Consider the following 225607-nt stretch of genomic DNA (forward strand, 5'->3'; position numbering starts at 1 on the left):
AATGCATCCTTCTGTCTGAAGCAGAGCTGGCGAGTGTGCAGTGCTATGTTCACGTCAACATATCACTGGTCATCACCTCTGCCTGTCCACACTAGCATCAGTGAGGGAGGGGAGAGGGAGCACCCGCCCACAACACGTCATGGTGGGGGAGGTCAGCACCGTCCGGACATCACATGACCTGCAGATGGCTGTGCCTGTATGCAGGCTACTGACTGGCATGCTATGGTGCAGGGCAAAGGCGTGCGGGCTGGGGTTGAGAGATGCAGTTTTGTTTCTGCACCGGGACTGCATAGTACTGTGTGTTTAAAGAGGCCGGCAGTGGTGTCTCAGAGCAGGACGCCCATGCAGCAGGAGGTGGAGGATCTGCTGAAGCAGATAAAGCAGTGTGGGGGCCAGCCGAGGTCACTGCACCAACCACAAGGGTGCACGCTGCTGATCTCTGTTATCCGCCAATACATGCACAATTTTCTGATGTCACCTGCGCTGACCACCGTATCCTGCTGCTCTTGGTTACCTGCCAATACACGCACGTGCACATACAATTCCCTGACATCACCTGTGCTGACCACCACACGCTGCTGCTCTGTTATCTGCCAATACACACACACACACACACACACACACACACACACACATATTATATATACATACATACACATATATATATATATATATATATATATATATGTTTATTTTTTTTTTTCTTTCATTGACTAGATCCACTATATAATGCTGACCTAAGACACAATCGAACTATTTGGCCAGCGTATGCGCATTGCTATATTCACGTAGAAGTTGAATTCTTCACTAAATTGAGGCCGGAGTCAGTGTGTGTGTATACCACCTACTCCGGTGCCATTTTATTGAACACACTGTCTCTGAGAATATCACCAGTCACCAGTTTGTTTTAGATAATATTCGCAGAGACAGTGTCTTCAATAAAATGGCACCATAGTTTGCGGTATGCGCATGCGCTGACTCCGGCCCCATTTTAGTGAAGAAATCAACTATAACGTGAACATAGCACTGTGCACATGTCAGCCATAGGGATGATGGCGGTGTCCGCTGTGCTAAATTTATATAAAGGGGAGGAAAGCCGCCAGGGGAGAAATAGATAAAAAAAGAAGCCACCCACAAAGTCCTGCCGCGATGCTAAATTATCGACACCCGGGAGTAAAACAGGTTCACTAGCGAGTTTTTATAACTGGGCTGCCATTTTTCTATTTTTTGTGTGTGCCAATACAAGTTGTACTGTGTACATTGAGTCTTCTTAGTGCCACCTACCAATGTACTCTCAGATTTCTCCAAATAAAACTCATTTTTCTCCTGGGGTATTCTTCTATTACTAATTGTGCTCCTGAAAAAATTACAATTTATAAAGTGTTTTCGCTAAAAGAATGCAACGATAATCTTACCACATATAACTTTGCTTTGTAACAAACTACTATAAGCAAAATGGAGAATATTCAAAAGCAGGATATGGTCCTTTATCCTTTTTTTATGGTTCATGCATCATATAGGATGGCCAAGAACACATTTCTCCATTTGGGATCCAACTCAAGTCATCAGAGCATTCATCAATTTCTAACTTCTCAGTCAAATAAGTACGATAGTTGTACGAGTGTAATGTGCATATCTCGCAGAGGTTGTACAACTAGCATTGCCTATCATGCTAAATAAAAACAAAGTAAAAACTCAGGAGTAATGTCATCAGCATTAGCGTGCAGATGGGATGGAGCATGCAGTGTGCGGAGATGATCCAAGTCCACCAACGGCGAAACCTAACGGGACATCAGAACAATGGCTGCTTCCTCCTCCTTCATCCCAGAGAATGCTGCCTTCGTAAATTGTCGCAACACTTGGCTTCTTTTTTGGGATTTCTTTTGCAGATGCTCCTGGAAATAACCAGAAAAAAAGGAGAAGGTTACTTGTGCTATCATACTAGTAATGATATATCTAATATTACTCTTGGTTTTGTTACTTTGCAGATGCTCGTACTCATTTTGGGGACTATAACATGAACTGTGGGCTGTAAATAAGTAGATTTTGGGTACTCACCGTAAAATCTCTTTCTTGGAGCCTTCATTGGGGGACACAGAGACCATGGACACAGAGACCATGGGTTGTATGCTGCTGCCACTAGGAGGCGACACTAAGCAAAAAATAAGGAAACTCCTCCTATGCAGTATACACCCACCAACCGGCAATTGTACCTCAGTTAGTGAGAAAGCAATAGGAGACAACAGTAGAACAAAACGTTCAATTATACAGAAGTGGACATTAAACTCAACAGCCAACAGAAACATTGAACAGTAACATATGTCCAACACAAGGGCGGGTGCTGTGTCCCCCAATGAAGGCTCCAAGAAAGAGATTTTACGGTGAGTACCCAAAATCTAGTTTTCTTTATCGCTTCATTGGGGGACACAGAGACCATGGGACGTCCTAAAGCAGTCCCGCGGGTGGGTCTAATGTTACTCTCAGGGCTGACCTCGGTCCACTGCAGCCTGCAGGACTCTTCTACCGAGGCTCGCATCGGAGGATGCGAAAGTGTGGACCCTGTAGAACTTAGTGAAAGTGTGGAGCGAAGACCAGGTGGCCGCTTTGCAGAGCTGCGACGCTGGAGCGTGGTTTCGGACCGCCCACGAGGCTCCCACCGCCCTGGTGGAGTGGGCCGTAATCCTGAGTGGGCGCGTTCTCCCTCTTACCCGGTAGGCTTCCAGTACGGCAGAGCGAATCCATCGCGAAATGGAGGACTTGGAGGCAGGTAGGCCTCTGCGCGGGCCAGACGGAAGTACAAAAAGGGAATCCGACCGTCTGAATTGAGAGGTCCTGGAAATGTACAAACGGAGAGCTCTGACCAAGTCCAGCTTGTGGAGAAGAATCTCACGAGGGTGTGAAGGATTCGGACAAAAGGAGGGAAGAACAATGTCCTCGTTAAGATGGAAGGAGGAAACCACCTTGGGCAGAAAGGAAGGAACCGGACGGAGGACTACCTTATCCTGGTGGAAGACAAGATATGGAGAGCGGCAGGAAAGCGCCGCTAGCTCAGATACCCGCCTGATTGACGTGATGGCAACTAAGAAGGCGACCTTCCAAGAGAGGAACATGAGGGACGTCTCCTGCATAGATTCGAAGGGAGAATGCTGGAGAACAGACAGAACCAGGTTAAGGTCCCAGGGCTCCACCGGAGGTTGAACGGGGGGCGCCGCATGCGCGGCTCCCTGAATGAATGTGCGAACCTGTGACCGAGAGGCAATCCTCCTTTGAAAGAGAATGGAAAAGAGCAGACACCTGATCCTTGAGGGAGCTGAGTGCTAATCCAGCCTCCAGACCAGATTGTAGGAATGACAACAGAACTGGTAAGGAGAAGGTCATGGCTGTGACCTGGTTAGCTTCACACCAGCGGAAATAGGCCTTCCACGTCCGGTGGTAAATGCGGGAAGAAGAAGGCTTCCGAGCTTTGATCATTGTCTGGACGACCTGTTCTGAGAATCCCGCGGAAGTTAGTACTGCGGCTTCAACAGCCATGCCGTTAAATTGAGCGACTGTGAATTCTGGTGAAGAAAAGGCCCTTGAGTGAGAAGATCCTGGACGTCTGGAAGTCTCCACGGAACGTCGGCGAGAAGGTGCACGAGCTCTGCGTACCACGGGCGTCGAGGCCAATCTGGGGCCACGAGAATTACCGGAACTCCCTCCGCTTTGATCTTCTTGACTAGCTTGGGTATAAGCGGAAGTGGAGGGAAGAGGAACGGCAGAGAGAACTGCGACCAGGGGATCGCTAGGGCGTCCGTTGCGAGCGCTAGTGGGTCTCTTGCCCTGGAGACGAACTGGGGAACCTTGTGATTCCACCTGGAGGCCAGGAGATCCACGTCGGGGGTCCCCCACCTGGCACAGATCTGTTGGAAGATTCTGGGATTGAGGGACCATTCTCCGGCGTCGAGGCCCTCTCGGCTGAGGAAGTCGGCGGCCCAATTGTCCACGCCCGGGATGTGGACCGCCGAAATCGCTGGGATGTTCTGTTCGGCCCAGTCGAGGATTTGAGATACCTCTCTCATTGCCGCACGGCTGCGTGTTCCGCCTTGATGGTTTATGTAGGCCACAGTGGTTGCATTGTCGGACTGCACCCGAACTGGGTGTCCGCGAAGCAGAGCCTTCCAATGAAATAGAGCTAGGCGAACTGATCTGAGTTCCAAGATGTTGATGGGAAGTTTGGTTTCCGGCTCGGTCCAGCGACCCTGAACTGTGAGGTCCTGGAAAGTGGCTCCCCATCCTAGCAGGCTGGCGTCTGTCGTGACGACCCTCCATCGAAGGGGAAGAAATGATCTCCCTTGGAGGATGAGGGGAGAGCATCTCCACCATTCCAATGATTGTCTGACTCGAGGAGGGATCGCAATTGGTCGATCCAGGGAGTGAGGGGACTTGTCCCATGCTGCGAGGAGAAGACCTTGAAGGGGGCGAGTGTGGAATTGACTGTAGGGCATCGCTTCCATTGACGCCACCATCTTCCCGAGGATGCTCATGCAGTATCGAAGGGAGCAGCGAGGTGCGCGTTGGAGCTTCCAAATCCCCCTGAGAATAGCTGTGAGTTTGTCCTTGGGCAGAAGAATCTTCGCTTGCGAGGTATCGAAGATCATGCCGAGAAATGAGATGCGTTGAGACGGGATCAGAGATGACTTTGGTCTGTTGATCAACCAGCCGAGACGGGATAGAGTATCCAGAGTGATGTTGAGACTGTCGCGGCACTCCGCCGCCGAGGGAGCCTTGATCAAAATGTCGTCCAGATACGGGATGGCTAGAATTCCCCGGGTTCGAAGAATCGCCATGACAGTAGCCATCACCTTGGTGAAGACTCTGGGAGCTGTCGAGAGCCCGAATGGGAGGGCAGTGAACTGGAAGTGTTGCCCCTGAACCATGAAGCGTAGGAATCTCTGATGAGCTGGAAAGATCGGGATGTGGAGATAGGCGTCCTGGATGTCCACCGAGCAGAGGAACTCCCCTGGTTCCATGGACGCTATCACTGAGCGCAGAGACTCCATACGGAATCGCCGAAGGCGGACCCGCCTGTTGAGACGCTTGAGATCCAGGATGGGGCGGACTGCGCCATTCTTCTTCGGTACCACAAAGAGGTTTGAATAAAAACCCCGGAATCTGTCTTGAGGGGGTACGGAGATGATGACCCCAGAGTCTCGCATGTCTTGAATGGCTGCGAAGAAGCCCTTTGTGAGGGAGAGATCCTTGGGGGGCTTGGACTGGACGAAGCGTGAGCGTGGGAGCGAAGAAAACTCTATCTTGTAGCCGTGAGAGACGACGTCTCGAACCCAGGCGTCGTCTATCACGGAAAGCCACGTGCTTCTGAATCTGCGGAGACGACCGCCGACCCTGGATGGGGACCCGGTGACGGGAGCCCAGTCATGCGGAGGAAAATCTGTGGGATCTGGACCTGGAGGACTTGGACTGCTGGCCACGGGAACGCCAGGAACGCCAGTGGGGTGCTGCCTTAAAGGAGGGCTTCCGTCTCTCCTGACGCGCCGGGGACCGCTCCCGACGTGAGTTGGCGTTGGTGGAGAATTGACGAAAGGTGCGAAAGGGAAAAAGCCGCCGCTTTGGAGGGGCACGAGGGGTCCTCTGTTGGGGGAGGAAGGTACTCTTGCCTCCCGTAGCCTCAGAGATGATCTTGTCCAGCTTTTCTCCGAATAGCCTGGTACCGACAAAGGGAAGACTGGTGAGAGACTTCTTGGATGCGGAGTCTGCGTTCCACGCCTTAAGCCACAGGGCTCTGCGGATTGCAGTAATGTTGCCGGCTGCCAGGGCAGCGGAAGCAGCAGAGTCAAGGGACGCAGCGACTAGATATTTTCCGGCGTGAGTGATCTGATCTGCCAGATCTGCCAGCTCTGGTCTGGGAGCATCAGCCAGGATGCCACGGCGAAGGATCTTTGCCCAGGCGGAGACAGCCTTGGAAACCCAGGTGGTCGCAAAGGCTGGAGTGATGGCCGAGCCGGAGGCCTCAAAGGCTGACCTGGCTAAGGATTCCATGGTCCTGTCCGAGGGATCCTTCAGGGAGGCTCCATCGGACAGCGGCAGGGTGGTGCTGGACGAGAGTCGGGAGATCGGAGGATCCACTGAAGGAGCCACTGACCACTTCTGGAGAAGTTCCGGTGGGAAGGGATAAAGGACCTGAGCCCGCTTGCGTTTCTGGAAGCGCTTGTCGGGATGTTCCCACTGTCTGGAAAAAATATCCTCAAATTCCCTATGGTTGCCAAAGCTTTTTGGCAGCTTCTTGGCTCTTTTGAAAGGGACTGATTGACAGGTAGGCGCTGGGTCAATGTCCTGTACCTCTAGGGTCTGATTGACAGCAATGACCAGACTGTCCATCATACCGGTCAGCTTGGATATATGTTCAGAGTCCAGGTCGGAGTCAGAAGCAGAGTCCTGGTCCGAATCTGGAGCTGCCGCAGAAGAGACAGGAGACAGCGAGCGTGATGCTCTGGCGGCCCTAGCAGGGCTAGGGGAGCTGGAGGAAGACCCAGAGAGGGACCGCTTCCTAGACCTCCCTTGTGTTCTGCCCTGCCGGGCTGGAGGCGCTGCGGGCTCAGACTCGCTCTGGGTCGCCGGAGGGACTCCAGAGGAGGAGGCGGACAGCCGGTCTATGGCCGATGCTAAGGACTGAGACATGTCAGTTAGCTTGTCCACGGACTGGGAGAGAGCTGAGGCCCACCCAGGCATGGAGGCCGAGTCCTCGTTACGGGCGGTGGGGGGCTCCGTAGTAGTCATGTTAGGAGTGCTACAGGCTACGCAGATGGGGGAGGACTGCCCTGAGGGAAACTTCTTTAGGCAAGAAGAGCAGGCGAAGTGAAGCACTATAGCCTGTGGTTGAGAGCGGGTCGCTCTTGTGCTGGACATGGGACAGAGAGAGGAAATGAGGCGAGAGAAGAGAGGCAGGAGGATGCCAGGTGGGTGAGGTACTGGGGAAGGAGCTGCCTCCCAGTGGCAGAGCTTACCCAGATTCTGTCGTTCTGTGTTTGAGCTGTCTCTGTAAGCAGGCGCTTCCTATACAGCTATGCAGGCTGAGGGAGCAGAGGTGGGGGCTCCGAGGAGCTGCAGGGACGTGAGGCCGGTGGCTGCACGTGTAGCGTGTCTGCCGCACAGGATATGACAGGGCAGTGACTGCTGCTGAGAGCCCAGGTCGGAGGAGGAGCCGAAAAAAGAGCGCGAAAAAACGGCGCGCAGACTGCAGGTATCTGCCGGGAGAGAGAGAGAGAGAGAGAGGAGGCCCGTGGTTGGCTGGGAAAGGGCGCGCAGAGGCCTCCCCTGACTGGCTGCTGGAGCGGGCGGGCCTGCTAGAAGTGAGGGCACACGCGATAGGCTGGCCGGGAGGGGGCGTGGCCGGACGGGAGCTAGGCCGTAGAGAAGCCGGGGACTAGATTTTTAGGTGAGGCCGCAGGGGGAGCCGAGGACGGCGCCGAGGACGGGGTCGGGGTTGTGTGGGGGAGCCGAGCGTACTGCCTGGAGGGGAGCTGACCCGGGTAAGAACGAAGCCTGATAGATAATGATTTAAAGAGACATTTTTTTTTTATTTTTTTTTTGGAACGGAGCCCCCCATGACCCGGGACAAGGGATGGGTACCTGTCCCGGTGGCTGATAGTCCTCTTTGCTTGATCCTGTCCTCCTTGGCTTGATCCCTGGGAAGGACAAAGGGAGACGGGGTTCTTCCAATGATTTTTTCGTCTCCCCTCCCTGATCAGGCCGGCTGTCGAGAGCGGGCGTGCAGGGGGAGGGGGGCAAGGACCATCCGCCTGTCCCTCTGTGCGGATGCCCCCCAAACAGTCTTGAGAGTGTTAGGGGGGTAGGGTCCTGCCAGACAGGCACAGAAGTCAACGGAAGTGGCGGACGGACCCCACTTCTGTGCGACCGGCCTCTAGGGGGGAGAGCAGGGTGAGCAATTACACCCTGTCGCCCGACGAGCTGTGTCTGAAAAGAAAAAGGGGAAAAGATTAAAAATACAAACCTGAGGGGCTGGAGCAGCCCCAAGTGTGTCCACCTCCTATGGACACTAAGCTTAAACTGAGGTACAATTGCCGGTTGGTGGGTGTATACTGCATAGGAGGAGTTTCCTTATTTTTTGCTTAGTGTCGCCTCCTAGTGGCAGCAGCATACAACCCATGGTCTCTGTGTCCATGGTCTCTGTGTCCCCCAATGAAGCGATAAAGAAAATGGGGCATCTCCGTTCACATATTTTTAGCTTTATCTTACCCTCCCCAGGGCCGGTGCTGCCTATTCTTTGTTGATTGGCTGCAGCGGTCACATAACGTTGTCAGCCAAAAGCTGAGCTCAGCCAAAGCAGACGGCATAATCCGCTGAGCTAGGTGAGGCTTTACTTACCCGTGGAGTGTAAAAAAAAAAAAAAAAAAAAAACTTTAATTTTTTTTTTAACTGTCTTGTGTTCAAAGAGTAAATCTTAAGAATCTAGTTGTGTGAAGCTGGTCCTCACGCCGAGATCTCAGAGGCGAGGCTGTGGGACTTGGGTGACCCTAAGATATCTAAACAAACACACATTTGGAAATAACCAAACCCTGGAGTTTCAGATCAAGGATCAAATTCTTATGGAAAGTCGTTCCAAAGTTTTGTGCTTTGAAATATTAAAAGAGATTGTTTGGGATAAAAAAAAAAATAAAAAAATGTTGGTTCCTCCATTCTGGGGGCTACAAGGCGAGGCCACTGTAATAGGCGGCTTACTCTCAACTTTGCTCTTACTTGAATTCCATCCTACCTAAAATGGTCTTGAATGGTGACACTACTCCTTAAGGCCCCCTTCACACGTCAGTGATTCTGGTACGTTTGTGCTTTTTTTTAAACGTACCAGAATCACTGACATACGCAGACCCATTATAATGAATGGGTCTGCTCACACATCACTGCATGTGTCTCCGTGCAGCGTACCCGCGTGTGCGTGATTGCCGCACGGAGACATGTCCATTTTTTTCTGGCATCACTGATGTCCCACGGACCACGCAGTGGTGTGGTCCGTGGAACACGTGCCAGAAAAAAACGTGCTTTTAAAATAAAAATCATTTTTACTCACCCGGCGTCCAGCGATGTCCTCTGCAGCCCGTTCTCCCTGCTGCTTCTGAGCCGGCTCATTACTGTCGCGCATATTCATGATGCGCGACACAGCCGACCCGGAAGCAGCTGCTGCGGGGGTCAGCGCCGGCCGGATGCTGCACCGCGGGAGCGATCAGCACCATGGAGAGGGGAGCGCGCACAGGTGAGTTAATCTCTAAGTGCAATCACGGGCCACGGAGAACGGAGTCTGGATTGCACTTCGACAACCCACGTGTGCCGTGAATCACGCACACGGAAGGACATGTGCATGTTTTACACACCAGTGAAAAACGTCAGTGTTTTTCACTGACGTGTGAAACGGGCCTAAGAGAGACTCCTTCTGCGGAGCCCACCTCCTTTCCAATCTCTTTGCTATACTTCATTTTTTAGAGGCATCCATAGACTTTCTCTTTGTCCAATTTTTTCTAATGGAAACTTAAGTAAGCTGACTTACTTACCGCCTCAGTCGGGTTGTGTCCTCCCCCGACCATCCACATGTGCTGTTGCCTCCTTCCCCTTCCAGGCCCTGTACATGCCACACAGGGTTCCCGAGAGTGCACCTAAGACACACACACACACACACACACACACACACACACACACACACACACATACACACACACACACACACACACACACACACACACACACACACCCTCATCTTAAAGGGCTCGAGTGTCATTTCCTGGAAATGCCTCGCCGCCTATGGCTGAGAGGCACTTGTATTTAAAGCACCCTCCCTTTAGGGGCGGTGCCTGTGTAACGGGGGCAGGGGGCGCCTCAGGGGTTGTAGTCGCGGTCTCCCACCCAGGGGGCGGCAGGCTGACCCCCGGCCCGGCCGTCACTTGTAAGCCACGTGTGTTGCTTGTGGGGCAGAGTGTGGATGGCAGGGACACTTCCATGTGGGCAATTTGCTTCTCGGTGACACCTTTTTCTCTCGGCTCACAGGCCTCTTCACCACTCCCAGTAAAGAGCCACAGACAGGCAGTTGATGAACTAAGAAACATTTTATTGAACACAACTTCCACTCTTCTTTACACCTTTCAGCATCAAGTCACTTCGGTTTACAGGTTACACTTCTTGCTGACGGTTTCCTCTTTCCCCGGTAACTTTCCCTCGCCTGCAGGGGACATGCGTTAAGCCCCTAGTAGCTGCACACTGAACCCAGATTTACTATAGGGCAGATCTAGCACAGACTACCGGCTCCGGATAAGTTCTGACCTCTCCACTTCTTTGCCGGGGAACTATTTCTCTTGCTTTCTACGGGCGTTCCCGTGTACCTCCACTTCTTTGTCTGGCCACTCACTCTGGCTGCCTGCCACGTTTCACATCCACACTCTGCCCCGTCACCTCCGACTTCTTTCTCCAGTCACATCTGACTGCACACTGCCCTCTGCACACTGCTCTGCATTCAGAGACCTCCCTTCCCCACCTAGACTGCCTTGCCCCTCCTTCCCTGCCACTGTTACCAGGGGAACCACTGCTCTACACTGGCACCTAGTGGGGAAACCATTTATTAGCTAAAACAACAGGTAACATTTTACAAGTACCATTTGCCACCACACCATGTGGCGTCTTCAGGAGGGGGGGGGGGGGGGAGACATTCCTTCACTACCAGAGGTCCGACTACCCCTTACACCTGCGCAACACATTCAGTTTGTCAGTATACCAGTCTGGTAGCTAGTTGTCAGGTCATGTTATCCCTGTGTCCGTCACCCAAGTCTGCTTCCCATACCTGCTTATCCCTGCCGTGCCCACCATTCCTGTCCATATCCACCTGTCCAGCCTGCTTCTGTCACCCCGCCTGTACCGATCTATCCCTGGGGATCAGCTGCCACAGTCCTGGTCTCTGCCCTGGGAGTGGTTCTTGGTGTCCGCCTTGCGGTAGGCGCTTAGTTAAGCCTCTACCACTAAAGTGTAAGCCCGGGTCCCCCCTGTGGTCCAAAGGGTTCACTAATCCCGCTTGCTGCACCTACACCGGCCACGAGTGTTACACAGGCTCAGGAGAAACATTTTAAGATTTTCTCTGGATGGTACAGATGCACAGACATCCTTCATGTCACGCATCCCACAGTTCCTGCACACGTTCTGTAAGGCCAATTTCACATTATGCATCCTCATAGCAGGAAGGTAAATGGCATCTCCTCTTCGGGTGGCCTTACGATTTTGCATATCCATCTAGTATAAAGATCTTTGGACACATGCTCATAGCCACTCATACAGTAATTCACATAATTGGAAGACAGCGACAGGCCCAACTAAACTAGAGCAGGTGATCCAGAGTGGCCACATGATGAGAATGGAGACCCTTATCACTGAAACCTATGATCGTACATATTACATAGGGATCCTCTGGAAATGTTAGAGCTATGTCAAAACAACTCCTCGGTAAACTGAATGTATAGCAATGACGATCCAGAGTGAAGTGGCCGCCTCTTACTCTCCTTCCTGGTATTCTTATTCTCCATTCAGCAAGTTATTTTATGACTTATATTCTCAATGTAAGCGAAAACCTAAGCAAGAATGTTCATTTTGGGGATGAAAGATTTTGGATACCTTTTGCCCGGTGTTTTTATTATTCTTAATTTGTGTGCACCATGACTGTACAAAGACCATTATTATTATTACCGTATTTTTCGCTTTATAAGACGCACTTTTGTTCCCCCAAATTTTGGGGGAAAGTAGGGGGTGCGTCTTATAAGCCGAATATACGGGGGGGGGGAGGGGGGGGTGGTATATATATATGTACCCTGCAGCGTCCAGGGGAGGTGGGGGCAGCAGCTCTGGAGCACAGTGGAACGCTGCGGGCTGCTGCCTTTGATCTCCTGCACCCGCTCATATAATATGCACAGCCGCTGTCCATCTCCAATGGTGCTGAAATCGCACGCAGTGAGGGGCTGGTGAGCGGTGCATATTATATGAGCCTGCGTCCCAGTGTGATCGCACATGCCCACCCCTGTGTTAGATTTGGCCCCCAGGCTGCTGCTCATTCTAAAATAAAAAATCTTTACTCACCCTGCAGCGTTTCTCCTCGTGCCCCTGCTTCCAGTGTGATCAGGCAAGCAGAGATCTCAGCCTGCTGTGCCGATCACATGACCGCACTGACAACCAGGAAGTAAGGAAGAACAGAAGCACGGAGCAGACAGGAGGGAGCTCAGCACTGCAGGAGATAAGGAAAGAGGGGTTTATTTTACTTTGGGCAGCAGCCTAGGGGCCATATCTGACACAGGGGGACTTGTGCGATCTATAGGGGCCCATGGGCAGCACTATGGGGGCGATATCTGACACAGGGGGACTTGTGCGATCTATAGGGGCCCATGGGCAGCACTATGGGGGAGATATCTGACACAGGGGGACTTGTGCGATCTATATAGGGGCCATGGGCAGCACTATGGGGGCGATATCTGACACAGGGGGACTTGTGCGATCTATAGGGGCCATGGGCAGCACTATGGGGGCGATATCTGACACAGGGGGACTTGTGCGATCTATATAGGGGCCATGGGCAGCACTATGGGGGCGATATCTGACACAGGGGGACTTGTGCGATCTATAGGGGCCATGGGCAGCACTATGGGGGCGATATCTGACACAGGGGGACTTGTGCGATCTATATAGGGGCCATGGGCAGCACTATGGGGGCGATATCTGACACAGGGGGACTTGTGCGATCTATATAGGGGCCATGGGCAGCACTATGGGGGCGATATCTGACACAGGGGGACTTGTGCGATCTATAGGGGCCATGGGCAGCACTATGGGGGCGATATCTGACACAGGGGGACTTGTGCGATCTATAGGGGCCATGGGCAGCACTATGGGGGCAATATCTAACACAGGGGGACTTGTGCGATCTATAGGGGCCATGGGCAGCAGCATGGGGGCGTTATCTAACACGGGAACGTGTGCAATCCATAGGGGACCATAGGCAGCACAGGGGAACGTGTGCCATCACAAGGGGGCTATATTCAATATAAGGGGGCCATATCCAGATTAAGGGGGCTAATTTTAGGATGGGGGGCTATGAGGGACATATACCCTATATGATTTGTTAGAGGGACACTGGCATTATAAGATGGACCCCATTTACCATTAAAAAAAAAAATTCTCTTTTCCTTCACCAAATTTGGGGGTGCGTCTTATAATCAGGTGCGTCTTATAAAGCGAAAAATACGGTACTTGTTGAAAAATAAAATCTTTGACCAAAGGGAATCTGTCAGCAGGTTTTAGCTAACTCATTTAAGGGCAGCATGATGTAGGCAGAGACGCTGAATCGAACAATGTATAACTTTGATTACTGGATGCAGCTAATCTGACACAATCAGAGATTTTAGAATAGGCAATGCAACAGAGTTGAGAAAGCTGACCCCGCCCATAGCAAGCTCTTAAAGGGAACCAACATGAGGATTTTGGTGTATAAGGTAAAGCCAGTGCAGTACTGGCACTATCAGGCACAGGCTGTACATACCATCAGGGTGCAGCTCGGATGTTTAGGCTGTGAAATCCATGTTTATGAAGTTTGAAAATTCATCATGTTTTTGATTGACGTGTGCACCTCTGCTGATAATATCCGGGCGGGTTATGCACATGATTCCCGCCCCCCGCCGCCTGTTCCTCCCTCTCTCTGGCTGTATGCAAATTAATCACTTCAGTTACACGGCGTCGGAGTTTGCGCCTACGCATAGCGCTTATCTCCGGCGCCATGTTTTTGAAGCCCGCATACAGTGTTTGAGAGGGCAACGCTTGCGCCCTCGCTTCTTCATATCTCGTTGTGACAGCGGGAGCGCGCGCGGTGTCACAACAGGACTGGAGAACAGCTGATCTTACCGATTAGCTGCAGCATACGATATCGTAGCAGACGTCTGCTGCAGCTAATCGTTAAGATCAGCTGTTCTCCAGTCCTATTGTGACACCGCACGTGCTCTCGCTGTCACAACGAGATATGAAGAAGCGAGGGCGCAAACGCCGCCCTCTCAAACACCAAACACTGTATGCGGGCTTCAAAAACATGGCGCTGGAGATAAGCGCTATGCGCAGGCGCAAACTCCGACACCGTGTAACTGAAGTGATTCAATTTACATACAACCAAAGAGAGGGAGGAACAGGCGGCGGAGGGTGGCAATCATGTGCATAACCCGCCCGGATATTATCAGCAGAGGTGCACACGTCAATCAAAGGGTGGATGAATTTTCAAACTTCATAAACATGGATTTTACAGCCTAAATATCCGAGCTGCCACTAATGGTATGTACAGCCTGTGCCTGATAGTGCCAGTACTGCACCTTATATACCAAAATCCTGATGTTTGGTTCCCTTTAATGCACAATGTCTATAGACAGTGAGGCAAATCAGAGCAGAACAACATCCCACAGCCAGCAAGTCACACCAAAGACAAGGTCCTGCTGCTTAAACATTACAAATAAAGAGAGGCATCTCTGAATTTTGTTTTAACCCTTACAGCATGCTGTATTCTGTTTACATAGCAAAAACCTGTTGATATTTTTTTTATCTTTGAAGGGAATCTAATAACGAGGGTCCTTTTTTTCCCCAGAAGTCCCATTTAATATCAGACAGTGCTCAACTTGTGCATGTCCTGTGTATTATAGAGCGTGGCTAAGATGCAATACCAGATACAACCTAAGCACAAGAGTGGAGCTGTTAATTAGAAAAACCGACAAACAAACCTGGGAAACACCAAATCCTCAACCACAATTTTCCGTCGATTAGACTTTTGTATGTGGCCGCTACTCAAGGAGGAAGAGAATAAGCACTGAAGTGTTTTTGCTTGTGGACACAGCTGCTTACACCTGTCTGATGCGAGCAGGGTATATAAAGTCTGCATGAAATTTGATAATGTAGGAGACATATGGGATTCATTGGCGCAGACGTCTTTCACAATTAAAGTATCATTTATTTGACCAGTTATAGGTTACATGTAGTTTGGAGATGCACAAGGGAGGGACAGCTTAGACAAAAACTGAGTAAGAATCAGCTCCTTGCCCCAAAGCACCCAGCCCAATTTCCAGTGATTCCAGTAGAGGACCATGCGGGTTATGCTTACCCTTGTCTGGACAGTAGCTTATTGATTGGTGCATTTTGTCCTTGGCTTGGCTGCAGGATTCTGTTAGAAACAAATATGGAGGGGTGAAGCTGTGCTACACAGTAGAAGGTATACTTAAAGAGGAGCTTTCATTAGATATAGTACATTTATACTGACTAGCTCCTCCAACTAGTGCTGCTCCACTGATTCTGGAACAGCTTTTGTTATTTTTCTGTGCCCCTCCATTGTAAAGTTATGCTCCAGAGTAATGAGTGCAAATTTTCCCTTCTACTAACTGCGCGTAAAACACGGGACGTCTTTGTGGGTGTGGCTGTATTTTAATTGGCCAGTATTATAGAGGAGAGAAAGAACACGCCCACATTCTGTGGTACATGCCCAATTGGGTTGAGGGGAAAATATGCACCATTATTTACAGAGGACATAACTTTGAAATGGAGAGGCACAAAAGAAAAACGGTCCCAGAATCAGTGATGCAGTAACAATTGTAGGAGGTTCTCCATTTAAATAAAAAAAATCCAGTGAAAAAAGTCTCCTTTAAGAGCTCAAAAGGTAAGCCACACTAATTTGTCATTCGTTGCAGTTGCCCCACTGTGTTTACCAGCGATCAATGATATTTTTTTGTTAGGATCACAACTAGTGCTGAGCGAACTGTTCGGTGCCCAGTATGCATAATGAGCATTTTGATGCTCTGTATATGTTTACCAAGTATAATGGAAGTCAATGGGAAACTTGAGCATTATACTGGATGATTTCCTTGAAAAATGCACAAGTTTCCCATTCACTTCCATTATATTTGGTAAACGAGTAACGAGCACCTGAGCATCAAAATGCTTGTTACATGTACCGGGCACCAGTTTGCTCATCACTAATCATGGACACCTGAATCCCAACACCAAGAATGCATAATGTCATTGATCATGTGAGGTTCTCTCTGTACAAATGGCCTCCTAAGTGAAGCATCGGTTCATACGACATTTACTACACGTAAAACAACTCTCCCCAACCTCAAGCATCACACATAGAGAGGCCAAGAAGAGAAGATATTCGGGCAGAGAGGCGAGATGTTCTGTACACCGTGACTAAGAGGAGGTGTAGTTCTTATTCACCTGGAATCCAGGGCCTTGGGTTTTGGGATAGGTTTCCTATTTGACATTCCAATTTCTACTGCCCTACAAGAAATACAGACAGGTGCAAGATAAGTAAATGGGATTGAGTTGGAATACATTTAATCATTATATAAAACACAAGGTAATAGGTGTAGTAATAATCTAAATGCAGTCTGAACACCAATATTGGTCCTCTGCCTAAGGCCTCTTTCACACGTCCATGAAATACCACGCACGTTTTTCACGGACATGTCAAAGGTGTGTTTTGCCCTCCATGAGCCGTGTTTACTGCCTACGTGTGTTCTACGTGTGTTAGCCGTGATAACACATGGAGAACGGGAACTTTCTGCTCACCTGTCCCTGGCTTCGCTGTCCGTGGTGCTGATCTTCGGTCTCCGGTCCTGCCGACTCCCCGCTGCTGCTGCTTCCAGCCGCAGTGAAGTGAATATTCAATGAGCATAATGAGCGGCGGTCGGAAGCAAGTGACAGCAGCGGCAGAGACTGCAGGGCTGGAGAAGGTGAGAATTTTTTTTTTTTTTTTTTTTTAAATCGCAGATACATGTGTTTTCTCCGGTGCTTGTCACACGGAACACATCCGTGTGGTCCATTTGTGTTATGTGTGAAACGTTTGCGTTCCGTGTGACACCCGTGATGCCGAAGAAAAACGGACATGTCTACATGTGGAGCACATGGGCACATGTATGCTCCACACGTACACACGGTCCATGGCATAATACACACGTGAACGCAGACGCATTGATTTTAATAGGTGTACGTGTTCCCGTGTCTCCGGTACGTGAGGAAACTGACCATACACGTACCGGAGGCACGGACGTGTGAAAGAGGCCTAAAGTAGGTTGCATGGGTAACTCATCTATAGGAGTTTGTTTAAAATTTCAGATACCAAATAAATTTTTTCCTGTCACAAGACAGGAATGACAAAGTGTCTCCTGCAACGCCATGATGTCCTATCTGATATCAAATGGGTAACTCTCCTGTGGGTCCCAGGAAGTTGCGAGATGCATGGTGTGACGCCCCAGGGCAATGGGATACTCGGTCCTGGGCATGTGGTGAACAGGGGAGTCGTGGTCACGGTCGATGCCGGGTTCTGTGACCCCAGGGTCGATCCGAAAAAGGGTGAAAAGAAAATGGAAAAATAAAAGTAAAATAAATAAAAGAGTTTTTGACTACGCCACTTGCGGGTTGCGGCTATTTTGTAGGAGCCGCCCCTGCATGATCTTCCTGGGGCAGGTAGTATAATGCAGCTTAGGTGATCTAGCCCTCCGCAAGCAGGGCTAGGCCCCGGAAGAGGATGTTGGTGGTAGTAGTGTGCAGTGTGAGCTGATGATGCACCAATGTAGAAAGGATTTAAGCCACAAAGGAACTGCAGTTTAAACTGGCTTTTACTCACTGTTCTGGTACTGTCACCCGGGTGGTGCTGGTTTTCAGGTGTTCCCTCACCCTTTGTTCCCAGTGCCAGTTAGTGACCTGTCTTCCGTGCACACTTTTGTTTTTTTGGTGGGTCCTCGTGGCCTAAAGCTTCCTGGGATCCCCTCCGTTTCACAGTTTTTACCCGTACAGGCAGCCTGGACAATTTGATGGGCTGGACTCCTGTCCCTGTCCCCAAGTCCCCTCCTTGCTGCTTTGCTCCGGACACTCAGGTTGGTGAGGGACCCCGATGATCCCCCTCACCTGGCAGATTTAACAGGTAGCTTGAAGCGTACTCCCATTCAAGGGTTCTGCTCCCCGCCTGTGCTGGATTCTTTGAGTCCTGGTCCCGCACTCCTCTGGCAACCCTCGGTTCCTTGAGCACTGGTTCCTTACTCCACAGCAACCCTTCTCCTTTTTAGCTCCAGTTCTCAGGTTTTAACACCTAGGACTACTGTCCTAAAACACTTCACTTTCTCTCACTTCTGACTCCCCTCAAAGTCTCTCTTCAACAACAACTGACTTTTCTCCTCACGCCAACTCCTCACCTAGCCCCGCCCTTTTTTGGGTCTCTCCCTAGCAGATTGGATGCTTACCAACCAATAGATGGCCATCCTTTAAATCTGTCTCTAGGCAGTTTTCCCAGGTTGGACATGGGGTTTAGTGTATGTGTGATGGTGCTGGTGTGTTTACCGGCACTAGTATTGCAGGGTTTGGGTTGTCCACAAGTTACATATTTTGTGGCACCCGATACCTCAGATGACGCTACACATAGACCCTGTGCCTGAAGAAATCACCATCCAACTCAGATGATTACATTGGGATTAATGTCCTGTCCTCATAGAAGCCTACATTACTAATGACTTTTCGTCTGAGTCACTGAACTAGCAGGATAGCAAAACATTGATTTGCATAAGAGACGCCTTGATGTTGCAGAAGTGCCAAAATTATCCCCATCACATGACCATATCTGAAACTTGACACAGACATTTATAGGTGCGTTACTTCAGTCATGGCCATAGAAATGCCCATTAAATGTCACCTGCTTAACCTAGCAGGGTCTATGACAAAGCCTCAAAAACACCAAAAGTAGACAAAAACCCTCTGGGCTGAGATGGCATATAACCCCGAGTACTGCAGGAATTAAGTACAGTGGAACCTTGGTTAGCGAGAACAATCCATTCTGGGACTCTGCTTGTTAACCAAGTTACTCGTTCAGCAAAGCAAGATTTCCCATAGGAAATCATTACAATGCAGACAATTCATTCCACAACTTGTTAAATGTCCCATCCTGGTCCCCTGTTGTGCCATTCCACACATATACAAACAAGCACAAACACACACACACACACACACACACTATGCTCACCTTACCTTACGTTCCTTCGCTGGCCTCCTGGAACTTGCAGTTTGCCGGTACAGGCTGTGTATCGGTAACCATCGCGACGAGGGAGGAGCTTCCGCTGCCAGAGCGCTGACGTCAAAGGCAGGAGCCTCTGATTGGCAAGCACGCTGCATTTGAGTAGCAGCTGACAGCGGAAGTTCCTTCCTCGTCGCGATGGTTTCCGGTACACATCCTGTAGCGGCGAACTACAAAAACCATGAGGCCGGCGATGGAACGGAAGGTACACATATTATGCTGACCTCACCTTCTGTTCCATCGCCGGCCTCATGGTTTTTGTAGTTCGCCGCTACAGGATGTGAATCGGGTAACCATCGCGACGAGGAAGGAACTTCCGCTGCCAGAGCAAGTTCCTCCCTCGTCGCGATGGTTGCCGATCTACATCCTGTACCGGCGAACTACAAGAACCAGGAGGCCGGCGATGGAACGGAAGGTAAGGTGAGCATAATATGTGTGTGTGTGTGCGCGTTTGTTTGTGTGTGTTTTTGTGGACTGCAAGAGCGGGTTAGAGCTCAGTGGATATTTTGCTTGTACAGCAAAGCTTGCTAGTAAACAGAGTTACAAATTTACAACAAGCTTTGCTCGTTAAGCGAAATACTCGCTAACTGGGTTACTCGTTAAGCGAGGTTCCACTGTACTATGAAAGACCAGGGTCTGTACCACAGGACTAGAACATAGCAAATGTGGTGCCAAAATTCAAAAAAGGGACAAAAGCGGAGCCTGGCAATTATAGGCTGGTAAGTTTAACCTCTATTGCGGGCAAAATGTTTGAGTGTTTTCTAAGAGCTGCTATCCTGGAGTATCTCAAGAAGAATAGCCATATGACTCACCATCAACATGGGTTTATTATGTATTAGTCCTGTAAAGCTAATCTGATCAGCTTCTATGAGGAAGTAAATTGGACTGCACCATTGTGATGCACTGGATGTCCTCTATCTGTACTTTCCAAAGGCATTTGATACGGTGCCACATGAAAGGATGACACATAAAATTACCAATAAATTAGCGAACAACTGTTTCTGTAGTGGTAAACAGAGGGTGGTTATTACTGCAACACACTTGGCACTTGGATGGAGTCACAGTTAACAGTGAGGTACCACAGGGGTCAGTATTGGGCCCTCTTCTTTTTAACATTTAGTAATTACCTTGTAGTGGGCATACAGAGTAGAATTTCAATATTTGCTGATGAAACTAAACTCTGCAAAGTAATCAACACAGAGGAGGATAATTTAAGATTAGAGAGGGATCTATGTAAACTGAGGAATTGTGGGAGATTGGCAATTGAAGTTTAAACGTAGATTTAAAAAAAAAAAAAAAAAAAAAAAAAGCACTTGGGTAGGAGAAATTAAATGTATAATTGTATAATTACACATTAAATGGGAAAGCTGTTACTGAAGAAGGCGGGTGTATGGGAGGATGTCAAATTCTACTTTAGAGACCAGTGTCAGGCAGCTCTGGGTACGTCAAACAATATAATGGGATGCATTAAAAGAGACATCGATGCTCATGACAAGAATATATAGTTTTGCTTCTATACAAGTCACTAGTGCGACCGCACTTAGAATACTGTGTACAATTTTGGTCTCCGATATATAAGAATGACATAGCTGAACTAGAGCGGGTATAGAGAAGAGCAACCATGGTTATAAGGGAATGGGTGAACTGAAATTCCAAGATAGGTCATTAAACTTGGGGTTACTCAGTTTGGAAAAATGAAGGCGTAGGGGCGATCTTATTACAATGTACAAATATATGAGGAGATCGTACAGAGACCTTTCTAATAATCTTTTTACACCTAGGGCTGTGATGGGCACATGGGAGCTCTATGTCTAGAGGAGAAAAGATTTAATCAACCATAATCACAGACGCAGATTCTTTACTGTAAAAGCAGTGATCCTATGGAACACCACTATATGAGACTGTGCTGGTTGATTCACTAAAAAAAAAAATAAAAAAATAAAAATAAAAAGGAGGCCTGGATGCCTTATTTTGTTTGTCGCACCATGGTTTTTAAAAACTGAAGTGGTTAAAAAAAAGCTTCAAAAGACTGCAATGTACACATACCCTTTAATGGCTTATTTTGGAATATAATACAAGTCTGGCTTCTAGTGTATGTGTGTAGGAATTACCGGGTAAGCTTCTTCCGATCCAGAGACTTCTGTGTTGCTGATGATAAGGCCACCCTATCCCGAGGGCTCTTTATTTTTTCCTATTGACAGAAAAGAAAACATCTTGAATCGATAAATCGTCAGTCATTTATACAATATAGAGAGCGGTCTGCATATACTGTGCGGTCAGGAACTATTATAGTATTCAGTCTGACAGCTTCCTTATAGAGAATTTATCATATGGAAAACTGAGGGTTTATGGCTGAATGACTATGGCACAGAATATGGCCTAAAATATGAACATCAACGTCAGCCTGCCAGACGACCATTTATTCACTGGTTGTTTAACCATTAAACTACTTTGAACTAATGTTAGTGACTCCCTTTAAAATGGAGTACATCACTCTGTTATTGTCTAGTGAATTAAATGCGCTGTCCCGTGAAAACAAGTTGTCACCTATCCATAGACGTTTTCATAAGTTATGGATTGGTGGGTATACAACCGCTGTACCCCTCACCAAATTGGTAGAACACTGAATTTTTATCCCTAACTGGGCAATACATATTGGAGCAACAGGTTTGATGCCTGGTCATAGCTCCATTCATTCTCTATGGGCTGCCGTGAAAAAAGCCAAGCACAGTGGTCAGCAGTCTCATGGGGAATGAACGGAGCAGCAGCCGAGCATGCGCACTGCAGTCCCACTCTAGATAAAAGTTCCCCATTCTGCCGATCAGTGCGGGTCCGACCATTGGGACCAATTCCTCATCACCTATCCTTAGTCCAAACGCTAAGTGTAGACTTTTATTAAATTGACAGTCTCTTTAAAAGGGAACCTGTCACCAGTTTTTTGACTATTGAACCAAAAGAATCACCTTCTGCAGCTCCTGGGCTGCATTCTATGAAGGTGCACCTTGTTGCTGACCCCCACTAACAGACCCCAAAAAGAACTTTTATAAAATCTCACCGTTTTGTATGCTAATGACCTGTGTTGGCCAGATGGGCGGGCTCTATTTCGGCTCCTGTCCCTCCTTGTGGCCTTGCTCGCCGTCATGATCGACAAGGGTGGCGCCACCATCATCATCCACGCTGCTGGCCAAGTCTGGTGCAGGCGCAGTTCGCTCTGCCCCTATTGCGGGCAGAGCATAAAAACAGTTTCCCTAGTGTGCACCGATGATGTGGTGATGTATCTGCGCTGGCGCGAGATCATGGTCGGGTACGAGGATGACGCTGCTGGTCAGGTCATGCACAGCGCCGACCATGATCTTGCGCCTGCGCAGATACATCACTGGCGCACGCGAGGGAAACTGTTTTTATGCTTGGCCCGCGAAAGGGGCAGAGCGAATTGCGCCTGCGCGACTTTGCCAGCAGTGTGGATGATGACAGCAGCGCCACCCTTGTCGATCAAGACAGGAGGACAGCGAGCAAGGCCACAAGGAGGGACAGGAGCCGAAATAGAGCCCGCCCATCTGGCCAACACAGGTCATTAGCATACAAAACGGTGAGATTTCATAAAAGTTCTTTTTGGGGTCTGTAAGTGGGGGTCAGCAACAAGGTGCACCTTCATAGAATGCAGCCCAGGAGCTGCAGAAGGTGATACTTTTGGTTTAAGTAAAAAAAAAAACTGGTGACAGGTTCCCTTTAACTTAAAATGTAAGCTTCTCATGATCATGACAGTGCAGTAAATGTTGCAATATTTGGAAAATTTAGTTAAAAAACAAACAAACAAAAAACCTACATTGGTTATATTCGAGATTAGCAATACGTGAAACCAAGCTGCAGGAATTTTTGTTAGTATGATACAGGCAGTATATATAAGTATTACAAGTGTGATCTAATAGATAGAATGATGATCTGATCTCATAACAAAAAATAAAAAGCCACGGTCATATTTATTTACTGTTCTTAATCTACTCCTATTACTCTATCTTATGATTAAAGGGAATCTGTCAGCAGGATTTTGCTACCTCATCTGAGAGTAGCATAATGTAAAGAGATCCTGAATCCAACAATGTATCACTTAGATTACTGGCTGCAGCTGTTCTGACACAAATCAGAATTTTTAGATTTAGCCATGTAGCAGAGCTGAGAGAGCTGGCCCCACCCACACCAGGTTCTCTATAGAGATTGTACAGCAACAGTGAGGTGTCAATCACAGGAGGGGCCGTGCCTGTCTGCACGGATAGTGACATGGTTGAGCAATGATAAGTCCTACTGCTTGAACAAACATAGCAAAGAAACAACAGATCGGACCTTGACAAAACAGGCATCCCTGAATACTCTGTGTTAATCCTTGCAGCATTCTGTCTTCAGATTATATAGCAAAAACATGTTGACAGATTCACTTTAATTATCAAAAATAGTTAGTGTATGTTTGTTTCAGAAGTGAGGTGGCCATCAGATTCGGTAAGAATAAATCGAGAGGTGGCCACTTATGCGCCGTCAACTTTCCTGTTCATTCTCCCTCTGGGAGGCACCAGCAGCTCACCTACCTGGTGATAAGGGCATTAAATCTTGTCTTTGTATAGTGAATAGTTACTAAAATAAGCAATGCCAATTGTTTAATAGCATTGACTGATTTAACAATTACCATCTGTCTGAGCATCTTCTCCCGTCTTAGTTCCCGGTCATGAGCCAGAATAGTCATCCGTTCTGCGGCATCCATTGCAAAGAAGATATCATGGATTTCATACAGGGCCGCCCGCAGCTTGAAATAAAGCAAAAGTTTTACGTTAGTTAGCAAATGCACCAGGCACACGCATCATCACCACCAAAGATATGCAAACAATGGACGGTGCTTGTGTCAGACAGCTGCTTGGTTAATGGAGACGACAGGTGGCCTTGAACATATGGTGCCACAAAATCTCCACTTGCTGGTTCAGCCTCGTGTATCTATTCTTGACTGTCCTTAGCGATTCTGCATCCTCCAAGGAACTGCTGAAATTAGGCCATAAAGAAGAGCTTTGTAAGCAGCAAGGTTCACATGTCTCCTCCAGTGACAGGTTCAAGGCACAACAGAAGCGGCCACGTGCACAATTGTTGAACAGGATATATTATTTAGGCTCTACTATGAGAATTTGGACTGGAGGGAAGGGAATACTTTACAAGGACAGCATAGATTAACCCCTTCACCCCCGGCCACTAAAACACCCTAATCACAGGGCCATTTTTTGCAATTCTGACCAGTGTCACTTTGACAGGTTATAAGTCTGGAACGCTTCAACGGATCCTGGCGATTCTGAGATTGTTTTTTCGTGACATATTGTACTTCCTGACAGTGGTAAATTTAGGCCGATATTTTTTGCGTTTATTTGTGAAAATGTAGGAAATTTTGCAAAAATTTTGAAAATTTCGCAATTTTCAAACTTTGAAAATTTATGCCTATAAATCTGAGAAATATGTCACACAAAATAGTTACTAAATAAAATTTCCCACTTGTCTACTTTTCATCAGCGCAATTTTCGAAACAAAATTTTTTTTTCGTTCGAAAGTTAGAAGGGGTCAAAGTTAATCAGCAATTTCTCATTTTTCCAACAAAATTTACAAAAGAATTTTTTTTAGGGAGCACATCACATTTGAGGTGACTTTGAGAGGCCGAGGTGACAGAAAATACCCAAAAGTGACCCCATTCTAAAATCTGCACCCCTCACTCTGCTCAAAACCACATCCAAGAAGTTTATTAACCCTTTAGGTGCTTCACAGCAACCAAAGCAATGTGGAAGGAAAAAATGAAAATTTTACTTTTTAACACAAAAATGTTACTTTAGCCATAAAATTTTCATTTTTACAAGGGAGAAAAGAGAAAGTACACAATACAATGTATTGTGCATTTTCTCCTGAGTACGCTGATACCCCATATGTGGTAAAAATCAATTGTTTGGGCGCACGGCAGAGTTCGAAAGGGAAGGAGCGCCATTTGGATTTTTGAACACAAAATTAGCTGCACTCATTAGCGGACGCCATGTCGGGTTTGAAGACCCCCTGAGGTGCCTAAACAATGGAGCTCCCCCATAAGTGACCCCATTTTGGAAACTAGAGCCCTCAAATAATTTTTCTAGATGTTTGGTGAGCACTTTGAACCCCTGGGGGTTTCACAGAAGTTTATAACATTGAGCCGTGAAAAGAAAAAAAAAAAATTTTACCACAAAACTGTTGCTTCAACGAGGTAGCTTTTTTTTTTCACAAGGGTATCGGGAAAAAATGCACCATAAAATGTATTGTGCATTTTCTCCTGAGTACGCAGATACCCCATATGTGGTGGAAATCAAATGTTTGGGCAAAAGGCAGGGCTCGGAAGGCAAGGAGAGCCATTTCAATTTTTGACTGCAAAATTAGCTGCACTCATTAGCGGACGCCATGTCGGGTTTGAAGACCCCCTGAGGTGCCTAAACAATGGAGCTACCCCACAAGTGACCCCATTTTGGAAACTAGAGCCCTCAAATAATTTTTCTAGATGTTTGGTGAGCACTTTGAACCCCTGGGGGTTTCACAGAAGTTTATAACATTGAGCCGTGAAAAGAAAAAAATTTTTTTACCACAAAACTGTTGCTTCAACTAGGTAGCTTTTTTTTTCACAAGGGTATCAGGAAAAAAATGCACCATAAAATGTATAGTGCATTTTCTCCTGAGTACACAGATACCTCATATGTGGTGGAAAGTAATTGTTTGTGCGCATGGCGGGGCTCAGAAGAGAAAGAGCACCATTTCACAGCAAAATTGGTTGGAATCATTAGCTGACGTAATGTTGCATTTGGAGACCCCCTGAGCTGCCTAAACAATGGAGCTCCCCCACAAGTGACCCCATTTTGGAAACTAGATGCCTCAAGGAATTTATCTAGATGTTTAGCGAGCCCCAAGGGGCTCCACACAAGTTGATAATGTTGAGCCATTAATACAATTTTTTTTTTTTCACCACAAAACTGTTACTTGAACCACGTAGCTTTTTTTTCACAAGGGTATCAGTGAAAAATGTACCATAAAACGTGTGCAATTTCTCCTGAGTACGACGATACCTCATATGTGGTGGAAAGTAATTGTTTGGGCGCATGGCAGGGCTCAGAAGAGAAAGCGCACCATTTGACAGCAAAATTGGTATGAATCATTAGCGGACGCCATGTCATGTTTGGAGACCCCCTATGGTGCCTAAATAGTGGAGCTCCCTCACAAGTGACCCCATCCCCTCAAGGAAATTATCTAGATGTTGGTGAGCCCCTTGCACCCCCAGGGGCTCCACAGAAGTTGATAACATTGAACCGTGAATTATTTTTTTTTTACCACAAAAGTTTTGCATCAACCAGGTAGATTTTTTTTTTACAAGGGTATCAGGAAAAACTGCACCATAAAACGTATTGTGCAATTTCTCCTGAGTACGCAGATACCTCATATGTGGTGGAAATAAATTGTTTGGGCGCATGGTGGGGCTCAGAAGAGAACGAATGCCATTTAACTTTTCAAACGCACAGACGCGGTGCACTGATCGACCGCTGCAGGACGCACATTCGGATGGGATACAAAAAGCGTCGGTGATACGGAAAAAAAGAAAAAGTCACGCCAAAAATTGAGCAGGGATGCAGATTTGTTATGTGCATCCCTGATCAGCGCTTGGCGAGACGCACGGATGGATGCGATACAAAAAGCGTCGGGAATACGGAAAAAAGTCATGCCAAAAATTGAGCAGGGATGCAGATCCGTTATCTGCATCCCTGATCAGCAATTGGCAGGACGCACGGACAGATGCGATACAAAACGCGTTCGAGATACGGAAAAAAAAAAGTCACGCCAAAAATTGACCACGGATGCAGATCCGTTATCTGCATCTGTGATCAGTGCTCGGCGGGACGCACGGACAGATGAGGTGTAAAAAAGAGAATTTTGTTTACTTACCGTAAATTCTTTTTCTTATAGTTCCGTATTGGGAGACCCAGACCATGGGTGTTTAGCTTCTGCCTCCGGAGGACACACAAAGTACTACACTCAAAAGTGTAGCTCCTCCCTCTGAGCTTATACACCCCCTGGAGAAACCAGATCTAGCCAGTTTAGTGCAAAAGCTGAAGGAGAATAGCCACCCACAAGTAAAAACAGAGCAAGAACCGGAACAACCGGAGCCTCTGTCTACGACAACAGCCGGTGATAACACGCGGAACAAGAAACTGCCAACAGGCAACAGGGAGGGTGCTGGGTCTCCCAATACGGAACTATAAGACAAAGAATTTACGGTAAGTAAACAAAATTCTCTTTTTCTTTATCGTTCCAATGGGAGACCCAGACATTGGGACGTCTCAAAGCAGTCCATGGGTGGGAATAAACAGAAAAACTGAGAAGTAGGCAGAGCCTAACTTCACAAGTGGGCGACAGCCGCCTGAAGGATGCGTCTGCCCAAGCTTGCATCTGCCGAAGCATGAGCATGCACTTGGTAGTGCTTTGAAAAGGTATGCAGGCTAGTCCAAGTGGCAGCCTGACAGACTTGCTGAGCCGTAGCCTGGTGCCTGAAAGCCCAAGAGGCACCGACAGCTCTGGTCGAGTGTGCCTTGATCCCCGGCGGGGGAGGCACCTGAGAACCCAGGTAGGCATCCGAAATGGTGGACCTAATCCAACGGGCTAAGGTCGGCTTAGAAGCAGAGAGGCCCTTGCGCCGACCTGTGGTTAGCACAAAAAGAGAGGTGCACCGCCTAAGGGCAGCGGTGCGAGACACATAGATCCGGAGCGCCCGCACCAGATCCAGAGTATGCAACGCTTTTTCAAAGCGATGAACAGGAGCCGGACAAAAGGAAGGTAGGGTAATGTCCTGGTTAAGGTGGAAAGGAGAAACCACCTTAGCGAGAAAGTCCGGAGTCGGACAGAGAACCACCTTGTCTTGATGAAAAAACAAAAAAGGGGACTCCGAAGAGAGCGCAGCTAAATCAGATACTCTCCTGAGGGACGTTATGGCCACTAGAAAGACCACTTTATGTGAAAGACGAAACAAAGAAACCTCCCTAAGAGGTTCAAAGGGGGTTTCTGCAAAGCCGTGAGAACCAAATTGAGGTCCCAGGGATCCAAGGGCCGCCGGTAAGGCGGAATGATGTGAGACGCACCCTGCATGAAGGTGCAGACCTGAGCCAGCCGGGCGATACGCCGCTGGAACAGCACTGACAGAGCCGAGACTTGTCCCTTGAGAGAGTTGAGGGATAGTCCCAGCTGCAGACCGGACTGTAGAAAAGACAGAAGGGTCGGCAAGGAAAAAGGCCAAGGAGAATGGCCAGAAGAGCGACACCAGGACAGGAAAATTTTCCAAGTCCTGTGATAGATCTTGGCAGAGGAAGACTTACGGGCCCGAGTCATCGTGGAGATGACTTCAGGTGGGATACCAGAAGCCGTCAAGATCCAGGACTGAAGAGTCACGCCGTCAATCTGAGAGCCGCAGAATTCTGGCGGAAAAACGGACCTTGTGAAAGAAGGTCTGGACGGTCCGGAAGATGCCACGGCGCCTCTACGGACAGATGGAGCAGGTCTGGGTACCAAGCTCGCCTGGGCCAGTCCGGGGCAATGAGAATGACTCGACGGCCCTCCATTCTGATCTTGCGCAGAACTCTGGGCAAGAGAGCTAGAGGGGGAAACACGTAGTACAGACGAAACTGGGACCAGTCTTGAACCAGAGCGTCCGCTGCGAAGGCCTGAGGATCGTGGGAGCGAGCCACGTAAATCGGAACCTTGTTGTTGTGACGGGATGCCATTAGGTCCACGTCCGGAGTGCCCCACTTGCGGCAGATTGACTGAAACACTGTCGGATGCAGGGACCACTCTCCACTGTCCACGGTTTGACGGCTGAGATAATCTGCCTCCCAGTTTTCCACGCCTGGGATGTGGACTGCGGATATGGTGGACTTGGAGTCCTACGTCCATTGAAGGATACGTTGTACCTCCAACATTGTCAGGCGGCTGCGTGTCCCGCCTTGGTGATTGATGTAGGCAACCGCTGTCGCGTTGTCTGACTGGACTCGGATGTGCTTGCCCGCCAATAGGTGGTGAAAAGCTAGGAGAGCCAGGAGCACGGCTCTGGTTTCCAGCACATTGATCGAGAGGGCTGACTCGGACGGAGTCCAAGTGCCCTGTGCTCGGTGGTGGAGACATACCGCTCCCCAGCCGGATAGACTGGCATCCGTGGTGAGAATCACCCAGGACGGAGCCAGGAAGGAGCGTCCCTGAGACAGAGAGAGGGGCCGAAGCCACCACTGAAGAGAGCTCCTGGCTTGTGGCGACAGAGCCACTAACCTGTGCAAGGAGGAAGGCCGCTTGTCCCAACAGCGGAGAATGTCCAGCTCCAGAGGACGCAGATGGAACTGGGCAAAGGGAACAGCCTCCATTGACGCCACCATCTGACCCAGCACCTGCATCAGGTGCCTGATGGAATAACGGCGGGGCCTCAGCAGAGAGCGCACCGCCAGTTGGAGGGATTGCTGTTTGATCAAGGGCAACTTCACAAGTGCCGGAAGAGTCTCGAACTGCATCCCTAGGTACGTGAGACTCTGGGTCGGAGTCAGAGTAGATTTGGGCAGATTGACCAGCCACCCGAATTGGGCTAGAGTGGCGAGACACTCCGCTGACAGTCTGCGCTGGATGAAGCCTTGACTAGAAGGTCGTCCAGGTAAGAGATCACTGCCAACCCCTGTAGGTGCAGGACCGCAATCACTGCTGCCATGACCTTGGTGAATACCCGAGGGGCCGTGGCTAACCCGAAGGGGAGAGCCACGAATTGGAAATGTTCCTCTCCGATTGCAAAACGTAGCCAACGCTGGTGAGAAGAAGGGAATTTTGTTACTTACCGTAAATTCCTTTTCTTCTAGCTCTTATTGGGAGACCCAGACGATTGGGGTATAGCTACTGCCCTCCGGAGGCCACACAAAGCACTACACTAAAAAGTGCAAGGCCCCTCCCCTTCTGGCTATACCCCCCCGTGGTATCACGGGTTCTCCAGTTTTAGTGCCAAAGCAAGAAGGAGGAAAGCCAATAACTGGTTTAAACAAATTAACTCCGAGTAACATCGGAGAACTGAAAAACCGTTCAACATGAACAACATGTGTACCCGCAAACAACAAAAAAATCCCGAAGGACAACAGGGCGGGTGCTGGGTCTCCCAATAAGAGCTAGAAGAAAAGGAATTTACGGTAAGTAACAAAATTCCCTTCTTCTTCAGCGCTCTATTGGGAGACCCAGACGATTGGGACGTCCAAAAGCTGTCCCTGGGTGGGTAAATAAATACCTCATGTTAGAGCTGCAAGACAGCCCTCCCCTACGGGGAAATCACTGCCGCCTGCAGGACTCTTCTACCTAAGCTGGCATCCGCCGAAGCATAGGTATGCACCTGAGAATGTTTGGTGAAAATGTGCAGACTCAACCAGGTAGCTGCCTGGCACACCTGTTGAGCCGAAGCCTGGTGTCGTAGTGCCCAGGACGCACCCACGGCTCTGGTTGAATGGGCTTTCAGCCCTGAAAGAACCGGAAGCCCTGCAGAACGGTAGGCTTCCAGAATTGGTTCTGTGATCCATCGAGCCAGGGTGGCTTTAGAAGCCTGCAACCTCTTGCGCGTACCAGCGACAAGGACAAAAAAAGTGCATCGGAACGGCGTATGGGCGCCGTGCGGGAAATGTAGATTCTGAGTGCTCTCACCAGATCTAGCAAACGTAAATCATTCTCATACCGGTGAACCGGATGAGTGCAAAAGGACGGTAAGGAGATATCCTGATTAAGATGAAAACGAGGATACGACCTTAGGGCGAAACTCCGGAATGGGGCGCAGCACTACCTTGTCCTGGTGAAACACCAGGAAGGGAGCCTTGGATGACAGAGCTGCCAGCTCAGACACTCGCCGAAGCGATGTGATCGCAACGAGAAACGCCACCTTCTGTGACAGGCGAGAAAAAGAAACTTCCTTCAGAGGCTCGAAAGACGGCTTCTGGAGAGCAACTAGAACCCTGTTCAGATCCCATGGATCTAACGGCCGCTTGTACGGGGGTACGATATGACAAACCCCCTGCGGGAACGTGCACACCTTAGAAAGACGTGCTAGACGCTTCTGAAAAAACACGGATAGTGCTGAGACTTGCCCTTTGAGGGAGTCGAGCGACAAGCCCTTTTCTAACTCCTATTGTAGGAAGGAAAGAAAAGTAGGCAATGCAAATGGCCAGGGAGACACTCCCTGAGTAGAGCACCAGATTAAGAAAATCTTCCACGTTCTGTGGTAGATCTTAGCAGACGTGGGCTTCCTAGCCTGTCTCATGGTGGCAACGACCCCTTGGGATAATCCTGAAGACGCTAGGATCCAGGACACAAAGGCCACCCAGTCAGGTTCAGGGCCGCAGAATTCCGATGGAGAAAACGGCCCTTGGGACAGTAAGTCTGGTCGGTCTGGTAGTGACCACGGTCGGCCGACCGTGAGATGCCACAGATCCGGGTACCACGATCTCCTCGGCCAGTCTGGTGCGACGAGTATGACGCGGCTGCAATCGGATCTGATTTTTGCGCAGTACTCTGGGCAAGAGTGCCAGAGGTGGAAACACATATGTGAGCCGGAACTGCGACCAATCTTGCACTAAGGCGTCTGCCGCCAGAGCTCTGTGATCGCGCGATCGTGCCATAAATGCCGGGACCTTGTTGGTGTGCCGAGACGCCATTAGGTCGACGTCCGGCACCCCCCAGCGGCAACAGATTTCCTGAAACACGTCCGAGTGAAGGGACCATTCCCCCGCGTCCATACCCTGGCGACTGAGGAAGTCTGCTTCCCAGTTTTCTACGCCCGGGATGTGAACTGCGGATATGGTGGATGCTGTGTCCTCCACCCACAAGAGGATTCGCCGGACTTCCTGGAAGGCTTGCTGACTGCGCGTCCCTTCTTGGTGGTTGATGTATGCCACCGCTGTGGAGATGTCCGACTGGATTCGGATCTGCTCTCTTTCTAGCCACTTCTGGAAGGCTAATAGGGTAAGATACCCTGCCCCGATTTCCAGAACATCGCTGAAGGGTGGACTCCTGCTGAGTCCACGTCCCCTGAGCCATGTGGCGGAGACAAACTGCTCCCCACCCTGACAGACTCGTATCTGTCGTGACCACTGCCCAGGATGGGGGCTATGACAATGAGGTGGGAATAAGCCACTATAGCAGAGAGTCCTCGGCCGTCTGGGAAAGGGAGACTTCCCTGTCCAGGGAGGTTGACTGCCCGTCCCATTGGCGGAGAATGTCCCATTGCCGTTGGCGCAGATGAAACTGCGCAAAGAGAACTGCCTCGATGGCTGCCACCATCTTCCTTAGGAAGTGCATGAGGCGCCTTAAGGGGTGCGACTGGCCTTGAAGGAGAGACTGCACCTCTGTCTGCAGTGAACGCTGCTTGTTCAGCGGAAGCTTCACTATTGCTGATAGAGTATGAAACTCCATGCCGAGATACGTTAGTGATTGAGTCGGAGACAGATTTGACCTTGCCAAATTGATGATCCACCCGAAAGTCTGGAGAGTCTCCAGCGTAACATTCAGGCTGCGTTGGCATGCCTCGAGGGAGGGTGCTTTGACGAGTAGATCGTCCAAGTACGGGATCACCGGGTGTCCCTGAAAGTGCAAGACTGCTACCACTGCTGCCATGACCTTGGTGAACACCCGTGGGGCTGTCGCCAGACTGAATGGCAGAGCTACGAACTGAAGATGTTCGTCTCCTATCACAAAACGTAGAAAACGTAGGTGCTCCGTAGCAATTGGCACGTGGAGATAGGCATCTTTGATGTCTGTTGAGGCAAGGAAGTCTCCTCGAGACATTGAGGTAATGACGGATCGGAGGGATCCCATCCGGAACCGCCTGGCGTTCGCATGCTCGTTGAGCAGTGTCAGGACCAGAACGGGACGGAAGGAACCGTCCTTTTTTGGAGCCACAAAGAGATTGGAGCACAAACCCTCGCCCTCGTTCCTGAGGGGGGACAGGGATCACCACTCCTTCTGCTCTTAGAGCATCCACCGCCTGCAGCAGGGAAATGGAGTCGGAGGACGAGAACAGAACACTGTCCTGTGCACGTGAGCACAATGTCCGTCACCCACCGGTCTGTGACCTGTGGCAGCTAAATGTCGCCAAAGGCGGGGGAGTCTGCCATCAACCGCGGATGCGGAGAGAGAGAGAGAGCTGAGAGTCCTGAGGAGACCGCCTTGGTAGCGGTTCCTCCGACTGCCTTCCTTGGGCGTGATTGAGCCCGGCCGGAATCTGAGCCCGTCTGAGGTTTTGTAGCCCTTTTGCACGAGGACAATTGGGACCTACCGGAGCTTGGGAAGGACCGAAACCTCGACTGTACTTTTAGGACAGTATTAACAGGGTAAGTCGCAGTGCAGACATTGCGGGTTACGGACGCCTCTGCGGTACAGATGTCCCTGTGCTCAAGGCCAGCTGCGCAAGAACAGCTGAAAAGGTTAGGTTGCCTATACGGCTGTGGATGCCGGAGCAACCGACACGCCGATAGCTTCCTAGACAGATTTCAACCAGAGTCCATCTGTCTGTGACTGGCATCTTTAAGTGAAGCCCCATCCCCAGTGCAACTATGGCTCAAGATGCAAGCCTGGAGATTGGAGAATCCACCTTTGGACCCTGGGTCCAGCGCTGACCACGTCAGGGGAAAAGGGATAACGTGTATCCTAAAAACGTTTGGAGAAGACGCTTATCTGGTAAGCGTGGTGTTCCTGGACTGCTTCTCTGAAGTCAGCGTGGCCAGAAAAATACTCAATATCTGTGTGAGATACTGAAAAGGGACTTCTCCTGTTCGTCTCCTATCTCCACTGGGGGAGCTGAGGGAGAAAGATCCAACCTTCCATTGATGGACGGTATAGGATCATTCCGTATGGCGTTACCACCCGGTGTATCCGGATCGATAGCGATGTCAGTATCAAAGCCCTGAAGAGCTGCCTTTTGGTCAAGTAGATTGCCCATGGCCTGTCTGGACTGCAAGTCTCTATATTATGACTACTCCGTCCCTGTCCTTGGACAGGGATGACAGGTGGTTTCTTTGGCCACAACTAGTAGAGACCCCGGCAGACGAAGTGCTAGAGACCCCGGCAGACAACGTGCTACAGGGGAGCATGCACACAATGGGACGGTGTCATGAACAGCATCCCATGTAGTAAAAACAGCACTGAAAATCTGTGTTGCTTTTTTGCCGCTGCCGACTAGCTATCTAGAAGTATATAGCCAAGATTGGTGACCGTACAGTGCAATGTATAGCATACAAGCATAAAGTACAAAAGACCACTGCAGCACAAGCAATACAAGCAGCATAGAAGCCTGTGCCCTGGCACCCCTGCTCTTCTGCTGCTGTATACTAGTCATCTAGGGGAATATAGCCAAGAGTGACCCTACAGTGCAATGTATAGCATACAAGCACAAGTACAAATGAACACTGCAGCACATGCAATACAAGCAGCATAGAAGCCTGTGCCCTGGCACCCCAGCTCTTCTGCTGCTGTAGACTAGTCATCTAGGGGAATATGGCCCAGAAGAGTGACCATACAGTGCAATGTATAGCATACAAGCACAAGTACAAATGCACACTGCAGCCCATGCAATACAAGCAGCATAGAAAAAAACCTGTGCCCCAGCACCCTTGGTTTTCTGCTGCTGTAGTCTAGCCATTCCAGGAGAATATAGCTAAGACTAGCGACTGTACAGTGCAATGTATAGCATATAAGCATAAACACAAATGAACACCTCAGTCGTGCAATACAAGCAGCCTAGAAAGCCTGTGCCTTAGCACACCTGCTTTCCTGCTGCTGATGTGTCGCTCCCCAAGCGGGCATATAGCGACCTATGCAGTTAAAAACAACACATGTACACACTGCAGTTATATGTGGTCAGCACTATGTGTGCCGCTTACCGCCCGCCTATAAGCGGGTGTATGATCGCCACCGTCCTGCCTTGGAGCCGAAAGTCCGAGCTCGGACTGCAGTAATGGCTGCCGGCTTCTTCCCCAGCTCGTGTGAGTAGGGGCGGGCCGTGGGCGTGCCCCCAAGTCAGAGCGGGAATCCGGCGTCCGACAGAGTGCAGTGAGAGGGCTGGAGCATGTAAAAAGGCTCCAGCCCTCGGCGCTGCTGATTGCTCAGCGCCTGTCCCCTTCCCTGAGTGACAGGGAGGGGGCGGGAACGAAGCGGCACTAGGCCGCAGAAGCCGGGGACTGGAGTTATAAGCGCCGCCGCCGTAAAAGCGCGGTCGGCGCCCAGTCCCCGGCGAACTACAAGTCCCAGCCGCGCCGCCGCTCCCGGAGCGTCCGGCGCGGTAGTTCCCAAAACACAAAGTCACTCAGCAAAGCTGCAGTGACTGTAACCCATTACTGTCCCCGGCGCACTAGCACACCCAGCAAGTCTGGAGTGTGCTGTGTCTGTGTGTACGGGGACACAGAGTACCTGTAATGGTGCAGGGCCATGTCCCTGAACGGTACTCCAGCTCCGTATCCAGCAGGTTCAAATGGGTCTGTGGATGGAGCCCGGCGTCAGAGCTTTGAGGCCGGTAGGATCCCACTTCCTCAGAGCCCCTCAGGGGGATGTGGAAGGAAAGCAGCATGTGGGCTCCAGCCTCCGTACCAGCAATAGGTACCTCAACCTTACAACACCATCAACGGGTGAGAAGGGAGCATGCTGGGGGCCCTATATGGGCCCTCTTTTCTTCCATCCGAAATAGTCAGCAGCTACTGCTGACTAAAATCTGTGGAGCTATGCGTGGAATGTCTGACCTCCTTCGCACAAAGCTTGAAAACTGGAGAACCCGTGATACCACGGGGGGGTATAGCCAGAAGGGGAGGGGCCTTGCACTTTTTAGTGTAGTGCTTTGTGTGGCCTCCGGAGGGCAGTAGCTATACCCCAATCGTCTGGGTCTCCCAATAGAGCGCTGAAGAAACTGCAATTGGCACATGCAGATAGGCATCTCTGATGTCGATGGATGCCAGGAAATCCCCTTGGGTCATTGAGGCAATGACTGACCACAGAGATTCCATGCGAAAATGCCGCACCTGAACATGCTTGTTGAGAAGCTTGAGATCCAGGATGGGTCGGAAGGAACCGTCCTTTTTGGGGACTAGGAAGAGATTTGAGTAGAAACCTCTGAACCGTTCCCGGGCGGGAACCGGAACAATTACTCCGTTGGCCTGCAAGGATGCCACGGCCTGAGAGAAGGCGGCGGCCTTGGAACAGGGGGGAGTTGACAGAAAAAATCTGTTTGGCGGGCTGGAAGAGAATTCTATCCTGTAGCCGTGGGAGATGACATCCTGCACCCACTGATCGGAGACGTGTTGAAACCACACGTCGCCAAAGTGGGAGAGCCTGCCACCGACTAAGGACGTTGCTGGCGCGGACAGATAGTCACGAGGAGGCTGCCTTAGTGGCAGCAGCTCCTGCGGTCTTCTGTGGACGCGCCTTTGTGCGCCAGTTGGATTTTTGGTCCTTGGCCGAGTTAGTGGACGAGGCCGAGGGCTTAGAGGACGACCAGTTGGAGGAACGAAAGGAACGAAACCTCGACTGGTTCCTACCCTGGACAGGTTTCCTGGTTTTGGTTTGTGGCATGGAAGTACTCTTCCCGCCAGTAGCTTCCTTAATAATTTCATCCAGTTGTTCACAGAATAGCCTGGACCCAGCAAAAGGGAGCCCAGCAAGGTACTTCTTTGAAGAAGCATCTGCCTTCCACTCTCGAAGCCACAAGATCCTGCGGATAGCGAGGGAATTAGCCGAAGCCACCGCAGTGCGGTGAGAAGCCTCCAGCATGGCAGACATGGCATAGGATGAAAAAGCGGAAGCTTGGGAAGTTAAGGCAACCATCTCGGGCATAGATTCCCTGGCGAGGGAATGCATCTCCTCTAGAGAAGCAGAGATGGCTTTGAGAGCCCACACTGCTGCAAAAGATGGGGAGAACGAGGCCCCTGCCGCCTCATATACAGATTTGGCCAGAAGGTCAACCTGACGGTCAGTGGAATCCTTAAGAGAGGTGCCATCAGCCACTGATACCACGGTCCGGGCTGAAAGTCTAGACACCGGGGGGTCAACCTTTGGTGAATGAGCCCACTTCTTGACCACCTCAGGTGGAAAGGGAAAACGGTCATCAGAACCACGCTTTGGGAAGCGTTTGTCAGGACAGGCCCTAGGCTTGGTCACAGCGGCCTGAAAACTGGAGTGGTTAAAGAACACACTCTTTGTCCTCTTAGGCAAGGTAAACTGGTGCTTTTCTGCCAGAGAGGGTTGCTCCTCTGATACTGGCGGATTGAGGTCCAGTACAGAATTAATGGACGCAATCAAATCACTAACATCTGAGTCACTTTCGGACAGATCAATGGGGCACATGGAGGTAGCATCCGAGCCCCCTGTAAAGGCATCCTCCTCGTCCTGCGAGTCAGCCTCTGAAACAGAGCCGCGGGGCGAGGAAGGGGAGGGAGCCCTACGTCTCCTCTTAGGAGGACGGGGCCTGGGACCAGATGAAGAATCCTCTGTGAGCTCCGCTGAGAGAGCCCTAGCAGCAGAGGCACCCTGTGAGGGGGGCTGATGCATGTTCAGCAAAGTCCGGGACAGCTGTCCCATGGAGTCGGCAAAAGACTGGGAGATAGACCTGGTTAAGGATTCTACCCAAGCCGGGGGTTCAGCCACAGGAGCAGGAGCAGCCTGAGAGACCACTGGGGGTGAAACTCCAGGCTGAGGCACCGCCAGGTTAGAGCAGGCATCACAATGTGGAAATGTGCTCGGATCAGGCAGTTTGAGCTTACATGCAGTGCATACTGAATATAGCTTTGGAGCCTTGCTCCTCGTGTGAGACATGCTGCTGAAGTGGGGGCTCTGCTAGAGTGACCCCCAGAGAGTATATACAGAGGCGCACAACCAGAGGTTGTGGCTTACCAGACCGCTGGAGCGGTGTTGTGTGCCCTCCAGATCCCAAAGCCCGGACCCCCAAGCACCTCAGCAGGGATGCTGCAGCCAGTGATGATCGCAGAGAAAAACGCTGATAAAATGGCACCGGAGCGAGGAGAGGGGGCGGGACCAACTCTGAGAGCGGGATCTGGAGGGCCAAAGAGACTTACAGGGGAGGAGACATGTACTCAGTGAGGAGTGTCTCTCCCCTGTGCAAAACGGCCGCTGGGCGGAGCCGCACTGTCCCTCTGCATGAATGACATGCGAGGGCAGTGAAACCGAAAGTAGGCCTCCGGCGAAGCCGGGGCCTAAATTTGAGCGGTGCGGCCGGCGCGCAGGCACCATCGGCGCGGTTCTCAGGCGAAAGCCAGAGAACCGGCCGGAAATGTCAGAAAACTCACTCAGCACACTCTCCCACCATAATAAAGTACAGGGACCCCCAGAATATAAACGTCTCAGGTACTTAGCTTGCTGAGACGCAGGGCCAGGTCCCTGGGGATGAGTGCTCCGTCCAGCAGGATCCTGAAGGGCTGCAGATGGAGACCGGTCTCCTGCAAAGCATGGAGAACCGTGCTGGCTCCCACTTCAAGCCAGAGCCCGAGGGATGGTGAAGGAGCGCGGCATGTAAGGCTCCAGCCTTGGAATCAACCTTAACAGCACCGCCGACACAGTGGGGTGAGAAGGGACATGCCGGGGGTCCAGAATTGAACCCGCTTTTCTTCAAACTCTTTCGAAAAATGAAAAATCAGATGAGAATGCATGTGTGGATGTGACCTCCTGAACACAAAGCGATAAACTGGCTAGATCTGGTTTCTCCAGGGGGTGTATAAGCTCAGAGGGAGGAGCTACACTTTTGAGTGTAGTACTTTGTGTGTCCTCCGGAGGCAGAAGCTATATACCCAATGTCTGGGTCTCCCATAGGAACGATAAAGAAAATGGACATTATACAGGGAAAAAAAAAAAAAGTTATACTCACAGTACCCAGAGGAGTAGCAGGAGGAACAGAAGGCAAGCGAGATAGACAGCTGTACAGGAGCCGCAGGCAGGACGTTGGACAGATCAGCAGAAGACCCAGGAAGGACCCAGAGATGGAGGCAGATGTGATCGGGCCAGTGAAGAAATCGGACGACCCGGTGAAGGCAGGTAAGAGGACGTCAAGGGGAGAGGTGAGGGGGAGAGGGGAGGGGGGCGCGGGAGAGCAGAGGGGGATACCGGAGAAGCAAAGAAGGAAGGAAGAAAGCAGAATAGAGATGACAGAGGAGGCAGGCAGATCGCAGGGGGAGCAGATCGGGATGTCGGGGGGCAGATCGGGGCGTGGGGGGGGAAGACCGCGGGGGGCACGGGCAGAGGCCATAATGGGAGCGCGCACGGGCTGCAGGAAAAGTGGAATACTCACGTGGAGCAGGCGCAGAAGCGGTGACATTAGCGGCGGCAGCGGTGGCGTGGTACCACAGGTACCAGCCACTCCACGCTGCAGACATGTTGGGAGAGGCTCCCCAGACCAGCACAGGCCTGGGGAGGGCGGCCACCTGCAGATCAGACCGCCCCACTGCACACTGATTGGAGCGATTGCGCGTCATAGCACGATCACTCCAATCAGTGCTGCAGGGGCTGGGGGCGGCATGTTTGAGATCCACCTATGATCTGCTGTAGCTGTTACGGCATCTCATAGCAGGATCTCACAGTATCGCACTAATTCAGGCATTATTTTTGCCGAAATCAGTGCGAATGATGTGGTTGGCGGTTCAGATTTGAACAGCCAATCACATCGATCGTCGATGGGGGTTGGCGATGCCACCCCCCCTGGGGTCTAGCAAAGGTCCCCTGCTGTAAGAAACAGCAGGGGACATCATTTGAAAGCCGTTGCTATGGCCACGGCAATCAAATGAACTTTAGGCAGTAAAAAGAGAATTTTGTTTACTTACCGTAAATTCTTTTTCTTATAGTTCCGACATGGGAGACCCAGACCATGGGTGTATAGCTTCTGCCTCCGGAGGACACACAAAGTACTACACTCAAAAGTGTAGCTCCTCCCTCCGGGCTATATACACCCCCTGGATGACAATCTAACCAGTTCAGTGCAAAAGCTGAAGGAGGACATCCACCCATAAGTAGAAATAGAGTAAAACTCGGAACAACCGGAACCTCTATCTACAACAACAGCCGGTGAAACACACGGAACAAGAACTGCCAACAGGCAACAGGGAGGGTGCTGGGTCTCCCATGTCGGAACTATAAGAAAAAGAATTTACGGTAAGTAAACAAAATTCTCTTTTTCTTCATCGTTCCTATGGGAGACCCAGACCATGGGACGTCTCAAAGCAGTCCATGGGTGGGAAATAAACAAAACTGAGAAGTAGGCAAAACCTAACTTCACAAGTGGGCGACAGCTGCCTGAAGGATGCGTCTGCCCAAGCTCGCCTCTGCCGAAGCATGAGCATGCACTTGGTAGTGCTTCGAAAAGGTGTGCAGACTAGACCAAGTGGCAGCCTGAAAAACCTGCTGAGCCGTAGCCTGGTGCCTGAAAGCCCAGGAGGCACCGACAGCTCTGGTCGAGTGCGCCTTAATTCCTGGCGGAGGGGGCACCTGAGAACACTGGTAGGCATCGGAGATGGCCGACCTAATCCAACGAGCTAGGGTCGGTTTAGAAGCCGAGAGACCCTTGCGCTGACCCGTGGTTAGCACAAAAAGTGAGGTGCACCGCCTAAAAACGGCGGTGCGTGACACATAGATTCGGAGCGCCTGCACCAAATCCAAGGAATGCAACGCCTTCTCAAAGCGATGCACAGGGGCCGGACAAAGGGAAGGCAATGAAATGTCCTGGTTAAGGTGGAAAGAAGACACCACCTTAGGGAGAAAATCCGGAGTCGGGCGGAGAACCACCTTGTCTTGGTGAAACACTAAAAAAGGTGACTCCGTAGAGAGCGCAGCCAAATCAGAGACTCTCCTGAGAGACGTTATGGCTACTAGAAAAACCACTTTCTGAGAAAGTCTAAACAAGGGAACCTCCCTGAGAGGCTAAAAGGGGGGTTTCTGTAAGGCCGTGAGGACCAGATTAAGATCCCAGGGATCCAAAGGCCGCCGGTAAGGAGGAATGATGTGAGATGCGCCCTGCATGAAGGTGCGCACCCGGGCCAGTCGGGCGATACGCCGCTGGAATAATACCGACAGAGCCGACACTTGTCCCTTGAGGGAATTGAGGGACAGTCCTAGCTGCAGACCGGACTGTAGAAAGGACAGGATGGTCGGCAAGGAGAACGGCCAAGGAGCATGGCCGGAAGAGCGACACCAGGACAGGAAAATCTTCCAAGTCCTGTGGTAAATCCTGGCCGAGGAAGACTTCCGAGCCTGAGTCATAGTGGAGATGACCTCAGAAGGAATGCCTGAAGCCGTCAGGATCCAGGACTCAAGAGCCACGCTGTCAATCTGAGAGCCGCAGAATTCTGGCGGAAAAACGGACCTTGAGAGAGAAGGTCTGGGCGGTCCGGGAGATGCCACGGCACCTCTACGGACAGACGGAGCAGGTCTGGGTACCAAGCTCGCCTGGGCCAGTCCGGAGCAATGATTATGACTCGACGGCCTCCATTCTGATCTTGCGCAGAACCCTGGGCAAGAGTGCTAGAGGGGGAAACACATAGGCCAGACGGAACTGAGACCAATCTTGAACCAGCGCGTCCGCTGCGAAGGCCTGAGGATCGTGGGAGCGAGCCACGTAAACCGGAACCTTGTTGTTGTGCCGGGATGCCATTAGATCCACTTCCGGAGTGCCCCACTTGCGGCAGATTGACCTGAACACTGCCGGATCCGCTTGTCCCAACTGCGGAGAATGTCCAGCTGCAGAGGACGCAGATGGAACTGGGCAAAGGGAACCGCTTCCATTGACGCCACCATCTGACCCAGCACCTGCATGAGGTGCCTGATGGAATGACGGCGGGGCTTCAACAGAGAGCGCACCGCCAGATGAAGGGACTGCTGTTTGACTAAGGGCAGCTTCACAAGTGCCGGCAGAGTCTCGAATTGCATCCCTAGGTACGTAAGTTTCTGGGTCGGGGTCAGAGTGGACTTGGGCAGATTGACAAGCCACCCGAATTGAACAAGCGTGGCAAGAGTGAGCGAGACACTCCGCTGGCAGTCTGCACTGGAAGAGGCCTTGACTAGAAGGTCGTCCAGGTAGGGGATTACTGCCAACCCCTGGAGATGCAGGACCGCAACCACTGCTGCCATGACCTTGGTGAATACCCGAGGGGCCGTGGCTAACCCGAAGGGGAGAGCCACGAATTGGAAATGTTCCTCTCCGATTGCAAAGCGTATCCAACGCTGGTGTGAAACCGCAATAGGCACATGCAGATAGGCATCTCTGATGTCGATGGATGCTAGAAAATCTCCTTGGGTCATTGAGGCAATGACCGATCTCAGAGATTCCATGCGAAAGCGCCGCACCTGAACATGCTTGTTGAGAAGCTTGAGATCCAGGATGGGCCGGAAGGAACCGTCCTTCTTGGGGACAAGGAAGAGGTTTGAGTAGAAACCTCTGAACCGTTCCCGGGCGGGAACCGGAACAATTACCCCGTTGGCCTGCAAGGATGCCACGGCCTGGGAGAAGGCGGCGGCCTTGGAGCAGGGGGGAATGGACAGAAAAAATCTGTTTGGCGGGCTGGAAGAAAATTCTATCCTGTAGCCGTGGGAGATGATATCCCGCACCCACTGATCGGAGACGTGTTGAAACCACACGTCGCCAAAGTGGGAGAGCCTGCCACCGACTAAGGACGTTGCTGGCGCAGATAGTCAAGAGGAGGCTGCCTTAGTGGCAGCGGCTCCTCCGCTCTTCTGAGGACGCGGTTTCGCGCGCCAGTTGGGTTTACGATCCTTGGCTGAGGCAGTGGACGAGGCTGAGGGCTTAGAGGATGACCAGTTAGAGGAACGAAAGGAACGAAACCTCGACTGGTTCCTGCCCTGGACAGGTTTTCTGGTTTTAGTCTGTGGCAAGGAAGTACTCTTCCCGCCAGTAGCTTCCTTAATAATTTCATCCAGTTGTTCACCGAACAGCCGGGACCCAGCAAAGGGGAGCCCAGCAAGGAACTTCTTAGAAGAAGCGTCTGCTTTCCACTCTCGAAGCCACAAGATCCTGCGGATCGCGATAGAATTAGCGGAAGCCACCGCCGTGCGGTGAGAAGCCTCCAGAATGGCAGACATGGCGTAGGATGAAAAAGCCGAGGCCTGGGAAGTTAAGGCAACCATCTCGGGTATAGAGTCCCTGGCAAGGGAATGTATTTCCGCCAGAGAGGCAGAGACTGCCTTAAGAGCCCACACTGCTGCAAAAGACGGGGAGAACGAGGCTCCTGCCGCCTCATATACAGATTTGGCCAGAAGGTCAACCTGGCGGTCAGTGGGATCCTTAAGAGAGGTGCCATCGGCCACAGAAACGACTGTCCGGGCTGAGATTCTAGACACCGGAGGGTCAACCTTTGGGGACTGAGCCCACTCCTTAACCACCTCAGGTGGAAAGGGAAAACGGTCATCAGAGCCACGCTTTGGAAAGCGTTTGTCAGGACAGGCCCTGGGCTTGGTAACAGTGGTCTGAAAACTGGAGTGGTTAAAAAACGTACTCCTAGCTTTCTTAGGAGAGGTAAACTGGTGTATTTCTACCAGAGAGGCTTGTTCCTCTGACACTGGTGGATTGAGGTTCAGTACGGAGTTAATGGATGCAATCAAGTCACTAACATCCGCATCACCCTCAGATAAGTCAATGGGATACATAGAGGTAGCGTCTGAGCCCACAGTAAAAGTATCTTCCTCGCCTTGCACCTCAGCTTCGGAGTCGTGGGACGAGGAAGGAGAAGGGTCCCTGCGTCTCCGTTTAGGAGGACGGGGTCCTAAAACATGCTCTGAGAGCTCTGCAGAGCTCGGAGCAGCAGGGGCGCCCTGAGAAGGGGGCTGATGCATGGTCAGCAGAGTCCGGGACAGCTGTCCCATAGAGTCTGCAAAAGACTGGGAAATAGCTCTGGAAAAAGATGCTACCCAAGCCGGGGGTTCAGCCACCGGGGCCGGAGCAGCCTGAGGGACCCCTGAGGAGGCTCCAGGCTGAGGCACCACCATGTTAGAGCAGGCATCACAATGTGGATATGTGCTCGGTTCTGGCAGAATGAGCTGACATGCAGTGCATATAGCGTACAGCTTAGCAGCCTTCTTGCTCCTAGTGACAGACATGCTGCTGAGGTGGAGACCCTGCAGTAAGAATACACTCCTGTAGAAAGACCCCCTGAGAGTGTATAATAAAAGCCCACAACCAGAGGTTGTGGCTTACCAGACCGATTCCTGTGTGCCCTCCGGATTCCACAGCTCGGACCCCCAGTGAAGCGATGCAGCAGCTGCAGCAGCCAGCGCCGATCAGCATGTGAACGCTGAGAAAATGGCGCTGGGTGAGGAGGGGGGGTGGGGATTAGCCCAAGAGCGGGAATCGGAGGGCCAAGGAGAGATACAGGGGAGGGAACATCTCCTCAGAAAGGAGTGTCCTCCCCTATGCTGAACGGCCGGTGGGCGGCGCCGCACTGCTCCCCTGCATGACTGACATGCAGGGGAAGCTGAAAGGGAAACTAGGCCGCAACTGAAGCCGGGGCCTAGATTTTTACATGCGGCCGACGAGCAGGCACCGTCGGCGCGGTTCTCAGGATAAATCCAGAGAACCGGCCGGAATTCACAGTACAGTCAAAAGACACACTCTCCCCTTAATAAAAGTACCCGGGACCCCTGAAAAATGTCTCAATACTTAGCATTGAGACGCAGGGCCAAGTCCCTGGGGGGGGATTAAACGCTCCGTCCGACAGGATCCTGACAGGGCTGCGGATGGAGACCGGTCTCTTGCAAAGCAGAGAGAACAGTGATGGCTCCCCACTTCAAGCCAGAGCCCGAGGGATGGTGAAGGAGCGCGGCATGTGAAGGCTCCAGCCTTGTAAGTCAACCTTAACAGCACCGCCGACACAGTGGGGTGAGAAGGGACATGCCGGGAGTCCAGATTGGACCCGCTTTTCTTCCAAATCTTTGAAAAAAATCTTAAAAATTAAAAATCAGAGAATGCATGTGTGTGTGTGACCTCCTGAACACAAAGCATTGAACTGGTTAGATTGTCATCCAGGGGGTGTATATAGCCCGGAGGGAGGAGCTACACTTTTGAGTGTAGTACTTTGTGTGTCCTCCGGAGGCAGAAGCTATACACCCATGGTCTGGGTCTCCCATAGGAACGATGAAGAAAATTACGTCCCTGGTCGTTAAGTCACGGTAAAATAGGACGTAATTTTACTGCCCGCGGTCGTGAAGGGGTTAAGGGGGGATCTGAACTTGGAGACCTTCTCCATTGTCAAGAACTGAGGTTCTCTCCTTCCCTGCTCTTGGTTGCAAATCAGAAGGAGCCTGCTCCATCTTACATCAAAGACTTGACTAGGGTGCCAGGAGTACCCAGATGTGATTATATGAGCTACTTACTAGCTGTAGTACCCAGCGTTGCCCGGGATTGTAACTGTCTCTCCCTAGTCTCTGTCTGTCTCTTTCCTTGTCTGTCTGTGTCTATGTCTCGGTCTGTCTGTGTCTATGTCTGTATTTGTATCAGTCTATCTATCTGTCTCCATCTCTGTCTGTCTGTCTCTCTCTATCTCTATGTGTGTGTGTGTGTCTGTCTGTCTCTTTCTTTCCCAGTCTGTCTCTTTCCCCGGCTGTCTCGGTCTGTCTCTTTCCACGTCTGTCTCTCTGACATCTTATTAGCTCACACATAAGCTTCTTATACTAACAGTTTATTTTGTTCCTATAGCAACCACTGACAGTTGCTATTAATAGCCTGTAGCTCCCACTTCCATTCAGTTTAATGGGGACAGGATTTTGAAGAGTAACTCTAAAGCGTGGGGTTACATTTTCCCGTCAAAACATAGTCTATGACGTTCTCTGAGTCACATGGGGTGTCTGTGCAAAATTTCGTGATTGTAAATGCGACGGTGCGGATTCCTTTAGCGGACATACACACATACATACATACATACACAGCTTTATATATGAGATTCCTGATAGCCCAATTCACTATGAACAAGCCTTGCAAAAACAGCCAAATAAACACATACAGCCATTTCTAATGCTCTAAGGCGGGCTTTGCACGCTGCGACATCGGTAACAATGTGTTACCGATGCTGCAGCGATAGTCCCGCCCCCGTCGCACGTGCAATATCTAGTGAAAGCTGCCGTAGCGATTATTATCGCTACGGCAGTTTCACACGCACATACCTGCCGTGCGACGTCCCTCTGGCCGGCGACCCGCCTCCTTCCTAAGGGGGCGGGTCGTGCGGCGTCACAGCGATGTCACACGGCAGGCGGCCAATTGAAGTGGAGGGGCGGAGATGAGCAGGATGTAAACATCCCGCCCACCTCCGTCCTTCTCATTGCAGCCGGGAGGCAGGTAAGGTGATATTCCTCGCTCCTGCGGCTTTACACACAGCGATGTGTGCTGCCGCAGGAGCGAGGAACAACATCGCACCTGTCGCTGCACCGGCATTATGGAAAAGTCGGAGGCTGCAGCGATGATACGATAACGACGCTTTTGCGCTCGTTCATCGTATCAAAAAGGATTTACACGTTGCGATATCGACTGCGATGCCGGATATGCGTCACTTTCGATTTGACCCCATCGACATCGCACGTGCAATGTCGCAACATGCAAAGCCGCCCTAAGTCAGGTCTATGGAGTATGATAATCCATTAGACAGCCTTGTGATAACCTAGAGAGAAAGAAGGAAGGAAAAATGGAACCAGAAATCTTAAAATGGGCACTCTGAGAAATGTAATATAAATAAATAATGTACATTTAAATATTACAATTTTTCACTAAATTCCTTTATTCAGCAAAAATGTACCAAAAAAAAGGTGAACTTTAGTTTGTGCATTATCAGGATGGTAAATCTCTCAGCTCCAAATCTCTCAGCTCCCAGCAGTTTCCCAGCCGTCCCACGTTTTAGGATGGGCTGCGTAACAACGTCTGCTGTAGAAAGACGTCGGGTGAGGGCAGCGTCCTATCAGGTTTAGTGAACGTGCATTTCTCTGTTCACCGAACCTGACAAGACAAGCGGAAGACAGTTTGTATACTTTACTCCAGTAGCTCCATGCCATCCTCCTGCTCTCCAATAAACCCGTCAGACTGATGAGATAAATGTGCAATCTCAGTCAGCTAGAAAGGTTATATTCTGCTTTAGTCTGCACTCTGCTCACAATACCGGACTGAATGCTGCCCTCACCCGATGTCTGCATCCAGCAGACATCGTTATGCGGCCTGTCCTAAGACGTGTAATGGCTGTGAAACTGCTGGGAGCTGACATTTCAAATCCTGATGGTGCACTAATTAAAAATTATCTTTTTGATAAAGATATTTAATAAAATTAGTAATATTTGAATGTACTTCATGTATTTTAGTTATTGGCTCAGTAATTAGCACTGCAAACTTGCAGCGCTAGGGTCCTGGCTTAAAACCCCATCAAGGACAACATCTGCAAGGAGTTTTATGTCCTCCAAGTTCTCCAGTTTCCCCCATACTCCAAAGACATACTGATAGGAAATATAGATTGTAAGTCACAATGGGGACAGTGATGATCACATCTGTAAAGCGCTGTAGACTTAATAGCGCTATATAAGTGAGTAAAATAAATATATAAATACCGCAGAAGCATTTGAATTAAGTAAAGTTGAATAAAAGCATTGACAGTCACTAACCTGGGCAAGAACTCGCTCCTGCAGAGAAACATCCTGAGCCGACACAAGTCCTCTGCTTGGCTGAGCTTCCGTGTGAAACGTTTTAATAAATTCCGCAGTATCCTAATACCCCAAAAAAGAGCCAACAAACGAGAAACGCAGTTAAAGCGGTTGTCCTGCAGTTTAACATTCATGGTCTATTCTTAGAATAGGTTATCAATGACGGATCAGTGAGGGTGCGACACCCGAGTCCCATGCCAATCAGCTCTTCCCAGCCTTCTTCTACACAGCACAGCTCCGTCGACTGTCTAGTGGCTGCATCTGGATTGCACATCCGCCTCCTATTCTAATCAATAGGCTGGGGACACAATTCCATCAACGGAGTTGTCCAGCTTTGCAACTGAGCGTCGCCCCCTCACCGATCAGTCACTAATAACAGAGTCTAAGATAGGTCATCAAAAAGTCGCAGACAACCTCGTGCATAGGCAATATACAGCGCAGTGGAAAGTGATACATACCTTCACTGTTTGCTTTATATTCTTTATCTTCTCGGTTTGCATTATTCTCCGCGTCAGGAAACCTTTGGCCAGTGCAGTCACTTTATTAAATTTTCTTTGCATTTGGGGACTGTAAACCTTGAATGAGAAACGACAAATATAAATATTCTGTACCGCATTTGCACTGGTGATGATGGTAGAAATTTTAGTGTACAGAAGCAGATGTAGAGGAAAGAGATGCTAACGATGTCAAAAGAAATGTTAAGTGTTTGACAGGCTAGCTTATTTCTAGCAATCCTAGATAGAGGAGTATTCTGAGCTCATAAATACACAAAAGTACCTGTAATATATATATGGTGTGCCAGAGTTATCCTTATATAATTTGTTTATCTTCTCTGAGCACCCGTATTGATAGTGAGCAAGATTAAATCAATATGTGTGTATGTGTGTATGTATGTGTGTATATGTATGTGTGTATGTGTATGTATGTATGTGTATATATATATGTATGTACAGTTAGGTCCAGAAATATTTGGACAGTGACACAATTTTCGCGAGTTGGGCTCTGCATGCCACCACATTGGATTTGAAATGAAACCTCTACAACAGAATTCAAGTGCAGATTGTAACGTTTAATTTGAAGGTTTGAACAAAAATATCTGATAGAAATTGTAGGAATTGTACACATTTCTTTACAAACACTCCACATTTTAGGAGGTCAAAAGTAATTGGACAAATAAACCAAACCCAAACAAAATATTTTTATTTTCAATATTTTGTTGCGAATCCTTTGGAGGCAAATCACTGCCTTAAGTCTGGAACCCATGGACATCACCAAACGCTGGGTTTCCTCCTTCTTAATGCTTTGCCAGGCCTTTACAGCCACAGCCTTCAGGTCTTGCTAGTTTGTGGGTCTTTCCGTCTTAAGTCTGGATTTGAGCAAGTGAAATGCATGCTCAATTGGGTTAAGATCTGGTGATTGACTTGGCCATTGCAGAATGTTCCACTTTTTTGCACTCATGAACTCCTGGGTAGCTTTGGCTGTATGCTTGGGGTCATTGTCCATCTGTACTATGAAGCGCCGTCCGATCAACTTTGCGGCATTTGGCTGAATCTGGGCTGAAAGTATATCCCGGTACACTTCAGAATTCATCCGGCTACTCTTGTCTGCTGTTATGTCATCAATAAACACAAGTGACCCAGTGCCATTGAAAGCCATGCATGCCCATGCCATCACGTTGCCTCCACCATGTTTTACAGAGGATGTGGTGTGCCTTGGATCATGTGCTGTTCCCTTTCTTCTCCAAACTTTTTTCTTCCCATCATTCTGGTACAGGTTGATCTTTGTCTCATCTGTCCATAGAATACTTTTCCAGAACTGAGCTGGCTTCATGAGGTGTTTTTCAGAAAATTTAACTCTGGCCTGTCTATTTTTGGAATTGATGAATGGTTTGCATCTAGATGTGAACCCTTTGTATTTACTTTCATGGAGTCTTCTCTTTACTGTTGACTTAGAGACAGATACACCTACTTCACTGAGAGTGTTCTGGACTTCAGTTGATGTTGTGAACGGGTTCTTCTTCACCAAAGAAAGTATGCGGCGATCATCCAGCACTGTTGTCATCCGTGGACGCCCAGGCCTTTTTGAGTTCCCAAGCTCACCAGTCAATTCCTTTTTTCTCAGAATGTACCCGACTGTTGATTTTGCTACTCCAAGCATGTCTGCTATCTCTCTGATGGATTTTTTCTTTTTTTTCAGCCTCAGGATGTTCTGCTTCACCTCAATTGAGAGTTCCTTAGACCGCATGTTGTCTGGTCACAGCAACAGCTTCCAAATGCAAAACCACACACCTGTAATCAACCCCAGACCTTTTAACTACTTCATTGATTACAGGTTAACAAGGGAGACGCCTTCAGAGTTAATTGCAGCCCTTAGAGTCACTTTTCCAATTACTTTTGGTCCCTTGAAAAAGAGGAGGCTATGCATTACAGAGCTATGATTCCTAAACCCTTTCTCCGATTTGGATGTGAAAACTCTCATATTGCAGCTCTGGAGTGTGCACTTTCAGCCCATATTATATATATAATTGTATTTCTGAACATGTTTTTGTAAACAGCTAAAATAACAAAACTTGTGTCACTGTCCAAATATTTCTGGACCTAACTGTATGTGTGTATAATTATATATATATATATATATATATATTGTGACGGGGGTGTACAACAGAGCAAAGGATGGACGAGGCCGAGGGACGATCCAACAGGTTTATTCACAAGAACACTGGAACAGCACACGATAAGTCCACGTAAAACAGATTCGGGGGCCCTTCCCGACAATCCTCGGACCGGATAACAAAGCAATCGTCCTTACAGTAGTCCAAAGAGTTCCACACAATCCCACGGGCCGCCACACAGGCCTAGCTCCGTCCGTGTCCACAGCCACCCAGGCTGGGAGCTCCTTCTTCTTCCAAGTTTCAGCTCACTCTGAAGTTACAAAAAGGGAAATGCATTGTCTGTGCTCCTTGACCAGCCCACCATGTTCAGGGGGTAGGGGGTCACACATCCTATCATCAATGGTTTGGTCCATCACAGGGCTCCAATATGTCTGCAGCCACAGTAGATGAAGGGATCCCCTGCTGTGAAGAACAATGACTATTCGTTCACTGGCCAATGCAATTACAGACTAGATACACAACTCTGGATAGAAGACAACAGGCTATTTACATAATCACATTAGATGCCAAGACTGCAATTGTATGAGAGAGACACATTGAAACCAGTAGCTCCCCCAAGGAAATACATGAATTACAACTAATACAACCAGGGAAAAGTTACATGACATATACAAAATAAATGACAGGGAAATATACATATCATGACATAGTATCACAGCATATACAGTGAGAGGGTAAATTACATCTTCACAATTCCTTCCCCTCCCAACTTGTGTACGTACTAGGGACCTCTACAGGTCACTGGTTAAGTACACACAGGCAGAGCGTTACTTACATGTGGCTTCATGCAGCCACGAATTGGCATCGTAGCTCTCCCACATCATTGCCCAGGAGAACAGCTGCAGGCAGACCACCCATCACCCCAACCACACATCGCCTGACCCCAAAACCAAAGTTCAGATCCACAGTGGCTGTGGGAATAGTCCTCCATTGTCCACCAGCCAGTTCAATGACAATCCCAGGTCCTCTATGGATTGCCTCAGGCCGAACCACTCGGGGATCAGCCAGTGTGAGGAAAGCACCCGAGTCACAAAATCCAACAAGTCTCTGTCCATCCAGCACAACCTCCTGCAAGTGCTTACCTTTATGAGCAGAAGTCGTCATAACTGCGGGTCGCACCCCGTAAACTCCTGGTGGTGCAACATGGGGGGCTGAGTCACTAGGCCAGTCCTCACATAGCGGTGCCACATCTTCCTCCATGGCACTGGGCTGTAAATAATTAACAATCCGATTGGGTGCAGGATCAGTCCTCATTTGAACAGCTGGGCAGGAGACTTGCCGATGCCCTGGCTGTCCACATTGATAGCATCTGAGCTGGGTCTCCCTCCATCCAAGGCGTCCTCTTGGGTAAGGGGTAGGGGAACTTGGAGGCCGGCTCCCACCTGAAGGTGCTGTAGGGGTTTGAGGATGATTCCTCCATGGGCTGGCTGGGCATGAGGCCTGCAAATGCCCGGGATGCCTACAAACATAACACCTGCGCTCTGTTACTTCCTCTCCCCGGCGTATTCCAGAAAGTGCAGTAGAAGCAACTGGAGGCACATTAACACGGGTATCAACATGTGGTGGCTTAGAGGAACGGGGAACAATGGGGACAGAATAACTGGGGGCATCCGGTGTTGTGGAGCTGTTAGGCGTCTCTCCATCCTCCAACAGAACCCTCCACTGAGGCTTGATGGTGAGAGCCTCATCAGCGAGAGCAGCAGCTTCCTCCACTGTCGCTGGTTTTCTCTCACACACCCATTCCCGGATCTCAGCGGGGCACTGGGCAAAGAATTGTTCTTTTAGGATGACCTGCAGGAAGGTCTCCCAAGATAAGGCCTCCTCTGCCTCCAGCCAGCGAATACATATTTGTTTGAGTCTATGAGCATATATCTTAAAATACACTTCCCCATCACAGGCTAAAGCACGGAACTGAGTCCTGTAAGTGTTTGGGGTCACAGCATAATGTTCTAGAATAGTCTGTTTAATCTCCGCATACTCACAGTTCCACCGAGGGTCCATAGCTCTATAGGCTTCAGCAGCTCCCCCCTCTAGGAGCCCAACCAGATGCCGGAAACGCTCCCTGTCCGGGACTTCCATTAATCGACACTGATGCTCAAAGTCCTGGAAGAAGCCCTCAATGTCGCCTGCAGCCTCATTAAACGGCTTAAAGTCTTTGCGGGACACCCTGGGAAGTTCCCTCATGATGGGTGCTGGGGTTACAGTCTGTCTGGAACCTCTAGCAGCTTCCACAGCGAGCTGCTTATCCAGCAATGCCATCTCCTCCATCCTGCGCTCCTTCTCTTTAGCTCTAGGCATGACCTCCATCTTCTATTCTATGGTGGTCTCCTCCCCCAGCAAGGCCATCTCCTCCTCGTACCACACAACCCACTGACTTTTTTGGGTATTTACCTCCGGCTGCCGTCTTTCTTCCGTTTGCTGTGAGGATCCTTCCTCCACGTCATTTTGCGAGCAGACTCCTTCTAGCGCCTCAATCAGCTGCTCCTTGGAGAGTCCTTTGAAACGAACTCCTACTTCACGGGCCTTTGATTGCAGGCTCCCCAAAGTCCAGGTCTTGTACTCTGCAGTGCTGGTTCCTGATGTTGAGCCATTGTCCTCCATTCCTTCTGCTCTGATCCCAGCGCTGCCAACCAGTTTGTGACGGGAGTGTACAACAGAGCAAAGGATGGACGAGGCCGAGGGACGATCCAACAGGTTTATTCACAAGAACACTGGAACAGCACACAATAAGTCCACGTAAAACAGATTCGGGGGCCCTTCCCGACAATCCTCGGACCGGATAACAAAGCAATCGTCCTTACAGTAGTCCAAAGAGTTCCACACAATCCCACGGGCCGCCACACAGGCCTAGCTCCGTCCGTGTCCACAGCCACCCAGGCTGGGAGCTCCTTCTTCTTCCAAGTTTCAGCTCACTCTGAAGTTACAAAAAGGGAAATGCATTGTCTCTGCTCCTTGACCAGCCCACCATGTTCAGGGGGTAGGGGTCACACATCCTATCATCAATGGTTTGGTCCATCACAGGGCTCCAATATGTCTGCCAGCCACAGTAGATGAAGGGATCCCCTGCTGTGAAGAACAATGACTATTCCTTCACTGGCCAATGCAATTACAGACTAGATACACAACTCTGGATAGAAGATGACAGGCTATTTACATAATCACATTAGATGCCAAGACTGCAATTGTATGAGAGAGACACATTGAGACCAGTAGCTCCCCCAAGGAAATACATGAATTACAACTAATACAACCAGGGAAAAGTTACATGACATATTATACAAAATAAATGACAGGGAAATATACATATCATGACATAGTATCACAGCATATACAGTGAGAGGGTAAATTACATCTTCACACACACATACATATACATTATATATATATATATATATATATATATATATATATATATATATATATATATATATATATTTACTATATACAAAATAAATATATATAAAATATATATAATAGCTCAGTACTTTTTCATTTTCAATGTCGTGACTAGCTCTATGCAGCACCTTTGTCTTTATGAGGCCAGGACCTGCTGTGGGATAACTAATGTGAAAGACTACAGTTCCCATAACACTTCTGCCTTTTACAGGCTTATAACTTCTTGCATACCCCTCTTCTACAAATTGTAAAGTAGTACTGTCATTACTCTTGATATGCTGTACCCCCCCCTCCCCAAAGTCAAGGAGGGATCAGTGGAGGCAACAGGCATGTAATGAGTGACATCCTGTACTACAGAGAGGGATAGAGGAGATCCCTACTTTATTTCCTATTTTTGTGAAGGGCGATGAGACTGCAAACCTTAAAAGGGGACCAACCACCAGGATTTTCCTATATAAATTAAAGCCAGGCTATACTGGTGCTATCATGCTGATTCTATATATACCTTTAGTTGTGAGATCGGATGTATAGTTACTGAAATGCAGGCAAGTAAAGTTTGTGAAATGCTCTGTTGATTGATAGATGCTACAAAATACCTAATAGATAGGTCAGGTTTTGCTAGTTATTTCTGCCTGCCTGTCCTTCCTCCCTCTGTAATAATAGAGACAGGGGGAGGGAGGAAGGACAGGTAGGGAAATAGGGGCGGAAATAACTAGCAAAACCCGACCCAAATATTAGATAGTCAGCAGCACCTATCAATCAAATAACAGTGCATTTCACAATCTTTACTTGCCTATATATCAGAAACTATACATCCGACCTCACAACTAAAGGTAAGTATAGAATCAGCATGATAGCGCCAGTATAACACTGGCTTTAGTTTATATAGAAAAATCCTGGTGATTGGTCCTCTTTAAAGCTGCAGACAATACATAATGATTCATCTTACTGAATGTAAACTATTTGCAATTTATTCTGAAAGAACAGAAAACCCCTTTAATGTTGAATGCCAAGTCAGTATAAACAACAATTAAGGTGCTCCCTGTGTATCCTGGTATGTAGTTTTAATGACATAGGAGAAAAAGTTTACACAAAAGATTCCATTAAACAAGTCACCTGAGACCATCTGGTTTTCGGTCTGTTAAGGGGCCTTGAGGCTGATATTTTTGGTGCTCTGATCTCCGCTGATCCCCAATGGCTGAACGACGCTTCCACTGTGGGACCATAACTATGCTGTGAAGAAGCAACGAGCGATCCAACTGTAAAAATTGAGAACAAAAGTGACCACGGGGACCAGCCAAACTCATCAACAAAGTCATGCCAATTATTATGCAACAGGCAAGAAGACGAACCGTTTATTTTCGGATTTGCTATTGCCTCTTTGCATCTTCAACCTTCATTAAATTGAAAAACAGATCTTCAAAGATTTCTTCATGGCGCTAATGTGAAAATTGTCTCTTCAGAGAGGACAAACTCTAGTGCCACCTATTAGAGGTAGCAATCCTAAAAGTCAAAAGTGACCCTTTAACAAGCCTTGTCATATGACTTAGGATTTATGCCTGATCAGAACCTCAATTTGTAGACACTGTTTCGAGATGGTTTTCCCTCATCAGTGCAAAGTATGATATCTGATCTTTCTGTATGAGAGGCTAAGACAAGGTCCAAGGGGAAAGCTTTTCTCCATGTGGAAACTGACACACCCTTCCTGCATGCCAGTGGTGAGGAGACTTTAAGCCACAATGTTTCAGTAGGAAATATGCAAATTATCTCTTCAGGGAAAAAGTAGACAAACTCAAGTGCCACCTATTGGAGGTAGCAATCCTAAAAGACAAAAGTGACCCTTTAACGAGTCTTGTCATATGACTTAGCACTGACGAGGTACAACCATCACAAAACACAGTGTCTGCAAATTCAGGTACTGATCTGGCATAAATCCTAAGTCATATGGCAAGGCTCACTAAAGGGTCCCTTTTGACTTTTAGGATTGCTACCTCTAATAGGTGGCACTAGAGTTCGTCAACTTCCTCCCTGAAGAGACAATTTGCGTATTTTCCATGGGAGATCTGCAACTTGAAGTCTCCTCACCGCTGGCATGCAGGAAGGGTATGTCAGTCTCCGCAAGGAGAAGAGCTTCCCCCTTAGACCCTGTCGTAGCCTCTCATACAGCCAGATCAGATCTCATACTTTGCACTGATGAGGGTAATTCATCCTGAAACACAGTGTCTGCAAATTGAGGTTCTGATCTGGCATAAATCCTAAGTCAAGGCTCGTTAAAGGGTCCCTTTTGACTTTTAGGATTGCTACCTCCAATAGGTGGCACTAAGGTTCGCCTACTTCCTCACTGAAGAGACAATTTGCATACTTCCCTGAGGAGCATTGCGGCTTAAAGTCTCCTCACCACTGGCATTCATGGCACTAACAAATTCACTGTACATCTGCACCAGGAATAATGCAGACTGCACAATACATAGTGACCCACATTGAAGGTCCAACTATGCCCCAAAACAAGGCTCACCTGTACTGACTGAGTGACATTTGTCCAAATGACCCTCAGGAGGACTGCTGTCACCTCTGCTGACCCACTCAGGCCTCATCCTACCACTGTCCAAACCCTCTTGTACAGACGGCAGGTCGACATCTTTGAACCTTAGTCTTCTCCCTTCTTCAAACTCCTGAAAAATGCATAAAAAAAAGGAAAAAAAAACCCAATAAGACAAGCAGCGATAAGAGTTATGACCTAGTTTCTTTTATTCTTGCATGGATGATCCAGATAGGATGTTATTCTGCACTCACGGGCTTTCCTGACGATTAAACCGAAAACTAGAGTTAGACCAGATATGTGATCTACTGTGCAGAACCAACCACTTGCAGTAACTACTTAAAGGGGTTGTCTCAAGTTGAGAAATGGGTAAAACGGCAAGGTTCTTTGAAGAAAAAAAAAACAACTTTGCAATTTAGCCCCTATTAAAAATCCTTTATTCTTCACAACGCAAGGATTTTTAATTTTATAGAGTACAGCTCATTGCCTAGATTAGTGGCTACCTTACCGTCTCAGGCCCCCTTCACACGCACGTGTAAAAAACTAACCGTTTTTACACGTACGTGTTAAAGGGGTGGTTTGCTCCCCGTGTGCCGTGTTTGTGGCACATGCGTGTTCTCCATGTGTTATACGTAATAACACACGGAGAACGTAAAGTCCCGCCTTACCTGTTTCTTCCGGAGCTGTCTGTGGTGCTCATTGACAGCGTCTGGCATAGGCCACGCCCCGCTGACGCTGCTTCCGGCCCCCAGTGAAGAAGAGGCATTGTTTAGATTCACTGGGGGTCGGATGCAGGTGACAGCCACTGCAAAGACTGCAGGCCTGGTGGAGGCGAGTTTGTGTTTTTTTATTTTTAAAATGACACGTGTTTCTCCGGCGCGTGTCACGCAGCCCACACACGTACCGCACGGATGTAGTGTGGATGCGGGCCCACGTGACACGCGCCGGAGAAACACGGACATGCATCCGTGTGGAGCACACGGGCACACATCTGCTCCACATGGAGGCATGGGCCAATGGCTGCACATGTGCGTGCACATAAACCCATTGATTTTAATGGATTTACGTGTGCCCGTGTCTCCGGTACATGCGGGCACGTACCTAGCACGTACCGGAGACACGTGCGTGTGAAGGGGGCCTCAGAGTGGCCGGTTACTTAGACAAAGAGTGCTTGCATCATTTACATAATCAATGCTTTAAAGAGAATCTGTCACCAGGGTTTTGCCACCTAATCTGAGCGCAGCATAATGTAGGTGCAGAGATCCTGATTCCAGCGATGTGTCACTTGCTGGGCTGCTTGGTGTAGTTTTGATAAAATCACTATTTAATTAGCAGTAGATTATCATTACAGGACTACTTGGCGTGCTGCAGGAAATCCAGCCAATTTATGAGCTCTGTATAACTGCTAGATCTGCAGCAGAGAAAACATTGATTTTATCAAAATGACAGCAAACAGCTCAGTAAGTGACACATCGCTCTAATCAGGGTCTCTGTCCCTACATTATGCTGCTCTCAGATGGAGGAGCAAAAACCTGCTGACAAATTCCCTTTAAAGCCTGTTCAGGGGGATCTGAACATGGACGAATAGCTGTTTCAGCCAACTTCAGCCCCCCACCTCTCTAATACACCGAGCTGCCTCTGCAACATGATGCAGAGACAGAGACCCTGATTCGAGCAATGTGTCACTTACTGCAGTTTAGATTAAAATCTGTTTTCTGCCTATGCAGTGTACACCAGCCTTCTATGTACACTGCATAGGCAGAAAGCTGCCAATCGGTGGTGGGTGCGGGGTTATTCAGGTCCTATGAATATGGAGGACTACCTGTTAGCAGGTTTATTAGTCCTCTAGTGATAATCTCCTGCTGATAAAACAGGGATTTTAGCAAAACTACAGTAAAAGCTCAGAAAATGATACACTGATGAAATCAGGGTTTCTGCCCCTATATTATGCTGTGAAAAAACCTGGTGACAGATTCCCTTTCATAAAGCAGCTCGCAGTTGGTATAGTACTGGTGTGAAGCCAAATACATCTGAACTATCATGAGTGAGGATCCCTGCACTTCTAGGGAACGTATCCTAAAAGGAATCAAAACCAATATGGCGACACGTTAAGTGGAAGTGCAAATTAAATAAAAGTTCCTTGAAAAGTTCTGTCCATTGTTAACCTGTAATTGATAGTCCCTAAAGCTGGTGTCACACTAAACGACAGCGACAACGACGTCGCTGTTACGTCACCATTTTCGGTGACGTAACAGCGACCTTGTAAGTCGCTGTTATGATCGCTGCTTAGCTGTCAAACACAGCAGAAGCAGCGATCATAAGGTCGCTGTGCTACATGTTCAGAGAGCAGGGAGCCGCGCGCACTGCTTAGCGCTGGCTCCTTGCTCTCCTTGCTACAGTATACATCGGGTTAATTACCCGATGCGTACTGCAGCCACATGTCACAGTGCAGGAGCCGGCACTGGCAGCAAGAGCGGCGGAGGCTGGTAACCAGCGTAAACATCGGGTAACCAGGGAAAGGTCTTCCCTTGGTTACCCGATGTTTACGCTGGTTACAGCTTACCGCAGCTGCCAGTGCCGGCTCCTGATCGCTTCATTTCGTCGCTCTCTCGCTGTCACACACAGCGATGTGTGTGTCACAGCGGGAGAGTGACGACCAAAAAATGAAGCTGGACATTCAGCAACGACCGGCGACCTCACAGCAGGGGCCAGGTCGTTGCTGGATGTCACACACAGCGACAGCGACGGGACGTCGCTGCAACGTCACAGAAAATGGTGACGTAGCAGCGACGTCGTTGTCGTCGTCGTTATGTGTGACACCAGCTTAAGGAATGCCATGTACAAGTGCCATGTCTGAGAAGAGCGCTAATCTGCTTACTCCTTAGAATATTGGATTACCCTTTGAAGCCTTTCTTGTTCCCTTTCTTGTTCAGTGATCAGAAGTGACAGCTGATAAGCGTGCTGCTCCTCCAGCTTCTTCCTCATCTCTTCAAAAGCCAGCACCTTCTTCTTCAGGTTATCCTCTAAACGTAGGAGACAGAGGTTTTGTACAATTTAAAGTCAAACTTAAAGGGGTGCTTCATTACTCTGCAGTAGTGGCCACATCCCTGTAAAACTGATAGGGAAGGCTTTTTCTAAATACCTTGTTCAGCCAATTCTGCCTCGGAGCGGTGCTATTCCAGGCCGATCATCACGATGAAGTGACCCCCGGACTCCGTGACCTCTGGGATCCAGTGATGTCATGTCAACTTCCAACTGACTCAATATCACAGAGGCGGGCTCCTTTCTCCATGAGTGACTGGGCTGTGGGTGGAGTTTCACTGAGCATCACAGCACAGCATGTCGTGCGCGCTCTCCTTCACTACAGAGCGACGCAAGCAGGAGCGATGCTGGGCTGTGATGAGCGGTGAAACTCCGCCCACAGCTACTCACTCAGGAAGACTGGGGCTGGCCTTGGTGATGTCAGGTCAACTGGAGGTTGATGTGACATCACCAGATCCCAGAGGTCACGGAGCCCAGGGGGTCACTGCATGGGGGATCAGCGGAGTGTAATAGCGCCACTCACAAGCAGAATTGGCTGAACAAGGTAAAGTGGAACCTAGGATTAAGAGTAACTTGGTTTTAGAGCGTTTTGCAAGACAAGCAAAGCTTTCTAAAAATGTGTAACTTGGTTTAAGAGCAATGCTTTGCAATAAGAGCAAATCCTCACCGTGCATGCTTCTGGTTCCGTCCTTTCATCGTGCTCTGACCCGCACTGGAAGCAAATTTCTGTATATATGTACTGTATACCATTGCACAGTACAGTATATACTATATATCATAGCTATCAATTTGCATTTGTGGATACAGTATTGTACTTTCTTACTGATAACCAGTACAGCCCATTGATTGTATTGTACCTCCCGCTCACCAACAATTTTATTGTAAGGTAACGTACAGTTTAACCCCTTCAGCCCCCGGGCACTTTCCGTTTTTGCGTTTTTGTTTTTTGCTCCCCTTCTTCCAAGAGCCGTAACTTTTTTATTTTTCCGTCAATCTTGCCATATGAGGGCTTGTTCTTTGCGGGACAAGTTGTACTTTTAAATGAAACCATAAGTTTTACCATATGGTGTACTGGAAAACAGCAAAAAAATTCCAAGTGCGGAAAAACTGCAAAAAAGTGTGATGGCACAATAGTTTTTGGGATGTTTTATTCACCGTGTTCACTATATGGTAAAACGGATGTGTCACTGTGATGCCTGAGGTCGGTGCGAGTTTCTAGACACCAAACATGTATAGGTTTACTTGTATCTAAGGGGTTAAAAAAAAAAAAAAATCACAAGCTTGTCCAATAAAAGTGGCATACGTTTTGCGCCATTTTCCGAAACCCGTAGCGTTCCCATTTTTTGTGATACATGGCTCATTGACGGCTTATTTTTTGCATCTGGAGCTGACGTTTCTAACGGTACCATTTTTGTGCAGATGCTACATTTTGATCACCTGTTATTGCATTTTGCGTAAAACTTGCGGCGACCAAAAAACGTAATTTTGACGTTTGGAATTTTTTTGACACTACGCCGTTTACTGATCAGATTAATTGATTTTATATTTTGATAGATCGGGCATTTCTGAACGCGGCGATACCAAATATGTGTATATTTATTTATTTTTTTTAACCCTTTAATTTTCAATGGTGTGAAAGGGGGGTGATTTGAATTTTTAGGGTTTTATTTTTTAAACTTTTTTTTTCACTTTTTTTTTTTTTAATTTTACTAGTCCCCCTAGAGGCTACAGCGATCAGCAATCCGATCGCTCTTCCCTATCTGCTGATCACAGCTATACAGCTGTAAACAGCAGATACGGTCACTTCCTGCTTTACTGGCCTCCGGGCCGAGTGAAAACGGAAGTGACTCGTCATAGCTGCAGACGTCATCACATGACCCTGGGCTACCATGGCAACCACCGAAAGTCACGTGATCACTCACGTGACTTCCGGTGGGGGCGGCGGTAAGTAAAAATCATGATCGCGGGTATATACATCTCGCTGCCAGACTTTGGCAGCGAGATGTAAGGGGTTAATGTTACAGGTCGAATGCGATTCCACTCGTAACATGCAGGCACACGTCAGCTGTTGAAAACAGCTGATATGTGCGCCAATCGCTGCATCCTGTCCGAGGCAGGGGGCGGGGCTTAGCGGCACACGCTCCATGACGGAAAGATCCGTCAAAGGTCGTTAAGGGGTTAATTTGTTTTATATGCTTTTACTGTACTGTACAGTATTTTGTATTAGTGACTGTAATAATTTTATATGAATACAGGACATTATATTGTATTACTGTAATAAGTTTGTATAAATGCAGTAAAGATTTTTGGGTTGTGGAACGAATTGTCTGCATTTCAATTATTTCCTATGGTAAAATTTGCTTTGATATAAGAGTAACTTGGTTTAAGAGCAAAGTCCCGGAACCAATTATGCTCGTAATCCCAGGCTCCACTGTATTTAGTAAAAGCTTTCCCTATCAGTTTTACAGAGATGTGGCCACTATTCCAGAGCAGTGAACCACCTCTTTAAAGAGGAGGTCTCATATTGTTAAAAAGGTAAAACTGCAAGGTACTTAGAAAAGGAGATATCTGCATTTTTTTTTTTAATAGAAAGAATGTACTGCTTATTGACTGGTTTACCAGACACCTCTGCGGTCTATCAGAGGTGGCTGGTCTCCTCGATAAAAAGCTCACTCTTACAAGCACCTTTCTATGAAGCTTGGAAGCTGCCATCAGGGGCAAATAGTTAAGACTATGCCAATTGTCCAAACTGTCAAACGTGAGGGGTTCACCACCAGCGGGCAAGCAGAGGAGCGGTGCGCTCTTGAAGATAGAAGACGTGACAGCTCTTTTAGGACTATGATCGGTACAGTTTTGTATATCTGAGCACAGTGGTAAATCCTGGAGTTATGGATGTAATTTCACTGCAGTAGGCTGTGATTTGTGCTCACTACAGACATCTTGATAATTATATCCTAAGGGGCCCGATAGACTGAGGGCACTGGCGGAGCAGGAACATGATGAATTAGGGAAAGTGAGTCTTCAAGGAGGTTTTCCTGAACTTGAGAATTGCTGCCAAGTCATGGTATAGGTGATAGACGTCTGATCGCTTGTGACCCCACTACTGGGTGTCCCAGAATACCAGAGTCCATTTCAGAGGACCGTATGGTGGTGGTCACACATGCGCCCTGCTGCTCCATTGACTTTCAATGGAGTGTCAGATCGTATGAGAGTTCCTTCAGCTTCACCTTCAGCTTGTGTCTGACAGAAACATTCATAACAGAGACGGGGGCTGGCTTAGCTTATTGAAATGTCAGCCAGCCCCATTCACAAACAGCCCTGATCATGTAGCAACACTGCAAGAGCTTTCCTGTATCAGTCAAAAGCCAGAGATGGAGCTGTTGGGACTTAGGTCACAAAGCTTCATCTCCACATCCAAATATCTCTTACCTTCACATTTACAGTAAAGCTGGGTTCACACATAGCGACAGCGACATCGCTGTTACGTCATCATTTTCTGTGACGTAACAGCGACCTTGTAAGTCGCTGTTATGATCGCTGCTTAGCTGTCAAACACAGCGACGCAGCTGCGATCATAACGTCACTACATGTGCAGAGAGCAGGGAGCCGCGCACACTGCTTAGCGCTGGCTCCTTGCTCTCCTAGCTACAGTACACATCGGGTTAATTAACCCGATGTGTACTGCAGCTACATGTCACAGTGCAGAGAGCAGGGAGCCGCGCACACTGCTTAGCGCTGGCTCCTTGCTCTCCTAGCTACAGTACACATAGGGTTAATTACCCGATGCGTACTGCAGCTACATGTGCAGAGAGCAGGAGCCGGCACTAGCAGCAAGAGCGGCGGAGGCTGGTAACGAAGGTAAATATCGGGTAACCAGGGAAAGGTCTTCCCTTGGTTACCCGATGTTTACCCTGGTTACAGCTTACCGCAGCTGCCAGACGCCGGCTCCTGCTCCCTGCTCGCTTTATTTCGTCGCTCTCTCGCTGTCACACACAGCGATGTGTGCTTCACAGCGGGAGAGCGACGACCAAAAAAATGAAGCAGGACATTCAGCAACGACCGGCGACCTCACAGCAGGGGCCAGCTCGTTGCTGGATGTCACACACAGCGACAGCGACGGGACGTCGCTGCAACGTCACAGAAAATGGTGACGTAGCAGCGACGTCGTTGTCGTCGTCGTCGCTGTGTGTGACACCACCTTAACTGTTCTTATCAGCGATAAGGAATCTTCATATAGAGAGACAATGTTCTCACCTAATGTGCTATTCAGTAACATCTCGCTCTTTGGAGCATTGAGGGACCAGCTGCGACCTCTTCTCTCATGGAGCCACCTCTTCTCTTCCTCACTTGGCACTGGTGAGTGTTCGCTCTGCGTACTTTCTAAGTCCAGATCAAGTCTGCGCTTCACCTGAAAGTCGAGGTTGTTTTCGATGAGCTGTGCCCTCGCGGAGGACACATTAGGAGTGTCTGATGCTTGATCTGTACTGTGGCTTTGCATTAATATAGGAGATGGGGTCTCTACATCATAAGACTTATTAAGTTCTGCGGGTGAATTGCGCTTTACCACCTCTGAAGCACCATATGGCTTGAGTCCATTGTCTGATGTTCTGGTTGGAAGGTCGGCCGGTAGGATTACGGCATTGCCTTCCAGGGGGTTTGTAGAGCCGGGACTTGTGCACTGGGAGTCTTTGCGTGTTGGACTGTATGGGGCATCGGTGACGGCTCGTAACTTATTAACCCTATTGTCAGGGTCCACCTTTGAGCTGATAAGATTGGTTTTTGAGTGTCTGCTCAAATTGGGGACAAAGTCAATATTTTCACTGAAGGAATGTCTTTTCATGGAAGAAACCACTACTTTATTCACGTCTTTTGGCACAATATCAGAAAGTAAAGTTTTCTCATTTGTTTCCAGATCTATCAACGCCACCATTTTCCCTTTGTCTTTGGGGCTTAGATCGTAGGCATTAACTGGATGGTTTATTACAATGTTTCCTGCCGATAAGGGCCTGGGCCTCCGTCTGTGCATTTTGGGGCTTAAACTTGGCTCAGGACTTGGAAGTTTGGCATAAGAACCAGTGAGGCTTCTGATCATGTTACTTTCATACTCAAGCAGATATCCATCTCGAAGTTCTTCATCTGACTCATTGTCGGCACCAGAAGAAGTCTCTGATCTGGACGGGATGTCCACTTTAGAGAAAGTTGGCAGAGCACCTGAGTTTGGACTTTGGGATGAAGCCGCTTGTAACAAGGTATTGGACTTATTAAGTGTTGGCTTGTCAACCAGTAACGGGCTGCAACTTCTGCTTCTTTGTGCAAGTCTGGTCTTTTCTTTCACGGAGTCACTAATTTTAATAGTATCGTTTTCTTTGTCAGAGTGACTTTCAGTAGAACTTCCCTTCGAGGCGCTTTTCATGCTTCTTCTACTTTGCTCAATATACTCACGAGACTTCTTCAAGAGGTTTTGTAGGCTCATTACATATGGATCCGGAGCATCCTTGGTAGCAGGTGGTAAGTCGCACGGTGAGGTTTCTGGAGCGGAGCCGTCAGCGCTCTCCGTGGATACAACCTTTGCGTTGATCTGTGTTACACAGTCTTTACATTCTTTGCTGGGAATTTTCTCTGTGGGTTTTAGCTCTTTTTTGGAAATCAGGTCCTTCGTCGATTTCTCAAACTTCGTTGGCCCATTTTGCGAAGAGAACACTGGAAAGTTAAGTGTATTAGGAAGAATTGCAAAGCCATTCATGTTTTTCAGGTGGGAGCTTTGATCTAAGGTTTCATTCTCCGCATTGGTTGCAAAACTTGAAACGGTCTTTACCTGTATTTAACAAGAAGTATTAAAAAAAATAAATAAATAAATAAACCAATCACCAGAATAATACTGACCTAGAAAATAAAAGGTAACATTTACATCGCATGGTTAAAAATTAAAAAAAAAAACAAAAGTGGAACTGATGGGGTTTTATTCCATCCCCTCTACCCAAGAAAAATTCATAAAAGTATAAAAAATATCAATAGGTTATCGGGTTCCCAAAATTACAGTATTGAAAATCACAACATATCAAAAAAGACAAAACAAACCCTGAAAGTTATTTAAAAAAAAAAAAAAACCAAGAAATCCCCCTCCTTTCCCCCATCAATTAATAGAATGGAAGTCTCAGACTCCCGTGGGTGATAAGAGCAGTACTGAAGATATTTAACAACAGTCCCGTTTATGGGTCCCCTGTGCACCATGAGAGTTGCCAGAGGTCAGACCCCCAGCGATCAAACACAGATCAGCTCTCCACTAAAGGCCCCGTCACACACAACGAGATCGCTAACGAGATTGTTGCCGAGTCACAGTTTCTGTGACTTAGCAACGATCTCGCCAGCGATCTCGTTATGTGTGACACCTACCAGCGATCAGGCCCCTACTGTGAGATCGCTAGTCGCTGCTGAATGGTTGGGACCATTTTCTTCAAAGGCGATGTCCTGCTGGGCAGGAAGCATCGCTGTGTTTGACGCCTACCAATGACCTCCTAACAGGGTCCCAACACCCGCCGAGATCGTTATACAGGTCGCTCATCGTTACTGCGTCGTTGGTAAGTTCTGACTGTGTGACATCTCACCAGCGAGCTCCCAGCGACTTACCAGTGATCCTTATCAGGTCGTTTCGTTGTCGGGATCGCTGGTAAGTCGTTGTGTGTGACTGGGCCTTAAGGCACTGACTGAGATAGTTAGATGAGGTGAGGTGGGATCCAAGGAGGTGAGGTGGGATCCGATTAGATAGGGGGCATCAGATCAGATGAGAGGGAGGGGATCAGATCAGATGAGGGGTGGGGGGAGGATCAGATGAGATGAGGGGGGAATCGATGAGATTAGGGGGGGGGAATCCGATGAGATGGGGGGGGGATCCGATGAGATGAGGGGGGGGATCCGATGAGATGAAGAGGGATGAGGTGGGATCAGATGAGGTGGGATCAGATGAAATGAGGTGGGATCAGATGAAATGAGGTGGGATCAGATGAAATGAGGTGGGATCAGATGAAATGAGGTGGGATCAGATGAAATGAGGTGGGATCAGATAAAATGAGGTAGGATCAGATAAAATGAGGTAGGATCAGATAAAATGAGGTAGGATCAGATAAAATGAGGTGGGATCAGATAAAATGAGGTAGGAGCAGATAAAATGAGGTAGGATCAGATAAAATGAGGTGGGATCAGATGAAATGATTTAGGATGAGAGAAGATGAGGTGGGATAAGATCAGTTGAGGTGGGATCAGATCAGATGAGGTGGGATCAGATCAGATGAGGTGGGATCAGATCAGATGAGGTGGGATCAGATCAGTTGAGGTGGGAGCAGATCTTTAGTCACCATTTTTTCTAAGCATTACATTACAGCATTATATTAAAACACACAATACATTTATAAAGTTTAGTTCAGCAAACACTATCAGTTACAGTAAAGAAAAAACTACAACAGTAAAGTAATACGTACAGACACCCGGGCCATGCAGATCCCTGGCTGTTGTTATCCTCAGGTCTGAGGCAGACAAGGCCGGTTATTAAGCACAGTATGAATAGTAACTTGGCTGCAGGGGGCACACAAAGAGATGAGTGTTTGTTTCTTTATGCCCTGTGTATTCCCAAGCCATGTGATGGTATCCAGGTGACACGTAGTAAACAGGAGGCGAGCGCTGGAGTCCTCAATGTGATTATAAGGTCAATCAATGGCTAGGTATACGGTGGAGAGATCACATCGTATAAGCTGCTCAATCAGCGGGTGCGCAGCAGAGCTTGTGGTCACTGCAGCCGTGCCAGTAAATGCAGACTAGATGTCAATCAATCGATCTAGGGTTTTTATTAGCTCTTCCTTGGTCATTAGTAATGTTTTCCAGCAGGTTTCCCTGCTGCAGTCTTGCCTCTCTAGGGATGGACTCATTTCGGTCTCATCAGCTGCGCTATTTTATTTTTCCTTTCTACCAATATTTTTTTCTTGAAGTTTTCTAATATATTAGATACAATGCATTAGGTACATTAACGTTAAAGGGGTTTTTCCAGCCTTTGGGTACAAGTCTACAGTTGTGCAGTCTTGTGAATGCTCACAGTGCACGCTGTCAGGATTCTCCGGTGCAGGATTTCAGGTGAAGTATATAAAAGTCTTGTAAGCAAGGTCGTGCACGTCTAGTTGGCATGTAACCACATGTATGTAAATCGCTTACTTGCAATCAAATACCCAACAGCTCCCAGCGTCAGCACCTCGGAGAATCCTGACAGCATGCACACTGCGAGCCGGGAGGATTCACAAGGCTGCTGTCACGTGTGGCACAGAGTCATGTGGTTTCTGGCCATAGAAGGTCACAGCATCTGGTTGTGTAAAATGCTCCCTGACTTTCCATTGTTGCTGCTGTCAGCATTCATTGGTATAGGTAGCTTTCCTGTTCCTTTTGGACCTAGCATGAGCTCACCTTCCACCCAGCTGTTGATTATCAGTATTTCCTTAGTGTTTAAATACTCCTTCCTTCTTTTGGACTGGTGCTGGTGATATTTTCAGTTCCTTCAAGCAGAGGATGCAAGCAGGTGGCTTGTAGTCCTCTGCAGTATCATTGCTGAAAGCCTTGCTGTACTCCTGCCTGAGTCTTCTAATGGTAAGTGGTTTATGCTTTTCCCCCTGTATGTCCTCGTGTCTTCTATAGTTGTTTAGTGGGGTTGACGAAGAGCTCACGCCATCCGTTCAATATTTAGGGCCCAGCACTAGGGATACCTAGGGTCAGGTGTCCGGCTCGGTGCATAGATGCAGAACCTATCTAGGGTGGCGAGGGACCCCAGGGACCAGCAGTAGGTTCGGTCAGGGGTCCTCCTCTTCCCTCTCCCTAGACACAGGGTTTCCCTTCCTTTTCTCCGTGCAGTTGGTACCTAGCGTGACATCTGCAGTCGAATTGATGGACTACAGACTTGTACCCCAAGGCTGGACAACCACTTTAAATGGTGCAAAAACAAGTTTATAAAGCTGTTGGATGGAGTGGATGAAAAGAACTAAAAAGCTGATGCCAACAATGACCATCATGAGAAGGGGTTAAAGTAAAAACGTAATTAGGGGTTCCCCATGATAAAGTATAAGTAAATCTACTGCCATTGAATACGTATATGTCTGGCCCGTCAGGGGTCTTGATCTTATGGTCAAATGCAGTTAGTGATTTCCATCTGGGAAAATTCAGGCTGTAACCCCAAGCCAGATAGAGGTCAAAAGAGCGTTATTCTGACCTCCAATCTGTGAAATAGGTCAAATGGATCCATTTATCTTGTGCGCCGGGAATTCTCCTGGCAAATAAAAAAAAAAGAATACCCTGTGAACGTAGCGTAGAAAGAGCCGTATTTCCGAGTGGGCCTCTTTGGGCACAAAGTAAAAACAGAGTGTGCCACTAGGCTGCAATGGTGGGTACTAGCCACAGGCCAAGCCGGAAAGATCGGTGGGCAAACAACTCTGAAAGCAGAGCTATTGGCATTAATGAATAACGCTCTGCCCTGCAATATGAAGCCGTCTCTGTGCTTTACATTTACTGGTAAATCATAGTCATCGTTACCTCTTTGTGATTTGTCATAGGTAAAAAAAACACAAAAACAACAACACTCATTGCCCGAGGGATCCGCAGGCGAATGACGTATATTTATATCTATACACCAGGCAGCACGATGCAAAAGAAAAGCACAAAAAAGAAATGGGTAAAGGGCCAGAAATACTGACCCAAGACGAAAGCACAGAAGGCTCTGACTCTATAGAGCTTTTCTAAGTCTATGTGACAGCTCGGATATCAGAATCGTAAATTTTCTATACACAAGTATAGAACTGTTGTCGGAGGGCTGAAAATAATTGATCAAAATTAAATAAAAGGCTTAAAATAACAATAAAAAAAAAAAAAACAACAAATCTGCTGCGACTCTGGTGCTCCCCAATGATATTTGTTTACCTTGCTGCAGTCATGACGTCCACATATACCCATGTGACCACTGCAGGCAGTCAATCACTGGCCTCAGCAGTCCTGTGGGACGGGATATCATTCACTACAGTGAGGTAAACAAACACAGGTCGGGGAGCACCAAAGAGATGGTAGATTTATCAGCCAGATTTGTTTGCATCATTCTTGTAATGTATCTTCAGGAGCGCAGCGTTCTACTGCCTCTCGATTTCCGGCTTGCCGGGGAAAGGTGCACTCCTGATGACGGACAGTTTGGAAAAGTAGCATAATTTAGCAGCTGGGCCAAACTGTGCACTCTCCAATGGTGCAAAAAGTGTCATTTCAGCCTCAGAGGAGGGCTGAGACCATTGCTGGCTGGATCCAGCGATCTGGACACTTCAGACCAGCATGTGCAAGCTATAAAGCAAAGAGCTTGTAAGCGCTGCACTCATTACAAAGGAGACCAGCAGTAAACAATAGAATTAGAAATCACTCTGTCCTCAAGGATTGAAATGATTTTTTTTTAAGAAGTTTAACCGAAATCTGATCCATCTATAAAGCTTACGTGATTTTGACAGTATCACCATCTTAAAAGCATTGTAGCACCCTGTCCCGGTTCCAGCTTGGCGTCCATGCGTACCCCCGCTCCCAGACTTTGGTGGGGGCACGTGCTTGTCCAGCAGCTCTGCAGCTTCTGGTCCTAGAGTGATATCTCCCCAAGTCCCCGCTCCCAGACCACGGAAGGGTCGACCTCCCTCTTACCCGTCCGGCGGCTCTATTCAATCCTTTCCTGTCCCAGAGTTTGCTGCAACCTCTTCCTGCTTCCAGGCCATGCGCAGGACTTCGGTAAGTGCCCGAAGGGTGCGCGCGCAGCCACGCCCCCTTTCTTAAAGGGTTGGCGTCCCATTACCCGGAAGCAATACCTGAGGTCATCGATTACCCTGAAGGTATTTAAGACCGCGCCTGAGCAATGTTGCCTAAAGTGTGTTGCTAGTTCTCAGGTCCCCGTATGTTACTGTGTCTAGTCCCAGTACCAGTCTCCTGTTGCTAACCTGTCTTGTCCTAGAGTCTGCACTCCACCATTGCCAGTGCGCCGTCACGTCTGAACCTTCATCAGAGTGCCGCTACTTCTGAACCTATACCGCAGTGCCGTAACGTCTGAACCATCACCAGAGTGCTGCCTCATCTCAGCCTCCACCTGTGTGCCGCCACATCTGTGGACTCCTGCACTGGACATTGAGACTTAAACCGTTTGTAGAGACTCTCACCTCCGGTCCCTAGCCCCCGTGCATTTAGGCCTTCTGTTGGGACCACCACAGAATCCCTGTATAGGGTTCGCTGCTGGTTGCTCCTTCGGTGGAATCCGGTACATGGTCCAGTGGGTCCACCCCCGAACCGTCGCCATCCTTCGGTGACCGTAACAGGCATATAGGCATATCCCTACACAAGAATCTATTGTGTCTGATGAAGACCCAAATACAGGGGTCGAAACGTTAAATTTTTTCGATTGCCTGTATAATAAAGTCCTTATACTCAATTTTGGTGTGCCATATTCTGTTGTATCTAATGCTAGGTTTGAACCTTTCTTGAGATCCCAAATTTCAAAGTGTGCCATAAACCTTATTCTAAATTGACAACTGGGTGTTATCATTCTTCTTGTCAAAGGGTTGTTTGTACACAGTCTGCTGCAGTCTAATCAGACCCGCGAGCACATGGCACCCTCTCACTTCCAGGGGGCGCCTTATGAAGCCCTGATCTGGAGGTAGATGAAGGTCCCAGAGATAGAACATGCACATATCAGACATTTTCTGACCTATCTACAGGATGGGAATTACCTCTTAAGGCTCTGTGCGCACTGGGAAGTGGAATTTTCTTGAGAAAATTCCGCATGCCCTCAAAGATTACCGCACCCGCGGTAAAAAACCGCGGGAAACCGCACCCGAAAACCGCATGCGGTTTGCCGCGGTTTGCTGCGGTTTTACCGCGGTATTGTTCGCGGTATTGCCGCGGTTTTGCCGCGTGCGGGTTGGGATGTGCTTTATTGCATTCAATGCAATAAAGCACATTGAAGAAAAAAAAAAAAAAAAAAGTCATTTAATTCTGAGAGTAGATAGACAGAAGAATAGATAGAGGGATAGATAGATAGACAGAGGGATAGATAGATAGAGAGATAGATGACAGATCGCTGCATTTCCCACGGTCGGCAGTGAGTTCACATTACCGGCCGTGGGAAATGACCGGTAATTACCTCTGCTGCTTTCATTCAGCCTGTGTCTGACAGTCGCGGCTGGATGGAAGCAGTGCAGGACGCAGGAGCCGGAGCGGTGGATTACGCCGGAGCTTTGGTGCGGGAGGGGTTAATAAAATGGTGAACGAGGCTTGTTTGTTTTATTTAAAATAAAGGATTTTTCGGTGTCTGTTTTTTTTCACTTTACTTACGGGTTGATCATGTCAGCTGTCACATAGACTCTGCCATGATCAAGCCTGGAGTTAATGGCGGTGGTCCCCCATCACCATTAACCCCTTGTATTACCTTGTCACCACTGCTACACGGTGGCAAGAAGAGCCGAGGACACGCCGGTATTGTCGCATATTGCATGCGACAGTGCCGGGGCAGCTGCGGCTGATATTCTCGGCTGCGGGAGGGGGAGTGAGGCGGGGGACATTAACCCTGCCCCTCTCCCTCCCCAGCCTGAGAATACCGGGCCGCCGCTGTGTGCTTACCTCGGCTGGAAGGTAAATATGCAGCGGAGCCCACGTTCTTTTTTTCCTATATTTCCGTTTTCTTTCTATGTGTGTTCTATGTGTCTGTGTCTATGTGTTCTATGTGTCTGTGATGTCTGTGTCTGTGATCTGTGTGTGTGTTTACTCTGCACGGCTTCCTCTTCCTGTAATGACATCACTTCCCTGCAAAACCGCAAGCAAGTGATGCACATTACCGGAGGTAAACCGCGAAATACTGCAGGGAATAACGCAGGAAAACGCAGTGAACCGCACAGAATTTGCTGCCTGCGTTATTCCCTGCGGGATTTCTTGATTAACATTGAGTCAATGGAGTAAAATCCCGCAGCGCTGTGCGGAAAAGAAGTGACATGCACTTGTTTTTGCTGCGGGATTCCCGCAGCAAAACATGCAGCTGTCAAATTCCGCCCAGTGCGCACAGGATTTTTTTTCTCCATAGGATTTGCTGGTGATTCACTGCAGAGATGTTATGAACATTTTCTGCAGCGAAACATGCAGCAAATCCGCGGCAAAATCCGCGAAAAATCCGGTAAGTGCGCACATAGCCTTAAACTAGAAAAACAGAGATGATTTCTCCAATCATTGCTATTTGGATTTGTGCCGTAAACTTCCTAAGAAACATCTCTATCTCTGGAGATGAGCGGAGCGTAAGAGTCATACTGGGAAATATCAGATCCCCAAGGTTAAATCACACCAATTAAAGTAGCCAAAATAGTCTGCTTTATGTAAGGCTATGTGCGCACTTACCGGATTTTTCGCGGATTTTGCCGCGGATTTGCTGCATGTTTCGCTGCAGAAAATGTTCATAACATCTCTGCAGTGAATCACCAGCAAATCCTATGGAGAAAAAAAATCCTGTGCGCACTGGGCGGAATTTGACAGCTGCATGTTTTTCTGCAGGAATCCCGCAGCAAAAACAAGTGCATGTCACTTCTTTTCCGCACATCGCTGCGGGATTTCACTCCATTGACTCAATGTTAATCATGAAATCCCGCAGGGAATAACGCAGGCAGCAAATTCTGTGCGGTTCACTGCGTTTTCCTGCGTTATTCCCTGCGGTATTTTGCGGTTTACCTCCGGTAATGTACATCACTTGCTTGCGGTTTTGCAGGGAAGTGATGTCATTACAGGAAGAGGAAGCCGTGCAGAGAGTAAACAAACACACATCACAGACACAGACATCACAGACACATAGATCACATAGACACAGACACATAGAACACACATAGAAAGAAAACGGAAATATAGAAAAAAAAGAACGTGGGCTCCGCTGCATATTTACCTTCCAGCCGAGGTAAGCACACAGCGGCGGCCCGGTATTCTCAGGCTGGGGAGGGAGAGGGGCAGGGGTAATGTCCCCCGCCTCACTCCCCCTCCGGCAGCCGAGAATATCAGCCGCAGCTGCCCCGGCACTGTCGCATGCAATATGCGGCAATACCGGAGTGTCCTCGGCTCTTCTTGCCACCGTGTAGCAGTGGTGACAAGGTAATACAAGGGGTTAATGGTGATGGGGGATCACCGCCATTAACCCCAGGCTTGATCATGGCAGCGTCTATGTGACAGCTGACATGATCAACCCGTAAGTAAAGTGAAAAAAACACAGACACCGAAAAATCCTTTATTTTAAATAAAACCAACAAGCCTCGTTCACCATTTTATTAACCCCCCCAAACAAAGCTCCGGCGTAATCCACACAGCTCCGGCTCCTGCGTCCTGCACTGCTTCCATCCAGCCGCGACTGTCACAGACACAGGCTGAATGCAGCAGACAGCAGAGGTAATTACCGGTCATTTCCCACGGCCGGTAATGTGAACTCACTGCCGACCGTGGGAAATGCAGCGATCTGTCTATCCCTCTATCTATCTATCCCTCTGTCTGTCTATCTATCTATCTATCCCTCTATCTATTCTTCTGTCTATCTACTATCAGAATTAAATGTATTTTTTTTTTTTTTTTCTTCAATGTGCTTTATTGCATTGAATGCAATAAAGCACATCCCAACCCGCACGCGGCAAAACCGCGGCAATACCGCGAACAATACCGCGGTAAAGCCGCGGCAAACCGCATGCGGTTTTCGGGTGCGGTTTCCCGCGGTTTTTTACCGCGGGTGCGGTAATCTTTGAGAGGATGCGGAATTTTCTCAAGAAAATTCCATTTCCCAGTGCGCACAGAGCCTAAGACAGGAACAGTACTGCTTCTATTCAATGAATATATATAAGAAATGTCTGTCTTTCTATATTACAAGTAATGACATCAGCTGAACAAAAGCCATGAAAGCTCGTTATGTCATATTTCTTAAAAGGATCCTGTTGGTATGGGACCTCCACTAGTCTAAAGAAGATCTGTCAGTAGATCAAAACTGACCAGTTTTTGGTTTTTTTATTGCCACTGTTTCCCCATGCACCCGGCAAGTAACGCCGCATGCCCCGTGAACCATCCGGAATCCCTGCCGCCTCTCTCGCACCGCACCGCAAGTTTTGATCCCAGAAAACCCGGCGGGAGCCCCAGGGAGAGTTCTCTTTTCTTGGTGAAAGGCAGGGTGTCCTGGAATGCATTCGCCCCAAGAGAAGGGTTTGAGCCTTGGAAACCATTTTGGTTTCCGGCGGCGTCTGGTGAGCTCTCGTTGACCCTTGATAATCTGGGAGAGTTGGTGTACCCATATCCGCAGCAGGTATCCAAGGTGAACAGCCTCTGGCATATTGGAACAATGTAGGTAAGGGAAGTCAAAAAGTCAGATCCATCATTTTGGGCTAAGGATTGACTATAAGGGCTGGACCAGTTGGGCCAGGGCACGGAGAGGAGCTGAGCACGTGCTGCGGCTGGATGAGGCGCCGCCGTCTACTCCCTCCAGCCTGCCCGCAAGGATTGCCCCGGCTGTGGTGGGTGCCTCTCCACTGCCCCTTCCCTCCTGCCGGGTTCGCCAACGATGGGCTCGGCGGGGGAACCGGGCTTGCCACCGCCTCGCCTAATGCCTAGCACCTTACTTAGAACTGGTGCGGACCAGGGGAATCCAACTGTTTAACCATAGTCATTAATGCAAAGTTGCGTGATCTGCTTATTTTGGTGGGACAGGCAGACATCATTCCCCTTGCTCCACGGAGGACAAGTACATTCTGCGCTCAATTACCCCAAGGGTGAGAGGTTAACAGGTGGTCATTATGTCCTCTGTCCACACACAAAGCTAAATTCACTCCTAGCACACAAGCAGCAATTACCATCAGTTCATACAGTCTATGCGGGTCACTTACAGGCCACAATTATCACTGCAGCCGGAAAGCACATTAATCCTGCGCAGCGGATGGATGGTGTAAATGAGATATTACATGATTTATGGCAGATTGGACAGAACAGAATTCATAGAGGTCTCACGCGTTACCTGGACGGTGTCCAGAATCTCCTGCACTCGGTTCAGTAAGGACTTCTTCTTGTTCAGCTTCTTCTCATTCAGCTCTATGGCCTTCTGGCGAAATTGCTGCATTTCTTGCCTTTTCTCCACTGTGAGCTGCAAAGCAAAAGTGTTTGAGTAATTTGGGAAGTTATAACTCAAGGTCACACATCTCAGTTATTCTACCTTCAGGCAAGGTTCCCAACCAATGCCTGGGACCACTGCATGTGTCCCCTTCTACAGGTACCATTATACACTGGTGGCACCAGGGATGTACAATAGTGATACATTGCTCCAATGTCATGGACATTAGATAAAAGGAGATTAAGCCTCATGCAGGCATCTTGTCTACCAATTTCCATCTCTGCTTTATCAGAGTTGTATTGGTGTGCCTGTTTTGACCATTTTTTCATAAACAAGTAAAAAGTTGCAAAGCTTCTCCTGTCCATTACGAGGTTAATCCAGGATAGTATGGTGCCATTTGTGTGCTGTCCTTCACTCTCACAGGCCCACACACATGTATGGGCAGTGTTGACCCACAACTTGGATGTAAAAAAAAAAAAGCAAAATATGCTTTTAAACTCTGCAGCCCGCTTAATCCACCTCTCCCCTCGCTACTCCCCAGCCTCGCCACTCTGCCAACCCCTTCACTGGCTTCCCATCACAAAACGAAACCAAGTTCAAAACATTAACCATGACATACAAAGCCATCCACAACCTGTCTCCTCCTTACATCTGTGACCTAGGCTCCCGGTACCTACCTGCACGTAACTTCAGATCCTCACAAGATCTCCTTCTCTACTCCTCTCTTATCACTTCTTCCCACAATCGCGTACAAGATTTCTCCCGTGCATCCCCCATACTCTGGAACGCTCTACCTCAGCACATCAGACTCTCCCCTACCGTGGAAAGCTTCAAGAGGAACCTCAAGACCCACCTCTTCCAACAAGCCTACAACCTACAATAGCCCTCAGTCCAGTACACCACTGCACAACCAGCTCTGTCCTCACCTATCGTACCATCACCCATCCCCTGTAGACTGTGAGCCCTCGTGGGCAGGGTCCTCTCTCCTCCTATACCAGTCTGTTTTGTACTGTTAATGATTGCTGTACGTATACCCTCTTTCACTTGTAAAGCGCCATGGAATATATTAGATTATATATATATATATATATATATATATATATATATATATATATATATATATACATACATATATACATACATATACACACACACACACACACACACACACACACACATATATACACACACATTTATTATATAGATTTTTTTTAAGCTAAGCAGGCTACAAATAAAAAAAAAATAAGAAAAAATAAGAAAAAAATGTTAAAACATAAGGACATGTGCGCAGCACGATAGACTATAATGGGCATGTGCTCTATCCATGGGAAGCATCGACTGAATATGTACAGGGAAACAAATCTAAATGAGGCCTTAATTTCACAGTCAATTGATCAAATGCCATCAGTGGTGTCTGATTGTGAATGGTTCAGTGACCTTAATAATAGTGTATATAAAATAGTAGAGGGTCTGAAACAAGGTTTTATGGGTTTTTTTGTTTTATATCCTAATGAGGTGTCTTTTTAATTACACCCACACTTGTTCTGCCATATTTGTTTCTGGTCACATGAAGCTTGGTCCCCTTTTTGTTGACTTTGCCAATCATGAGCCATACAGCAGCCACCTGATTATCTCCTGCTCAGGCTTCACCGGGAAGAGGTGACCAAGGGTCATGTGACTCATACCAAATAATGGGAGGACAGACAGACAGACAGCTAAATCTATCTAATACAACAATAACTACATCTTTTGGATACAGTAATTTTACATAAGAATACCGAGACTTGGACATCTCCATTAAAACGAGAAAGAGGAAACATAGCAAAAAAGAAAGAAAGAAACAGAGAGAAGAGAAGAAGGAAAGAGATCGAGAAGAAAGTAAAAGAGAGAAAAAAGAAAAAGACACATGAGAGAGAGAACTAAAAGACATACGAAAGTGAGGGAGAAGTAAAAGACATAAGAAAGTAAGAGACAGAAGTAAAAAGACAGAGAATAAAGTAAAAGACACATAAGAAAGACAGAAGTAAAAAGGCATAAGAAAGTAAGACAGAAGTAAAAAGGCATAAGAAAGTAAGACAGAAGTAAAAGGCATTAGAAAGTAAGACACAGACGTAAAAGGCATTAGAAAGTAAGACACAGACGTAAAAGGCATTAGAAAGTAAGACACAGAAGTAAAAGGCATAAGAAAGTAAGACACAGAAGTAAAAGGCATTAGAAAGTAAGACACAGAAGTAAAAGGCATTAGAAAGTAAGACACAGACGTAAAAGGCATTAGAAAGTAAGACACAGACGTAAAAGGCATTAGAAAGTAAGACACAGAAGTAAAAGACATAAGAAAGTAAGACACAGAAGTAAAAGGCATTAGAAAGTAAGACACAGAAGTAAAAGGCATTAGAAAGTAAGACACAGAAGTAAAAGGCATTAGAAAGTAAGACACAGAAGTAAAAGGCATAAGAAAGTAAGACACAGAAGTAAAAGGCATTAGAAAGTAAGACACAGAAGTAAAAGGCATTAGAAAGTAAGACACAGAAGTAAAAGGCATTAGAAAGTAAGACACAGAAGTAAAAGGCATTAGAAAGTAAGACACAGACGTAAAAGGCATTAGAAAGTAAGACACAGAAGTAAAAGACATAAGAAAGTAAGACACAGAAGTAAAAGGCATTAGAAAGTAAGACACAGAAGTAAAAGGCATTAGAAAGTAAGACACAGAAGTAAAAGGCATTAGAAAGTAAGACACAGAAGTAAAAGGCATAAGAAAGTAAGAGAGAAGTAAAAGGCATAAGAAAGTAAGACACAGAAGTAAAAGGCACAAGAAAGTAAGACACAGAAGTAAAAGGCACAAGAAAGTAAGACACAGAAGTAAAAGGCATAAGAAAGTAAGACACAGAAGTAAAAAGACAGATAAAAAAAGACATATAAGAGAAGTAAAAGGCATAAGAAAAAAAGACAGAAAAAAGTAAAAGACACATAAGAAAAAGACAGAAGTAAGGCAGAGAAGAAAGTAAAAAGACACACAAGAGAGAAGTAAAAGACATAAGAAAGAGACAGAAGTAAAAGACACAAAGTAAAAAGACAGAAAAAAGTAAACAGACAGAGAAGTAAAAGAGGAGAAAGTAAAACACACAAAGTAAGAGACAATTAAAATACAGACTAAGGCAGAGGAAAATAAAAAAGACAGATGAAAGACAGAGCAAAGAACAAAGAAAAACAGCAAGAAACAGCAGAGAAAAAAAAGAATGCAGAGAAGAAAGACAACAAAGCAGAGAAGAAAGACAGAAGAAAGAGACAAAATACAGACATAAAAGAAAGACAGAAGAAAAAGACAGTAGAGGGAGAAAAAACAAAAGTCAGAGAGAAGAGAAGAAAAACAAAGTAGCGCAGAGAATAAAGAGAGAGTAGTAATAAAATAAAGTATTATATCCATGACTCCATACATTAGACACTGGCTTGAAATGCGAGATATATTTTGCATACCGATTTAGAGGACAATAACACCCCTCAAAAATAAAATAAAAATAACTGCATAATTTAATAGAAGATAAGACATTAGCGGAGATACAATGTGTACAGCCCGGTGATTAGCGTTAATTAATAAAGGTAACATAATGATTACTTACCTTTCAAACAATGAAATTCTGGATGTGCCGCATCTTATATATCATAGATCAAGTAGATCTCCCAGCAATAAAGGAATATGTGGCAGTAGATTTACTACCAGAGGGGGACGAGGCGAGCAGGGAAAACCAGCAGCCGATACAACAGCACTCAGCAGTTTGTGTACAATTGCCAGGGACGGCCGGGCTAGGAGCTAACTGCCAGTATACGCACGCCGCTCACAAAGGTGTAATTATCCCCTCTCTTCATTGTCACCTGGACAGCATCATATGACCATTATGTAGTAGCCGGAGTATAACGGCACTACTGTGTATACAGGAAGCCGCTATCACCAGCGGAGCCCACACATCCATAAGGTGAGGATCACTATGCACAACCTAATCTATAGCCGGTGAAATGGACACAAGTAATCCTGAAAATCTCATAATTCTGCACTTGTAGAATTTCACTAATGCATTAGAATGAGCAGAAAACAATTTAGGAAATTCGTTAAATAACAAAGGTAAAGGATCTTATTTTGGTTTGTCCCTCTGAAAAAGCGAGAATTAAAAAGAATCTGTCAACAGGTTTTTGCTATATAATTTGACAACAGCATGACAACAGCTGATTTCAGCGATGTGTCACTTATTAGGCTGTGTGCTGATGTGTTAATACAATGAGCAGAAGATTAACATTGCTGGACTAGCTGCGCTCATGCCTCCTGGTCCAACAAGTTTCGCCGCTCATCACAGCCTAGCATCGCTCATGCTTGTGGCGCTCTTCAGCGAAGGAGAGAACGCGTGAGATGCTGGGCTGGGATGAGCGGTAAACTCCGCCCACAGCCAGTCACTCAGGAAGACTGGGGCTGCCTTGGTGATGTCGTATCAACTAAAAGTTGACATGAAATCACCAGATCTCAGAGGTCACAGAGCCCGGGGGAGGGGGTGGGGGTCACTTCACGGGGATGAGTGGACCGCGATCGCACCGCTGAGAGGCAGAATTGGCTGAACAAGGGATTCAGAAAAAGCCTTCCCTATCAGTTTTACAGAGATGTGGCCACTATTGCAGAGCAGTGAACCACCCCTTTAAGGAAAAAACTAATCCTTCCCTACAACAAAGGGCATCTGACCCAAGAAATTGCATAATTGCATTGTACACTAGATGGTAAATCTGTCCGGGGAGGGGGGGGGAGGGGTCATATTAATCCTCGATTACAAGTCAGAGCCTAATTGCAGGTAGGATATATCAAGTGACCATTACATTTACACCACGTAATGTAGGCAAGTTTTTGACAAAAGACCTGTCAAAGTAAAATACAGTAGACACCCACCCCACCACCATTTACTGCCACAATGGAAATAATAATTAGGGCATACAATTCCAGCAATAAATCAGTTGTCATTAAAGGGAATCGGTCAGCAGGTTTTTGCAATGTCATCTGAGTTCAGCATGATGTAGCTGCTGAGATACTGATGTGTCACTTACTGGGTTGTGTGTTGCTGTTTAATAAAATCAGCATTTTATCAGCAGGAGATTATCACTACAAGACTACCGTGTTTCCCCGAAAGCAAGACCCTGTCTTACATTAATTTTACCCCAAAAAGTCCCACCCTGTCTTACTTTCAGGGGAGGTCTTACATTAGCCGAAAAAAAATGACAATTTCTTTTTAACCAATAAATTAACATTTATTAACATGCTGAAGAGTCGGTCATGGAAGCGGAAGCGCTCATGTCTAGGGGTAAAAATATACGGTACCGTATCAGCATTGTTTATCATTCAGTATCTCTTTTACAGTACAGTACTTAACGTTACACCGTTCAACTGGAAAGCAGACAACAAATCAAAGTACTGTAACAGTAACACACTACGGTACGGTACTGTACGGTAATTGCCGTATACCCTCTGCCTGCATACCATAACAGTGCCGTATCCCACTGCACACAGCCCCATACCCCATAACAGTGCCGTATCCCACTGCACACAGCCCCATACCCCATAACAGTGCCGTATCCCACTGCACACAGCCCCATACCCCATAACAGTGCCGTATCCCACTGCACACAGCCCTATACCCCATAACAGTGCCGTATCCCACTGCACACAGCCCCATACCCCATAACAGTGCCGTATCCCACTGCACACAGCCCCATACCCTATACAGTACATGTTTCCCTACTTGGTTTTTAAATGCTGGACGTTTTCCTCTGCAGTGCGGCTGTGGGTGCGGAAGGCCTGTGCTGCAGGGAACGCTGTGCCAATCAGCAGGGAAACAGCGGTGACGTGGGGCTGGGGCGGCCAATTACAGCCCGAGCTGCTGGGCCAATCAGCGCTCGAGCCGGGGGCCGGCGGTGACGTGGGGAGCAGGGGCGGCCAATGAGCTGTTGAGCTGGGCGGATTGCGGGGTTAACACGGCGAGTTAACCTCATGAGCGCTGGACCCGCCCAGCTGCACCTGAGGACACCTCTGGAGCCTGGGGACCCAATGGGGGACAGCGACGGCCCAAAGGTAAGGGCCTTACATTTCACAGTGGCCCCCCAACCCTGCCTTACATTCGGGGGAGGCCTTACATTGAAGGACCTCCCCGTAACCCCCACCCTGTCTTACTTTCGGGGGGGTCCTACTTTCGGGGAAACACGGTAGGTGTCTTGTGCCTCCTAGTCAGCTTGTTCTGTGTAACATGGCCCCATCACTGATTGGCAGTTCCTCGCAATGTAAATAAAAGCTGCCAATTAGTGCTGTGGGTGGGGTTATACAGAGCTCAGCATTCTGAGTGGGCCTAAGACACGGCATGAAAATCGGAGCGAGTGGAATGCAATAAAACATTGCATTCCACTTGGACCAATATTAGCCTATGTGCCAGCACCCATGAGCGATTATTTTCTCAGCCCTAATCGAGCGATTATTTTCTCAGCCCTAATCGGACCGAGAAAACAAGCGCAGCATGCTGCGGGTGTAATGCGATTCTGCTTTCTCTCGCACCCATTCAAATCTATGGGCGAGAAAAAAATCGCACTGCACTCGCATTACACCGGTGAATGGTAAAAGCCGGCTACGGAGGAGAGAGGGAGAGAAATCCCTCCCGCCCCTTCTCAGTGCTGGCCTGCCCCCCGCAGCTGAGGTCCGATCGCATGATTGGACCTCAGTCGCAGTGACACTCGGCTCCCGCTGTGCTGCCAGCATGAGCCGCGTGTCATGCGAGGATCGCACTAGTGGCCTCGGTCGTACTGTCAGATCTGCAGCAGAGAAAATAGGGATTATATGAAAATGACAATATACAAAGCAGCAAGTGCCATCATTGGAATCAGGGTCTCTGCCCCTACATTTCCTGCTCTCAAATTACATAGCAAAAACCTGCTGTTAGATTCCGCTTAAATGCGTTGTCCATGATTATGATATAAAATGACCCATCGTATTCTCAAAATGCAATATCAATATCAGATCGGTGCAGGACAACAGCCATCACCCCTAACGCTCAGCTGTTAGCAGGTCATGTGGTCATAACACTACAGCTCTGTACCTTGTAGCGGCTCATCTGTTCTCTGCCCTATGTCCCCTGCTGGTCTCATGTGACCACTGCTGCTAATTTGTGTTGCTAATCAGTTGCAGCCATCACAGTTCCACCTGTGCGGAAAAACATTTTGTCCTGCTCAGACATATAGTAAATATGATGGCTGCAGACAATCAGTGGTCATATGTCACCTTTCATGTCTGGAAACTAGAGTCAAACGTAGGGCTGAGAGCAGGGGGAGTAACGCCAACCCTGAGAGCGGGGGGAGTAACGCCAATCCTGAGAGCGGGGGGAGTAACGCCAACCCTGAGAGCGGGGGGAGTAACGCCAACCCTGAGAGCGGGGGGAGTAACGCCAACCCTGAGAGCGGGGGAAGTAACGCCAACCCTGAGAGCGGGGGAAGTAACGCCAACCCTGAGAGCGGGGGGAGTAACGCCAACCGAGTAACGCCAACCCTGAGAGCGGGGGGAGTAACGCCAACCCTGAGAGCGGGGGGGAGTAACGCCAACCCTGAGAGCGGGGGGAGTAATGCCAACCCTGAGAGCGGGGGGAGTAACGCCAACCCTGAGAGCGGGGGGAGTAACGCCAACCCTGAGAGCGGGGGGAGTAACGCCAATCCCGAGAGCGCGGGGAGTAACGCCAATCCCGAGAGCGCGGGGTGTAACGCCAATCCCGAGAGCGGGGGGGAGTAACGCCAATCCCGACAGCGGGGGGAGTAACGCCAATCCTGAAAGCAGGGGGGAGTAATGCCAATCCCGAGAGCGGGGGGAGTAATACCAATCCTGAAAGCAGGGGGGAGTAATGCCAATCCTGAAAGCAGGGGAGTAACGCCAATCCCGAAAGCAAGACTACATTTTTAATAGCTTGGAGAGGGCCATTAACGGACAACCCCTTCAATGAATCTTCCTTCTATAAACACATTCCAATCATAGACTTTCATCCAATGACTCAAAAGGGGCAGATTCCTGGGATCAATGTACCCATCATACAATCAGCTAATACTGGGGAAACGAACATCACTCAGATGTAACCAACACCAGATATAGAAACCTAAAAAAAACATTAATCAATGGAGCACTAGCGGACACAGACAGAAAAGGGCCCCTGTGCAAGAACAATCAATACATGGGGCCTTTGTGGTCCAATAATTCCTCATTATCCACAATTCCTCCTGCTTCGGAGGTAGAAATGGGCCCCCTTACCTCTTAGGCTTTTCAGGTTGCACCAATGATATATCCTACTATGGGCTGCACAGCCGCAATCTCTTCCAATCTCGAAAAAAAAGTGCCATGTTCAGTATTTATTGGCCTTACAGCAGTGGCGAAAGTTCGATGGGCCCTGGTGCAAAATTTGGACCCAGGCCCCCCACCACCCCCTTATGTTGGTCAGATGTATGTATGTATACATTTAGCATTCTAAATCCTATAAAGTCATACAAGTCCCCCCGCCCCCATTATATAGTAATGTCCCCCACCCTGTTCTAATGTCCCCCATCCTAGGCTCCTTTCTCAAAAATATGTTCCCCATCTTGGTATATATGCCCCCAGTCCTGGTAAGTATGTCCCCCATTGTAGCATACATGTCCCTTATCCTAGTATATATGTTCCCCATACTAGCGTGTATATATAACCCCATCCTGGTATATATGTCCCCATCCTGGACCCTCCTGTTACATACTGTCGCCCTCCTTGTATCTACTGTCCCCCTGCCATCCCCCTCTTGGTATATACTGTCCCCATCCTGGTATGTATGTCCCCATCCTGGAAAATATGTCTCCGTACTGGCTAATGCAGTTTTCACTGTCCTTGGCTCCCATGTTGCGTAGCGTCCTCCCGTGTACCCAGCGTACAGTGGCTGGCAGCTTTCATCAGTGTCAGTGCTATTGCAACGCATGACGTCATTGTCACGTGCCGCCCTCAGTCACTGGGACACAGATATAAGCTGCCGGCTTCTGTTTGGCAGGCAGCGTGTATCACAGTACAGAGACCTGACGGGTCTCTGCAACACGATGCATTTCAGCTGGATGTGCAGCCTTGGACGCACATCCAGCTGAGCAGTGGTTGGGGTTGGCGGCTCAGTTACCGCTGCGATCCCTGCAACCGTTCCGCATCTGCCTGGCACATATGGTCAGGTACAGCGCTTAACTTTCCCAGTCGCTCCCTACAAACATGACCTATTCATCACCTATCCTGGAAGATAGGGGGCATACCTTGCCGGCTAAGAAACAGTTGTCTGCCAACGGTACCAGGGCTTGGTTTCATCTAATTGCCTCTAGGGCTATAATCAGCCATCCATTGACTCTGAGGACACAAACACTTTTGTGATTTGTAAGGGATGTTGAGAGAATTTCTAACCAAAAGACTTCACAACAGATCTTTCAATACTTAATTGACGTAAGATCTTCTCATCTAGTGACTTCTTATTTTACAGATTCGCCCCCGCCTGGTCCCCAGTCTATGGCTGGAACAATAACACACCTTTGTGAACCTGACATTTCGGTAATGCCTGTTCTCTGTCAATATTACTATACAATTAGTGTAAATTCCAGAAAGATATTCGAACAATGATTGTAAATCCCGGTATATATTAGGTAGAGGAAAAAAAAGTCAACACTTTGCAGGTATAAGCCTGTTTTTCCAGCTCAGACATGAGACGACAGGTTAAAGCCCGGGGCAGTGTAGCTGAGGGGTTGCTGATGGGTACGGTCACAAAATTCATGCTCACCCCGCTACGAAAATCCAACCTGCTATAACTGAACCCTGTCGAGAATTGACCTTTCCACCATCACATAAATCAGGGAAGAAAACCTGCTAAAGGAAAAGGTTTATAGGCTCACCATGATCAGATCCAGGCCTTCACCACCAATTCCAAAGGCAGTGGTCTTTGCCCCTCATATTAGGAAACATAATATGCCTTGGCATAATAAGATTATAAAGTCTTCTGCATGTGATGACCCGACCTACTATTCTTGGCTTTCTTAATGCAGAAGGAAGAACAGTGTCAACTAAACATTATTAGAATTCTTCAAGAAATACTTGTATGTTCTCTTCTTCCAGGAATGAGAGAATGTTGTGTCACCTACCACAAATTAGAGAAGACAATCTCTGGACAAAGTAATGACACAATCCTCAGAAGTGAGAGTCATTTTAATTACTGCTTTAAATATATCTAATGAGGATAAAGGGCCGAAGATAAAGGATCAAAGGGTAAAAAGCATCAAGGCCCAAATACACATTAGGTAGAAGTTGGCCAAACCTGTTTTCAAAGTGACTTGCCTACCATTTATGTTTGGGGGCCTTCCAATTCTGCCCTGACAGGTGTTGGGATAAAAATCGGGCGATCATTTTGTTTTCTGGGGGCAATGCACCTAAGATTTCACTGTTTTGAGCGCCTTTGTTGGCTGCTGGCAGTGTTTTCTCTGGCTGGTCTCCCTGAGATCCGTGATTTTGTCTTGCTGGTCTACTAGGCATTGCTCCCACCTAGCCAGAATCCTACTCCACACTGATGAGGGGCAATACCCCGAAACAGCTGTCTGTGGATGGATACCTGGCCTTGTCATATCTTCTCGTCAGAGTTGGCTATTGACTAAAAGGGCCACTTAATATGGTGGTCTCCTAAAAAGAGCCACTCCTTGGCTAGGTCCTTCCCGGAGGGATATCTGGCTATTTTTCTGTGTCAAGACTCCTAACAGAGGCTCCACGGACCTTTTTGATTTGCATTTTGTTTTCTGGGCAGATACATTGTGGTCAGTTTCCTCCGTTCTTTGAATAGCAAAGTCTGAGCAGTACATTTATGAGTATGAGAGTCAGGAAAGGTTTATGGACCCCATTACTATCAACTATAAGGGATAGATGTCCCTCACTCTATGTGCTCATAGGCCATGGATGGACAAAATATTGAAGGCTTTATCAGCCAAAAAGCAACTTCAGGGGCAAGTGGCCTTTTTTACTGGCATGACCAGAAAAACGCTCAGTTAGTGGTAGAAAACAACACAAAAGGTTGGACACCATCATTTCTGGATGTACTGGCCATATGGCTGCTACGCCTTGCCCAGCTCGCACAACAGACATTTGTGGGCAAAATCTCATTGAATTTGGTGTATATGGACCCATTTTATCCGTGATCAGGCTTCAGAGCCTTGGTAGTAGATGGGAGGACAGGGGGACGGGATAGTCCGCTCACCATACATCCAATTAATCCACAAAAATCAGGGCAGGTACATGGATCTCTAGTATTCACAGAAGCAAAAGTAAAAAAAGCGGAGGGATCCAGCACCCGATAAAAGTATTTCTTTATTGGAACTCCATTAAACAGTGAACTAAAAGAAGGGAATTTTGTTTACTTACCGTAAATTCCTTTTCTTCTAGCTCCTATTGGGAGACCCAGACAATTGGGTGTATAGCTTCTGCCTCTGGAGGCCACACAAAGTATTACACTTTAAAAAGTGTAACCCCTCCCCTCTGCTATACACCCTCCCGTGCATCACGGGCTCCTCAGTTTTGGTGCAAAAGCAGGAAGGAGGAAACTTATAAATTGGCCTAAGGTAAATTCAATCCGAAGGATGTTCGGAGAACTGAAACCATGGACCAAAAGAACAATTCAACATGAACAACATGTGTACACAAAAGAACAACAGCCCGAAGGGAACAGGGGAAGGAGCTGGGTCTCCCAATAGGAGCTAGAAGAAAAGGAATTTACGGTAAGTAAACAAAATTCCCTTCTTCTTTGTCGCTCCATTGGGAGACCCAGACAATTGGGACGTCCAAAAGCAGTCCCTGGGTGGGTAAAAGAACACCTCGATAAAAAGAGCCGAAAAACGGCCCCCTCTTACAGGTGGGCAATTGCCGCCTGAAGGACTCGCCTACCTAGGCTGGCATCTGCCGAATCATCGGCATGCACCTGATAGTGTTTCGTGAAAGTGTGCAGACTCGACCAGGTAGCCGCCTGACACCTGCCGAGCCGTAGTCTGGTGTCGCAATGCTCAGGACACCGACGGCTCTGGTAGAATGGGCCTTCAGCTCTGCAGGAATCGGAAGCCCAAAAGAACGGTATGCTTCAAGAATCGGTTCCTTGATTCACCGAGCCAAGGTTGACTTGAAAACCTGAAATCCCTTACTCTGGTCCGCGATAAGGACAAGAGCGCATCAGACCGGCGCAGGGGCGCCGTGCGAGAAATGTAGAGCCGGAGTGCTCTCACCAGATCTAATAAATGCAAATCCTTTTCACATTGTGAACTGGATGCGGACCCAAAGAGGGTAAGACGAAACGGGGATACCTTAGGGAGAAAGGCCGGGACCGGACGTAGAACCACCCTATCCTGGTGAAACACCAGGAAGGTGGCTTTGCATGACAGCTCTGCCAGCTGAGATACTCGTCTGAGTGATGTGACTGCCACTAGGAAGGCCACCCTTTGCGAAAGAAAGTGGGCAAGGTAAACGGCCAGGGAGTAAAACCCTGATCAGAGCACCAGGATAAGAAGATCCTCCAAGTCCTGTGATAGATCTTGGCGGACGTTGGTTTCCTGGCCTGTCTCATGGTGGCAATGACATCTGGAGATATCCCTGATGACGCTAGGAGCCACCACACAGTGAGGATTAGAGCCGTAGAATTCCGAAGGAAATATGGCCCTTGAAGCAGCAAGTCAGGTCGGTCAGGGAGTGCCCACGGTTGACCCACCGTGAGGTGCCACAGATCCGGGTACCACGATCACCTCGGCCAGTCTGGAGCAACGAGGATGGCGCGGCGACAGTCTGACCTGATCTTGCGTAACACTCTGGGCAGTAGTGCCAGAGGAGGAAATACATAAGGCAGTCGAAACTGCGACCAGTCGTGAACTAGCGCGTCTGCCGCCAGAGCTCTGTGATCCTTGGACCGAGCCCTGAATGCCGGGACTTTGTTGTAGTGCTGAGACGCCATTAGATCGACGTCCGGCGTTCCCCAACGGCAACAGATCTCTAGAAACACATGCGGGTGAAGACCATTCCCCTGTGTCCATGACCTGGCGACTGAGAAAATTCTGCTTCCCAGTTTTCTACGCCCGGGATGTGAACTGCGGAGAAGTTGGAGGCTGTGGCTTCCGCCCACAGCCGCATCTGCCGAACTGCTCGGAAGGCTTGACGACTGCGTGTGCCGCCCTGGTGGTTGATGTACGCAACTGCCTTGGCGTTGTCCGACTGAATTCGGATCTGCCTGCCGTCCAGCTACCGCTGGAACACCTTTAGGGCTAAATCCAATGCCCTTATCTCCAGATTGTCTCTCCAGTAAAGGAGACAAACTCTAGCACAGCGCCACCTATTGGAAGTAGCGATCCTAAAAGTCACAAGTGGATTTTCAACAATCCATTGCAATATGACTCAGGATATATAAGCCAGATCAGAATCCCAATTTGCAGACGGTGTTTCGGGGTGCTTGCCCCTCGTCAGTGCAAAGTATGGGGGTGTCTGATCTGGCTCATGAGAAAGCTATGTGGGGACCACGGGGGAACACTATTCTCCTTAAGGAGACTTTGCAAGCCAGTCTGGCTGCCAGGTAAGGGGACTTATAGCTGCAATGCCCCTCTGGGAAATATTCAAATTGTCTCTCCAGTAAAGGAGACAAACTCTAGCACAGCGCCACCTATTGGAAGTAGCGATCCTAAAAGTCACAAGTGGATTTTCAACAATCCATTGCAATATGACTCAGGATATATAAGCCAGATCAGAATCCCAATTTGCAGACACGGTGTTTCGGGGTGCTTGCCCCTCGTCAGTGCAAAGTATGGGGGTGTCTGATCTGGCTCATGAGAAAGCTATGTGGGGACCACGGGGGAACACTATTCTCCTTAAGGAGACTTTGCAAGCCAGTCTGGCTGCCAGGTAAGGGGACTTATAGCTGCAATGCCCCTCTGGGAAATATTCAAATTGTCTCTCCAGTAAAGGAGACAAACTCTAGCACAGCGCCACCTATTGGAAGTAGCGATCCTAAAAGTCACAAGTGGATTTTCAACAATCCATTGCAATATGACTCAGGATATATAAGCCAGATCAGAATCCCAATTTGCAGACACGGTGTTTCGGGGTGCTTGCCCCTCGTCAGTGCAAAGTATGGGGGTGTCTGATCTGGCTCATGAGAAAGCTATGTGGGGACCACGGGGGAACACTATTCTCCTTAAGGAGACTTTGCAAGCCAGTCTGGCTGCCAGGTAAGGGGACTTATAGCTGCAATGCCCCTCTGGGAAATATTCAAATTGTCTCTCCAGTAAAGGAGACAAACTCTAGCACAGCGCCACCTATTGGAAGTAGCGATCCTAAAAGTCACAAGTGGATTTTCAACAATCCATTGCAATATGACTCAGGATATATAAGCCAGATCAGAATCCCAATTTGCAGACACGGTGTTTCGGGGTGCTTGCCCCTCGTCAGTGCAAAGTATGGGGGTGTCTGATCTGGCTCATGAGAAAGCTATGTGGGGACCACGGGGGAACACTATTCTCCTTAAGGAGACTTTGCAAGCCAGTCTGGCTGCCAGGTAAGGGGACTTATAGCTGCAATGCCCCTCTGGGAAATATTCAAATTGTCTCTCCAGTAAAGGAGACAAACTCTAGCACAGCGCCACCTATTGGAAGTAGCGATCCTAAAAGTCACAAGTGGATTTTCAACAATCCATTGCAATATGACTCAGGATATATAAGCCAGATCAGAATCCCAATTTGCAGACACGGTGTTTCGGGGTGCTTGCCCCTCGTCAGTGCAAAGTATGGGGGTGTCTGATCTGGCTCATGAGAAAGCTATGTGGGGACCACGGGGGAACACTATTCTCCTTAAGGAGACTTTGCAAGCCAGTCTGGCTGCCAGGTAAGGGGACTTATAGCTGCAATGCCCCTCTGGGAAATATTCAAATTGTCTCTCCAGTAAAGGAGACAAACTCTAGCACAGCGCCACCTATTGGAAGTAGCGATCCTAAAAGTCACAAGTGGATTTTCAACAATCCATTGCAATATGACTCAGGATATATAAGCCAGATCAGAATCCCAATTTGCAGACACGGTGTTTCGGGGTGCTTGCCCCTCGTCAGTGCAAAGTATGGGGGTGTCTGATCTGGCTCATGAGAAAGCTATGTGGGGACCACGGGGGAACACTATTCTCCTTAAGGAGACTTTGCAAGCCAGTCTGGCTGCCAGGTAAGGGGACTTATAGCTGCAATGCCCCTCTGGGAAATATTCAAATTGTCTCTCCAGTAAAGGAGACAACATTTATCTCCAGAACATTTAACCGAGGGGAGGACTCTGTCGGAGTCCAGGTTCCCTGAGCCGAGTGGTGGAGGAAGACCGCTCCCCACCCTGACAGACTCGCGTCCGTCGTGACCCCAGCCCCGGCTGGGGGCCGGAAGGATTTTCCTTCGCCCAGGAAGTGGAAAGAAAACACCACTGAAGAGAGGTTTTGCTGCAAGGGAAAGAGAGACGTTCTTGTCTAGGGACGTCGACCTCCTGTCCCATTTGCGGTGTCCGAAAGAATCGGACGCAGACGAAACTGCGCAAGGGAACTGCCTCCCTTGCTGTCACCATCTTCCTGGGACAGTGCATGAGGCGCCTTAAGGGGTGACTGGGCCCGAAGGAGAGATTGCACCCCTGTCTGTAGTGAACGCTGACTATGCAGCGGAAGCTTCACTATCGCTGAGAGAGTATAAAACTCCATCCCGAGATAAGTCAGTGATTGGGTCGGTGTCAGCTTTGACCCTGGAATTTTGATGATCTACCCGAACCCCTGGAGAGTCTCCAGAGCAATGGCCAGGTTGTGTTGACATGCCACCCAGGAGGGTGTCTTGACTAGAGGATCGTCTAGGTAAGTGATCACCGAGTGGCCCTGTAGGACCGCCACCACTGCTGCCATGACCTTGGTGAAGACCCGTGGGGCTGTCGCCAGGCCGAATGGCAGTGCCACGAACTGAAGGTGTTCATCCCTGATGGCGAAACGCAGAAAGCGTTGAAGCTCGGGTGCGATCGGCACATGGAGATAAGCATCCTTGATGTCAATTGATGCTAGGAAGTCTCCTTGTGACATCGAGGCTTCAGAGTGTTCACCGCCTGAAAAAGTGCATCGGCTCACTCGGGGGGCGGAGATGTTCTGAAGGAACGAGTCGGAGGACGAGAGCCGAGCTGTATCCTGTAACCGTGAGACAGAATGTCTCTCACCCATCGGTCTTGGACTGCGGCAAGGACGAGACTGTCTAGTAACTTCATCCAATTGCTCGCCAAACAAACGGTCGCCATAAAATGGCAAACCGGTTAAGAACTTCTTGGAAGCAGAGCCTGCCTTCCATTCACGTAGCCACATGGCCCTGCAGACTGCCACTGAATTGGTGGATGCTACCGCTGTACGGCTCGCAGAGTCCAGGAACGGCGTTCATGGCGTAGAACGAAAAAACCTACGCCTGAGAAGTGAAGGACACAACCTGCGTGGCAGAGTTATGTGCAACCGCAATAATCTCAGCCGGAGAAGCTGAGATAGCTTGGAGTGCCCTCACGGCTGCGAAGGCTGGAGCAAAAGATGCGACTATGGCTTCATAGATGGATTTCATCATAAGCGTTATTTGCCTGTCAGTGGCATTCGTGAGAGATGGACATCTGCCCCTAATACTACGGATCTAGCCGCCAGCCTAGAGACTGGAGGATCCACCCTGTGACACTGAGCCCAACCGTTAAGCACGTCAGGGGGGAAAAGGGTAACGCGTGTCAATAAGGCGCTTAGTAAGCGCTTGTCCGTCAAGTTCTGTGCTACTGGACGGCCCCTCTGGAGTTAGAGTGATCGAAACACGCACTCCTGATGAAGTCGGGGAAGGTTCCCAGCGGCCCGCTTAGCCTATCATAGGCCGCGGTCCGTGACGGAGTTCTCACCGTGGGATCTGGGTGTTACCCCAGGATGTTGTACCGACTCAGAGGGACCCGGGAGCGATGAACTCACAGCTCCCTGGCCCTGTGGTATCGGTCTGGACTGCAAGGCTTCCAGTATCTTAGCAGACCCCCTGTCCATAGACAGAGTCCTGTGATGTGAAAGCTATTCAGAGATTTGCTGATTTCATCATGGAAACTCTGTCGCTGTCATCTGTGCAGTGCCCGTAATATAGCCGCACAAGAGGTACCGGTTGTAAAATAAATAAACATATATATATATACACTGCGGCACCAAGGGGGGGACAGCACCTGAAAAACTGGTGCCCCCCAGTGCTCAGTGAGGGGGAAGGAGGATACCAACGTATGCTCCAGCCCTCCCTGCCGACGTCCAGTCGGCCGTCCCGTCGTTACCCCTGACTGGCAGGCCCGAGAACGGGAGTATATGGCACTAGGCCGTAAGAGCCAGGGACTAAATTTAAAAACGCGGCCGGCAGACATGGCGCGGTCGGCGCGGTAGTCCCAGTCTCACAAACCAGTCAGCAACCGCTGCGGCGTTTGTAACACAGATGCTGCATGCACCGTCCCTCAGGGGACACAGAGTACGTTATGATGCAGGGCTCTGTCCCTGTAGTCACAAAAGTGCGGGAATCTGGTGGCCTATAGTGATCAGTGAGGGGGGGCGGAGGACAGCGAGGTGTGCTCCAGCCCTCCCTGTCGGCATCATATCGACCATCCCGCCCTTCTCCCTGACTGGCAGGCTCAGGGGCGGGAGTTTAACACACTAGGCCGCAAAAGCCGGGGACTAAAGTAAAAACCGCGGCCGGCAAACAGGCACGGTCGGCGCGGTAGTCCCGGACAAAAAATCCACACCGCAGTCGCAGCTGCGTCTGAGGCCAAGGTGCTTCATGCACCGTCCCAACGGGGACACAGAGTACCTGTAGATGCAGGGCCATGTCCCTGACGATACTCCGTCTCCTGTCCGGCAGATTTCCCCAGGGGCTGCGGATGTGGCTTGTGGCCACCAGATTCTCTGCCCCGGGTCTCCCTCAGCTGCAGCCAGAAGTTGCTGAAAACATGGCTGACGGCGTTCTCTGAGGAGGAGGGAGGCGTGGGCGTAGTCACAAAAAGTGCGGGAATCTGGTGCCCCAGCGTGGGTAGTGAGGGGGGCGGAGGACAGCTCAGTGTACTCCAGCCCTCACTGTCGGCGTCATACCGACCGTCCCGCCCTTTTCCCTGACTGGCAGGCCTGGGGGCGGGAGAATCCCATACTAGGCCGCAAAAGCCGGGGACTAAAGTTAAAATCGCGGCCGGCCGGCAGTGCACGGTCGGCGCGGTAGTCCCGGACCCATACGCACGCCGCAGTCGCTGCAGCGTCTGGGCCCAAGGTGCTTTATGCGCCGTCCCAACGGGGACACAGAGCACCTTGCCCTAGAAAGTGCGGGAATCTTCCAGTGCAGCGTCCTTCCCTTCCCCTGACTGGCAGGCCCGGGGGTGGGAATATGCGGTACTAGGCCGCAGAAGCCGGGGACTAGAGTTATAAGTGCGGCCGGCAAACAAGCGCGGTCAGCGCGGTAGTCCCGGCGCACTAACACGCCCAGCAGTGCTGCAGCGTGTTATGACACAAGCGCTCCATGCGCCGTCCCCAAGGGGACACAGAGTACCTCACAGTAGCAGGGCCATGTCCCTGACGATACCCAGCTCCTGTCCAGCAGATTCCCCAGGGGCTGCGGAGGGAGCACGGTCCCAGTGTCTGGAGACCGATTATGGATCCCACTTCACCCAGAGCCCTGCAGGGATGGGGAAGGAAAACAGCATGTTGGCTCCTGCCTATGTACCCGCAATGGGTACCTCAACCTTAACAGCACCGCCGACCAGAGTGGGGTGAGAAGGGAGCATGCCGGGGGCCCTATATGGGCCCACTGTTCTTCCATCCGATATAGTCAGCAGCTGCTGCTGACTAAATTGTGGAGCTATGCGTGCATGTGTGCCTCCTTCGCACAAAGCATAAAAACTGAGGAGCCCGTGATGCACGGGAGGGTGTATAGCAGAGGGGAGGGGTTACACTTTTTAAAGTGTAATACTTTGTGTGGCCTCCGGAGGCAGAAGCTATACACCCAATTGTCTGGGTCTCCCAATGGAGCGACAAAGAAACAAGGTACTCACAGGCTAGTTAAAGCATCTGCCTTACGCATTTCGGACATATGTCCTCAGACATTTGTGGGCAAAATCTGATTAAATTTGGTGGATTTGGACCAGTGATGAGGCTTCAGAGCCTTTCTGACATCCAATGCTGGGTGAGCATTGAACTAAATTAAAAGGATTGTCCTGGTTTGAAAGCAAAATCTGCAGACACCCAATGTGGCTACAGACTTCTGAATTGTGGCAGTATGCGGAAAACATTCCCCGATATGACGGCGTGAGCGACCAGTCACATGACCGCGTGGATGTATTTAGTCCCATTGCCTTCTCTCAATAGAAATGAATTGACAGATGCCCCTAGTGTCTGATCAGCAGTTGACAGCAAATCACATATGACCACTCACTCACACCGGCAAAACCAGGGCATCGAGACGGCATGCAATACGCTCACGGTCACTGTTCAGAGGTCTGCAGTCTCGGAGTGTCACGGGTGTCATACAGTCATGTGCTTTCGGGCTATAGAAGGTCACAGCGTTTGGCTGTGCAGAATGCTCCCTGACTTTCCCTTGATTTTGCTGTAAGTATTCATTGGTATAGGTAGCTTTCCTGCTGGATTCATCTCTCTCCCTTTTGGACGCAGCAGGAGCTGACCTTCCACACAGCTGCTGACCAAAAGTATTCTCTTAGTGCATATATACCCAGTCCTTCCTTTGGTCAAGTGCTGGTGATTTTAATCAGTGTATTCAAGCCGAGGTTGCAAGCAGGTGGCTTGTACTCCTCTGTGGTATCATTTCAGAAAACTTTACTGAACTTCTACTGAGTCATCTGTGTATAAGTAATTCATGCATTGTTCTCCTTGTGTCGTCTATAGTGGTTAGAGGGATTGATGAACAGCTCATCCCATCCGTTCCCTATTTAGCGCACAGCACTATCTAGGTGACAGAACCCCAGCAGTAGGTTTGGTCAGGTGTCACCATCTTCCCTTTCCCTAGACACAGGGTTTCCCTTCCCGTTCGCTGTGTGATTGGTACTTCCCCATGCCTAGTGTGACACAGAGTGACTGTAGACTTTGTTGTCAAACCTTGACAGCCCCTTTAAACAGGTGAGATTTTACCTGAATAATGTTTTTTTATTTTAATGATATAGTCACTTGTAGGGGGTGTGAGGTAAATCCTGGGATATGAAGAGGAATTATGACTAGAAGTCATAATTGCTCTCATCACTCCCTGGCAGTGCCCCCCTCCCTTCTTGTGCTCAAATGTCCAGCATCTGTGAAGGTGTCACATCCCACTTACACCTCCAACAGCCATCTCCTCTGATATGGAGATGAGATGTTGTGCGGACAATGGACACAGGATGGCTCCCTGCCGTCACCCTGTAACAAGAGTTGTATCTCATTAGCAAGGCTTGGAAGTAGCCAGACAGAACGACTCCAGTAAAAAATGGTTCATATCTCGCAAGCCATATCTCCGATAAATATGGCAACCATAAAAATGGTGTTTGCGCAGGCGGACGATGCTGGCACACCTTTTTTATGGAAGGGGGAGCTTGGGAAATACCCCAGGCGTGATATCAGCCATATGGGAACTCGTAGACAGGTCATGAGTCCCCTCGTTCTGTAGCTAAATTCATAACTGTCACAATGAGAGCATTGGCGTCTGCCTACGACGCTCCCAGGCAAAGTTATGGCCAATATCCCCTTTGCTGGATAATTCTGATCCATGCAGGGGGAGTGGCAGTGCTTCCCTGTGAGGTCACTAAGGTAGGAGGGGACCTGGATCTGCCCAGGTTGATAACCCTACTTCGGCCATTTTCCAGTGTTCTTCTCGCTGGGGGCACGTGTAGGAAACATCTGTGGGAGTTCCTGGAAACCTGGGTACAGCGCCCCCCTGTGGCCAGACGCACAAGGTAACTGATGTAATTGTATACCTGTTTGTAACCCATGCTTTATATGTAACTGTACTCTGACATATGTATATTCTGTAGATCTCCTATTGTATATATTGTAGTTTCTAGTGTGCTTTAGGCGATTAAATTATATAATTAATCTTGGGCTGTTCTGTTATCTCGATCTTGAATCCCACGTCTGTGTGTTCGGCTAATAGTTACCGTGAAGCGGTTGGTGGCAGCGAGTTGTGCCAAGGATTATTGTGGGGAGGCCAGTGAGATTCGGGAAGATATTATATATTCCGCCCGCGGAGGTCGGGGGAATATATACCCTCCTCTCACTGGGGACCCTTCAATAATCGGCATAAGTAGTATAGCGGCCTCCTTGCTTATTGTCGGGCAATTCCATAATTGGCCTGACTATAAGAGGGGCGCTAGAGAGCGCGTCACGTGCTCTGTCTGTCGGTCGGGAGGTATAAAGTAGGGGTGACCCCCACTTGTTACCCCCCGATTGTGACGTACTGGTAGCCAGCGCGGGGGATTTCTGAGTGACCCCCCGGTGGTTTGTGACATATTGGTGGCAAGCGGTGGGATCGAGATAATAGTGTGTGTGAGTGTGAGACCCATACTCCCAGACACTAAAGACTGCCTGCAGCAGCTGTGGCTGCTGGGGTCTTCAGACTAGCTCAACACTAGAGTGTCAGAGTGCAGATACTGTAAGGTGTGTGGAGGCATCAGGTGTCAGTTCTGTGTCAGTGACCAAAAGTCTGCAAGAATGGCTGAGAGCACCAGGAGCAAAGCCAAAGGAATGGCCGATGCTCAGGCCAGAGACGATGAGGAGGTTGTCCACGAGTCCTCCAGGAGCTCGACGCCAGAAAACAGCTCTGCAGAGGACATTGCACAACCGGGCACTGCTGGACAAGATGAGGAGCAGCTCGCCCAAGGGTCCTCAACGAGCCAGACGCCAGCCCTCCGCTCTGCAATGGACAGTGAAGCACCAGGCTCCGCAGCGGGCCGCAGATCACCACGTGCCATTCCACCGAGCCTGGGAGGCTCGGATAGCCTTCTTCAAATGGCTATGGCCCTACGCCAGGCTGGAGACCGGGAGGGCTACAAGGAACTCATGGCCGAGCGTGAGCGGCAAGCAGCGCGTGAAGAGCGCCAGGCAGAGCGTAACTACCAGCTGCAGCTAGCTCAGCTCCGGCCCTCATCAGCCACCCGTGACCTTCCAGACACCAAACTTCCAAAGGTCCGTGTTGAGGACTTCCCAGTGCTGGAGAAGGATGGAGACTTGGACTCTTTCTTGACTGCTTTTGAACGGACTTGCTTGCAGCATCATCTGAACAAGGACCAGTGGGCCAAATACCTGACCCCCCGTTTAAGGGGTAAGGCCCTGGATATCCTTGGGGACTTGCCTGCTGAGGCGGATCAGGGCTACGACACCATCAAGCGGGCCCTGATCCAACAGTACAACCTCACCCCGGAGTCCTACCGCAAGAAGTTCCGGACGCTGCAGAAGGGACCAAAGGACTCCTGGGCTGACCACCGGCGGGCACTTGCCCGAGCTGCCGACCACTGGACCCAAGGCCTGCAGCTTTCCACCGGACCGGAGATCCTGGACTTGTTCATCACGGAGCAACTCTTGTGGAACTGCCCTGAGGATCTCCGCCAGTTCATCCGAGACCAGAAGCCAAAGGGATCCACGGCTACAGCTGCCCTGGCAGATGACTACACCAACAATCGGGCTCCTGAAGCCAGGAGAGCAGCCACCAGCAGCACCTGGAGAGGGGGTAAGATGAACTCTGCGACTGCCCCACCTGCCCCTAGACTGCAGGGGGTGTCCCCCTCAACTCCCCTCTCCAGGCCCGTGGCAGAACCAAGACGGTGCCACCAGTGCAACCTACCTGGACACTTCAAGGCCATGTGCCCTCAGCGTCCCAAGGCCCCGGCTCCGTCCCCGTCCCAAGGGCCGCCCAAGGTGTATTGTGTGGGTGGGGGTGGTGGTAGGTCCCTGGACAGCTTCCAACCTGTCACCGTCGGCCAGTCTGTGACCATAGGACTGCGAGACAGCGCCTCGGAGGTGACTCTGGTGCGGCCTGAGATGGTGTCCCCCCAAGACTTGATCCCTGGAAAAACCCTCGCTGTCTCCGGGATTGGAGGCATTGACCCGGCGCTGCCTGTTGCTGACATTTATGTGGACTGGGGCGCAGGGCGAGGGGTGAGGGAGGTGGGGGTAACTGATCGGATCCCTGCAAACGTGCTACTTGGGACAGATTTGGGGCAAATAACCTCCCAGTTTGGCCCCGCCCCAAAGGCTGAACCTTCAGCCAGTGCTGACGTGCCTCCGGACAATGTTAATGTGTTATCTATGAATGATGTAAGGGAGGAGGGAGTGAACTATGATATTTCTGCTTGCACAGACACCATAGACACACACGCAGCTGCAGCTGTGACAGGGGAGGGGGTCAGAGAAAGTGTGACAATGCCTCTACAAGTAACCAGCCTGTGAGCTGGGATCTGCTGCCCTCTGCAGGGATAAGCAGAGAGCAGGGTGCTGCAGGGGGAGGACCAGTGTGTGGGGTGGGGGCTACCACAGCAAATGTGGGGTCCCCAGAGATTTCACAGCGGGGTTCTGTTGCTGCAGGGGGGGAACAGGCAGGTGAGATTGGGGCCGGTCCAGGAGCGGAAGTGCTCCCAGGTAAGATCTCGGTGCAGGGTTCCCCCACAACTGGGGTGTCAGGAAGCCAGGTAGGTCTGCCTGAACCGGCGACTTGGTCAGGAACGGAGGAGGAGCAGGCACGACCCACGGTCGCAGCGGCTGTGGCCGCTGTCACCCGCAGTGGGAGTGCTGGAAGCCAAGGGGCCTCCCGGAGGTCCGATAGCTCTTCCCCTTCTGACCAAGTGGCAGCCGAGTCAGGTGGAGGCCAGGACACAGGTCCCGGGGTACTGACTGAAGATGTGACAGTCTCGTCGATTCTGGCCACATCTAGTCAGGAGTTTCAGGCAGCGTTAGAAGCTGACGACAGCCTGAAAGCTCTAAAGGAGCAGGCGGCACAGCCTCCCTCGGACTCGGACCCGGAGCGAGTGGTCTGGGACCAAGGACGGCTGTACCGGGCCACGGTCCAGCAGGGTTCACCGGAGGCGTGGCCCAGGGACCGACAGTTGGTGGTACCCTATCCGTTCCGGACGGAGTTGTTGCGGATCGCACATGAGATTCCGATGGCCGGACACCTAGGGATCGCTAAGACCAAGGCCAGGTTAAACCAGCATTTCTACTGGCCAAAAATGGGGGCCGATGTGGCTGCCTACTGCCGTTCGTGTGAAACCTGTCAGAGAGTGGGGAAGGCGGGGCCACGCCCCAAAGCCCCACTGGTATCTCTGCCAATCATCGATGAGCCTTTCAGGAGGGTGGCTGTGGATCTGGTCGGCCCGCTGGCCATCCCCAGCAGCTCCGGGAAACGCTTCATACTGACGGTAGTGGACTATGCCACCCGGTACCCAGAAGCAGTGGCCTTGTCGTCCATTCGGGCTGACAAGGTGGCCACCGCATTGCTGGAGATTTTCTCCCGAGTGGGTTTTCCCCAGGAAATGCTCACTGACCGGGGGACCCAATTCATGTCCCAGCTGATGGAGGCCCTCTGTAAGCAAGTCCAGGTGCGACATCTGGTGGCCAGCCCGTACCATCCACAGACTAATGGCCTGTGCGAGCGGTTCAATGGCACCTTAAAGCAGATGCTTAAGATGTTGGTCGACTCCCATGGGCGTGACTGGGAGCGGTATCTCCCACACCTGTTATTTGCTTACCGGGAGGTTCCACAGGCCTCAACAGGATTCTCACCGTTTGAGCTCCTGTACGGGCGACGTGTGCGGGGCCCCCTGGCTCTGGTGAAAGAGGCTTGGGAAGGGGATTTGGCCACCCCTGGAGTGTCGGTTATCGAGTATGTCATGCGCTTCCGGGACAAAATGCAGGCCTTGACGCAACTGGTACACGACAATATGGCTCAAGCCCAGGCTGATCAGAAGCGTTGGTACGACCAGAACGCTTGTGAGAGGACCTACCAAGTGGGTCAAGAGGTGTGGGTACTGGTCCCCGTACCACAGGACAAGCTTCAGGCAGCCTGGGAAGGCCCATACCTCGTGTACCAGCAGCTCAACCCTGTAACGTACCTGGTCACCCTGGACCCTGCCCGTGGAAGGCGGAAGCCCTTCCATGTGAACATGATGAAGGCACATCATGAGCGGGAGGCATGTGCGCTCCCCGTGTGCAACCTGCCCGAGGAGGGAGAAGCGGAAACCCTCTTGGATATGCTAGCCCAGGTTAGGGCAGGCGGATCCATTGAGGATGTGGAGGTTGGCCACCAGCTCTTGGAGGACCAACGGTCCCAGCTGTGGGCCACCCTACACCCCTTCCGGGGGTTGTTTACCAACCAGCCCGGAAGGACTGACTTGGCTGTCCATCACGTGGACACTGGGGATCATCCCCCGATCCGGCGTTCAGCATATCGGGTCTCCCTGGAGGTGCAGCAACACATGCGCCAGGAGATTGACGAGATGCTGGAGCTGGGGGTGATCCAGGCATCCAACAGCGCTTGGGCCTCGCCTGTAGTCCTCGTCCCTAAGAAGGACCGAACCACTCGGTTCTGCGTGGACTACAGGGGGCTCAATGCTGTCACGGTCGCCGATGCGTACCCAATGCCACGCATCGATGACCTGCTCGATCAGTTGGCCGGGGCTCAGTACCTGACCATCATGGACCTGAGCCGGGGATATTGGCAGATCCCCCTGACTCGCAAGGCCAGGGAACGCTCTGCCTTTATTACCCCATTTGGACTGTACGAGTCCACGGTGATGCCATTCGGGATGAGGAATGCCCCTGCCACTTTCCAGCGGATGGTCAACACCCTGCTCAAGGGACTTGAAGGGTACGCGGCCGCGTACCTGGATGACATTGCCGTCTTCAGTCCCACCTGGGAGGACCACCTAGAGCATCTAGCACAGGTGCTCAGGCGGATCCACCGGGCAGGTTTGACCATCAAGCCGGGAAAGTGTCAGCTGGCCATGAGCGAGGTCCAGTACCTCGGTCACCGGGTAGGTGGGGGAACGCTGAAGCCCGAGCCTGAGAAAGTGGAGGCCATCGCATCCTGGCCCACCCCCAGGACCAAGAAGCAGGTGATGTCCTTCTTGGGGACCGCTGGGTACTATAGGAGGTTTGTTCCATGCTATAGTAGCCTGGCAAAGCCCTTGACGGACCTCACCAAGAAGAAGCTGCCCTCTGCAGTCGATTGGACAATGGACTGCGAGACAGCCTTCCGGGCCCTAAAGGACGCCCTGTCCAGCCCGCCCGTGCTACAGGCAGCCGACTTCACGCGGCCGTTTGTAGTACAGACCGACGCCAGTGACTTCGGCCTCGGTGCGGTGCTCAGCCAGGTGGACTCTGCGAGCCAAGAGCACCCAGTCTTGTACCTGAGCAGGAAGCTGTTACCAAGGGAAGTGGCCTATTCTACAATGGAGAAGGAGTGCCTGGCCATAGTGTGGGCCCTGCAGCGTCTGCAACCCTATCTATACGGGCGCCACTTCATCGTGGAGACGGACCACAATCCCCTCAGCTGGTTGCACACCGTCTCTGGGACGAATGGGCGATTGTTGCGATGGAGCCTTGCGCTCCAGCAATACGACTTCACCATTCGCCACAAAAGGGGCCGTGACCACGGTAACGCAGACGGGCTGTCCCGACAAGGAGAGGTCGCGGACGGGCGCACGGGGGAACACCGGAGTGTGCTGCCCCCTAGCGCCCTCAAAAGGGGGGAGGTGTGAGGTAAATCCTGGGATATGAAGAGGAATTATGACTAGAAGTCATAATTGCTCTCATCACTCCCTGGCAGTGCCCCCCTCCCTTCTTGTGCTCAAATGTCCAGCATCTGTGAAGGTGTCACATCCCACTTACACCTCCAACAGCCATCTCCTCTGATATGGAGATGAGATGTTGTGCGGACAATGGACACAGGATGGCTCCCTGCCGTCACCCTGTAACAAGAGTTGTATCTCATTAGCAAGGCTTGGAAGTAGCCAGACAGAACGACTCCAGTAAAAAATGGTTCATATCTCGCAAGCCATATCTCCGATAAATATGGCAACCATAAAAATGGTGTTTGCGCAGGCGGACGATGCTGGCACACCTTTTTTATGGAAGGGGGAGCTTGGGAAATACCCCAGGCGTGATATCAGCCATATGGGAACTCGTAGACAGGTCATGAGTCCCCTCGTTCTGTAGCTAAATTCATAACTGTCACAATGAGAGCATTGGCGTCTGCCTACGACGCTCCCAGGCAAAGTTATGGCCAATATCCCCTTTGCTGGATAATTCTGATCCATGCAGGGGGAGTGGCAGTGCTTCCCTGTGAGGTCACTAAGGTAGGAGGGGACCTGGATCTGCCCAGGTTGATAACCCTACTTCGGCCATTTTCCAGTGTTCTTCTCGCTGGGGGCACGTGTAGGAAACATCTGTGGGAGTTCCTGGAAACCTGGGTACAGCGCCCCCCTGTGGCCAGACGCACAAGGTAACTGATGTAATTGTATACCTGTTTGTAACCCATGCTTTATATGTAACTGTACTCTGACATATGTATATTCTGTAGATTCCCTATTGTATATATTGTAGTTTCTAGTGTGCTTTAGGCGATTAAATTATATAATTAATCTTGGGCTGTTCTGTTATCTCGATCTTGAATCCCACGTCTGTGTGTTCGGCTAATAGTTACCGTGAAGCGGTTGGTGGCAGCGAGTTGTGCCAAGGATTATTGTGGGGAGGCCAGTGAGATTCGGGAAGATATTATATATTCCGCCCGCGGAGGTCGGGGGAATATATACCCTCCTCTCACTGGGGACCCTTCAATAATCGGCATAAGTAGTATAGCGGCCTCCTTGCTTATTGTCGGGCAATTCCATAATTGGCCTGACTATAAGAGGGGCGCTAGAGAGCGCGTCACGTGCTCTGTCTGTCGGTCGGGAGGTATAAAGTAGGGGTGACCCCCACTTGTTACCCCCCGATTGTGACGTACTGGTAGCCAGCGCGGGGGATTTCTGAGTGACCCCCCGGTGGTTTGTGACAGGGGGACCTTGCAATGGCAGAGAGTATATCCCATAAATGTGCACACAGGATCCATGACCCCCTTTGAGTATCAGGTGCTCAGGACTAGAGATGAGCGAACCGGTCCCGGTTCGGCTCGAGGCGGTTCGCCGAACGGGGGGTCTGGCTCGAGTTCGGCTCGTCGAACGTTCGACGAACCGAACTCGAGCCCATAGGAAACAATGGCAGGCAATCACAAACACAGTAAAACACCTAGAAAACACCCTGAAAGGTGTCCAAAAGGTGACAAACAACTCACAACATAACACAAACACATGGGAAAGTGACAAGGACATATACTCATGTGAAAACAAAACAGCTGGACAAGGAAAAAGAGGGAGACACACAGATATATGAGTATATGCAAAGAAACATCGATTCCATTATTGTGCAACTTGAGCCCTGCTCATTTTAGGCTTCCAATCTGGATAAATTGCCTGAGCTCGCCACGTACGCCTTGAGGATCTTGTCGTGTCCTGCAGCCAGCGTTCTCTCGGAACCTGTCTTCAGTGCTGCTGGGGGTCTGCTGGCAGATAAGCACACGTGTCTGTCCACTGACAATGTGGACCTGGCTCTCAGAGGACTTTTCTTCCCCTGGGTCAGCCAGGGGAGGCGAAAGGCACGCGTATTTTTGAGAGTGCTTCATGCAAAGCATCTTTTTCTTTGTCAAAAGGGGGGCTCAACCGATGCCAGTCAAGTGGGGTGTGTGTGGCCCAGTTAGTGGCAACGAGGGAGACTGTGGTTGGAGTCCCCTCGCTGTGTCTCTAAAAGAACCAAGATGAACAAGTCATGGCTCTCAGAGGACTTTTCTTCCCCTGGGTCAGCCAGGGGACGGGAAAGGCACGCGTATTTTTGAGAGTGCTTCATGCAAAGCATCTTTTTCTTTTTCAAAAGGGGGCTCAACCGATGCCAGTCAAGTGGGGTGTGTGTGGCCCAGTTAGTGGCAACGAGGGAGACTGTGGTTGGAGTCCCCTCGCTGTGTCTCTAAAAGAACCAAGATGAACAAGTCATGGCTCTCAGAGGACTTTTCTTCCCCTGGGTCAGCCAGGGGACGGGAAAGGCACGCGTATTTTTGAGAGTGCTTCATGCAAAGCATCTTTTTCTTTGTCAAAAGGGGGGGTCAACCGATGCCAGTCAAGTGGGGTGTGTGTGGCCCAGTTAGTGGCAACGAGGGAGACTGTGGTTGGAGTCCCCTCGCTGTGTCTCTAAAAGAACCAAGATGAACAAGTCATGGCTCTCAGAGGACTTTTCTTCCCCTGGGTCAGCCAGGGGACGGGAAAGGCACGCGTATTTTTGAGAGTGCTTCATGCAAAGCATCTTTTTCTTTGTCAAAAGGGGGGGTCAACCGATGCCAGTCAAGTGGGGTGTGTGTGGCCCAGTTAGTGGCAACGAGGGAGACTGTGGTTGGAGTCCCCTCGCTGTGTCTCTAAAAGAACCAAGATGAACAAGTCATGGCTCTCAGAGGACTTTTCTTCCCCTGGGTCAGCCAGGGGACGGGAAAGGCACGCGTATTTTTGAGAGTGCTTCATGCAAAGCATCTTTTTCTTTTTCAAAAGGGGGCTCAACCGATGCCAGTCAAGTGGGGTGTGTGTGGCCCAGTTAGTGGCAACGAGGGAGACTGTGGTTGGAGTCCCCTCGCTGTGTCTCTAAAAGAACCAAGATGAACAAGTCATGGCTCTCAGAGGACTTTTCTTCCCCTGGGTCAGCCAGGGGACGGGAAAGGCACGCGTATTTTTGAGAGTGCTTCATGAAAAGCATCTTTTTCTTTGTCAAAAGGGGGGGTCAACCGATGCCAGTCAAGTGGGGTGTGTGTGGCCCAGTTAGTGGCAACGAGGGAGACTGTGGTTGGAGTCCCCTCGCTGTGTCTCTAAAAGAACCAAGATGAACAAGTCATGGCTCTCAGAGGACTTTTCTTCCCCTGGGTCAGCCAGGGGACGGGAAAGGCACGCGTATTTTTGAGAGTGCTTCATGCAAAGCATCTTTTTCTTTGTCAAAAGGGGGGCTCAACCGATGCCAGTCAAGTGGGGTGTGTGTGGCCCAGTTAGTGGCAACGAGGGAGACTGTGGTTGGAGTCCCCTCGCTGTGTCTCTAAAAGAACCAAGATGAACAAGTCATGGCTCTCAGAGGACTTTTCTTCCCCTGGGTCAGCCAGGGGACGGGAAAGGCACGCGTATTTTTGAGAGTGCTTCATGCAAAGCATCTTTTTCTTTTTCAAAAGGGGGCTCAACCGATGCCAGTCAAGTGGGGTGTGTGTGGCCCAGTTAGTGGCAACGAGGGAGACTGTGGTTGGAGTCCCCTCGCTGTGTCTCTAAAAGAACCAAGATGAACAAGTCATGGCTCTCAGAGGACTTTTCTTCCCCTGGGTCAGCCAGGGGACGGGAAAGGCACGCGTATTTTTGAGAGTGCTTCATGCAAAGCATCTTTTTCTTTTTCAAAAGGGGGCTCAACCGATGCCAGTCAAGTGGGGTGTGTGTGGCCCAGTTAGTGGCAACGAGGGAGACTGTGGTTGGAGTCCCCTCGCTGTGTCTCTAAAAGAACCAAGATGAACAAGTCATGGCTCTCAGAGGACTTTTCTTCCCCTGGGTCAGCCAGGGGACGGGAAAGGCACGCGTATTTTTGAGAGTGCTTCATGAAAAGCATCTTTTTCTTTGTCAAAAGGGGGGGTCAACCGATGCCAGTCAAGTGGGGTGTGTGTGGCCCAGTTAGTGGCAACGAGGGAGACTGTGGTTGGAGTCCCCTCGCTGTGTTTTACATGCTTTTAGAAGGGCATGAAATGGCTTGGAGGTTGACTTTCATCATATGCAAACTGTTGGCTACCAAAATGCTGCCTTTCCAACAACTGTGGTTATAGGCAATGAGGAACATACTGATGAAGATGAGACGCAGATACCCGATTGGGATGACAACTTAAATATTCGGTCAGGGCAAGAAGAAACTCGGTCTGAGGGGTAGGGGAGTGCAAACACAACAATTGATGATTAAGTTCTAGATCACACCTACTGTCAACCCACAGTCAGACACTCGAGGAGGTCAACAGAGGCGGTGGAGGAGGATGCAACCGACGTCGAAGTAACCTGGCGCCTTCCTGGACACAGTCGGAGCACTGGTAGCACGTCTACAACTGCATCCTCAGCCACCACTCTGCCTCTGAGCATTATTCGGGGTGGATCAACAGGTCGCATGGCCTCTAAGCCTTGCCTAGCCAGGTCCTTTTTTGACATAGAAAAAGATCGCCCAAATTATGTGATCTGTAAAATTTGTCATGGTTCTCTTAGTAGAGGTCAAAACCTCAGCAGTTTGACAACTTCTTCCATGAATCGTCACATGAATAAATATCATATGGCCCGATGGGAAGCTCACCGTGCTGCAATGCGGCCTAGCGGAGCGAACCATCCACCGCCTGCCCCTTCCAGTGCATCCGCGCGCTCGTCATCTTCTAGGACTGTGGGGACAGCTGTCACACCTGTTTTTCCACCCACAACTTCCACCACTGTAACCGCAACAGGCAGTTTGCTTGGTAGGTCGTCAGTTGGTTTGGAAGGGGAAACAAGTGAGTGTGTACAGCTCTCTCAGACATCGATAGCACCAACTTTGGATGAAGGCAACATCATGTCTCCGCCTGCACTTTCCTCACAAAGCTGCATTTTTCCAGGGACACCCGACTCAACACCGTCTACACACAGCAGCCAGATCTCTGTCCCTCAGATGTGGTCAAATAAAAGGCCACTTCCTGCGACCCATGACAAAGCGAAGAGGTTGACTCTATCCCTCTGTAAGCTGTTGACTACAGAAATGCTGCCTTTCCGCCTAGTGGACACACAGGATTTTAGAGACCTTATGTCTGTCGCTGTGCCCCAGTACCAGATGCCTAGTCGCCACTACTTCTCTAAGAAAGGTGTGCCCGCGCTACACCAGCATGTCGCACACAACATCACCGCTTCCTTGAGAAACTCTGTGTGTGAACGGGTGCATTTCACCACCGATACTTGGACCAGTAAGCATGGACAGGGACGTTACATGTCGCTGACTGGCCACTGGGTAACTATGGTGATAGATGGTGAAGGGTCTGCTGCACAAGTCTTGCCGTCCCCACGACTTGTGTGTCAATCCTCTGTCTGTCCAAGTTCCGCCACTGCTTCTGCATCCTCCACCTCATCTGGGTCCTCCACCTCCGCCCCAAGCCTGCCTGGTCAGGCCACCAGCGTTCTCACTGCGCAGAAGGAATCACGCACCCCTCATTACTATGCTGGTAGCAGAGCGCAACGGCATCAGGCGGTCTTTAGCTTGACATGTCTTTGAAATAGGAGTCACACAGCGACTGAGTTGTGGGCAGCTCTGGAGACTGATTTTGATAAATGGTTGTCTCCACTCAACCTGCAGCCTGGTAAGGCCGTGTGCGACAATGCTGCAAACCTGGGTGCGGCCCTTCGCCTGGGCAAGGTGACACACGTGCCTTGTATGGCTCACGTGTTTAACCTTGTTGTCCAGCAATTTTTAACACACTATCCCGGCCTAGATGGCCTTCTGACCAGGGCACGGAAACTGTCTGCAGTGCTCACTTCCGCCGTTCAACCGCCGCACCTGAGCGACTTGCATCGCTCCAGAAGTCTTTCGGCCTGCCGGTTCATCGCCTGAAATGCGATGTGGCGACACGCTGGAATTCAACTCTCCACATGTTACAGCGACTGTGGCAGCACCGGCGAGCCCTGGTGCAATACGTCATGATGTATAGCCTGGGCCAACGAGATGCAGAAGTGGGGCAGATCACCCTGATGGAGTGATCTCAGATCAAGGACCTATGCACCCTTCTGCACAGTTTCGACATGGCGACGAATATGTTTAGCGCTGACAATGCCATTATCAGCATGACGATTACAGTCATTTACATGCTGGAGCACACGCTAAACACTATTCGTAGTCAGGGGGTGGGACAACAGGAAGGGGAGGAACTACAGGAGGATTCATATGCGCAAGACACAACAACATCACCAAGGTCCAGACGTTCATCATCACCAACGCGGCAGGCATGGGACCATGGGGGACAGGGATCAACAAGGGCGCATGGTAGCAGGTGAGATGTTGAGGAAGGTGCAGGAGGACATGAAGATATGGAGGACGAACTGTCCATGGACATGGAAGACTCAGCAGATGAGGGGGACCTTGGTCAAATTTCAGTTGAAAGAGGTTGGGGGGAGATGACAGAGGAAGAAAGAACGGTTAGCACCTCTATGCCACAAACACAGCGTGGACTTGGTGCGCATGGCTGCGCAAGACACATGAGTGCCTTCTTGTTGCACTACCTCCAACATGACCCTCGTATTGTCAAAATTAGAAGTGATGATGACTACTGGCTTGCCACACTATTAGATCCCCGGGACAAGTCCAAATTTTGTGACATAATTCCACCCATAGAAAGGGACGCACGTATGCAGGAGTATCAGCAGAAGCTGTTACTCGATCTTAGCTCGGCTTTTCCACCAAACAACCGTGCAGGTGAAGGGAGTGATTCTCCCAGTTGTAACTTGACAAACATGGGACGGCCTCGTCATCTTCAACAGTCTACCCGTACCAGTAGGACCGTATCTGGTGCTGGTAACAGCAATTTTATGGAATCTTTTCATAATTTTTTTAGACCCTCCTTTGCAAGGCCACCAGAGACAACAAGTCTGACACATAGTCAACGGATGGAGAGGATGATACAGGAGTATCTCCAAATGAACATCGATGCAATGACTTTGCAAATGGAGCCTTGCTCCTTTTGTGCTTCAAATCTAGAAAAATGTCAAGAGCTCTCCAGTTACGCCTCGAAGATTTTGTCGTGTCCAGCTGCCAGCGTTGTCTCTGAACGTGTCTTCAGTGCTGCTGGGTGTGTGCTGACAGATAAGCGCACGCGTCTGTCCAGTGACAATGTGGACAGACTGACGTTCATCAAAATGAACAAGTCATGGATCCAGAAGGAATTTACTACCCCTGTGTCATCCTGGGGAGAGTAAATGCTTGTGGATTTGGAATGTGCTTGATGCAAATCAAAACATCCTGTTTGCAACTAGGGCACAAGTGCTGCCACTGATAAGGTGTCTGTGTGGGGCCCAATTTTTGGAAAAAAAGGGAGACTCCGCTTGGAGTAACCCTTGCTTGCTGTGTTTTTTAAAAATGATACAAGATGAACAGATCTGAAGGCAAGATGAAGCCAACATCATGTCTCCGCCTGCACTTTTCTCACAAACCTGCATTTTTCCAGGGACACCCTACTCAACACCGTCTACAGACAGCAGCCAGATCTCTGTCCCTCAGATGTGGTCAAATAAAAGGCCACTTACTGCGACCCATGACAAAGCTAAGTGGTTGACTCTATCCCTCTGTAAGCTGTTGGCTACCGAAATGCTGCCTTTACGCGTAGTGGACACACAGGATTTTACAGACCTTATGTCTGTCGCTGTGCCCCAGTACCAGATGCCCAATCACCACTGCTTCTCCAAGAAAAGCATGCCCGCGCTACACCGGCATGTCGCACACAACATCACCACTTCCTTGAGAAAATCTGTGTGCGACAGGGTGCATTTCAACACAGATACTTGGACCAGTAAGCATAGACAGGGTCATTACATGTCACTGACTGGGCACTGGCAAACTATGGTGAGAGATGGAGAAGGGTCTGCTGTACAAGTCTTGCCGTCCCCACGAGTTGTTTCAATCCTTGTTCTGTATGTAGAAGTTAATACACTGCTTCTGCCTCTTCAACCTCGTGTGGGTCCTCTACCTTTGCGCAAACCCTGTGTGGTCAGGCCACCCTTCCTTGCAACTGCGCACAAGGACTACCACACACCTCCTTACTATGCTGGCAGCAGAGCTCAATGCCATCAGGCGGTCAAAGTTTTACTTTGAAATGTATGGGAAATGTGAGTCACACCGCTATTACAGAGAATAGTAGTCAGGCAGGGTCAAAACATTAATTGAGGAACAGGAACAGAATGGGACGGCCAGGACTTAATCAGAAAACAAGCAGAGGTGAAATGCGTATCGGCCAACAAGGTACATAAACAGCAAGCAGGAAAAGTAGTCAGGTAACAAGCACACAAAATCATAAAACTGAACTGGGGGTAAAATTAACCAGAGGTTCATAGCTATGTCTGGCAGTGGTCTGCAGACAGGATGGGCATAAAAAAGGGTGTGGTGTCTTCCCATTGGTTGTAGCTGAATGATGGTATTTCATCTGTGAGATACCCACCAGCTACATTCAGCCAGAGATTCTGCATCTGTCAAGGTAATGCAGCCCAGTGGGTGAGCATAACCTGCGTCCACCTGCGCCGCTGGCATCGACTACTCTCCCATCATCAGCACTATTCATGAAAGGAACACGTTGTCACCTGGCGACCGGAGTACAAATTGACGGAGCGGACTCCGTTGGTGACTTAACAGCCGTGTGCGGCAATGATGCAAACCTGGCTGCGGGCCATCCTCAGGGCAATGTGACACACGTGCCTTTTATGGCTCACGTGTTGATCCGAATTCTCCAGCAATTTTTAAAACACCATCACGGCCTACATGGCCTTGTGCAGCGGGCACGCTCGCTATGTGCTCACTTCCATCGTGCGCACACAGCAGCTCAACAACTTTCATCACTCCGGAAGTCTTAGGGTCTGGCAGTTAAACGCCGGAAATGCGATGTTCCGACACGCAGGAATTGGAATCTGCACATGTTGCAGCGTGTGTGGCAGCACCGCAGAGCCCTGCTGAAATACGGTAAGACATATAGCCTGGGATAAGTTGATCCAGAGGTGGTGCAGATCACGCTGCTGGAGTGGTGTCAGATCAAGGACCTATGCACCCTGCTACACAGTTTTGAAATGTCGACGAAGATGTTTAGCACTGGCAATGTCATTCTCAGCGTGACAATTCTGGTCATCTACATGATGGAGCACACTGTAATTATTATTCGGAGTCAGGTGTTGGGACAAGAGGAAGGGGAGGAAGTACAGGAGGAGTCATATGCGGAAGGGATAACAAGATCTACGAGGTCCAGATGGTCAGCGGCACCTATGCGGCAGTCATGGTGAGGGAGAGGGATTAACAAGGGCGCATAGTATCAGCAAAAAGTGTTGATGAAAGTGCAGGAGCCCATGAAGAAATGGAGGACGAACTGGCGATGGGCATGGAAGACTCAGCAGATGAGTGAGAGCTTGCTCACATTTCGGTTGTGCGAGGTTGTGGGTAGAGGGCAGAGGAAGGATGCACGATTCTCACCTCTCTGCCACCAACACACCAAGGACTTGGTCCTCCTGGATGCACAAGACACATGAGCGCCTTCTTGCTGCACTACCTACATGACCCTCGGATTGTATGAATTTGAAGTAATCCTGAATACTGGGTTGCCACACTGTTAGATCCCCGGTACAAGACAAAATTTGGCGAACTAATTCCTGCCATAGAAATAGACGCACGTATACAGGAGTATCTGCAGAATGTGGTACGCAATCTTAGATCTACTTTTCCACTAAACACCAGTGCTGCACAGAGTGAATCTCAACACTTTGTCATGGATAGGAGGAAATGGTCTTTTACTTGTCCACATCGGAGGGACCGAGGGATGGCTGCTGTGCTGAGATGGCGTTGAGTACGGTGTCCCTGCACAGTTGCACTTTTGGTCATATCCCAAAATGAGTTGAAAAAGGACAGATGCTGTTGGAAAGGGGAACAGGTGTGTTGGAAAGGGGAAAAAAATTTTGGTCCGTGGATTTGGTGGTTAAACAACTGTAACATTTGCTGAAGAAACAACATCTGTTACAGTGGGACTGGCAGATTTGGATAAAGTGGTATATAATCTGTGACCGCTATATAACAAAAATTAATAAGAAAAGAAAGAGAAAGGTATATATCACCTTCAGCAGTCAGTGTCCACCGTGCTCCCAGTTGGAAAAGGAGAGGTTGGCAACTTGAAGGTTTGGTGGAGGATACAGAGCTGTGTGGCTATGAAACTAATAGTAGCCTGAACCGAGTTAGACGCCATTCGGATCTGGAGACTGTGAGCCCTGTTAGCGTCACAGGGTCCACATGCCCACCCAGCCCAGGAACTCCCTGTTAACAACACAGGGGCCATTGAGTACGCTGACCGTGTGCGTAGGGGCCACACCTGTGGACAGCAGGCGCATCAGCAGCAGCAGGCCTGTTAATGCCACTGGGCTGCACAAGCAGGACTGTTAGGACAGGAGCTGGTCTTAACCGTTCTGCGTTACCAACTGTGGTGGTGGCCTGCATCCACCACCCTATCCCTGCCTACCTCTGGCCTAAAGCCGCAATGGGTTCAACACATGGAGGTGTGCTCTTTCGGAGCATAATAGAAGACTGCGCACCTCCTTGTTGGCTCCAGCCCCTTTTATAACCTGGGTCCGCCCCAAACCAGGGTGAACCACAATGCACCTCCTGGAGACAAAAGCAGAGTGACACGTCATGAGTGGCATAACTAGCGTCCTATTTGGAAACGCAACTTCAATGATGACCTCATGGCTGCCATGACCCAAACACCTCACCAGTCATCGTCTGACCATCAATAATGCGGTGACAAGTCATAGGTGTGGGCCTCTGCAAGCCATTTGGGAGGACACCTGATGCCCTGTGGTCTATATGGGACCCCCACATCAGGGCCAGGGCCAAAGAGTTCATTACCGGACCTAGTCTCTGATGCAGGAAGTGCCTGAGCATGCTCAGTAGCATGAAATACAGTCTCTGAAAAAAGACTATCAGCTTTAGCATGGTGTCTAGGCACAAAACAGGACTTAGACCCGGCACAGAATGCAAGCACCTGTGCAAAGAGGCTTTTCACACTTAGTGTGGGAGCATGCGCTGTATCCCGAAATGAAGACTTAGCGTCAGGAATGGCACAGTCAGGCTGAGCATACTCACTAGGCGAAACACTGTAATTATGCTGCAGCTGGGGTACATCGGCACACGCATGCGCACTAGCTGCCTCTCCACACTTAGACGTGGAGGGGAAATTTGTCTTGGAGATGCTGTCTATGAACAGAAGGAAAAGCTAAAGGAAGCCTGACTTTCTATCCCTCCGAATTATGAAATGCAGCAATGAATTCCATGAGTTTGCTATAACATTAGCGTAGCTAAATGTGCATGAGGGTGTGATGTAGAGGTGCTAGAAATAGCTTGTCACCAGTGGGGCACTAATGGAATACAACAGCCAGTTCTATGATGCCACAAAATGGCAGTATTTTGTGCTATCATTATAGCTTATTAAAAACAGAGCACGAGGTTGTCATGCAGAGGTGCTGCACATAGATTTGCAGTAGTGTGAATAGACAAAAGTACAATAGCCACGTTTAGGATACAACTAGGTACAGTGAGTGTTTGCTAGTATAATGGCTGAGTTTAAAAAAGTTTGAGTGTGCAATGCAGGCAGATGTCCTGCAAATATCGTTCCAATACTGTGAATTGACAAAAGTACAATAGCCACGTTTAGGATACAACTAGGTACAGTGAGTGTTTGCTAGTATAATGGCTGAGTTTAAAAAAGTTTGAGTGTGCAATGCAGGCAGACGTGCTGCAAATAACGTTCCAATACTGTGAATAGACAAAAGTACAATAGCCACGTTTAGGATACAACTAGGTACACTGAGTGTTTGCTACTATAAATGGCTGAGTTTAAAAAAGTTTGAGTGTGCAATGCAGGCAGACGTGCTGCAAATAACGTTCCAATACTGTGAATTGACAAAAGTACAATAGCCACGTTTAGGATACAACTAGGTACAGTGAGTGTTTGCTAGTATAATGGCTGAGTTTAAAAAAGTTTGAGTGTGCAATGCAGGCAGACGTGCTGCAAATAACGTTCCAATACTGTGAATTGACAAAAGTACAATAGCCACGTTTAGGATACAACTAGGTACAGTGAGTGTTTGCTAGTATAATGGCTGAGTTTAAAAAAGTTTGAGTGTGCAATGCAGGCAGACGTGCTGCAAATAACGTTCCAATACTGTGAATTGACAAAAGTACAATAGCCACGTTTAGGATACAACTAGGTACAGTGAGTGTTTGCTAGTATAATGGCTGAGTTTAAAAAAGTTAGAGTGTGCAATGCAGGCAGACGTGCTGCAAATATCGTTCCAATACTGTGAATAGACAAAAGTAAAATAGCCACGTTTAGGATACAACTAGGTACACTGAGTGTTTGCTAGTATAATGGCTGAGTTTAAAAAAGTTAGAGTGTGCAATGCAGGCAGACGTGCTGCAAATAACGTTCCAATACTGTGAATTGACAAAAGTACAATAGCCACGTTTAGGATACAACTAGGTACACTGAGTGTTTGCTACTATAAATGGCTGAGTTTAAAAAAGTTTGAGTGTGCAATGCAGGCAGACGTGCTGCAAATAACGTTCCAATACTGTGAATTGACAAAAGTACAATAGCCACGTTTAGGATACAACTAGGTACACTGAGTGTTTGCTAGTATAATGGCTGAGTTTAAAAAAGTTAGAGTGTGCAATGCAGGCAGACGTGCTGCAAATATCGTTCCAATACTGTGAATAGACAAAAGTACAATAGCCACGTTTAGGATACAACTAGGTACACTGAGTGTTTGCTACTATAAATGGCTGAGTTTAAAAAAGTTAGAGTGTGCAATGCAGGCAGACGTGCTGCAAATATCGTTCCAATACTGTGAATAGACAAAAGTACAATAGCCACGTTTAGGATACAACTAGGTACACTGAGTGTTTGCTAGTATAATGGCTTAGTAACAATGAGTTGTAGTGTGCAATGCAGGCAGACGTGCTCTGCAAATGTCTTTGCACTAGTGGGACTATAGCAAAGTCCAATAGCCACGTTTAGGATGCCACTAGGTACACTGAGTGTTTGCTAGTAAAATTGCTTAGTTTAAAAAAGTTGGAGTGTGCAATGCAGGCAGATGTGCTCTGCTAATATCTTTGCACTAGTGGGACTATAGCAAAGTCCAATAGCCACGTATAGGATGCCACTAGGTACACTGAGTGTTTGCTAGTATAATGGCTTAGTTAAAATGAGTTTGAGTGTGCAATGCAGGCAGACGCGCTATGCAAATGTCTTTGCACTAGTGGGACTATAGCAAAGTCCAATAGCCACGTATAGGATGCCACTAGGTACACTGAGTGTTTGCTAGTATAATGGCTTGGTTTTAATGAGTTGGAGTGTGCAATGCAGGCAGACGCGCTCTGCAAATGTCTTTGCACTAGTGGGACTATAGCAAAGTCCAATAGCCACGTATAGGATGCCACTAGGTACACTGAGTGTTTGCTAGTATAATGGCTTGGTTAGAATGAGTTGTAGTGTGCAATGCAGGCAGATGTGCTCTGCTAATGTCTTTGCACTAGTGGGACTATAGCAAAGTCCAATAGCCACGTATAGGATGCCACTAGGTACACTGAGTGTTTGCTAGTATAATGGCTGAGTTTAAAAAAGTTAGAGTGTGCAATGCAGGCAGACGTGCTGCAAATATCGTTCCAATACTGTGAATAGACAAAAGTACAATAGCCACGTTTAGGATACAACTAGGTACACTGAGTGTTTGCTACTATAAATGGCTGAGTTTAAAAAAGTTTGAGTGTGCAATGCAGGCAGACGTGCTGCAAATAACGTTCCAATACTGTGAATTGACAAAAGTACAATAGCCACGTTTAGGATACAACTAGGTACACTGAGTGTTTGCTACTATAAATGGCTGAGTTTAAAAAAGTTAGAGTGTGCAATGCAGGCAGACGTGCTGCAAATATCGTTCCAATACTGTGAATAGACAAAAGTACAATAGCCACGTTTAGGATACAACTAGGTACACTGAGTGTTTGCTAGTATAATGGCTTAGTAACAATGAGTTGTAGTGTGCAATGCAGGCAGACGTGCTCTGCAAATGTCTTTGCACTAGTGGGACTATAGCAAAGTCCAATAGCCACGTTTAGGATGCCACTAGGTACACTGAGTGTTTGCTAGTAAAATTGCTTAGTTTAAAAAAGTTGGAGTGTGCAATGCAGGCAGATGTGCTCTGCTAATATCTTTGCACTAGTGGGACTATAGCAAAGTCCAATAGCCACGTATAGGATGCCACTAGGTACACTGAGTGTTTGCTAGTATAATGGCTTAGTTAAAATGAGTTTGAGTGTGCAATGCAGGCAGACGCGCTATGCAAATGTCTTTGCACTAGTGGGACTATAGCAAAGTCCAATAGCCACGTATAGGATGCCACTAGGTACACTGAGTGTTTGCTAGTATAATGGCTTGGTTTTAATGAGTTGGAGTGTGCAATGCAGGCAGACGCGCTCTGCAAATGTCTTTGCACTAGTGGGACTATAGCAAAGTCCAATAGCCACGTATAGGATGCCACTAGGTACACTGAGTGTTTGCTAGTATAATGGCTTGGTTAGAATGAGTTGTAGTGTGCAATGCAGGCAGATGTGCTCTGCTAATGTCTTTGCACTAGTGGGACTATAGCAAAGTCCAATAGCCACGTATAGGATGCCACTAGGTACACTGAGTGTTTGCTAGTATAATGGCTTAGTTAAAATGAGTTTGAGTGTGCAATGCAGGCAGACGCGCTATGCAAATGTCTTTGCACTAGTGGGACTATAGCAAAGTCCAATAGCCACGTATAGGATGCCACTAGGTACACTGAGTGTTTGCTAGTATAATGGCTTGGTTAGAATGAGTTGTAGTGTGCAATGCAGGCAGATGTGCTCTGCTAATGTCTTTGCACTAGTGGGACTATAGCAAAGTCCAATAGCCACGTATAGGATGCCACTAGGTACACTGAGTGTTTGCTAGTATAATGGCTTAGTTAAAATGAGTTTGAGTGTGCAATGCCGGCAGACGCGCTATGCAAATGTCTTTGCACTAGTGGGACTATAGCAAAGTCCAATAGCCACGTATAGGATGCCACTAGGTACACTGAGTGTTTGCTAGTATAATGGCTTGGTTTTAATGAGTTGGAGTGTGCAATGCAGGCAGACGCGCTCTGCAAATGTCTTTGCACTAGTGGGACTATAGCAAAGTCCAATAGCCACGTATAGGATGCCACTAGGTACACTGAGTGTTTGCTAGTATAATGGCTTGGTTAGAATGAGTTGTAGTGTGCAATGCAGGCAGACGCGCTCTGCAAATGTCTTTGCACTAGTGGGACTATAGCAAAGTCCAATAGCCACGTATAGGATGCCACTAGGTACACTGAGTGTTTGCTAGTATAATGGCTTGGTTAGAATGAGTTGTAGTGTGCAATGCAGGCAGACGCGCTCTGCAAATGTCTTTGCACTAGTGGGACTATAGCAAAGTCCAATAGCCACGTATAGGATGCCACTAGGTACACTGAGTGTTTGCTAGTATAATGGCTTGGTTAGAATGAGTTGTAGTGTGCAATGCAGGCAGACGCGCTCTGCAAATGTCTTTGCACTAGTGGGACTATAGCAAAGTCCAATAGCCACGTATAGGATGCCACTAGGTACACTGAGTGTTTGCTAGTATAATGGCTTAGTTATCAGTTGGAGTGTGCAGAGGACAAGAGGGTACAGTGGCAGGATTGTGGTGCTCTGGGTAGAGGAATGGAAGCCTGCCTTTCTATTCCCTCCTAATGGTGAAATGCAGGTAGGAAATCCCTGACCTGGGCTACACAGACGCTGTTGCTGTTTGCAGGACCTGTCACCTATGGCTCTCTGACCCTGCCGGTTGGAGCCCTTAAAAGGACTGCTATAAAGTGCTCTCCCTAAGCTGTCTAACGCTGTGTATGCAGCGCATACAGCTGTATCGGCTATAGGACTCAGGAAGACGGAGCTGCGACAGTGATGTCTGACACCAAAGACGCAGAAGGCAGATAATGGCGTCCGTGAAGAAAATGTCCGGTTTTATAATGCAGGGACATGTGACATGCAGATCCTATCACACATGCCGTTGCTTCTCTGGCTCAAAGTCCACTTAGCTGTGTGTGTGTCTGGGATTGGCTGACATGCTGGCCCGCCCCACAAGACGCGCGCGCTTAGGGAAGGAAGACAAGAAAAAAAAAAAAAAAAAATGGCGATCGCCATTATAGAAACAGCAGTGATCTGAAGGCGCTGTTCACGCACACTATACACTGAAATGTGATAATAGTTTGATTCACAGAGTGACTTACACTATTACAGCAGAAACCAAGCTATGATTTAGCTGTTTTTTGGCTGCTAGAACCGTTCTCGAACGTTTCTAGAACTACCGAGCTTTTGCAAAAAGCTCGAGTTCTAGTTCGATCTAGAACATGCCCCAAAATCACTCGAGCCGCGAACTGGAGAACCACGAACCGCGCTCAACTCTACTCAGGACTCACATTCTACGAATCAGTAAGTCAACTATCAACTATTCTGTGAATATCCATTAGTCTGTAACGCCAAATCCATCCTATAAGTAACCCTGTATCTATCGCTACGATATAGAGCCCGATAGACTATCCTATCCAGCAGGCGATTCCATCTCGCTGACGCACGGTGTAACACTTTGACTACTATTTGCATGAGAACAAATGTAGATCAAAGATGCAAAAACAGCCGAGCCCTAAATCCACAAGGTGATTCATTAAAAAAACCACAATCAGGATGATCCTAATTACCCTTAATGAATAATGATTACAGAAGACAATTACTCACCAATGGAGAGAGGACGGCGACACCATGAAACTGGATGACGGACACCTTCTGTGGCTCGGGAGATGCAGCCTCGCTGGTAATCGTCTGCCCTTGTAATCTGGCAAACTGCTTCTTGTAGAATTCTTCATACGGCTCCATTGTTCTGGAACGAGACCGGTATAAAGCACTAACTGTTACCAACTAATAGTAAGAAGGGATGTCCATCACAGCTCGGATTCCTGGTTATTTTTTGTATTCACGTGCTATGTTTATGCTCGGGGGGGCGTCGCTACTGACAACGGGGTACAAATACCCCCCCGAGCCAAACACTTACCAGGTACTGACAACAATGACATCCATCACAATGGCAGGATAATGAGAGGGGACGGTGCGGAGGATACAGGGCCCTGATCTCAGGTTATATATAGCCACTAAACACAGTGATAACAACATTAGGGAACATCGGCAACATTGTATCAACCAGAATCATAACAAAGGGTCGTTTCCAGAAATAGAAGCCCGGTCTGGTTAATGCGGGGATTCAGGTTGGCTGTTTCTTCTACTATAATAGTAAACCTTTGGGTGTGTCGGGCTGAAAAGCTCGAGGTCCTGATCCTGACAGCTAATAAATGCTTTACTTTTACGGCACATTGACGGTGTTATATAGCGCAGTGTGGCCTGGAGGAGCCGGAAAAGAATGAGCTATAGTGCCACTTAACCATCCAAAAAAACCTTTATTTTCAGTGTTTTTTGTTTCTTTCTTTCTTTCTGAAATGAACTGGACTCCTCTACCCTAGAGATTGGGGAAGACTGACAGCAGCGGCTACGATCACGATGGTCATTTCCCATTTTCTGTTCTATCATAGGATTAGAAAAAAGTAAGTGCACATGAAATGAACACAATGGGGTGCCACCGATATAGTGGGGTCAGTGCCGCTGGATGACACCGATATAGTGGGGTCAGTGCCGCTGGATGACACCGATATAGTGGGGTCAGTGCCACCGGGTGACACCGATATAGTGGGGTCAGTGCCACCAGATCACAGCGATATAGTGGGGTCAGTGCCGCCGCATGACACCAATATAGTGGGGTCAGTGCCACCGGATCATAGCGATATAGTGGGGTCAATGCCACCGGATGACACCGATATAGTGGGGTCAGTGCCGCTGGATGACACCGATATAGTGGGGTCAGTGCCACCGGGTGACACCAATATAGTGGGGTCAGTGCCACCGGGTGACACCGATATAGTGGGGTCAGTGTCACCAGATCACAGCGATATAGTGGGGTCAGTGCCACCGGGTGACACCGATATAGTGGGGTCAGTGCCACCAGATCACAGCGATATAGTGGGGTCAGTGCCGCCGCATGACACCAATATAGTGGGGTCAGTGCCACCGGATCATAGCGATATAGTGGGGTCAATGCCACCGGATGACACAGATATAGTGGGGTCAGTGCCGCTGGATGACACCGATATAGTGGGGTCAGTGCCACCGGGTGACACCGATATAGTGGGGTCAGTGTCACCAGATCACAGCGATATAGTGGGGTCAGTGCTGCCGCATGACACCGATATAGTGGGGTCAGTGCTGCCGCATGACACTGATATAGTGGGGTCAGTGCTGCCGCATGACACTGATATAGTGGGGTCAGTGCCGCCGGATCATAGCGATATAGTGGGGTCAATGCCACCGGATGACACCGATATAGTGGGGTCAGTGCCACCGGATGACACCGATATAGTGGGGTCAGTGCCACCGGATGACACCGATATAGTGGGGTCAGTGCCACCGGATGACACAGATATAGTGGGGTCAGTGCCACCGGATGACACCGATATAGTGGGGTCAGTGCCACCGGATGACACCGATATAGTGGGGTCAGTGCCACCGGATGACACCGATATAGTGGGGTCAGTGCCACCGGATGACACCGATATAGTGGGGTCAGTGCCACCGGATGACACCGATATAGTGGGGTCAGTGCCACCGGATGACACCGATATAGTGGGGTCAGTGCCACCGGATGACACCGATATAGTGGGGTCAGTGCCACCGGATGACACCGATATAGTGGGGTCAGTCGTGGTGTCTGCCATCATACTAATCTATGAAATCAGCCCTATGGAAAAATACCTGCTTTGGGGTACTTTGGCTGAGGCATGGGGGGCAAGCAGCAGGCATCAGGCACCTGTCCTATTTTTTTTTTTAAAAGATTAATATCCATCTATGAAAATTGTAATGTCGGATAGGTATAGTAAATACAGCAATTTTGCTAAGTGCTGCATTTTTTTCTAGAATGTCAGCCGTTTTTGAGATATTAAGATGTTTCTTTACAGCTCGTTGCCTTGGAGACCGACCGCTGCTGCTAGGAGATAACAGACTAATATGCACATTTCTTACAAATGTCTTATTGTGCACTGTTTTGCAGCTGCCAGAATCTCTGGAGTGTACGGTTACTACCTAGTCCTGGCCACCTTCAGAGCAGTGCTTACAAGTTGGACAGCAGCGGAGGTCGATCTCCTAGGCAACGAGCTATGAAATAAAAGTAAAGTGTTAATATCTTGAGAACAGCTGCAAATTTTAATTAGCAGTAAATTGCAAGAATAGCCATCTATGAAGACGGGATTAACCCTTTAATAGGACGGGTGCATGATACAGGGTCACTGCTCACGTACCATAGTGGAGATCAGTAGATGTGAGGGCACTGGCCTTGTTCTCCCCCCAATGTGGAATACTTTACACACTTGGGGTCAAAGATTTGGGGTTTCTGGATATAAATATCCAATTATATGTATCAGCTCACCGTGTGGAAGCTCAGTCCTGGTTTCGTCCTGGAGCACGGACAGGCACCGCCACAGCCCAATATAGCATAGAAGAAGAAAGGATGTCCAGTTCTTCAGGCATAGCTCTTCTATGTTTCTGGATATAACCTGCACTATGGGAAGATGACTATGGCTAGGTTCACATTTCCGTTGTTTTGCATCAGCCACATGCGTTGTTTGATGCTTGTGACTGATGCGTTGTACAACGGGTGACAAGTATTGGAATGAGAAAGTGGTTTCCGTTACAGAGAACGATCAGCTGATTGTTCACAATAGCCGGCCGCCGGCTTTTGAGAGCGAACAGCTGATCTCCCGGCAGCCGGCTTATGAGAGCGATGATAGCTCTCAAAACCTGCTGATCGTTCACAATAGCCGGCGGCCGGGCGATCAGCTGATCGTTCACAATAGCCGGCGGCCGGGCGATCAGCTGATCGTTCACAATAGCCGGCGGCCGGGCGATCAGCTGATCGTTCACAATAGCCGGCGGCCGGGCGATCAGCTGATCGTTCACAATAGCCGGCGGCCGGGCGATCAGCTGATCGTTCACAAAAGCCGGCGGCCGGGCGATCAGCTGATCGTTCACAATAGCCGGCGGCCGGGCGATCAGCTGATCGTTCACAATAGCCGGCGGCCGGGCGATCAGCTGATCGTTCACAATAGCCGGCGGCCGGGCGATCAGCTGATCGGTCGGCTGCCAAGAGAGACATTCATTTGCACGATTAAACACAAGATTTGCGCATGTGCAGTGAAAACATAAGGATTCCACTGCTCAAAAAAACTTTACAAGCTGCATTGCAGCCGCCCGACGGTCAGTCGTTCCACGACTGATCAGTCGGGTGGAGGATGCAACGCGAGGGCATCAGTCACAATCCGCGGCTCATACAAGTCTATGGGAACAACGGAATCCGTCAAACGGATTCTGTTGTTTACCAGAGCCGCAGATTGTGACTGAAACACATTGACGGAAATGTGAACCTAGCCTAACACAGCCATAGACTGCCCAAAACCTGCGGGAAAAGGACGCAGTGTGAACACAGTCATGGACTCTGGAGCAGGGACAGTGCCCTGCGCGCCCAATAGTCATCATCCGCCAATGTTTTATACCTAAAGGGCAGTGTATAATGTACTGTATGGAGCTCTGCATAGAGGAGTCTACCAGATCTATGTGGGATGAGGGGCGGACACACAATATACAGCACGCTTGTATGGTTGGGATCTGCTCACCCATCCGTGCTCGAGATTGTCACACCATTACTGTCCACCTCTGACAACCGTCCAGCACTATCAGTACAGGAGCGCCCGCACCATTGATGCTCTATGTGGAGCAGATGAAACTATTGGGCACAATATGACGGATCCTCCTCACTATGGATACAATGGACTATACACCAGCAGCACCGTGTACGGGGCGCACTCACCTCGCTGGCCGGGGCCGTCACGCACTCATCTCCTCACACTCTGCTCCTCGGCGCCTTCCGACCGTTACTGTAATAACAAAGCCCCGCACCGATGACAGCTCAGCCCCGCCCCCTGCCCGCCGCCATATTTCACGGCTCTGGCGGCAACAACTTCACCTGGCAACGGTCGCCGCTGCCTCCTCCCAAACCCCGCCCACTAAGGAGGCGGAGACAGATGACGTAAGTGACAACAGCGTAGTAGCCACGCCCGCTTCCTCAGACAGACTTCCGGGTGGGCGGGGCTTGGCTCCTGCTGCAGTCACAGAGCGGGGTGGTGCTCACGGGAGGAGGGCAGAGGTTACAGAGAGAGAGCAGACAGGAGGGCTGCAGGGTGCAGAGGCTACAGAGACGAGCAGAGGCTACAGCTGGTAGTGACAGGAGGGCTGCAGAGGCAGGAAGACGTCAGAGGCAGTAGGGCTGAAGAGGGCAGAGGCTACAGCTGGTAGTGACAGGAGGGCAGAGGTTACAGAGAGAGCAGAGACAGGAGGGCTGCAGAGGATACAGAGTGCAGGGTCAAGAGGGTTGTAGAGTATACAGAAGGCAGAGGCTACAGGAGGGCTGCAGAGGTCAGAGGCAGGAGGGCTGCAGAGGCAGGAAGACTACAGAGGACACAGAGGAAGTAGGGCTGAAGATGGCAGAGACTACAGCTGGTTGTGACAGGAGGGCAGAGGTTACAGAGAGAGCAGAGAAAGGAGGGCTGCAGAGGATACAGAGTGCAGGGTCAACTCAAGAGGGCTGTAGAGTAAACAGAGGGCAGTGGCAGGAGGGCTGCAGAGGGCAGTGGCAGGAGGGCTGCAGTGGCAGGAGGGCTGCAGTGGCAGGAGGGCTGCAGAGTGCAGAGGCAGGAGGGCTGCAGGGTGCAGAGGATACAGAGACGAGCAGAGGCTACAGCTGGTAGTGACAGGAGGGCTGCAGAGGCAGGAAGACGTCAGAGGCAGTAGGGCTGAAGAGGGCAGCGGGTACAGCTGGTAGTGACAGGAGGGCAGAGGTTACAGAGAGAGCAGAGACAGGAGGGCTGCAGAGGATACAGAGTGCAGAGTCAAGAGGGTTGTAGAGTATACAGAGGGCAGAGGTCAGAGACAGGAGGGCTGCAGAGGCAGGAAGACTACAGAGGACACAGAGGAAGTAGGGCTGAAGATGGCAGAGGTTACAGCTGGTTGTGACAGGAGGGCAGAGGTTACAGAGAGAGCAGAGAAAGGAGGGCTGCAGAGGATACAGAGTGCAGGGTCAGGAGGGCTGTAGAGTAAACGGCAGTGGCAGGAGGGCTGCAGAGGGCAGTGGCAGGAGGGCTGCAGAGGGCAGTGGCAGGAGGGCTGCAGAGGGCAGTGGCAGGAGGGCTGCAGAGGCAGGAGGGCTGCAGAGGGCAGAGACAGGAGGACTGCAGAGGCTACAGCTGGCAGTGACAGGAGGGCAGAGGCTTACTTATACTAGGTTGGGGGTGACATGGCTACGTCTCACACTGCAATGTCTCCTCTAATGATTGTTACACAACATAAAGTGACTGTGACACGACTGGTCGCCAAACATCCAACACTGTGGGCAGACTGCACAGGAATACAAGAGTCCAGATGAAACTGTCATTGTCAGATGAGCGGCTAATCACATACACAGTGATTAGTGCTTTATGGATTTTCATAGATTCCCTTTTGCCTATGGCTACACCGTAACTTGTGACCGCATGACATAATGCTACAATGTTGCACAGCCACATTGCAAGTGATCATATAATTGGGTCACATTGTTGCTGCCAAAATAAATTAAACCTTACTTGATTTCAGTGACATTCCATTCACTATGGTTTCCTGAGACTAAGCAGTGGACATCGTAGTCTTATATTACATGGCTGCAAGTTGCCATGTAGCCTGCTGTGTATAAGCTGTTTAATACATACCTAGATGTATATACAGTATATGGTGGGCGGCTCAGTGGTTAGCACTGCAGTCTTGTAGCGCTGGGTCCTGGGTTCAAATCCCACCAAGGACACCATCTGCAAGGAGTTTGTATGTTCTCCCCGTGTTTGCGTGGGTTTCCTCCGGGTTCTTCGGTTTCCTCCCACACTCCAAAGACATACAGAAAGGGAATTTAGATTGTGAGCCCCAATGGGGACAGTGTTGCTGATGTATGTAAAGTGCTGCGGAATATGTTAGCGCTATATAAAAATACTGTAAAAATTATTATTATGGAAAGAAGCACTGGAGAACCTACACATTGCAACCATAGGAACTTTTATGACATCCCATTCTAAATCCATAGGCATTAGTGATGAGCGAGCACTACTATGCTCGGGTCTCGAAACTAGTGATGAGTGAGCACTACCATGCTCGGGTCTCGAAACTAGTGATGAGCGAGCACTACCATGCTCGGGTCTTGAAACTAGTGATGAGTGAGCACTACCCTGCTCGGGTCTTGAAACTAATGATGAGCAAGCACTATCATGCTCGGGTCTCGAAACTAGTGATGAGCGAGCACTACCATGCTCGGGTCTTGAAACTAGTGATGAGTGAGCACTACCCTGCTCGGGTCTTGAAACTAATGATGAGCAAGCACTATCATGCTTGGGTCTTGAAACTAGTGATGAGTGAGCACTACCATGCTCGGGTCTCAAAACTAGTGATGAGCAAGCACTACCATGCTCGGGTCTCAAAACTAGTGATGAGCAAGCACTACCATGCTTGGGTCTCGAAACTAGTGATGAGTGAGCACTACCATGCTCGGGTCTTGAAACTAATGATGAGCGAGCAATGCCATGCTCAGGTCTTGAAACTAATGATGAGCAAGCACTATCATGCTCGGGTCTCGAAACTAGTGATGAGCGAGCACTACCATGCTCGGGTATCGAAACTAGTGATGAGTGAGCACTACCATGCTCGGGTCTCGAAACTAGTGATGAGCAAGCACTACCATGCTTGGGTCTCGAAACTAGTGATGAGCGAGCACTATCATGCTTGGGTCTTGAAACTAGTGATGAGCAAGCACTACCATGCTTGGGTCTCGAAACTAGTGATGAGCAAGCACTATCATGCTCGGGTCTCAAAACTAGTGATGAGCGAGCACTACCATGCTCTGGTCTCGAAACTAGTGATGAGTGAGCACTACCATGCTCGGGTCTTGAAACTAATGATGAGCGAGCAATTCCATGCTCGGGTCTTGAAACTAATGATGAGCAAGCACTATACTATCATGCTCGGGTCTCGAAACTAGTGATGAGCGAGCACTACCATGCTCAGGTCTCGAAGCTAGTGATGAGCGAGCACTACCATGCTTTGGTTGTATGCTCGGACAGGCTCGACTCGAGTGATGAGCATAACGGAAGTCAATGGGAAACACAAGCATTTTTCCAGATCATACGGAAAAATGCTTCAGTTTCCTATTGACTACAATTATACTCAGTGCTCGAGTTGCGCCCATCTGAGTATCCATCCTGCTCACTTCAAGACCTGAGCATGGCAGTGCTCACTCATCACTAATAAGTAGGGCTGGGAGACACGAACTGTAAACGTCTGGATCCGCGCAGTTTCAAAGTTGGCCAGGCACCGGGCCCGAGATTCCGGGTGTTTGATCTAGATCCGGCACTCGAGAAATTAAAAAAAATAAAGGAAAAAGAAAGAAAATAAGAATAAAGCGAGCGCTCCATACTTCATACTTCCATATCAAGGCTTCGTTGCGGCTGCAAACTGATCCTGCCTGGCTGTCACACTGCTCCTGTGGCCTTCCTGTGCCGCTCATCACATAAGCACAGCTTTCCCTGCACACTGGCCAGCCTGGTGCCTGTGATTGGTTGCAGTGAGATGGGCTCCCAGTCTGTATGACCGTGTGTGAGTGGTTCTCATCCTGAGCTGCTTGCTGCATAAAGCAGGCGGCTCAGGCTGGACAGAGGGGGCACATTGTGTGCGCAGTTCATCCTGAGCTGCTTGGTGCATGAATCAGGTGGCTGAGGCTGGGCAGAGGGGGCACATCGCGGGCGCAGTTCATCCTGAGCTGCTTGGTGCATGAATCAGGCGGCTCAGGCTGGACAGAGGGGGCACATCGTGTGCGCAGTTCATCCTGAGCTGCTTGCGGCATGAAGCAGGCGGCTCAGGCTGGACAGAGGGGGCACATCGTGTGCGCAGTTTATCCTGAGCTGCTTGGTGCATGAATCAGGCGTCTCAGGCTGGGCAGAGGGGGGCACATTGCGCCCCCCCATGTTTATTCTAAACCGGGCTGCATTTTGAACACGCCCCCCATCACGTGACAATTACTGAAAGGAGCCCATACATTCTAGCATCTAGCTTTATTTTTAGTGCACGCAGCCCCGGAAGTGAATGTGCGACCTGGAAGCAGCTTGCCGCCATGACACGGAGCTTCAGTGAGTACACTGCGCAGACTCCTATCCCCCATACCTTCCCCCAAAATTTTTAATCTCTGGATTCTGGTTCCCATTGACTTATATGGGGACCGGATCCAGATTTTTTTAAAATCCCGCCGGTCCCAGGTTTTTACGAGTCCGCCCAGCTCTACTAATAAGCATATGATGCAGCTGGTTCCCCTTTGTAGCTCTCAATCTGCTGGGAAGACTGTCTTCAAGATTTCGGAGCCTGTGAGAATTTTTGCTCATGAACTGACTTGTTACACCTAAGGTTCCTATTACGTGACCTTGTTGGTATCAGATCTTTAGAATAAACTATGGGATTCTAAAATCACATAATTATATACATACCCATCTAAAATAAAATCAGATACAAGGAGACATAGTGGAAAAGTTTAGGTCATGTCCATCTTTATTAAAGCCTAAATATTAATAAAAATGCTAAAATAAAAGAATAGCCATAAACTGGCAGACATAAAGAAACCTTTTAAATGGAACCTGTCATTGGAGAGACCAGTCAATGAATTAGAGCAATGCCAGTAGCAGCCGGCGTCACACCCCTCACACTGCTCCAAATCACATCCAAGAAGCTTATTTAGCCTTTACATGCTTCACGAAAACTAAAGTAATGTGGAAGGTAAAAAATGAAAAATGTTCCTTTATCCCTAAAATTTGCATTTTCACAAGGGTATCAGGAAAAAATGCACTGTATAACTTGTGTAATTTCTGATGAGTACGACGATATCTTATATGTGGTGGGAAACTACTGTTTGGGCGCAAGGCGGAGATCGGAAGGTAAGGAGCGCTATTTGACTTTTTGAGTGCAAAAGATTCTGGAATAGATTGCAGATGCCATGTTGTGTTTGGAGAGCCCCTGAGGTGCCTAAAAAGTGAAGCTCCATCACATGTGACCCCGTTTTGGAAACTAGACCCCTCAGGGAATTTATCTAGATGTCTTGTGAGCACCTTGAACACCCAGGGCATCACAGAATTTTATAACGATGAGCCATGAAAAAAAATACATTTTTATCACAAAAATGTTTCCTTTTCACAAGGGTAACAGGAGAAAGTGGAGCATACAATTTGTTGTGCAATTTCTCCTGAGGACAGGGATACTTCATATGTGGTGGAAAACTACTGTTTGGGCGCCTGGCAGAGTTCAGAAGGGAAAGATTGACATTTTGCAGTTCAGATTTAGTTGGCATGGTTTGGAGGTGCCATGTCCCATTGGCAAAGCCCCTGAGGTGACAGAAATGCAGACCCCCCCATAAGTAACCCTACTTTATAAACTACATCCCTCAATGAATTCATCTAGGAGTGCATTGAGCATATTGACACCACATCTATGACTATGTCACCTCTGCTAGCAGTATCAAAGTGTGGACAGTTCAGACCAGTGGGGAGGCCATGCTATAAGTACACACTGTCCATCTTCAGAAGCACAGCACCCCCGCCCCCCATGAAGCTGGGGTGCAGAGGAGAGAAAATCCGCCTAGTCCCAAGTTAAGGGTGCTTTCACACATCCGGCATTTCGCCGGTTTGCCGGATCCGTCACACTCCAGTACAGTGCAATACAGTACAATGGCATCACGGCAAGCTCCGGTCACATGCCGTCATGTGACCGGAGCTTGCCGCGATGCCATTGTACTGTATTGCACTGTAGTACTGGAGTGTGACAGATCTGGCAAACTGGCGAAATGCCAGATGTGTGAAAGCACCCTTAGGCTATGTGCTCACTCTGCGTCGAGGTAGTTGCAGTTCCAAACGCATCCTATGGCAGAAATTGTCTTTGTCAAATTTGGGTTTGACCACAAAAATGCTATAAATACGCTTGCATTTTACATGCTTTTCCACTGCTTAAAAACCGATGCGTTTTGACTTCAAATACAATGCTAAATAAAGTTTAAAACATACAAACACTATAAAAAAAAAAACAAACAAATATCAATATTAAAATCATATAAAAAAATGGCTTATTTTATTCAAATGATAACTGTGTGCTAATATTTCTGCATAAAATTACATTTATTTATTGATTTTCAAGCATTTAATTGTTGGACTATGTGGGTGTGTAAAGGGACATATCATGCCATTAATATTTTATCAAAAACGCATGCATTTAATTGGTCTAAAAAGCATGTTTTCTGCAGCAAAAAAGCATGTTAAACACTAGGATTTTGATTTAGGATGCGTTTTGAAACTTCTCTGACTTCAATGTTAGCAAAACGCTGCCAAAATGGCAAAAACAATTGACATGCTGCTTCTTTAAATGCTGAGTTTTTGCCAAGTTTTCTGCAAGTAAAATGCGTTTTTAACAGCAAAGTGCGCACAAGAAATCCCTATTTCCCATAGACTTTGCTTGAAAATCAAAACGCATGCCTTTTGGCATTAAAACGCTGCAGTTCAAAACGCTGCGGAAACGCAGGTAAAAACGCTAAGTGCGCACATAGCCTTAGAGAGACATTATAAAGTTTGGAAATTATCCCCATCAATGGAATAGGGGGCAACTTCCCAATCGCGAGAACTAGTGTGAATGAAGCAATGGTTGATCATGTGCACATCCGCTCCATTCATTCTCTATGGGACCACGAGGGATAGCCTAGTGCAGCATAAAGCAGGTCTTCTGTACTCCCAATAAAAGGGGTTGTCCACTACTCAGACAATCCCTTCTCAATCCGCATGTTTCCCCCAGTTTAATAATAAAGCTTATACTCCCCTCCGATGCCAACGCTGTTCCAGCGGTGTCCAGACTGTCGTGATGTCACGCGATTATTTTATGGGCAATATAGCTGTTTTTAGGGCTTTTTTTTTTTTTTTTTAGCTGGAAAAGTTGTACTTTTAAATTACACTAATCTACCACATAGTGTACTAGAAAAAAAAAAAAAAAAAAAAAAAAAAAAAAAAAAAAATCACACGAAAAAAAATCCAAGTGCCTTGAAATTGCCAAAACTGTGCAATTCCACAATTGTTTGGGGGGTATTTTATATTTACCACGTTCACCATATGGTAAAACTGACTTGGCAATATATCTCTCCAGGTCAATACAAGTATGTAGATACCAAACATATATAGTTTTTTTTATTTAAGTGATGAAAAAACAAAAATAACTAAAATTTGCTTTTGATGCCATTTTTCGAGACCATAACATTTTAATTTTTCAGGATCTGGGGCTTTGAAATGGCTTATTTTTTGTGCCCTAATCTCGTGTTTTCACTGATACCATTTTTGGGGTAAATACAATTGTTTCATCGCCTCATTGCATTTTAATGAAAAAAAAACAAAAAAAAAAAACATAAAATTCTGGTGTTTTCATTTTTTTTTTTTTACCGATTGGATTCATTTAGGTTATATTTTGATTGTCCTATCTCAGTGAAACCAAATGTGTATTTTTATTTTTAATGTGTCAAACTGAAGTGATTTTAACTTGTTTTTATTTTTTTAAATGTTTTGCTGTATTTAATGGTCCCCTTAGGGTAAGTTCACACGTTTTTGCGCAGTTTTCGGGTGCGTTTTTGCTCAGAAACCTTCATGACTTTGCTTCCCCAGCAAAGTCTATAAGTTTTCATTTTTGCTGTCTGCATACAGCGGGGTTTTTTTAGCTGCGTTTTTGTGGTGCCTACAAAAATGCAGCATGTCAATTATTTTTACGTTTTTCACTGCGTTTTCCACCCATTGAGTTCAATGATATGTTCAAAAACGCAATGAAAAACGCAAATTGCAAATATAGCTGCGTTTTAGTGCCTTTCTAGGACTAAAAACGCAGCTATAAAACGCAAGGGGTGGGCAGTAAAGTGACAAGTACAGGAAGAGGATTCCTTCTGTCAGTAAACACAGAAGTGTGAATCCTCCCGGTACCGTCACCGCCGCTTCCACCTCCAGTCCTGTGCATGTCAGCTCCTGTGCGGCGCCATGTCTGGGCGGGAGGTGGAGGCAGCTGCGAAAACAAAAGTGAACAGTAGAAAAAAAAAATGTCATACTCACCTGTCTGCAGATTCCCGGTGCCATGCCCGCTCCCAGCTCCTCTCCCGATACCGCCACCCCCGCTCCGGCTGTGTGCCGGCTCCCAGGCACGTCCGATAGCTGCAGGCCCTGGCGGTGGATCACCTTATGCGGTCACCTGATGTATCAGCTGATCGTAAGTCTCGCGGTGACGCCGGCTTTTTACCGCCCGGACAGCTTAAACTATCAGCTGATGCCGTCAGGAGACCGCTTCACTGATTACCGGCAGCTCCTGCAGCGATCGGACGGGAGTTAGCACAGATGTGTGTATTTTATTCCCTATATTTTTGGTTCCCATCCGGGTACAAATAGGCAGCTGGGGGTTGGGGGCAGCCTGTAGCTGCCTGCTGTACCTGGCTAGCATACCAAAATATGGCGAAGCCCACGTCATTTTTTGGGGGGGGGCAAAAAACTTCTGCATACTGTTCTGGATGGAGGATGCTGAGCCTTGCAGTTCTGCAGCTGCTGTCTGCTCTCCTGCATACACTATTGGATGGAAAGAAGGAGGGGAGCCAGCACTGCTTGTGAATGGCTTGCAACAATGATGAAATAAAAAGTGTAATATTCACAAATTCATTCCTACTGTAACAATTCAATGAGATTTTTTGCAAATGATTGATCAATGATTTGAGCCCCCCTGCCCCGTCACGGCAAATCTCTATAGGGGGGTCCCTAACGCTATATTATAAATGATTATGTACCATAAGGTCTCATATAATGAGCAGGACCATACACATACACACACTGGCACCTGGGCTGCCTTTATTCGCGGTTGTCAGTCCTGGCAGCATGGGAGCGGTTCAGACATGTCTCAGGTAAGTGGTGTCTTCATATGGTCCTGCTCATTATATATGAGACCTTATGGTACATAATAATTTATAATATAGCGTTAGGGACCCCCCTATAGAGATTTGCCGTGACGGGGCAGGGGGGCTCAAATCATTGATCAATCATTTGCAAAAAATCTCATTGAATTTTTACAGTAGGAACGAATTTGTGAATATTACACTTTTTATTTCTTCATTGTTGCAAGCCATTCATAAGCAGTGCTGGCTCCCCTTCTTTTTACTATTGGATGGAGTATGCTCCCCCTGCCTCTCTCTCCAGCATACAGTCCTGGACGGAGCATGCTGAGCCTTGTAGTTCTGCAGCTGTCTGCTCTCCGGCATACACTAGTGGAGAATGGAGACCATATTAAAGAAGGAAATGACATCAGACCATTTGTTTTTTAACAATCTTTAATGACATTGTTCACTGATAAAAAAAAACCCTCAAACGCAGTGAGCTAGAATGCAGCAAAAACGCACCAAAACGCAGTAAAAACGCACGCGTTTTTGCCGCAAAAAAATGCACAAAAGCACAGCGTCAAAAAAACGCAGTGTGTGAACTTAGCCTTAGTGGAATTGAAGCTGCGATCGTCAGGTCGCTTGCGCTGTACATTGCAGTGCATCAGCACTACTATGTATAGCAGAAATCACAATCTCCTATGAATGCCGGCCATAGGCTAGCGTTCATAGGAGAATCGTCTTGACTGGCACGGGGGGGGGGGATCAGCAGCAGATCCCTGGCTGTCACTACAACCCATCAATGCTCCACGATCACGTCACAGATTGACAGCGGGATTTAACAGGTTAGGAGCACTGCTTCACCCGCGGCTGTTAAAGGCACATGATGGGTTATTAAATCAGTCATGTGCATGGAAAAAGGGGGGTTTGGTTTGCTAGCATGATTCAAAGGCATGGAGCCAGCACATGACATACCAGTATGTCATATGTTGAGAAGCAGTTAAATAGCTAGTATCTGTCTACTATGTGCACACGTTGAGTATTTGCCGCAAATATTTCTGCACCGAAACAGAATGTTAAGAGGAAAAATGCTGGATAAAATATGCGCATTCATTTCTTAATCAACTGAATGGGTGAAAACACTGCAAAAATTGTGAAGAATTGACATGCTGCATATTTGAAAAACCCCTTTGCTGTAAAGTGTAGCGTTTTTTTAAACCTTGAAAAACGTGCAAAAATTACTGAGCGTGTGAACAACCCAAAACCATGACATTTAAAAATAACATGCTCCCATGTACTGGCTCCCATCAGGTGGCACCCATGGGACAGACCAGGGTCGGCTGAAGGCTCCCGTCTCTGCCACCCTGGTCTTACTCTCAGATTGCGATTTATAAGCAATGGGAAGATCAGAATTTCAAGTCCACTAGGGAGACTAAAAAAAAAAAAAAAAAAGTTTAAAAGATTAAGTTTTAAAAAAAAAAAAAAATACAGTATATAGACATTTAAACTATTATTTATTAAATTTATTTACAGCCGGAAGGAAGACTTCTGAAAACCGCGCGCCGCTAGGCGCACAAATTTTGGCCCGTCTTCTTCATTGTGAGCGTGAGTGAACAAAGTGTGAGCAAAAGTAAGTGTGAGTAGAATTGTTTGTATTTAGTTGTTTAATTACTTAACGTTTGTTTAGTGCTATCCCCATTAGAAAATGTGCTCCACTATTGCTAATGCGATCCAGTGTACATCTTGTCTCATGTATGCAGTCCTTGAAAAGCCGTTCGAGGGTGCATACTGTTGTTCGAGATGTGCGCAAGTTGCACATTTGGAAGCCCAGATACTGGATCTAAATGAGCAGCTGGCAACTCTGAGATGCATTAGCAATATGGAAAGGAGTTTGCTGCTCACTGAGCAGCAGCTTGCTGGGGGGGATCGTAGTAGGGAGCGGCAGGACGGTGAGGTAGGTAGCTGGGTGACAGTTAGAAAAGGGGGTAAAGGGAAAAGTGCTAGGAAGGCTAGTCCTGAACTGACACACCCCAATAGGTTTGCAAACTTGGCAGATGACGGGGATGTCATTACAGTGGTAGCATTGCTGCAGCAAGGCATGACCTCTGAACGCCAGAGGAGTGTCTGCTCCAGTAAGGGGGGGAATAGGAGTGCAGGGCAGGCAAGACAGGAACTGGTAGTGGGGGACTCAATTATTAGGGGGACAGATAGGGCAATCTGTCACAAAGACAGGGATCGCCGAACAGTGTGTTGTCTTCCTGGCGCTCGAGTTCGGCACATCGCTGATCGGGTTGACAGATTACTGGGAGGGGCTGGGGGTCATTGTACACATTGGCACAAATGACAGTTAGAGGTAGGTGGAAGGTCCTTAAAGATGATTTCAGGGAATTAGGTTGTAAGCTTAAAGCAAGGACCTCCAAGGTGGTATTTTCGGAAATACTACCTGTGCCACGAGCCACACCAGAGAGGCAAAGGGAGATCAGGGAGGTTAACAGGTGGCTCAGGAATTGGTGTAGGAAAGAGGGTTTTGGGTTCCTGGAGAATTGGGCCGACTTTTCAGTTGGCTATAAATTCTATGCTAGGGATGGGCTGCATCTTAATGGGGAGGGTGCAGCTGTGCTGGGGCAGAAGATGGCTAGAAGGTTGGAGGAGTGTTTAAACTAGGAATGGGGGGCGAGGGTATTCACTTTATAGAAGGGGAATGTAGTGCAGATAGTGACCAGGGCACAAGTAATGAAATTGGGGGTGGTACGGGGGGGGGGAAGGGTTAGGACAGTTAATACAGTAAGCAGGAATAGAGGTACAGAGTCATACGTAACGTGCATATAGACTAATGCCCGAAGCCTCACAAATAAGGTGGAGGAATTAGAATTAATATTGTTGGAAGAAAATTATGATATAGTGGGGATATCAGAGACATGGCTGGATGAGAGCTATGACTGGGCTGTTAATTTACAGGGTTATAGCCTATTCAGGAATGACCGTACAAATAAGCGAGGGGGAGGTGTGTGTCTATATGTAAAATCATCCTTAAAACCCATCCTGCGTGACAACATATGTGAGGGTACTGAGAATGTAGAGTCCCTATGGGTGGAGATAAGGGGGGGGGGGAATGAATAATAAAATACTGATAGGGGTGTGTTATAAGACGCCAAATATAATGGAAGAGGTAGAGAATCTCCTCATAAAGCAAATTGATAAAGCAGCGAGTCTCGGAGAGGTAATTATTATGGGGGACTTTAACTATCCTGATATAAATTGGGGAACAGAAACTTGCAGTTCCAGCAAAGGAAATGCATTTTTGATAACAATGAAAGATAATTACCTTTCACAAATGGTACAGGACCCCACAAGAGGGGGAGCACTGCTAGACCTTGTACTAACCAATAGGCCAGACCGCATATCAAATATACAAGTTGGGGGTTACTTGGGGAATAGTGATCACAAAATAATAAGTTTTCATGTATTCTTTCGTAAGATGTCTAGTAGAGGGGCTACAAGGACACTAAACTTCAGGAAAGCAAATTTTAAACGGTTGAGAGATGATCTTAGTGCAATAAACTGGGATGATGTACTAAGTAATAAAAGTACACAAAGCAAATGGGAGACTTTTATGAGCATCCTGAATAGGGCTTGTGCAGAAAATATACCCTATGGGAACAAACATGCTAGAAATGGGAGGAAACCCCTATGGCTAAATAGAGCTGTAAGGGAAGCAATAAAAGAAAAACAGAAAGCCTTAAAAGAATTAAAGAGGGTAGGTAGTGATGAGGCATTATATAATTATAGAAAATTAAATAAAATATGTAAAAAGCAAATTAAGTTAGCTAAGTTTGAGACAGAGACTCATTGCAAGAGAAAGTAAAAATAATCCTAAAATATTCTTTAACTACATAAACAGTAAAAAACTGAAAAGCGATAGTGTTGGCCCCCTTAAAAATATAGTCTTGGTGAAATGGTGGAGGGTGATGAGGGTAAAGCCAACCTGCTGAATGACTTTTTTTCTACGGTTTTTATACAAGAAAATGCCATGGCAGATGACATGACCAGTGATACCATAAATTCACCCTTGAATATTACCTGCTTAACCCAGCAGGAAGTACGCCGCCGCCTCGAAATCACTAAGGTTGACAAATCTCCGGGCCCGGATGGCATACACCCCAGAGTACTACAGGAATTGAGTTCTGTGATAGATAGACCATTATTTTTAATCTTCTCAGATTCCTTAATAACAGGGTCGGTACCGCAGGACTGGCGCATAGCAAATGTGGTGCCAATATTCAAAAAGGGGACAAAAACTGAGCCGGGAAATTATAGGCCGGTAAGTTTAACCTCTACGGTTGGTAAAATCCTTGAGGGTTTCTTGAGAGATGCTATACTGGAGTATCTCAAGAAAAATAACCTTATGACAGAGTATCAACATGGGTTTATGAGGGATCGATCCTGTCAAACTAATTTGATCAGCTTCTATGAAGAGGTAAGTTCAAGCCTGGACCAGGGAAATGCAGTGGATGTTGTGTATATGGACTTTTCAAAAGCTTTTGATACGGTGCCACACAAAAGGTTGGTACATAAAATGAGAATAATGGGGATAGGGGAAAATATGTGTAACTGGGTTAAAAACTGGCTCAGTGATAGGAAACAAAGGGTGGTTATTAATGGTACGTACTCGGACTGGGTCTCAGTTCATAGTGGGGTACCACAGGGGTCAGTATTGGGCCCGCTTCTTTTCAACATATTTAATAATGACCTTGTTGGGGGCATGCGGAGTAGAATTTCAATATTTGCAGATGATACTAAACTCTGCAGGGTAATCAATACAGAGGAGGATAATTTTATATTACAGGGAGATTTATGTAAATTGGAGGATTGGGCTGAGAAGTGGCAATTGAAGTTTAATGTAGATAAATGTAAGGTCATGCACTTGGACAGAGGAAATAACATTTATGATTAAGTACTTAATTGTAGAACACTGGGTAAAACAGACACAGAAAGACTTGGGTGTATGGGTGGATGGTAAACTTCACTTTAGTGGACAGTGTCAGGCAACTGCTGCCAGGGCTAATAAAATAATGGGATGTATTAAAAGAGGTATAAGTGTTCATGAAAAAAAATATAGTTCTACCTCTGTACAAGTCACTAGTGCGACAGCACTTAGAATACTGTGTACAATTCTGGTCACCGATATATAAGAAGGACATAGCTGAACTGGAGAGTGTGCAGAGAAGAGCGACCAAGATTATTAGACGAATGGGTGGGCTGCAATACCAAGACAGGTTATTAAACTTGGGGTTATTTAGTCTGGAAAAACGAAGGCTTAGGGGGGATCTAATCACAATGTATAAATATATGAGGGGACAGTACAGAGACCTTTCCAAAGATCTTTTTACACCTAGGCCTGCGACTGGAACACGGGGGCATCCGCTACGTCTTGAGGAAAGAAGGTTTAATCATAATCACAGACGAGGATTCTTTACTGTACGAGCAGTGAGACTATGGAGCTCTCTGCCGCATGATGTTGTAATGAGTGATTCACTAGTAACATTTAAGCAGAGCCTGGATGCCTTTCTTGAAAAATTTAATATTACCAGTTATGTATATTAGATTTTATGACAGGGTATTGATCCAGGGAACTAGTCTGATTGCCGGATGTGGAGTCAGGAAGGAAATTTTTTCCCTATTGGGAGTTTATTTGACACATTGGTTTTTTTTTTTTTTTTACTTCCTCTGGATCAACATGTTAGGCTACGGGTTGAACTAGATGGACTTAGGGCGGGCTTTGCACGTTGTGACATCGCAAGCCGATGCTGCGATGTCGCACGCGATAGTCCCCGCCCCCGTCGCACATGTGATATCTTGTGATAGCTGGCGTAGCGAAAATTATCGCTACGCCAGCTTCACATGCACTCACCTGCCCTGCGACCGTCGCTCTGGCCGGCGACCCGCCTCCTTCCTATTCCTAAGGGGGCGGGTCGTGCGGCGTCATAGCGACGTCACACGGCAGGCGGCCAATAGCGGCGGAGATGAGCAGGATGTAAACATCCCGCCCACCTCCTTCCTTCCGCATTGTGGCCGGCGGCAGGTAGGTGATGTTCCTCGCTCCTGCGGCTTCACACACAGCGATGTTTGCTGCCGCAGGAACGAGGAACAACATCGTACCGTCGCTGCACCGGCATTATGGAAATGTCGGAGCCTGCACCGATGATACGATAATGACGCTTTTGCGCTCGTTCATCGTATCATCTAGGATTTACACAGTACGACATCGCAAGTGACACCGGATGTGCGTCACTTTCGATTTGACCTCGCCGACATCGCACCTGCGATGTCGTAGTGTGCAAAGCCAGCCTTAGAGTCTCCCTTCAACCTTAAAAACTATGATACTATGAACATCTTTGGTATGGCTGCATCTGTAAAAATCTGCTCTATCAAAATATATAACTAATCAAGGTTTATTCTGGAGAATAATATATGGTATATGCCCCCCCCCCCTGTATACGCAGCTGCCTGTGCAGAGTGCAGTAATATACTGTATATATACTGCATATATTCCACGCTGGGACTCCTATATATACGATCCTGGGTCCCCTGTATATACAGCGGTCTGTGCAGGGTGCAGTAATATATGGTGTATATATATACCTTGCTGAGACCGCTGTATATACCACCCTGGGTCCCCTGTATATACAGCGGTCTGTGCAGGGTGCAGTAATATATGGTGTATATATACACCTTGCTGAGACCCCTGTATATACCACCCTGGGACCCCTGTATATACAGCGGTCTGTTCAGAGTGCGGGAATATATATACCTCTCTAGGACCCCTGTATATACCTCCCTGGGACCCCTTGTGACCCATGTATATGCCTTCCTTGGACTCCTGTACATACCACCCTAGGACCCCTCTATTTAGAGTTGTCTGTGCAGTCAGTAATATATGTATACCTCCCCAAGCACCCCTGTATATACCACACTAGGACCCCTGTATATAACACACTAGGATCCCTGTATATACACAACACACTAGGACCCCTGTATATACAGCTGTCTGTGCAGAGTGCAGTAATATATATACCACCCTAGCACCCCTGTATATACCTCCCTGGGACCCCTTTTTATACAGCTGTCTGTGCAGTAATATATATACCCCCTAGCATCCCTGTATATACCTCCCTGGAACCCCTGTATATACAGCTGTCTGTGCAGTTATATACCCCCTAGCACCCCTGTATATACCTCCCTGGGACCCCTGTATATACAGCTGTCTGTGCAGTTATATACCCCCTAGCATCCCTGTATATACCTCCCTGGAACCCCTGTATATACAGCTGTCTGTGCAGTTATATACCCCCTAGCACCCCTGTATATACCTCCCTGGGACCCCTGTATATACAGCTGTCTGTGCAGAGTGCAGTCCCTGTGCAGTGACATCAGCCATTGTGCACGGGCAGTTCCTGGCCGCCCTCTCTCCGCCTCACTACCGGGTGCAGGCTGGTGGAGGCCGGGGCCGGCTCGCTGGGGGTCGCCATGCTGTGGGCCGAGGGTCTGCTGCTGTCCTTCAGCTCCGTGTTTGTGCTGCTGCTCCTGGTCACCCGCAGCCCGCAGCTCTCCGGTGTCCTGACCGGCGGCCTCTACCTGCTGCTCGTCCTGTTCAGGTTCCCGCCGGTCCCCGAGTCTCGTGCACAGCAGGTGCTGAAGCCCCGGGGGAAGGTATCGTCCATCGCCCACCGAGGAGGCGCACACGACGCCCCGGAGAACACCCTGGCGGCCATCAGCCTGGTCAGTATGCAGTGCACTCGTTACCAGCACTGACTGGGCACCCTGCCCCCCACCAGGGCACAGCACGTTATATGCCGGCACTCACCACTCTGCTTTACGGCACAGGTCTGCAATTGGGGTGAAATGATGGATAAAAGCAAAATTCCACCAATGTCTCTAGGTTTTGTGGGGTGAGGTGATTTTAATGGTTTTTATTTCTTTTATACATTTTTAAAAACCACGATTCTGCGATCAGTTGATTATAAGCGTTATATGCTGCAATACTCCAGTAAGGCTATGTGCGCACGTTGCGTACAATTCACTGCAGAAATGGTGTATAGTGCAAATCATGGGCCCAGCCAATGGAGTACCAAGATGGCGGTGATGGGGGCCTTCTAGAGATGAGCGACATGTTTCGCAGGAGCTTTGTGAGCCGCCTGAGTGAGCACTACCATGCTCCGGTGCTCAGTACTCGTAACTAGTGATGAGCGCGCACTACCATGCTCGGGTGCTCGGTACTGGTAACTAGTGATGAGCGAGCACTACCATGCTCGGGTGCTCGGTACTGGTAACTAGTAATGAGCGAGCACTACCATGCTCGGGTGCTCGGTACTGGTAACTAGTGATGAGCGAGCACTACCATGCTCGGGTGCTCGGTACTGGTAACTAGTAATGAGCGAGCACTACAATGCTCGGGTGCTCGGTACTGGTAACTAGTAATGAGCGTGCACTACCATGCTCAGGTGCTCGGTACTGGTAACTAGTGATGAGCGAGCACTACCATGCTCGGGTGCTCGGTACTGGTAACTAGTAATGAGCGAGCACTACCATGCTCGGGTGCTCGGTACTGGTAACTAGTGATGAGCGAGCACTACCATGCTCGGGTGCTCGGTACTGGTAACTAGTAATGAGCGAGCACTACAATGCTCGGGTGCTCGGTACTGGTAACTAGTAATGAGCGTGCACTACCATGCTCAGGTGCTCGGTACTGGTAACTAGTGATGAGCGAGCACTACCATGCTCGGGTGCTCGGTACTGGTAACTAGTGATGAGCGAGCACTACCATGCTCGGGTGCTCGGTACTGGTAACTAGTAATGAGCGAGCACTACCATGCTCGGGTGCTCAGTACTCGTAACTAATGATGAGCGAGCACTACCATGCTCAGGTGCTCTCTACTCGTAACTAGTGATGAGTGGACACTACCATGCTCAGGTGCTTGGTACTCATAACTAGTGATGAGTGAGCACTACCATGCTCGGGTGCTCGTAACTAGTGATGAGTGAGCACTACCATGCTTGGGTACTCGTAACTAGTGATGAGCGAGCACTACCATGCTCCGGTGTTCGGTACTCGTAACTAGTGATGAGTGGGCACTACCATGCTCGTGTGCTCAGGACTTGTAACTAGTAATGAGCGGGCACTACCATGCTCGATTGCTCGGTACTCATAACTAGTGATGAGCGGACACTACCATGCTCGGGTGCTCGGTACTCATAACTAATGATGAGCGCGCACTACCATGCTCGGGTGCTCGGTACTCGTAACTAGTGATGAGCGGGCACTACCATGCTCAGATGCTCAGTACTCATAACTACGGTAGTGATGAGCGAGCACTACCATGCTCGTGTGCTCCAGACTCGGAACTAGCAGTTGGACACTCAGATGGGTGCGACTCGGGTACCCAAGTATAATGGAAGTTTTAGGCTATGTGCGCACTAGAGCAAAATACCCGCGGATTTACCCGCGGATTTGCCGCGGAAATTTCTTGAGAAATGTCTGCAATCTTTGTGCAGACATTTCCCATGAAATTCTATGAGAAAAAAAAAAAGCTGTGCGCACTGGTGCGGATTTTTCTCAAGAAAGTTTCTTGAGAAAAGTTTCTCGAGAAAGTTTCTTGAGAAAATGAACATGTCCATTAAATCCGCAGGTATCCCGCGGATTTCTGCAGTACAGACTGCAAAAATCCGCAGGGAACCACCCGCGGGAAAATCGCGGCAAATCCGCGGCTAATCCGCGGCAAATCCGCATGCGGTTTTGCCGCGGATTTTTTCCGGAGGTCAGCAAATCTTCACTCCCAGAAGTTTCTCGAGAAGATTTTCTCGAGAAACTTCACATCTCTAGTGCGCACATAGCCTTAGGCTATGTGCGCACTAGGCCGTTTTACCCTCGGATTTACTCGCGGATTTGCTGCGGAAATTTCTTGAGAAAGGTTTGAAATCTTTCTGCAGACATTTCCCAGCAAAACCTATGGGAACAAAAAATAGCTGTGCGCACACTGCGGATTTTTCTCACGAAAATGTCTTGAGAAAATTTTCTCAAGAAACTTTCTTGAGAAAATGAGCATGTCTATTATTTTCCGCAGGTACCTGCGGAATACCCCTGGAATTTCACTCCATTCACTGTAATGTAATCGCGAAATTCAGGGGGTATACCGCAGGTAGCAAATCATGTGCGGTATACCCCCCGGTATAGCCGCGATTTACCTGCGGTAATGCTCATCGCTGCCTGCGGTTTTGCAGGGAGTGATGTCATTATGCCAGGAAGAGGAGGCGGAGCAGAGTAAACACAGACGTCATACTCCCTGGACGCCGCACAGAAGCACTTCCGTGTGACGTCCGGCGGGTGCCCGTGCAGTCTGTGTCCCGCTCCGGCCCCGCGGCTGCCAGCCCTGCAGTGTGTCAGTGTCTGCCCACAGTATCAGCAGCTTGTCACGCTGCAGCGCAGGCAGACACTGACAAACAGCAGTGCGTGCAGCCGCGGGGATGCCGAGCGCTGCTGTCAGGAGGTGAGATGAGATAATTACCTGCTGTGACGATCTCCTGCCTTCTGACGTCACCGCGGTCACTGCTGTCTATGCCCGTCTCGCGAGCAGCCCGAGACTGTCACTAGCGGTGACGTCACGGGCTCTCGCGATACTGCTGACAACGCGGCGGGCATAGAAGGCAGTGACAGCGCTGATGGCAGGACTGCAGGAGATCATCACAGCAGGTAATGATCTCATCTATCCTCCTGACAGCAGCACTCGTCATCCCCTGTAGTGACCTGGGCTATTGATGTTAGCTCAGGTCACTGCATTGCTCTCCCAGCCAATGGGGAACCTTCTGTTCTTCATGGACTGGGACAGTGACTATGGTATGGATCGCCGTGGGACGCCCCCCCCCCCCCTTATTGGATTACGCCGGACGTGGAATTGATTGTTCTTATCAATAAATTGGTGAAAGAGGGAATGTGAGGAGTGTTTTTTTTCCAAATAAAACTTTTTTTTGTTGTCTATTTTATATTTCTTACTGACTGGGTTTGCGATGTCAGGTATCTGATAGACGCGTGACATCACTAACCCCAGGGCTTGATGCCAGGTGACATTACACATCTGGCATCAACCCCATATATTACCTCGTTTGCCACCGCACCTGGGCAACGGGATGAGTTGGGGCGAAGCGCCAGGATTGGCACGTCTAATGGATGCTCCACTTCTGGGGCGGCTGCAGCCTGCTATTTTTAGGCTGGGGAGTGTCCAATAACAGTGGAACTCCCTAGTCTGAGAATATCAGACCCCAGCTGTCCGCTTTACCTTGGCTGGTGATCCAATTTGGGGGGGACCCCACGTTTTTTGTTATAAATTATTTATTTAATGTAAAATAACAGCGTGGGGTGCCCTCTGTTTTGGATTACCAGCCAAGGTGAAGCTGCCAGCTGTGGTTTGTAGGCTGCAGCCGTCTGCTTTACCCTAGCTGGCTACAAAAATAGGGGAAACCTAACGTCATTTTTTTTTTATTATTTTTTGGCTAAATACAAGGCTAGGCACCCTTTAGTGCCACATGAAAGTCACTAAAGGGTGCCAGCTTAGAATATGCAGGGGGGTGGGACATTATATAGGTTTTTCTTATCCATCTATCTATTCATCTATCCATCTTTCCCTCTATCCATTATCTGTCTATCGATTATCTATCTATTATCTATATTATTTATTTCTGTTCAGCATAAAAAAACCGCAGGGACCAACCTGCGGGAAAAATCGCGGCAAAAACGCATGCGTTTTTCCTGCGGATTTGGTGCGGGTTTTTTACCACAGGTGCGGTAATCTTCAACTCCCAGAAGTTTCTCAAGAAATTTTCTTGAGAAAAATCACTTTTCTAGTGCGCACATAGCCTAAGGGGGACTCAAGCATTTTTCCTGAAAATTTCCTGGAAAAATACTCGAGTTCCCCCATTGACTTCCATTATACTCGGGTACTCGAGTCACACCCATCTGAGTGCTGAGCACCTGAGCATGGTGGTGCTCACTTATCACTATCCTGCACCTCTGTGATTTGTCAGCCAGGCAGGACATCATCGTTGCGGCATGACCTCACGCTGGGCCTACAAATTGTAAAAGGCACCAAGTATTCTGTCAGGTAGAAAGGCGGCTCATAAGACTCTCATCAGCAGATATGGCCCCAGGGTTATATGAATTATTTTGCTCACCTCTAGCGCCTTCATCAGGGCCCCCGGTGCCATGGCAGCCCAATGGCAACCATCAATTGTGTCGCAGAGAGAAAACTATGGCCATCTTAAGGGACGCGCCATCAGTCTCACCCTACTCAATAACCCCTATCAGAGAATGAAAGCAGCAATTAAACAGAAGCAATTGGAGCTAGCTGCTTTTGCTGGTGTACGAGGCAGATGCTGGCCATAAATCACAGCCCGCACCCTCTGTGTTTTGGAGATGTTCAGGTCATGAGTCCACTCAATGCAGCCAGATCCGATGTGTGACGAATATCAATTCATGTTAGAAAGGAAAAATTAAAAACAAAAAAAAATGTGCTGACTAGACCTGGTATATGCGATGCCATAATGTCATATGGTCTTAGTAGCCCCTGAAAGCCCCCCGTAAAAACATTCCATTCATGTTCACACGATCATCACGTCTTTGCAGATAAGATTGGCGCAGGAATGGCATGGAATTCCTAAAAACATATTATTTTGCACATTAAGGCCGGAGTCACACTGGCGAGAGACTCTCACTAGTCTCGTATCACATCACCCGGCATGGCCACGCACTCTCCTGACTGGAGCGGATCGGCTGTATGTATTTCTATGCAGCTGAGACACTCCTGTCCGGAGAGTGTGCGGCCATGACAGGTGATGCGCGGCAAGACTCGCGCGAGTCTCTCGCAAGTGTAACTCCGGCCTAAGGCCACGATACTGAGGTAAAAAACTCACGAAATGCTCATAGTGTGAACGTGGCCTTAATACTGAGGTAAAAAACTCACCAAATGCTCATAGTGTGAACGTGGCCTTAATACTGAGGTAAAAAACTCACCAAATACTCACTGTGTGAACGTGGCCTTAATACTGAGGTAAAAAAACTCACTAAATACTGTGTGAACATGGCCTAACTATTGGGGCACTGTCCTAATTTGTTTTCTGGTTTGTAACACGCAACAGGATTGGGAAGACTGGTAGAATGGGGCAGGGATGGGACGGCTGCCATGTTTATGGAGCACTCTGGGAGAAATTTGACATGTGCTAATTTACTTTCGTCCCTTGTTCTAGGCCGCACAGAATGACGCCGTGGCCGTGGAGCTGGACCTGGAGTTTACTAAAGATGGCGTTCCTATTCTCATGCACGACGACACGGTAGAGCGGACAACAGACGGCCATGGGAAATTAAGTGACCTTACCTTTGCGGAAATCAGAAAGCTAAATCCCGCAGCCAACCATCGCTTGGGGTGAGTGCGGACGTCTGGCGTCTTTTTTCGGCACTACACATAATGCAAAATCATGATGGCATGATTACCAAATTCACAGTATGCTGAAGACGCCGGGCACTGGCACGGCTCAAGTCCCCTGTCCTTTTCCCGCCATTGTTCCTATGATGACAGCAACCTGTATACTAAATACGGGCAGAGTGTGGCATCGCTGTGGGTATGGAGTGGGCAGAGTTCAAGATGGGGCAGTCCTCTGATTCACGCCAGGTTGTAGATGGCATTTTTTACTAAAAATGTTGCTGATCTCATACAGAACGCTATAACGTGGGGCATAGTGAGGCGGGTCATGGGCAACGACCGCAGGATGCCAGGAGCTTGGCTTAGCGAGGGTATATAAAGGCAGGTCTATGGCACATGAATCGGGTGAACCCCTTTTGTTCTTTTTTTTGTTTTATACACAGTGGACCCATGACAGGGGTCATTCTTTATCAGCCCTCACTGCTGTACATGTTCTTATCTAACATGGAAGAAAAACTCCAGTGTTTTATACACCTTAGTAAAGATAAATCGTAATACCATTATATCAGACATCTGAAATATATGAGGTGCGTGCCAGCTTGTAAAATAACTGCTGGAGTTCTATAAAACTTTCCAAACACTCGAGAAGGTTTTTACGATGTAGGAAATTATACCGCGCACCGGCCGCCTGTTCTCTCTGATTGCTTTCCCTGCCTTTAATTGAGGTTAAAGCCATAATATTAAAGCTATGTGCACACGCTGAGTTTTTGGTGCAGAAATTTTCTGCATCAAAAAACGCACCTTGTGGCAAAAAAAAACACTAAAAAACACACTTTTTTATGCTTTTTTTGGTGCTTTTATTTGTGTGAAATCAATGGCTAGAAGGGCTAAAAGCTCAGAAAAAAAACGCAAAAACAATTGACATGTTGAAGATTTTTTTTCTGCACCCAAAACTACAAGGAAAAAAGAAGCAACGTGCGCACAGCACTTCTGATTTCTCATAGTCATTGTTGGGATAAGGATAGACATGTAGGTTTGGGCAACAAACTGCATGATAACCTGCATAAAAATCTGCATACAAAAGCTCGGCGTGCACATACAGCCTTGGCCCTGTGTGCATGGTGCCATTTTTGATCTGTTTCCGATGCAGTTGATTGTTCCCAAACCTGCATGTCTATCCTTTTCCCAGCAAAGTCTTTGAGAAATCCGAAATGCTGTGTGCATGTTGCTTCTTATTTTCTTGCAGTTTTGGGTGTGGAAAATATATGCAGCATGTCATATGTTGGGGTTTTTTCTTGCTTTTATTTATTTTTTTTTAGCCATTCCATCCATTGATTTCACCAAAAAAACGCACCAAAAAACCCCACCAAAAGTGCATTAAAAACACATGCGATTTTTGGCCACAAGGTGTGTTTTTTTTTTTTTTTTTTTTTGGGTGCAGAAAATTTCTGCAGCGTGTGCACATGCCCTAACCTCGGGTTAAGTTTTTTTTTTTTTTTTTTTACATAGGTCTTTAAGATTCGGGACCCAGAGGTTCGCTGTGATGTATTGGGGGGGCTTCATTCATTCTAATCATAATATTAATGGAGAACCCCTTGTTCCACCACATATTGATGACCCACCACCCGCATATACACCTGGGCATTTCTCCTGGCATATACCAGTCCCGGTAATGGTCAGAGGTTGATTTACAGAGAGATCACCAGACGCTCCTGTCAGACATCCTTATCTCGTAGATAGATAAGTGACACAATAGCTGAAGTGTCTACAAGTGGCTTTGATTCCACGGTCGTCTCCACCCCGAACCTGTTTATCTGGTGTTTGAGTCCTGGCATGTGCGGTATGTGCCCATCTATGTGCTGATCATGGGTGTATTCATACTTCACATTGCTATCAGTAGGTACGTAACATTCCTGGACACAGACAATAATATTCATCATGTAAAGTCTAGGAGCAAATATTAATATATTAATGAGCAATTTGTAGTGTGTGTTGTGTAATGCGCATTTGTTTTTAAAAGAGGCTTTCCCATCTTCTAAATTGATTGTGTATTGCTACGATATCCCATTACTTGATGATTGATGGAGGTCTGAATACTGGGATCCATACCAATCCTGCGACTGAAAAGCCAGCAGTGCTCCACATCTGCGCTCCTGGTTCTACAGGAAAAGGCAGACTTACTGTCTACCTGCAGCCACCACTAGAGGGAGCTTGGGAGTGTACTATATACCGGGGAGGGCAAAGTGTCCTCACATCCGTTCCTTTGGCTGCTCCAGTCTGACCCATAGACTTAGACAGCCAAAAGGCTGAAACCAGTAGTCTGCAGGCTGCACCATGCCATCCGCTGCCCGCCGTACATGTCTCCATATCACCGCTATCTGTACCCTGAGGATGCAGATAGTGGCTAATACATTGGTGGGGGACGGAGCCGTCTAGTCAGTCTTCCATCAATCACTGTGTGCAACTGACAGCAGGCATGACGTCATGTCACCGCTCTGCTGTGTCAGTGCGCTGGAGACCAGAGCGTAGCGTGGGGGAATCTGAAGGGAGTAGAGTATGTGGTGTTTTTTTTTCCTATGTGAGATGTGTGGCTGTATATATAAGGGCTGTTTGGGGGCTCATACGGTAAATAGCAGGCCATGTGGGGACTCCTAATATATAGGAAGTTATGTGGGGGCACATATTGTATATGAGGAGGCGTATGCTGTGTATATGGAGAGTATTTTGGGGTTCATACACACTATGAACCTATATATACAGTATAAGGAAGTTATGAGGGGGCTCATACTGTATATAGAGGCTAATACTTTATACAGGGGGTACTTAAAGGTTCATACTGTATATTGAGGGCTTTGTGAGGGCTCCCTCTATGTATAACGAGGCTATGCAAGGGCTCCTACTGTGTATAGGAGGATTGTGTGTGGGCTCATACTGTATATAATGAGCTATGTGAGGGTTCATGTATATTAGGGGGGCTATGTGGGGGCTCATACTGTATATAGGGGCTGCCTACTACTCTATACATGGGGTACTTAAGGGCTCATACTGTATATTGCGGGCTATGTAGGGGCTCAGACTGCATTTAGGGGGGCTATGAAGAGGTGTACTCACTTTTATTGTCATCAGTTTAGACATTAATGGCTGTGTGTTGAGTTTCATAGTGTTAGGTAGACTTAAGTCCATCGAGTTCAACCAATGACGTAACTTAACATGTTATTTAGAGGACACCAAATTTACCCTGTTATACAAGCTGTACACTGACTACTGTACATTGTATCACAGGGTCAGATCTTAAGTGTTGTCCCATGAAAAGATATAATGAAATTGGTGTACTCACTTTTGTGATATATTGTATGCAGAGGACTTGGAACTTGGTATTAGAATAACTTATATAGAGCGCTTTTAAAGGCAATCTGTCAGTAGGTTTTAGCTATATAATCTGAGTTCAGCATGATGTAGGTGCTGAGAGCCTGGTGTGTCACTTACTGGGCTGTTTGTTGCTGTTTAAATAAAATCAGTGTTTTATCAGCAGGAGATTATCATTGCAGGACTAAGTTGTGGGCAGGGTTATACACAGCTCAGCTAGATCTGCAGTAGAGAAAACTATGATTCTATCACAACTTCTTCATCCAGTACAGCAAATGACACATCGCTGGGATCAGGGTCTCAGCCTCTATATCATGCCTGCTGTCAAGTTACAGAGCAAATAGCTGCTGATAGATTATATTTAAGAAAGTAATCAGCACAGAATGTGAAATCCTGTCTCCTAAGTCTAAAGGCCACGTCTCACTAAGTGACATCGCTAGCGACATCGCTGCTGAGTCACGGTTTTTGTGACGCAACAGCGATCTTGCTAGCGATGTCGCTGTGTGTGACATTCAGCAACGACCTGGCCCCTGCTGTGAGGACGCCGGTCGTTGCTGAATGTCCTGGGACATTTTTTTTGTCGTTGCTTTCCCGCTGTGAAGCACACATCGCTGTGTTTGACAGCGGGAGCCAACAATCTGAATGTGCAGGGAGCAGGAAGCCGGCTTCTGGCAGCCTGCGGTAAGCTGGTAACCAAGGTACATATCGGGTATCCAAGCAAGGCGCTTTACTTGGTAACCCGATGTGTACCATGATTACGTGTGCAGGGAGCCGGCTTCTGGCAGCTGCGGATGCTGGTAACCAAGGTACATATCGGGTATCCAAGCAAAGCGCTTTGCTTAGTAACCCGATGTGTACCATGGTTCTGAAGCACCGCGTCGTTACACAGGTCGCTGGTGGCTGATCTCTGATCGCTGTGGAGATCTGCCTGATTGACAGCTCACCAGTGACCATGTAGCGACGCACCAACGATCCCTGCCAGGTCAGATCGCTGGTGGGATCGCTGGTTGCGTCGCTTAGTGTGACGGTACCCTAACTTTTATCTCTGCTTTAATCTAAATTACATTATCAGTGTGGAACTTAAACGGCTAGTCTCCATTATTCATGAGTGCACCTCTACCCTGCTTCCTAGGGTGTTGGTGCCCTCCTGATTGACACTTCTGTTCACTGGCTTTTTTACACGGCTAGCACAAATTGGTCATTCTCCGATGCCACAGGCAAAAGCAGCACTTCAGAACAGCACTTACAAGCTCTTTTCTATACAGCTTATAAGTGCTGCACTCCTTGCCTAGGAGACCAGCCACTGCTGATAAACTGCTGCGGTGGCCGGTAACCTAGATAATGAGCATTAAACAATGGAATTGCAAATTCTTCTTTCTTTGTCGCTCCTAATTGGGAGACCCAGACAATTGGGTGTATAGCTACTGCCTCCGGAGGCCACACAAAGTACTACACTTAAAAGTGTAAGGCCCCTCCCCTTCTGGCTATACACCCCCCCGTGGGATCACGGGCTCCTCAGTTTTATGCTTTGTGCGAAGGAGGCCAGACATCCACGCATAGCTCCACTGTTTAGTCAGCAGCAGCTGCTGACTATGTCGGATGGAAGAAAAGAGGGCCCATACTAGGGCCCCCAGCATGCTCCCTTCTCACCCCACTTTCTGTCGGCGGTGTTTGTTAAGGTTGAGGTACCCATTGCGGGTACGGAGGCTGGAGCCCACATGCTGATTCCTTCCCCATCCCCATTAGGGCTCTGGGTGAAGTGGGACTTTACCGGTCTCCGGGCACTGAGGCCGTGCTCCATCCACAGCCCCTGGAGGATCTGCTGGATACGGAGCGGAGTTTTCTCAGGGACAGGACCCTGCTCCATCAAGGTACTCCGTGTCCCCGTGCTTATCGCAGGCACACTGCAGCATTGCTGGGTGTGTTAGTGTGCCGGGGTAAACAGCGCTGCTGCGCTGGTGCCGTTACTCCCTACAGCTCTGCTGAGTGAGGTGACTTTGTACGATCGGCCGATCCGGCCGCTGGGGTCAGTGTTTACTGGTCGCGGCTGGGATTTGTGGTGCGCCGGGGACTTCCGCGCTGGCCGTGCATATATGACGGCCGCGCTAGATTACTACAGTCCCCGGCTTTTGCGGCCTAGTTCGTATCGTTCCCGCCCCCGGACCTGCCAGTCAGGAGGAGGGCGGGACGCTGTACAGTCCAGCAGCGTTAAGAGCTGGAGTCTGTTTTACATACTCCAGCCCTCACACTAGGCACAGGGGGACGCAGCTTCCCGCTCTTTTGTTTGGGACGCCCACGGTCCGCCCCTCTTCACAGGACGCCGGCAGCCATTCCTGCCTGCACGCTGAACTGCGGAGGGGAGGCTGGGAGACCCAGACAAGGGATTCTACGATCTCACACCCGCTTTTCAGCGGGCGGTAAGCAGCCCTCAAGGGCTCTCCCCCACTTGTGCCATAGTGTACTTTTGTATTTTGTGCTGGCAATACTTTGCACTGTACAGTCGCTGGTGGTTTTCTGATATATACCCTCCTTAGATTTCTCAAGGAGATAACAGCATGTCGTCCGCAAAAAGCAAAAGTGCCAAGGCACGGACTTTATATGCTGCTTGTACCGCATGTGGGGCTACTCTACCGGCAGGTTCCACTGACCCCCATTGTGTGCAGTGCTCGGCCCCTGTGGCAATTGCTCAGCCGGGGCCGCTGCTAGAGGTGACCCAGGTAGAACCACCTGTAAATGCTGTCCAGGTGACAGGGACGGAGTTTGCAGCTTTTGCTGACAGATTGTCTATGACTATGTCTAAAATTCTTGAAACATTGCAGTCTAGACCAGTAACTCAGACCATGGGCACTGTTGATCCATTGCCCCCTGGTCCCCCTCAGCTGGACCACTTCCTAGCTCCGGGGGTGTCATATGCACCCCAGGGTGACGGCTCTGACTCGGACGACAGTCCCAGACAACCTAAGCGGGCTCGCTATGAGCGACCCTCAACTTCATCACACTGGTCAGGGTCCCAGCGGGACGACTCTCTGTGTGATGAGGCGGATGTAACTGATCAGGAGTCTGATGCTGGGGCCGCTCTCAATCTAGATACCCCGGATGGTGACGCCATAGTGAATGATCTTATAGCGTCCATCAATAGGATGTTAGACATTTCTCCACCAGCTCCTCTTGCGGAGGAGGCAGCTTCACAGCAGGAGAAATTCCATTTCAGGTATCCCAAGCGTAAATTAAGCACGTTTCTGGACCACTCTGACTTTAGAGACGCAATCCAGAAACACCACGCTTATCCAGATAAGCGTTTTTCCAAACGGCTTAAAGATACACGCTATCCTTTTCCCCCTGACGTGGTCAAGGGCTGGACACAGTGTCCCAAGGTGGACCCTCCAATCTCCAGGCTTGCAGCCAGATCTCTAGTTGCAGTGGAAGATGGGGCGGCACTTAAAGATGCCACTGACAGACAGATGGAGCTCTGGTTAAAATCCATCTATGAAGCTATTGGAGCGTCGTTGGCGCCAGCATTCGCAGCCGTATGGGCACTCCAAGCTATTTCAGCTGGGCTTACACAGGTCGACACGGTCACACGTACATCTGCTCCGCAGGTGGCACCCTTGACCTCTCAAATGTCTGCTTTCGCGTCTTACGCGATTAATGCTGTCCTAGACTCTACGAGCCGTACGGCGGTGGCGTCAGCCAACTCTGTGGTTTTACGCAGAGCCCTGTGGTTGAGAGAATGGAAGGCAGATTCTTCTTCCAAGAAGTGCTTAACCAGTTTGCCTTTTTCTCGTGACCGATTGTTTGGTGAGCGTTTGGATGAAATCATTAAACACTCCAAGGGTAAGGATTCATCCTTACCTCAGCCCAGACAAAACAAACCTCAACAGAGGAGGGGACAGTCTGGTTTTCGGTCCTTTCGAGGCTCAGGCAGGTCCCAATTCTACTCGTCCAAAAGGACTCAAAAGGATCAGAGGGGCTCAGATTCTTGGCGGACTCAATCACGCCCAAAAAAGCCAGCCGGAAGAACCGTTACCAAGACGGCTTCCTCATGACTCTCAGCCTCCTCTCTCCGCATCCTCGGTCGGTGGCAGGCTCTCCCGCTTTGGCGACATTTGGTTGTCACAGGTCAAAGACCGTTGGGTGAGAGACATTCTGTCTCACGGGTACAGGATAGAGTTCTGCTCTCGTCCTCCAACTCGCTTCTTCAGAACTTCCCCACCGCCCGACCGAGCCGATGCTCTGCTGCAAGCGGTGTCCGCTCTAAAGGCGGAAGGAGTGGTGACTTCTGTTCCTCTTCAGGAACAAGGTCACGGTTTTTACTCCAATTTGTTTGTGGTGCCAAAGAAAGACGGGTCGTTCCGTCCCGTCCTGGATCTAAAGCTGCTCAACAAACACGTAAAAACCAGTTCGTAGCTCTACCTTTCGGGCTGGCGACAGCCCCTCGGGTCTTCACCAAGGTCATGGCAGCAGTAGTAGCAGTCCTGCACTCGCAAGGTCACTCCGTGATCCCGTATTTGGACGATCTACTTATCAAGGCACCCTCTCAAGAGGCATGCCAACACAGCCTAAACGTGGCACTGAAGACTCTCCAGAGTTTCGGGTGGATTATCAACTTTTCAAAGTCAAATCTAACCCCGACCCAATCACTAACATATCTTGGCATGGAGTTTCATACTCTCTCAGCGATAGTGAAACTTCCACTGGACAAACAGTGCTCGCTACAGATAGGGGTGCAATCTCTCCTTCAGGGCCAGTCGCACCCCTTGAGGCGCCTCATGCACTTCCTAGGGAAGATGGTAGCAGCAATGGAAGCAGTTCCTTTTGCGCAGTTTCATCTGCGTCCGCTACAATGGGACATTCTCCGCCAATGGGACGGGAAGTCGACGTCCCTCGACAGGGAGGTCTCCCTCTCTCAGGCAGCCAAGGAATCTCTCCGGTGGTGGCTTCTTCCCACCTCATTGTCAAAAGGAAAGTCGTTCCTACCCCCATCCTGGGCGGTGGTCACGACAGATGCGAGTCTATCAGGGTGGGGAGCAGTGTTTCTCCACCACAGGGCTCAGGGTACGTGGACTCGGAAAGAGTCCACCCTTCAGATCAATGTTCTGGAGATCAGAGCAGTCTATCTTGCCCTCCAAGCCTTCCAACAGTGGCTGGAAGGCAAGCAGATCCGAATTCAGTCGGACAACTCCACAGCGGTGGCATACATCAACCACCAAGGGGGAACACGCAGTCGGCAAGCCTTCCAGGAAGTCCGGCGGATTCTGACGTGGGTGGAAGACACGGCATCCACCATATCCGCCGTTCACATCCCAGGCGTAGAAAACTGGGAAGCAGACTTTCTCAGTCGCCAGGGCATGGACGCAGGGGAATGGTCCCTTCACCCGGACGTGTTTCAGGAGATCTGTCGCCGCTGGGGGATGCCGGACGTCGACCTGATGGCGTCACGGCACAACAACAAGGTCCCGGTTTTCATGGCACGGTCTCACGATCACCGAGCTCTGGCGGCAGACGCCTTAGTTCAAGATTGGTCGCAGTTCCGACTACCGTATGTGTTCCCACCTCTGGCATTGTTGCCCAGAGTTCTCCGCAAAATCAGGTCCGACTGCCGCCGCGCCATTCTCGTCGCTCCAGACTGGCCAAGGAGGTCGTGGTACCCGGATCTGTGGCACCTCACGGTAGGCCATCCGTGGGCACTACCAGACCGTCCAGACTTGCTGTCTCAAGGGCCGTTTTTCCATCTGAATTCTGCGGCCCTGAACCTGACTGTGTGGCCATTGAGTCCTGGATCCTAGCGGCCTCAGGTTTATCTCATGAAGTGGTTGCCACCATGAGACAGGCTAGGAAACCATCCTCCGCCAAGATCTACCAGCAGGACGTGGAGGATATTCCTATCTTGGTGCTCGGCTCATGGAGTTTCTCCCTGGCCTTTTGCATTGCCTACTTTTCTTTCCTTCCTGCAGTATGGGTTGGAAAAAGGTTTGTCGCTTGGCTCCCTTAAGGGTCAAGTCTCCGCGCTATCCGTATTTTTTCAGAAACGCCTGGCGCGACTTCCTCAGGTACGCACGTTCCTGCAAGGGGTTTGTCATATCGTCCCCCCTTACAAGCGGCCATTGGAGCCCTGGGACCTGAACAAGGTTCTAATTGCTCTCCAAAAGCCGCCTTTCGAGCCTATGAAGGAGGTTTCCCTTTCTCGTCTTTCACAGAAAGTGGCCTTTCTAGTGGCGGTCACGTCTCTTCGGAGAGTGTCCGAGCTGGCGGCGTTATCATGCAGATCTCCATTCCTGGTGTTTCACCAGGACAAGGTAGTTCTGCGTCCAATTCCAGAATTTCTTCCCAAGGTGGTATCTTCCTTTCATCTCAATCAAGATATCACTTTACCGTCTTTGTGTCCGCATCCAGTTCACCAATTTGAAAAAGGTTTGCATTTATTGGATCTGGTGAGAGCACTCAGGATCTACATTTCCCGCACGGCGCCTCTGCGCCGCTCGGATGCACTCTTTGTCCTTGTCGCTGGTCAGCGTAAAGGGTCGCAAGCTTCCAAATCCACCCTTGCGCGTTGGATCAAGGAACCAATTCTTCACACCTACCGTTCTGCTGGGCTTCCGATTCCATCAGGACTGAAAGCCCATTCTACCAGAGCCGTGGGTGCGTCCTGGGCATTACGGCACCAGGCTACGGCTCAGCAGGTGTGCCAGGCGGCTACCTGGTCGAGTCTGCACACTTTTACCAAGCATTATCAGGTGCATACCTACGCTTCGGCGGATGCCGGCCTAGGTAGACAAGTCCTTCAGGCGGCGGTGGCTCACCTGTAGGAAAGGGCTGTTTGACGGCCCTATCACGAGGTATTCTTTTACCCACCCAGGGACTGCTTTTGGACGTCCCAATTGTCTGGGTCTCCCAATTAGGAGCGACAAAGAAGAAGGGAATTTTGTTTACTTACCGTAAATTCCTTTTCTTCTAGCTCCAATTGGGAGACCCAGCACCCGCCCTGTTTTTCTTAGGAAATTTGTTTTTTTCGGGTGCACATGTTGTTCATGTTGAACAGTTCAGTTCTCCGAGGTTGTTTCTCGGGTTGAATTTGTATTTAAAACAGTTATTGACTTTCCTCCTTCTTGCTTTTGCACTAAAACTGAGGAGCCCGTGATCCCACGGGGGGGTGTATAGCCAGAAGGGGAGGGGCCTTACACTTTTAAGTGTAGTACTTTGTGTGGCCTCCGGAGGCAGTAGCTATACACCCAATTGTCTGGGTCTCCCAATTGGAGCTAGAAGAAAAGGAATTTACGGTAAGTAAACAAAATTCCCTTCTTTCTTGAGAATTTAGATTGCAAAGTTAGTTGTTTATACAAGCACTTTGATATTTTACCCATTCATAACCTTGAGTATAACCCTTTAACAACCAGCATAGCTGTGATGTAGTCACACATTGTTTTTTCTTCACAGGCATCTGTATAATGACGAGAAGGTCCCAACGTTGGAGGAGGCTGTTAAGGAATGTTTACGTCACAATTTAGTGATTTACTTTGATGTTAAAGGCCACGCGGCTCAGGTAATAATATAACCGGATGGGTATAGTGCACGGAGGACCAATGTGGAGGGACAGGGGTTTATCCCGAATGTTACTTTCCTCCATACTGCTCCGCTACAAAGTGATACGGATATGAAACCTCCCATCCTTTTTGATATAAAGCGTGTGAACAGTACATGGTGTTACCATAATCACTAATATAATAATAGAAAAAAAATCCCAAAAGGTCTAATGCCATAAAATATGGAATCCTAAAGAACCCTAATTAGTTAAAAACCACGTTCCAGGCCAAATTATCAGAAATCCAATCCAACCACCCATTGTCTTTAAATTGAAACCTTCTCATTGACTCCAAAATTTCTTCCCACACTTCCAAATGTGACCCACATCCCTCTCCCAGTGTCACAAGTGTGTCACGACCTGATATACTCTCAGGGGGATCTGGGATCAGAAGGTCACAGTGTATTTATTGTTGATCGAAGATCTGCTTTAGGCCTCTGCCACACTCACGTGAAAATCACGCACGTGCCGAGAGACACGTATTTTCCCTGCGTGTTGCGTGCAGGTAAGTGCGTGTCTCTGGTACGTGCGGGACACGTGTGTTCTACGTGTGCTATCCGCGATAACACACGTAGAACCAATAATTATCATACTCACCTGGTCCTTCCTGATGTCCTTCCTGCTGTCTGTGGTGCTGATCTTCGGTCTCCAGCCCTCCCGTCTCCCCGCTGCTGCTGCCAGGCAGTGAAGTGAATATTCTATGAGATTAATGAGCGGCGGTCGGCAGCAAGAGGCAGCAGCGGCAGAGACAGAAGAGCTGGAGAAGGTGAGTTAATGTTTGTTTTTTTTTTTCACTGACACGTGTGTTTTCTCCGGCGCGTGTCACACGGGACCGCATCCACACTACACTCGTGTGGTACGGGTGCGGGCCGTGTGACAGCCGTGCTGCGGGAGAAATCACTGACATGTCAGCGCTTTGAAAAACGCACACACGTACAAACGCACACGGACACACGTTCCGTGTGGTTTTAAGTGTGTGTGCCTGCTACAATAGGGTAGCATTGCTGAACGTGTCTTCGTGCCGCCGGTACATGTAAAAAATGGCAAACACGTGCCGGCGGCACGGATGTGTGTTGCAGGCCTTAGTGCCTGCTCATCGTTTACCCTGAGATGGAGTGTATTTAATTTCATCCAGTACTGAAGGGGTTAAGGTTAATTTGTATCCTGCAGTGATCTAACAAGTAGTTGTAATCTCAGCTGCAGCCACTCCCTTCTGCTATAAATATCCGCTTTTCACTCCTCCATATGCCGGCTATAGCTCATACCTATGTTGTCCACTTTGGAGGAGCCAGTCTCTGGAGAAGCTGAAATGTCGCTTCTGTTGCAGCTGAGAAGTTCCTGCTGTTGAGTGTTATTTGTTGTGTCTTTCCTCACCTGTTTGTCTTACCTTCCTCATGTCTTATTGCAGTGATGAGCCTAGCATCTCGCTGACTTTTACTAGTCAGGGTGAGTTCAGGGCCTGCGATGGGCTAGTGCACACGGGGAAGGACCTGTATAGGGACGTTAGGGAGTGCAGGGATCAGTCTCAGGTGAGTGTTAGGAGGTGACCCTGCTCCCGTCTCCCTAGCACCAGGGCCTTCCTGTCATGATCCAGGCCGGCTTTTCCCTGCTGCTGGTTACACCCAGCTCTGGCTTGGTCATGTCATGGGTTAACTTCCCTTGCCTCGTTCTGGATCCCAGGATGCTATATATTGCCTCTGTACCTATAACTCAGTGCCAGTGATATTTCTGCCTTGCAGCTTGTATACTGGCTCTGGTGAGTGTTCCCGATCTGTCCTGCCTCCCTGCTTCCATGCCCTGACCTGTACTCTTCCCCTGTTCGTCTGCCTGTCCTGATCTGTGACTTCCCGCTCCTGTCTGTTGTTTGTGTTTCCCTCTGTATACCTGATCTCCCGGCTTCCGACTCGGTTCTGTTTTCTGACTTGACATTGATCCTCCCTTTGCAGTGACTCGACTTTCCTGGCTGGACCCTGACTGTTTGACTACTCTATTGCCCCCTGGTGGTTCGCTTGTTAACTGCCTGGTGAAGTTACTCTGCTGTACTTCAGCTGCTTTTCTGTTACAGTGTTTCTTCGTCTCTCCTTTACTACTCTGCTGCCACCTAGTGGGGATTACGCTGTACTACGTATTACTAGCCTTTGTACAGCGTGACACTTCCCCTGTATTGTTACCCTGGTGTTCCCTCTGTGTTGTGAGTCCTCTTGTAGCGCGGTGGCTCAGTGGTTAGCACTGCAGTCTTGCAGCGCTGGGGTCCTGGGTTCAAATCCCACCAAGGACAACATCTGCAAGGAGTTTGTATGTTCTCCCCGTGTTTGCGTGGGTTTCCTCCGGGTACTCCGGTTTCCTCCTACACTCCAAAAACATACAGATAGGGATTAGATTGTGAGCCCCAATGGGGACAGTGTTCCTGATGTATGTAAAGCGCTGCGGAATATGTTAGCGCTATATAAAAATAAAGATTTATTTTATTTTATTTACTCTTGTACCTGACGTGACACCTGCAGTCACATCATGACACCATCTGCTTTTAACTAGGTTTATGGGATCCCCCAATATATTCATTTAACAGAGCTTTGAATAATATAAATATAAGACCCTTAGTAACTTTAGTTTCCAGCTCCATGAGTAGAAATAGAAAGGTGTGTAGTTCCCTCCTGAGCCCGAACTCCCCAAACCTATCCAGATGGAGAAGATACCTCAAAAAATGGTTATTCCGAATAGGTGGAGCGTTCCCGCATACCCACCCACTTCTTATGGGCCCCCCAAATGTTATGTATAAGAAGCAAACTGGGATTACGTCTTGATTTAGCTTTAAAGTTATGTGTTTCATAAAGCTGTAAAAGATTTTTTCCACCCAAGAATCTCAACAATTGGGCCTCAGCCTCTTGTGTCTCTTCTAACGCCCCCCCCCCCCCCCCTTTAAAACAAGTTATGACCTATCCGCATGATGGGTGATAACTTTCGGATCGGAGGGTCTCCCACCCCTGAGACTTGCACCAATGGGTAGAAAGGAGAATTTTTATCCCTGTTATAAAATAGAGGGGCAGGTTGGACACCCAACTATCTCTCCATTCATTCTCTCAGAAAAAGCCGAGCTCAGCAGCCCCTTAAAGGGAACCTGTCACCAGTTTTTTGCCCTATAAGCTGCGACCACCACCAGTGGGCTCTTATATACATCATCCTAACATGCTGTATATAAGAGCCCAGGCCGCTGTGAGGACATAAATAACACTTTATAATACTCACCTAAACTGGTGGATGTGGCTCAGATGGGCATCTTCATCCTCCGGTGCTGGCGCCGCCTCTTTCGGCCATCTTTGTCGCCACCTCCGTGGTCCTTCTGAAGCCGCGGTGCATGACGTGTCCGACGTCATCCACACTCGCCGGCATTCAGGTCCTGAGCAGGGCAGATCAAAGCATTGTAGTGCGCCTGCGCAGGACCGGCGAGTGTGTATGACGTAGGACGCGTCATGCACACAGGCTTCAGAAGGAGGACGAAGATGGCCGAAAGAGGAGGCGCCAGCACCGGAGGACGAAGACGCCCATTTGAGCCACATCCACCGCAGCGACAGGTTTAAGTGAGTATTATAAAGTGTTTTTTTATGTTATACCCCCGGCCTGGGCTTTTATATACAGCATGTTAAAATGTTGTATATAAGAGCACGGTGGTGGTGGCTGCAGCTTATAGGCCCCAAATCTGGTGACAGGTTCCTTTCTAGAAATGAATGGAGAAACGGTAGAACATGTGCACCACTGCTCCAAGGTTAAAAGTGCCCTGTTATGTTGATCGGTGCCGTCCCCACCAATTAATATGATATCACCTATCCACAGCACTTGTTTTCTCTGGACATCCCCTTTAATTTCACCCTCTGCCATAAGAAGGGAATTTTGTTACTTACCGTAAATTCCTTTTCTTCTAGCTCCAATTGGGAGACCCAGACGATTGGGTGTATAGCTACTGCCTCCGGAGGCCACACAAAGCACTACACTTAAAAGTGTAAGGCCCCTCCCCTTCTGCCTATACACCCCCCGTGGGATCACGGGCTCCTCAGTTTTAGTGCAAAAGCAAGAAGGAGGAAAGCCAATAACTGGTTTAAAAACAAATTCAATCCGAAGAACATCGGAGAACTGAACCATTTAACATGAACAACATGTGTACCCGAAAAAACAAAAATCCCTAAGAAAACAGGGCGGGTGCTGGGTCTCCCAATTGGAGCTAGAAGAAAAGGAATTTACGGTAAGTAACAAAATTCCCTTCTTCTTTATCGCTCCTAATTGGGAGACCCAGACGATTGGGACGTCCAAAAGCAGTCCCTGGGTGGGTAAAATAACACCTCGTGACAGGACCGTAAAAACAGTCCTTTTCTACAGGTGGGCAACCGCCGCCTGAAGGACTTGTCTACCTAGGCTGGCGTCCGCCGAAGCGTAGGTATGCACCTGATAATGCTTGGTGAAAGTGTGCAGACTCGACCAGGTAGCCGCCTGGCACACCTGCTGAGCCGTAGCCTGGTGCCGTAATGCCCAGGACGCACCCACGGCTCTGGTAGAATGGGCTTTCAGCCCTGAGGGAACCGGAAGCCCAGCAGAACGGTAGGCATCAAGAATTGGTTCCTTGATCCACCGAGCCAAGGTGGATCTGGAAGCTTGCAACCCTTTACGCTGACCAGCGACAAGGACAAAGAGTGCATCCGAGCGGCGCAGGGGCGCCGTGCGGGAAATGTAGATTCTGAGTGCTCTCACCAGATCCAACAAATGCAAATCCTTCTCACATTGATGAACAGGATGAGGACACAAAGAAGGTAAGGAGATATCCTGATTGAGATGAAAGGGGGATACCACCTTAGGGAGAAACTCCGGAATCGGGCGCAGAACCACCTTGTCCTGGTGAATCACCAGGAAGGGAGATTTGCATGAGAGCGCTGCTAGCTCGGACACTCTCCGAAGCGAGGTGACCGCTACTAGAAAAGTCACTTTCTGTGAAAGTCGAGAAAGGGAAACATCCCTCATAGGCTCGAAAGGCGGCTTCTGGAGAGCAACTAGAACCCTGTTCAGATCCCAGGGCTCTAACGGCCGCTTGTAAGGAGGGACGATATGACAAACCCCTTGCAGGAACGTGCGTACCTGAGGAAGCCGTGCTAGTCGCTTCTGAAAAAATACAGATAGCGCTGAGACTTGTCCTTTAAGGGAGCTGAGCGACAAACCTTTTTCCAAACCGGATTGTAGAAAGGAAAGAAAAGTAGGCAATGCAAATGGCCAGGGAGAAACTCCCTGAGCAAAACACCAAGATAAGAATATCTTCCACGTCCTGTGGTAGATCTTGGCGGAGGTTGGTTTTCTAGCTTGTCTCATGGTGGCAATGACGTCTTGAGATAATCCTGAATACGCTAGGATCCAGGACTCAATGGCCACACAGTCAGGTTCAGGGCAGCAGAATTCCGATGGAAAAACGGCCCTTGAGACAGCAAGTCTGGTCGGTCTGGTAGCGCCCACGGTTGGCCTACCGTGAGATGCCACAGATCCGGGTACCACGACCTCCTCGGCCAGTCTGGAGCGACGAGGATGGCGCGGCGGCAGTCGGACCTGATCTTGCGCAGCACTCTGGGCAACAGTGCCAGAGGTGGAAACACATAAGGGAGCCGGAACTGCGACCAATTTTGAACTAAGGCGTCTGCCGCCAGAGCTCGGTGATCGTGAGACCGCGCCATGAAGACTGGGACCTTGTTGTTGTGTCGGGACGCCATTAGGTCGACGTCCGGCATCCCCCAGCGGCGACAGATCTCTTGAAACACGTCCGGGTGAAGAGACCATTCCCCTGCGTCCATACCCTGGCGACTGAGAAAATCTGCTTCCCAGTTGTCCACGCCTGGGATGTGAACTGCTGATATGGTGGATGCCGTGTCTTCCACCCACGTCAGAATTCGCCGGACTTCCTGGAAGGCTTGCCGACTGCGTGTTCCTCCTTGGTGGTTGATGTATGCCACCGCTGTGGAGTTGTCCGACTGAATTCGGATCTGCTTCCCTTCCAGCCACTGCTGGAAGGCTTGTAGGGCAAGATACACTGCTCTGATTTCCAGAACATTGATCTGAAGGGTGGACTCTTGCTGAGTCCACGTACCCTGAGCCCTGTGGTGGAGAAAAACCGCTCCCCACCCTGACAGACTCGCGTCCGTCGTGACCACCGCCCAGGATGGGGGTAGGAAGGACTTTCCCTTTGACAATGAGGTGGGAAGAAGCCACCACTGAAGAGATTCCCTTGCCGCCTGAGAAAGGGAGACGTTCCTGTCGAGGGACGTCGACTTCCCGTCCCATTGGCGTAGAATGTCCCACTGTAGTGGACGCAGATGAAACTGCGCGAAAGGGACTGCCTCCATTGCTGCTACCATCTTCCCTAGGAAGTGCATGAGGCGTCTCAAGGGGTGTGACTGGTCTTGAAGGAGGGATCGCACCCCTGTCTGTAGTGAACGCTGTTTGTCCAGCGGAAGCTTCACTATCGCTGAGAGAGTATGAAACGCCATGCCAAGATACGTTAGCGATTGGGTCGGGGTCAGATTTGACTTGGAAAAGTTGATGACCCACCCGAAACTCTGGAGAGTCTCCAGTGCAACGTCCAGGCTGTGTTGGCATGCCTCTTGAGAGGGAGCCTTGACAAGCAGATCGTCTAAGTAAGGGATCACAGAGTGTCCCTGAGAGTGCAGGACTGCTACTACTGCTGCCATGACCTTGGTGAAGGCCCGTGGGGCTGTCGCCAGACCGAAAGGCAGAGCTACGAACTGAAGGTGTTCGTCTCCTATAACGAACCGTAGAAACCGCTGATGCTCTGGAGCAATCGGCACGTGGAGATAAGCATCCTTGATGTCTATTGATGCTAGGAAATCTCCTTGAGACATTGAGGCGATGACGGAGCGGAGGGATTCCATCCGGAACCGTCTGGCTTTTACGTACTTGTTGAGAAGTTTTAGGTCCAGAACGGGACGGAAGGACCCGTCCTTTTTTGGCACCACAAACAAATTGGAGTAAAAACCGTGACCTTGCTCCTGAAGAGGAACAGGGGTCACCACTCCTTCTGCCTTTAGAGTGCACACCGCCTGCAGAAGAGCATCGGCTCGGTCGGGAGGCGGAGACGTTCTGAAGAATCGAGTTGGAGGACGAGAACTGAACTCTATCCTGTACCCGTGGGACAGAATGTCTCTCACCCAACGGTCTTGGACCTGTGGCAGCCAAATGTCGCCAAAGCGGGAGAGCCTGCCACCGACCGAGGATGCGGAGAGAGGAGGCCGAAAGTCATGAGGAAGCCGCCTTGGTAGCGGGTCTTCCGGCTGTCTTTTTTGGGCGTGACTGAGCCCGCCAAGAATCTGAGTTCCTCTGATCCTTTTGAGTCCTTTTGGACGAGGAGAATTGGGACCTGCCGGAGCCTCGAAAGGACCGAAACCCCGACTGTCCCCTCCTCTGCTGGGGTTTGGTTTGTCTGGGCTGAGGTAAGGATGAATCCTTACCCTTGGACTGTTTAATGATCTCATCCAACCGCTCACCAAACAGTCGGTCACCAGAGAATGGCAAACTGGTTAAGCACTTTTTGGAAGCAGAATCTGCCTTCCATTCCCTTAACCACAAGGCTCTGCGTAAAACCACGGAGTTGGCGGACGCCACTGCCGTACGGCTCGTAGAGTCCAGAACAGCATTAATCGCGTAAGACGCAAATGCAGACATTTGAGAGGTTAAGGATGCCACCTGCGGCACAGATGCACGTGTGACAGTGTCAACCTGTGTAAGACCAGCTGAAATAGCTTGGAGTGCCCATACGGCAGCGAATGCTGGAGCAAACGACGCGCCGATAGCTTCATAGATGGATTTCAACCAGAGCTCCATCTGTCTGTCAGTGGCATCTTTAAGTGCAGCCCCATCCTCCACTGCAACTATGGATCTAGCCGCAAGCCTGGAGATAGGGGGATCCACCTTGGGACACTGGGTCCAGCCTTTGACCACGTCAGGAGGAAAGGGATAACGTGTATCCTTAAGCCGTTTGGAGAAACGTTTATCTGGATAAGCGTGATGTTTCTGGACTGAGTCTCTAAAGTCAGAGTGGTCCAGAAAAGAACTCAATTTACGCTTGGGATATCTGAAATGGAATTTCTCCTGCTGTGAAGCTGATTCCTCCACCGGAGGAGCTGGGGGAGAAATATCCAGCATTCTATTGATGGACGCTATCAGATCATTCACTATGGCGTCCCCATCAGGTGTATCCAAGTTGAGAGCGGTCTCAGGATCAGAATCCTGATCAGCTACCTCCGTCTCATCACACAGAGAGCCTTCCTGCTGGGACCCTGACCAGTGTGATGAAGTCGAGGGCCGCTCATAGCGAGCTCGCTTAGGCTGTCTGGGACTGTCGTCCGTGTCCGAACCGTCACACTGGGATGCATGGGACACCCCCGGAGCCCGGGGCTGTTCCAACAGAGGGGGACCAGGGAGCAATGATTGAACAGTGCCCATGGTCTGAGTTACTGGTCTAATGTAATAGAAATGCCTGGCTCACTCAGGATGAAAAGCTTAAGGTGCTCGGAAAAATATATATCCAAAAAGTGTAAAGAATCCGGCACACTCAAAAATTGATTTCAACAGATGATATTTCGTTTCAATGATTTTATTGTTCTTGTGAGGATATCAAAAACGTAATGTGTGTACAAGTCCAACGTTTCGACCAAAACATATGGTCTTTTTCAAGGACTTAAAGGTTATGGTATGGTATGTATCATGTGAAATATTCACTTTCGTGTATTTTATGTTACTCTTATAGCCTTAGTACCCTCACTTAAGTAGATAGAATGACTAACGTCCTCTTTTCTGGATAAAGTTTGGCAGAAAAGCTGGTCATCTAACAATCCAGGGCAGGAAAAAATAATATTCCTCATAGAATGTGTCAAAAAATTTTTTTCACTCATGAGAGGATCAGCAATTTAATTAGGATAAATCCACAGGTGAATATACCTATAGCTCATGATCTGTAGTTAGCTTGACAATCTATCAGCAAAAGCTGCAAACTCTGTCCCCGTCACCTGGACAGTATTCACAGGTGGTTCTCCCTGGGTCACCTCTAGCAGAGGCCCCGGCCGAGCAGTTGCCACAGGGGCCGAGCACTGCACACAGTGGGGGTCAGTGGAACCTGCCGGTAAAGAAGCCTCACATGCGGTACAAGCAGCATAGAAAGCCTGTGCCTTGGCACCCTTGCTTTTTGCGGATGACATGCTGTTGTCTCCTCTGAGCAATCTAGGAGGGTATATAGCCAGGAAGCACCAGCGACCGTACAGTGCAATGTATAGCGTACAAGCATAAAAATACAAATGTACACTTCGGCACTAGTGGGTTCAGCACCAGAGGCACCGCTTACCGCCCGCTCAAACGCGGGTGTGTGGTCGCCAGAATACCGTGTCTGGGTCTCCCAAAACTTGTCTCCCCTCTCCAGCTCAGACTGCACACAGGAATGGCTGCCGGCGTTCTGTGAAGAGGGGCGGACCGTGGGCGTGCCTCAGACAAAGTGCGGGAAACTGGTGTCCCACTGTGCCCAGTGTGAGGGCTGGAGTATGTAAAGTAGACTCCAGCCCTCTGCGCTGATGTTCTGTACAGCGTCCCGCCCTTCCCCTGACTGGCAGGCCTGGGGGCGGGAACGAAACGAAACTAGGCCGCAAAAGCCGGGGACTCGAGTAATAAGCGCGGCCGTCATACATGCACGGCCAGCGCGGAAGTCCCCGGCGCACCACAAGTCCCAGCCGCGCCGCAGCAAACTGACAGCAGCGGCCGGCGCGGCAGTTCCAAATACATATACTCCTTCAGCAGAGCTGTAGTGAGCAGTGGCACAAGCGTGCGCGCTGTTGTCCCCGGCGCACTAACACACCCAGCAATGCTGCAGTGTGTCTGCGTCTGTGTGGGGACACAGAGTACCTTGATGAAGCAGGGCCCTGTCCCTGACGATACTCAGCTCCATATGCAGCAGTTCCTTTCAGGGGCTGTGGATGGAGCACGGTCTCAGTGCCTGGAGACCAGTAAAATCCCACTTCACCCAGAGCCCTAAGGGGGATGGGGAAGGATGCAGCATGTGGGCTCCAGCCTCCGTACCCGCAATGGGTACCTCAACCTTAACAAACACCGCCGACAAAAGTGGGGTGAGAAGGGAGCATGCTGGGGGCCCTATATGGGCCCTCTTTTCTTCCATCCGACAAAGTCAGCAGCTGCTGCTGACTAAACAGTGGAGCTATGCGTGGATGTCTGACCTCCTTCGCACAAAGCATGAAAACTGAGGAGCCCGTGATCCCACGGGGGGTGTATAGCCAGAAGGGGAGGGGCCTTACACTTTTAAGTGTAGTGCTTTGTGTGGCCTCCGGAGGCAGTAGCTATACACCCAATCGTCTGGGTCTCCCAATTAGGAGCGATAAAGAAATAAAACTGTACATGAGGTCACTGTAGTTCACTTGGCTGGGACTCCCTATAGACGTCTGACATCTAGTGGTCAAACACTAGTATTACACTGTCCTTATGACTGCAGCAGGACAACTCTACCCGGTCCTAATGTATTCCTTATTCACAAGTTTCTCCACTTTTTATTGCAAATCTGTGATATTATCAAAATTATAAGATTTATTTTGATTGAGCTGATGTAATCTTTGTTGTTTATTTCACTTACTGTTGGACGCGTATACTGTGATCGTTTAGGCTATGGTCTTTATTGTGGCTAATGAAGAGTACTATTATTTTTCAGGCTGCTGATGCTCTCAGGAAGATGTACATTGACTTTCCACATCTCTACAATTGCAGCATTGTCTGTTCTTTTGAGCCAAGTGTCATTTATAAAGTAAGTAGCAAATCACCTCCATTTACTGTAACAAGGGGTTTGCCCCTGCTTGGACTCTCTCCCAATGAATTAGAAAGTGACATTATATAGATAATCATGCTGATGTGCCCTTACATGACCCAAATGTTCTGTCCTGTGTCTTATGCAGCGTTCCCTGTAAGCTGTACATGCTCCTAATAGCTTCTCTGGTGTCAGCGCCTCCTCTTTCGGCCATCTTTGTCCTCCTTCTTCTGAAGCCGGGGTGCATGACGCGTCTATGTCATCCACACTAACCGGTATTGAGGTTCTGCACAGCCGCACTATAATACTTTGATCTGCCCTGCTCAGGGCATATAAAAGTGCGCCTGCACAGGATCTCAATACTGGCGCATGTGCATGACGTAGAACGCATCATGCACCCACTCTTCAGAAGAAGGAGGACAAAGATGTCCGAAAGAGGAGACGCCGGCACCGGAGAACGGAGACACCCATATGCACCGCACCGACAGGTGAGTATTATAAAGTGACTATGTTCTACACAGTGGGCTGGCTTTTACAGTCAGGGCCAAAAATATTTGGACAGTGACACAAGTTTTGTTATTTTAGCTGTTTACAAAAACATGTTCAGAAATACAATTATATATATATAATATGGGCTGAAAGTGCACACTCCCAGCTGCAATATGAGAGTTTTCACATCCAAATCGGAGAAAGGGTTTAGGAATCATAGCTCTGTAATGCATAGCCTCCTCTTTTTCAAGGGACCAAAAGTAATTGGACAAGGGACTCTAAGGGCTGCAATTAACTCTGAAGGCGTCTCCCTCGTTAACCTGTAATCAATGAAGTAGTTAAAAGGTCTGGGGTTGATTACAGGTGTGTGGTTTTGCATTTGGAAGCTGTTGCTGTGACCAGACAACATGCGGTCTAAGGAACTCTCAATTGAGGTGAAGCAGAACATCCTGAGGCTGAAAAAAAAGAAAAAATCCAACAGAGAGATAGCAGACATGCTTGGAGTAGCAAAATCAACAGTCGGGTACATTCTGAGAAAAAAGGAATTGACTGGTGAGCTTGGGAACTCAAAAAGGCCTGGGCGTCCACGGATGACAACAGTGGTGGATGATCGCCGCATACTTTCTTTGGTGAAGAAGAACCCGTTCACAACATCAACTGAAGTCCACAACACTCTCAGTGAAGTAGGTGTATCTGTCTCTAAGTCAACTGTAAAGAGAAGACTCCATGAAAGTAAATACAAAGGGTTCACATCTAGATGCAAACCATTCATCAATTCCAAAAATAGACAGGCCAGAGTTAAATTTGCTGAACAACACCTCATGAAGCCGGCTCAGTTCTGGAAAAGTATTCTATGGACAGATGAGCCAAAGATCAATCTGTACCAGAATGATGGGAAGAAAAAAGTTTGGAGAAGAAAGGGAACGGCACATGATCCAAGGCACACCACATCCTCTGTAAAACATGGTGGAGGCAACGTGATGGCATGGGCATGCATGGCTTTCAATGGCACTTGGTCACTTGTGTTTATTGATGACATAACAGCAGACAAGAGTAGCCGGATGAATTCTGAAGTGTACCGGGATATACTTTCAGCCCAGATTCAGCCAAATGCCGCAAAGTTGATCGGACGGCGCTTCATAGTACAGATGGACAATGACCCCAAGCATACAGCCAAAGCTACCCAGGAGTTCATGAGTGCAAAAAAGTGGAACATTCTGCAATGGCCAAGTCAATCACCAGATCTTAACCCAATTGAGCATGCATTTCACTTGCTCAAATCCAGACTTAAGACGGAAAGACCCACAAACAAGCAAGACCTGAAGGCTGCGGCTGTAAAGGCCTGGCAAAGCATTAAGAAGGAGGAAACCCAGCGTTTGGTGATGTCCATGGGTTCCAGACTTAAGGCAGTGATTGCCTCCAAAGGATTCGCAACAAAATATTGAAAATAAAAATATTTTGTTTGGGTTTGGTTTATTTGTCCAATTACTTTTGACCTCCTAAAATGTGGAGTGTTTGTAAAGAAATGTGTACAATTCCTACAATTTCTATCAGATATTTTTGTTCAAACCTTCAAATTAAACGTTACAATCTGCACTTGAATTCTGTTGTAGAGGTTTCGTTTCAAATCCAATGTGGTGGCATGCAGAGCCCAACTCGCGAAAATTGTGTCACTGTCCAAATATTTCTGGACCTAACTGTATATACAGCATGTTAGAATGCTGTATATAAGAGCCCACTGGTGGTGGCCACAGCTTATAGTCACCAAATCTGGTGACAGGTTCCCTTTAACTGTCTTATTAATGGGAAGTGTAGATGTAGCAATTCCATGTGATTAATTTGCAGATTTCTCTGCAGATTTTGCTAATAATTTCCCAGGATTTCACCCCCAGGGGTTAAATCAATGAAGTTTTGTTGATAGAAAACACATGTAAATTTACGCAACAATTGCATGTCATTATCAAAGCTCCATCTTCATGTATTGTGCTACAATGTGCAGTGCAGATTTTGAGCCGCAAATTCACCACATTTGGACTTCACCTAAGAGGGATCATTGCTGTAATTTCATCGCTGAGCATCGGCATACAGCACATCCCCTGCAGTTTACACTACAGCTCCACATTGTGGGAGATGTATCAGAACTGGTGCAAAGGAAAAGCAGAGTGGTTCCTCATCACCATTAGACTCATTGATTCTTTGCAGCTTCTATCAATCATGTCTGTTGCTCCTTCCATATTAATGTTTCTTTTGATGTTGTGTGATGTGCAGATGAGACAAGCCGACATCAATGTGGTCACCGCTCTGACACACAGGCCGTGGAGCCTCAGCCATCTTGGGGATGGTAAACCTCGCTTCGACTCCATTTGGAAGCATTACTTCTACGTCTCGATGGATGTCCTGCTGGACTGGGCGCTGCACCACATCCTGTGGAATTTCTGCGGAGTATCGGCCTTCTTAATGCAAAAGAATTACATTTCACAGTAAGGTCACTTCACTGATCATGACGGGGAGCAAGAGTTAGCATCGTAGGGGACAGCTGATGTCTAGGGCTAAATTCACAAAATGCATACAGCTGCACACAAAAATGCCATCAATGTATAAGGGAACTCTGGTACTGCATTACTGCTATATGAAAAAATGAGATCCGGACTTACATGCATTGGCCAATTCATAAACTAAAAATCTCATTTTTTCATATAGCAGTATTGCAGTACCAGAGTTCCCTTATACATTGTTGGCTTTTCAGTGTGCAGCTGTATGCATTTTGTATTTGCTAGGTTTTTTTTCAGCTGGCCCCTATTCACATTTGTAGGATGTGCGGGTCAGTCTTTTTGAACTATTTGTAGGGCTAAATTCATGACATTCAGCTTCTCCAAAAAGTCATCCTTGGAGTTTTGATGGAGAACAATAACCTGCCAGTCAAAAGTTATTAACAGTCAGGGTTGGATCCATTTTACCTTCCTTACACCTTCAGTGGTCTGCTGCTCCCTGCCATATATAGTCTAGATATCCCTTCTTGTCTCTGGTTCTTACCCTGCTCTGTATTATTGATCCCTGTCTTTTGACCTCTGCCTGCTCTCTGATTACTCTCCTGCCTGCTGTTTTTGTACCTCGTTGCCATCTCCTGTTTGACCTTTGCCTGATTTCCTGACTACGCGCCTGCCTGCCGATTTTGTCCCTTTTTGTACCTCCTGGTTTGACCTTGCCTGACGACTACTCTTCTCTGGATTGCAGCTTTCTATAGGCGATGATCTCCTGGACCCTGTAATAATTTCAGCTCTGTGTACAGGGTTTAAAGGGTTTCGGGGTTCTCAGGATCCTGTTGAGTGGGCGGCTTTCCTCTAGTCTGTCCATGACAGCCATCCTGAGACTGTGGTTCTAGGCAGGCATTACAGTTTAATAAAAATGTCCCTGTGCTGAGATAATGTTATATGTGTCCCTGCTTTGTACTGTGTAAAGGCCATGTCGGACTGTACAGGGATATGGTCTGATCATACCACATCTCCTGGGGACCTTCTCAAATCTTATATTGGTACTCCATCTGATGGAAAGGTCATCAATAGTAATGTAAAGGAAAACCACTTTCAAGCAAAGACTTGACAGCCTCACGTATTCCAATGAAGCTGTCAAGTTTGGGTCAGAAGACCAACGGCCAGTCCTTGTATCCTGGTACAGTCTGTACACAGACCAAGTTGCACAGACATCTGGATGAGGGTTAAAGGTTTATTCCCATCTCCAAGATCCTATCCCAGTATGTAGTAGGTAAGAAGATTAGCAAATACCTCTCAATTAGAAATGTAGTCTTGTTTTCCTGATAAGTAGTGTCACTTACCTCATGTGCAGGGCATTGCAGGAGCTTAGGTATCCATGGTTAAGACCACTATCAACTAACTAAGTGTCCCTATATGTGTGACTATAACCTTGGATACCTAAGCTAAGTGAGTGACATAGCTTTTCAGAATAACTATTTGTAGCTATAACTTTGGATACTTAAGCTCCAGCAATGCCCTGCACATGAAGTAAGTGACGGAGATTTTCAGTAGAACTATCTTACATTTCTAATTGGAGGTATCTGCTATTATTATTATTATTATTAACCTACTACATGTTGGGATAGGATCTTGCAGATGGATACATCTGAAATGACAAGAGGAGACGTGAATGGAGGACTAATGTAATCTGACTCTCTACCCTGCAGGAATTACGTGGAGCAGTGGAACAAGAGAGGCATTGAAGTGGTGGCGTGGACAGTCAATACAGCCACGGAGAAGCTTCACAGTGAGCGCGTCCTGCACACTAACTTCATCACTGACAGCTTGGTAGAGGATTGTGACCCTCACTACTGAGCTGCCCACCACGGTGCTGCCTGCGGCAGAATAACAAGGATATTACACTATTTCAGAATCACCCATTATGTAATCTCTGGTGTTGACACGTTTTTCCTTTCAGAAATAATTTTATGAGGTGGTCAATCCGAGCCCACCTGACTGATTAGGAGGCTTCTGCTGCTGAGAAGGTGGACTCACAGTAAAGGCACAGCAAGGAAAATCCCAGCAATATGTGTGCTTGGCGATTATTGTTAATGAATGCGTTGATCATTTATAAGAAATAAAATATATATATATATATATATATATATATATATATATATATATATTTTATTTCTTATAAATGATCAACGCATTCATTAACAATAATTTATATTTATTCATTAACAATCTATTTATATATATAATGAAGAATCTGCTCAAATACCTCAGGAAAGATGATGTGCAATAGAATCTGATACATGGACTCCGTCCACCCTTTAAATGATTCATATAATCACTCATTCAAGGGATAAGTGCTAAACCATAGATATGTTCTCAGGATCAGGGTCTTACGGCCTCAGATTAATATTTTATTAACTCATTTGATCACTATAAAGGAAACTAACTTTATACAAAATCAGTGACATGTCGAGGAGCGCAGCATAATTTCAGAAGAACCCAGGCTAAATTATCTGAAAGTAACAGATAGGGATAAGAGTGCCAGTATCCGCCATGTATTATTATTATTTTTATTTTTTTTTAAATCATATTTATATTAATGAAAGTTCATTAAAACACAACACAAATAACACAAAAAGGTTGGATAATCTAGAAAACCATAACCAACATGTTTCAAACCTATACCAGGTTCTTAGTCATCGTCACATACTGTGTTAATACAAAATGAATATATATTTTCTAATATATACCCTGTTTCCTGCAAAAAATAAGACCTATCCCAAAAATACGTCCTTAGGATTTTTGTGCTTTTTTTGGAGTATGTTTAAAATATAAGCCCTAATTGTGATTCCATAAGGAAGTGTCCAAACCACTACCAAAGTTAAAGAATAGAGCAATGACTCTTCAAAACAAAGAACGGAGACCTCCCCAAAAGAAAGCAGACACCCCCACAAAAGAAAGAAGACACCCCCACAAAAGAAAGCAGACAGCCCCACAAAAGAAAGCAGACACCCACAAAAGAAAGCAGACCTCCCCAAAAGAAAGCAGACACCCACAAAAGAAAGCAGACCTCCCCAAAAGAAAGCAGACACCCACAAAAGAAAGCAGACCTCCCCAAAAGAAAGCAGACACCCACAAAAGAAAGCAGACCTCCTCAAAAGAAAGCAGACACCCCCACAAAAGAAAGCAGACATCCCCAAAAGAAAGACACCCCCAAAAGAAAGCAGACACCCCCACAAAAGGAAGCAGACATCCCCAAAAGAAAGACACCCCCAAAAGAAAGCAGACACCCCCACAAAAGGAAGCAGACATCCCCAAAAGAAAGCAGGGGGAAACTTTTCTCCTTGCAGAGACTGGCAAACCAATCTGGCTGTCAGTGGTGAGGAGTCTTATAGCTGCAATGCTCCTCTGGGAGCTCCTCTGCAGATATAAGATTCCTCACCACTGACCGCCAGATTGGTTTGTCAGTCCTTCTGCCCCCTCCCCCCCCAAAAAAAACAAACACACTCAGCAGACTCCAAACATCTACAGTTGGCAAGTGCTGATGGTGGATGGGCTCTCACATAGAGATCTGCATCCTTGTCAGGTCTCTCACCGTTCCAGCTGCATTACACTGCAGCTCTCACAAACAGATTGGGTACCAGTATCCCTCCATTCGAGTGATACTACCTCCGGTCATCAGGTGGAGCCTACCATTGTAGAACGCAGGCAGATCTGACAGCAATGCAGATTTGTATGTGAGAGCCCATTCACTGGCCAACTCTAATTGTTTGGGGTCTGGTAAGTGCAATTTTTTTAGGGGGTGCCTGCTTTCTTTTGGGAGTAAATTTAGCAGTACATAGAGAATAATAAATTTAAGCAGGTAATTTAACCCTTTGTAAATATGGTATGTACCCACCACTTTGGGTCTGGTTCTGCACCATGAGAATAGCAGATCAGATAAGACAATGTGCATCTGATCCAGAAATAGGAATAACACAAACTGTTGATGTTCCAGAATGTAATGACTGATTATATCTGAATAAATGTTGATTTTTTTTTTGTTCAAGAATAAATGTGGATTGTTGTTTATGGGAAAATATAAGACATTCTTTGAAAATGAAAATAAGCCCTAACGCATCTTTCGGAGCAAAAATTAACATAAGACCCTGTCTTATTTTTGGGGAAACACGGGTATAATAGGTAGCATTCATGAGAATTGATGATACGTGAAACATTGCAGCATCAACAAGAAACAATGACAAACATACAGAATCGCAAATGTATACAAAAAGTCATCCTTTATTAGGGAACACCAAAAATGTTCTGATCGACGATATTATTTGGGCCAAATTTACATGCTTTGATGAAACCTCTTATAAAAGTGATATTTTTTAAGAAGCTTTATTTAATAAATGGGATTATTGTTATTTTTTTTTTTAACAATATAAGGATTTTTCTTGGCTGATGCTGGAACTCTTATTCTTACCTACTGCTTGAACTACTTGGTAACCACCACCCCAGAGCTTCTACAGGCACCACCCCTGAGAAACCAGCCAATCAGCTCCAGGGATTTTTGAGCTGAAGAACATTTTTTGTTGGATTTCTTTTGATATTAATTATCTTGTGTGTGTTGGGATAGGACACTTCATTTACTTTTGGCCAAGATTATACTGAAGATAGGTGTGTAAACCATTTTGGTTTCAGTCAGGCAGGGAAACCAATATGCACATGGGGGCTAAGGATATTGGATTTTTAACATACCTGATCCCATTTTCAGGAGATAAGCTTGCACCATATGTTTGGTAGCAGAAAAACAAAATATGCACACCTGCCCCTTTCTAAAGCCTGCTTTACACGCTGCAATGTATCTTACGATATGTCGGCGGGGTCACGTCGTAAGTGACGCACATCCGGCATCGTAAGGTACATTGCAGTGTGTGACAGGTACGTGCGATTGCGATTGAACGGTAAAACGTTCATCACATGCACATCATACCTTTCTCTAGAATTGCACGTCAGGTTGTTCATCGTACCCGGGGTAGCGCACATCACAGTGTGTGACACCCCGGGAACGATGAACAGATCTTACCTACGTCCTGCGGCTCCCGGCCCACAATACGGAAGGAAGGAGGTGGGCGGGATGTTTACGTCCCACTCAGCTCCGCCACTCTGCTTCTATTGGCCGGCTGCCGCGTGATGTCGATGTGACGCCGAACGTCCCTCCCACTCCAGGAAGTGGACGTTCGCCGCCCACATCGAGGTCGTATGGACGGGTAAGTACGTGTGACGGGGGTTAATCCTTTGTGCAGCACGTTCAACAAATTGAACGTACCACACATACGATGGGGGCGTTGCAAATCGCATACGATATTGTATGTGAAATTGCAACGTGTAAAGCGGGCTTAAGTCTGCTCCTTCATTTCTCACCAGCACTCATATGCATTAGATATGTCAATTGAACCAGCTATTTCCCCAAGATCAGTTGATTCCCTGTTCCCAGATGATGTTAATAGAGAAAAGCATTGGGTGGTTGGACTTCAATCATCCTATGTCTTTTGTCCTTCGTGAGACGAGCCATGGCCAATTCATTCACGTGTGTGCGTCGGAGAGATAGCAGTCAAAAGATCAGCTATCTAATGTGTCTGGCCAGCTAGGTGAGGACATGAATCTTTCACAATGCTGAAGAACCTCTTTAAGCGTATGTTCACACAGGTTAGATTTCCTGCTGCTGATTTTCCATCCAGAATTAGAATTAGCCTGCAGAATTGATAGGGTGCAATCTGCGGCAAATACAGATATACCGTAACTAGTGATGAGTGAGCACGGTCATGTTCGATACTCATAACGAGCAGATCTGATGCTTCGATGGGCGTGACTCAAGTACCCGAGCATAATGGAAGTATAATAATCCAAGTCAATGGGGAGTTCCAGCACATTTTTCCTGGAAATCGTCTGGAAAAATAATCAAGGTCCCTATTGACTTCCATTATACTCGGTACTCGAGTTGCACCAAACTGCTGGTTATGTGTACCGAGTACCCAAGCATGGTAGTGCCCACTCATCACTAGTTACGAGTACCAAGCACCAGAGCATGGTAGTCCTCACTCCTCATTGGTTACGAGTACCAAGCACCAGAGGATGGTTATGCTCGCTCTTCACTAGTTACGAGTACAGAGCATGGTAGTGCCCACTCATCAAGGAAAAAACCAGGCCGCAGCCAATTATAAGAGGGAACCAATAGTAAAAGACCACAAAGAAAAAATTCCCTTAAAAAAATAACCTTTAATATGACATTTAAAAGATATAATATTAATAATTTACGAAAGTGTGACGCTCACCCTAATAGTGTAGGGACAATGAGACAAGAAATTACCAGGGGGGGATGAAAATATCCCTATTCTATCCCTCCAGTCACCCTACCTAGCAATAGAGGGTATGACGCCCTAGGGTTGTGGCGCCCCCATTCACCGAAGGGACACCCTAGAGTAACCCCTTGTTAGCACAACACAACACATCCGTTGCATCAGTTGACATCTAAAAAACAACGGATCCATCTTTGCGTCTCAACAACGGGCCTGACGGAAGCAAAACAACGAAAGTGTGAACATACCATTATAGGCCCCAGAGCATGGTAGTGCCCGCTCATCACTAGTTACGAGTATCCGAGCAGGGTTGTGCTTTTGCTCATCACAACATATAAAGACAGACTTTGAGGTGAATGAGGAATTTCCTCCGTTCTGCTGCAATATTCCCCATATGTGGGAACGTACCCTTGTGTTCATTGTTTAGCTGCATAACCCAGTAAGGGTCAGCTTCTAATGATTGTAGGAATGTGTTCCCCAAGAAAAATGACAGCGGGGCGGGGGGGGGGGAACTTGCCTTGCTGACCATAGCAACCAATTCACACTCCACCTTCATTTCTAAAGCACTGTTTGTGACATTTATTAGAACGGTCCGTCACTTGGGGGGAACGCTCCTTTAAAGGAGTTATCCGACATACACTCCAAAAAAAATTGTAAGCTAATCTGTGCTGTATTGTCATATAAATCACCCCTACATTGTTATTTTTAGTTTTCTAACTTTTGTTCCTCTTGAATTCACCCTTATTCTCTGCAGCACCTTGTTTACATTCAGCTCCAACAAACATGACAATTTCCTGTATTCTTGGTTGCCAAACCTCAGTCAGAGCTGGCACCGCCCAGCCTCAGTGTCCAGAAACGCCCCCTGCCCGGCCTCAGTGTCCAGCCCCACCCCCTGCCCGGCCTCAGTGTCCAGCCCCACCCTCTGCCCGGCCTCAGTGTCCAGCCCCACCCCCTGCCCGGCCTCAGTGTCCAGCCCCACCCCCTGCCCGGCCTCAGTGTCCAGCCCCACCCCCTGCCCGGCCTCAGTGTCCAGAAACGCCCCCTGCCCGGCCTCAGTGTCCAGCCCCACCCCCTGCCCGGCCTGTGTCCAGCCCCACCCTCTGCCTGGCCTCAGTGTCCAGCCCCACCCCCTGCCCGGCCTCAGTGTCCAGCCCCCACCCCCTGCCCGGCCTCAGTGTCCAGCCCCACCCCCTGCCCGGCCTCAGTGTCCAGCCCCACCCCCTGCCCGGCCTCAGTGTCCAGCCCCACCCCCTGCCCGGCCTCAGTGTCCTGCCCGGCCTCAGTGTCCAGCCCCACCCCCTGCCCGGCCTCAGTGTCCAGCCCCACCCCCTGCCCAGCCTCAGTGTCCAGCCCCACCCCCTGCCCGGCCTCAGTGTCCAGCCCCACCCCCTGCCCGGCCTCAGTGTCCAGCCCCACCCCCTGCCCGGCCTCAGTGTCCAGCCCCACCCCCTGTCCGGCCTCAGTGTCCAGCCCCACCCCCTGCCCGGCCTCAGTGTCCAGAAACGCCCCCTGCCCGGCCTCAGTGTCCAGCCCCACCCCCTGCCCGGCCTCAGTGTCCAGCCCCACCCCCTGTCCGGCCTCAGTGTCCAGCCCCACCCCCTGTCCGGCCTCAGTGTCCAGCCCCACCCCCTGCCCGGCCTCAGTGTCCAGAAACGCCCCCTGCCCGGCCTCAGTGTCCAGCCCCACCCCCTGCCCGGCCTCAGTGTCCAGCCCCACCCCCTGCCCGGCCTCAGTGTCCAGCCCCACCCCCTGCCCGGCCTCAGTGTCCAGCCCCCACCACCTGCCCGGCCTCAGTGTCCAGCCCCACCCCCTGCCCGGCCTCAATGTCCAGCCCCACCCCCTGCCAGGCCTCAGTGTCCAGCCCCACCCCCTGCCCGGCCTCAGTGTCCAGCCCCACCCCCTGCCCGGCCTCAGTGTCCAGAAACGCCCCCTGCCCTCCCTCTGCACATTCAATGGCTGTCAGTATTCTGCCCAGCACCTGACCTCTCAGCATGTGACAGAGCAGAGATCCAGCTTCTCTCATCTGTGACACAGCAATCACATCCCATCCACAATGGTAACAGAAAGAGTTGTTACATGTTCCTCACCCCTTATAGATAAATGAATACTGTGTTAGGCCCCTTTCACACGTCAGTGATTCTGGGACGTTTGTGCTTTTTTTAAACGTACCAGAATCACTGACATACGCAGACCCATTATAATGAATGGGTCTGCTCACACGTCAGTGATTTTTCACTGCACGTGTCTCCGTGCGGCGTACCCGCGTGTGCGTGATTGCCGCACGGAGACATGTCCATTTTTTTCTGGCATCACTGATGTTCCACGGACCACGCAGTGGTGTGGTCCGTGAAACACGTGCCAGAAAAAACGTGCTTTTAAAATAAAAAACATTTTAACTCACCCGGCGTCCAGTGATGTCCTCTGCAGCCCGTTCTCCCTGCTGCTTCTGAGCCGGCTCATTACTGTCGCGCATATTCATGATGCGCGACACAGCCGACCCGGAAGCAGCTGCTGCGGGGGTCACCGCCGGCCGGATGCTGCACCGCGGGAGCGATCAGCACTATGGAGAGCGGGAGCGGGCACAGGTGAGTTGATTACTAAGTGCAATCACGGGCCACGGAGAACGGAGCCCGGATTGCACTTAGACAACCCACGTGTGCCATGAATCACGGCACACGCAGGGACATGTGCGTGTTTTACACGCCAGTGAAAAACGTCACTGTTTTTCACTGACATGTGAAACGGGCCTAAGGCAGACTATATATAGCACCCAATGTGAGTCTATAGTAGATATATACGCCATGTATGTATGGTACATGTGTGTGTGCGTGGTTTGTGTCATATAGTTATGTGTATACATACATTATATATATATATATATATATATATATATATATATATATATATATATTAGACATAGATTCTCCAGGCTTATCCCTCTATGTGTCACTATATGAATTGACATATTGGGCTCCGAATGTATAGTGTGCAGATTGCATACGAGTGGTCACATGACCATTCATTCTGACTGTCGACAACTGTGTCTGCTGCATGTGATGTGAGGATTCACATATCTACACTGTGTAGCAGCAAGCAAGAAATAGTGCGATAATAATAATAATAATCATCATCTACAATAAAATATAGTTACTGCAGATTTTTGTGAAAAATCTTGACCACTATTTTTTCCTTGGGCTCCATGATATTTTGGTCATGCTGTCATACATCACAGCATGCCTATGTCACTACTAGCATGATGCAGGTCTGTGAGGTGGCTTTCATTTCCACACTGTCTCGTTCACCGTCTGTCTCGTTCACCGTCTGTCTCTGTCTGTCTCTAGCTTTCCGTCTCTTTTCTTTCCCTGTCTGTCTCTCTCTATCCGTCTCCCCACTGACATCTTATTACCTCTTATACTAACACTGTCCTTTGTTACTATAGTAACCAATCACAGCTGAGATTAATAAACTGTAGTTCCAGGCTCCATTCACTTTAATGGAGTCATGTTTTTTGGAGAGTAACTGTAAAGCGCAGGGTTAAATTTTCCTGTGAAACCGTAGTCTATGACGTTTCCTGGGTCACATGGGTCATCTGTGCAAAAAAACGTTATTGTAAATGAGATAGTGCGGATTCCTTTAGCGGACTCACACACGGACACACACACACACTAAGCTTTATATATTAGATTATATATATATATATATAATATTTATTTAAAATTGAAAGATATATGCAGTTGTGTACCGCTCATGGCGGCAGACCACGTTGCTACTAAGGGACCTGTGAGTCAGGGGGCCAGTTCCAGGGCCTGCACTGGACCCTCCTCCGTCCTGTATTGCACATTCAACTGAACGATAAATGCCAATATAATTGAAGCAATGATCTGACGGCTCCCTCCTCCATTATTCTCCCTGTGCTTATGAGCTTTGATGTCTCAGTGCAGAGGGCACAATGATGTCACTTCAACGCACCCTCTGCAGACCAGTGCCGAACATTCAGGACACCTGCTGCGAAGATTGGAGCAGCGGGAGAATAGGGAGAGATGAGTAATTTTTTTAATCATTAGGTGGGGCAGCCATTATACTGTTTTGATCTGTGTAGGGGACAAAATATAGTTTGCTGGGCTGTATGAGGGGGACATTATAGTATTTGGATGTCTGTGTGAAGCGCATTATGCTGTGTGTGAGCCATTATAAAATGTGGTGGGTTGTGTCGGGGCTATCATACTGTGTTGATGAAACTGTACTTTGTGGGTTGGTGAAAATAGAGGTTCACGAAACTTTGCGTCATCTTTTCAGAGTAGCTACTGAAAAAACTCGTTCTATCAGTCAGTGTAGGGGTAAACAGCCCTCTTTTCAGAGTATCAGAGGCTATTGTTGGGCAGAACCAGGCCCTGGATTCCGGATGTGATCCGGATCAGGCACTTGTGAAATTAAAAATTAATAGTAACGTAAAAAAAAAAAAAGAAGAAAGCGCTTCATACTGACCGAGGCTCCGTTGCAGCTGTACACTGCTCCCGTGGCTTCTCCTTCACTTGCTGGGCCGCTAATTACTGCTCATTCATATGCACTGCTTTCCCCGTCCTCCGGCTGTCCTGTCTCTTGTGATTGGTTGCAGTCAGACGCACCCTTAGCATATGTGACAGCATCTGCCTACAACCAATCACGGGCGCCAAGACGGTTGATGAGCGGGAAAGCAATTCAACTCTGCGGATCATTATTGTGGTATAAAACGCATAAAATTTTTCACTGTGTTTTTCTCCCATATTATGACACCAAGAACAGAAAAAGCATATGGCTACAGTATACAGCCCCAAGCCGTGCGCTTATCTTGGCTGTGTATCGAAATAAGAGGAACTGCATGCGGCTTTTTTCTTGATTTACAAAAATAATTTAAAAATAAACGAAATTCAGTTCCCCCGAATTTTGGTACCCAGGCATGATAAACCACAAAAGCTGGGGGCTGGTATTGTTAGGCTGGGGAGACCCCTATTTATTGAGCCGCCCCGTGCCTAAAAATAGCAGCCTGCAGCCACTCAGGATTGTCACATCCATTAGATGTGGCAATCCCAGCACGTTTCCTGGCTCTTCCTGGTTGCTCTGGGGCGGTGGCAATCAGGCTAATATGAAGTTAATCACAGCCCACAGCTGCCTCTAAGCCAGATATTAATCGTCAGGGTCTATGAGACAACCCCCCCCCCCCTTAGTAATCTGTAAGTGACAGTAAATAAACACATACACCAAGAAAAAACAGTTTTTTGTAATTAAATACATCACCCTCATAAGCCTCTTGATTAGGCTACATTCACAGGACTGCCCCGTTTTTGCGGTCTGCAAAAAAATGGTCATGTTTTTTCACGGATGCAACTGTGTGGCATCCGTTCCATTCCGTATATGGTCCGTGTGTCATCTGCGTACCTTCCTATTTTTTTCATACTGCAAAAAAACGGAAGCAGCTAGATAGATAGAGGGATAGATAGATACAGATAACTAGAGGGATAAATAGAGGGATGGATGAATGAATCAAGGGATAGATAGAGGGATAGATAATAGATGAGAAAGACCAATATAATGTCCTACCCCCCCGCATATTCTAAGCCGGCACCCTTTAGTGCCTTTCATGTGGCACTAAAGGGTGCTTAGCCTTGTATTTAGCCAATAAATAAATAAATAATTAAAAAAAAAATGACGTGAGGTCCCCCCTATCTTTTGTAGCCAGCTAGGGTAAAGCAGACGGCTGCAGCCTGCAGACCACAGCTGGCAGCTTCACCTTGGCTGGTAATCCAAAACAGAGGGCACCCCACGCTATTTAAAATTAAATAAATAATTTAAAACAAAAAACGTGGGGTCCCCCCCAAATTGCATCACCAGCCAAGGTAAAGCGGACAGCTGTGGTCTGGTATTCTCAGACTAGGGAGGTCCACCGTTATTGGACACTCCCCAGCCTAAAAATAGCAGGCTACAGCTGCCCCAGAAGTGGCGCATCCATTAGATGCGCCAATCCTGGTGCTTCGCCCCAGCTCATCCCGCGCCCTGGTGCGTTGGCAAACGGGGTAATAGATGGGGTTGATGCCAGATGTGTAATGTCACCTGGCATCAAGCCCTGGGGTTGGTGAGGTCAGGCGTCTATCAGATACCCGACATCACCAACCCAGTCAGTAAGAAATAAAAAATAATTGCATCATTTGTCCAACTCTAGAACCAACATTACGTAGGAATAACACCTAATAACTGCAAACACCACAGAAAGAACACTTGGGAAGGTGCATAACCTAAATATATTCTTTTATTTCAATTATTCCAATCATAAAATTCCATATACAAACTGCACATATGTATACAACTGGGTCCAGTTCGTGATCACACTGGACTGGCTCCTATACCGCATTAGTAGGTTTCAATTGCTGCATAAACTGTTTATGGCTTATAGTAAGCCTCCACTAAATTTCTGTTACTTTTTCCTTAATATATAATAACTCTCTCCCTTCTAACCAGTTCTCTGTAAGTGCATTACCCAGAGCCTGCGGCCGCACAATGCATCTGGGGATTACTACCTTAATCCGATCACTGTATATAGCGATAGTGGTGAAAAGTGGAGCGCAGCTGAAACTGACCTGTATAGTGTTACTAGCGGTTGTGCCGTCCTCGGTCCCGACGCGCGTTTCCCTAGTTCATCAGGGGACGTGTGCCTGGTATGCCGTGAGATGGGCTATTTTATGCGGGTGCTGTGAGTAGATTATCGTCGTCACCTGTGTAGTGACGTCAATGGGGTTTCCCTTTGTGACGCGTAGCCCCGCCTACTTCCGGGACTATGTGCCGATCCGGATTTCCGGCATTTGGAGCGCATTTTGCGTGTCAGTCACCACGGTATCGCTGCCATGGAGACCGAACACGCGCATGCGCGCCAAGTTTGCCGTACTGACAGGATCGGCGCCCCGACCAGCAGGAGCGGCCACGCAATCAGGGCGGACTTACCATTCTAATTACATACAGTAATAAAGCTCAGTGGTGCCAGGGGAATGGAATTCCTAATTTGATATTATCCCAAGTCAAATCATAATTATAACCCCAGTGTCCTCCAGATTAATTTAATACTATCGATAATAATACTACTTTATACTACCGGGGGAATGGAATCGGGAATTTAGTATGGCAAGGATGCCCTGATGTCTAATCATAATTATTACCTCAGTGTCCCCAGATTGATTTAATGATTTAGTGGTCAATGTACACAGTAATAATATTAATATTATAGTGACAACAGTATCACTGTTTGCAACAATACTCAATAATGCCGGGGAATTGGAGTCAGATATGCTGGATGACAGTGATGGGGGAGGAGGGGTGGGGGGGAGGGGGGGGGGAGGGGGGGGGGTTACTTAGGGTAAGGGGTGCCCACTCCTGAATACATTAGATTTCTCTATCCCTATAAATGTCTATATAAACTAATACCCCCACAATTCCTTATGCTATATTTTATTCTTATTTTTCTCCTTTTTCGTTTTTATATTATTTTTACAGGGATTATTAGCTACTCCCACCATTTACATGAATTCCATCTTTAAATATTTAAATATCCACCACCCTTTAACCTCACCACCTCTCTGTTAGCTTAGTACCCCCAATTCTCCGGGCCTATAATAACATCCAACAACCCGCCAATCTAAATCAGTTTTTAAAAGAACAAGGAGAAAAGAATCATTACATTCTGTAAAAAGTGTCCTTTTTAGTTATATCTAGGAAGGGACTACCAATTTCTTCCCTTGAATCCCATTTATTCTTTTTTTCTTTTTTTTTTTTTATTTTTTTCTTTTTTTCTTTTTTTCTCTCTCCCTGTTCTTATTCTCCAATTTCTCCAGGATGGTCCATGGTTGTCAACGCCTTCTCCGCCTGGGGTGCGGGTCCCAACAATTATGAATACATCATAATTAATCCAGTTCTAGAATAGACAAGCAATCAATTATTACCTATATAAGACACCATATCCCTTCCCAATTCCTCCGATAGACTGTCTACCCCAGTATACTTCTATCAGCAATACCGCATAAAAAGTCCAGTGTTCTACGTATGTGTGTAAAGCTAACCTATGTCTACTATTAAAACCTGTTCTAAAACCTTCTGTACTAAATCTAAAATCAGAAGGGGTTCCTACAAGAACCCTTAGTGATACCGGATCACTCCAAAAAAGAGTTGAAGCCAAAGTGTTCATTTAGTCCCTGGGGCGTGACCGTACCTAACCTGAAAATCCATTGGCTTTCCAACCGTGCCAAGGATTTGCTAACATCGCCCCCCCTTGGTCCCAGATTAATTTGATCAATGGCTTTGACTCTCAACCCTGTTGGATTGCATTGATGCATTTTTTGGAAGTGTCTGGGGATTGATTTAAGATATTCACCTTCCTTAGCTGTCTTCGCTTTCTCAATATCTCTGATATGCTCCCTCACCCTTATTTTCAGATCTCGTGTGGTGAGGCCTATGTATTTAAGTCCACAGGGACATTCTGCATGATAGATTACATTTTTCGAGGTACAGGTAAGGTGTAGTCTAATATCAAAGATTTTAGAGTCCTTATTTCCCTTGAACGAGAAGGATTTATCCATATTCCTACACCCCTTGCATAAACCACAAGGAAAGAAACCCGGTGTCAAATGCAAAGGGTTGTTTCCAATTTTTTGGTGATGACTGTGAACCAATAAATCCTTGAGATTTTTAGTCCTTCTAGCTGTTACTTTCGGGTTGTCTGGGATGCATTTTTTCAAAATGGGGTCTGATTGCAAAATATTCCAGTGTCTTTTTAAAATAGATCGGAACTGTCCCCATTGATTATGAAAGGTTGTAATTAGCCTTACTGGTTGTTCCTGCACCTCCTTAGGACCTGGGTATAGAAGGGCCTCTCTTGTTGTTTTTCTAGCTCTACTGTATCCTTTTTTGATACATCGCCTGCTGTATCCTTTGTGTATGAAGCGATTTTTTAGGATCTTAGCCTGCTTATGAAAATCTTCCTCAACTGTGCAGATGCGCTTAGTTCTCAAGAATTGTGAGACAGGAATTCCCTTGATTGTGGATTGTGGATGACAAGATGTTGCATGTAATAGCGTATTCGTTGCTGTCTCTTTTCGAAACAGATCCGTTATCAGATCTCCTTCTGTTGTGGCTTTTATTTTTATGTCAAGGAATTCAACTTCCCTGCCATATTTATATGTAAGTTTTATGTTCTTGTTGTTTTGATTTAAATTATCCATGAACATCTGGAGGCCTCTTTCATCCCCCTCCCAGATGAACCAGATGTCATCGATGTATCTGATCCAATTTTGGACCAGACACATCGACTCCACCGGGTCCACCTGGAAGATGTTCCGTTCCCAAAGCCCTAAAAAAAGATTTGCATACGAGGGGGCACAAGAGGCCCCCATTGCTGTTCCCTGTATCTGAATAAAGGTCTCATCATGGAAGAGAAAGCAATTATGTGTTAGTATAAAATTCAATAGATCCAGAATTAACCGTATCAATTCTGGATCCAAATTGCTGGAGTGCAGAAAAAAGGAACTAGCCTCCAATCCGTCCTGGTGTCTAATGGACGAATAAAGAGCCTCCACGTCAGCTGTGACCATCAGTGATGTTTCTCCTATATTGAGGTTATCCAGGCTTTGTAGGGCTGTGGTGGTATCTTTGATATGTGATGGAAGGGCCTCTACCAGTGTCTTCAAATAAAACTCAATGAAGTCGCAAATTGGTTCATTAAGACCTCCGTTTCCCGAGACTATGGGTCTCCCTGGAGGGTCTTTTGAATCCTTGTGAAGTTTAGGCACTAAGTAGAAAGTGGGCATTCTCGGACTAGGTCTCAGAATGCCCTCCTTCAACTTTTTGGTGATGATCCCTTGTTCTACCGCCTTTCCCAAAATTTCAGTTAGCTCCTCCCGGAACTCACTTAATGGATTATATCTCAATTTTCTGTAACAGTTGTTATTGTGCAAGATTTTATATGCTTGTGCCTCATAGAGGGAGTTAGGCCAAATTACTAAATTCCCCCCTTTATCCGCTGGTTTAAACAAAACGTCGGACCATGCTTTCATTTCCTGTAATGCTTTTCTTTCTAACAATGTTAGATTGAATGGCCCCTGCGGTTTTCTATGCATTTTTTCTATATCATTTGTAACCATCTTTACAAAGATATCTATAGCTGGGCATGTACTTAAAGGGGGGAATCGTTTAGATTTTGGATTTAAATGAATTGGCAAAGGTGTAGCTCCTAACTCTGTTGTCACAGTAGGAAGGGATACATCCAAGGTGTTTATCTCCTCATTGTTCTCATTAGACTCACCTTCTTCAGCCAGGGACGTCAAGATGGATAGTGCCTCTTGTTCCGCTTTTGTATATGGGAGTTCTCCTGAAGCAGAGCGATGGAAAAAACGTTTAAATATGAGTTTTCTCGCAAAGAGATGAACATCTTTTATAATTGTAAATTTATCCATAGTATTGGACGGTGCAAATGATAACCCCCTCTCCAATACTTTCAGTTGTGTATTTGTTAAAACATGAGAAGAGAGGTTAATTACCTTTAGGCGATCATCCCTCTGAAAGCCCTGATGGTGGTAAATTTTTGGTTGATTAACCGTCTTTCCATCGTTCCTACTTCGGAGATATCGTCCCTCCCATGGTTCACTATCCACTGATGATGTCTCACCTTCACTCACTGAGGTCATTGAGGTAGATGTTGCCTGCTGCCACTGGATTCCCTGATGAGCATCATTTTGTTTTTTAATCTGCCATTTAAATATCTTATTGGCCTCAAAATCTGCAATATCTCTGTGGAATTTCTTCCCTTTACTCTGACTAATGTCTCCCTCCCATTTTTCGATATCTTTGTCTAATTCCACAAAAAAATTTTTTTTAAATTATCCTCCTCTACTTGTTGTTCCATTTTTTTCTGTAATTCATTAATGTCCTGATCAATTTTTTCTAGTATGGTAACATTTTTCTCCACTATAATCTGCATAAACTTATTAGAACATTCAACTGCTGCTTCAATCCATTTTTTTGTAAGCCCCGCATCATCCAATGCAAAGGCAGGGAAGGTTTGTATTCTCAATCCTCTGGGGACAATTTTAGATTCCAAATAATTTTCCAGCGAAATTTTGGTCCACCAGACTTTCATCCTCCTGTGAGTCAAGTTTTTATATGCTATAAAACTCTCTTTGTTTGTAATCCTGGTATCATTTAAAATAACTGAGGACCCATGTTTGAATACATTTGTGGCTTTGCTCCGCCAAGAAAGTTCCTTGGCTTTAAAGTCCATGTTAGGCAATAAGGACACCCCTCTGTAATAAAACAGATAACGAATTAATTGCATCATTTGTCCAACTCTAGAACCAACATTGCAGTTATTAGGTGTTATTCCTACGTAAACACCACAGAAAGAACACTTGGGAAGGTGCATAACCTAAATATATTCTTTTATTTCAATTATTCCAATCATAAAATTCCATATACAAACTGCACATATGTATACAACTGGGTCCAGTTCGTGATCACACTGGACTGGCTCCTATACCGCATTAGTAGGTTTCAATTGCTGCATAAACTGTTTATGGCTTATAGTAAGCCTACACTAAATTTCTGTTACTTTTTCCTTAATATATAATAACTCTCTCCCTTCTAACCAGTTCTCTGTAAGTGCATTACCCAGAGCCTGCGGCCGCACAATGCATCTGGGGATTACTACCTTAATCCGATCACTGTATATAGCGATAGTGGTGAAAAGTGGAGCGCAGCTGAAACTGACCTGTATAGTGTTACTAGCGGTTGTGCCGTCCTCGGTCCCGACGCGCGTTTCCCTAGTTCATCAGGGGACGTGTGCCTGGTATGCCGTGAGATGGGCTATTTTATGCGGGTGCTGTGAGTAGATTATCGTCGTCACCTGTGTAGTGACGTCAATGGGGTTTCCCTTTGTGACGCGTAGCCCCGCCTACTTCCGGGACTATGTGCCGATCCGGATTTCCGGCATTTGGAGCGCATTTTGCGTGTCAGTCACCACGGTATCGCTGCCATGGAGACCGAACACGCGCATGCGCGCCAAGTTTGCCGTACTGACAGGATCGGCGCCCCGACCAGCAGGAGCGGCCACGCAATCAGGGCGGACTTACCATTCTAATTACATACAGTAATAAAGCTCAGTGGTGCCAGGGGAATGGAATTCCTAATTTGATATTATCCCAAGTCAAATCATAATTATAACCCCAGTGTCCTCCAGATTAATTTAATACTATCGATAATAATACTACTTTATACTACCGGGGGAATGGAATCGGGAATTTAGTATGGCAAGGATGCCCTGATGTCTAATCATAATTATTACCTCAGTGTCCCCAGATTGATTTAATGATTTAGTGGTCAATGTACACAGTAATAATATTAATATTATAGTGACAACAGTATCACTGTTTGCAACAATACTCAATAATGCCGGGGAATTGGAGTCAGATATGCTGGATGACAGTGATGGGGGAGGAGGGGGGGGGGTTTACTTAGGGTAAGGGGTGCCCACTCCTGAATACATTAGATTTCTCTATCCCTATAAATGTCTATATAAACTAATACCCCCACAATTCCTTATGCTATATTTTATTCTTATTTTTCTCCTTTTTCGTTTTTATATTATTTTTACAGGGATTATTAGCTACTCCCACCATTTACATGAATTCCATCTTTAAATATTTAATTATCCACCACCCTTTAACCTCACCACCTCTCTGTTAGCTTAGTACCCCCAATTCTCCGGGCCTATAATAACATCCAACAACCCGCCAATCTAAATCAGTTTTTACACTGGACTTTTTATGCGGTATTGCTGATAGAAGTATACTGGGGTAGACAGTCTATCGGAGGAATTGGGAAGGGATATGGTGTCTTATATAGGTAATAATTGATTGCTTGTCTATTCTAGAACTGGATTAATTATGATGTATTCATAATTGTTGGGACCCCGCACCCCAGGCGGAGAAGGCGTTGACAACCATGGACCATCCTGGAGAAATTGGAGAATAAGAAGAACAGGGAGAGAGAAAAAAAGAAAAAAAGAAAAAAAGAAAAAAAGAATAAATGGGATTCAAGGGAAGAAATTGGTAGTCCCTTCCTAGATATAACTAAAAAGGACACTTTTTACAGAATGTAATGATTCTTTTCTCCTTGTTCTTTTAAAAACTGATTTAGATTGGCGGGTTGTTGGATGTTATTATAGGCCCGGAGAATTGGGGGTACTAAGCTAACAGAGAGGTGGTGAGGTTAAAGGGTGGTGGATATTTAAATATTTAAAGATGGAATTCATGTAAATGGTGGGAGTAGCTAATAATCCCTGTAAAAATAATATAAAAACGAAAAAGGAGAAAAATAAGAATAAAATATAGCATAAGGAATTGTGGGGGTATTAGTTTATATAGACATTTATAGGGATAGAGAAATCTAATGTATTCAGGAGTGGGCACCCCTTACCCTAAGTAAACCCCCCCCCCCCCCTCCCACCCCCCCCTCCTCCCCCATCACTGTCATCCAGCATATCTGACTCCAATTCCCCGGCATTATTGAGTATTGTTGCAAACAGTGATACTGTTGTCACTATAATATTAATATTATTACTGTGTACATTGACCACTAAATCATTAAATCAATCTGGGGACACTGAGGTAATAATTATGATTAGACATCAGGGCATCCTTGCCATACTAAATTCCCGATTCCATTCCCCCGGTAGTATAAAGTAGTATTATTATCGATAGTATTAAATTAATCTGGAGGACACTGGGGTTATAATTATGATTTGACTTGGGATAATATCAAATTAGGAATTCCATTCCCCTGGCACCACTGAGCTTTATTACTGTATGTAATTAGAATGGTAAGTCCGCCCTGATTGCGTGGCCGCTCCTGCTGGTCGGGGCGCCGATCCTGTCAGTACGGCAAACTTGGCGCGCATGCGCGTGTTCGGTCTCCATGGCAGCGATACCGTGGTGACTGACACGCAAAATGCGCTCCAAATGCCGGAAATCCGGATCGGCACATAGTCCCGGAAGTAGGCGGGGCTACGCGTCACAAAGGGAAACCCCATTGACGTCACTACACAGGTGACGACGATAATCTACTCACAGCACCCGCATAAAATAGCCCATCTCACGGCATACCAGGCACACGTCCCCTGATGAACTAGGGAAACGCGCGTCGGGACCGAGGACGGCACAACCGCTAGTAACACTATACAGGTCAGTTTCAGCTGCGCGCCACTTTTCACCACTATCGCTATATACAGTGATCGGATTAAGGTAGTAATCCCCAGATGCATTGTGCGGCCGCAGGCTCTGGGTAATGCACTTACAGAGAACTGGTTAGAAGGGAGAGAGTTATTATATATTAAGGAAAAAGTAACAGAAATTTAGTGGAGGCTTACTATAAGCCATAAACAGTTTATGCAGCAATTGAAACCTACTAATGCGGTATAGGAGCCAGTCCAGTGTGATCACGAACTGGACCCAGTTGTATACATATGTGCAGTTTGTATATGGAATTTTATGATTGGAATAATTGAAATAAAAGAATATATTTAGGTTATGCACCTTCCCAAGTGTTCTTTCTGTGGTGTTTGAAGAAATAAAAAATAGACAACAAAAAAAGTTTTATTTGAAAAAACACTCCCCACATTCCCTCTTTCAACAATTTATTGACAAGAACAATCCAATCCGGGTCCGGCGTAATCCAATAAGGGGGTCGCACGGCGATCCATACCATAGTCAATGAGACTCCCAGTCAATGAAGAACAAAATGTTCCCCATTGGCTGGGAGAGCCGTGCAGTGACCTGAGCTAACATCAATAGGTCAGCCCAGATCACTGCAGGGGATGCCGAGCGCTGCCATCAGGAGGTTAGATGAGATCATTACCTGCAGTAACGATCTCCTGCTCTCCTGACGTCAGCGCTGTCACTGACTTCTATGCCCGCCGCGTTCTACGCAGTATCGCGAGAGCCCGTGACATCACTGCTAGTGACAGTCTCGGGCCGCCCGCGAGACGGGCAGAGAAGGCAGTGACCGCGGTGACGTCAGGAGGCAGGAGATCATCATAGCAGGTAGTTATCTCATCTAATCTAACCTGCAGCTACATGTGCAGAGAGCAGGGAGCCGCGCACACTGAGCGCTAGCTCCTTGCTCTCCTAGCTACAGTACACATCGGGTTAATTAACCCCATGTGTACTGCAGCTACATGTCACAGTGCAGAGAGCAGGGAGCCGCGCACACTGCTTAGCGCTGGCTCCCTGCTCTCCTAGCTACAGTACACATCGGGTTAATTAACCCGATGTGTACTGCAACTACATGTCACAGTGCAGAGAGCAGGGAGCCGCGCACACTGCTTAGCGCTGGCTCCTTGCTCTCCTAGTTACAGTACACATTGGGTTAATTACACGATGTGTACTGCAGCTACATGTGCAGACAGCAGGAGCCGGCGCTGGCAGCGTGAGAGCGGCGGAGGCTGGTAACGAAGGTAAATATCGGGTAACCACCTTGGTTACCCGATGTTTACCTTGGTTACAGCTTACCGCAGCTGCCAGATGCCGGCTCCTACTCTTTGCTCGCTTCATTTCGTTGCTCTCTCGCTGTCACACACAGCGATCTGTGCGTTACAGAGGGAGAGCGACGACCAAAAAATGAAGCTGGACATTCAGCAACGAGCGGCCAGCTCGTTGCTGGATGTCACACACAGCGACAGCGACGGGACGTCGCTGCAACGTCACAGAAAATGGTGACGTAGCAGCGACGTCGTTGTCGCTGTGTGTGATACCACCTTTAGCAGTCAGTGTCCCGCTCCCTGCCAGCCCCGCGGCGTGAGAAGTGCGGGCATCCGCGGGGCTGGCGCGGGACACAGACTGATGCACACACAGGTGACCCATGATGACACAGAGACAGCGCGCACGGGGGAGGGGGGGGGGAGACAGTTCCCAGGGCGTCAGGCAGTAAACATGATAAAGCGCTGGGGACACAGCGCTGACAGTGTATCTGACAGCAAGTGTTCCTTGCCTTATTGAACTGGACACTGAATCGGCTGGAATTCAGGGCGCACGTAGCTGGGCACAGGAGGCGGGGGAGGGAGACTACGGAGTGTGTGGGAGGTTGTGGGCAGAGTACGGGTTGCAGGGGAATGTGTGGGAGGGTGCAGGGAGCGGGGCGGTTACTCCACGCACTGTACGGCCCAGCAGGGAGGCGACATGCTGTTCCAGATTTGCATGTCAACATGGCCCTGCCCATGTAGACATGAAATGACCGGAAGCAGCAAAATCGCGGCAGGAGCGGTCACATGACCACTCTGAGCCGGGGCAGAGGGGCTGACAGCGGGGCAGGTAAGTGGTCTCTATCTACTTACCTGCCCCAATGTAGCCCAATAGTGTAATAATGAAAAAAAGTCAAAAGAAGCCGGATAACCCCTTTAAGTTTAGAGGATATTTCAGATTTAGTGCATTTGTGTACAGATTAGGACACCATTTATTTACTTCTGTAATCAGTGTGGGCTTAATATTCTGCTGACCTCTTCTGTGCCTGGCGATGGCTCCATTCTGTGTAAAGCCTCCATAGGAGAACGTGAGATCAGACATGAGGAGTTATGTGAACACTGTCCAGGGATCTAATAGCAGCTTATTGAGGGGAAATTATCAAGTGTTTCCATGTACAGTGACAATTCAATATTGCGAGATCTTTGACATTAATAGAGTTGAATTAGAAAAAAAACAACTGTCTGTAGGTGATGTCGTCATATTGTTAATAAAGTTATGTAAGAGGGGAAAAAAAAACCATGACATCATTCCTTAGTTGTTTGGTTGTTTTTGGGTTTTTTTTGTTTTTTTTGCAGTGAACTTTATTAATACCAGGACAAACAGACAGTCATCAAAATACAGCAAAATAGTTGTAATAACTGCAATAAAAGGCATAACTCCCCTATCAATCCTAGTTACCCCATGATGTGTCTTGTGCTTTTGCCCGTTGTGTGTCACCCTAAATGCCAGTGGTCACACAATGTATGTCCTGCCTCCCGCCCACCAAAGTGTCCGTTGACATTTTGGGTGTCACTATGTTTAGTCCTAACCTATCAGTCCACTGTGCAGGCAGCGGTCATCTGCATCATGGCAGGGCAAATAATTTAAGTGTACCTACCCACCTGCTTGTTTTCCCTCAATCTCAGCCCCTCACTTCTTCTCTGATTAAGATAAAAAACCTGTGGAAAAGGAAGCGCAATAGGGTCTTACCCTGACAAACAGGGGATGATAGAAAGGGTAATCCTACTCACCAAGGAGGGTTGTGAAAGGCACAACTCCTGTAACAGCATAAACTGGATCAACGGCAGCAGTACCCCAGGTGGCTGATAACAGAGAGAAAATGTAGAATAGGGCTTTGTATACCGCGCCAAAGATCACTGATGAAATCCTGGATTAATGTAAACTTTTTATTCTTGCACAGGTCTACGCGTTTCAGGAGGCTCCGCTCCCTTCCTCAGGACCAAACAGGCATAAGTTACATCAAATCAGGTTTGATTGATGTAACGTATGCCTGTTTGGTCCTGAGGAAGGGAGTGGAGCCTCCTGAAACTCGTAGACCTGTGCAAGAATAAAAAGTTTACATTAATCCAGGATTTCATCAGTGATCTTTGGCGCGGTATACAAATCCCTATTCTACATTTTCTTCTCTGATTGACAGCTCTGGCTTCATAGAGCCAAAGAAGGGTAGAGATAGGCAGGAAGGTATATTTCACTGATTAGGCCCTCCATGATGCCCAGGCACCTGTTCTTGGGTTTGACAGTCATTCTGTGCTGATAGTCCCTCAAAGTGGTTCGCCTCTGGCCACTTGTAAACATTTTGAATGGAGCTAAAACTCACACGCACCTCTGATGAAGGCTATTGCCGAAACGTTCGTAGGGACTTGGTGCCATTCCAGCGGGAGTTTGCGGTTTTCAGGTTAGTTGAACTTTGTTTACCTTAAAATGCCTATATTTTGATGTGTCCTATCACAGTGACCTTTATTGCACTTGCTATGGCTATTGTACTGGGACATTGATCCATTTTATATACCACTGGCAATGTGTTGAATATATCCTAACCAGTTCCCCTTCTCCTGCTGTACTGTTATGCCACCTAGTGCACTTCTTTTGTTACTGCACCCCATTTTTTATTTTTTTGGTTCACAATAAAGATTATACATGTTTTACTCCTTTTGTGAACTGGTTATTCTCCCACTCAGTGTGTAGCTGTGGCTGCCAGGTACTGCAGCACAGTTCTTATTCTTCTGATAGGAGCAGATGCCGTGACTGGACAACCCCTTTAAACTGCAATACCAAACTCCACCAGTGCACAAGAGTGGCGCTGCTTCTGTGGGGGAGAAATTATTCTAATGAGCAATTCTACATATGTGTTGTAGGCTACTTGATCTTGAAATAAATAATTTACTGATTCCGGGTCCGTCTCATGATTTCTCATATTGCCTAATATTTCAGATTAGCATTTGAGTGCATTCTCCAGCAGGGCTGTGCTATAAACACTTCATTTATTGTGACCAGCCCAAAAACTATCTATTGAAAGGATTTCAGGGAGAACTAATGCGATATTCCAGGCTTCAGCTACATGTTCAGGTTTTGTTACAGTTTGTCACAGATTCCACATCAATATCATCATCCAATGCCCGTGAATGAGGCGTTTTGTAACCTTGGTTCATATGTACCAGTGAAAAGTTTGCACGGAAACAAAAGTCTTAGGGAGAAATATCACGCTGTTTCATACTGCCGAATATAGACTATATTCACAGTGTCACATTCTGAACACGGACCATGATGACCGGACGGTCCGGTTACATAGATTTATTAATTTATATAGCGTTCTTAATTCCACAGCGCTTTACATACGTTGGCAACACTGTCCCCATTGGAGCTCACAATCTAAATTCCCTATCTGTATGTCTTTGGAGTGTGAGAGGAAACCAAAAAACCCGGAGGACCCTCACGCAAACACGAGGAAAACAAAAACTCCTCGCAGATGTTGTCCTTAGTTACATAACAGGTTCTCTATAATACAGGCATTTTAAAATATAGTTTTAAAATTATGGTAAATTAAATAATAGGAATGTGAAGTTTCCACCAGGGGCAATTATTCTATACGGAATATGTATATATTTATTCGTGATTGCATCAACCCGCGACAGACTCTAGTGGCAAAGTAATTAGATCCAAATGGAATAGTCTTCTGCTGGACCTTTAGGGCCCATTGTTTTGTTAGAACCTTTACCCCCTGGAGACTCCTCTCCTGAGGAGTACACACCAATGCATACGGTCCTTGAGAAAAGGAAGTTGTATTACATTATCAATGCTATAAAGTTATTGTGGTTTTCCACTACTATGATATTGGAGACCTGACCCTGGGATAGATCAGCAGTATCAAATTCATGTGGGTTTGATATTTGGCACCTCCACCGATTGCCCGTTATCAGCTCCAGCAGCTAGTGTTGAGTGAGTAGTTAGTACTGTCCTCTACTCGCATATTCGTTACAAGTAGCGGGCGCAATGTAAGTCAATGGGGAATAGTCACCAAGTAGCGAGTAACCCGAAAACCATACTTTCTTCGGCGCTCTATTGGGAGACCCAGACGATTGGGTGTATAGCACTGCCTCCGGAGGCCACACAAAGCAATTACACTAAAAAGTGTAAGGCCCCTCCCCTTCTGGCTATACACCCCCAGTGGGATCACTGGCTCACCAGTTTTCTGCTTTGTGCGAAGGAGGTCAGACATCCACGCATAGCTCCACTGTTTAGTCAGCAGTAGCTGCTGACTATATCGGATGGAAGAAAAGAGGGCCCATACTAGGGCCCCCAGCATGCTCCCTTCTCACCCCACTTGCGGTTTGTAAGGTTGAGGTACCCATTGCGGGTACGGAGGCTGGAGCCCACATGCTGTTTTCCTTCCCCATCCCCCTGAGGGGCTCTGAGGAAGTGGGATCTTACCGGCCACCAAGCCCTGAGGCCGGGCTCCATCCACAGACCCATAGAACCTGCTGGATGTGGAGCGGGAGTGCCGTTCAGGGACAAGGCCCTGCAACTTTCAGGTACTCTGTGTCCCCGTATGGCAGGCCACGCACACTCCAGGCTTGCTGGGTGTGCTAGTGCGCCGGGGACTGTAGCGCTGTGCGCTGGGCTTATAGTCCCCGCAGATTTCTGGGGGACTTTATGTGTGTGGTTCGCCGCGCCGACCGCCCCTGGAGCGGCGGCGCAGCTGCGACTTGTAGTGCGCCGGGGTCGCGCCGACCGCGCTTTTACGGCGGCGGCGCTTCTAACTTTAGTCCCCGGCTTTCTGCGGCCTAGCTCCGCTTCGTTAACGCCCCCACCCTGTCAATCAGGGTAGGGGAGAGACGTTATTCAATCAGCAGCGCCGAGGGCTGGGGCACAATTTACATGCTCCAGCCCTCTCACTGAGCACAGTAGACACAGGCTTCGCGCTTTTTCTCTGTGCACGCCCTAGGCCCGCCCCCAGGCTTGCAGCTCCCCAGGACGCCGGCAGCCATTATACACATGCAGTCTGGCTGGAGAACACACGCAGGCTCTGGGGGACCCAGGCTAAGGGGTTCTGGCGACCACACACCCGCACTCAGCGGGCGGTAAGCAGCACATACGTGCAGCCCCTCTAGTGCCACAGTGTTATATTTGTCACTGTACATAGACACTGCTGTGTCTAGATATATTTAATACTGCACTGTAAGGTCGCTTCTTGGCTGTACACCCTATATTGCTTGAGGAGACAACAGCATGTCATCCGCAAAACGCAAGGGTGCCAAGGCACGGGCTGTATACACTACTTGTACAGCATGTGGGGCTAATCTACCAGCAGGCTCCAACGACTCTCATTGTGTGCAATGTTCAGTCCCAGTGGCACTTCGTCAGCCAGAGCCTACTGTGGTGGTAGCCCAGGCAGAGACGCCTGTGAACCCTGCCCCGGTGACGGGGACAGAATTTGCAGTCTTTGCTGATAAAATGTCTGTGACCATGACAAAAATCCTGGAAACCTTGCAGTCCAGGCCAGTTGCTCAGACCATAGACACTGCTGTGTCTATGTTCCCCGGTCCCCCTCAGTTGGAACTAATCCGTACTTCAAGGGGGTCCCAGGCATCACAGGCTGAGGGCTCTGACTCCGATGACAGTCCCAGCCCGCCTAAGCGAGCTCGCTGGGAGAGACCCTCCACGTCATCACGTGGATCAGGGTCTCAGCGAGAAGGGTCCCTATATGAGGGTTCAGAGGTGGGTGATCAGGAGTCTTGTCCTGACGCCACACTCAATTTGGATACGCCAGATGGTGACGCCATGGTAAATGACCTTATAGCGGCCATCAATAGGCTGTTGGATATTTCTCCCCCAGCCCCTTCTGCAGAGGAGGCAGCTGCACAGCAGGAGAAATTCCATTTCCTGTATCCCAAGCGTAAATTGAGTACTTTTCTGGACCACTCTGACTTCAGAGAATCCATCCAAAAACATAATACTTATCCGGACAAGCGTTTTTCTAAACGCCTTAAGGATACACGGTATCCTTTTCCCCCTGACGTGGTCAAACGCTGGACCCAGTGTCCAAAAGTGGACCCTCCAATATCCAGGCTTGCAGCTAGATCCATAGTTGCAGTGGAGGATGGGGCTTCACTTAAAGATGCCAATGACAGACAGATGGACCTTTGGTTGAAATCTGTCTATGAAGCTATCGGCGCGTCGTTTGCTCCAGCATTCGCGGCCGTGTGGGCGCTCCAAGCTATTTCAGCTGGTCTGGCACAGGTGGACTCTCTCATACGTCCAGCAGTGCCGCAAGTGGCGTCCCTAACTACGCAAATGTCTGCGTTTGCGACCTACGCTATCAATGCGGTACTGGACTCTACGAGCCGTACCTCAATGGCTTCTGCCAACTCTGTAGTTTTGCGCAGAGCCTTGTGGTTAAAGGAATGGAAAGCAGATTCTGCTTCTAAAAAATGTTTAACCAGCTTGCCATTATCTGGAGACAGACTGTTTGGTGAGCAATTGGCGGAAATCATCAAACAGTCCAAAGGTAAGGACTCCTCCTTACCCCAGCCCAGATCAAGCAAACCTCCACAGAGGAAGTGGCAGTCAAAGTTTCGGTCCTTTCGAGGCTCGGGCAAGCCCCAATTCTCCTCGTCCAAAGGGACTCAGAAAGAGCAAAGGAGCTCTGATTCATGGCGGGCTCACTCACGCCCCAAGAAAGCAACCGGAGGTACCGCTTCCAAGGCGGCTGCCTCATGACTTTCGGCCGCCTCCCTCCGCATCCTCGGTCGGTGGCAGGCTCTCCCGCTTTTGCGACATTTGGCTGCCACAGGTCAAAGACCGGTGGGTAACAGACATTTTGTCTCACGGGTACAGGATAGAGTTCAGTTCTCGTCCTCCGCCTCGGTTCTTCAGAACTTCCCCACATCCTGACCGAGCAGATGCCCTTCTGCAGGCGGTGAATTCTCTAAGAGCAGAAGGAGTGGTGGTCCCTGTTCCTATTCAGGAACGAGGTCTAGGTTTTTACTCCAATCTCTTTGTGGTGCCAAAAAAGGACGGCTCATTCCGTCCTGTTCTGGACCTAAAACTGCTCAACAAGCATGTCAACGCCAGGCGGTTCCGGATGGAATCCCTCCGCTCAGTCATTGCCTCAATGTCTCAAGGAGATTTCCTAGCATCAATAGACATCAAGGATGCTTATCTCCACGTGCCGATTGCTACAGAGCACCAACGCTTTCTACGCTTCGTGATAAGAGACGACCATCTTCAGTTCGTAGCTCTGCCATTTGGTCTAGCGACAGCCCCACGGGTGTTCACCAAGATCATGGCGGCAGTGGTAGCAGTCTTGCACTCTCAGGGACACTCTGTGATCCCTTACTTGGACGATCTACTGATCAAGGCACCCTCTCAAGAGGCATGCCAACTCAGCTTGACTGTTGCACTGGAGACTCTCCAGACGTTCGGGTGGATCATCAACTTCTCAAAGTCAAATCTGTCACCGACCCAATCACTAACGTATCTTGGCATGGAGTTTCATACTCTCTCAGCGATAGTGAAGCTTCCGCTGGACAAGCAGAGGTCACTGCAGACTGGGGTGCAGGCTCTCCTTCAAAGTCAGTCGCACTCCTTAAGACGCCTCATGCACTTCCTCGGGAAGATGGTGGCGGCAATGGAAGCGGTTCCGTTTGCGCAGTTTCATCTGCGCCCACTTCAATGGGACATTCTCCGCCAATGGGACGGGAAGTCAACATCCCTGGACAGGAAAGTCTCCCTTTCCCAGACGGCCAAGGACTCTCTGCAGTGGTGGCTTCTTCCCACCTCATTATCACAGGGAAGATCCTTCCTACCCCCATCCTGGGCGGTGGTCACGACAGACGCGAGTCTGTCAGGGTGGGGAGCAGTATTTCTCCACCACAGGGCTCAGGGTATGTGGACCCAGCAGGAGTCCACCCTTCAGATCAATGTTCTGGAAATCAGAGCAGTGTATCTTGCCCTACTAGCCTTCCAGCAGTGGCTGGAAGGAAGGCAGATCCGAATTCAGTCGGACAACTCCACAGCGGTGGCATACATCAACCACCAAGGGGGGACACGCAGTCGGCAAGCCTTCCAGGAAGTCCAGCGGATTCTGATGTGGGTGGAAGCCACAGCCTCCACCATATCCGCAGTTCACATCCCCGGCGTAGAAAACTGGGAAGCAGACTTCCTCAGTCGCCAGGGCATGGACGCAGGGGAATGGTCCCTTCACCCAGACGTGTTTCAGGAAATCTGTCACCGCTGGGGGGTGCCGGACGTCGATCTAATGGCGTCACGGCACAACAACAAGGTCCCAACCTTCATGGCACGGTCTCGCGATCAAGGAGCGCTGGCGGCAGACGCCCTAGTGCAAGATTGGTCGCAGTTCCGGCTCCCTTATGTGTTTCCACCTCTGGCACTCTTGCCCAGAGTGCTATGCAAGATCAGATCCGATTGCAGCCGCGTCATACTTGTCGCCCCAGACTGGCCGAGGAGGGCGTGGTACCCGGATCTGTGGCAGCTCACGGTCGGCCAACCGTGGGCACTACCAGACCGACCAGACTTACTGTCCCAAGGGCCGTTTTTCCATCGGAATTCTGCGGCCCTGAACCTGACTGTGTGGCCATTGAGTCCTGGATCCTAGCGTCTTCAGGATTGTCCCAAGGGGTCGTTGCCACCATGAGACAGGCTAGGAAGCCCACGTCCGCTAAGATCTACCACAGAACGTGGAGGATATTCTTATCCTGGTGCTCTGCTCAGGGAGTGTCTCCCTGGCCATTTGCATTGCCTACCTTTCTTTCTTTCCTGCAATCTGGGTTAGAAAAAGGTTTGTCGCTCGGCTCCCTTAAAGGTCAGGTCTCGGCGCTATCCGTCTTTTTTCAGAGGCGTTTGGCACGCCTTCCTAAGGTGCGCACGTTCCTACAGGGGGTTTGCCATATCGTACCCCCGTACAAGCGGCCGTTAGATCCATGGGATCTGAACAGGGTACTAGTTGCCCTCCAGAAGCCGCCCTTCGAGCCTCTGAGGGAGGTTTCACTTTCTAGGCTGTCACAGAAAGTGGCTTTTCTGGTAGCGATCACGTCTCTTCGGAGAGTGTCTGAGCTAGCAGCGCTGTCATCCAAGGCTCCCCTCCTGGTCTTCCACCAGGACAAGGTAGTGCTGCGCCCCATTCAGGAGTTTCTCCCGAAGGTGGTATCCTCTTTTCATCTTAATCAGGATATCTCTTTGCCTTCGTTTTGTCCTCATGCAGTTCATCGGTATGAGAAGGATTTACATTTGTTAGATCTGGTGAGAGCACTCAGAATCTACATTTCCCGCACGGCGCCCTTGCGCCGTTCGGATGCACTCTTTGTCCTTGTCGCTGGTAAGCGCAAAGGGTCGCAGGCTTCTAAGGCCACCCTGGCTCGATGGATCAAAGAACCAATACTTGAAGCCTACCGTTCTGCTGGGCTTCCGGTTCCGTCAGGGCTGAAGGCCCATTCTACCAGAGCCGTGGGTGCATCCTGGGCATTACGACACAAGGCTACGGCTCAACAGGTGTGCCAGGCAGCTACCTGGTCGAGTCTGCACACTTTCACCAAACATTATCAGGTGCATACCTATGCTTCGGCGGACGCCAGCCTAGGTAGAAGAGTCCTGCAGGCGGCAGTTGCCTCCCCGTAGGGGAGGGCTGTCTTGCAGCTCTAACATGAGGTATTTCTTTACCCACCCAGGGACAGCTTTTGGACGTCCCAATCGTCTGGGTCTCCCAATAGAGCGCCGAAGAAGAAGGGAATTTTGTTACTTACCGTAAATTCCTTTTCTTCTAGCTCTTATTGGGAGACCCAGCATCCGCCCTGTTGTCCTTCGGGATTTTTGGTTTGTTTGCGGGTACACATGTTGTTCATGTTGAACGGTTTTCAGTTCTCCGATGTTACTCGGAGTGAATTTGTTTAAACCAGTTATTGGCTTTCCTCCTTCTTGCTTTTGCACTAAAACTGGTGAGCCAGTGATCCCACTGGGGGTGTATAGCCAGAAGGGGAGGGGCCTTACACTTTTTAGTGTAATTGCTTTGTGTGGCCTCCGGAGGCAGTGCTATACACCCAATCGTCTGGGTCTCCCAATAAGAGCTAGAAGAAAAGGAATTTACGGTAAGTAACAAAATTCCCTTCATTTGCTACTCGAACGAAAAGTACAGCTTTCGGATTACTCGCTACTTAGCGAGTATTTCCCATTGACTTACACCACATCCGCTACTCGTAACGAATATGTGAGTAGAAGACAGTACTCGCTAACAGTATGGCAAGTACGAATAGTTAACTACTCGCTCAACACTACCAGCAGCGGCTGGACGTAAAGTGTTTGGAGCAGAACTCTACAGCTCCGTCACCTATAATAAATAATAGTTCATCATGAAAAAAAAAGTACATATTTGGTAATACTGTGTCCAGAAAAATTCAAGCTACACTGACAAAAAAATTGGAATAAAAAGTGGTCAAAAAGTCGTATAGGGAAAAATGGAATCACCAAAATCATCATCCTGCCTCGCGAGTAATGCGGCCCATCAACTTCAGTCGCCAAATACTCAATGTGTGAATGTAGCCTTAAAGTTAGGCCTCTTTCAGACATCAGTGATTCTGTTATACTTCTTATATGCATCAGAATCACGGACATACGCAGACCCATTATAATCTATGGGTCTGTGCACACATCAGTGATTTTTCACTGACCGTGTCTCCGTGCGGCATACATGTGTGTCCGTGATTGCCGGACGGAGACATGTCCGTTTTTTGTGGTATCACTGATGTCCCACAGACCACACTATGGTGTGATCCGTAAAACACGTACCAGAAAAACACGGACATTAAAAATATAAAGCTTTTTAAACTCCCCTCCAGCGATGCTGTGTTCGGCAGCTGCTCTCTGCCTCTTTCTGGCCGGCTCATTACTGGCATGCATATTTAGTTATGCAGCCACAGTCGACCAGGAAGTACAAGTAGCTGCAGAGGTAGGAGAGACAGCGGCCGGATGCAGCAGAGAGCGTTCAGCATGGAGCGGGGACAGGTTAGTATAAGTCCATGTGCAATCATGGATAACGGAGCACGTATCACTGATTGCACATGGACAACCCACATGTGCCGTGAAACACGGCACACAGAGGGACATGCGTTTTTAACACATCGGTGGAAAACATCTGTTTTTTACTGACCTGTGAAACAGGCCTTAGCCAGATTGATAAGGTGAGCTTGCAGGAATGGAGAATCCTCCGGCATCTTCACACGGCATCTTTTTGGACAAAATATTCCTGATGAGACTGGATTAGAAGTAACTCAACATAATGAGAAAAGTGTGAGTTTTTCTTCCTACAGTATAAGTTTATTTTCCTTATTCCCTAGTACGTTAAGGTGAAAATACATACTGGCTTTCAGGGAAGAGAAAAGAAAAAATAAGCACTTCACTAGCAAAGATACTGACACCAGCAGTCACTGCTGAATAAAACTGTCAGCTCAGTTTGTGTGAGGCAGACTAATTGTGTCTTCAGGGGACACTATTTTTCATTTTATAAGACGCACCGGATTATAAGAAGCACCCCAAATTTAGAGGGGAAATAAAAACGGTGGTGGTGGTGAAGCGGGATCACAGGAGGCAGGGGTGGTGGTGGAGCAGGGAGATGCTGCGGGTGGTGCGGTGGGTGTTCTGGATGCTCCCTGCGGGCTCTGTGAGTTAGGCAACATCCAGAAACTGCCAGCGGTGCGGGCTTCAAAGAAATGGCGCCCGGAGTCGACACGTGCGCAGATTGAGCTATCGGCTCAATGACAAGCCGAGATCTCATCTGCGCATGCGCCACCTCTGGGCACAATTTTCCTTAAGTCCGCTGCTGAGAGATCAATGAGCCGGCGGTGACGAGTACGCAGATGAAATCTTGGGCCAAGAGTTCCATCTGTGCACGTGCAGACTCCGGGCGCCATTATTTGAAGCCCGAACCGCCAACATTTTCAGGATGGCCCCTGCCTCACTGCCCGCAGCACAGGACAGCATTGCCCCTGCCTCTTACTACCCCCCTCTCCACCACCTCCCGGTAAGCTATAGTCAGATTATAAGATGCACCCCTCATTTTCCTCCCAAATTTTTGGGAGGAAACGTGCGTCTTATAATCCTAAAAATACGGTATATGTTAATTGAAAAAGCAGGTAATTTAAGCTGCATTTACAATGATTATTGGGAACGAGTATTGGTGCCGATCATTTCGCAAAGCAGCCAAAATGTCCAGCGGGTGAAGTCATCTTTTGGCTTATTAAAAAAGATGATTTTCAGCAACACATCGTCCTGGGTAAACAAGACGTACTACTGAGAATGATCATAGCCTGTGTGCACAGAACGATCTATTACTGATTGTTCTGCGCACACATTAAATGCTGTCTGCCTGTGTAAACCGGCTGTAATGACTGCCTATCTGCAAAGAAGTCCTGATCGGAAGTTAACACCGCAGATCGTCTAGTGTAAATGCACGTTTAGAGCCAGGGTGCAAACATCATTTATAGCAGTCTGTATTCTGTGAAAAAAATAAAACTCAAACCGGTTTGAACAATATACGCCTTTAATTATACTCCAAGAAAGGTAACAATATTTGCAATTTCCCCCCCTAAGTATTGATCTTGAGTTATATACTCTGAAAAGATACAGAATCCTTCATGCAGAGAATCAGGTTTACATTTTTGCACATAAGCTATGGAATATACAACTGTACAATATTTACATATTAAAATTAAATCTTAATGCGAATAGAAACATTCTGGATTTACTAAAAAATAAATAAAAAACTAAATACCCACAAACTCCAGGGTAAGAGCGGCCTAAAGACCGCAGAATAGCACAAGTACATACGTAGAAATGGATTTGCCCAGTATGCGTTGCTGTACATTGGAAACGGAGAATGACTCTAAAATATAAAGGTCGTATTGTAAAAGCACAAATTGCTTCAATGTTCTAAAAAAGTTCTCCATGTGTTTGTTCTGAGCACAAGATTTAGGGCCAGCTAAATCTTGGATGACATTTTCTTTTCTTATATATTTCTTTATATATTTTTGTGATTTGTATACCCTTAGAAAGAATGAAGATGTTAAGCAAATGCTGCTCAGTGCAAGCAAAGTAACAAAAGACACCAACGCTGGAAATATTCGTCACAGTAGGGTCATATATGTACGCCCGACACGTCAGGCACTGTTTGCTAGACACCCCTCGGGGAAGAGGAAAATGCAAACTTTACCCACTCTCTTTGGATTCCAAAAAAGGAAAAAAAAACAAAAAACAAAAAACTGCAAAACGAAAAAAAACATATCACTAACCAGGTACTGAAGAAAGAATGGATGTATTGCCACGCTACCTCCAATATGAAGAAGTGTTGATTAATATTAGTAATTTATTTTACAGGTCGACGTGTTTCTGGGATCAAGTCCCCTTCCTCAGGACCATGGAAATCAACAACAGAATATTAGTAATTTATTTTACAGGTCGATGCGTTTCTGGGATCAAGTCCCCTTCCTCAGGACCATGGAAATCAACAACAATCTGTTGTTATTTCCATGGTCCTGAGGAAGGGGACTTGATCCCAGAAACGCGTCGACCTGTAAAATAAATAACTAATAATAATCAACACTTCTTCGCATTGGAGGTAGCGCGGCAATACATCCAGTCTTTCTCCAGAACCTTCCAGATTATTCACGTGGACCTGCAGCAACCGCCATTAAATTAAACCTTATATAGGAGTTGTGCCTGCCACATTTCTCTGCCAGGTGAGTTGTTTCAATTTTACCTAACTCACCATTTATCTGGTAAAGCCCTATTTTGCTTGCTCCTCTGTTTTTAGACTAACCAGAAACTGATTGTAGAGCCAAGTTTCCATCCCGAATTAAAGGGGTTGTCCACAAGTTTTACATTCATGGTCTATCCTAGTGTTCCCCAAGTCCAGTCCCCAAGAGCCACCAACAGTACATATTTTCAGGGTTTCCTTAGTGGAAATTTAATCATCTGCACAGGTGATGATTCCACCACCTGTGCAATATTAAGGGAATCCTGAAAACCTGCACTGTTGGTGGCTCTTGAGGACTGGAGTTGGAGAACACTGGGATAGACCATCAATGTCTGATCGGCCGAGGTCAGACACCTGGAACCTTTGCCGACAACTGTTCTCGGTGCCAGTGTCTGGAATTGCTCACTCTTCTGATAGTGGCCGCAGTCGGGTACTGCACCTCCACCTCCTATTGATTTGAATGGGAGGCGGACGTGCAGTACCCGGCTGCTATCAGTTGATGGGGCAGCTCCGTAACTGAGCAGTTCCTGCAGCCATTGCTGAGAATAGTGGATCAGCGGGGGTTCCGGCCGATCAGGCATTGATGACCTACCCTAAGGACAGCCCATCAATGTAAAAGTAGTCAACAACCTCTAAGTCTACAGTCAGCTTCAAAGGAAATCGAATAACAAAGGAAAATGTAGGATCGTAGGAAAAAAAAAAAAAATCACTGTTCTTCATGAAGAGGCTACAGAAGCCATATGTTGCACCATAGGGGCCTAATACAGAGAACGCTCCTCAGCAATGGTAATGTGCAGTTGAAAAACTAAATATGTGATAACATACAAAAGCCAGCAATGATCGACCAGTCAGCTATAATGGCATAATGTGGGTTCAAAGAATCACGTCTTGTAGGCAGCCAAATTTCACTAAATATTGGTTGTATATCTAAATCTGAGGAATCAAGACAAAAGTGACCTTACCATCAACACAAAAAAATTCTGACAATAGTTACTTGCAACCTTTTTCCCCAGATTGGGAATAATTGTGCTTTAGCTACGACTTTCAGTTGCATTTTAAGTTCACAATTAGGGCCTCATCAAGACGTCTGGTCTTCACAGATGTCCTAACCATGTTTTTCACAGATAGAGCAGGTAATGTTTAAAGTGTATGGGTGTGTTCACATATCGGATGCAAAAAAACAAAAAAAACAAAACATGTCCATATCTGGTTTACTAATCAAACTCAGTCAAAAAAAAAAACAAACAAACAACCTCAGATAGCATCCAATTGCTGTCAGTTCTTTATGGTTTGATGGTTTGGAGATGATTGGATTGGATTTTATCAGATAAAAACTAATGACCATAATGAAAAAAAAACCTCACATAAAAATGGATGATAAATCTGATTTAGAAACACTAAAAAAAACAAAATTCAATGTACATAGGGGTAGCCTGACTGACCCTCAATGTCGGACATTGCAGTACATATTGGCCAGGCATGTAGACAGCTACCAACTGATTCCCAACTCCCTAATGAAATTTACATGCATGGTCACCTACGAGAACATGTCTACGGGGGAGTTGAGACGGATAAGCGTATAGCTGAGGGTTATCTTATGGCCAGCATAAGATTGGAGTAACTTCTGCAGTGGGCCTTTTGTACAAGTGGTGCCCGCATTAGACCACCATATTTTTTATACAAACCTTCTGTATAGATCAGCTCGGTCAGGTAATGATTTCCACAGCAAGAGAGGAAGGCACTTGCCACTTCCAGATCTGCTGATGCCTCCACAGAGGTCAATACCAGAACTGGATTGTTCAAATCCATCAGTGGAAGTTATTGAACAAAAGCCTCGTAAGTTGACCATGTCGGTCAAGTTGATAAGTCAAGATGGACCTCAAAGTCCATTAGATTGTCACCACCACCCAATTAATATCCGGTACAGAACAGACGATGGTAGAGTCTACTGTATTGAGGGCAATGTCCAGCGTGCACACATTTCTGCAGCTCTCTAACACTTTCTTCACCTTGAGACTCGATCTTACGCTCCGAATGAATGAGATGCATAATACTGCCGTTACTTCATTTTCCCAGAAATCAAGAGCACATGTCTAGTAGACCTCGCTTTCACTTGAATACTTCAAACAGGTCATCTAGCATTTAACACAAAAAATAAATAAAAAACCTTCCAAAAATACTACCACCCATGTCCACAGGTTAACGCCAAAGAAGTACATGGAGCAACGCACACAACCATTGGACAGGCATGGTGCCATTTTTGGTTGATCTTTTCTATTCTTTTTTGAACCTGTGAAACCCCTGTGAGAAAAGAAGGGCAAGGTTAGGGGTATCCCAGTAACCTGCCATTACGGACCAAACATCCCTTTACTTGGGATCTTCCTCCCTCTTCCATTGGGGGTTTGGCAAATAAAAACGTCAGACCTGTTTTCTTCCCACTTCCATATTTTTTTGCTTTTGCTAAAGGATATATCCACGTGTGTGTCCTGTACGGACTAAGTGGAGACACACATTACCCTATTTACATGGGACACAAAGTACAAGTCATCAAAAACATTTAGAACTACTTTATAAAAGTACAAGTAATAATTCAGCAATCCCTATATTTACTGTGGGAGGAATCCAGGACCTCCAGCAATGAGGATCCATCGTGTTGTACATGTATATATTATACAAAAAAAAAATGGTGTAGCATACATTGCGGTCAATAACACAGCTTCATTGTTGAAGTAGTCGGTGGCTTACAATGGCGTTTGGTCAATATATTATATATATATTTGAGCGTACATGTCAATGCTGCTACCAAAAACCTTGCAGATAGGCCATACATAATCCACATGAGTGAATAGGGCTAATGATGACCACACATATTAGGTGGGAGTAGGATGATGGTTAAATAAACACCGAACATACGATTTTCTGAAGAACGACTTCTACGGACCTTGTCATACACGTTTCAGCCCATATTGGCCGTTATAGCTTCCAAGCTGGCCCTTCATACATTTCAGCCCATATTGGCCATTGGAGCCACCAAACTGGCCATTCATGATGAGTGTGGAACCAGGAGAAGAATGAATGGTGTTTCTAGGAATATTTGTTTGCAGTTAAGGGATACCAATGATCAAAAGGAAATCTGAAACATGGCTGCCAACTCTACGGATGAGAATGATCAGTCATCGATGATCAGCCAAATTGTTAGGTTTCTTTCAGAGATTGAACATTTTGGTTTCGATGAAATTTAGTTTAATGTGTATGGCCACCTTTTAGTTTTCACTTTTGCCGACTGATCACCTATTTACACCACTACAGCAATCAATCCACTGACACAGCAGGACAAGATCTAGCTTGGATAGAAGTACCATGAATACCCGCTAATAAATGTACAGGAATGTCACTGTATTTCATTCTGAGATGTTTAAAAGGGACACAATCAACAGACTAATGAAAAACGTAGGTGAGGGTAAGGCCGCTTTCACACTGCGTTCCTCTCCCCGTTCAATGGTCCCGTTTGGGCTTCCATCCGAACTCCCCTGCAAAACGTGTTTCGGACACATGCGCCGACGGGGGCCACTAACTACTATGTTGCAGACAGAGTCACCGTGTGCTCTGTCATGCACAATTTTTGGGAGCATACGTTTTGCAGAGGCGGACACCCAGGTGTGTGTGTGTGTGTGTGTGTGTGTGTGTGTGTGTGTGTGTGTGTGGGGGGGGTGTTCGGGGTAGAATGAACGGGCCCCAACGAACCACTGAGCGAGTAGAGGAACGCAGTGTGAAAGTGGCCTAACTTGTTAATACATTTGTTTTTTGTAAATTATGTAATACAAAAATTTAAAAAATTTCACTAGAAATGTATGTAAACTTTTGCACGGCACTCACTTTGTAAGCTACATTTAAGGAGGTGGTAGTTTTGCTACCAAATATGTAATGATGCATGTGCTAACATTTTGAGATTGTATTGTTGTGCCTAACTAGACAGCCCACTCCTTTGTGCTAAGTATTTGCAGGCATTGCTCATGTTCATCGGTGACCAAATAATTCCATGTAAGATGGCCTGGCCATCTCGCTGTGTCTCTCCTAGTCTGATGCTTCCAGGTCATGTGTTACCCAGGATCATCTGACTGGTGATGTGGCGACCCGCTGGGCGTCAAAAGATCGCCAGGATGATGTGTGCGTCATTGTAGGTGGTGCAAGCAGAATGGTGCCCCATGGTATTTAACCTTCCTTCCATGCCTTGTAAACCACGCCCCTGATGAAGGTAATCTCTATTACCGAAACGCGCGTCGGTCTGGGCCTCTGGACCCGTCATTTGATCTTGCAATGTAAGTTGGTCTCTGATACTTGATGTATACTATGTTATTTTCAATGCAATATGTATAATAGGGGCTTTTTGTGTCCCAATCACGTAGAGTCCAGCAGCATTGCGGCTATATGGATGGTGGGCTAGTGACATCTTGTGGTGATTCTGTAGAATTACATCTTCAATATTTTTTCTACATTATATTTATCTATCAATCTGGAAGACGGGTCCTGGCTCTTTTTTAATTTATTCTTCTTCATGTATGCACCTTTTTCACCCAATCTTTGTCATTCATTATATTTTGGTTTGTCAATAAACTTTACATTTTTGCAGTTATTTGGGCATTTGATTTTGTCTTTTTTTTTTTGCATGTAAGATGGTTGAATAGCATGCAAGTAGCTGCACTGTATCCCATCGTACTTGTGATATACAACATTTACACCACACATCACAATGAAAGCGTCCCTTTAAATTCCTGATGGACTTCAACAGCGGCTATATGTGTCAGAGGAACGTCTCCCATACAGAAAATCTGACATGTGCCCGGCTTAGATGACATTTACATATATACAGTGTGTACACGTCACCAGGTAAAGCACCCTCTGTATATCGAAGGAAGGGGCTATGCCAGTAAACAGCTTAAGGTCGTTATCTTATTTCAAGCACCATCTCCTAAAGGGGTCCATTAACAATCACAAGGGAGAATATGATATTTGGGTTAAGAAAAAGTGACAGGTGGAACTAAGAAAGCAGCAGAACAACTAAAAATGTACACCCCCCTCCAATTAATGCCATATACAAAGAACGGCTGGCATGTAATACTATGTTTGACCTGTAGTGGCCACTTCATCCCATTAAATCTCCTAATATAAAACAGGTAGTTACAATAGTCCTACATATAACTATGTCCACCCATAGAATCCATGGGCTTCACGGATCTGTGCTCACGTTCTGTGGCTTTGCTGGCAAAAAACATTTCTTGCTTTCGTTTTTTTGCTGCAAAAATAAAACTATTATTATACACAAAATTAACAAGTATCAAACACTATCTGTAACCACACATTGAAGAAACATTGCATAAAGTCAGCCACGTATACCATTACATCAGGGACAGCTTAGTGGTTGAGGTCCTGTTTGGGCGGATCGCGCCATCTCCACGCTTGGTGACACCGCGGGTGACATACCCAATGGCTCAAATCGGCAAGAACAAAAAAGGCCCTTTGAAATGTCGGGAGGGGGGGTCACAGATTTTGGTTATTTAAGGCATACATCCTAATATTCTGGCTGCAGTGGGATACACACCGCATTGTGTGATCATGCATGGATGGATGCACTCGTCCTCTCCGGTAAATCAGCTGGAGGCGCTCCATACAACAGAACTGTCTTGCTCCGTAGCAGGCACTATTGTGTTATACCCCCGCTGTTCACTATATGTCAATATATATGTATATAGGTTTTATATAAAATAGACTGTACAGATGACCAGTTAGCTTATATTCAGTGGCTATTCAGAGATTATCCGGATGTGATATGAACCAGATTTCCATAGCAGACGCGTTCTTCAAGGAATAATGGAGGAATACACCGATGTAAGCAGCTTACAGGATGGCTATGGCCAGATGACCACCATACAATGCTTGCCCCGCGCCTCGTCGGCTGTGTTTAGTACCTTCTACATAGCTGCCATGTTGGAACATGAAATCAGAGATGCATATGGACATAGTGTTGTGTGCCAGGAGATATTTACATCACGGTGAGGGCGTCTTCAAGTTTACAATGGTTGGACGTCCAATAAAGTAAAAAACAAATTTAAAAAAATAAAAGGAAATAAATAAAAACTGTGGGGAATCTGGATAGCACAGTGCTGAGATTCGCAGTGAATACCAGTACGGTCCAGTACGGTAGACTCACAGGAAGGAGCGTTTATTGTGGTGCCGGTTGAGGCATTGTTTAAGTCCAGGTTAAAATTGGTCCTTTAACTCGTACCAGGAGTGACACTCGCATCATCATCACGTAGGTTATTTCTTATTAGCGATTCTCCTCTTCCTTGTCGCTAGCATGTCATAGAAAGGATCTTTACTAATACTCGCTCTATTAGAAGGCAAAACAGAGAAATATTAGGGAGAAAACACAACAGATTAGGGATTAAATTAGCCTCCATCCCCCTACCTGGCATCACCGAGCATCGTTCAGTAGTGTGCACCACATGCGCTGCGTATTATTGGGCAAGTTATGCTATTGGGGTCTGTTTTCACATAGCGAAAAAGGTGGATTTTATTTTTGGACAGCACCCAGTCCAGAAAAAATAGGTTTCGGTCTTCATCAGTTAGAACCTGCTGCTGGTGAGAAGCCGCCTGGATGTGGCGCTGGGCCTGCACTCGGTATCCACCGCTAGTTGTAAAAAGGGTCAGAATATGCACCAATTAACAATATGCCAAGTTGATTGGTGATGGTTTTAAGGCTTATATGGGCTACCTGTAGAGGGACAATTGACTTACTACAGCCCAAGTCCTGTTTACATGGTAAAATGTGCAGCCGTCAACAACAAAGTGCATACCACACCACGATTGTCAGTAGTAAATAGGCTGCCAACTGCACAACGAACAAATAAAATGCTCATTCATCAACGGAAATTATTTTTTAAGCTTGCTTGAAAATCATGTTTCTCGACAGCACATTGTTCTGTGTTAACAGGATGTGCTGGAGAGAACAAATACTACCTATGTACACAGAACGAGCTATTAACAATTGTTCTATGCCCATTGAAAGTATAATCGGCATTGTTAAATGGGTAATGACCGCTGAACGGCAAACTTTTTCGGCTGAAGGTCGTGTAATATGAATGCAACGTGAGGCCCTATACAATCTGCAAATCAGCGACTTCCAAAGACCAAGGATGGGGAAACAATCAATCTTAGGAACTCTCATTAAGCCCATTGTCAGCGGATGTAATCGAGCCTTTAATGGATGCATTATAAAAGGGGGCGAGGGGGGAAATTAGATAAGATCCAACTCCTTAAATTGCAGAAAAGAAATCTGGCACTCCACTGATAAAATGAGAACCTGATTTATTAGTGATGGCAATACACAATATAGTTATGTTGCGGTCTTTAACACAGACCTTCATCAGGCAGATTGTCAGGGTGGAAGGGCAGACCGCTTATAGCGCCATGGAAGATGGGTAGTAGCCCTAGATAGTCAAGCACTCAACTACCCAGGGCTGGTTCCCATATCCCATGGCGTTACCTGTCCCTCTACCCTGGTAATCCGTCTGATGAAGGTCCGAGTTAAAGGGAACCTGTCACCAGATTTGGGGCCTATAAGCTGCGGCCACCACCGGTGGGCTCTTATATACAGCATTATAACAGGCCGCTGTGTAGAATGTAAAAATCACCTAAATGGTCAGTGCACAGCAGATGGGTCGAATGGGCGTCTCCGTTCTCCGGGTCCCGCGCCTCCTCTTTCGGCCATCTTTGTCCTCCTTCTTCTGAAGCTAGTGTGGATGACGCGTCCGACGTAATCCACAATAGCCGGCATTGAGGTTCCGCGCATGTGCACTACAATACTTTGATCTGCTCAGCTCAGGGAAGATCAAAGTGCGCCTGTGCAGGACCCCAGTATCGGTTTGTGTGGATGACATAGGACGCGTCATGCACCCAGGCTTTAGAAGAAGGAGGACAAAGATGGCCGAAAGAGGAGGCGCCGGTACCGAAGAACCAAGACTCCCATCTGAGCCATCTGCACTGCACCGCCCGTTTTGGTGAGTATTATAAAGTGTTTTTTTTTTATGTTCTAAACAGCGGCCTGGGCTCTTTTATACAACATGTTAGAATGCTGTATATAAGAGCCCACTGGTGGTGGCTGCAGCTTATAGGTCCAAAATCTGGTGACAGGTTCCCTTTAAAGACCAAAGCTTAACTATATTGTGTATTGCCAACACTAATAAATCAGGTTCTCACTTCATCAGTGGAGCGCCAGATTTTTTTTTCTGTAACCTATCTTTTAGTCACAACCAGCTGGGTATGTTATCTTGAAGACATTTCATCTTATCTGCAGAATTGGAGTGGTAAAAGCTCTTAAGGATCTCTAAGGGTACCGTCACACTAAGCGACGCAACCAGCGATCTCACCAGCGATCTGACCTGGCAGGGATCATTGGTGCGTCGCTACATGGTCGCTGGTGAGCTGTCAATCAGGCAGATCTCCACAGCGATTAGAGATCAGCGACCTGTGTAACGACGCTGTGCTTCGTAACCATGGTACACATCGGGTTACTAAGCAAAGCGCTTTGCTTGGATACCCGATATGTACCTTGGTTACCAGAGTCCGCAGCTGCCAGGAGCCGGCTCCCTGCACACGTAACCATGGTACACATTGGGTTACTAAGCAAAGCGCCTTGCTTGGATACCCGATATGTACCTTGGTTACCAGCTTACCGCAGGCTGCCAGAAGCCGGCTCCCTGCTCCCTGCACATTCAGATCGTTGGCTCCCGCTGTCAAACACAGCGATGTGTGCTTCACAGTGGGAGAGCAATGAGCAAAAAATGAACCATAGCAGTGTGTAACGATCAGCGACCTCACTGGAGGGTCAGGTCGTTGCTGGATGTCACACACAGCGACATTGCTAGCAAGATCGCTGTTACGTCACAAAAACTGTGACTTAGCAGCGATGTCGCTTAGTGAGACGTGGCCTTAAGTGTAGCCACTGACATATCAGTAATTAGGTGGTGGTCACGACTCACTTTATGGACTTTATCCATTCTTCTTTCTCCTCAGGTGTAGGTGCAGATATTCTGTACACAACATGGTTTCCTTCCACCACTCTCCCGTCTGCTTCTGTCTTACAGGCTTTGATAACTTGTCCTTTGTGGCTTGGATTGAATAACTCAAAACAGTTCTGGAATATAAAGAAGAAGAAAAGATGGAGGACATGGGTTATTGGTGAGGTCTGGCAAGTCACAAAAGGTACCCTGTACCTTACCGCTGTGTGGGGAGGTATAGAAAAGGCACATGACCCATTACTGTCCTCTAAAATACATTGTCCACATGCTTTGTTAACTCCCAAAATCCATCTATTGGCATGTTGGCTGCTGTCATAGGTCACAGTCCGTTTCGACCATCTATGTTAATTTCTATCACCCATCCGTGTGTACGTTTTTAAAAACATAATACGTCACCTGTGTTTTTCTGGTATGGATGTAGAAAGTGAAGTTACAAAGCTTCTCCCAGACCTTCAACGTTAAAATGTACAACGAGAAGGCACATGGACCGTACACCGACGCCATCCATGTGCTGTACATGGTCACACAGACCCATAAATGTATATTGGCCCTTGTCATCCGTGCTGCCGGGGAAAAAAACGGACAAGTCTTTGTGTGTCTTACATGGACACGTGAGCAGTACCATAGGTTATAATGGATAACATGTGTGATACCCATGAAAAGAAAGGATGCCCCACGTACTGGATACACGTGACCAGCACCATAGGTTATAATGGGTAATATGTGTGATACCCATGAAAAGAAAGGATGCCCCACGTACTGGATACATGTGACCAGCACCATAGGTTATAATGGGTAATATGTGTGATACCCATGAAAAGAAAGGATGCCCCACGTACTGGATACACGTGACCAGCACCATAGGTTATAATGGGTAATATGTGTGATACCCATGAAAAGAAAGGATGCCCCACGTACTGGATACATGTGACCAGCACCATAGGTTATAATGGGTAATATGTGTGATACCCATGAAAAGAAAGGATGCCCCACGTACTGGATACACGTGACCAGCACCATAGGTTATAATGGGTAATATGTGTGATACCCATGAAAAGAAAGGATGCCCCACGTACTGGATACATGTGACCAGCACCATAGGTTATAATGGGTAATATGTGTGATACCCATGAAAAGAAAGGATGCCCCACGTACTGGATACATGTGACCAGCACCATAGGTTATAATGGGTAATATGTGTGATACCCATGAAAAGAAAGGATGCCCCAGGTACTGGATACACGTGACCAGCACCATAGGTTATAATGGGTAATATGTGTGATACCCATGAAAAGAAAGGATGCCCCACGTACTGGATACACGTGACCAGCACCATAGGTTATAATGGGTAATATGTGTGATACCCATGAAAAGAAAGGATGCCCCACGTACTGGATACGCGGACATGTGAAGGAGGCCCAAAGCAGATTCTGACCTCTGTTACAGAGATGTGGATACAGTTTAACACTTTAGATTATAGGTTGAACTCGATGGACTTTTGTCTTCTTTCAACTTTAAAACTATGAGACTTTGTGTCCGAAAGTTATGGCTCCCAAATCCACAAACCAATACAAATGTATTCCATTTGTCCTGCTTACAGCACTTTAGTTGAGACACTAAATACTTGTATACCACATAACAATGCTAGGACAGCTTTTCTTGGATTCTGCATTGTGCCATTCTTCTGATACTCCTCCCGAAAATGTCCGACCAATCACTCTGCTCATCACTGGCGTATGAAACTAGACATTATGTCCGATGTCAAACTGTAAAGGGAAACATCCTATTGACCCTAATCCAGTCTTGAAGTAATGGGGAACCCAAAGTCATAGTTATAGGGACTTGGATTGTGAGCACCAATGGGGACAGAGGAGGATGCAAAGTGCTGCAGAATATGATGGTGCTACATAAGCTACATATGTAAATATTTCTCACTGGTTTGCGAGGATCTTCAACTTCTCTGATGCTCAGATTTTCCAAAGGAATTATACCTCTTGGTTCCTTGTCCTGCAAAAGCAAAATAAAAATATATAAAAACACATTTAGATACATACCGAGCAGACAAGCAGATATATCTTTTATTTTATATATTATATATATATATATATATATTATATATACATATATACACACACACACACACACACACACACACAAATACACACATATACCGTATTTTTCGGACCATAAGACGCACTTTTTTCCCCCCAAATGTTGGGGGAAAGTTGGGGGTGCGTCTTATGGTCTGACTATAGGGCTGCGGCTGGGAATGAGGGTGCTGCGGGTCATCGGGGACACGAGCAGGCAGCAGCAGCGCCTGCTCGTGACCACGTGGGCCCGCTCATTACATATGCACGCCCATCCTCCCGCCCATCTCTCAGCGCTGAAGCCGGCACTGACAGGTGGGCGGGAGGATGAGCGGGGACGCGCGCATAGTAAAGAGCCGGCATAATCACCCCTGGCAATTACAGCCTGGAGTGATCATGTGCGGCTGTATTCACTGCTCTCCGCGCGTCATTACCAGCGCGGGGTGCAGTGAATCAGTGCACTCACCCGTCCCCGTGTGTGGAGCCGCCCCCCTGCTGCACGCGATGCCTTCCTGTTTGTGCCGGTCAGCTGATCTGTGCCGAGCTGGTCAGCTGATCGGCACAGACAGGAAGACATCGCGATGCTGCAAGGGAACGGCTCCACACACACAGATCAGCGTGCAGAGAGGAAGATGTGATCGGTGCTGGAGGGAGTGAGGAAAAGGTGAGTATAAACGTTTATTTTTTTTCTCTGTGCTATAGGATACAGGTCATATACCAGGATGGTATATGAGCACGATGGGGGCATATAGCAGGATGGGAGTATGTGAACAGGCTGGATGGGGGGGGGGGATGTGAACAGGCTGGATGGAGGGGAGGGGATGTGAACAGGCTGGATGGAGGGGGGGGGATGTGAACAGGCTGGATGGGGGGGGATGTGAACAGGCTGGATGGGGGGGGGGGGCATGTGAACAGGCTGGATGGGGGGGCATGTGAACAGGCTGGATGGGGTGGGCATGTGAACAGGCTGGATGGGGGGGGGCATGTGAACAGGCTGGATGGGGGGGGGCATGTGAACAGGCTGGATGGGGGGGCATGTGAACAGGCTGGATGGGGGGGGCATGTGAACAGGCTGGATGGGGGGGGCATGTGAACAGGATGGATGGGGGTTTATAGCAGGATCATATACAAGGCAGGAGGATCATTACCAGGATGGGGTACCTTAGTAGAGAATTTGGGGACATTACCCCCATAACAGTGTCAGCAGCAGATCCTCGCCCTATAACAGTGTGTCATGACCACATTTTTTGCTTAAAGTTTTATTTTCCCATTTTCCTCCTCTAAAACCAGGGTGCGTCTTATAGTCCGGTGCGTCTTATAGTCCGAAAAATACGGTATCTAAATACTGTATATATCTTGATCCTGTGAGACTGCAAATCTTCTGTTGTCCACCAGGGGGAGGCAAAGCGCAAGATATAAAGCCGGTGGCTCATAAACTGACCAAAAAAATTAGGAAACACTACCGCAGTGTCTCATACGTCTCTTGTGGCAAGTCGTGACAACTGAACATAATCAGGATTGAAAAACGTTTACAAAGAAGCATAGCCTTTCATCAGCACTTGTCAGTATATCCTATTAGGCACATGGGTGTGAAATGAGAGATCCAAATTCAGAACCTTTTGAATGGAGAGCTACTTGAAGACTTGAGATGTTCCAGTTTTAATAAAAAGGTTGCCTTTCATCTATTTAGCCACCATACAATACTACTATTCTCTAGCAGAGGTCATTGCAGGGAAAATGCCTGGCTAGCTGTAGCCATCACCCCAAAATTAGCTGGTCACCTTTGCGGCTGCATTTTGAAAAGGATAAACTGGTCCAGGCACATAATATTGAAGACATATCCTCCTTCGATATCAGATCAGTGGGGTCTGGACCCAAGTGACCCCCGGCAGCTCCACTATTATTTAAATAGGTACTAAAATGCAAGTCTGCAGTTTCTCTATGTGGCTGCAGACTTGTGACACTGTCCAACGTATGCACGGTCACCTCTCCGCATAGGTGCAATTTGCATACTCTCTATCATGTGCTAACTAGATTCATTTGACCTCTCAACTCTCTTCCAATGAGAGACCCCCAGTGAGACTAATTGGCACATGACAGTGAGTATGCAGATCACACACATGCAGAGAGGTGACCACCCCATGTGGAATACAGGGAAGTCGTGAGTGTACACATTGCACAGTGTCACAATTCAGTATAGAGAAACTGCAGACTTTACATTTTAGCCTGGACAATCCCTTTAAGTGGACAGGAGCTGTGCTTCAGTATCTGTCAGCGGTCACTGTGCATAGAACAGAGCTTTGCTGTTTTGGCTCTATACACTACTTACTTCCAGCCACTGCTTGAAATTATGAGTGGAACAAAGGGACCCCTAAGATCTGATATTTATGCCCTATATTGATGTCACAACAGGTGTCACGGCTGGTACGAGTGGTCACCCAGCGAACGGCGCAACTTAGCAGAACACTTGGGTGGTGTTGCGTTTGGGAAGGGTAAAACCCCTGGCAAGCAATGCAACACAGAGCGTACACAATACAATGGTAGGTCCTTGCGCTAGTGAGAGGGGAGCAGGGTCACCTCCTAATACTCACCTGAAGCTGATCACTGCACTCCCTAACATCCCACGCGACAATTACATACCTAGGCCCTCGCTGGCCCTGACCTCACCCAGACTAGTGAGGGCCAGCGAGACACTAGTCTAGCCCCTACAATAAGACAACACGAGGTAGGTACGACAAACAGGTGGGGAAAGACACAATGAAAATCACTCCAACACTTCAATAGAAACCTTTGCATCTGCAATAGAATTGACACCACAGCTATGCAGAGACTAGCTCCTTCAAGGTGATCAGCTTAGGTATGAGCTATAGCTGGCATAGGGATGAGTGGATAATTATATGAGAAGATCGTGTCTTCAGCTGAGGTTACAAAGTTAGATCACTGCAGGATAGAAACGAACCTTAAGGTCTACAGTATCTGACGAGCAGGCAGTAGAGTGGATCCACTCTACGCTGTGACCTTCTGATCCCAGATCCCCATGAGATCACATTCGGCCGTGTCGCACTGTTGATAGTTCAAGCACCACTCCAGAGTTTGTCTTTTTATTCCACCACTGGAGTGGTATCGCTAATCCATATTCCCTGCCACTAGTAATATACTTACTAGTCACAGTCTTCCGTTCTCGGCAGTGCTCCGGTGGTTTTCTGCTGGTTGTGGCCTCCTGGATTGCTCCAGTGTTTGCTGAGTAAGCCAGAGGTCACTTATCAATGCGAGTCTATGAGAGACTCTTCTCAAGTTGTAGATTTTGAAACTGGACCACAGGAATAAATTTCAGGTCCAGCATGTAACCCAAGTACTCATTATTTTGATTATTATGTTTCAGATGTGGAAAAGCATTATGTTATTGATTCCTCTGTCGGCAATTAACCAGTGAAGCGCCACCTTCATACCCGTAGATCTATACCAGGTTAGAGAATCTGGGTGTATGCCACGCTGTTACCAGAATAACCAAATATTGATTATCTCAATATCTTTTTTTATTCAGGACTATGCGTTTCGGAGTACTCAGTCTCCTCCATCAGAACAGCAAGAAAAAGTAACAATCTTTTTTTCTGGTTGCCCTGATGAAGGAGACTGAGTTTTCCGAAACACATAGACCTGAATAAGTATATAAGTGTGTGTGTGTGTGTGTGTGTATATAAAAAAAAAATGTATATAATCAACCATTGGTCATCCTGACAACAGCGCGGCATACACCTCTATTTTCTACCCTGGTATTGAGTTCAGCACACACGGGGTTGCGGCAGCCGCCATTTCTGAAGCACACTCAGGGGTTTTGACTGGCACAACCCGAATAGGCGAGTTCATCCTCCTTTATTAATTCACTTAATTTATCCAGTAAGGCCTAAGACACACTGCATGAAAATCGGAGCGAGTGGAATGTGATAAAACATTGCATTCCACTCGGACCAATATTTGCCTATGTATCAGCACCCATGAGCGATTATTTTCTCAGCCCTAATCGGACCGACAAAACAATCGCAGCATGCTGCGACTGTAATGCGTTCTTGTTTTTTTCTCGCACCCATTCACGTCTATGGGGCGAGAGAAAAATCGCACTGCACTCACGGTACACCGGTGTACTGCGAGTGCAGGGCGAGAATGACAATAGCTGGCAACAGAGGAGAGAGGGAGATAAATCCCTCCCTCCCCTCCTCAGCACCGGCCCGCCCCTCTTCAGAGCCGGCCCGCCCCTCTTCAGCGCCGGCCCGCCCCCCGCAGCTGAGGTCTGATCGCATGTTCGGACCGCAGTCGCAGTGACACTCGCATGACATCTGCTCCTGCTGTGCGGCCAGCGTGAGCTGAGTGTCATGCGAGGATCGCAGTAGTGCCCCGTGTGGCCCCGGCCTTAGACTATCTGCGCTTTTATCTGTAGCTTCGCATACCCATACATTTGGCCAAAGAGACCACTTAGGCAAGACCAGTTGGGGTGAACCACTTAAGGTATGCATAGAAAGTATAATATTGCCTCTTAGATCTCTCAAAAGTTACCAAACTTTAGTTAAGACACCAAATCTACTCACCGTTGTGTATTCAAAGTAATACAGGCAGTTATCCGTCAGGATGAACCATCTGCGTTTCCACGTCTTCACTCTTCCTCCTGGAGAACACAAGAATCCCGCCATTAAGAAGCAAGTCTACAAAAGGCAGCGCTGCACAAGAACCTCCAGATCTAACCTCATCACTTACAGGACATGTGGAGGAGACCTTGCCCCTTTCTTTAATCGTGAAGTTGTTACTTATGTAAGAACACATGCTTTCATTTATCCAGCACATTCTCATTAGTTACTTGAGTCTCTCTCCAAACTGAGAGGGGAAATATAAAATTAAAAAAACATCCGGGGGAGGAAATAAAAAAAAAAGGGCTTTCGAAATTTCCAAAAGGGATCGCCATGGTTTAATACATTTGTCATAAAAATGACTTTGCAGAGAGAATCCCTGACTACATTACAGGGCAGATCGAGACTGAAGTCTTCTAATGTGCGTGACCAAATGTTAAGACGAGCGCTGGACTAAATCCAGGAGCGATCCCTGAAGAGAAAAACCCGAGCAGAGTTTGTGTGCTGGAATGAAGTCATACAATATCTCAATTAGCTGGGGCATACTTATTGCAGAAAACGTCTAACGCTGGCCGACAAAAATAGCTTCCACCTGTTTTATATTTCAGATTTTATGGACAAGGAGGAGATCGGGTTTAACCATTTCTACCGCTAAGAATCGACTGGCGTTCAATCCTACAACTATAACTTTCAAGAGTTTGTAAGAAAAATAAAAAAAAAAAAAAACAAAGTTTAAGAGCAGTGAACATTTCAGAATTACAGAAAAGCGGATGCAAGCCTGGAAGAAACAGACGATGTCTGGACACGACAGTGAAGATGACAGCAGCCAATGGAGACGCAGACCAAGAGCGTGACTTGTAAGCATGGGTGTTCAAAAGCTGTGCAAACTCATGCTTCTCTGCCCATTGCTCCACCACTCAATCCTTCTAGGGACCCTACGGTTCTTCAGCCCTCGTTCAGGGTCATTACGACCGATTTTTACACAGCTTGAAGTGTAGGAGAGCAATGATGGATTCCTAGCTGGCCAGCTTCATGTTGTTTCTCCAATTTACAGCATAATGCCTAGCGTAAATTGGATTCCAGTTTAGGAGACTGCGCTCTGTTTTCAGCTTTATCTCCTTTGGGTTGACTTATGCTACTTATGAATCCATTATCCAAGCCTTAACGTCATTACGGAATAATGATATTACAGATTTTGTAGTTAGAGGATATCTTGGAAGAGAAAATGACATTATACACCCAGGAGTGACTATGTCCAGCCTTCTGCGAGCCATCACCGCACTGCCCCGAATGCTGCAAACCCCGCGGGATACCTACAGAGAGAAATGCACAAGGTTCTAGCGTGGCGGTACCTCATTTTTTTTTTGTTCCTATGGTTCACGGCCAGCACAATGGGCTCGTTAGTCTGCCAGCAGCTATTAGAACTTTTCTCCATATTCCCATCAAGCGCTAGTGTATATATTTGTAGGTTGAGTTCTACAGAAAAAAATCCTTACATTCCCACATAATGTCCATAGATGGATTATTTCCAACCATGGCTTCTATGGAAGAGCATAAACACAAAACAGTCACTGATCTCGGGGAGACCAGCCAGAGAAAACATCGCCGGCAGCTAATAAAGGCGCTCAAAACAGTGAAATCATTGCCCCCTGGGAGGTATGCAAATCAAAATAGGTTCAGGGGGCAATGCACCTAGGATTTCACTGTTTTGAGCGCCTTTATTGGCTGCCGGAAGTGTTTTCTCTGGCTGATCTCCCCGAGATCAGTGATTGTTTTGTCTTGTTGGTCTACTAGGCATTGCTCCCACCTGGCCAGAATCCTACTCCACACTGATAAGGGACAACACCCCGAAACAGCTGTCGATGGATACCTGGCCTTGGCATTTCCCTAGTCATATCTTTGGACTCGTCAAAGAGTTGGATATTGACTAAAAGGGCCACTTAATATGGTGGTTATGGTGGTCTGCTAAAAAGAGACACTCCTTGGCTAGGTCCTTCCCGGAGGGATATCTGGCTGGTTTCTGTGTCGAGACTCCTAACAGAGGCTCCACAGACCTATTTTGATGGAAGAGCATAAGACATTGTAAGGAATTTGTGAACCCTTAAAGGGAACCTGCCACCTTGGAAAACTCTAACCTGCAGACAGAGAGTTACAATACTTCCAGGCTGCCTTACTGAAGGTAAACTTATTTCCATCAAAGAGCCTCCGGCTTTCAGTCATTTGGGGGGGAGGCGGGTGATTACTCAGCGGTTTTAGTCACACCCCCAGCGTCACTCACCCTAAAGTAAGAGGAAGCTGTAAGCACACCCCGGCACTATGATTGACAGCTCCCCGGGGTGAGCTTACAGCTGCTGCTCACTGTACAGTGAGCATTGCTATGAGTGAGGATCGTAATCGCTCCGTGCACACATCCATTAGTGAAAGTCAGCAGCTCCTGGGAGGAAATAAGCTCATGTTCTCCTGGTAGTCGCACTTAAAGGGACTATGTTGGCAGGCTCATCCCTCCTTAGTTATCGATATGGGAATGCAAGTCAAAGGAAGCTGAATAAAAGGATACCTTGATATCTGCAATCTGATGTCTTATTGCAGAGAAATCCCCATTTTTCTTATATGTAAAGGAACTGTTTCAGGCTTTGTGCTGGACACATATGCATGAGAACCTGCCTCCAGAGATATCCAGGGGGAGTTACCAGTATGAGACATGTATTAACACAGAATAGTAGAACTGAACTTTGTCTTCTTACAAACATGTGAGCAGCTGCAGCTCTCACAGCTGTGCTGTATTGCAACCACATTGAAACCCTGTCTGTCTGTGAGATGGAAGCAGAGAAGAATCTCAGTCAGTTATAGTCAGTTATAACAGCTCTGCAGTGAGATCAGGAGAGCAGAGAGCGGCCATTAATTTATTAATAATACACCCTGGAGGCAGCTTCTCCTGCAGATCAGTGTCCGGCCCATAGCCTGGAACCGCTCATTTAAATATAAGAAAAGCGTGGATTTCTCTGAAATAAGACATCAGATTGCAGATAACAAGTATTTTATTCCGCTTCCTATGACCTGCATGACAGCTTAGGAGGGTTGATCTTACTGAGTTTCCCTTTAAA

The 225607-nt window shown here is 48.0% G+C and overlaps 3 protein-coding genes across 3 annotated transcripts in view; 1 reads left to right on the forward strand and 2 right to left on the reverse strand.

Annotated features, from left to right (window-relative positions):
- Nucleotides 1-982: 982 nt before the first annotated feature.
- On the reverse strand, nt 983-123823 carry CCP110 (centriolar coiled-coil protein 110). The gene is made up of 14 exons (XM_075319140.1): nt 123637-123823; nt 119412-119553; nt 75563-75688; nt 63766-65326; nt 59368-59492; nt 56446-56602; nt 55047-55189; nt 48322-48438; nt 47825-47926; nt 23796-23912; nt 21229-21308; nt 16270-16332; nt 15164-15223; nt 983-1895 (listed from the first exon to the last, which is right to left on the reverse strand). The coding sequence occupies exons 2-14, from the start codon at nt 119547-119549 to the stop codon at nt 1820-1822; spliced, it is 2865 nt and encodes a 954-aa protein (XP_075175255.1). The 5' UTR covers nt 119550-119553; nt 123637-123823; the 3' UTR covers nt 983-1819.
- A 16396-nt stretch (nt 123824-140219) lies between these two features.
- Nucleotides 140220-173195, forward strand: GDE1 (glycerophosphodiester phosphodiesterase 1). The gene is made up of 6 exons (XM_075317998.1): nt 140220-140583; nt 146098-146273; nt 157071-157176; nt 167963-168055; nt 170813-171024; nt 172743-173195. The coding sequence occupies exons 1-6, from the start codon at nt 140332-140334 to the stop codon at nt 172888-172890; spliced, it is 987 nt and encodes a 328-aa protein (XP_075174113.1). The 5' UTR covers nt 140220-140331; the 3' UTR covers nt 172891-173195.
- A 33289-nt stretch (nt 173196-206484) lies between these two features.
- Nucleotides 206485-225607, reverse strand: part of LOC142245354 (cytohesin-3) — a 163554-nt gene continuing 144431 nt past the window's right edge. The window contains exons 10-13 of the mRNA XM_075317999.1: nt 222468-222544; nt 217733-217804; nt 215759-215913; nt 206485-213108 (exon numbers count right to left, since the gene is read on the reverse strand). Coding sequence (XP_075174114.1) covers nt 213036-213108; nt 215759-215913; nt 217733-217804; nt 222468-222544 — 377 coding nt within the window. The 3' untranslated portion in view covers nt 206485-213035. The remainder of the gene's footprint in view (nt 213109-215758; nt 215914-217732; nt 217805-222467; nt 222545-225607) is intronic.

Source organism: Anomaloglossus baeobatrachus, chromosome 7 (genome assembly GCF_048569485.1).
Source record: "Anomaloglossus baeobatrachus isolate aAnoBae1 chromosome 7, aAnoBae1.hap1, whole genome shotgun sequence".
NCBI lineage: Eukaryota > Metazoa > Chordata > Amphibia > Anura > Aromobatidae > Anomaloglossus > Anomaloglossus baeobatrachus.

What these genes read in the sequence shown, in the direction of transcription:
- CCP110 (XM_075319140.1), bottom strand. Translation starts at nt 119,549, where the DNA reads ATGGAGCCGTATGAAGAATTCTACAAGAAGCAGTTTGCCAGATTACAA. An exon ending in TCGCCGTCCTCTCTCCATTG is followed by an intron (nt 75,689 to 119,411) that starts GTGAGTAATTGT and finishes TTTGCTTTGCAG; the next exon opens with CTCACAGTGGAGAAAAGGCA. An exon ending in GATCGGAAGAAGCTTACCCG is followed by an intron (nt 16,333 to 21,228) that starts GTAATTCCTACA and finishes TATTTCTTGTAG; the next exon opens with GGCAGTAGAAATTGGAATGT.
- GDE1 (XM_075317998.1), top strand. Translation starts at nt 140,332, where the DNA reads ATGCTGTGGGCCGAGGGTCTGCTGCTGTCCTTCAGCTCCGTGTTTGTG. An exon ending in GCAGCCAACCATCGCTTGGG is followed by an intron (nt 146,274 to 157,070) that starts GTGAGTGCGGAC and finishes TTTTCTTCACAG; the next exon opens with GCATCTGTATAATGACGAGA. An exon ending in CAAAAGAATTACATTTCACA is followed by an intron (nt 171,025 to 172,742) that starts GTAAGGTCACTT and finishes TCTACCCTGCAG; the next exon opens with GAATTACGTGGAGCAGTGGA.